Raw genomic sequence first — 243,574 nt, 5'->3', positions numbered from 1 at the left:
CTCTAAAGAAAGGGATGATTCTTCTTCAGTTTCATACTCCTGTAACCCTTCTGCCCCTCTGAGTTGGCAGCAACAAGGGCCGGGTTCAGTATCCAGAGGTTCCGTTTCAATAACGCAATGCCAAACCAGCTCGAGCCCCACCCAGTGACCTGGGAAAATCTTACACACACCCCTAGGCGCCTCAAAGAGGCAATGCTTCCCCTCTCGCAAGCACAGAGTCTCGGTGTAGCAGAAAAGATTTAATACATGAGATAAACAACAAACACTAAATTGGGAAAACTCTACTAGAGTTCATAGACCAAACCGTGAGCAAAGACCCACCCCAGGAAATTGGGCTGTGTCCTCTTTCCTGGGCTCTTGAGTCCAGCAACCCCCAAATCACCCACAGTCCCAAAAGTCTCTGTCCTGGGTCAGTGCAGCCCAAAGTTCGAGAGTCTATCTGCAGGTCTCCCCCCCCAGCCTGGTAGAAAGGGGCACCTTACGTGGTCCGGGGCGAACTGCCCTGCCTCTCTGTGGGTTCTGCTCCCGCCTTCTCCACGAACTGCTGCGCTTTACCAGCCGCTCCACTCTGCTCCTCCAGCCGTTCTCAGAAACTGCTCCGCTCCGCCCGCTGCTCTGCTCCACCAGCTGTCCTGTGAGCTGCTCCAGTTGTCCCTGCAAACTGCTCAGCTCTGCGGGCTGCTCACAGCTACTCCGCTCTGCCAGTCGCTCCGCTGCCACCAGCTGTCCCGTGATCCGCTCCAGCCATCCCCACAAACTGCTCCACTCCGCCAGCGGCTCTGTTCCACAGCATAGCTTTGGGCTCCCCACTAGTTAGCACTGTACTCAGTGCTCTCAGCTCAGTGATTTTAGCTCTTTAGTGATTTTCAGCTCTTAGTGATTCCAGCTCATAGTAGGGGAGCCCCAGTGCTAGTGCACCATTAGCCCAAAGTGATTTCAGCTCAGTAACCTGTAATTAAATTCTTAAGGGAATAAAAAAAACAGCTCTGACATTCCACAGTGGAGAGAGGAGGGGGTGCAACTGGTGCTTCTGGCTCCACAAGGAGACTGCACCACCAGGCACAAATACCTGTCCCCAGCCTCTCTCAATTCTCTGGGTTTTGGAACCCATGTCCCATGTCTAGCCAGTACCACCCAACTGAGGGTGAGCAATTTGTCACCAAGCAGTCCCACAGCTTGGCAGTCTGGGATAGGGTGGGCGTGCCTATGCAAATACACTCTCTCACATTCTTTCCACCAGATGTCAGGGTAGAGCTTATCCTGACTCTGCTTACATCCTCCCCCCAGCCAAGAATTTGTCGTCCCGACAAATCACATTCCCTACTATACCAACTTATTGGTCCCCTCCAAAGGCATTAGATAGCCCACTTTAGCTTTCACAAACCTGTGTGCTAAATGTATAGGCTCCTCACTAATCACCCCAGGTGCATCGTAAGTTAACCGTTTCACTGGTCTTATTACCCTGTCTCGCCTATTGAGAATCTCTGTTGCTATGGTAGAGGGGACATCCTCTTGAGTGATGGATGGGGAGGTTTCCTGTGAGTTCCCCTCGGGTACTGGCATAGGCCCCTGCATTTCTAGTTCTAACTGTGGAGGGTCGCAGGTGCTCTGGACATCCTCCATCTGTATGTCACCACTGTCCAATAGTCTGTGTAAGTCATTACACGGGGGTCCCACCAGTGCCTCAGGGATGTCAGGAATGGGCCTAAATACTTCTGCCATAGGGTTTAGGGCGGAAGAGGATGTGCTCTCTTCTGATTCAGCGGATCGAGACTGAAATCTTGTCTTCATCCCAGGATACACCATGGTTGTGTCTTCCTCCTCAGACTCACTCTCAGATGTGCTGAGTAGGGGTAGGTTAGCTGCAGGGAGCCGGCTGTCCACGTTGGAAGGCGGCTTTGGCACAGCACCTTTGTTCTGCCCAGTTGCGGCCAATCTCATAAGGGCTGCCTACCAATTCCCCCACAGGGAGCAAAAGGTTTCTGTGCACGGTCTTGGTCTGCCCTGTACCCTCTTCAGGTTTGATCTTATAAACCGGCAGGTCTCCTAGCTTTTCCATCACTAGGTAAGGTATTGCCTTCCACCTGTCAGCTATCTTGTGTTTGCCAGCAATACCCAAATTTCGCAGTAGGACTCTGTCCCCTGGCTGGAGCTCTTGCAGACGTACCCTAGCATCATATCGATGTTTGTTGCGGCCTGCATTCTTCTGAGCTGCAGATGTAGCTAAGTGATAAGCATCCCGCAGCTTCTCTCATAGTCAGGATAGATATTGCTGGTGAGTGTCATAGCTATCTCCATCCTCGGATACACCAAAGCACAGGTCTATGGGTAATCTTGGTTCTCGCCCAAACATTAAGAGATATGGGGTGACTCCCGTAGCGTCGTTCTTTGTGGTGTTGTAGGCGTGCACTAGAAATGCGACATGTTGGCTCCAGGTTGCCTTCTGCTCTGGCCGCAAAGTCCCTAACATATCTAACAGGGTTCGGTTGAACCTCTCTGGCTGTGGATCACCCTGTGGGTGATAAGGCGTTGTCCTTGACTTTTTAATTCCTGCTATCCTCAGCACCTCCTTCAGAAGGTGACTCTCAAAGTCTCGTCCCTGATCCGAGTGTATCCGGGCTGGGAATCCATAAACTGAGAAATATTTTTCCCACAGTACTCGAGTGACGGTAGTGGCCTTCTGATCACGTGTGGGGTATGCCTGCGCATATCGCGTATAATGGTCGGTCACTACTAGAATGTTCCCAATATTCCTCTTGTCCACTTCTAAGGACAAGAAATCAATGCAAACCAGCTCCAGAGGTTTGTTGCTGGTGATGTTCTTCAGATATGCGGCCCTTGTGGGCAGAGTTTTCCTTTGAACACATCGAGCACAGGTATCACATTTTCTGCGAACATCTTCGGCCATCCGAGGCCAATAGAACCTACTACGGATAAGCTCCAGGGTCCTCTCCATCCCTAAATGTCCAAAATCATCATGCAGGGCCCTCATGGCCAGGGCTCTGTACTCTTTTGGCAGCACTAGTTGATTCCGTTGCTTTTGTAGAGGGTCTGTGGTCACGCGGTGTAGCACTCCCTGAATCAGTTTCAGTTTGGTCCATTCTCTCAATAGTAGTTTACCCTCTGGGGTAGGTGGGACAACCTCAGCTGGGCCTCGCCCCTCTCTTTTGGCAAGTAGTGTATCACAAATGTCAATATCTTGCAGCTAGGCTTCCTGCCAGTCAGTCGCATTGAGCATGGGCAAGGGAGATTGGTCCAAAGCAATATAGTTCACTGAAGCAGAAGGCACGCATTCAGGGGGCAGGCCCAAAGCTTCAGCAACACATCCATGAAGGCTCTCAGGGGCCTCTGGCTCTCGGCGACTCACACTGCAGATACCCACGGATGGCGTGAGAGCTATCACAGCAACGTCAGGTGCCTGCGGACGTCTGGACAAGGCATCTGCATCTACATTGCTCCTCCCTGATCGGTATTGAATGCTGAACTCATAGCTAGCCAAGGCAGCCACCCATCTCTGGCCTGTAGCATCCAATTTAGCACTTGTTAACACATAGGTCAGTGGGTTGTTGTCTGTCCACACCTGGAACTGAGCACCGTACAAGTAGTCTCGAAATTTCTCAGTGATGGCCCATTTCAAGGCCAAGAACTCCAGCTTGTGGATGGGGTAGCGAGTTTCACTGTCAGACAGTCCTCGGCTGGCAAAGGCTACCGGTTTGCGTTTGCCTTCCACTTCCTGATACAGTACTGCTCCCAGACCCTCCAAACTGGCATCAGTATGCAGGATAAACGGTTTGCTTGGGTCAGCAAAGACTAGGATGGGAGCATGAGTTAAGCGAGTAATGATTTCCCGAAAAGCTTTCTCACATCTTTCATCCCACCGCTGCCCAAATGGTTCGAAGGGGCCATAGTGTCTCTGCAAAGGAGTCTTTGGAGGCCTTCGCTTATTCTGGGTCTTAGATTTGTTCTTGTTGGACTGATATCCCCTGGTAAGATCATTCAGAGGTTTTACAATCGTAGCATAGTTCTTCACAAATCTGCGGTAGTAGCCACTAAATCCAAGAAACGTCTTGAGTTCTCTGTAGTTAATGGGACGTGGCCAGGTAGTGAGTGCTTCTATTTTATCGAGGGTCAGTACTCACACCCTCTTGGGACACGATGTGACCTACATACTTCACTGAGGTTTGGCAGAACTGGCATTTATCAATTGAAAGCTTCAAACTGTATGCCTCCAACCTATCGAGCACTTTAAGAAGTCTTTCTTCATGTTCCTCCAGGGTTCTTCCAAACACAATCAGGTCATCCAAGTAAACTAACACCTGCAGTAAATTCATGTCTCCCACGACTTTTTCCATAAGTCGTTGAAATGTGGCAGGAGCCCCAGAAATCCCTTGTGGCATGCGTTCGAACTGGTAGAACCCTAACGGGCAGATGAAGGCTGTCTTCTCCTTATCCTCTTCTCCCAGAGGGATCTGGTAGTATCCACTCCGAAGATCCAACACAGAGAACCACTGACTACCCAGCAAACAGTCCAAGGCATCTTGTACTCGAGGCATGGTGTATTGATCAACTGTAGTGCGCCTGTTTAGGGTGCGGTAGTCAATACACATCCGGATTTTTCCACTCTTCTTACGAACGACCACAATGGGTGAGGCATAGGGGCTTCGTGACTCTGTGATGATACCATTCGCGATCAGCTCTTGAAGATGATGGCGCACGTCTTCCATCTCAGAGAGGGCAATCCTCCTAGACCTCTCCCTGAAGGGTCGGGGATCTTGTAGCCTGATATGGTGTTCCACTCCCTTTGCACATCCCACGTCCCACTCATGTAGTGAGAACACCTTGGATCTCTCGCAAAGCTTCTTCCTCAGGCGATCCTTCCACTCCTCAGACAGCGGTGAGTCCCCGAAGTCAAACTTCGCAGGATCTATCATTGGAACTTCAGCTTCACACTGGGGTCTCACAACGCTTTCAGGCTCAAAGATGTCTGCAATCTTCTGCCCTGGTTTTACAAACACATCACGGCGTGTTTCATTAGCAACCAGTATCGTCACCTCCTCCTGGGCTTCAGCAGGTAGGGTTATGACTCCACTGAGAACCAGCACTCCATCTGGGAGCCCTCCCTGGGTTGGCTGCTCTACCACAGCTAATGTTCCCTTACTGCCTTTTAGGCAGGTACTCCTGACAATCACCTCCTTTTCTGACATGGCAGGCACCACTAAAGGGACCGGGCCCGCATACCTCAGTGCTCCTACTGGCAAATCAGGCATCACTTTTCTTGTGTCCTCAATTTTTCTGTAAGCCGCGGCACAGTGTGTGTGTATCACCAAGGTGTTCAGATATTGGTCTCCTGCTTCCTGTCTGCAGTAATCGGCCAGTATCCTAAAGAGGCTGGAGTTGGTCCCTATTAGCACAGACACATCAGAGGCTCCTTTGGGGTCAGGGCATATTAAAGCAGCAGTGTCCACCTCCTGTCTTACCCCAGCAATCTCTTCTGGGAATTCCAGGTGTACTGTGACATAGCCCTGATAAGGGTATTCATCCATGCTGAGGCCACATAGGCCAAGCCCTGTCAGGGGCCGTATAGGCAGATGCCCAAGCATCTGCTGGTAGAAAGACTGGAATATGATAGTCACCTGGGATCCAGTGTCAAGCACTGCTCTACATTCTGTCCCTTCAACCTTTACAGTGACTTCCGCTCGGGGTCCTATCAATCCTGGGGGGATTCGGGCCGCATGGTTCCTTCCAGGGGAGCCTCCGCATCCTGCAGGCCTAGGCGGCTCCCTTCCCAGGCCCTGGGGCCGTTTCCCGGCTTTCCCCAGGTGGTCCTCAGCTTTTGATATACCAGCATGGGATTCTCTGCATTCTGACACCTTGCAGCAATGTGCCCACTCTGGCCACACCGGTAGCAGAAGAAGGATTGTCCTTTCCCTTGCTGTCGAGGGGGTGCAGATGTTCTAAACGTAGTCCTCTGGACCATGGTAGCAGAGGGTTCCTTGCACCTTGAAGTCTTTGCTGAATCGAGGGTACTCTCTAGTTCAGTCACTTTCTGTGTTAAGGCCTGCACTCGCTGAGTAAGTTCCTCTTGAGGATTCACCATTAGTGCCTTGGGTGTCCGTGTGGATGTTGTGCCAGATGCTTGGTGTTGCTGCACCTCCCAAATCTCGCCAGCTGCCTGCCTCTCTTCTTCTTCTCGGACCTCTTTTATCAGGCGAGAGTAACTTGGTGGATTATCTTGCCATTCCCTTAATCGAAGGTGGAGAAGGATTGGGTTCTGATATTGAATTCCTCTCACAATCTGAGCCAATCTAGTCCGGTCCATTTGCTCAACGGCTACTGCTCCCCTCATGATGGCTCTGTGTAATAATTTCTCCAATCTTTGGACATAGGCAGAAACCTTCTCTCCCTTTTGTTGCCTGGCATTGAGGAATTTGCAATAAACATCCTCTGAACCCTCAGTTCTCCCAAAGGCATGGTCCAGGGCCTCTAGGCAGTCCCTCACCTTGACCCCAGGGTTACCGAGTTTCAGGGTGCGAATCACATCTAGAGCTGGCCCCCTGAGACACTCTACTAGTCGCCTTCTCTTTTCAGCCTCAGGCACCGCCCACTCCTGCAGCATCTCTGTGGTGTGCTCCAGCCAGGGTTCAAATGCTTCCTCCCCAGGTATTGGGGTGGGACCCCCAGAAAACAACCTCAGTTTACGATAGGGGCTTGACTCGGGGTGGGGTGGCATGACCTTCCTTAATGCTTGCCCCAAAGCCTTCACCCACTCATCAGGTGAAGGAGCAGTCTCCTGTTGTGGGGCTCTCGGCTTAAGGCCCAACAGACCTGGCATATCAGCCAAAGTTTTTCCCTCTTTCCCCAAAAAGTCTGACATTTTCTTTAAAAACTCTACATCAGCAGTAGGGGCTGGTGAGGGCTGGCTCCCAGTGGTTATTACCTTCCACTCACCATCATCCACTGCTATCGTGCCTGGAACCTGTAGAGGGTCCACAGCCGAGGGCAGCTCACACAATACAGCAAAAGCGCCCTCTTCCCTCACAAAAATGCGCCCACGCATTTTGCACTTACACAAGTACTCAGTGGATGACCTTAAGATAGGTTCTATTGAGCCCTCATCGACTGCCTCCAGCACCCCCGTTACCAGAAGACAGTTCCTGGGGTCAATATTCATCCCCTTGCACCAATCCTCTAACAAGTGTAGAGCCATTATACAAACTAATCTTTTCCCAATACAACAGATCAAAAACAACAAGGTAATTAGGGGTTTTCCCAATTCAATGGATCACTCAAAATGTGCTTGCGAGGGGTACTGACCTAGGATATCCCGGACGAGCCCCCAAAATGTAACCCTTCTGCCCCTCTGAGTTGGCAGCAACAAGGGCCGGGTTCAGTATCCAGAGGTTCCGTTTCAATAACGCAATGCCAAACCAGCTCGAGCCCCCACCCAGTGACCTGGGAAAATCTTACACACACCCCTAGGCGCCTCAAAGAGGCAATGCTTCCCCTCTCGCAAGCACAGAGTCTCGGTGTAGCAGAAAAGATTTAATACATGAGATAAACAACAAACACTAAATTGGGAAAAACACCTCTACTAGAGTTCATAGACCAAACCGTGAGCAAAGACCCACCCCAGGAAATTGGGCTGTGTCCTCTTTCCTGGGCTCTTGAGTCCAGCAACCCCCAAATCACCCACAGTCCCAAAAGTCTCTGTCCTGGGTCAGTGCAGCCCAAAGTTCGAGAGTCTATCTGCAGGTCTCCCCCCCCAGCCTGGTAGAAAGGGGCACCTTACGTGGTCCGGGGCGAACTGCCCTGCCTCTCTGTGGGTTCTGCTCCCGCCTTCTCCACGAACTGCTGCGCTTTACCAGCCGCTCCACTCTGCTCCTCCAGCCGTTCTCAGAAACTGCTCCGCTCCGCCCGCTGCTCTGCTCCACCAGCTGTCCTGTGAGCTGCTCCAGTTGTCCCTGCAAACTGCTCAGCTCTGCGGGCTGCTCACAGCTACTCCGCTCTGCCAGTCGCTCCGCTGCCACCAGCTGTCCCGTGATCCGCTCCAGCCATCCCCACAAACTGCTCCACTCCGCCAGTGGCTCTGTTCGACAGCATAGCTTTGGGCTCCCCACTAGTTAGCACTGTACTCAGTGCTCTCAGCTCAGTGATTTTAGCTCTTTAGTGATTTTCAGCTCTTAGTGATTCCAGCTCATAGTAGGGGAGCCCCAGTGCTAGTGCACCATTAGCCCAAAGTGATTTCAGCTCAGTAACCTGTAATTAAATTCTTAAGGGAATAAAAAAAACAGCTCTGACATTCCACAGTGGAGAGAGGAGGGGGTGCAACTGGTGCTTCTGGCTCCACAAGGAGACTGCACTACCAGGCACAGATACCTGTCCCCAGCCTCTCTCAATTCTCTGGGTTTTGGAACCCATGTCCCATGTCTAGCCAGTACCACCCAACTGAGGGTGAGCAATTTGTCACCAAGCAGTCCCACAGCTTGGCAGTCTGGGATAGGATGGGCGTGCCTATGCAAATACACTCTCTCACATTCTTTCCACCAGATGTCAGGGTAGAGCTTACCCTGACTCTGCTTACACTCCGTGTGGTGCCCAGTCACTCAGGATCTCCAAGCTGGCAGTGTGAATTACAGGGACACAGCTCAGTTGTATTTGTTCACAAGAAGTGAAAACAAACCAAAACCATTATGGAAGTAGCCACAACTACTCGTTCCAAACACACCCACGTACCCTCTCCCCCAGGGCTGGTGCAAGGAAGTTTCACGCCCCAGGCGAAACTTCCACCTTGCGCCAGCCCCCTACCCAGCTAACCTCCCCCAACCCCGCGTGGTAGCTAACTACACCTACCCACCTGGGTAGCACCCCCGCGGCAGCTAACCACGCCCACCCACCCCTCTCACCATAGGAGCCTCTCCGCGGCAGCTAACCCCACCTGGGGAGCCCCCCTCCATGGCAGCTAATCCCACTGGGGATCCCCCCACTCTGCAGCAGCTAACCCTGCCCCTCCTCCGTGGCAGTTTACCTCACCCAGGGAGCCCCCCCACACACTGCAGCAGTAACCGTGCTCAGGGAGCCCACCCCAGCACACCTCCGCTCCAACTCCTCCGCTGAGTACACCGGCGCCGCTATAATTCTCCCCTCCCCTCCCAGGCTTGCAGCGCCAACTGGAGGAGACTTAGAGCGAGGGCTCTTTGCTCGGCAGAGTGGAGGTGATCTGGGGCAGGGAGCGGTTCTCCTGTGCACCCCCCGCCCCGTTACTGCGGGCGGCCCTCCCCGTGGGCCCCCCCCCCCGCTCACCTCCACTCCACCTCCTCGCCTGAGTGGGCTTTTAGGTGCCCTCAACCACTAGGCACCCTAGGAGGCCGCCTAGTTTGCCTAAATGGTTGCACTGGCCCTGCCCTCCACACTCCCATTAAAAGAGCAGAAAAGCTGCATCACAGAACACTAGTGAAGATAACTTGACCCACATGTCGGGCGCTAGAGGGAGGATGTTGCGCTGTCAAAGTGTGAGGCTGCCGTGTCATCCCCCAGACCCTGCTGAATATTGCTCACTCACCCTCACCTGTGTGATCCTTTAAGCGCCTCATCTCCAGGCTTCTGTGGAGCCAGTTTCAGATTCCACATCCTCCCCTGACGGTTTTGCTGAGCTGGCTGAGCATGTTGTCTCATCCAGCTCCTGAGTAGCCCTCTGTCCTGAGAATGATGCTTCCAGTCGCTGGGATGGCTCAGTGGAGCTCTGCGTGTGGCCGGACAGGCCTGACATCACGGAGTATCCAGGCACGGTGACCTCCAGAGATGCAGCATAACCAAGAGCAGGTGCCATTTCATCCTGGGCAACTGGTACCTGAAAGGGGGCAAAGGTCAAATAGGAAAACGCCAGGAGTTCAAGTTCACAAGTAAACTGTGTCTCCATTGGTCCATCTCCTTCTCACCTTAAAAAAGAGCTCAAGCCATTCTTATTCATTCTCCCACCTAAAGGAAAATGAGCTTCTGGGGGCTGGATGGAGAGGAGGAGCTACACAGTTATTCAGTCACTAAACTGCCCCCTGAGAAGGGCATCAGGTGGGATTCCTGAGGTTCAGGATGGATGGGCTTTGCGCATGGCCTTAAGCACGGTGAAAACCCATGTTTTGATACTCAAGTCTTCAAGTTTTGGCTCTTCAGAGAAGCCAATTCCTCAGTGTGGTGCTAGGAGACGGTATGTTTGTATAGGTGCCATTATTTGGCGAGACCTATCTGAAGTGCATGGATCTCATAGTACAACATGGTTCTCCTCCTCCTCCTCTGTCCTCCAGCCAGGGATGTCTGGCAAAATCCCATCCCCCGTCTCTAAATTCTCCATGACTTGTCAGCTGGACACTGCATCATCTTCACTAACTTCCTATCCTACTGCTGTGACCTGTTGAACCCCCAGAGGCAGCTGCATTTCAGGGATGGTAATGTGCTTCGAGATTCTTTGTGGGGTGATGCTACATGACTGCACATCATTATTCAGCACAAATAGATTCCTTCGTATATGAGGTCCCGAGCAGGGCCAAGCATCATGACACCCATACCCGTATTAACCACCATCAGCCCACAAGTTTGAGGGAGAACTCCGACATCACCAGTTACCTTAGAAACTCCTGAGATGATCACTGTGCTGCGTTTTGTAGCGGTCTTCTTTGCAGGTTTGTTATTCATTTCAGTCAACTGTCTGATCGCTGGCTCAGCCACAGGATCCAAGCCATGGACACGTGACTGTCCTCTAAATACAAAAGAGGAAACTGACAGGCCCCCGTCCCCAAGGTGCTACCTGCAGCTGACTCCTCTGTCTCACCAATCAGGGTTCCCTCTAGCACCGTGACCTTGTGACACTCCAAGTTTGCACTCACAGCAACATCTACAGAGGCCCACACCCAGCTCTGTTCATGGATGTTCTGGCCAGCCACCGCATGAACCAAGAATAGAGACGCTCCAGCCAAAATACCCCCAGCTCCCCCACTGCTGAACTGTCCTGCCCTGGTCAAAAGTCTAACCAGTGTGAATGAATTACAATTACCTGGTTTGCTCCTCTCTTAATGTGGAGAAGAATATGCACAGAGCCTTTAACTGAGATTTTTCCCAAACACTTCACTCAAACCACACTGTTTTAGGTAAAACATATAAAACAGATTACTTAACTACAGATAGATTCTAAGTGATTATAAGTAATAGCAAACATCAAAGATGGTTACCTAAGAAATAAACAAAATTGCAGTCTAAGTTATATAGACTTGATAGTATTTGAATCAAGCTGTGTCTCACACTGTTAGATAGTACACACGGTCCATCAAGCTTCCATACACAGGCTAGAAATCCCTTTAGCCTGGAACCTGCACTTTCCCCAGTTCAGTCTTTGTTCCTCAGGTGTTCTCTTGTGTGGGGAGAGGGGCCCCGCAGTGATGTCACTTCCCCCTTATATAGTTTCTTCCATAGGGTGGGAACCCCTTTGTTCCCAGCTCAGTTTGTGGAAAAATACACGTACCAAAATGGAGTTCAGCATCATCTGATTTGGTCACCAATCCTTTTCTGCTCCCAATGACTCATGGCAGCCATTGTCCATAGACTGACTGAAGTGTTCAGAGATGAGGATAAGCTCTTCCATGGTTCATTATCTTTGTCGATGGGCCATTAGCACTGTCTAGCTTCATTGTTGTACCTGAAATCCCAGTGGTGGGTGTTTTCAGCCTCACAACATCTTTCAGTAAGACACACACAGCAAAACTTCATACACAGTGACTGCACATACAATCAAACATGATATTAATGTTGAACAGATCCAGACTTTTAGAATACCACCTCCAAAGGCATATTTTGTACAAAACACATCATAATTATATGACAGTGGTGAATATGGGGCTGCCAGGGTGTTGCTGAAACACCCCACAGACATGACTGTAGCATTCCTGAGCAGAGATAAGTCCCCTCCAGACTGAGATGCATTATGCGGAGAAACAGGCCCAAGAAGAAGAATATCCACAGCCTTTCCTGCATCACTCTGACGAAGGAAGTTTTGGAAGAGTCAACAGCTGAACTGCAAGATTTCAAAATTCAGAGTCCGAGCCACTCCTGGGCATCAAAGTTCCCTTAGCACTTTTTATAAATTATTAGGAGTTTGGTTGCCTGTTTCCTGGCACAAATGAGTAACTCTGGTAATTCCACTTGGCCTCCCTAAATCCACCATGCAGTTTCAAATGGAGATGAGATTCTGCTTCACTTCCTGTCCTAAACAGTCATGAAGATTTGTTGTTAGGCAGCTGGCGTGTTCTAACCCAGAGGTGAGAAGCAACCAGTGTATACAGCCTGTGAAGCACTTTGGAATGAGAAGCCTTACAGACATGCATGCTGATGACAAGGTGCTGGCGGTGTGGAAGGAAGTTTGGGAGTAGAGGGCTGGGTTTTGAACTAACCCACTCGCCCCCTCAGGACATTTGCGTCAATGATCTGAAGAATGTGAGGTGTGGAATGTGGAACCATATGGAACAGCAGTGGGTCCAGCGGGGCCGTGAGTATGAGCCACATTTGCCCACTGCTGATGAGCCTCACCAGCAATCCCCCCTTCTCACTACTAAGGAGGAGGGAGCTGCTTTGCTCCAGATGAAGTTCTGTTTCCTGGGCACTTACAGCTGCTGCTGGGGGAGGTGCTCTCTCTCCAAAAGCCTTGTCCTCCTCTTCTCTGTCACTTCCAACTTGCATGGAGACCTTGAGGGGGAATCTAGACTCAAAAAAGAGAAAGAGAGGCACAAAGTTAATATGAACAAGAGCTGGGCCTCAGCTGAGGTTGCCAGGAGCCATTGTTCTGTTTACTAGCACAGTCTGATGTCAGGACAGTCCCCTTGAGCTCTGGAGAGGGCTAGAGCTGCATTAGGACACCTGCCGTGCAGCTGCTGGAGAGTCAGCTGGAGATATTGGGTGAGGAATGGAGTACCCCAAGGCAGGGGCCATTCAGGAGACACAGCGTGGGGGGAATGATACCTGGGATGCTCTCCAGCGGCTGCTACCACACAGAACTTGGAGAGATGAGCTGGGAAACCTCCACAAAGCCAGCCCCTGGCACACAGCTCTGTAGTACTGGGACTCCGTACACATGAGTGCAATCCAGCATGGCCCTGGGCCCGCCCCACCTTCTCCCACTGCTGTGCTCTGGCAGGCTAGGTCATGAACACACTGGACTTCCCCCTTTGCATGTCCCAACAGGATGGCAGGGGCTTTGGCCAACACAGCTTCCTCATCTAGCGCCCTGAAAGGATAAGGATGGAGTCTGGTGTTAACCCTTGTGCACTGTCACTGAGAGTCTGCAGGCCCACATTGTGGAGACACAGAACACAAACAATTCTCGCCCAGGGAGCTTGCGGCCTCAGCAGTGGACGCTGCTGGATCTGTGACCAAGTGGCAGGGAGCACACCGATTGGCAGCTGGTGTGGGAGTGGGGTGAGCCGGGCCCATTGCCATGCAGAGCTCCGTTAGCTATGCATTCACCCATGGATCTGCACTCCCGTGAGGCACATTTGCTGCTGCTTGCAAATACAGGTGTGATAATGAAGGTGGGTGTGTGTAGCTCCCTTCGATGGACACCCAGCCAGCCAGCTGTAAAATCCCTCTTGGTGGCTGTTCTCTATCTGCTTTACCTGTAAAGGATTAAAAAATCCCCCAGGAAACATAGGAGCTGACTCAGTGGATGCTCCGGAGCTCTGGTGCTCCGTTAAAAACATACATTTCCAGTTTGAATTTGTCTGGTTTCAATTTCCAGCCCCTTGTGGACTTGTGCCCAGTGGATTTGGCCAGTCCCCAGTATGACGGGTTGCACCCCTTTGAGGTGCCACCTGATGTACCAGGATACCACTGAGCCCGCCTGTTCTGCCAGCCTGGGCCTCCTTTACCTTGTTTTGCTGGGCTCGGCCAGGGCCAGCGGGGGGGGGGGAGTGGTGCAATTTGCCCCAGGGCCCGGGCCGTGCAGGGACCCCCACGAGAATGTTGGAGGCTCCCCCTCGCCTCCACCTTCTCCCATCCCCCAACACCTCAGCGCGCGGCGTCCAGGAGAGGCCCTGGACAGAGATAAAGTGGCATGGCTTGGGCGGGGCCTGAGCGCCTCCCACTCAGTAAGGGGGCGGGGCTGAGCGCCTCCCACTCAGTAAGGGGGCGGGGCTGAGCGCCTCCCACTCAGTAAGGGGGCGGGGCTGAGCGCCGCCGCATGGTAAGGGGGCGGGGCTGCGAGCTCAGGTCCCGATGGAGCCAGGCCACTGCAACGCGGTCCAGGTGGCAGGGCAGCTCCTGGATGCGGCGCGCTCTGAGGCTCCGGGAGAGGGGGGGAGGTGGGAGTAAGCAGCATGGTAAGACCTTCTGAGCCGGACACTCTCCTGACCCCGCAGCCCTGAGCCCAGCTCCTCTGAGTTGGGCACCCCCGACCCCATCCCCCCACAGCCCTGACCCCCAGCTCTGAGCCCAGCCCCTCTGAGCCGGGCACCCTCCTGACCTCCCCGCACAACCCTGAGCCCAGCCTCTGAGCCGGACGGCCCCATGACCCCCAGCTCTGAGCTGAGCACCCCCCTGACCCCATCCACCCACAGCCCTGACCCCCAGCTCCGAGCCCAGCCGCTCTGAGCTAGACACTCCCCTGACCACATCTCCCCACAGCTCTGACCCTCAGCTCTGACCCTAGTCCTCTGAGCCAGGCACCCCCATGACCCATCCCCCACACAGCCCTGACTCCCAGCCCCTCTGACCTGTACACCCTCCTGACACACCCTCCCCCCCAGCCCTGACCCCCTGGTCTGAGCCCAGCCCCTCTCAGAGGGGCAACCCCGACCCCAGCCCCTCTGAGCTGGACACCCCCCTGGCCCCGCCACACACACAGCCCCGAGCCCAGCACTGAGCCCAGTCCCTCTGAGTTGGGAACTCGCCTGACCCCATCCCCCCACAGCCCTGACTCGCAGCTCCGAGCCCAGCCCCTCTGAGCCAGACACTCCCCTGACCCCATCCCCTTACAGCCCTGACCCCCAACTCTGAACCCATTCCCTCTGAGCTGGGCACCCCCTGACCCCATCCCTCTGCAGCCCTGACCCCAGCTCTGAGCACAGCCCCTCTGACTCAGACACTCCCGACCCCTAACCCTAACTCCTCACAGCCCTGAGCCCAGGCCCTGTGAGCTGGGCACTCCCCACCCAGCCCTGGGCAACAGCAATGCCACCCCCAGGCAGCCACAGCCCCTTGGTACCAACCATCACCATCACCCAGCGACAGCCCATTATGTCACTGCAAATGTATATATACCATTAAAGCATTTAATGTTTTAAAATCATGTATTTCATGTGCACCTCTACCCCAATATAATGCTTCCCAATATAACACAAATTCAGATATAATGCGGTAAAGCAGTGCTCCAGAGGGGTGGGGCTACACATTCCAGTGGATCAAAGCAAGTTCAGTATAACGCGGCTTCACCAATAACACGGTAAGACTTTTTGGCTCCACAGGACAGCATTATATCGAGGTAGAGGTGTATTTTCAAATTATTAAAAATTAATTTTTGAATGTATTTCACTGGTTATTTTTTATATTTTCAAATACATGATACTAAAGTATTGCAACTTTTTTTTATGGAAGGGGCCCCTGAAATTGCTTTGCCCCAGGCCCCCTGAATCCTCTGGGCGGCCCTGGGCTCGGCTCACAAGCCTCTTCTAGCCATACATTCAGGCAGGGCCACGCTCAGTTGCAGAAAGATACAGACACCGAGATCAGCTTTGGGAAGACTCAGCTGAGGGGGCTTGTCCCAGTACTCTGGTGCCCACCTCCTTTGGCGTACAGAACCAAAGGTTTTATGAAATTTGCCCCTTCCCTTGATGTGGAGAGGGGTATGCACAAGTCTTTGCCCCTCCCCCCAGTTACTAATTGGACAAACTGGGTTATGGTATAAACAAGAAATAAGATTATTAACTATAAGAGGTAGATTTTAAGTGGTTATAAGAGATAGCAAACAGAACAAAGCAGATTACCTTAGTAAATGAACACAACATTTAAACTAAGCTTTCCACACTAGATAGATAGGGTGAGAATCTGCTAGTGTAGATCCTGAGTGATAAACAGGCTGGCAGATTAAGATTCTTTGCCGTGCAGCTTGGATTTCCCAGGTTTTCTTACACAGGTTAGGAATCTCTCTCCAGCCTGGGCCCATCACTTCTCATAGTTCAGTCTTTGTCCCTTAGGTGTTTCCAGGTGTCTTATTGCAGGGACTGGGAGGTCCCCCCTGATGTCATTGTTTCCCTTTTATCTCCTTTTCCCACCTGCTGGAAAACTCTTCTGCTGCGACCTGGGTCCAACAGTTCCCACTGTGTAGCATTATCTCGAAGAGGTTTCTATGCTGCTTGTGTGCATTTCCTCAATAAGCCATTTTTTGGCATTTTTACTGTTGTACCTGAAAGGCTGTTTTGAACCTCACAGCGTGTTTCAGGAACACATACATAACTGAACTTCATAACTTCACATACAGCGATAGCACATACAATCCAATGAGATATTAATGTCTAGCAGATAAAGACTTTTACAATACCTTACAATATGTACTTTTACAAAACATATCCTAATTACATGACAGTGGCAAATATTGGGGTGTCAGGGTGTCCCACCCAGACGTTCCTCCCACTCTGTCAAACCCCCACTAACACTGTCTGGCTGCTTAGCCCCCATGTTGCAGTTCCTCTTTGGACACCTACTCCATGAGATCTGCTCCCTCTCTGGTCTGGTTTCACACAGAGCTGCCCTGCCCTCCCCAGATAGTCACTCCTGTTGCCGGATGAATGGCCTTCTGCCATTTGGCATATCAAAGCCTGAGCAGCACCGAGGGGAAGCTTTCTGACATCTCTCCCACTGGCAGCTCCTTTACACACTAACCTTCCTATTTGTGTCTAATCTCTGCGAGGTGTAAGACGAGGCCAAGAAACTGAAGTTCTTGGATTGCATCAGCACCCTCAGCAGAGCCGTCAGTTCCAGGAGCCCAGAGAGAAATCTGGCTGCTTTTATGAACAAAGCCCTGCTAGTGGGGAAGATAAAAGTGAGTAAAACACACACTGGGGCTGTGTTACTTGGCGGGTTTAGCGATTGGCTTGGAGATCTTTGCAGATTTGTCTAACTTCAGCTGCCAATCATTGGATTGTATTAGACGTTTGTCTGTCAGACTGAAGAGCCCATTATCAAGTATTTGTTCCCCATGTAGGTACTTACAGATAGTCATTAAGTCACCCTGTAACCTTCTCTTCGTTAAGATGAACTGATTGAGCTCCTTGAGTCTCTCACTGTAAGGCACATTTCCCAGTCCTTCAATCACTCGTGGCTCTTCTCTGACCCCTCTCCAATTTATCAACATTCTCCTTGAATTGTGGGCACCACACCTGGACACAGGATCCCAGCAGTGTTGCATCAGTGCCAAATATAGAGGGAAAATAATCTCTAACAACTGGAGATTGCCCTATTTGTACATCCCAGGATGGCATTAGCCCTCTTGGCCCGTGTTGCACTGGGCGCTCATGGGCAGCTGATTACCATGACTGCCAAGTCTTTTCCAGAGTCACCGCTTCCCAGGTTAGAGCCCCTCATGCTGCGAGTGTGGCCTGCATTCTTTTTTCCTAAAGATGTAACTGTATTGAAATGAAGATTGTTCCCTTGCACCCAGCTTCCCAAGTCACCAGGTTGCTCTGTGTATGCCAGTCTATCTGCCCAGAGCCCCAACACTCCGCAGTCAGTGCCCACTAGGGAACTAGCAACAAATCTGCTCCGTACAGGGCCAGTGCAAGGATGTTTCGCGCCCTAGGCGAAACTTCCACCTTGCGCCCTCCCCTACCCCCGCACCCTCGCCCTGAGGCGCCCCCCCGAGGAAGCTTCCCCCCCTGCCCTGAGGCACCTTCCTTACAGCAGCTCCCCAGCCCTCACCCTCCGCCCTGAGGCACCCCACTGCCCCAGCTCTCCCCTGCTCCACGCACGAGCACCCCGAGCACGCCCTCGCTGCTTCAGTTCTCCCGCCTCCCAGGCTTGCGGCGCCTAAGCTGATTGGCGCCGCAAGCCTGGGAAGCAGGATAAGTGAAGCAGCCATGGCATGCTCAGGGAAGAGGCAGGGCAGGGGTGAGCTGGGGCGGGGAGTTCCCCTGTGTGCTGCCTGTCCCCCACCCCCACTTGCTGCAGGCGGCCCTCCCCATGCTCCCTTGCCCCAGCTCCCTCTGCCTAAATGCCAGCGGTGACCGAAGTGGCCAAAGATCCAGCTGCCGCAGTCGCTGCTGAAGAAAATGGGGCCCCCAAATCCTAGCGCCCTAGGTGACTGCCTAGGTTGCCTAAATGGTTGCACCGGCCCTGGGAACAAAGCCTTCTCCACCTTTGCCTCCCACCTGACTGTTTCCTTCTTATATGGGACTCTAATCTTTACATATTTACGACCCTCATCTGGCAGCTCAGTGGACTGGGAGAAAATGGTGGCCATGTGTCATAAACAGATAGTTAAGGGTTAATGTCTCTTTCACCTGTAAAGGGTTAACAAACAGTGAACCTGAAACACCTGACCAGAGGACCCATTGGGAGACAAGATACTTTCAAATCCTCAGTGGAGGGAAGTCTTTGTTTGTGTGTTCTGTTTTTTGTCCGTGTTCTCTCTGGGTTCTGAGAGGGACCAGACATGTAAGCAGATTCCTCCAATCTTTCTGAAAAAATCTCTTCTGTTCTAATTTTAGTAAGTACCAGGAAAAAGGCGAGTTTAGTCTTTTGATTGTTTTCTGTATTTGCAAATGTGTATTTTGCTGGAAGTAATTTAAATTGTATTTTTGTTGGGGGGAGGCTTCTCTCTAGTGTCTATAAGCTGAGAGACCCTGTAATATACCATCTTGAATGTACAGAAATGATCTTTACTCTCTTTTATTAAAAGTTTTCTTTTTAAGAGACCTGATTAATTTTCCCCTTGTTAAGGCTCAAAGGAAATTGAGTCGGTACTCACCAGGGAATTGGTGGGAGAGAGGAGGGGTGGAGGTGGAATTCCTCTGTGTTTTAAAATTCAAGGAGTTTGAATCACAGTGATCTTCCAGGGTAACCCAGGGAGGGGAAGCCTGGGAGAGGCAATGGTGGGGGAAAGGGTGTACTTTCCTTCTGTCAAGATCCAGGGGATCTGGGTCTTGGGGTCTCCAGGGAAGGTTTTGGGGGGGGACCAGAGTATACCAGGCACTGTAAGTCCTGGTTGGTGGCAGCCTATTAGATCTAAGCTGGTAATTAAGCTTAGAGGAATTCATGCTGGTACCCCCTCTTTTGGACTCTAAGGTTCAGATTGGGGATTTATACCATGACATGGTGGTAGCGGTGAGATCAGAATCCAAAAGCCAGTGAGTTAAAAGCAAAAGCCAGTAAGATTACTACTTTTCTTTTTTCTTTGCTAGCTGCTTATAAGCAGAGAAGGGGTTTTTTGAAACTATAGCCAGAACAATTTTTTTTCTTTTCTCCTTTCTGGTTGTGCAGAAAGACTGCGTGAAGGCAAAGACATTAGTTTAACGAGGGTCTTTTGTTAAACAATGGGACTTCATCTGTGAGTCAACAGGAACTCCAGCAAAACATACTTGCAAATAAAAGGTTTTTTTTTATTCTAACCTTGTTGGGAAAGACGAGTTAGAAGGTGTTAGAGAGATTCTGTTGCTAAGCAACCCCAAGGAGGCAACAGAGAAGCAGCAGTTCAGGCAATAAACACCAGAGGGCACCCCAACACAAGAAAGTAGGAACCATGACTACCAGGGAGCACAGAAACAGGAACAAATCAAAGATGGAGACCACAAATGAAACATGAAAAGAAAAACAAACAAAAATTAGAAATAAGAGAAAAAGAGGTGGAGGTAAAAGAAAAAGAAGAAAAAACCAAACAGGCAGCCCACAAAAGAGAAGAAGCAGCAAAAGATGTGGCCCACCAACGAAAAATGAAAAAAGCAACAAAAAGAGATGGAAAAGCAACAAAAAGAGAGGGAAAAAGAGAGAAAGCATGAACTGGAATTAGTGCAGGCCAGGCAGCATGCTCCAGCCAACCGTACCAACCCTTCGCCAGTTATTGTTCCACATCCCAAGAAATTTCCCACCTACAAGGCAGGTGATGACACTGAGGCCTTCTTAGAAAATTTTGAAAGAGCCTGCCTTGGGTACTACATCTCGACAGACCAGTATATGATAGAGCTGAGGCCACAGCTCAGTGAACCCTTAGCAGAGGCGGCAGCTGCAATGCCTAAGGAAAACATGAACGATTATAAACTTTTTCAAACCGAGGCCAGACTCAAAATGGGAATAACACCTGAGCATGCCCGTCGGCGGTTCAGAGCCCTAAGATGGAAACCAAATGTGTCATTTCCCCGACACACCTACCACACTGAAAAAAATTATGAGGCCTGGATATCAGGAACAAAGGTTAACTATATGGACGAGCTGCACCTCCTAATACAAATGGAGCAGTTCTTAAAGGGTGTCCCTGAGGAAATAGAAAGGTACATCCTAGATGGGAAACCCAAAACTGTAACTGAGGTGGGAGAGATTGGAGCCAAATGGGTGGAAGTGACAGAAAAGAAAAAAGGTACTGTCAAGGGGAGCAAATACCACAGAGGGCACACCGACAATAAACCCTATAACCGAGGGCAACCCAAGACCCCACCTACAACCCAAGGAAAGCCCCAGACTACCTATTATCCCACCTCACCAGTCTCCAGTAACCCACCTTGGCCCAGTGACCAGTCAGCTGGGCGATGCTTTAAGTGTAATGAACTAGGTCATATAAAGGCCAACTGCCCCAAGAACCCCAACCGAGAACCGTTCATTACACCACCATCACACCAACGATCCCCAGGCTCAGATGCCTCTCAAGTACCCTCGGAGCAAAGGGAAAATTTAAGAGTAGGCGGAAAAAAGGTTACTGCGTGGAGAGACATGGGGGCACAAGTGTCAGCTATCCACCAATCCTTGGTGGACCCCAAATTCATCAACCCAAAGGCCCAAGTGACAATTTACCCCTTCATGTCCAAGCTGTAGACTTGCCTACAGCTGAACTGCCTGTCCAGTACAAAGGCTGGTCAGGAATGTGGACTTTTGCAGTCTAGGACAATTATTCCGTCCCCATGCTATTGGGGGAAGACTTGGCCAACCAGGTGAAGTGGGCCAAGAAAGTGGAAATGGTTACACGTAGCCAAACCAGGCAAGCTTCCAGACCCATTCCTGTTCCTGAACCATCCACAAGGGCCCCGTCTGTGTTACCAGAGACCCAAACAGAGGTAGTGGACCCGGATCCCCTGCCAATGACTGAAACAGCCACAGTGCCTCCAGTACAAGACCCGGAACTGGAAAAGCAACCGGCACCAGAACTGGTGCCAGCACTGACACTAGCGCTTATAAACCCATCTTCAACCCCAATGCCAGAGGGCGCCGGCGAGCCTGAACTGGCAAAAGCAGCAGACAACCATACCCAAGAGGCTCAGCCGGAACCTGAAATACCACCTGGTGCACCAGCGGAGAGCGGTTCACCAGCAACAAAAACAACCCCATCACCTACATCGCTTCCAGAGGGACCGAGCCCAAGTCCACCATCTAAGAAAGAAATGGTGTCTCCAGCCTCAAGGGAACAGTTCCAGACTGAGCAGGAAGCAGATAACAGCCTTCAAAAAACTTGGGCGGCAGCACGGAGCACCTCACCCCCTCTCAGCTCTTCTAACCAATCCTGGTTTGTTATAGAACAAGGACTATTATACAAGGAAACTTTCTGGTGGACACCAGGAAGAATGGCATCTGCAAAAACAGTTGGTGGTTCCAACTAAGTACTGGGAAAAGCTCTTAAGCTTAACCCATGATCATCCCAGTGGCCATGCTGGGGTGAACAGAACCAAAGACAGGTTGGGGAAGTCCTTCCACTGGGAGGGGATGGGCAAGGACGTTGCCAAGTATGTCCGGTCTTGTGAAGTGTGCCAAAGAGTGGGAAAGTCCCAAGACCAGGTCAAGGCCCCTTTCCAGCCACTCCCCATAATAGAGGTCCCATTTCAGCGAATAGCGATGGATATTCTGGGTCCTTTCCCAAAAAAGACCCCCAGAGGAAAGCAGTATATACTGACTTTCGTGGACTTTGCTACCCGGCGGCCGGAAGCAGTGGGTCTAAGCAACACCAGGACTAACACTGTGTTCCGGGCTCTAACAGACATTTTTGCCAGGGTAGGTTGGCCCTGCGACATCCTTACAGATTCAGGATCTAATTTCCTGGCAGGGACCATGAAAGAACTGTGGGAAACTCATCGGGTGAATCACCTGGTTGCCACCCCTTACCACCATCAAACCAATGGGCTGGTGGAAAGGTTTAATGGAACTTTGGGGGCCATAAGTAAATTCATAAATGAACACTCCAATAATTGGGACCTAGTGTTACAGCAGTTGCTTTTTGCCTACAGGGCTGTACCACATCCCAGTTTAGAGTTTTCACTGTTTGAACTTGTGTATGGCCATGAGGTTAAGGGGCCATTACAGTTGGTGAAGCAGCAATGGGAGGGGTTTACGCCTTCTCCAGGAACTAACATTCTGGACTTTGTAAGCAACCTACAAAGCACCCTCTGACACTCTTTAGCCCTTGCTAAAGGAAACCTAAAGGATGCTCAAAGAGAGCAAAAGGCCTGGTATGATAGACATACCAGAGAGCTTTCCTTCAAGGTAGGAGACAAGGATATGGTCTTGAAGGTGCAACAGGCCCATAAAATGTAAGCATCATGGGAAGGGCCATTCATGGTCCAAGAGCGCCTGGGAGCTATTAACTACCTCATAGCATTTCCCAATTCTTCCCTAAAGCCTAGAGTTTACCATGTTAATTCTCTCAAGCCCTTTTATTCCAGAGACTTACAGGTTTGTCAGTTTACACCCTAGGAAGGAGATGACGCTGAGTGGCCTAAAGGTGTCTACTACAAAGGAAAAAAATAATGGTGGCGTGGAAGAGGTGAACCTCTCCACAACCCTGGAACATATGCAGCAGCAACAAATCAAGGAGCTGTGCACTAGCTTCGCCCCATTGTTCTCAGCCATCCCAGGATGGACTGAACGGGCATACCACTCCATTGACACAGGTAATGCTCACCCAATTAGAACCCCACCCTACCAAGTGTCTCCTCATGCCCAAGCTGCTGTAGAATGGGAGATCCAAAACATGCTACAGATGGGTATAATCTGCTCATCTACCAGTGCATGGGTATCTCCAGTGGTTCTGGTACCCAAACCAGATGGAGAAATACGCTTTTGCGTGGACTATTGTAAGCTAAATGCAGTAACTCGTCCAAACAACTATCCAATGCCATGCACCGATGAGCTATTGGAAAAGTTGGGACGTGCCCAGTTCATATCTACAATAGACTTAACCAAGGGGTACTGGCAAGTACCACTAGATGAACCTGCCAAGGAATGGTCAGCATTCATCACCCATGCAGGGGTGTATGAATTTAATGTGCTTCCTTTCGGGCTTCAAAATGCACCTGCCACCTTCCAAAGGCTGGTAGATGGTCTACCAGCAGGACTGGAAAAATATGCAGTTGCCTACCTTAATGATGTGGCCTTTTTTTCTAATTCATGGCCCGAACACCTAGAACACCTGGAAAAAGTCTTTAAGTGCATCAGGCAGGCAGAACTAACTGTTAAGGCCAAAAAGTGTCAAATAGGCCAAAACAAAAGTAACTTACCTGGAACACCAGGTGGGTTGAGAAACCATAAACCCTCTACAGGCCAAGGTGGATGCTATCCAAAAGTGGCCTGTCTCAAAGTCAAAGAAACAGGTCCAATCCTTCTTAGGCTTGGCCAGGTATTAAGATTATTTGTACCACACTACAGCCAAATCGCTGCCCCGCTGACCGACCTGACCAAAGAGACCCAGCCAAATGCAGTTAAGTGGACTGATGAGTGTCAGAAGGCCTTTACCCAACTTAAGGCGACGCTCATGTCTGACCCTGTGCTAAGGGCCCCGGATTTTGACATGTCATTCCTAGTAACCACAGATGCATCTGAGCGTGGTGTAGGAGCAGTTCTTATGCAGGAAGAACTGGATCACAGCTTCCATCCTGTCGTGTTTCTCAGCAAGAAACTGTCTGACAGGAAAAGCCACTGGTCAGTCAGTAAAAAGAAATGCTACGCCATTGTGTACGCCCTGGAAAAGCTACGCCCATACGTTTGGGAACGGTGGTTCCAGCTACAAACCGACCATGCTGCGTTAAAGTGGCTTCATACTGCCAAGGGAAACAACAAAAAACTGCTTTGATAAAGTTTAGCTCTCCAAAATTTTGATTTTAAAATTCAACACATTTCAGAAGCTTTGAACAAAGTAGCTAATGCACTCTCCTGTAAAAGTTTCCCAAAATCCACTGGTTAAAACTTGTTCTTAAAATATAAAAAGTCTTGTAGTTTACATATTAGTAGTATATGTAAAGGTGCATGTGTTGTATTAATCTGTTTATTCTAAAGTTCTAGAAAAAATCATGGCCAGTGAGGTTCCCCACTGTCTGCGATTTGGGGGGGCATGTCATAAACAGATAGTTAAGAGTTAATGTCTCTTTCACCTGTAAAGGGTTAACAAACATTGAACCTGGAACACCTGACCAATCGGGAGACAAGATACTTTCAAATCTCGGTGGAGGGAAGTCTTTGTTTGTGTGGTTTTTTTTTGTCTGTGTTCTCTCTGGGTTCTGAGAGGGACCAGACATGTAAGCAGATTCCTCCAGTCTTTCTTGTCATGGTATAAATCCCCAATCTGAACCTTAGAGTCCAAAAGAGGGGGTACCAGCATGAACTCCTCTAAGCTTAATTACCAGCTTAGATCTAATAGGCTGCCACCAACCAGGACTTACAGTGCCTGGTATACTCTGGTCCCCCCAAAACCTTCCCTGGAGACCCCAAGACCAGATCCCCTGGATCTTGACAGAAGGAAAGTAAACCCTTTCCCCCACCATTGCCTCTCCCAGGCTTCCCCTCCCTGGGTTACCCTGGAAGATCACTGTGATTCAAACTCCTTGAATTTTAAAACACAGAGGAATTCCACCTCCACCCCTCTTCTCTCCCACCAATTCCCTGGTGAGTACCGACTCAATTTCCTTTGAGCCTTAACAAGGGGAAAATTAATCAGGTCTTTTAAAATGAAAACTTTTAATAAAAGAAAGAAAGAAAGAGTAAAGATCATTTCTGTAAATTCAAGATGGTATATTACAGGGTCTTTCAGCTTATAGACACTAGAGAGAAGCCTCCCCCCTGCAAAAATACAATTTAAAATACTTCCAGCAAAATACACATTTGCAAATACAGAAAACAATCAAAAGACTAAACTCACCTTTTTCCTGGTACTTACTAAAATTAGAACAGAAGAGTTTTTTTAGAAAGATTGGAGGAATCTGCTTACATGTCTGGTCCCTCTCAGAACCGCCATGTCCGATACCCTTGTGATCCCCATGCTGAACCCCCTGATCTACAGCCTGAGGAACAAGGGGGTGAAGGACACCCTGAGGAGGACAATACACCAGAAAATTATTCCTCGCTGTATGTAAATATAGGGACTGGTTTTTACTGATCAGTACTGAAGTGCAGATATGGGCTAGTTCTCGCTCACTAAGTCATTGTGCAGAAATTTCTGTCATCATGTGATTTACAGGATGAAACAATCTGGAAATGGAACTTGAGCCCGATAATGAAGGAAGGCGCCATTTCCCTTGAAAAACAGTGTCCAGTAACTGTGTTGCAGCTTCTCCTTTATGCACTGAAATGTGATTTCTGCAATATAGACACCTCCCCCTGCTCATTCCACTACCTTTTGAACTACATCGGTTAACTTAGCAGCTGATATAAAGAGATGCTCAGACTGTTATTATTTCTATTTGTCACCACTATTATCACAGCCCCCACCTAAAATCACTGTACAATTAAATAAAGGGAGGTGAACATGGAGAGGTGTTTTTATAGCTAGATAGTCAGACAGATGGCTCTGTTCGGGGATAGACAGACAGACACTAGACAGACAGATGTTTTTCTATGGGGATAGACGGAGACATGGTTATGTCTGGGGTTAGACAGACAAACACGTCATTAGACAGACACAGGAGAAAGGATGGTCCAGAGGTTATCGTACTCGCCTAAGACTTCAGGGCTCTGAGTTTCAATTCCGCCTCCACTGCAGACTTTCTTTGTGATCTTGAGCAAATCACTTTGGGCCCGATTTTTTAAAGGGATTTCAGTTCCTAATTCCCATTGAAATCAATGGGATTTATGTGGTCGAAATACCTTTAAAAAAATCTGGGTTTAGTCTCTCTTTGCCTCTGTTTGTCACTTGTAATATGGAGGTAAGAGAAGGAGTGTTGTAAGCAAGACACTAGAACTGATTCTTCTGCCCTACTCCGCGCTGACTAGGCCTCAACTGGAGTCTTGTGTCCAGTTCTGGGCATCACTTTTCAGGAAAGATGTGGATCAATTGCAGAGTCCAGATAAGAGCGACAAAAACATGAGTACCGTGTCTCCATGTGGCTCACAGAAGCAGCAGCACATCTTCTACCTTGCTTCTATTCATAAGGAAATCCAGGAGGCTCCACATGCTGCCCGTGCCCCAAGCACCGCCCCTGCAACTCCCATTGGCTGGGAACCAAAGCAAATGGGAGCTTCAGGGCAGTGCCTGCAGATGGGGCAGTTTGCCCATCCCTGGGCTAAGGGCACACAGTGTTCGCAGTTACATTGCCCACTTCTGTACCTGTGTGTGCTGGTTTTGGGGTTAATACGGAGAATCGGATAATAGAAGGTCAGATAAACAGGGTTCTACTGTAGCATGATCATGCTATTCTTTCTGAGCTGCTTAGCTTCTAGTGAGGTTTTGCGTCACTATTCCAATCATAGATTTAGGGAAACCTAATTTAGGCTCCTCTCTGTGAAAAGGAAAGGAAAAGTGAAGTGCTTCAGTAAAATCAATGTTACCAAAATGAAATGGTTCCATGTTTGTATTTCAAAAGGACATTTGGCTTCAAAAGTTTATTTTGTTTTGGACCAGATTGTCCCTTTTATTTTTTGTGGCACACAAGCAGGCAAGTTAGAGAAAACATAAAATACTCTTGCTGGAAGTTTGCAAAGTCTCGCTAATTTGTTTCTTAGGAGCCAGACCAATAACACATAAGAACCCAAAACTCAGAGGGAGAGAACGCAGTCTACTGCCTGTAACAGAGAGGCACAACTCACTGGGTACCTGCTGACTGGCTGCTGCTACACCCTGATTGTGGGCTGCCCTACTGAGCTCCCTAGCATGCAAGCACACCCAGGAACCCTGCCCAAAATTTAAAGTCACAGTATTCAATTTTAACACAACCACAAATACACCAGAGCATCAACATGTTCTGTTTTACAAGGCCTCTCCTTTTTTTGGAACCCTTGTCTCTAAACATGCCATGCGGGATTTGAATCATATTTCAGCGACTAATTATCAGGTAGGTGGAATCATCATTAATGTGTATTCTGGGTAGTTATGTTGTTGGCTTCTGTAGGAAATGTGTGAAAACAGGAGCACTGGGAAAGCCTGTTTCCCCCCCTCTCCCCCGACAACACACATACACACCATACATTTGCTGCCCACTGGTATTGCCTGAGCAGTAGCATTGTAACATCAGAGATAACCCACCACTCAGCACTCCCTCCCTCCGGTTAATTTTCATACTTGGGGAGAATGACTAGCACCCTGGCTGCCATGGCAACAGCTACCTTTGACAACTAGTTGCCCCATTATTACCAGATCATCATCACAGAAAGGAAGTTTGTAATGAAACAGGGCCCGATCTGGATAACCAGGACAGCCCCTGCTGTGCTCAGGGGTGTTTGTGCTGTGGTAGGGTGCTGTGTTCCTTCGCAAAGGGCAGGTGTTTGCTACTGTCCTCAGCAAGGCCTAGGTGAAAACAACATGAACAATTCCAGCTCTTTTTCTTGAATATTGTTTCTCTGGTTCTTGCACATTCAGGGTTATAGCTGAGAACTGTCACTGACCCTGAAGTTGCATCAAATGAGTTTTGTTTTAATGCAGTTTAATGTAATGACTTTCAATACTCTGATCAGCACAGCACTGAGTGGTGAAACAGGGATTTTCACCAAGAGAACAATAGCAATAAAATATAGACTGAACCAACACATGAGTAAGAGCTTCATTGTTTAAACAGCATGTAGAGGTGCAGACTCACCCCCACAGCATCTCCTGCTGGTGACTTCTGGGAATTAGCTCATTCCAGCTCCAGAGCGCTCTCTGCAGGCCAGTGATCCACCTGTCCTCTTGCCCCCGTGCCTCTCCCTGGACCCAGTGCCCATTTAGCAGAGGTGCTGCCCCCTTGCAGTAGCCCCTTTCTCTCAGAGCCTCCACCTTCTGTCCCCACCTCACCTCAGTATCAGGCTACCACCAGTCAGCCATCTAACCCCCACACCCTGGGGCAGACTGCAGTATCAGCCACTCATCACTGGCAAGGAAGGTTTGGACCTGCTGCCTTAGCCAACCCTGTGCTGCCCTCTACAACCCCCAGTACCCGTTTGTCTTCTGCTAGGCCACAGCCAAGGGCTTTCCAGGCTAGAGCTCCCCAGCTTTTCAGCCTGTCCCCAGCCCTTCTCCACTCAGGTATCCTGTCTCTAGTTCCTTGCAGCCAGACCCTTCTCCCTCTACAAACAGAAAAAAACTGATCATTCTGCCTTCCCTGGCCTTCTTATAAGGCCCTGTTGCTCAGCTTGGGGTGTGGCCCAAGCTGCAGCCACTTTCCCCAATCAGCCAGGGTTTTACCTTGCCCAGCCCCAGACCTCTGCAGGGCTTTTCCAACCCCTTCCAGGCTGGAGCGGGTGGTCACCCCGTTACACAGCACAGAGATAAAAGATTTTCTTCCTATTAAAAAAAAAACAAAGGAAATTAATAAACAAAAACTCTTCATTTAACATTACTCACGTTTGCTTTCATCAATCAAATCATGAGGAAATACAAAGTCAAGGATTTTAAACAGGATGAAAAGGTTACAAAGTGAAGCATTCTCAGGTTAGCAAATGTCCAAAGAAGTGTTGCCCTGGCACCCTCAGTTCAGTCCTCTTGTGCATTTGCAGGATGATGCAGACTTTAATGATATGATCCCATAGTATTTTTTTCCAACGGGACCCCTGCCTTATTCAGCGTACAGGGTTTTCTGCTCTGGGGCTGTGTATTGAAGGAGTCTGTTGCCTGTAGGATCCCTGCCTCGTTTCATGCAAAGCTAACGTTGCACAGGCAATGCTCATTCTGGTATTTCCTAACTTGAGAGTGCTTCACTTTGCAGCCTTTTAGTCCTCTGTGCATTTCCTAATGGTTATAGCTTGCTTTACTGGTGAGAACAGTCTTCATGACAAAGGGCTTGGTTATTTGTGTGTGTGTGTGATGTCTCCATTATTTATCTGGTTAGTGTCACTAGTGTGCGCTTTACAAGACAGAGAAAGTAAGAACACTCCCTGATACAAAGTCACTGTGATCTAAGGAAGACTGACACTGTCAAGGTTTCTTTCTCCACTTTGAACTTTATAGAGTACAAGTGTGGGGACCTGCATGAACACTTCTAAGCTTAATTACTAGCTTAGGTCTGGTAACGCTGCCACCAGCCAGAAATTCAGTGTCTGGCGCACTCCCTGTCCCCCCCACCCCCCGCAGACTTTCCCCTCCCTGGGTTGCCTTGAGAGGCTTCACCAATTCCCTGGTGAACACAGATTTAAACTCCTTGGATCTTAAAACAAGGAGGAATTAACCATCCCCCCTCCTTTCTCCCCACCAATCCCTGGTGAGTTCAGACCCAGTCCCCTTGGATCTTAAAACAAGGAAAATCAATCAGATTCTTAAAAAGAAAGCTTTTAATTAAAGAAAGAAAAGGTAAAAATTATCTCTGTAAAATCAAGATGGAAAATGCTTTACAGGGTACTCAGATTCATATAGACCAGAGGGACCCCCTCAGCCTTAGATTTAAAGTTACAACAAACAGAGGTAAAAATCCTTCCAGCAAAAAGAAACATTCACAAGTTGAGAAAACAAACATAAGACTAATCTGCCTTGCCTGGCTATTTCTTACAATTTTGATACATGAAAGACTGATTCAGAAAGATTTGGAGAGCCTGGATGTACGTCTGGTCCCTCTTAGTCCCAAGAGCGAACAATACCCAAAACAAAGAACACAAACAAAGACGTCCCTCCACCAAGATTTGAAAGGATCTTGTCCCCCTATTGGTCCTCTGGTCAGGTGTCAGCCAGGTTTACTGAGCTTCTTAACCCTTTACAGGTAAAAGAGACATTAACCCTTGACTTTCTGTTTATGATAGGCCCCCCAAATCTTAGACAGTGTGGAACCACACTGGCAGTGATTTCTTCCTAGAACTTTAGAATAAACAGATAAATAAAACACATGTACCTTTACATATACTACTAATTATGTAAAACTACAAGATTTTCCACATTTCAAGGATAATTTTTTAACCAGTTGATTCTGGGAAACTTTCACGGGAGAGTGCATCAGCTACTTTGTTAGAAGCTCCTGAAATGTGTTGAATTTCAAAATCAAAATCTTGGAGAGCTAAACTTCATCGAAGAAGTTGTTTTGTTGTTTCTCTTGGCAGTATGAAGCCACTTTAGCGCAGCATGGTGGCTTTGTAGCTGGAAGCGCCATCCCCAAACGTGTGGGCGTAGCTTTTCCAGGGCATACACAATGGTGTAGCATTCTTTTTCACTGATTGACCAGTGGCTTTCCCTCTCAGACAGTTTCTTGCTGAGAAACACGACAGGATAGAAGTTTTGATCCCGTCCTTTCTGCATTAAAACTGCTCCTACACCACGCTCAGACGCATCTGTGGTTACTAGGAATGGTTTGTCAAAGTCTGGGGCCCTTAGCACCAGGTCAGACATGAGTGTTGCCTTAAGCTGGGTAAAGGCCTTTTGACACTCATCAGTCCACTTAACTGCATTTGGCTGGGTCTTTCTGGTCAGGTCTGTTAGTGGGGCAGCGATTTGGCTGTAGTGTGGTACAAATCGCCTGTAATATCCAGCCAAGCCTAAGAAGGATTGGACCTGTTTCTTTGACTTTGGGACAGGCTCCTTTTGGATAGCATCCACCTTGGCCTGTAGGGGAGTTATCGTTCCTTGACCCACCTGGTGCCCCAGGTAAGTCACTCTGTTTTGGCCTATTTGACACTTTTTAGCCGTAACAGTTAGAACTGCCTGCCTGATGCGCTCGAAGACTTTTTCCAGGTGTTCTGCCCAGGAATCAGAAAAAATGGCCACATCATCGAGGTAGGGAACTGCAGATTCTCCCAGTCCTGCTAGGAGACCATCTAGAAGTCTTTGGAAGGTGGCGGGTGCATTTCGCAGCCCGAAAGGAAGCACATTAAATTCATACACCCCTGCATGGGTGACGAATGCTGACCTTTCTCTGGCGGGTTCATCTAGCAGTACTTGCCAGTACCCCTTGGTTAAGTCTATTGTAGAGATGAACTAGGCCCGTCCCAATTTCTCCAATAGCTCATCGGTGCGTGGCATTGGATAGTTGTCGGGATGAGTTACAGCATTTAGCTTACGGTAGTCCACGCAAAAGCGTATTTCCCCATCTGGTTTGGGAACTAGAACCACTGGAGATGAGCATGCACTGTTAGAGGGACGGATTATACCCATCTGTAGCATGCTTTGGATCTCCCATTCTATGGCAGCTTGGGCATGAGGAGATGCCCGGTAGGGTGGGGTTCTAATTGGGTGAGCATTACCTGTGTCAATGGAGTGATATGCCCGTTCAGTCTGTCCTGGGGTGGCTGAGAACAATGGGGCGAAGCTAGTGCACAGCTCCTTGATCTGTTGCCGCTGCAGACGTTCCAGGGCTGTGGAGAGGTTCACCTCTTCCATGCCACCGTCACTTTTTCCTTCGTAGTAGACACCGTCAGGCCACTCAGCATCATCTCCTTCCTGGGCTGTAAACTGACAAACCTGTAAGTCTCTGGAATAAAATGGCTTGAGAGAATTAACATGGTAAACTCTGGGCTTTAGGGAAGAATTGGGAAATGCTATGAGGTAGTTAATAGATTCCAGGCGCTTTTGGACTGTGAATGACTCTTCCCATGATGCTTCCATTTTATGGGCCTGTTGCGCCTTCAAGACCATAACCTGGTCTCCTACCTTGAAGGAACGCTCTCTGGTATGTCTATCATACCAGGCCTTTTGCTCTCTTTGAGCATCCTTTAGGTTTCCTTTAGCAAGGGCTAAAAAGTGTCAGAGGGTGCTTTGTAGGTTGCTTACAAAGTCCAGAATGTTAGTTTCTGGAGAAGGCGTAAACCCCTCCCATTGCTGCTTCACCAACTGTAATGGTCCCTTAACCTCGTGGCCATACACAAGTTCGAATGGTGAAAACCCTAAACTGGGATGTGGTACAGCCCTGTAGGCAAAAAGCAACTGCTGCAACACTAGATCCCAATCATTGGAGTGTTCATTTATGAATTTACGTATCATGGCCCCCAAAGTTCCATTAAACCTCTCCACCAGGCCATTGGTTTGATGGTGGTAAGGGATGGCAACCAAGTGATTCACCCCATGAGCTTCCCACAGATTTTTCATGGTCCCTGCCAGGAAATTAGTTCCCGAATCTGTAAGGATGTCGGAGGGCCAACCTACCCTGGCAAAAATGTCTGCTAAGGACTGCCACACAGTTTTAGCCCTGGTGTTGCTTAGAGCTACTGCTTCTGACCATCGGGTAGCAAAATCCATGAAGTCAGTATGTACTGCTTTCCCCTGGGGGTCGTTTTTGGGAAAGGACAATATCCACAGCTACTAGCTGAAGTGGGACCTAAATTATGGGAAGTGGCTGGAGAGGGGCTTTGACCTGGTCTTGGGGCTTCCCCACTCGTTGGCACATCTCACAAGACCAGACATAAATAGCAACGTCTTTGTCCATTCCCTCCCAGTGGAAAGACTTCCCCAACCAGTCCTTGGTTCTATTCACCCCAGAATGGCCACTGGGATGATCATGGAACTACCAACTGTTTTTGAGGGCGCCAGTCTTCCTGGTGTCTGCCAGAAAGAGTCTCCTTGTATAAAAGTCCTTGTTCTACAACAAACCGGGATTGGTTAGAGGAGCTGAGAGGCGGTGGGGTGCTCCGTGCCGCCGCCCAAGCTTTCTGAAAGCTGTCATCTGCTTCCTGCTCAGTCTGGAACTGTTCCCTTGATGCTGGAGACGTCAGTTCCTCCTTAGACTGTGGACTTGGGCTTCGTCCCTCTGGAAGTGATGCAGGTGATGGGGTTGTTTTCGCTGATTGTGAACCGCTTTCCGCTGGTGCACTATGTGATATTTCAGGCTCTGGCTGAGCCTCTTGGGTAGGGTTGTCTGCTGCTTCTGCCAGTCCAGGCCCGCTGGTGCCCTCTGGCGTTGGAGTTGTAGATGGGTTTGCAAACGCTGGCGTCAGTGCTGGCAACGGTTCTGGTGCTGGTTGCTTTTCCAGTTCCAGTTCTGGGACTGGATGCACTATGGCTGTTGCAGTCATTGGCAGGGGATCCCATTCCACCACCTCTGTCTGGGTCTCTGGTAACACAGACGGAGCCCTTGTGGATGGCTCAGGAACAGGGATGGGTGTGGAAGCTTGCCTGGCTTGGCTGCGTATGACCATCCCCACCCTCTTGGCCAGCTTCACCTGGTTGGCCAAGTCTTCCCCCAGTAGCATGGGGATGGGATCATTGTCATAGACTGCAAAAGTCCACATTCCTGACCAGCCCTTGTACTGGACAGGCAATTCAGCAGTAGGCAAGTTTAAAGATTTTGACATGAATGGGTAAATTGTCACTTGGGCCTCTGGGTTGATGAATTTGGGGTTCACTAAGGATTGGTGGATAGCTGACACTTGTGCCCCGGTGACTCTCCACGCGATAACCTTTTTTCCGCCCTTTCTCAAGGTTTCCCTTCGCTCCGAGGGTATTTGAGAGGCATCTGGGCCTGGGGATCTTTGGTGTGATGGTGGTGTAATGAACTGTACTCAGTTGGGGTTCTTGGGGCAGTTGGCCTTTATATGTCCCAGTTCATTACATTTAAAATATCGCCCAGCTGACTGGTCACTGGGCCAAGGTGGGTTGCTGGAGACTGGTGAGGTGGGACAATAGGGTGTCTGGGGCTTTCCTTGGGTTGTGGGTGGGGTCTTGGGTTGCCCTCGGTGATAGGGCTTATTTTCAGTTTGCCCCTTCTGATATTCGCTCCCCTTGCTAGTCGTTTTTTTCTTTTCTGCCACTTCCACCCATCTGGCTCCAATCTCCCCTGTCTCGGTTACAGTTTTGGGTTTCCCATCTAGGATGTACCTTTCTATTTCCTCAGGAACACCCTCTAAGAACTGCTCCATTTGCATTAGGAAGGACAGCTCTTCCAGAGATTTAGCATTTGCTCCTGATATCCAGGACTCCCAATTCTTCCCAATGTGGTAGGCCTGTCGGGTAAATGACACATCTGGTTTCCACCTTAGGGCTTTGAACCTCCGACGGGCATGCTCAGGTGTTAGCCCCATTCTGATTCTGGCCTTGGTTTGAAAAAGTTTATAATTGTTCGTGTTTTCCCTAGGCATTTCAGCCGCCACCTCTTCTAAGGGTCCACTGAGCTGTGGCCTCAGTTCTGTCATGTACTGGTCTGTCGAGATGTTGTACCCAAGGCAGGCCCTTTCAAAATTTTCTAAGAAGGCCTCAGTATCATCACCTGCTTTGTAGGTGGGGAATTTCCTGGGATGGGGAACAGTACCTGCAGAAGGGTTGTTAGGGTTGGCTGTTCCATCCTGCTTAGCCTTTTCTAATTCCAGGGCCTGCTGGTGGGCCTCCCTCTGGAGCTCCAAAGCCCTCCGGTGGTCAGCCTCTTTGGCTTTTTCTTCTCTTTCTCTCTCTCTTTCTTTCATCTCCATCTCTTTTTCTTTCATCTCTATCTCTTTTTGTTTCATCTCCATAGTTCTCCTGTGGTCAGCCTCTTTGGCTTTCTCTTCTGTGTCCAGCCTAGTCATTTCTAGCTTGTTAACTGTTTCACTGGTACTCATTTTCCAGCTTTCTTGTGCTGGCCACACCCCGCTCTGCAGCTCACTGAAACCTGGGATGCACTCCACTCAGGGCTGCTTGGTTAACAGAAATTTTCTAACTAGCTATACCCGAGAGGTAGAAAGAAAGAAAACAATTCAACTTGTAAATTCCTTTTTGCTGTCTGCTTCCTCACAGCTTGAAACCTCCAAAGACCCTTGTTAAAAAACTCAACACCTCTGCCCTCAGCCTGCTTTCCAAGCAGCTAGAAAGGAGAGAAAAAAAATCCTACTGGCTTTTGGTTCCTAAAAATCCCACACCGCTGCTCACCATGTCAAGGTTTCTTTCCCCACTCTGAACTTTAGAGTACAAATGTGGGGACCTGCCTGAGCACTTCTAAGCTTAATTACTAGCTTAGATCTGGTAACGCTGCCACCAGCCAGAAATTCAGTGTCTGGCGCACTCCCTGTCCCCCCCTCCCCCCGCAGACTTTCCCATCCCTGAGTTGCCTTGAGAGGCTTCACCAATTCCCTGGTGAAAACAGATTTAAACTCCTTGGATCTTAAAACAAGGAGGAATTAACCATCCCCCCTCCTTTCTCCCCACCAATCCCTGGTGAGTTCAGACCCAATCCCATTGGATCTTAAAACAAGGAAAATCAATCAGATTCTTAAAAAGAAAGCTTTTAATTAAAAAAAGAAAAGGTAAAAATTATCTCTGTAAAATTAGGATGGAAAATGCTTTACAGGGTACTCAGATTCATATAGACCAGAGGGACACCCCCTAGCCTTAGATTCAAAGTTACAGCAATCAGAGGTAAAAATCCTTCCAGCAAAAAGAAACATTCACAAGTTGAGAAAACAAACATAAGACTAATCTGCCTTGCCTGGCTATTTCTTACAATTTTGACACATGAAAGACTGATTCAGAAAGATTTGGACAGTCTGGATGTACGTCTGGTCCCTCTTAGTCCCAAGAACGAACAACACCCAAAACAAAGAGCACAAACAAAGACTTCCCTCCACCAAGATTTGAAAGTATCTTGTCCCCCTGTTGGTCCTCTGGTCAGGTGTCAGCCAGGTTTACTGAGCTTCTTAACCCTTTACAGGTAAAAGAGACATTAACCCTTGACTATCTGTTTATGATAGACACATACAAAAAAAGCAGGAGATGTAAGAAGTAGGACGTTCTTTCTTTCTTTTGATGAATAGTCATTTATTTATTATGAATTATTATTATGATTAAAGAAAGGGTGGTGGGTTGGGGAACTTGTGTGGTGAGGATGTTCTGTGCAGAAGTTTCCATTGTTTGGCACATGCAGCTGATCTGAAGTGCCACGCAGTGCTAGGTTTTGGGTAGCAAGCCCTCTCACAATGGCAAAGAGCCTTTTCAAAACTCTGATGCAATCTTCTCTTGATGCTCATCATCTATGGTGGACTTTAAACTTAGGCTCCTCTCAAGCTCTTTCCATGTATAGAATACTCTCTGGTGATTTGCTGCCTTCTCATGGCATGCCACATTTCTAGCCAGATTTTTCCAGTCCTTTGTTCCTGTATAACGCAATGTGGCTGGAACATTAGACTGGAAGAGTTTGCAACAAAAACAGCATGCAGCATTCTGGGTTTTTGAGTATCTAAGCCATGGCCTCTCCACTTTGTCACCATTGGGGATTTCACACCAGGAATGTGTTAGATGGAAACTTCTATTTTCATTGTCTTTGGGGAACATGAAGTTTTTTACTTGCTGTGGCCCATGCAATACAAGGAAGTCCCTCAGGCTACTGCTCAAGTGGGTCCACACTCCTGGATCATCTAGACTTAAGGAACTAAACTCAGCACCGGCTGTTTCTTGCACCTCCACCAAACTCTTCTCTGAGCTACACTTTTCTTTAGGAATGTGCATGGTTCCATCCATTTGAGATGGAGATATGGATGCCACAGTAGCTGCCAGGTCACCTGCACTCTGACTAACTGGAAGATCAGGCATCTCCTCACTGCTCACATCCTCACTGGGGCCGGAAGGCTCACCATGAACATTTGTGTCTCTGTATCTCAGGAGAGCTCCTTCCTGCTTAGACAGAAAAGCTTCCTTTGCTTTCTTTCCTTTTCTGAATGCTGCCCCAGGGTGGCGTTTTCTTCTTTCACTCATTGTCATAACCTATTCCCAGATTTGGACCTTAGCGTCCAAAATATGGGGGTTAGCATGAAAACCTCCAAGCTTAGTTGCCAGCTTGGACCTGGTAAAGCTGCCACCACCCAAAAAATTAGAGTGTTTGGGGGCACTCTGGTCCCCCCAAAAACCTTCCCTGGGGACCCCAAGACCCAGATTCCTTGAGTCTCACAACAAAGGGGAATAAACCATTTCCCTTCCCCCCTCCAGGTGTTCCCTCCCTGGGTTCCTGGAAAGATACACAGAAGCATGCTCCGTGAATCTAAACAGAGGAATTCCACCCTCCCTATTTCCAGTCCTGGAAACAGAAGTACTTCCCTCTTCACCCAGAGGGAATGCAAAGTCAGACTAGTAAATCTAACACACACAGATTTCCCCCTGACTTCTTCCTCCCACCAATTCCCTGGTGAGCACAGACTCAATTCCCTGGAGTTCCCCACTAAAGAAAAACTCCAACAGGTCTTAAAAGAAAGCTTTATGTAAAAAGAAAGAAAAATACATAAAAATGGTCTATCTGTATTAAGGTGACAAATACAGGGTCAATTGCTTAAAAGAAATATGAATAAACAGCCTTATTCAAAAAGAATACAATTCAAAACATTCCAGCAACTACACACATGTAAATACAAAATAAAACCCCTATAAATCACTATTTTATCTTTTGTACTTACAACTGGGAAACAGAAGATTAGAAAGCAAGAGACAGAAATCCTCTCATAGCCGAGAGAGAGACAGGCACAAGACCAGAACAAAGGACTCACACACAAACTTCCCTCCACCCAGATTTGAAAAAGTCTTGTTTCCTGATTGGTCCTCTGGTCAGGTGTTTCAGGTTACTCCTTTCCAGGTGAAAGAGACATTAACCCTTAGCTATCTGTTTATGACACTCATGACTGCTGTTCTGTGCCAGCTAGAGTGGCTCTCAACACTACGTTGAAGGGGACAAATAAGTAGGCTGGTAGCAGGTCCTGAGTGAGGGAAGATATCAGCGTCTTAAGGGCCTACCAGGCTCCTACTACTTCAGTTGACTGTCTGTTCTCCTCAAGCAGGTTCAGGAAAGCAGCAGGAAATAGGAAGCTCTCTGAGAAGCTGGTGTTAATCAGTCCAGGCTCCTGGGGGTTCTCGAGAGGTACATAAGAGGCTCCTCCTCCTCTCTCTCCCTGGAGCTCCTACTGCTTTCTGTTATTCCCTCTCCCCTTCTCTCCTGTCTGCCTGTTATGTCTCTTGTGCCCCCCTTCCTGCAGCACAGCACTCCACCATCTCTGTGCATCTAGAGCAGATAGAAAACATATGCACCAGCACCAGACACAGTTTTCTACACTCTGGGTCCTAGTCGCATCCTCCCACAGTCTGGCACCGGAGGCAGCCGCCTCAGTTCGCCTCAAGGTAAGGCCAGCCCTGTCCTGTGGGCACGGAGAACCTAACTCCTATTGAGGTCAGCCAGGGAGGCTGGATGTGCACGTTGCAGGAAATTGACACTCAGGGCAGCGTAATCCACTGAAAAAACGCATCTTGCTAATTGCAACCCAGGCTCTCCCTGTGTGGCTCTTTGTCCTGCCTCTGTTGGCTAGAGCTTGAGCGGAGCTTTCTGAGACAGCTGCTGTGGCTGTGGCCAGCCATCGAAGCGCGTTTCCCATCGTCTCTCTTCTGGCTGTGGATGTTTGACTGCAGCAGCCCCGCAGAGGTCCCAACCTCACTCTCTATTGTCCATTCTCCCCTTGCTTGCATGGTGCTTCATGGACCATTAAGTAGCCTCATGAAAATATCCCATTTGTGGACACAGGGACCAGCAACTGATTCCCCAACCTAAAGTCCCCTTTGCAATCCAGGGAAACAGCCTGGGTTGTCTGGAGTGCAGGGTTTGGCCCATGGTGACTGCAGACACTGCCCCTGCTGCACAGCAACTCCTGGGACCCCTTTAGCCCATCAGCACTTGGCTCTCCCGCATTCTGCTGAGCAGTTGAGATCTGGGGGAACAGAAACTCTTTGTTAGAGATGGAATATCTCCTCCCAGGAACACTCTGTCAATGGCTGCCAGAGGCCATCCCTGTGAAACCCCAAATGTGCAGCCCCTTGGATTTCCACAGGGGAGATCTCAGCTCATTCACTTGTCACCCATGGCTGCAGTCTCTGACAGGGGAAATGTAGAGGGGGGGTGTTGCCAGTGGTCCCTTCTACAGCGCCCATAACGGGAAAAGGTTTGGCCTTGTGATGCGAGGCCTAAGTCTGAGAATCAGGGCTCCTGGGTTCTATGGCTCTGGAATGGGATTTGGTCTAGTGGGTGGAGCTGGATTTGTTTACAGTGAGTGAGAGGGGCTTGTGCTGAAGGACCCTGGGTCAATCCCCACCAATTCTTGTGATGTCTACATGTGGCCATGATTTTACTTACCTCTCTATGTAGGTTATTTAGACCATTCCTGGATATGTGTTACATCTGCTGCTGGCCATCCCTGAGATGTAGGTCCTTCATCCACAGAAGGACATGGCATATCAAGGTCAATCCAGCAGCTCTCATCCGGTCTTCACCTCCACAATGGACAGCGAGCTCTAACCTGACCAGAGAAAGACAGGGTGGTGTTCTTCAGGGGAATCTGCTGGTGCTCCTGCGTCCCCTGCCCCACCTGACACCCCGACATGCTAACAGTTTTCCAAAGATACCATTAATCTCAGATAAACAAAGCAGCTGAGATGAGGTCAGTGTGGGTGGATTTACTGAGCAGACTGGTTCTAATGGAAGAACAGATTTCTCCCCTGCTCTAGGGAGATTCCCATAGAAAAAGTCTCGGATGGTGGGGGTGAGAGCAATGCAAACCCCCAACCCCGTGAATGGCAGGAAATCAGGACTCGGGGAGTTAAGGGGTGTCTCTGTCCTGCTGGAGGGTGCAGATCTGGAGAGCAGGAAGAGCACTAGTGGCATTGTAGGAAAGACAGTGACTTCTACCTGTGAAGGTGGCTGAAGCTTCTGGCAGACACTAGAGTCCAGGATCCTTACACCTCCTTTGGGGATCCTTTTCCTAGGAATAAAATAAGGACACCACACAGAGAATGACATTTAAATCTCAGGTCTGGGATCCAGGGAAAAGGGATTATCTCAGCCAGGCTATGTACCAGGAACCTGATTTTTGTCCCAAGAGCCACAATTACCCAGATGAGGTTTTCTTCCCCATTTGCTTTCAGGTTATTTACTCATAGTATTCATTTGTTTGCTTTGCTGGGTCTCCACTCTCTGCAGCTGTTCATTGGTTTTAGTAACAGTCTTTCAGTTTTTGCTTCTGTTTCCTCTTCTTACCGTGTTGGATCTGCTTAGAACTTTTTTTTAAAAAATCAATTCAAACCAAAATCCTGATCCTACATTGAAGAGTAAGGTTTCTGAGAATTTGGCTGCAAAACTTTAGTGTCTGCATATTTAATTCGCTCTTATTTATTCAGGTGCAGGTCTGATGCAATCTGCACCCCCAAGAATGCCCATATGACGCACGGGGGGGCCTTCGAATACCTGTTAAAAGAGAAGAAGAGAGTAGATTAAAAGGTGGGGAAATCAACCAATGATTCAGCACTTCTCTGCATCATTGAAGCACCAGGCATGGGAGCAAAACAGGTTGCAAATCCCCATGGTTCTTTCCCACTAGACAGACGTCCAAAAAGAAAAAGGCCTTCAGCCAATTATTTCCTTACACTCTGAAGGGGTGAAATTCAGCCCTGTGCAGACAGCAAGGGCAAGGTCTGTGCATCACAGCGGGGTTAAGTGGCACTTCCCTGCACAGGTGCTGGGAGACTTCAGTGGCACAGTTTTCCTCCTGGATTGGAACAGCCGGCTGGAATCCTGTGAGGTACAGAGCAGAGAGAGGTTAGGGCCACAACGTTCATCTCAGAGGCTGAGCTTCTGCAGACTTTTGGGATGTTCCCATCTGAGGAGGAGGATTTTGGCCAGCCTAAGGTCAGAGCTTTCAGTCACTTCAACCAGTGATTCTCTGGCACAGTTGATCTAAAGCAGCTGAACTTTTCAGGCCTTGCCCCCATCTCCGACCCCCCTCGCACCTCGCATTGCCCTCTAACAGCCCTGTCCCTTCTCTTGATCCCTGCCAAGCCCAAATACAGAACCTAGCCCACGCTCCTCCTCTCAGACCCTCTCCTCACACGATTCTCCCCTGCCTTTGACTGACTGATCCCAGTGCCCTTTACCCAGCTCCTGGAGAAATCATGGCTCCTCAGGACAACCGGGGAGTGGGTAGTTCCAACCTCTGTGTGGGGCGTGTGGTTTTCCGTCTAAGCATCACTGAGAGCCAGCACATCTCAATTTCGCAGGATGAGTGAAGTCTAGGAAGCGCTGCACGTCTTGAGGACTTCCAACTCCGCCCCATTGATGAATGGCTTCCACCTTATTTGGATCAATCGTAACATCTTCTGGGGAGAGGATGTACCCCAAAAACTCTGTGGAGAGTTGGCTGGAGGTTCTGCTTTTCCAATTCTGTGTTGAGACCATGCTGCCGAAACCTCTCCAGGTTCAGATGTGCTGCGCGTGCTGCTCTGGGTTCTCCAGAAAGAGACGTATGTCACCCGACTAGATGACACTGTCCCCGAATAAATCACTGAGGAAGTGTTGCAAGGTCAGGGGACCGTTAGTTAGCTCAAAAAGCATATCAGACTGTTAAAATGTCCATAGTGTGTTTTGAAATCTGTCTTCCATTTGTCCCTTGCCCAAACGAGTGTTAGATTGGAAATCCTTGCAGATGAAGTTTGATGAAAACCTTTGCAGATTTCCTGTGAGCCAACAATTGTGGGATTCACAGCAGAGGGTAATGGTTTCAAATGATCACTTTGTTCAGGAGCTAATTGTCTAAAGAGAGGTGTAGCAGAGTCCCACATTTCTTTTTCCCAAAAAGGGCCTGCTCTTAGGACTGGTTTTCATGACTGTACGCAGGGAGATCCACTAATTCTGGTCCCAACAATGCGTAAATACAGGGAAAAGCAACTTTCAGCCAAGGTGGTAGGTCAATAGGGCAGTCACAGTCCGGTCCAGAGGTAATGAGTCCACATTTCTTTCTAAGCTATCCATGTAATGCTGGTATTTATCAGGAATGCCACCATCAATCAAAACCTAACTCCTCCCCTTGACCCCTACAAGCCCCACCCATTGACCTCTGAGTCCCTCCTGCCTGTCACCAGAAGTCCCACCCCATGGAGGGTTTTAATTTCGGGGTCAAGGCGGCCACATGACTGGAAGCAAGGTGTGTCATGTGACCCCTCTAATAACTCCTCCCACAACTCTCTACCAGTCAGGATGGGTTTCATCCCAAAAGGACCACCCTCAGAGGAGATTTGACCAATCAGGGTGAGTTCTGAGGTGGGGTGACCCGTCCAGAAATGGGTCATGTGACCCCCTCTAAGAACTCCTCCCTCCGCCATCTACCAATTAGGATGGGTTTTGACCCAATAGAACTGCCCCAAGAGGAGATTTTGACCAATCAGGGAGAATTCTGGGGCAGGGTGACCCGTCCGGAAGTGGGCTGTATGACTGTCACGGAGTGTGGGGAGTCCGGTCCTGCACCCCTCTTCCTGGGACCCACAGTGACTCTTGGCCAGCCAGTAAAACAGAAGGTTTATTGGACAACAGGAACACAGGTTACAGCAGAGCTTGCAGGCACAGTCAGGACCCCTCCATCGAGTCCTTCTGGGCTTTCAGGGTGCTTGGATCCTAGCTAGGATACCCTGAATTCCGCCCACACAGCCCCAAGCCCAAACTCAAACTGCTTCCCTCCAGCCACTCCCTTCCTTTGTCCCCTTCCCGGGTAAAGGTGTTGACCTTTCCCCTCCCTTACCTAGCTCAGGTTACAGGCTCCGGTATCGTCCATCCCCTAAAGTCCTCCCCTGCTATCCCATTCCCCACACAGACAGCCCCTACTTCATCACAATGACCCCACTAAGAACTCCTCCCAAGGCCATCTGCCAATCCGAGTGCAGCACCATTACCCCATAAGTCCCAGTACCAGACAGATGAGGCCATCTCTTACCAAGGACACATGTTTTAGAACTCGTGGAAAGGCTGCTGATAGGAAACTTGGACTCCTTCATCACCCGTATAAGAACTTCAGACTTTGTTTTAGGTCTGAGGGTCTTTGACCCTACGCGGAGAAAGCGCTACATTAGCAACAGTCCCGAGGAGGAGGAGGGAGAGAACGAGGGGAGCCCTTCGGCCCAGTCATTGATGGATACACCGGAACCTGAACCGAAAACCCAACTGCTTGTGAGACACTCCAAGGAGCATGGTGGCCTCTCTTTGTCCACCCCTTTAGAAGTGGAATGTGATTGAGGCTCGGGGGAGTCACCGGTGGACAAGGTGAATGGAAAAGATGTCACACAGTTAAATGAATGATTAAGAAGCAATTGCTTCTTAATGGGTAAGGAACCGGGAGTTGTGTAAATCTAAAAACAAGCAGTGGAGTGCTTACACTGTTTCTGTTCTGAAAATCTCTCAACAGCTGGACGATGCCTTTCTAGATGGCCCGGAAGCCCTGGACAGCATTGCATCAAGCAGGAAAGATGAACTGGGCCCACCTTGGTTTTGCTCAATGCCGATACACATTGTTAAAGAGGACTCTGAGGATGATGGCCATGAGATGTTTCGGAGGAGGCTTGGCATAGAACTAACTGAGCCAGTGCCACGTCGTGAGTGTAAAAAAGTCCTGCGGACTATTGTACGTGTTGCTGTTTATGCTGCCCTTAAACGTTGCCTTAGGGAAAAGCTTTGTGAAGATTGCAAGGGCCGTGTCATAGATGCGCCAAGCCAATGGTCCCATGGCTGGGTGAGTTGGACTTCAGTGGTGTGACAAAGTTCCTCCTCTACCATGGTGGGTCCTGTGCTTATTGGCAGATTTGCTCACCTCAGTGATCTTCCCCACAGTCTGGGTCAACTCCTCCTGTGTCTGATCAGGAGTTGGGAGGTTTGTGGGAGCTGTATGTCTTTTAAATAAAAAATAAATTGTTTGTGAGAATCTAGCGCTTGTGGGTTTTGTGTGTGAAAGTGACTCATTTACAGCAAAAAGCTGAACTGTATGTTGTGGGAGGGGAGAAAAATCCTAAAAAATTTGCTTAAAATAAAGCAAACAGGTTGTTCAGACATGTGTTTGAATACAATAGAGTTGACTTATCCTGTTGCACTGAGTGGGTTGAACCATGCTCCCCCCCACCATTGAATAACCAGGGTGACTGTGATTACTTACCTTTGTTGTCCTAGGGTTAAATTTGATGGAGGCGGGTGAAGGTGGATGGTGAGTTCTGATTAATATGAAATGAAATAAAACCTCAGGAATTCATGGATGCAATTGGACAGTTTCAATATAACCCCTGGAGTTGGTGGAACACTATTGGACAGATTAAATATGGCCCTGGAGTTGGTCGAATGCTATGTGTCATTCTTTCTAGAAAACACCCCCACCCCAAACTTTAAGCATGAAAGAAACATGTTTAAAAAAAAAACCCAAGCCCCAAGACATTTATTGATATCTGCAAAGGGCCCTCCACTTGGAAATGAGTACTGTTCAATACTCTAAGAAGGCTCCACAGAAAAAATTATTTTAACTTACAGAAAAAAAGAAAAAAAAATAAAGCCCTGTTGTGCAGACAACTTGATTCCCTCACCCCAGATCACAAAAGGCTATGCTATGGGAGAGGTGCCTAAAGTCCTTAAGGATCTATTAGTTCAGAGCTTTAGTGGTTAAATTACCCTACTAGCTACTATGCTGAAGTCTGTTTGAAACAATGGGCTAAGATGGCATAAAAACCTCAGGTCTGTTGGAGACTGTCCTTTTCAACAGAAACTTTCTTGAAAGGCTGCTGGACGGCAGACAGAGGTAAGGCTTGCTGGCTTGAACTCTGAAACTATATATTGTATAATGCCACTCTTTGCCCAAGCTGTCTTAGGAAAATAACGGTGCCTATCTTCATTGCAGCGTGATCTGCTTAGCATGGACCCAGTAACTTTAAGCTGTAGTTCACCACCAGGCCAAGGTAAAAACCATTTTAACTATAATTGTGCTTAATACTGTTTTAAAAAACTTTAGGTATTACACAGTTTGTATAGGGATTTGGTGGTAATAGTGATTAACATTTTTCCTTGTTCTTTAACCTGAAGGCCCAAACACACATGGGGGAACGGAACAAGCATATGCCTACAACACTTGATCCCATAGTGAAAGGGAACTTTTTTGCAACTGGCATTTAAAAGCATTGGGGTGGTGGGGGTATTGAAAGGTATATGGAGGCAAACTTAGTTTGGTGTGTTTCTAAAGCTGCTGATTTGTGTGTGAGAGGGGTCTGTGCAAGGCATAGGTGTAGGGTTTTTTTAAAGTATTTGGTTTGTTTCAGACTAAAAGGTTTTTCACTTACTGTGCATAATGTGATGTTTTTTTAAAAATGGTGTCATAGATAGTTAAGGGTTAATAGAACAGAAGTGCTTCATGTCTCTTTTGCCTGTAAAGGGTTAAGTTCAGTGAGCTTGGCTGTCACCTGACCAGAGGACCAATCAGGGGTCAGGATACTTTCAAATCTTGAAGGAGGGAAGTCTGTGTATGTGCTGTTAGATTTTGGTTGTTGTTCTCTCTGGGTTCTGAGAGTGACCAGACATGCAACCAGGTTTCTCTCCAATCTCTCTGATACAGTCTCTTATATGTCCAGAATAGTAAGTACTAGGTAGATAAAGCGAGTTAGGCTTATGTTTGTTTTCTTTATTTGCAAATGTGTATTTGGCTGGGAGGAGTTCAAATGTGTATTTGGCTGGAAGGAGTTCAAGTTTGTATTTTGCTGAAAGGATTTTAATTTGTACTTGTATACTTAGGCTGGGAGGGTATTCCCAGTGTCTATAGCTGAAAGACCCTGTAACATATTCCATCTTAAATCTACAAAGATAAATTTTACTGTTTTTCCTTCTTTCATTAAAAGCTTTTCTTGTTTAAGAACCAGATTGTTTTTTTTATTCTGGTGAGACCCCAGGGGACTGGGTCTGGATCCACCAGGGAATTGGTGTGGAGAAAGGAGGGAAGGGGAAGAGAAAGGTTATTTTCTCTCTGTGTTAGGATTACTTTCTCTCTCAGGGAGAGTCTGGGAGGGGGAAAGAGAAGGAGGGGGGAAGGTGAATTTTCCTCTCTGTTTAAAGATTCAAGGAGTTTGAATCACAGTGATCTTCCAGGGTAACCAGGGAGGGGAAGCCTGGGAGAGGGAACAGTGGGGGAAAGGGTTTTCTTTCCTTGTGTTAAGATCCAGAGGGTCTGGGTCTTGGGGTTCCCTGGACAAGGTTTTGGGGAGACCAGAGTGTAACAGGCACTGGAATTCCTGGTTGGTGGCAGCGCTACAGGTCCTAAGCTGGTAATCAAGCTTAGAGGAATTCATGCTGGTACCCTATCTCTTGGACGCTAAGGTTCAGAGTGGGGAATTATACCATGACAAATGGGTTTGAGGCAATTGTGGGGAATCATACTAACTAACCCAAAGGCCCAAGCACACATGGCTTAGGGACAGAACAAGCATGGGCCTTTTAAATGTAGGGGGGGTATTGAAAAGTATATGGGTGCAAACTTGTTTTGATGTGTTTCTAAAGCTGCTGATTTGTGTGTGAGAGGGGTCTGGACAAGGCATAGGTGTAGGGTTTTAAAAGTACTTGGTTTGTTTCAAACCAACAGGGTTTTGTTCCTGTGCAAAATGTGGTTTAAAATGGATTTTAAAAGCAGTTCGTTTTTTTATTCTGCAAAATGAGATGTATTTAAAAAAAATGTTTTTGAGATTGTTGTTGTTTGTTTGTTTGTTTTTTGTTTTCTTTTTAAGTGGCAGAAATAAACTCAAAACCTGTGTTTGTCGTACAGCCTGAACTGGATGATTTGTTTTAAAGCGCTGACTTTTTAAACAGAAAAACACCGTAATGAATATTTAGTTTTTAAGTTTACAAGACGGTTTCATGTGGTTTATAATAATGCTGTTTGCTCCACAGTATAGTGAAAACATCAGAGATCCTTAGAGCAGAGGGAAAACAAGCTCAGAAGAAAAGGGAAAGAGACAGCTGAAAGGGAAAATTCACCAGCATTAGTGACTGATGGATGGATGAAGCCCAGTAAATATATTTTGCTTATTGGTTGAGTTGTTCTATGAGGTTTTATATTTTAAGTGAATATATAGGTGTGGGTGAGTGTCATAAACAGATAGCTAAGGGTTAATGTCTCTTTCACCTGAAGCACCTGACCAGAGGACCAATCAGGAAACCGGATTTTTTCAACTCTGGGTGGAGGGAAGTTTGTGTCTGAGTCTTTTGTCTGTCTGCCTGCTGTCTCTGAGCTTTGGAGAAGTAGTTTTACTTTCTAATCTTCTGTTTCTAAGTGTAAGGACAAAGAGATCAGATAGTAAGTTATATGGTTTCTTTTCTTTGGTATTTGCATGAATATAAGTGCTGGAGTGCTTTGATTTGTATTCTTTTTGAATAAGGCTGTTTATTCAATATTCTTTTAAGCAATTAACCCTGTATTTCGTCATCTTAATACAGAGAGACCATTTGTATGTATTTTTCTTTCTTTTTATATAAAGCTTTTTTTTAAGACCTGTTGGAGTTTTTCTTTACTTCAGGGAAATTGAGTCTGTACTCACCAGGGAATTGGTGGGAGGAAGAAATCAGGGGGGAGATCTGTGTGTGTTGGATTTACTAGCCTGATTTTGCATTCCCTCTGGGTGAAGAGGAAAGTGCTTTTTGTTTCCAGGACTGGGAACGGAGAGGGGGAGTCACTCTGTTTGGATTCACAGAGCTTGTGTCTGTGTATCTCTCCAGGAGCACCTGGAGGGGGGAAGGGAAAAAGGATTATTTCCCTTTGTTGTGAGACTCAAGGGATTTGGGTCTTGGGGTCCCCAGGGAAGGTTTTTCAGGGGGACCAGAGTGCCCCAAAACACTCTAATTTTTTGGGTGGTGGCAGCAAGTACCAGGTCCAAGCTGGTAACTAAGCTTGGAGGTTTTCATGCTAACCCCCATATTTTGGACGCTAAGGTCCAAATCTGGGACTAAGGTTATGATATGAGTAGCAGCGGTTGGGATATAGACAGAATCCAGAAGCCAGTAGGAATATTATATTTTTCTTTTCTCTGCTAAGGGCTTTTTAGCAGAGAGAAACAGTTTGGTTTTAAAAGGGAACCAGAGAGAATTTTTTTTCTGCTCTCTCTGGCAGTTTGTGGCTTGCATGTTAAGCAAGAAACCATTAAAGTGCTATTAAGAGTCTTTTGTCACACAATAGCACTCCCATTGAGAGTCATTACCAGCACTATATATATGCAAATAAAGTGGTTTTTCAGGTTTACTTAACATTGAAGATTAGCTAAAGGCACTGTTGCTAGGCAGACTTCAGGAGGCAACAGAGAACCTGCAGTTCAGAAGATAAACACCGGAGGGCACCCCAACACAAGAAAACAGGAACCATGTCTACCAAGACAAAAATGGAGGCCGAAGAACAAATCAAAGAAGCTGAACACAGGCGACAACTGGAAAAAAGACAAAAAGAGGTGGAGCTGAAAGAAAAGGAAGAAAGCATCAAACTGGCAGCCTACCAAAGAGAACAGGCAGCCAAAGAGGCAGCACACAAAAGAAAACTAGAAGAAGAAGAGGTGGCCCACCGAAGGAAACAAGCAGAAGACGAGGCAGCCCACAGAAGACAGATAGAACTCCAGAGGGAAGCCCACCAACAGGCCATGGAATTAGAAAAGGCTAAGCAACAGATTCCAGCCAATCCTAACAACCCATCGCCAATTATTGCTCCACAGCACAGGAAATTTCCCACCTACAAGGCAGGTGATGACACCGAGGCCTTCTTGGAAAATTTTGAAAGAGCCTGTCTTGGGTACAACATCCCCGAAGACCAGTACATGGTAGAATTGAGGTCACAGCTCAGTGGACCTTTAGCAGAGGTGGCAGCTGAAATGCCTAAGCAGCAAATGAATGACTATAAACTTTTTCAAACCAAGACCAGATACAGAATGGGGATAACCCCAGATCATGCCCGTCGGCGCTTCAGAACCCAAAAGTGGAAACCAGAGGTGTCATTTCCCAAACACGCCTACTACATTGCAAAAAACTATGAGGCCTGGATAACAGGAAACAACGTTCAAACCTTGGAAGAACTGCACTTCCTCATACAAATGGAGCAGTTCTTGGATGGTGTTCCTGAAGACATCACACGGTACATACAAGATGGAAAACCCAAAAATCTCGCTGAGGCGGGGGAGATTGGAGCCAAATGGATGGAACTGGCAGAAAGCAAGAAAGCTACTGTCAAGGGGAACGATTACCCCAGGGGACACACAGACCATAAACCCTACAACCGAGGACAGCCAAAGACCCCACATACCACCCAAGTAAAGCCACAGACACCCTACCCTTCCACCTCACCAGTCTCCAGTAACTCACCTCGGCCCAGTGACCCATCAGATGGAAGATGCTTTAAGTGTAATGAACTGGGACATATCAAGGCCAACTGTCCAAAGAACACCATGCGAGTGCAATTCATTACACCACCATCACCCCAAAGATCCCCAGGCCCGGATGCCTCTCAAATACCCTTGGAGCGAAGGGAAAATTTGAGAGTGGGCGGAAAGAAGGTTACTGCGTGGAGAGACACGGGGGCACAAGTGTCAGCTATCCACCAATCCTTCGTTGACCCCAAATTCATCAACCCAAGGCCAAAGTTACAATTTACCCCTTCATGTCACAAGCTGTAGACTTGCCTACAGCTCAACTGCCTGTCCAGTACAAAGGCTGGTCAGGAATGTGGACTTTTGCAGTCTATGACAATTATCCTATCCCCATGCTACTGGGGGAAGACTTGGCCAACCAGGTGAGGCGGGCCAAGAGAGTGGGAATGGTTACACGTAGCCAAACCAGGCAAGCTTCCAGACCCATTCCTGTTCCTGAGCCGTCCACAGAGGCCCCGTCTGTGTTACCAGAGACCCAGACAGAGGTAGTGGACCCGGATTCCATGCCTACCACTGAAACAGCCACAGCATCTCCAGTCCCAGGCCCGGAACTGGAACAGCAACCAGCACCAGCAAGTGCAACCACATCTTCAAACTCAACGCCAGAGGGCGCCAGCGAGCCAGAACTGGCAGAAACAACAGACAGCCATACCTAAAAGGCTCAGCCAGAGCCTGAAATACCCTCAGGTGCACCAGCGGAGAGCGGTACACCAGCAACGGAAACAACCCCATCACCTACATCGCTTCCAGAGGGACCAAGCCCAAGTCCAGAGTCTGAGGAAGAACTGGTGACCCCAGCCTCAAGGGAACAGTTCCAGACTGAGCAGGAAGCAGATGACAGCCTTCAGAAAGCGTGGGCGGCGGCACGGAGCACCCCACTGCCTCTCAGCTCTTCTAATCGATCCCGGTTTGTTATAGACCAAGGACTTTTATACAAGGAAATTCTTTCTGGTGGACACCGGGAAGAATGGCAGCCGCAAAAACAGTTGGTGGTTCCAACTAAGTACCGGGGGAAGCTCTTAAGCTTAGCCCATGATCATCCCAGTGGCCATGCTGGGGTGAACAGAACCAAGGACCGGTTGGGGAAGTCCTTCCACTGGGAGGGGATGGGCAAGGACGTTGCCAAGTATGTCCGGTCTTGTGAGGTATGCCAAAGAGTGGGAAAGCCTCAAGACCAGGTCAAGGCCCCTCTCCAGCCACTCCCCATAATTGAGGTCCCATTTCAGCGAGTAGCTGTGGATATTCTGGGTCCTTTCCCAAAAAAGACACCCAAAGGAAAGCAGTACGTACTGACTTTAGTGGACTTTGCTACCCGATGGCCAAAAGCAGTAGGTCTAGGCAACACCAGGGCTAACACTGTGTGCCTGGCCCTAACAGACATCTTTGCCAGGGTAGGTTGGCCCTCAGACATCCTTACAAATTCAGGGTCTAATTTCCTGGCAGGGACCATGGAAAAACTGTGGGAAACTCATGGGGTAAATCACTTGGTTGCCACCCCGTACCACCATCAAACCAATGGCCTGGTGAAAAGGTTCAATGGAACTTTGGGGGCCATGATACAAAAATTCATCAACGAATTCTCCAATAATTGGGACCTAGTGTTGCAGCAGTTGCTGTTTGCCTACAGGACTGTACCACATCCCAGTTTAGGGTTTTCACCGTTTGAACTTGTGTATGGTCACGAGGTTAAGGGGCCATTACAGTTGGTGAAGCAGCAATGGGAGGGGTTTATGCCTTCTCCAGGAACTAACATTCTGGACTTTGTAAGCAACCTACAAAGCACCCTCCGACACTCTTTAGCCCTTGCTAGAGAAAACCTAAAGGATGCTCAAGAAGAGCAAAAGGCCTGGTATGACAGACATGCCAGAGAACGTTCCTTCAAGGTAGAAGACCAGGTTATGGTCTTGAAGGCGCAACAGGCCCATAAGATGGAAGCATCATGGGAAGGGCCATTCACGGTCCAAGAGCGCCTGGGAACTGTAAACTACCTCATAGCATTTCCCAATTCCTCACTAAAGCCTAAAGTGTACCATGTTAATTCTCTCAAGCCTTTCTATTCCAGAGACTTACAGGTTTGTCAGTTTACAGTCCAGGGAGATGATGCTGAGTGGCCTGACGGTGTCTACTACGACGTAAAAAAAGACGGTGGCGTGGAAGAGGTGACCCTCTCAACCACCCTGGAACGTCTGCAGTGGCGACAAATCAAAGAGCTGTGCACTAGCTTCGCCCCATTGTTCTCAGCCACCCCAGGACGGACTGAACGGGCATACCACTCCACTAATACAGGTAATGCTCACCCAATCAGAACCCCACCCTACCGGGTGTCTCCTCATGCCCAAGCTGCTATAGAACGGGAGATCCAGAACATGCTACAGATGGGTATAATCCGCCCATCTACCAGTGCATGGGCATCTCCAGTGGTTCTGGTACCCAAACCAGATGGGGAAATACGCTTTTGCGTGGACTACCGTAAGCTAAATGCGGTAACTCGTCCGGACAACTATCCAATGCCACGCACCGATGAGCTATTGGAGAAGTTGGGACGTGCCCAGTTCATCTCTACAATAGACTTAACCAAGGGGTACTGGCAAGTACCGCTAGATGAACCTGCCAAGGAGAGGTCAGCATTCGTCACCCATGCGGGGGTGTATGAATTCAATGTCCTTCCTTTCGGCCTTCAAAATGCACCCGCCACCTTCCAGAGGCTGGTAGATGGTCTACTAGCTGGACTGGGAAAATTTGCAGTTGCCTACCTCGATGATGTGGCCATTTTTTCAGACTCCTGGCCTGAACACCTACTACACCTGGAAAAGGTCTTTGAGTGCATCAGGCAGGCAGGACTAACTGTTAAGGCCAAAAAGTGTCAAATAGGCCAAAACAGAGTGACTTACCTGGGGCACCAGGTGGGTCGAGGAACCATAAACCCCCTACAGACCAAGGTGGATGCTATCCAAAAGTGGCCTGTCCCACGGTCCAAAAAGCAGGTCCAATCCTTCTTAGGCTTGGCCGGATACTACAGGCGATTTGTACCACACTACAGCCAAATCGCTGCCCCACTAACCAACCTGACCAAAAAAACCCAGCCAAATGCAGTTAAGTGGACTGATGAGTGTCAAAAGGCCTTTACCCAGCTTAAGGCGATGCTCATGTCTGACCCTGTGCTCAGGGCCCCGGACTTTGACAAGCCATTCCTAGTAACCACAGATGCATCTGAGCGTGGTATAGGAGCAGTGCTCATGCAGGAAGCAACAGATCACAACTTCCATCCTGTCGTATTTCTCAGCAAGAAACTGTCTGAGAGGGAAAGTCACTGGTCAGTCAGTGAAAGGGAATGCTATGCCATTGTGTACGCCCTGGAAAAGCTACGCCCATATGTTTGGGGACGGCGGTTCCAACTACAAACTGACCATGCTGCACTAAAGTGGCTTCATACTGCCAAGGGGAACAACAAAAAACTTCTTCGTTGGAGTTTAGCTCTCCAAAATTTTGATGGTAAAGTTCAGTTTTATAAAATGGTTCTCCCCACCCCCCCATAGGCATGGGCAACTTTTCTAATAATGCTTAGTCAGCCCTACAAGGACACCTCCTCCAGAACCACCAAAGAACCAGGAATCTGCTTTGAGACATTCAACAATGCAAAACAGCACAAGAGTGCAGACGAAGCATCCGGGCAGTCCAAACCTCATATCCATCAAACCCAAGGGCAAAACAAGAGTCTGGTAAAAAACAACCACACAACTACAACTCCAGTTCCTCAGCGGCCACTGCCACACCAAACCCTGAGAAAACTGTGAGCGAAAATGCCCACATTCAGAAACCCGGAGCATGTGCTCGAGGGGCCCTGAACGTGTGCAGAACCACACACATTCACAAACCCAGAACATGCGCTCTAGGGCTTGTGAATAAAACACCAAGGACTGACAAACCATTCTTCCAAAACCATAAGCTCGTCACCACTTCCCTATATTCTCGTATATGGAAAGACTATGATGCTTCATTCAGAAAACTGGTGGACGCTGTGTCCCCAGGAGGGTGGGGGTGGGGCTAAAAGAGCAGCATTCTAAAAAGAGTTGGGAAAAATCAGACGCTTCGCTCAGAACACTGGTGACCTCTGTATCCTCAGGGGGCCTAACGACCGACCGCAACTCGCTTACTGGATGCTGAAACGAGTCTGTTCTTCAAAGAACTGACTTAGCCGAATACTAAAACGCTAAACCTTACAGCGCCGAGCTTCAAAGGAACCTAATGTACGTGAAGCCGAGTGACGTGGATAAAGTGAAAATCAGTCTGTTTCTACCAGAACTGGTACAGAATGTAACTGCCAACCCCCCAGAAACACCAAAGACCTCAGATCTTGGTAGTGGAACCTCAAGGTGCTGTGCTCTCCTTTGGCAACCAGCCCTGTAGCCATCCCTGGGGACTCGCCCTTTCCCCTAGGGACTCAGGAACATGTCCTGGCCAGCGAGGGGTGGGGGAAAGTCCCGCTGCTTGGAGGGTGACAGGCTCTTTGATACCCTTGCTGGGGACGCGGGGATGTGACAAGCTGTTTGTGTGTGTGTAGGGCTCACTGCCCAGCAGCTGGACCAGAGGACCCAGGACAAGCTGGATGCCACCTGCAAGGGTGAGTGATCCCGCTTTGAGCACTGAGCTCTAGGGGGATGAACGGCCCAGGGCCACGGGCTGGGTTCAATCTCCAACACCAGTAATGTGGTCTTGGGTGAGTCACAAGGGGATGCAAAATGTAGATTCCCAAACCCCTGATCAGCTGCCCCCTAACCCTGTCATGTCTGCTGGTTGGCAGAGCTGCGGCCTGGCAGATCCCCAAACTGGGCCTGAGCTGGCTGGCCTTCACAGACGATTGCCCCCCACAAACATGGCCAAGGTGGGGTGCTGCCTCCCCGCTTGCACTCACTGGCCCAGTGTTTGGAGCAATCACCTCCACGTGGGGTGCCTGGGGTCAAGCCACTGCTTCAAATGAGGCCAAGGTGACGTCCAGTCACCTACCTCCCTGCTGCGTGTCTGGACCCCTGGGCAGCACAGGGCAGAGCAGCATCTCCTCCACATTTGTTCGGGAAAAGGGCAGGAGGGTGACACAGCTCAGGCTCCTCACTCCTAGAGCAGGTTCACAGCTGGGCCTCCCAACCGGAGCTAGAGAATGGCTGAGCTCCCTCCTCGGCATTTCCTGGAGGGTAGCAGGGCACCTGAAGTTAGGCGGCGTCTAACAATGCCCAAGCCCCCTTTGTGAATCTCCCCCACTCTGGGCCTAAGTGCCCATCTGTGCATTGGGGGGAAGGGAGAGGGTAAATACAGGCAGGGATGAGGCTCTCAGATACTGCAGGGATGGGGCAGTCCTAGAAATAGTGAGTGAATGGGGTTCACTGCCCGTGTCTGGAGGCTCCCTCAGCTGTGGAGGGCAGTGGGGATGTTTAGTGAGGGTTGCTGGTTGTTCCTGCTAATCCCCTGCCTCCTGCCACCCAGCCTGCTGTCTCCTTGTCATGGACCGAGAGGTACAGAGCTGGCCTGGTGCACCAGGGCTCTCCAGAGCGCTGTGGCTCTGACCTCCATTTCCTTCATTTTTAAGTCCTCAAAGACTTGTAGCAGGACAGCAAGTCCTTGGTCCGATGCCTGGCTTCTCAGACCATCCTCATCCTGGAGGCCTTCAAGAACCATCCCCCAGCCTATGGATATTCAGGATGACAATGATGTGCACTAGGGAGAGACCAGTCACTGGAGCTGCCCAGCTGCCCTAGCTCTGGTAAAAGCCAGCCTCCCTTCTCTGGGGGCTTGGGGCACCAGACCCCACCTGGAGCAGGGTGGAACACTACATGCCAGACCATGGCTTCTTCCCCATTGACTGCCTGCCCTGCCCAGTCACCAGGTACAGCACCAAAAATGTGCACGACTGAAAATGGGAATGGAGGGTGGAACACAAACACTACACGGGACGTGGTAACCTGTCAAAAAGTACATGTTGATGAAAGCTATCGAGAGGTTAACTAGTCATGTGCAATCCCCACCCGTACATAGCAATCCCCCCTGTACATAGCAATCCTCTGTTTCAATTTGGTGCTTTCTGCTGTATTTTTATGCTTTTATTTATTTGATATACTGAATAACTGTATTTACAGTAATACATAGAGGTAGAAAAGATCTACACATCTTGTTCTCTATGCAGAACACAGACCACTCCTCTGGATCCCACAATCCATACAGGAAGAAAGCTGTAGCAACCATTGACATCTCCAAAATCATCTCAGGGCAGGAAAAGGCACTCGCTTGTTTCTACACTTGTACAGGCTAGACACAGGGTGAGGGCTAGACTAAGTGATCACTGTTAGTCCTGCTCCATCTCTGCCATCTGGGTTTCCATCTACAGCTACACTCAAAACGCAGGACAGGGGTAAGGTTAGCCTATCACCAAAAGAACCTTAATGTAAAGCAGTGCTCCTGCCAGTGCCCATGGCAGATCCCCCATTCGAAGGGTGTGATTATTTCCGCCCTGACACGGATTAGGCCTTGTGTCCTGGTGTTAGGGGGTGCTGCTCTCTGTACCCTACATATCCCCCATCTCCCAGCCCCCACCCTGGTGTTAGGGAGCACTGTGCCCCGTATCCTACATATTCCCCCAGCTTCCAGCCCCCCTACCAGGCATTAGGGGGCTCTGTGCTCTGTACCCTACACCCACCATCTCTCAGCCCCCTGCCAGGCATTAGGGGGTGCTGTGCTCTGTACCCTACACCCCCCATCTCTCAGTTCCCCTGCCAGATGTTAGAGGATGCTGTACTCTGTATCCTATGCATCTCCCAGCTCCCTTGCCCAGGGTTAGCGGTGCTGTGCTCTGTACCCTACATCGCCCCATTGCCAGCCCCACTGCCCAACTTAGGAGGTGCTGCGCTCTGTACCTTACACATCCTCAGCCTCCCTGATCAGCATTAGGGGCGCTATGCTCTGTATCCTATGCATCTCCCAGCCTCCTGCCCAGTGTTAGGGGTGCTGTGCTCTGTACCCAACACATCCCCCATCTCCCAGCCCCTCTGCCCGGCGTTAGGGGCTCTGTGCTCTCTACCCTACACATTCCCCATCTCCCAGCCCCCCTGCCTGGCGTTAGGGGGTGCTGTGCTCTGTACCCTACACATCCCTCATCTCCCAGCCCTCCTGCCCGGTGTTAGGGGGTGCTGTGCTCTGTATCCTACTGTCATAAACAGATAGTAGGAGTTAATAGAACAGAAGTACTTTATATCTCTTTTTTGCCTGTAAAGGGTTAACAAGATCAGTGAGCCTGGCTGTCACCTGACCAGAGGACCAATCAGGGGACAGGATACTTTCAAACCTTGAGGGAGGGAAGTTTTTGTGTGTGCTGTTAATTTTTGGTGGTTGTTCTCTCTGGGTTCTGAGAGTGACCAGATGTGCAACCAGGTTTCTCTCCAATCTCTCTGATACAGTCTCTTATATGTCCAGAATAGTGAGTACTAGGTAGATAAAGTGAGTTAGGCTTATGTTTGTTTTCTTTATTTGCAAATATGTATTTGGCTGGAAGGAGTTCAAATTTGTATTTTGCTAAAAGGATTTTAATTTGTACTTGTATACTTAGACTGGGAGGGTATTCCCAGTGTCTATAACTGAAAGACCCTGTAACATATTCCATCTTAAATTTACAAAGATAATTTTTACTGTTTTTTCCTTCTATAATTAAAAGCTTTTCTTGTTTAAGAACCTGATTGTTTTTTTATTCTGGTGAGACCCCAGGGGACTGGGTCTGGATCCACCAGGGAATTGGTGGGGAGAAAGGAGGGAAGGGGGAGAGAGAGGTTAATTTTCTCTCTGCGTTAGGATTACTTTCTCTCTCAGGGAGAGTCTGGGAGGGGGAGAGAGAAGGAGGGGGGAAGGTGAATTGTTCTCTCTGTTTTGAGATTCAAGGAGTTTGAATCACAGTGATCTTCCAGGGTAACCCAGGGAGGGGAAGCCTGGGAGAGGCAACGGTGAGGGAAAGGGTTTACTTTCCTTGTGTTAAGATCCAGAGGGTCTGGGTCTTGGGGTTCCCCGGGCAAGGTTTTGGGGGGACCAGAGTGTACCAGGCACTGGAATTCCTGGTTGGTGGCAGTGCTACAAGTACTAAGCAGGTAATTGAGCTTAGAGGAATTCATGCTGGTACCCCATCTTTTGGACGCTAAGGTTCAGAGTGAGGAATTATATCATGACACCTACACATCTCCCAGCCCTCCTGCCCGGCATTAGGGGGCACTGTGCTCTGTACCCTACACATCCCCTATCTCCCAGCCCCTCTGCCTGATGTTAGGGGGTGCTGTGCTCTGTTCCCTACACATCCCCCATCTCCCAGCCCTCCTGCCTGGCGTTAGGGGGCACTGTGCTCTGTATCCCACACATTCCCCATCTCCCAGCCCTCCTGCCCGGTGTTTGGGGGCGCTGTGCTCTGTATCCTACACATCCCCCATCTCCCAGCCCTCCTGCCTGGCGTTAGGGGGTGCTGTGCTCTGTACCCTACACATCTCCCAGCCCTCCTGCCTGGCATTAGGCAGTTTCTAGTGTCTGTGAACTTACTGGATGTTCCAGAATCTATCAGCGCATGCTGAGTGCAACATGCTGTGGGTATCGACAGGGCCTAACGCTGGAACCTGACCTGAAGGTGGGATTGGCCACTGTTCTGGTGGTTAGGATACAGGAAGGTAGTAGAGGGGTTCTGCTTGGGGGCCTGATTCTGCTTTTCTGTCTGGCCGCATCCCCGCCTGTCTCCCCAGACTCACCATAGCACAGCACTTAGGGGCACCTGCTGGCAAAGTGGCCTCGATCCCCACCATGCAGGCAGGGATCATTCAGCTGGTGATAGCCCTTATCTCGAGCCCCGAGCGCCTGTGTATCATGGCTGCCTGCAGGGGTTCAGGGCCAGCAACTGCCTGGGGAGAGGGAACAGGGCCTGGCTAGGCAGTGGCTCAAACTGGTGAGTGGTAGTTTGGATTCCCAGCGAGCTGTAGGGGTGCAACACGGGGTGGGGGGGACACCAACCTCAGCCGGTTCATATCAACCTTGTCCCTGAGGTCTCAGTAGAAATGGGGATGTTCACCTGGCAGCACGCGGGTGGGAAGGACTGCAGAGGGAGGTGGCGGACGTGCCCTTTTGATGTCCGTGCCTGAGTGCACAGGGAGAGCAGGGGCGCAGGCTCTGCTCTGTCGTACGGCTGGCAAACATCTGCGACTCGCATGCCCTCGGTGCACACGCTCCTACAGTGGAACGTCTACAGGCACAGCCCAGCCTGAAGAATGCCAGCTCCCGTGTAAGGGAAGTCACCGTTTTTTTACAAGAGCTGGAAACTGACACTGGATAAGCCAGGAACTCCTGATCAACACTTTCGTCCCTCCAGAAGACTCACCCATCCAATGCAGAGAATGGGGGGAGAAAGGCTGAGCTGAAGTTAGATTCATGCTCTGCAGGATGCTGGAGCGCCCTCATGCTCTAGCTGAAGATGGCCTGGGAGTTCCCAGCATTGTCCTACCTGCCATTTGCCTCTGGGAGCCCTTGCCCCACAGCCTGGCCTGTCTGTTCTCAGGGGCCGTGTGCTGCCAGGTGCACATGCCCAGAGCGGAGTCCCTTGTTTAATGCCAGGGGACTTCGATTGGGAAGGAAATGTACTGCCATGCCAAGCCTGGGAACGGGCTGGTGATAAGGCCCTGGGGTGCCTGACATGTCAGTTCCCAGCGGGGTCGGCAGCCAAGTGCCTCCTGGAGCCAGAGAAGAGTCAGCGAAAGAGCCCACAGCGGCAGCAGGAGCTGTGTGTGCCTCAGCTCTTCCGTGCCGGTGAGTGAGCACCTCCTGGGTGGGCAGAGGGGGCTGCAAAAATGGCCAGGGCCATGGCCCTGCATTGTGGTGGGGCCTGGCCCCACTGGGAGTTGGGTGGCAAGACCAGGGTGTCACTGCGGGGAGAAGACTCCATAGACCTTGAACTGCTCTGGGCTGCCATGAGATGGAGAGACAAGAAAACCCCGGCAGCGGGGAATGGCCCCTCCTGCTGGCAGCAGCTGCAGCCTCTAGAGCTGACTGGGGCATTAGGGACGGTGGCAGAAGCATCAGGTGGAGACTGACTGAATTGCCCACCCTGATCCGTCACGCTGCAGGGTTGGAGGATGTTTTCCACCCATCAAAGGGGATGGTCAGTGCACGGTGGGTTGTAAAAGCCTAGGATTGCAGGGGATTGGCCAGAGCATGAGGTGCAGGGGAGGCACACTTGTCCCAGCACAGGGCATTGGGGAGGAGGCGGTTGATGATGGGACCCCAGTGCCTGCCCAGGTTACACCTGATGGCTCTGGCTGGCTGTTGGTGGCAGGAGGCAGTCAGAGGAAGCAGAACAGGCAGGCCCTGGGTCCCCATATCCCACATAGACTGGGCAACTGTTCCCTCTCCTGCAGCGAGGACCAGACTGATTCACTGCCAATCCCTCTGCTCCCTCCAGCAATGGCTGGAGAGCAGGAACACCACTCATGACCTGACATCGTCCCTCCTTCCAGGTGTGGCACTCCCCAAATCCCCAGGCTGAGCCTGCATGCTGGGTGGGGAAGTGGGGTGGCCGCTGGGAACCAGGGCTCTGACTGGATCTTTGCTGGGCTGGGCAGCAAAGAAGTGGGGAAGCCAGGGATCTCTGTGCCAGACCCTGCTGTGCATCAGGGCTGCTCCCCTGCTGGGGCAGGAGTTGAGGCAAGGGTTTTCTCTAATATCTTTGTCACCCACCCTGCAGCTTGGCAATCCCAGGTATTACCACCACTCTTTCTTTAATCAGATTCACCATCACCTTCTAATGCCTCTTGCTTTATGGGGCCAGACTCAGAGGAGAAAGAGGTCCTGTACTACATAGATGCCTTTCTCACAAGCAATGAACAGGTACTAAGAGCCTTGCTCTGACCTGTCAGCTAGTGCCCTGTCCACATGCACCACCCACCCTTCTCTGGAAGATGCATGAATTCTAAGTCTAGACGGAACCATTGTGACCTCTTTTTAACACAGACCAGAGACCTGCCCCCAAATCATTCTAGCATCTTAAAAACGTCCCATCTTGAGTTACAAAAGGTCACCCACCATGCCCCTTGCTCAGTTGTTCCAACGATCTATTACTTTCTCTGTTAAAAACCTACATTTCTTCTTCGAGTGATTGCTCACATCCATTCCAGTTAGGTGTGCGCGCCGCGCGTGCACGTTCGTCGGAAACTTTTTACCCTAGCAACTCCAGTGGGCCGGCAGGTCGCCCCCTGGAGTGGCGCCGCCATGGCGCCCAATATATATCCCTGCCGGCCCACCCGCTCCTCAGTTCCTTCTTACCGCCGTGTCGGTCGTTGGAACTGTGGAGCGCGGCATAGCTGTCCTCCACGTCCCTAGCTCTCCTTGTTTTTCTATCGTTATCTCTATTGTAGTTGTTAATTAGACTGTTAGTTAGATAGTAGTAGTTAAGTGTTAAGTAGTTGTAAATAGTTTTTCGCCGGGGGCTTAGCCCTTCCCGGCACCCGGCACCGGGCTCATGCCTGGTTCGCCGGGCTTCAAGCAGTGTGCGGCCTGCAAGAAGCCTATGCCCACGAGCGACCCCCACGACGCGTGCCTGAAGTGCCTGGGGGAATCGCATAGATCCGACAAGTGCCGCATCTGCAAGGCTTTTAAGCCAAGGACTAAGAAGGAGAGGGATCAAAGGCTCCGGACTCTCCTCCTGGAGGCGGCACTTGACCCGGCGGCTTCGCAGGCCGTGATGTCGGCGCCGGCACCGGATCGCACCGGCACCGAGAAGACTCCCCGGCACCGACCTTCTCCGGCACCGGGGACAGAGCCTAGGCCGTCGAAGTCCACTACTCCGGCCAGGCACACCCGAGTGGAGCGCCCGGCCTCAGCATCGGCCGCGGCGCCGCCGGCACCGTCGACTCCGGGCCCGGCGGGTCCGTCGAGTCCGGTGCCGCCAAGCTCCCCCATGACATCTGGGGTCGAGATAGTGGTGCCATCTACACCAGAGACCTTCGCCTCGGCACGGGACCTCATAGCCATGACCGAGCCCACTCAGCTACCACCCCCGGTACCTCCGGTGCGGGTTGTGTCCAGAGGCAAGCCTATGATGTCGGCACCGTCCCGGGACTCTCGTTCTCGCTCCAGGTCCCGACGTCAAGGTCGCTCCAGATCCCGCCGCCGCTCGCAGTCCCGGCACCGCTCCCCTCAGCGGTACCGGTCGCACTCGCGGCGCCGGTCGACACCGAGACGGTCGCGGTCAGAGTCCAGCCGTCGTTACCGGCACCGCGAGTCCAGGAGCCGATCCAGACGTTCGCCGCACCGGTCGACCTCCCGGCGCCGAGCTGGTGGCAGGTCCCGGTCCCGGTCGACCTCCCGGTACCGAACCGGTGGCAGGTCCCGATCCCGGCACCGAAGCGGCGCCCGGTACCGATCCAGATCCCGGCACCGTGGCAGAACTCGGTCCCGCTCCCGGCACCGTTACGACTCCCGGCACCGGTCCCCGGCACCGAGACGATCGCCCGTGCCGGCCCGCGCGGACCACTACCATCCAGGGTCCGCTCCGCCATGGCCCTCGAGGCAGCCGTCCGTGTCTTCGCTGGCGGACAGTGGGTACGCGCTGGGCACCGACCGGCAGGCGGCGCTGTTCAGCGAGCCTCCACAGCAGGACGCAGCCCCACAGCAATGGGGTTTCTGGACACCCTGGGCGTATCATCAGGCCCAGGGCCCCCAGCAGCTCCCTGCTAGGCCGCCGACTGCAGAGCGCAGGGCACCTGAGGCCTCGTTGTCTCGCCCCCCTCCCTCCCCGGATGGGGAGGAAGGATCCAAGCAACAGGACCCCACTTTGGCTCCTGAGGCAGAGGCGAGGGCCGAGGGAGACCCCCTTTAGACACCTTCTTGCCGGGGGTCTCCTCATCTTCTTCCCCTGATGAAGCGGTGGCTGGGACCTCCTCCAACAGCCCCCCCCCGCTGGACCTCAGGGCGCACCAGGACCTCCTCCGGCGAGTAGCCCAAAACCTGAGTCTACAAGCCGAGGAGGTCTCGGAGGTAGGGGACCCTATTGTCACCATCCTCTCCGCAGACGCTCCCACCAGGGTCGCCCTGCCGTTCATACGGACCATCCAGGCCAACGCCACCACCATCTGGCAGTCCCCGGCCTCCATTCCTCCCACTGCGAAGGGCGTCGAGAGGAAGTACATGGCTCCTTCTAAGGGCTACGAGTACCTCCACGTACACCCGACTCCGTGTTCCCTGGTGGTCCAATCCGTCAATGATAAGGAGCGTCATGGTCAGGAGGCTCCAGCCCCCAAATCCAGGGAGGCTAGGCGGATGGACCTCCTCGGCCGTAAGGTGTACTCGGCGGGGGCGCTGCAACTCAGGGTCTCCAACCAACAGGCCCTGTTAAGTAGATACGCCTTTAACTCCTGGGTGGCAGCAGACAAATTCAAGGAGCTGTTGCCACAAGACGCTCGTCAGGAATTTGCGGCCATCTTAGAGGAAGGCAAGAAGGTCGCACGCACGTCCTTGCAAGCCTCTCTGGACGCTGCGGATTCGGCTGCCCGTACCCTCGCGTCGGGTGTAACAATGCGTCGCCTCTCCTGGCTGCAGGTTTCCGGCCTTCCGCCGGAGCTCCAGCACACAATACAGGACCTTCCTTTTGAAGGCCAAGGGCTGTTTTCGGATAAGACAGACCCTAGACTAAAGAATCTAAAAGACAACCGCGTCATCATGAGGTCACTGGGGATGCACACTCCAGTGACGCAGCGCAGACCCTTCCGGCCGCAGCAACAGCAGCAACAGCGCAGGCCGTATCTCCAGTTCCGCCAGCGGCAGGACCTTAACAGGCGCCGCGGCAGGAACGGAAGGCGCAGGCACTCGGGGAACCAAGGGGGCCAAAACCAAGGCTCCTCTAAGCCCCCGCCTGGTCCCAAGCCTTCATTTTGAAGGTGCGCCCGAGGGCGCAGTAACAGTTTCCCCATTGGATCCTTTCCCCCCGTTTTCCAACCGCCTTTCTTTTTTCCTCCCGGCGTGGTCCCTAATAACATCAGACCGCTGGGTCTTACGCACGGTGCAGTCGGGATACCGCCTGCAGTTTGTTTCATTTCCTCCTCCCCGCCCCCCTTCCTCGTCCCTCTTCAGGGACCCCTCTCACGAGCAATTCCTTCGGCAGGAGGTGCAGACGCTCCTCGGCAAAGGAGCTATAGAGGCGGTGCCGGAGAACGAGAAAGGCAAGGGGTTTTATTCCCGCTACTTTCTGATCCCCAAGGCCAAGGGAGGCCTCAGGCCCATCCTCGACCTGCGAGAGCTCAACAAGTACCTGGTGAAGTTGAAGTTCCGCATGGTTTCCTTGGGGACCATTATCCCATCCCTGGATCCGGGAGACTGGTACGCCGCCCTCGACATGCAGGACGCGTATTTCCACATTGCTATCTGGCCACCCCACAGACGTTTCCTTCGCTTCGTTGTGGGGTCTCTGCATTACCAATTTGCAGTCCTCCCATTTGGCTTGTCCACGGCCCCGAGAGTGTTTACGAAATGCATGGCAGTTGTTGTGGCGCAGCTTCGGCGCAGTCGTATCCACGTGTTCCCGTATCTGGACGATTGGTTGATTCGGGGCACGTCGGAACAACAAGTCTGCAGCCATGTCCGTGTGATCACCGACATGTTCGCCACTCTGGGCCTCTTGGTGAACACAGACAAGTCCACCCTGGCCCCCACACAAAGGGTGGAATTCATCGGGGCCGTCCTGGACGCCACTGTGGGCAGGGCCTTGCTGCCATTGCAGCGGTTCCAGGCCTTGTCGGCAATCGTACAACGACTACAGACAGCCCCCCTGACGTCAGTGAGGACGTGTCTAACCCTGTTAGGCCACATGGCGGCCTGTACTTTCGTGACCAATTACGCTCGGCTCCGCATGAGGCCACTCCAGCTGTGGCTCATCAGTCATTACAGGCCGACAAGACAGCCACTAGATATGTTAATCACGATCCCCCAGAGGGTCTTAGATTCTCTCGGCTGGTGGCTGGACCAGTCAGTGTTGTGTGCGGGTCTCCCCTTCCACCCATCTCAGCCTTCGGTGTCCCTAACAACAGATGCCTCAGATCTCGGCTGGGGGGCCCACGCAGGGACCCTGAGGACGCAGGGCCTGTGGTCCCAGGAGGAGGTGCGGCTACACATCAACATGCGGGAGTTGAGAGCGGTCCGTCTTGCTTGTCAAACGTTCTGTCATCAGCTCCAGGGTCGTTGTGTCGCGGTGTTCACCGACAACACGACGACCATGTATTATATCAACAAGCAGGGCGGCACCAGATCCTCCTCCCTGTGCCACGAGGCGATACGACTCTGGGACTTTTGTGTAGCCCACTCCATTCACCTCATGGCTTCCTTCCTCCCCGGAGTAAGGAACACGCTGGCGGATCGATTGAGCAGATCCTTCCTGTCACACGAGTGGTCCCTTCGCCCGGACGTCGCCCTCTCCATCTTCCGGAGGTGGGGCTATCCCCGGGTGGACCTCTTCGCGGCCAAGGGGAACAGGAAGTGCCAAGCGTTCTGCTCCTTTCAGGGCAGGGAACCCGGGTCGATAGCGGATGCCTTCCTCATCCAGTGGACGACCCACCTGTACTATGCATTTCCCCCATTCCCGTTGGTCCACAGGGTCCTTCTGAAGGTGCGCAGGGACAGGGCTCATGTGATCATGGTAGCCCCGGCGTGGCCCAGACAGCACTGGTACCCCATGCTGCTGGACCTGGCCATAGCCGACCCAGTTCCCCTGCCCCTTCATCCGGACCTGATTACCCAGGAGCACGGGACCCTCTGTCACCCGGACCTGCAGTCGCTGCACCTAGCGGCGTGGCTCCTGCGTGGCTGACTGGCTCTGAGCTGCGCTGTTCCACGCCGGTGAGGGAAGTGCTCTTGGGCAGCAGAAAGCCGTCCACAAGAGCGACATATTTGGCCAAATGGAAGCGATTCTCCTATTGGTGCGTGGAGAGAAATCTCCGCCCTATGGAAGTTTCAGTAGCCAACATCTTAGACTACATTTGGTCCCTCAAAGGGCAAGGTCTGGCCATATCGTCGTTACGAGTCCACCTAGCGGCTATCTCCACCTTTCACCCGGGTGCGGATGGTAACTCTGTTTTTTCCCACCCGACGGTGTCGAGATTCCTTAAGGGGCTGGAACGTTTATACCCTAACGTCCGTCCCCCTGCTCCAACCTGGGATCTTAACCTGGTGTTGTCCCGACTCATGGGGCCCCCCCTTTGAGCCGTTAGCTACTTGCTCCCTGCTTTACCTCTCTTGGAAGACGGCCTTTCTAGTAGCTATCACCTCAGCTAGACGGGTGTCGGAACTCCGGGCTCTTGTGGTAGACCCCCCATACACGGTCTTCCACAAGGACAAGGTGCAGCTGAGACCACACCCTGCTTTTCTCCCCAAGGTGGTCTCAGCCTTCCACGTCAACCAAGAGATATTCCTCCCGGTTTTTTTCCCGAAACCTCACTCCTCAGGCAGGGAGCAGCAGCTCCACTCGCTTGATGTCCGTAGGGCTCTCGCGTTCTACGTGGAGAGGACCAAGCCCTTCCGCAAATCCCCCCAGCTTTTCGTGGCAGTAGCGGACCGCATGAAAGGGCTTCCTATCTCCTCCCAGAGGTTATCCTCTTGGGTAACGTCCTGCATCAGGACCTGCTATGACTTGGCCCACGTCCCTACGGGCCGTGTGACTGCGCATTCTACCAGGGCGCAGGCGTCGTCGCTGGCTTTCCTCGCCCGTGTGCCCATCCAGGAAATCTGTCGGGCAGCGACCTGGTCATCGGTCCACACCTTTGCTTCCCACTACGCCCTGGTCCAGCAGTCTAGAGAGGATGCGGCCTTCGGATCTGCAGTGCTCCATGCCGCGACTTCTCGCTCCGACCCCACCGCCTAGGTATGGCTTGGGATTCACCTAACTGGAATGGATGTGAGCAATCACTCGAAGAAGAAAAGACGGTTACTCACCTTTGTAACTGTTGTTCTTCGAGATGTGTTGCTCACATCCATTCCACACCCGCCCTCCTTCCCCACTGTCGGAGTCGCCGGCAAGAAGGAACTGAGGAGCGGGTGGGCCGGCAGGGATATATATTGGGCGCCATGGCGGCGCCACTCCAGGGGGCGACCTGCCGGCCCACTGGAGTTGCTAGGGTAAAAAGTTTCCGACGAACGTGCACGCGCGGCGCGCACACCTAACTGGAATGGATGTGAGCAACACATCTCGAAGAACAACAGTTACAAAGGTGAGTAACCGTCTTTTCCAGTTTGAATTTGTCTAGCTTCAATTTCCAGCCCCTTGTGGACTTGTGCCCAATGGATTTGGCCAGTCCCCAGTGTGATGAGTTGCCCCCCTTCGAGAGCCACCTGATGTACTGGGATACCACTGAGCCCGCCTGTTCTGCCAGCCTGGGACCCCTTTACCTTGTCTTGCTGGGCTCTGCTCACACGCCTTTTCCAACCATACACTCAGGCAGGGCCACGCCCAGCTGCAGAAAGACACAGACCCTGAGGTCAGCTCTGGGAAGACTCAGCTGAAGGGGCTTGTCCCAGTATTGTGGTGCCCACCTCCTTTGGAGTACAGAACCAAAGGTTTTATGAAATTCGCCCCCTGCCTCAATGTGGAGAGGGGTATATACAACTCTTTGCTCCTCCACCCAGTTACTGATTGCACAAACTGAGTTATGGTATCAACAAGAAATAAGATTATTAACTACAAGAGGTAGATTTTAAGTGGTTCTAAGAGATAGCAAACAGAACAAAGCAGATTACCTTAGTAAATAAACACCACATGTAAACTAAGCTTTCCACACTAGATAGATAGGATCTACACTAGCAAATACACACCCTGAGTGAGAAACAGGTTGGCAGATTCTTAAGACACAAGCTGCCTTGGCTTTGCAGCTTGGATTTCCCAGGTTTTCTGGCACAAGCTAGGAATCTCTCTCCAGCCTGGGACCATCACTTCTCATAGTTCAATCTTTGTCCCTCAGGTGTTTTCAGGTGTCTTACTGCAGGGAGCATGAGCACCCCCCCATGTCACTGTTTCCCTTTTAACTCCTCTTCTCAGCTGCTGGAAAACTCTTTTGCTGCTACCTGGGTCCAACAGCTCCCATTGTGTAGCATTATCTCAGAGAGGTTTCTATCGTGTACAGTTCCTGGAATAGCCCTGCTACTTCTGTGCATTTCCTCAATAAGCCATTGTTTGGTTTTTTTACTGTTGTACCTCAAAGGCTGTTTTGAACCTCACAAAGTGTTTCAGGAACACATACATACCTGAACTTCATAACTTCACATACAATGATAGCACATACAATCCAATGAGACATTAATGTCTAGCAGATAAAGACTTTTAGAATGATACCTTACAAGACATTGTACAGAATGTATCCTAATGACATGATAGTGGCGAATGTTGAGGTGTCAGGGTGTCATACCCAGATGTTCCTCCCACTTTGTTAAGCCCCCACTAACACTGTCTGGCTGCTTACCCCCATGTTGCAGTTCCTCTTTGGACACCTACCCCATGAGATCTGCTCCTTCTCTTGCCCATTTTCACACGGAGCTGCCCTGTCCCCCTCCAGATAGCATTCGGCATATCAAAGCCTGAGCAGCACAGGGGAGAAGTTTTCTGACATCTCTCCCACTGGCAGCTCCTTTCCACGCTAACCTTCCTGTTTGTGTCTATTCTTTGCAGGGTGTAGGAGAAGGCCAAGAGACTTAAGTTCTTGGATTGCGTCAGCATCTTCAGCGGAGCCATCCTCACTAGGAGCTCAGAGAGAAACCTGGCTGCTTTTATCAGCAAAGCCCTGCTAGTGGAAAAGATAAAGGTAAGTAAAATATACACTGAGGCTGTGTAACTTGGCGGGTTTAGTGATTGGCTTGGAGATCTCTGCAGATTTATCTAACTTCAGCTGCCAGTCATTGGATCATGTTAGACATTTGTCTGTCAGACTGAAGAGCCCATTATCAAGTATTTCCTTCCTGTGTAGGTACTTACAGACTGTCATCAAGTCACCCTGTAACTTTGTCTTTGTTAAGCTGAACTGAATGAGCTCCTTGAGTCTCTCACTATCAGGCATGTTTCCCAGTCCTTCAGTCACTCTTGGGGCTGTTCTCTGACCCCTCTACAATTTATCAACATTCTCCTTAAATTGTGGGCACCGGACCTGGACACAGGATCCCAGCAGCGGTCGCACAAGTGCCAAATACAGAGGGAAAATAACCTCTCTAACAACTGGAGATTGCCTTGTTTGTACATCCCAGGATGGCATTAGCCCTTTTCACCCCAGTATCTCCCTTCCCTGAACATAGGACAGCATGGGCTGGTGGGTGGTCCAGTGGTCTGGGGCTCAGCACACTTGGATTCTACTCCCAGTTCTGCAGTGAGACCTTGGACAAGTCATGTCCCCCTCTGTGCCTCAGTTTCCCTCCCATGCCTTGTCTCATCTAGTTAGCTCATGAGTTCTCTGGAGCAGGGACTGGCTCTCACTGTGTGTGCGCAGCACTGGGCACAAGGGGGCCTGATCTCAGGTGGAGTCTCTGGGTGCTAATGCTGATGGAGCCTTTGCAGTGCACTGGCACGTGACACTGGGGCATTGACCACAGACCCTGAACTGTGCTCCCCGACTGGAGCCCTGCACACCATCAAGCCCACCATAGGAGCTGAGGTACCCAGTGCTCCCTGCCCAGCCCCAGCCAGTGCTGTGTGCAGCCAAACATGCCAGCCTCTTGGAGTGGCCAGTTCTCCAGGGCATTCTCGCCTCTGCTCCTCTCCCATCTTCTGATTCCCCTGGGCCCATGGCACCAGGTGATGGCGCTGATGCATGTGGGCTGGCACCAGCTGGTTGGTGGTGGAGGATCCTTCGGTGCCTGGCAACCTCTCCACATGGCCTTATGAAGATGTGGGGGAGGGAGCGAGGGGATTAGGACTGGTCCCCTCTGGGACCCCGGAGGCAATGGTGCTGGGGGAGAGGGGCAGTTGGGTGCTGCTGGAGCAGAGCGACCAGAGTCGCTGCCAGCTGCGTCACACCGGCAGCTCAGCGACCCACTGTGACTGAGAGGCTGGGCAGGCTGAGCCCTGGCATGTGGCACTGCCTGTGCCATGGGAGGCTCTCTCTCAGTGCCGCTGGCACTCTGCTCTGAGCTTCCCAGAAGCCTGCCCATCAGCCATCCAGAAGCAAGGCTGTTCCTAGCAATTCTCGAGCCCTACGCAGCACCCCTGGGGCGGGAGGCAGGCCTCCATGGGTATAGGTGGGGCTGCCCCAGGCCTCCGCAGCGGGGGAGAGGGACTGGCTTGGGGGGCAGGAAGAAACCACCCCCCAGCTTTCACCAGCGGTGGGCGTGCCCCAAATTTCCCATTGCCCTACGCAGCTGTGTACGTTGAGTATAGGTAAGGACGGCCCTGTCTGGAGGGTGGCAGATGCTGCGGGCTGGAGCTGGGCTCTCGCTGTTGGCTCCATAGGTTCCCCAGAAAAGGGAAGGGGAGGCGGGGCAGGCACTGGAACGGCTCACCCCACTGGGCACTGGCTTCCTGACAGCGGAGCAGGCGATGGTATTGGCCACGATCCCATCTCTGCTGGGGCAGAGGGGGGTGATTTGCGTCAGCAGTGGGCATAGCTGTGTGATGTTATGAGTCTGATCTAATATCTCAGTGAAGGATGACAGGACCAGAAAGAGTTAATTAACTCACAGACTGACCTGACCAATGGCCGAACTTTAGAGACTTCTTAGGAAAATATGTAAATGAATAGAGCTTTGAAATGCAAGTCTGCATTATTAGAGGTAGAAGGGTTGGTGTTTGCTCAGGTCTTGTGATGTAACCAAACAAGTCTTGTCTATTGCGATAGCTTTGATTCAAAGATCAAAAAAGGAATATTAATGTTTAGGAAGATACTTGAGTGAAATAGTGTTATTGTCTATGTGTCTTATTGGCTGAGCCTTAACCAGTGGGCGGGGCATTCACTCAGGCCAGGGCTTTATAAAGCTGCGCACAAGCAACCAGGGAGCTTAGCGAACAGGAGCTGCTAACAGGGAGTTTTGCAAGGGAGTTCTCCAGGTGAAGGAGCACATACAGCATCTGTGGGGTAAGTGACTGTCTGCAGTGTGTGTGTTTGTGTTTGGGGGTTACTTGCTGTGTGCTGAGCTTGTGTTTGTCAGTCTGTTTGGTTGTTGTGGTGGTTTGTTTGTTTGAAGGACCGTGTGCTGTAGCTGGCAGTTGGAGGCGGAGCTACCAAGGAAGGTTTGAAAGCTAGAAGCCTCTGGTAATTGGCTGAGCCTTAACCAGTGGGCGGGGCATTCACTCAGGCCGGGGCTTTATAAAGCTGCGCACAAGCAACCAGGGGGCTTAGCGAACAGGAGCTGCTAACAGGGAGTTTCGCAAGGGAGTTTGGAAGGGGAGTAGGAAGGGAGTGGGTGTCCCTTGTTGGTCTCATCTGTGACTCATTGGTCCCCTGAACCTATAAACCAAGCCACATCCAAAACCTTTCTGTTTGAAGCAGAGCAGAGCGGACAGGGAGCTGCAGATGGGAATTTGAGAGAGTTTGACAGAGGGAGGCTTACGATGGTTAGGAGGACCCGCAACACCTGTGGCAGCACTGCTTCTGTCTCCTCCACCTGCGCCTGTAGCCAGACAGAGCACCAAAGCATGGATGCTTTTACCCAGATTCTGGTGTGGGTTTGCAAAGACCGTAACTTGCAATTTCCACTTACTGATATCCAGGCTGGGGGTGGCATCCAATGTGAAAGGTGCCTACTGGTGGAATCTCTCAGGCAGCAGGTGGGAGAGCTACAGGAGGAGGTGGCTAGGCTGAGGAACATCCGTATCCATGAGCAATTCCTGGACAGTTTCCATGTGGAGACAGCTGACGTAGCTGTCCCAGTTCACAGGACTATTGACACACCAGTGGAGGAGGAGATGGCTCAGGGTGGACACTGGCAGCTGGTTACTTCTGGCAGCAGGCAGTGCTCCACCCCTGCTGTGAACCCTCCTGCTGTGGTAATAGATAATTGTTATGCTCTTCTTGATACAGGAGAGAAGGAATCACCCCCAACAGTTAAGGAGGGGAAGCCTCGTACCCCTAAGGCTGGGAGGTCTGCTGCCACCACTGATAATATGAAACGTAGGGTAGTGGTGGTTGGAGACTCTCTGCTGAGGGGGACGGAGACACCCATCTGTCGCCCTGACCGTTCATCCCGGGAGGTATGCTGCCTGCCACAGGCCCGTATCCGAGATGTTACAGAGGCATTGTCGAGGATTATCCAGCCTTCTGACTACTACCCCATGCTACTCATCCATGTGGGCACAAATTATACTGTGAGATGTGACACTGAGCAGATCAAGAGTGACTACAGGGCTCTGGGAGTACGGGTTAAGGAGTTTGGAGCGCAGGTGGTATTCTCTTCGATTCTTCCTGTTGAAGGTAGGGGCCCGGGCAGAGACAGATGCATCGTGGAGGTGAATGCCTGGCTGCGAAGATGGTGTCGCCAGGAGGGCTTTGGCTTCCTCGACCACGGGATGCTATTCGAGGAAGGACTGCTAGGCACAGATGGCGTTCACCTTTCGAGGAGGGGAAAGGCCTTATTTGCGCACAGACTGGCTAATCTAGTAAGGAGGGCTTTAAACTAGGTTCGACGGGGACAGGTGAGCAAACCCCACAGGTAAGTGGGGAACAAGACCTGGGAGATGGGTCTAAACAGGAGGGAGCATGGGCTATAATGGCAGAGAGAAAGGAGGGTCAGGGCAAAGCTGGGAGGCAAGATCAAACCAGTATCTTAGATGCCTATATACAAATGCAAGAAGTATGGGTAATAAGCAAGAAGAACTGGAAGTGCTAATAAATAAATACAACTATGACATTGTTGGAATTACTGAAACTTGGTGGGATAATACACATGACTGGAATGTTGGTGTGGATGGGTATAGTTTGCTTAGGAAGGATAGATGGGGGAAAAAGGGAGGAGGTGTTGCCTTACATATTAAAAATGTACACACTTGGACTGAGGTGGAGATGGACATAGGAGATGGAAGTGTTGAGAGTCTCTGGGTTAGGCTAAAAGGGGTAAAAAACACGGGTGATGTCGTGCTGGGAGTCTACTACAGGCCACCTAATCAGGTGGAAGAGGTGGATGAGGCTTTTTTCAAACAACTAACAAAATCATCCAAAGCCCAAGATTTGGTGGTGATGGGGGACTTCAACTATCCAGATATATGTTGGGAAAATAACACCGCGGGGCACAGACTGTCCAATAAGTTCCTAGACTGCATTGCAGACAACTTTTTATTTCAGAAAGTTGAAAAAGCTACTAGGGGGGAAGCTGTTCTAGACTTGATTTTAACAAATAGGGAGGAACTCGTTGAGAATTTGAAAGTAGAAGGAAGCTTTGGTGAAAGTGATCATGAAATCACAGAGTTTGCAATTCTAAGGAAGGGTAGAAGGGAGTACAGCAAAATAGAGACAATGGATTTCAGGAAGGCGGATTTTGGTAAGCTCAGAGAGCTGATAGGTAAGGTCCCATGAGAATCAAGACTGAGGGAAAAAACAACTGAGGAGAGTTGGCAGTCTTTCAAAGGACGCTATTAAGGGCCCAAAAGCAAGCTATTCCGATGGTTAGGAAAGATAGAAAATGTGGCAAAAGACCACCTTGGCTTAACCACGAGATCTTGCGTGACCTACAAAATAAAAAGGCGTCATATAAAAAATGGAAACTAGGTCAGATTACAAAGGATGAATATAGGCAAATAACACAGGAATGCAGAGGCAAGATTAGAAAGGCAAAGGCACAAAATGAGCTCAAACTAGCTATGGGAATAAAGGGAAACAAGAAGACTTTTTATCAATACATTAGAAGCAAGAGGAAGACCAAGGACAGGATAGGCCCACTGCTCAGTGAGGAGGGGGAAACAGTAACGGGAGACTTAGAAATGGCAGAGGTGCTTAATGACTTCTTTGTTTCGGTCTTCACTGAAAAGTCTGAAGGAATGTCCAGTATAGTGAATGCTTACGGGAAGAGGGTAGGTTTAGAAGATAAAATAAAAAAAGAGCAAGTAAAAAATCACTTAGAAAAGTTAGATGCCTGCAAGTCACCAGGGCCTGATGGAATGTATCCTAGAATACTCAAGGAGTTAATAGAGGAGGTATCTGAGCCTCTAGCTATTATCTTTGGGAAATCATGGGAGACGGGGGAGATTCCAGAAGACTGGAAAAGGGCAAATATAGTGCCCATCTATAAAAAGGGAAATAAAAACAACCCAGGAAACTACAGGCCAGTTAGTTTAACTTCTGTGCCAGGGAAGATAATGGAGCAAGTAATTAAAGAAATGATCTACAAACACTTGGACGGTGGTAAGGTGATAGGGAATAGTCAGCATGGATTTGTAAAGAACAAATCGTGTCAAACTAATCTGATAGCATTCTTTGATAGGATAATGAGCCTTGTGGATAAGGGAGAAGCGGTGGATGTGATATATCTAGACTTTAGTAAGGCATTTGATACGGTCTCGCATGATATTCTTATAGATAAACTAGGAAAGTACAATTTAGATGGGGCTGCTATAAGGTGGGTGAATAACTGGCTGGATAACCGTACTCAGAGAGTAGTTATTAATGGCTCCCAATCCTGCTGGAAAGGTATAACAAGTGGGGTTCTGCAGGGGTCTGTTTTGGGACCGGCTCTGTTCAATATCTTCATCAACGATTTAGATGTTGGCATAGAAAGTACACTTATTAAGTTTGCGGACAATACCAAATTGGGAGGGATTGCAACTGCTTTGGAGGACAGGGTCAAAATTCAAAATGATCTGAACAAATTGGAGAAATGGTCTGAGGTAAACAGGATGAAGTTCAATAAAGATAAATGCAAAGTGCTCCACTTAGGAAGGAACAATCGGTTTCACACATATAGAATGGGAAGAGACTGTCTAGGAAGGAGTATGGCAGAAAGATCTAGGGGTCATAGTGGATCACAAGCTTATTATGAGTCAGCAGTGTGATACTGTTGCAAAAAAAGCAAACGTGATTCTGGGATGCATTAACAGGTGTGTTGTAAACAAGACACGAGAAGTCATTCTTCCGCTTTACTCTGCGCTGGTTAGGCCTCAGCTGGAGTATTGTGTCCAGTTCTGGGCACCACATCTCAAGAAAGATGTGGAGAAATTGGAGAGGGTCCAGAGAAGAACAACAAGATTGATTAAAGGTCTTGAGAACATGACCTATGAAGGAAGGCTGAAGAAATTGGGTTTGTTTAGTTTGGAAAAGAGAAGACTGAGAGGGGACATGATAGCAGTTTTCAGGTATCTAAAAGGGTGTCATCAGGAGGAGAGAGAACTTGTTCACCTTAGCCTCCAATGATAGAACAAGAAGCAATGGGCTTAAACTGCAGCAAGGGAGATTTAGGTTGGACATTAGGAAACTGTTAGGGTAGTTAAACACTGGAATAGATTGCCTAGGGAAGTTGTGGAATCTCCATCTCTGGAGATATTTAAGAGTAGGTTAGATAAATGTCTATTAGGGATGGTCTAGACAGTATTTGGTCCTGCCATGAGGGCAGGGCACTGGACTCGATGACCTCTTGAGGTCCCTTTCAGTCCTAGAGTCTGAGTCTGAGTCTCTTTGAAGGTCGTAGTAACCTGTTTAATGGATAAATTACCCTGTTCTAAGGAGAGTTAAGCCTATTGAGAAGGAGAGTTAAGACTATTGTTTTCTCAGGCCAAAAGGCTGATGGAAATGTATAATAACCCTGGGACACGATCCTGCTTCGTCTCAGATCTGCTTTGGGTTTCAAGAGAGGGAAACCTTAAGCCATAAGGCTCGAGATCCCCAGTCACTGACTGGAGTCACTCTGAATGTGGACATTGGACTATAACCTATGGGCTATTTCTAGAAGGACTTTTGGCAACTACAAGCTCATCTCTACTATGTATCTGAACCTCAAGAGTTGAATTCAAGTCTGTATGTATATTGATCTTTTAACCAACACTTTCTCTTTTATTTTTTAATAAATTTTAGCTTAGTTAATAACAGTTGGCTATAAGCGTGTATTTTTGGGTAAGATCTAAGTTATAATTGTGTATGTGGCTGATCCTTTGAGATTGGAAGAACCTTTCTTTTATATGAGGAGATAAGATTTTCAGTAACCATCATCATATCTGACGTGTGTGTCTGGACGGAGGCCTGAGGCTGGGCACTTTAAGAGAACTGTGTTGTTCGGACTTCTAACTAACTAGTGAGGTACTACAGAAGCTGTTTTGTGCTGGCTTACTAAACTAAGTATTGGAATATCAACCAGCGTTTGGGGTTTGTCTGACCTCAGCTGCTCCCATGGGCAGCACCGTCACAAGCTGTTCCTCACCGGCTGCTGCCTGCCATGAGGGGCGTGGTTCTGTCCTGCGGGGGGAAGCTCAAGTAGTCACCTGGCACCTCATTGCATGTGCTGGGGCCATGCTCTGGCAGTGGGGGTGAAGGAGTTAATGCCATCTGGGCTGTCCCCACCTTCCTGCTCCCCGCCTCCCCCTCCACACATAGCTGTGTACCCTGTCCAGCAGGCTGAGAGCAATGGGCAGGGGCAGGGCTTGGATTCTCTGCCTGGATTCTGCCCTGCTGCAGGCTGATGCAGCATCTCTCTGCTGGCCCAGACTGTGCAGCCGTAGTGCAGACAGCTGTGGTGGGAGGGTCTCTTGCCCTCAGTGGAGCAGGATTGGCAGGCTCTTTTGCACTATGGCCGCTGGGTTCAGAAGCGCTTTGGTGCCAGCAGGCTCTAGTCTCCCGTCTGTGCCATTTGCAGGATGCCGTTTCTCAGCCAAGTGCAGTGATCTCTGCCCCAGCTAGTGAGTGCTGGTGGGGTCACAGCAGATAGCTGCAGGCTACATTAAGTCCCTGCTTGATGGTATGAGAGAAGGCAGCGCCAGCTCCCTCCACCGCCCCCTGGCCTGTTTCATCCGCCACCCCCCAGCTGGAGCCCCCGCAGGTGTTTCCATGTCCTGGGAGCCTGAGGGCAATATTAGTGCATCAGTCCCGCCTCAGCCCCCCCAATCTGCATGTGTCTCTTCTCTTAGCAAAGTGAAGCCATCACTGTGGGGCCTGATACAACCCAGGCTGCTCACCAGCTGCTTCTCCAGCATCTTCTCCCTGCCTCCAGCAGGGACCATGCCGGGTGCTCTGTACACCAAGAAAGCCCCAAACCAGCTGTGCTGAGCTGCCCCAAACCCATTGCCTTAGCTACACCGCTGCCCTTCTGCGAGCAGCCTGGGGCCAGGAAGTGTTCATTATGCACAGTCTCCCCGGCCTCCAGGTAACTAGGCTAGTGGCTTCCAGCTCCTGTAACCATGGCCAGTTCGCCCTAGCCCCTCTTCTTCTGCAGGTGTCTTGAGACACCCTCAGCAGCGCTGCACGATTCCTGAGGTGGTGCTGGCTCAGGGCCCTGATCCAGTGGTGAAGCTGTGACTGCCTGGTGAGGGAGTCCTCGGGTCATTCACCGTGCAGCCCTCACTGGCAGGAGTGGGGGAATCTGTGGATAGGGCATCCCCCATTGCCCAGCTCTGTGCCCACACTGAGCCCCAGTCCTGGGACCACACCTGGCACTGGGTGTAGTCCCTCCGCGTGATCCCCTCTGCACAGGAAGGAGGGGCGAAAGCAGGACGTCCGAGCCACACACCTGGAACTTGGCCTGAGGAACGGAAAGGCCTTTAATAACCTTGTGCTCCCTGGTTCTGGCTCCTAGGTGATGCTCTACAAGGGGAGAGCCAACAACTTCTTGTGCCAGAGCATGGCCTTCCTGGAGAACCCGCAGGCTCCAATTAGAGAAGAGGCCATCAGGTTCCTAAGTAACCACAGACCAGAGGAGTCCCTTTAGCAGCAGGGCTGGATCCAGTCTCAGACTCTCCTTAATCCCTGCCGGCAGCGAGAAGTAACCCCTGGGCGCCTGATTGTGTAATGAAGGCTCGGGGATGTCAGAAACTCGCAGGAGCAAAGCTCACCCCAAACTGCCCTGATCGGCTGATGGGCCCCTCTAACCCCAGTGCTCCCCATGCAGTCCAGATCTCCGTGCTTCCTCCCCCCACCCCCGCACCAGCACCATGGCCTCTTGGTAGTGGAACCTCAAGGCACTATGCACTCCTTTGGCAACCAGCCCTGTAGTCATCCCTGGGGACTCACCCTTTCCCCTGGGGACTCAGGAACATGGCCTGGCCAGCGAGGGGAGGGGGAAAGCCCCACTGCTTGGAAGGTGATAGGTGCTTTGACAGCCTCGCTGAGGATGCGGTGATGTGACAAGCTGTTTGTGTGTATGTAGGGCTCATTGCCTGGCAGCTGGACCAGAGGAAATAGGACAAGCTGGATGCCATATGCAACAGTGAGTGGTACCCACCTTGAGCACTGAGCGCTAGGGGGATGAACGGCCCAGGGCCATGGGCAGGGTTCAATCTCTGATGCCAGCAATGTGATCTCGGGTGAGAGCCACAAAGGGATGTTAAATGTAGATCCCCAAACTCCTGATCAGCTTCCCCCTCACCCTGTCGTATCTGCTGATCGGGTGAGGAATGGAGCCCCCCAGGGCAGGGGCCATTCAGGAGACCCAGCGTTGGGGGAATCAGGCCTGGGATTCTGTGCTGCAGCTGCTACCATACAGGCCTTGGAGAGATGAGCTGTGGAACCCCCACAAAGCTTGCCTCTGGCACACAGCTTTGTAGCACTGGGAGCCTGTACCATACAGGGCATGGAGGCTGCTCTGTATGCCAAGATAAACCCCAAAGTGGCCGTGCGGAGCTGCTCCAAACTGAGTGGGAATCCTGCCCTCTGAGTTACCTGGCACTGGCATAAGAGTGTAATGATCACAGCTCTTCGGCAGGACTTCAGCTCAGGACCTGCAGCACCAAAGCACAGGCCTCACTGTCCAAGATAAAGGAGTAACTCTCTCCTAGGGTAGCAGTAGTAGGCATTTATCCTTCAGATGCACCTGCAATTACTGCGGAACAGACATTCCCTTCACAAGCACATTCATCCCAGTGTGTGGCTGGGGGCACAAGCCTGAGATCGGCTGCTTCAGACACACACAGGCCAAGGGAACCAAAGCTTGGCTGGAAAAATCCCCTCCCTCTCCAAATGTGGAGTCCTCTCTGACTCTTCCAGTGGGTTAGACTGTGTGCAGTGGCCTCCCTGGGGACAGCAAAGGCAGATTGGGTCCTGTTGCCAGGAGGAATTTGCAGTAGGTCCCCTGCGAGTACAAGTGAGTGGGTGAGCTGGAATACCAGGGACTGCCATGGCCTGGGGGGTGTCACGCGCCAGGGGATTGGTTCATCACCTGGCTGGGTAACGCCATTTCCTCTAGCTTCTCCTCTGCTCTGCATGCAGACTCTGAAAGTCATGGATGAGGTGCTGAAGACCTTGATGTGTGAGGATGAGAAGCCCAACCTTGTGAAACTGCAGAATATCTTGGAGGTCTGGAGGCATGGGAACAGGAAGGAGTCTAGTCCTGTAGCTGGAGTGGGGCTCGGAGACAAGGCTCCACTGAATCCCCAGAATGTGACCCCCACCCCCGCCTTCTGTTCCTCAGAGTAAGTTCTCTAGAAAGGTTCTTGGACTGGAGGGCCAAGTGCCCAGCTATATCTGAGAGACATCTGCATGGGGTAGGGGTGGAGGAGCACAGGATCTGCCATGTTCTCCACTGAGCCCTCAACTGACCCTGGTGCTCATGCCCTGTCCTTGGCTGTGCACAGGGCCTTGCCTCCAGAGCCCATCAACACCACAGCTGAGCTACCTGTGGGCATGGTGGGTCTGAGAGAGCAAAGCTTTTGAAGTCCTTCCTTGGCCAAGAGACCCCCATCCAGCAATCATACTGGGATCCCTGGGCTGTGGGCCTGAAGCACCACCCATGGGCCCCACAAACCTGGCCAGAGCCCAGAGCTAGATTCCCCCAACGTTCTAGTTCCGGGGCCACAGGAAGTAGATTCTTTGGGTGGTTTGTTGTCCAAAAGGAGGGAAATGTCCTTGGTAGAGACTCTGTCTCCTCAATCCCAGAGCCTGGGAAGAAGGAATCATAGAAGTGCAGGGCTGGAAGGGCTCTCAAGAGGTCATCTACTCCACCCCCTGCATTGAGGCAGGGCCAAGCATTCCTAAACCATCCCTGATGAGTGTTTGTCCAGCCTGTTTTGAAAAAACTCCATGACAAGGAGTCCACCACTTCCCTACGTCACCTGTTCCAGTCCTTAGCCATGCTTAGCCTTTTTCCTAATATCTAACCTAAATCTCCCTTGCTGCAGATTAAGCCCATTACTTCTTGTCCTACCTTCTGGGGATATGGAGAACAATTGGTCATCATCCTCTGTATAACAGTCCTTAACATATTTGAAGACCATTATTCAGTGCCCCCTCCATCTTCTCAAGACGAAACATGCCCAATTCGTTCAACCTTTCTTCACAGGTCAGGTTTTCTAAACCACTGACCATTTTTGCCTCTCTCCTCTGGACAGACTCCAGTTTGTCCACATCTTTCTTAAAGCGTGGTGCCTGCAACTAGACACAGTGCTCCAAGCTAGTACACCTCAGAATGACATTTCCCTTTTTTCTCAACAGTATCACACTGTTGATTCAAATTCAGTGTGACATCCATGATAACCCCCAGATCCTTTTCTGCAGTACTGCCACCTAGCCGGTTATCCCCCACTTTGTTTTCATGCATTTGATTCTTTCTTTCTAAGTGTGTTATGGCACATATTTTTTTACTGAATTTCATCTTGTTGACTTCAGATCACCTCTCCAATTTAGCAAGCTCATTTTGAATTCTCATCTGTCCTCCAAAGTGCTTGCAACCCCTCTCAGCTTGGTGGCATCCACAAACTTTACAAGCATCCTCTCCTCTACGTTAACCAAGTTCTTAATGAAAATATTGATTAGTACTGGACCCAGGCACACCCCTGGGGGACCCCACTTGAGACACTCTCCCAGTTTACCTTGTAGTCAGTGATAACTCCTCTTTGAGTACAGTCTTTCCATCAGTTGTGCGCCCACCTTATAGTAATCTCTTCTGGATCATACTGGCTTAGTTTGCTTATGAGAATGTCTTGTGAAACTGTGTCAAAAGCCTTACTAAATGTCATATACATCATCATATACTGCCTCCCTCCATCCACTAGGCAAGTAACCCTATCAAAGAAGGAAATTAGATTTGTTTGGCATGGTTTGTTCTAGACAAATCCATGGTGACTGTTCCTTATCACCCTATTATCTCCTCTAGGTTCTTACAAACTATTTAATAATTTGTTCAGTATCTTTCTGGGTACCAAAGTTAGGCTGACAGGTCTATAATTCCTTGGGGCCTCCTTGTTCCCCTTTCTGAAGACAGGTTCTGTGTCTGCCTTTCTCCAGTCCTATGGGACCTCAGCCCTCCTAAAGGTTTTCCTAGCTCTATCTAGGGTGAATATCATGAGGCTCTGCCAACTTGAATACACCTAACTGACCTAAATTGTCTTTTACCTGTTCTCTCCCTAGTCTGGCCTGTATTCTTTCCCGCTTGTTGTTAATATTGTGTTAAGCATCTAGTCACCATTAATCTTTTTAGTGAAAACTGAAGTAAAAAAGTCATTAAACACTTTGGCTTTGTCTGTGTCATCCATTATTTGCTCTCCTTCCCTGCTGAGTTGTGGCCCCACACTTTCCTTTCTCTTTCTTTTGCTCCTAATGCATTTGTAGAGCAGCTTATGATAGCCTTTTATGTCCCTTGCCAGTTAGAACTAATTTTTGCCTTAAGCTTTCTGATTTTCTCCCTATGTGCTTGTGCTATTTTTTGGTACTTTTCCTTAGCAATTTGTCCCAATTTGTTTCTCTCGGGTCCTGCTCCCCTGGACCACATCCTAGGAGGTGCATGGGCAGCTGAGGGCAGTGGAAAGGATCGCCTGGCTGATCAAACTCATGGCTGGTCATCACAGATTCAAGGTGAGCAGCCTGTGACCTTGGCTGCCTCCTAACTGCACTGAGCAGCCTCATGGTGCAGCACTTCCTGGCAGGGAAAACCCGGGCCAAGAATAGTGACTCAGCAAGATCCTCGCTGGGAGTCCAATCTAATGAGCACTGATGTCAGTGGGTCTGTCCTCTGACTCCAGTGGGCTTTGGGGCAAGCTCCATAATTCTATCTCCAAGGATGCTCCCCGCTGTTCCCCTAGGAACGCCAGTTCTCCAATTTACCATGATGCCTCTGAATTTTAGCTCTATCCTCCAAAAAGTTGGCAACTCCTCCTAGCTTTTTGTCATCTGCAAACTTGACCAGTCTGCTCTCTCAAAGCAGGACCAAAGCAGGACCAACCCAACTAAATCATCACAGCCAGAGCTTTGTCAAGCCAGGCCTTAAAAACCTCTAAGGATGGAGATTCCACCACCTCCCTAGGTAACCCATTCCAGCACTTCACCACCCTCCTAGTGAATAGTGTTTCCTAATATATAACCTAAACCTCCCCCACTGAAACTTGAGACCATTGCTCCTAGTTCTCTCATCTGCCACCACTGAGAACAGCTGAGTTCCATCCTCTTTGGAACCCCTTCCTGCAGGTAGTTGAAGGCTGCTATCAAATCCCCCCTCACTCTTCCCTTCTGCGGACTAAATAAGCCCAGTTCCCTCAGTCTCTCCTCATAAGGCATGTGCCCCAGCCCCCTAATCATTTTGTTGCCCTCTGCTGGACTCTCTCCTATTTGTCCACATCCTTTCTGTAGTGGGGGACCCAAAACTGGACACGGTATTCCAGATGTGACCTCACCAGTGCTGAATCGAGAGGAGTAATCACTTCCCTCAATCTACTGGCAATGCTCCTACTAATGCAGCCCAATATGCCTCCCTACATGACACATCCGAAGATGCACTGGGGCTCATCCAAACCTGATCCCAGCTCCTTATCAGGCATGGTGGGAGCTTCCCCAGAGATTAATGCAATAAAATGCATCATTGTATCTGCGCACCAGCCCAGCCCCTCCTGAGCACTACAGAGTGTATCTGTGCTGCACAGTACTGTGCCCCCGTGCACTGCCAGGCTGGCCTCTGACATGCACAACAGCTCCTGATTGCTGGTCTGGGTACTGTGCTGCCCAGGTGCAGTAACCCAGCTCTGTCCCGGCAGAGCGAGGTTTGCCTGCACTCCTGGCCGGGCCCGTCCTGGATGCTCAGCCACTGACTGGAACCACGCTGGACAGCAAAAAGGGTTTCACTGGCAGGTTTGTTTTAGGTGTTTGGGAAGTACTTTCACTCGTCCAAGTGCATGGACTTCCTCCTCACTGTTAGCAATGGCATAAGAGACACCAGCGTCCACGACTTGGTGGCAGCCAGGCACATGCTGCATGTGATCCTGGAGGTCCCTGGCCCAAGCGTGGAGAGGGTAAGAGCTGCAATGAGAACACCCTGCTGGGGGAGCCCATCCGTGGGAGAGTCTATCTCTGGGTGCTAGGCATTGCCGGGGGGCCTGTGCAATGTGGGGTGGGGTGTGTGTGTGTGTCAGTCTACGTTATCACCATGGTCGCTTGCGGCCTTTTTGTCTATGAATTAATAGACTGGGAACTGGTCCTGTGTTCTAGGACTGGGGCTGGCAAAGAGGATCTGGGAGGGCAGATGGCTCTCACATGCGGCAGGTTCCTGGCACCCCAGATCAATAGCAGTGCGAGGAAGCCAAGGCCCTCATCTCTCTATTTCCCTTCTAGGTGTCGGAGGCTGTGACTAGCATGTACCACAACCAGGACTCCAACAGCGAGCTGCTGGCCCGGGAGCTTCTCAGGGCCCTTCTCCTGCTGGGCTTCCAGTACAGCGAGGAGGTGGTCAGAATCCTGCTGGACTGCTCACTGTCATGTGACAGGTATGGGGCTGGGGCTGCCGCCACTTGCACTCTGGGTCCCCCGGACTGGTCCCACTGCCAGGGACAGGGGAGTGCAGAACCTTCCAGAGATCTCCTGCTCCCTGCAGAGCGGCTGCTTCTCCTGGAGGGTTTTGCAGGCTAGCTGGCCTGGAGACAGGCCAGCTTGCAAAACCCTATATGGCATCCCTTGGCCTCCCCTGGGGCTGACATTCAGACTTGGCTCCCATGCAGCCTGCACCAGCCAATGGGGGCCCTTGCTGGAGCAGGAGGGCAAGAAAGGGCTGGCTGGTGGTGGGAAATCCAGCAGGTGTGCCCGTGCAGGAGGCTGGCAGGACTCTGACCAGGTGCCATTGGCTCTTTCCCTTTGCAGCGTTGCTGCAGAGATGTGGAGGATGCTGACATCCCACCCCAAGACCACAGGAAAAGTCCTACGGGAGCTAGTCAACAGGCTGCAGGAGCAGCCGCTGCGCCAGTATCACGTCTCTCAGAAAGAGGCTGGCGTCGCCCCCTTGGCCGTAAGTACCAGCCCCTGCAGCAAGGGAAGGACGCTGTGTGTCCCCATCACGGCCTGAGGGAGTCTCTCAGTCTCCCACGGGGTATAGTCATCGGGCCAAAGAGAGAGAGTGTGACCCTAGCCAGTGCTAAAGTCAAGCCGGAACATGCCTAAACGCTCTCCTGGTGCTATTCAGCAGCACTCCTAGAACCACAGGGTGAGAAGGGATTGCAAGGTCAGCTCATCCAGCCCCAGAGAGATGGCTCCAGCCTTCCTCTGAAAACCTCCAGCGAAGGAGTTTCCACAAGCTCCCTAGGGGTCTGTCCCATTGTCCTACTCTTCTTACAGTTAGGAAGTTTTTCATGAGGCTTAATCTACATCTGCTGTGCTGTAGTTTGACCCCATCGCCTCTTGTCCTGCCCAATGTGGCAAGAGAGAACAACTTTTCTCCATTTTTTTTTATGGCAGCCTTCCAAGTATCTGAAGACCATTATCAAGTCCCCCCTTAATCTCCTCTTTTCCTAACAAAACATAACCAGTTCCTTCAGCCTTTGCTTGTATGGCTGTGTTCCATTCCTCTGATCATCTTTGTCACTCGCCTCTAGATCCTTTCTAGTTTCTCCACATCCTTTCTAGACATTGGTGATCAAAACTGGACACCGTACTCCAGCTGAGACCTAACTAGCACTGAGTAGAGCAGTAGTATCACTTCCTATGACTTGCATGCTATATCTCTCTTAATGCAACCTAAAATTGCATTGCTTTTTTTGCACCAGCATCGCATTGCTGACTTATGCTGAGGTTGTGATCCACCACAGTTCCCAGATCCATGGGAGGCAAGTTTGTAGAAATTTTGGTGGTGCCCAGAACCCGCCCCCCCAACTCCGCCCCCTCAAACTCCACCTCCACCTGCCTAAGTCTCTGGGCGGAGTTTCAGGGGAGGGGTCTGGGGTGCAGGTCCTGGGCTGGGGATTAGGGTGCAGGAGGGGTGCAGGCTTTGGGAAGGAGTTTGGGTGCTGGGTGCAGGTTCCGGGCTGGGGTAGGGGGTGGGTGTGCAGGAAGGGGTGAGCGGTGCAGGCTCTGGGAGGGAGTTTGGGTGCTGGGTGCAGACTCTGGGCTGGGGCAGGGGGTGGGTGTGCAAGAGGGGGTGAGGAGTGCAGGCTTTTGGACGGAGTTTGGGTGCCGACTCGGCTGGGGGTGGGGGTGTAGGAAGGGGGAGGTGGTGCAGGCTGGGGCAGAGGATCAGGCAGCAGGGGAATGAGGGTTGGGGCGGAGGATGAGGGGTTCATGATGCGGGGGGGCTCAGAGCTGGGGCAGAGGCACAGGGTGCAGGGGAATGAGGGTTGGGGCTGAGGATGAGGGGTTCGTGCTGCGGGGGGAGCTCAGGACTGGGGCAGAGGATTAGGGTGCAGGGGGATGAGAGCTCTGGCTCGGGATGAGGGGTTCATGATGCGAAGAGATGAGGGCTCTGTCTGGGGATGAGGATTAGGGTGCAGGGGGATGAGGGCTCTGTCTGGGGATGAGGATTAGGATGCAGAGGGATGAGGGCTCTGGCTGGGGATGAGGATCTGGGTGCAGAGGGATGAGGGCTCTGGCTGGGAATGAGGCGTTTGGGGCGTTGGAGAGGCTCAGGGCTAGAGCAGAAGAGCAGGGTAAGTGCAGCCTGCCCTGCCATTAGCAGATGGCAGGCGCTAGGACCCTGGGGCAGCAGACAGCAGTTCTGCCGGGAGCCATTCTCTGGCATCATGAGCAGAGCAGACAGGGACGTGGCGGAGGGGGGATGCAGGGGGAGGGGTGGAAGGTGGAGACCGGGACCCGCTCCAGGCAGGGACGCAGCGGGGCGGTGTGAGGAGACCCACGGGGGCTGGGGCCGGATCCGCTCCAGGCAGGGATGCGGCGGGGCGGTGGTGGGAGACCCGCGGGGGCCGGGACCCAATCCAGGCAGGGCCCGGGGAGAGACTCAGCTCCAAATATTGCTGGAGCAGGGCACCCAGCCCTGAATATTCCTGGAGCCCGGGCACCTCGAGCCCATATAACCTGCCGCCTATGCCCAGATCCTTCTCAGCAGTGCTGCTGCCAAGCCAGTTATCCTCCATTCTGTATCTGTGCATTTGCTTTTTCTTCCCTAAATGTAGCACCTCACATTTGTCTTTGGTGAATTTCATTTTGTCTATAGCCCAGTCCTCCAATTTACCAGGATCCCTCTGAATTTTAGCTCTTTCCTCCAAAGTATTGGTGACTCCTCCCAGTTTTGTGTCATCTGCCAACTTGACCAGCCTGCTCTCTCTATCACATCCAGGTCATTAATAAAGATGTGAAACAACACCAGACAACAATGTTGTAGTCGAGCCAGAATGCACATAGTAGGCAAGCTAAATCTCATGTTTCGCATCTCCGGCACAACTGTCTGTTACAGCCAGCAGCCCTCTGATGCAGTGAAAAGAGCATTAGGAAATATTTCTAATCCTAACTACTTCTTTGAGAAGGCTAAAGATGCTGATGAAGACAGAAGCAGCCATGCATCGACTGCACACACACATACAAAAACAGAGCTCTTTCTGGAATGGCGTTCACAGAGGTGGCTATTGCAGTGAGAACTAACCGTGAAGATTACCCTTCAACAGCCAAAGACCAGCTGGCACAAAGTCTGGTTAGTGGATGCCAAAGAAGAGGGATTATCCTTGGTTGTCCTACCATGATGGTTAGCTTGGATGCCTTATCTGTAGCAAAGTTTCATCAAGGTCTCACCATAGCTGTAGGATGATGGTAGTTTTCTGTTTCTCCTTATGGGCCTAGTTGAAAGTCCAAATTAACATCTCTGACAATGAAGATAAAGGAACACAAAGATTCAACTGCATCTGAGGTAGCTTTACAGCTTCCAAAAGAAGCAGAAACCACAACTTTTGAAGTTGAAGTGGTTAACATGACAAAATCAGAACTTGACACAACTGTGCGGGAAAGTGAATGGCATATTACATTGCTAAACATGGCAGACCCTACTCTGATCGTCCCGATTTAACTGAATTCCAGATACTAGATGGTGTAGATATTGGTATCAGTCTGTGTTCACAATTCAGTGCTACAGACATGCTAGACCCTATCTCATCTGCAATGCACTAAAAGCATTGCAAATGACAAATGTGCGCTCAGATGCCAGAGTGTGATGGAAAGATAGCCATGTCTATTGATGAATCAACTACTCTGAGCAATGAATCAACAGTTAGAATCTATTTAAAATGTGACACTCTGAAGGATGATGATCCTCACTTCATGTTTCTTGATCTGATTGCACGTCCACATCAGATGGCTTCAGGCACTGTAGATTGTGTGCTGAAATGCCTCCATAAATCAAATTCTGATTACAATTACTCTTGTGGTATTTGCGAGTGATGGTGCTAGTGTTATGTTTTGGAAGAACTCTGGCATAGTGACCTGTGAAGAAGTCCCCAATTATTCTAGCGTTTGAATCACAGGTTGGATTTGGCAGCTGCTGACACATTACATGAAGTAAGAGCTGTAAATCACTTGGAAATCTTTGACAAACTGTATACGCTTTACAGCCGGTCACCTGAAACTAAGAAAGAACAATGTGGATGAGCAGCTGAGAAAGATTGGGGGTGTCATGTTCCTATTGCACTGTATTTGCTGCCTGGCCTAATCCCAGTCATTGGACTTCACCTTCAGGCTGCATCTCATGACACACAAAGAGACAACAAAGAAAGGTCTACGTTTGTTGGGCTGCTGAAGAGAAGTCAGTCCTCTGAATTCTTGATGGATCTTGGCATAATGTATGACATGTTGTTTGAGCTGTAAAGTCTCTCTGAATTGCTTCAGCATTGAGATACTTTGTTGGCATCTGCAGATAAACTGACATATGGTACCATCCACATGCTGGAAACCGTGAGAGAAAACCCTGGCACAAAGTCATTCCAAGTCAACTGTGCAGCTAAAAAACTGAAGCTCACGACCAGCACTCTGGCTGAAAACTTGAAGCCTGTGAAAAGTAATGATCTATAATTTCTGACAATATGAACGCCTCATTATTCTGCAGCACCTCATCAAAGTACAGAAACCATGGTGATGGTGTTGCTACTAAGGAAAAGAGACAATATGCTGATTGGCTGAAGCAGTTCTTGATTGCTGACAAAGAGAGCTGGACAATAGATAGGTTTCAGGGTAGTAGCCGTGTTAGTCTGTATCAGCAAAAACAATGAGAGGTCCTTGTTGCACCTTAAAGACAAACAAATGTATATGGGCATAAGCTTTTGAGGGCTAAAACCCACTTTATCAGATGCATGGAGTGAAAAATACAGTAAGCTATGTATCTATAGCACATGAAAAGATGGGAGTTGCCTTACCAAGTGGGGGGTCAGTACCAACAAGCCAATTCAATTAAGGTGGAAGTGGCCTATTCTGAACAGTTGACAAGAGGGGGTGAATACCAAGGGAAGGAAAAATTACTTCTATAGCACTATTGAGGCCAGTGCAGTCTAGGTGGCCCATTTCCAACAGTTGACAAGAAGGTGTGAGTATCAGCAGAGGAAAAATTACTTTTTGTAGTGACCCTTTATTCTTAGATAAAGTGAAAAGCAGGTAGGGCAGCTGTGTAACTAATTTGGTCTACCAGTGACAGGAATTGTCAATGCCTAGCGTGACTTTCTTGACTATACTGGTCAGAAGTGCTAGCTGGGCTGAAACCTCTGCTCAGCTCCAAGGGTGTGATTTCATGCAGCATGGCTGAGTGTGAGCATGGATTTAGCCACATGACTATGATTGTGAATGGCAAATGTAGCCAGGAGCTTATTCTGCATGTCATTGCTCATGTTTAGCAAGCTACATGGCCCTTCATCTTCCATGTGGCATCCTCTCAGCTGTGCCAGAACTTGGCTCAGACATCCTTGTTCTCCCTCTGATTCACAGACACATAAAATACAAGATGTAGAAAGACGCTTTGTGGAAATACTTGTAGAAATTAGACAAATGCATTACAGCAGGTCTTTGCTGCTACAGCCCCTGTTATGCCTTGATGTATTTTGTGTTACTTGTGTCGCCTACGGGCTAGTTTCAATTTAAAATAAACTTTTATTATTTCAGCCTGATACAGTAATGTCTCTAGCACAGCAGCATGATTTATTTTGTATTTTCATTAGCCTATAGGCTAAAGTAAAAAGAAAACGTGCTACATATTCATTGGGTTTTTACCACTGTACTGTACACTACTATCTATATTTTACATATTGTGCTGTGTACACATCAATGGCATTTCAGCACAATGATTTCAACAGTTAAAATAAATTAAATAGCTACTATAGGTGTGTGTGTGTGTGTGTGTGTGTGTGTGTGTGTGTGTGTGTGTGTGTGTGTGTGTGTGTGTGTGTGTGTGTGTGTGTGTGTGTGTACACAATTTAAAAAAAAAATCCAATACCTTGTTATTTTGGACAGCCAGCCTGTCTCTAGACATGCCTGGTTTAACCAAGGATTACTGTACCAGAAATTCAGTAGATAAATAAAATGTGAATTTGTATAATTCATGTTTAAGAAAATCAATATTTTAGTGGCATTCCAGTACCTTCAGAATTTGGACTCATCACTCTCTCTAGCCCATTGGTTAGGGCACCCAACTGGGAGACCCGGGGTCTAAACTCTGCTCCAATGACTATTTAAGTGTTCCCAAGTAGAGAGAGAGACCGAATTCCCTTTAGGGTTGGGGCTTAGGCCACATCGCTCTCCTCAGCATTTCCTATTGGCTGGTTTAGGCAGCTCCTTACTCTTAGCTTCATAGATTTCAAGGCCAGAAGGGACCTCTGCGATCATCTAGTCAGATCCCCTGCATGACACAGGCCAGAGAACTGCCCCCAGATCATTCCTAGAGCAGGTCTTTGAAGAAAAACATCCCATCGTGATTCAAAAATGGTCAGTGATGGATAACACTGGTCTACAATTTTTGAGAAGTCGTCTGCTTCAGAGATAAAATGTGATATTTATTATGTATTTTGATGTGCTGAATTCAAATATGACAATTAAAACAACTGATTGGCTACTGTTTCTAAGATATTTAAGTTTTTACATTTTATGTCTATGTATATTGTGTAGATAGTAGAGTTTTAATCATAAATTGTAAACCTAGGTCTTTTCATGTGTTTATGGTTGCTTTACATGATAATATTTCACCCGTCCTGTTTATGTAACACTTTAAAAATCAGCAAAAGGATTATATAAATAAAATTTATTATGAAACAAAAGGCAAAAAACTAATATGTACATAGTTTAGTCCTATTCAGTGTCTACTCGGCGCTTCTTGGCTTGTCTCTTGTATTCATTAAATGGAGCATCTCTTGTCACTGTCCAGAAATAGTCTGCAAGCATTGATGGGCTCCATTTGCCCTGATAGCCTGCCAGGAGATTCCACTGCTGTAGTCTGGAGCCCAACAGCTCTGCCTTACTCTTGGGTAGTTCCAAATCCCTGACAAGGTCATTCAGTTCACCTTGTGTTATGAGGTGTGGTTCAGAGGAGGAGGATGGGAGAAAATGTGGGTCCTGTGACATTGATGGTTCAGGACCAGAAGTTTCATCCTCTTCCTCTTCCTCGTCTGACTCAAGTGAGAATGATTCTGGTGCATCAGGAACTGGCAGTCCTTCTCCGTGGGGTACTGGGCGTATAGCTGATGGAATGTTTGGATAATGCACAGTCCACTTTTTCTTCTTTGACACACCTTTCCCAACTGGAGGCACCATGCAGAAGTAACAATTGCTGGTATGATCTGTTGGCTCTCTCCAAATCATTGGCACTGCAAAAGGCATAGATTTCCTTTTCCTGTTCAACCACTGGCGAAGATTTGTTGCACAAGTGTTGCAGCATATGTGTGGGGCCCACCTCTTGTCCTGATCTCCAATTTTGCAGCCAAAATAAAGGTGATAGGCTTTCTTAACCATAGTGGTTATACTGCGCTTTTGTGATGCAAAAGTCACTTCACCACAAACATAGCAGACGTTATCTGCACTGTTCACACAAGAATGAGGCATCTCTGCTCACTTTGGCTAAACAGAAATGTGTCCCTTTGCAAAATCAAACACTGACAAATAAGAGAGCACGACACTGTATGATTTCTAGAGCTGATATAGGGCAATTTGTTCAGCAGAGTGATGTAAGCTTCATTATGATTGCATCATCCATGACTTCTAGGAATAACATGATGCAATTCATATAATATATGACGCAATACCAGCTTCAGATTGCATCATTCATTGTTTTGCCTAAAAAGCAAGTACTGTCCAAACCCAGTCATAGATTATTCATAGATCCAGTCAAAGATGTATTTTAGTCATTTCTGGTTTAAATTGAGATCCCGTCCCTTTATAACTCACTTATCCTCTGCCATTCCCAAGTCAAGGGTCGTATATACTGACCCAATAGCATATCTTGAAAACTAGAGCCAATCAACAATTTTACGCATCATTTTCGTTCTCAGTGACCCAGAATTAGTAAAGTTGGACTACATTTATTTCAGAAGCATTTTGGCTGTAGAGCAGTGTAATCTATCACCACCCTGGGTAAATTGTTCCAATGATGAATTACTCTTATTGTGATGTATATGCCTTATTTCCAGTCTGAATGTCTACCTTCAACTTCCAGCCACTGGATCATGTTAGACCTTTCTCTGCTAGACTGAAAAGCCAATTGCTAAATATTTGTTCCCCAGGGAGATACCTATAGACGGTAATCAAGTCACCCCTGAACCTTCTCTTTGTGAAGCTGAATAGATTGAGCTTCTTGAGTCTCTCACTGTATAGTGTGACCAGATGTCCTGATTTTATAGGGACAGTCCTGATTTTAGGGTCTTTTTCTTATATAGGTTTCTATTACTCCCAACCCCCATCTTGATTTTTCACACTTGCTGTCTGGTCACCCTATCACTATAAGACATGGTTTCTAATCCTTTAATCATTCTCATGACTCTTCTCTGAACCCTCTGCAATTTATCAACGTTCTTCTTGCGTTGTGGGCACTGGAATTGGAACCAGGATCCCAGAAGTTGGTCACACTAGTGCCAAATACTCCCACTCGAGATTCTTCTTTTTATTTATCCCAGGATCACATGAGCTCTTTTGGCCACAGCGTCACACTGGGAGCTCCTGTTCAGCTGAATAACCACCAGGACTCCCAAGTCCTTTTCAGAGTCTCTGCTTCCCTGGATAGAGTCCCCCGTCCTGTTCCTAGATGTATTCATTTACAATGAGCCATATAAAAACACATACTGTTTGATTGCCCCCCAGTTTACCAAGTCATTTAGATCGCTCTGTATCAGTGACTTATCCTCTTCATTATTTACCACTCACCCAATTCTTGTGTCATCTGCAAACTTTATCAGTGATGATTTGATGATTGATGAAAATGTTAAATCATATAGGGCCAAGAGCCGATCCCTGCGGGGACCACACTGGAAACACACCAGTCCAATTACATTTCGAGACCGATCAGCCAGTTTATAAGCCAATTCATGTGTGCACGGCCGGCACTACATTTTTTGCTGCTCCAAGCAAAAAAAATTTTGGCTGCCCCCCATCCCAACCCTGGGCTCCCCACCCCATACCCCGCTGCTGCACCAGCCCTGGACTCCCCGCCCTTGCCGTCCCAGTGCTGGGCTTCCTCCGTTCCCCCCCACCAGTGCCCTCTTCCCACCCCGCTGCCACCCCAGTCCTGGGCTCCCCCCGACCAGTGCCCCCCCCACACCTCCTGCCACCCCAGCCCTGGCCTCTCGACCCCCCCACCTGCACCCTCCTTCCACCGCAGCCTTGGGTCACTGGTAATTCACTCCTAGGGCAGGTAATTCAGCAGGAATTTTGGATGTTGTCATAACTCTCCTACTCAGATCTGAACCTTAGAGTTCAGAACATGAGAAGCTAGCATGAGACCTCCAAAGCTTTAATTACCAGCTTAGATCTGATATCGCTGCCACCAGCCAGAAGATTCCAGTGTCTGGCTCACTCTGGTCTCCCCAAAACCTTCCCTGGGGGACCCCAAGACTCAGATTCCTTGAGTCTCACAAAAAAGGGGAATAAACCATTTCCCTTCCCCCTCCTCCCCTCTAGGTGTTCTCTCCCTGGGTTCCTGGAGAGATAAACAGATTCAAGTTCCGTGAACCTAAACAAAGGGATTCCACCCTCTTTACCTCCTCCCAGATTTCCCCGCCCTGGGGACCCTAGGATACTCCCTGCTTCAAGTCCTTGAAACACAAGTACCGAGAGATCTAATCTCTCTCCCCCCTCACCCAGAGGGTATGCAAAGTCAGGCTTAGTAAATCTAATACAAAGAGATTTTCCCCCTCTCTTCGTTTCTTAGCCTTAACCAGTGAAAAACACTCAAACAGGTCTTAAAAAGAAAGCTTTATATAAAAAGAATGAAAAAGGACATAAAAAGGTCTCTGTATCAAGGTGACAATATACAGGGTCAATTGCTTAAAAGAAAAAAATGAATAAACAGCCTTATCCAAAAAGAATACACTCCAGCAACTACACACATGTAAATACAAAAAAAAAACAATATAAACCTATTGTCTTACTATCCTTGTACTTACAACTTGGAAACAGAAGATTAGAAAGCCTGGAGATTCCTGTGGTCACTCTCAGAGCCGAGAAAGAGAACAGATGAAGAACAAAGGACTCACACCCAAAACTTCCCTCCACCCAGATTTGAAAAAGTCTTGTTTCCTGATTGGTCCTCTGGTCAGGTGTTGTTTGTTACCCCTTTCCAGGTGAAAGAGACGTTAACCCTTAGCTATCTGTTTATGACACCCCCCCAAATTGCAGACAGTGGGGAATCTCACTGGCGGCGATTTCTTCCTAGAACTCTAAAATAAACAGAGTAATACAACACATGCACCTTTACATATACCACTAAGTATATAACTAACAGCCTTTTACATTTTAAGAATACTTTTTAACTACTGGATTCTGGGAAACTTTCATGGGAGAGTGCATCAGCTACTTTGTTAGAAGCTCCTGAAATGTGCTGAATTTCAAAATCAAAATCTTGGAGAGCTAAACTCCAACGAAGAAGTTTCTTGTTGTTCCCCTTGCAGTATGAAGCCACTTTAGCGCAGCATGGTCAGTTTGTAGCTGGAACCGCCGTCCCCAAACATATGGGCATAGCTTTTCCAGGGCGTACACAATGGCATAGCATTTCTTTTCACTGACTGAGCAGTGACTTTCCCTCTCAGACAGTTTCTTGCTGAGAAACACGACAGGATGGAAGTTGTGATCCATTGCTTCCTGCATGAGAACTGCTCCTATACCATGCTCAGATGCATCCGTGGTTACTAGGAATGGCTTGTCAAAGTCCGGGGCCCTGAGCACAGGGTCAGACATGAGCATCACCTTAAGTTGGGTAAAGGCCTTTTGACACTCATCAGTCCACTTAACTGCATTTGGCTGGGTCTTTTTGGTCAGGTCGGTCAGTGGGGCAGCGATTTGGCTGTAGTGTGGTACAAATCGCCTGTAGTACCCGGCCAAGCCTACGAAGGATTGGACCTGTTTCTTTGACTTTGGGACAGGCCACTTTTGGATAGCATCCACCTTGGCCTGTAGGGGGTTTAATGGTTCCTCGACCCACCTGGTGTCCCAGGTAAGTTACTCTGTTCTGGCCTATTTGACACTTTTTGGCCTTAACAGTTAGTCCGGCCTGCCTGATACGCTCAAAGACCTTTTCCAGGTGTTCTAGATGTTCGGCCCAGGAGTCAGAAAAAATGGCCACATCATCGAGGAAGGCAACTGCATATTCGCCCAGTCCTGCTAGTAGACCATCTACTAGCCTCTGGAAGGTGGCGGGTGCATTTCGCAGCCCGAAAGGAAGGACATTAAATTCATACACCCCCACATGGGTGATGAATGCTGACCTTTCCTTGGCAGGTTCATCTAGTGGTACTTGCCAGTACCCCTTGGTTAAGTCTATTGTAGAGATGAACTGGGCATGTCCCAACTTCTCCAATAGCTCATCGGTGCGTGGCATTGGATAGTCATCCGGACGAGTTACCGCATTTAGCTTACGGTAGTCCACGCAAAAGTGTATTTCCCCATCTGGTTTGGGTACCAGAACCACTGGAGATGCCCATGCACTGGTAGATGAGCGTATTATACCCATCTGTAGCATGTTCTGGATCTCCCGTTCTATAGCAGCTTGGGCGTGAGGAGACACCCAGTAGGGTGGGGTTCTAATTGGGTGAGCATTACCTGTGTCAATGGAGTGGTATGCCCTTTCAGTCCGTCCTGGGGTGGCTGAGAACAATGGGGCGAAGCTAGTGCACAGCTCCTTGATTTGTTGCCGCTGCAGACCTTCCAGGGTGGTTGAGAGGTTCACCTCTTCCACGCCACCGTCTTTTTTCCCTTCGTAGTAGACACCTTCAGGCTACTCAGCATCATCTCCCTGGACTGTAAACTGACAAACCTGTAAGTCTCTGGAATAGAAAGGCTTGAGAGAATTAACATGGTACACTCTGGGTTTTAGAGAGGAATTGGGAAATGCTATGAGGTAGTTAACAGCTCCCAGGCGCTCTTGGACCGTGAATGGCCCTTCCCATGATGCTTCCATCTTATGGGCCTGTTGCGCCTTCAAGACCATAACCTGGTCTTGAAGAAACGTTCTCTGGTATGTTTGTCATACTAGGCCTTTTGCTCTTCCTGAGCATCCTTTAGGTTCTCTTTAGCAAGGGCTAAAGAGTGTCGGAGGGTGTTTTGTAGGCTGCTTACAAAGTCCAGAATGTTAGTTCCTGGAGAAGGTGTAAACCCCTCCCATTGCTGCTTCACTAACTGTAATGGCCCCTTAACCTCGTGACCATACACAAGTTCAAATGGTGAAAACCCTAAACTGGGATGTGGTACAGCCCTGTAGGCAAAAAGCAACTGCTGCAACACTAGTCCCAATTATTGGAGTGTTCGTTGACAAATTTACGTATCATGGCCCCCAAAGTTCCATTAAACCTTTCGACCGGGCCATTGGTTTGATGGTGGTATGGGGTGGCAACCAAGTGGTTCACCCCATGAGTTTCCCATAGTTCTTTCATGGTCCCTGCCAGGAAATTAGATCCTGAATCTGTAAGGATGTCGGAGGGCCAACCTACCCTGGCAAAAATGTCTGTTAGGGCCTGGCACACAGCTTTAGCCCTTGTGTTGCCTAAAGCTACTGCTTCCAGCCATCGGGTAGCAAAGTCCACGAAAGTCAGTATGTACTGCTTTCCTCTGGGTGTCTTTTTTGGGAAAGGACCCAGAATATCCATGGCTACTTGCTGAAATGGGACCTCAATTATGGGGAGTGGCTGGAGAGGGGCCTTGACCTGGTCTTGGGGCTTTCCCACCCTTTGGCATACCTCACAAGACCGGACATACTTGGCAACGTCCTTGCCCATCCCCTCCCAGTGGAAGGACTTCCTCAACAGGTCTTTGGTTTTGGTCACCCCAGCATGGCCACTGGAATGATCATGGGCTAAGCTTAAGAGCTTTTCCCGGTACTTAGTTGGAACCACCAACTGTTTTTGCGGATGCCAGTCTTCCTGGTGTCCACCAGAAAGAGTCTCCTTGTATAAAAGTCCTTGTTCTACAACAAACCGGGATCGATTAGAAGATCTGAGAGGCGGTGGGGTGCTCCGTGTCACCGCTCAAGCTTTCTGAAGGCTGTCATCTGCTTCCTGCTCAGTCTGGAACTGTTCCCTTGAGGCTGGGGACACCAGTTCTTCCTTAGACTGGGGACTTGGGCTTGGTCCCTCTGGAAGCGATGTAGGTGATGAGGTTGTTTCCGTTGCTGGTGAGCCGCTTTCCGCTGGTGCACCAGGGGTTATTTCAGGCTCTGGCTGAGCCTCTTGGGTAGGGTTGTCTGCTGCTTCTGTCAGTTCAGGCTCGCTGGCGCCCTCTGGCGTTGGGGTTGAAGATGGATTTGCAAGCACTGTCGTCAGTGCTGGCAACGGTTCTGGTGCTGGCTGCTTTTCCAGTTCCTGGTCTGGGACTGGAAGCACTGTGGCTGTTTCCGTTGTTGGCATGGGATCCGGGTCCACTACCTCTGTCTAGGTCTCTGGTAACACAGATGGGGCCCCGCTGGACGGCTTAGGAACAGGAATGGGTCTGGAAGCTTGCCTGGTTTGGCTACGTGTAACCATTCCCACTCTCTTGGCCCGCTTCACGTGGTTGGCCAAGTCTTCCCCCAGTAGCATGGGGATGGAATAATTGTCCTAGACTGCAAAAGTCCACATTCCTGACCAGCCTTTGTACTGGACAGGCAGTTCAGCTGTAGGCAAGTCTACAGCTTGTGACATGAAGGGGTAAATTGTCACTTGGGCCTTTGGGTTGATGAATTTGGGGTCTACGAAGGATTGGTGGATAGCTGACACTTGTGCCCCCGTGTCTCTCCACGCAGTAAGCTTCTTTCCGCTCACTCTCAAAGTTTCCCTTTGCTCCAAGGGTATTTGAGAGGCATCTGGGCCTGGGGATCTTTGGTGTGATGGTGGTGTAATGACTTGCACTCGGTTGGGGTTCTTTGGGCAGTTGGCCTTTATATGTCCCAGTTCATTACACTTGAAGCATCTTCCAGCTGACTGGTCACTGGGTCGAGGTGGGTTACTGGACACTGGTGAGGTGGAAGAATAGGCTGTCTGTGGCTTTCCTTGGGTTGTAGGAGGGGTCTTGGGTTGCCCTCGGTTGTAGGGTTTATTGTCGGTGTGCCCCCTGGGGTATTCATTCCCCTTGACAGTAGCTTTCTTGCTTTCTGCCACTTCCATCCATTTGGCTCCAATGTCCCCCGCCTCGGTGAGATTTTTGGGTTTTCCATCTAGTATGTACCATGTTATGTCCTCAGGAACACCATCCAAGAACTGCTCCATTTGTATGAGGAGGTGCAGTTTGTCCAAGGATTTAACATTGTTTCCTGATATCCAGGCCTCATAATTTTTCCCAACGTAGTAGGCGTGTCTGGGAAATGACACATCTGGTTTCCACTTTAGGGTTCTGAAACGCTGACGGGCATGATCCGGGGTTATCCCCATTCTGAATCTGGCCTTGGTTTGAAACAGTTTATAATTGTTCATTCTGTCCTTTAGCATTTCAGCCGCCACCTCTGCTAAGGGTCCACTGAGCAGTGGCCTCAATTCTACCATGTACTGGTCTTCAGAGATGCTGTACCCAAGGCAGGCTCTTTCAAAATTTTCTAAGAAGGCCTCAGTGTCATCACTTGCCTTGTAGGTGGGAAATTTCTTGTGCTGCGGAACCATTGTTGGCGAAGGGTTGTTAGGATTGGCTGGGTTCTGTTGCTTAGCCTTTTCTAATTCCAGGGCCTGCCGGTGGGTTTCCCTCAGGAGTTCCAACTCTCTCCTGTGGGTAGCCTCTTTTTCTCTTTCTCTTAGCTCCATCTCTTTTTGTTTTATTTCTAGTTCTTGTATTTTTCTTCCATATCTCGCTTGTGCTCAGCATCCCTGATTTGTGCCTCTGCCTCCATTTTTGCCTTAGAAGTCATGGTTCCTGTTTTCTTGTGTTGGGGTGCCCTCTGGTGTTTATTGTTGGAACTGCTGGCTCTCTGCTGCCTCCTGGGGTCTGCCTAGCAACAGTGCCTTTTTTTTCTTCCTCTAGCTAATCTTTTAAATGTAAAGTAAACCAGAAAAACCACTTTATTTGCATGTGTATTGTGCTGGGTACTTGACTCTCAATGGGAGTGCTATAGTTTAACAAAAGACCCTTAATAGTTCCTTGCTTAATATGCAAGCCAAACTGCAATCAGAGAACAGAAAAAAAATTCTCTCTGGCTCTGTTTAAAACCACCCTTTCTCTCTGCATAAAAGCCCTAGCAGAGAAAAAGAAAATAATATTCCTACTGGCTTCTGGATTCTTGTCTTTCCACACCACTGCCACTCATGTCATAACTCTCCTACTCAGATCTGAACCTTAGAGTTCAGAACATGAGAAGCTAGCATGAGACCTCCGAAGCTTAATTACCAGCTTAGATCTGATATCGCTGCCACCAGCCAGAAGATTCCAGTGTCTGGCTCACTCTGGTCTCCCCAAAACCTTCCTTGGGGGACCCCAAGACTCAGATTCCTTGAGTCTCACAAAAAAGGGGAATAAACCATTTCCCTTCCCCCTCCTCCCTTCTAGGTGTTCCCTCCCTGGGTTCCTGGAGAGATATACAAATTCAAGCTCCGTGAACCTAAACAAAGGGATTCCACCCTCTTTACCTCCTCCCATATTTCCCCGCCCTGGGGACTCTAGGATACTCCCTGCTTCAAGTCCTTGAAACACAAGTACCGAGAGATCTAATCTCTCTCCCCCCTCACCCAGAGGGTATGCAAAGTCAGGCTTAGTAAATCTAACACAAAGAGATTTTCCCCCTCCCTTCGTTTCTTAGCCTTAACCAGTGAAAAACATTCAAACAGGTCTTAAAAAGAAAGCTTTATATAAAAAGAATGAAAAAGGACATAAAAGGGTCTCTGTATCAAGGGACAATATACAGGGTCAATTGCTTAAAAGAAAAAATGAATAAACAGCCTTATCCAAAAAGAATACACTCCAGCAACTACACACATGTAAATACAAAAAAAAAACCCAATATAAACCTATTGTCTTACTATCCTTGTATTTACAACTTGGAAACAGAAGATTAGAAAGCCTGGAGATTCCTGTGGTCACTCTCAAAGCCAAGAAAGAGAACAGACGAAGAACAAAGGACTCACACCCAAAACTTCTGTCCACCCAGATTTGAAAAAGTCTTGTTTCCTGATTGGTCCTCTGGTCAGGTGTTGTTTGTTACCCCTTTCCAGGTGAAAGAGACATTAACCCTTAGCTATCTGTTTATGACAGATGTGCACAAAACACAGACAGGATTGGTTCCCATATGGTTACAGAGCTGCAGTAAAGTGGAACAATTTTCAGCTTGTGTGATTGGAGGATATCTGGATGCATATTATAAGACTCTCCTCCATAAATGAGGAAAAGTTGAGGTACCTTTATTATTCTTTTGTTCCACTCTTTCTTTCTATGGGGAATTTGCCAATGCAATATCACTGTCTTCCTTTTAAACAAACAAACAAAAAGGCAATGGATGTTGAAAATAGCAATTCCAGTCTTAATAACCACTGGGAAGCATTTCTTGCATAATTTTATCCTCCTTTTTCTACAGCAAGTTACAGTGGATCAGTATATTTGATTTAAGAGAAATGAAGTAACAGCTACCCAAACTGAGCTTGAGCACTCCTGAATTTTGAGGTGTTCAAATTGGGAAGGCAGGTGCTGGGCGGGGCTGTGGGCTCCATGTATGCAGCAGCGTGACTGGAGCTGCGCGGAGCCAGACACGCTGGTCTGAGTGGCACAGTAAGGGGGCTGGGGGGTTGGAGAAGGGGTAGGGAGTTCTGGGGGGGCAGTCAGGTGACAGGCAGCAGTTGGATAGGAATGGGAGTCCCAGGGGTTTGTCAGGGAACAGGTAGGGGGTGGGATCCTGGGGGGAAGTTGGGGTCTCAGGAGGGGGCAGCTGGGGACAAGGAGAAGGGAGGCTTAGATATGGGGTGGGGTCCTGGGGGGCAGTTAGGGGCAGGGGTCCCAAGAGGGGGCAATCAAGGGACAAGGACTGGCGGCACTTAGATAGGGGGTGGGGTTCTGGGGGGCAGTTAGGGGCAGGGGTCCTGGGAGGGGGCAATCGGGACAAGGAGCAGCGGCGCTTAGATAGGGGGTCGGGTCCTCGGGGGCAGTTGGAGCAGAGGTCCCAAGAGGGGGCAATCAGGGGACAAGGACCAGCGGCACTTAGATAGGGGGTCGGGTCCTGGGGGGCAGTTAGGGGCAGGGGTCCCGGGAGGGGGTGATCAGGGGACAGGGAGCGGGGGGAAGTTGGGTGGGTTGGGGTTTCTGTGGGGGGCAATCGGAGGGAGTGGATGATGGCAAGGTGGGGCTATCCTCCACCTGGAGTGTCCTGTTTTTTGAATGTTAACATATGGTCTCCCTACCATTCACAGCACTCACAGCATGCTGCTGCATGAGGTCCCCCTCCTTCCTTTCGAGTTGGTAGTGGCCAAGGGAATGCTGGGAAATGTAGTTCTTTCCCTGCTCCAGGGCTGGCTCTATAGGCAGGGAGCTGACCAAGGAACTACAGCTCCCAGAGCCCCCTGTTTGTTTTCAGCTCCTGTGCCCCCCCTGCAAATGGGCTGCCCCAAGCAGATGCTTGCTTTGCTGGTGTCTAGAGCCACCCCTGCATGTGTGCCACGTTAGTTTTGTATCCTTCTATGTTTTCTATCAAAGTGGAGTGCGGTGCCAATTCAAGCGCTTTACAGAAGTCTACATTACGTCAACGCCATTTCCTTTATCTACCAAACCCATGTTGATTTGCATTAGTTAAATTATTCTCTTTAATTCTTTCTTAATTGAATCTTATACCAGCTGCTCCATTATCTTGCCTGAGATCGATGTCAGGCTGACAGGCCTGAAATTACCCACTCCATCCTGTTTACCCTCTTTAACAATTGGCCCAACTGACTCTCCCTCTGGAGCGTATCTGGAGCCTGGGCACTTCACTCAGGACTGCGAGTCCACTGGGCAGCAGGCACATGAAGCTAGGCATGGCAACGCCGAGCCAAAGTCCCTTCTGTGGTTTTAGCCAAGGTCACACAGGCTAGGAATTGAACCCAGCATCCCAGGCCTTAGTCCCTAGCCAACCCCACCTCTCTAGGTGCCCTGCGGGAGCGTAGGAAGGATGAAAGCCCTGCAGTGATGTCTATCTCCTGTTCTTACTTCAGGCCACAAGAGCCCGGTTCGAGATCCTCCAGGAGCAGGCCTGCAGGCAGAAGATGAAGGAGCTCTTTCCTCAGCACTACATCGCTCTGCTGTTCCACATCACCTATACAGTGGAGCCGTCCATGCAGAACATTGATTTGCACCAGAGGGTGCATAACCAGGAGGACACGCCCACACTCCTCAGCTCCGTCAGGTACCGCCAGCCCGACACCCGGCCTGGGTTCTGCGCCGTCACCCGCAGGCATGCAGCAGGGCCTGGCTTGGGCTCGCTCAGTAACAAGAGGCTTGCTTTGTACGCAGGTGCACGGTGAGGGCCATGAAATCCTTGCTTCGATGTGCTGGCTACGGGGATCAGGTCACCTTCATCCTGAAGCAGGGTGGCTGGGACATGCTGATGAACTCCGACACACACCACAAAGGCATCTGTCTGCTTGCCTGGTGAGTGCTGGCTGCCCAGAACTGACCACAGCAGCAGCTTTTCTCCCTGGGCCTAGGACATGGCCACATTGCCTTCCCTGCTGGGTGAGACGTGGCTCTCAATCGCCTGCATGGAATAGGCCGCAGCTTCTGTGCTGTTGATCGAGGGGTCAGTTGGCTACTTCTCCACCTTGTGTTGCCTGGCATAAACCACTTCTTGCGTGGCTCTGGCAGGCGTGGCTGGACAAAGACAGCCTCCATCATGTCTTTCTGCAGCGTTGGTATAGCCCTGTCAGGCCCAGCACATTAGAGAGACAAGATGAGGGACGGAATGTCTTTGGCTGGCCAGCGTCTGTGGGTGAGAGAGAGAAGCTAACACAGAAAGCTCCAGCGCTTGTCTTGGGTCAATCTAAGATATTCCCTCACCCACCTTCAGTCTCTCATCACCCAATATCTGGGCACATGAGGAAGGCCACCGACCCCACCGACGCCCTTCTTTGTCTGCAGACCTCTTGCAGCCCCAGCGCTGCGTGCTCCGAGCTGGCCTCGTGGAAGGGATCCCTGTCGAGTGATTAAGGGTTTGGGTCTCTAGCACGTAGGCCGCTGGGCATTTTAAGCCAGCAGGAACTAGTCCGTGCCAGCTGCGCATGGCTAGTCGCCTGGGATCCCTTGTCCTGTGGCACTGGTCTGGTTAGATTTGTAAATGGAGGACCAGTCCTTGCCCACCTCGATGATGTGATGTTTGTGTTTCCTATGCCAGGGCCATGGTTTCAATCCGTTTCCAGGAGTGTAACTGGATTTTCCACAAGCTCATGACCATCCTCAACTGCAGGGACGATAGGCGGCACATCCTGGCCATGGCATTCTTCATTCAGGTGAGCCTCACCAGTGGGTGAGGGTCGTGAGAACAGCGGTGACTGGGACATGGGGCTGACCTATGACCAGGGGTGGCAGGTGTGTAGAAATTTTGGTGATGCTCAGCAGAGCCTGCCCCTTCAAACTCTGCCCCTCACCTGCCTAAAGCTCTGAGAGGGAGTTTGGATGGAGGAGGAGGCCTGAGGTGCAGGCTCTGGGATGGAATTTGGGTGCTGGGTGCAGGCTCTGGGAGGGAGTTTGGGGACAGGAGGGGATGTGGAGGGAGGGGGTGCAGGATCCGAGAGGGAGTTTGGGGGCCGGAGTGGGGTGTGGGAAAGGGGTGGAGGTGCAGGCTCTAGGAGGAGTTGGTAGGGTGTGATGCCAGGGCCATGGTTTGGGACTGTATTCAGGAGCGATCCTGGATCTTGCACCAGCTGATGGCCATCCTCGACACCAGAGACGAAAAGCGGCACACCCCTGCCATGGCCTTCTTCATTCAGGTGAGCCTCACAGGTGAGTGAGGGTTGTGAGAACAACCCTGGCCCAGTGGTGACTGAGGCACGGGGCTGACGTATGGCCAAGAGAGGGTTGGCCCTCAAGGCCCTGGGGGTGGGTGGGTGAGCAGGGGCAGGGAAATCCCCTAGAGCCCTAGCGGTGGAGTCACTCTCTCTGGACATTGTGGTGTTACCTGCCCCAGCTGGTGTCACGGGGCTGAAGCAAGGCCCAGAGCCAGATGTCTCTGGATCCCCCAGGCTCAGCTCCACAGCCCTCAAGTCCCTTCTGACTTCCAAGTGCTGTGCACAAACCGGGCAACCACCTGCCCATCCACGACCATTTCACCGGAATCCCCCCACCCCCCGCTCTGTGTGCAGCTGAGCCTTAGTGAAGAAGCAGGGCAGGCATTGATCTCAGCTGGAGCCTCAAGGGGCAGTTGCGCTAGCAGCATTTCAGTGGGGCCCACCCGGTGACCAATCACAGTGCCCAGTATACAGTGTAGCCCATGCTGGGTCCATGGCCAGTGAAGCTAAGGGCCACATGGTGGAGATGAGTTGCAAGGGGCCAGCCCCGTTCTCTAACTTGTTTTGCTGTTTGGGTGTTAGCTCCTCCAGTATCCTGACCTCAGCAATGAGCTGGAAGATGCCATCCTGGACCAGATGAGCAGGCAGCTGAGAGACCCCAACACTGTGGTGCGCTGGTTGGCGCTCAAAGGCCTCCTCAACCTGGCTCTTCACCCAGAGAAGGTGAGAGAGGAGGAGGGCTGGGGGATAAACCCAGAACTGCAGGGACATGCTGCAGGGCTGGGTCATTGAACCCTTCCCAGGGGACATGGCCTTGGCCTGGGAATCAGGAGCCCTGGCTTCAATTCCTGGTTCTGCCACTGACCTGCTGGGTGATCTTGGGCAAGTCCCTACCTGGTCTTTGTCTGTTGTTCTGCAGGACAGGGCCTGACTCCTACGGGGTGCGTCTCTGGGTATGTGCAGCACCTAGCACAGCCAGGCCTGATTGTGTCTGGGGTCTCTGTGATCCAAAGAACCCTAGCACTAGAGTAGCAGCAGAGCTGTGAACTCTAGACCCCCAGCGAATGCTGGTCACACCAGTGATCAGGGATGCCCGGACAGAGCCATTTCGCTTCAATTAGGAACCATTTTTTCCTACAAATCCCCTTTTAAAGCCTCGTAGGTTTTAACTGTTGATGTCACGGCTCTGTCCCACAGCACTCGCTCTTCTGAAGAGCTCTAGAAGAGCCTTTTGCTGTTCAGACCTCATAACAAGTTTGATACCCACAGTAAAGTGAAGGCAGAGAAAACGCTTGGGACTTAAATACACAGATCTGGCAGCCTGGTCAAAGAGGAGACAAACTGAAGGCAACTCTCACTAATGATAATTTACTTCCCCTCAGAATAGTGGGTCAGTCTGGTTTATTAAACTAGATCAGACATGGAGAGAGCTTGACTGTAATTCTCTTTGTTATACACCATTCCCATTGTTCCATGCACTTCAGTCTGGTTTTCACTTGCTTGTGGTTCATTTTCCCTTCTGGAACTGGTTAGCCTGTATTTGACATTTTTTTTCCCTGATGCAGTTTGAGATTTTGAAAGGTTCAAAAACCAAATACAGAAATGATTGAACGTGGCTTTTAGTAACAGACCAACCCTAGAACCAGTGTGCAAAATCGGCTCCCTCCCCTAGGCTGGGCTGTAAGGACTGGGACTCAGGAGAACCCAGGTTCGGTTCCTGGCTCTGCCAGACTCCCTGGGTGATTGTGGGCGAGTCACGTAGCCTCTCTGTGCCTGAGTTCCATGTCTGTACAATGGGGATAGAAATCCTTCCTTCGTGTGTCTAGCCTGTAAGCTCTAGACCAGGCACCGTAAATTACTGTGCCTGGAAAGCCCCCAGCACAAGCTCTGATTGCAGATAGGCCCTCGAGGTGCTATTCAAACAATAATACACTTGATTTGCTTGGGGTCAATGTGTTGTGTAGAGAACTTTCCACAGATGATACCTGCTAATAAAAACCATCCCCTGAGATCTAGGGTACGAGGACGCAGCTGCTTATGTTGCAGGTATCCGGCCCCGCTGCCCGTGATCTTAGCTGGCTTTGCAAAGGCTCTGAGGCTCTAACACAGGGGTCGGCAACCTTTCAGCAGTGGTGTGCCAAGTCTTCATTTATACACTCTAATTTAAGGCTTCGCGTGCCAGTAATACATTTTAACATTTTTTTAGAAGATCTGTCTATAAGTCTATAATATATAACCAAACTACTGTTATATGTAAAGTAAACAAGGTTTTCAAAATGTTTCAGAAGCTTTATTTAAAATTAAATTAAAATGCAGATCTTATCAGCTTAGTGTGATCCTTGCCCTTGCTTTTCCAATGTCTGGCACATATTTGGGTACTTTGAAGTGCACACAGGCTTCTGAGTGATCACTTGTTAACCGGCTCAGAGAGGGACAGAGGACAGATTTCGTGTGTGAAAATACCTGTTCACACATGTATGTGAATCCAAATGCTGAAAGCATTGCAAACGCAATTTTCTTCAAACAATTAAATTTCACTGGCAGAGATGTCCAGTAGGTCAGAATAGAAGCCCCATGATCTCTCTCGGTGGCTTCAAGTGCGCTCTGCAGATCCACAAACTTTGATGTCCACAATTCTGAGCTTTTTAACTGAATGAGTTGCATTTCGAAATCTTCAACACCCATCCACTGAAATACAGACAAATCCAACTCACTTACGTTAAACTTTTAAGATTTAATTAGAAAAGAAAGCATTTGGCCAAATCACTGGAAAACTTGAAATCTGTCAGAGAATTCTGATTCCAGTTCTTGCATGTACTTTCCAATCTCATCGACATTGACAGCGCAACATGTCAATAGCTCTTTTATGAGTTGGAAATAGCGGAAAGTAGAAGTTTGAATATCCCTGGAAAAAACTGCTAGTTTCACAACAAATACTTTCCAGGCTTCATAAAGATCCAGAACTGTTTGCTCTGCACCCTGGAGACAGAGATTGAGTTCGTTTAGGTGAGCGGTGATATCAGTTAGAAACATGAGCTTACACAGCCATTTGTCATCATCCAGTTTGGGGCAGTTTTGTTCTTTTTCCAACAAAAAGGCCTTGATTGCATCAAAACATTTTACAAAGTGCACCAAAACCTTGCCCCGACTTAGTCACCGAATGTTGCTGTGGAGTGGAATGTCGTTATAAGCACTGTCCATCTCTTCTAGTAGTGCTTGAAATTGTCTGTGAGTCAAAGCAGATCGAGCAACAAGGAAATTCACAATTCGCACCACTGTATTCATCACATTATTAAGCTCTGAATTAGAAATTTTAGCACACAGGTTTTCTTGATGGATGATACAGTGAAATTTGACTGTTGGATGGCCAGTTTGATCTTCAGGCAACTTTACAAATCCCTTCTGTTTTCCAACCTTGGCAGGAGCACCATCTGTTGTCACACAAAATATTTTTCTGATGTCAACTCGTTCTTCAAAAAGGTTTACAAAACTTTCCAGTATATCTTCCCCATTTGTTGTGCCATGCAGGGGTTTTAGGCAACAAAGTTCCTCTTGGATTTCATCGGAAGCACAATATCTTGCAACAACTGCAAAACGTGGAATGTCGTTTATATCCACGCTCCCATCAACTGCAACACTAAACACTGCTATGTCTTTCAATGCAGTCGTCTGCTTTTCCTTAATGTTTTCTGCCATTTCACTTATGCGCCTCTCAACTGTTCTGGCAGAGATGGACAGTTCTTTTATTCTAGATATGATTGTATCTTTATTTGGCAAATCATTGAACAAAATCTCCAAACTGCTGAGAAAAAACTTCTTTTATATATTCCCCATCTGTAAACGGCTTTCCGTTTTTTGCAATGTACTGTGCAATCTTGTAACTTCCTTCTGTAGCTTGATTTTTACTTACACTTAAGCTTTTAAAAACACTACTTTGCTTCTCATAGGCTGCTACTGCTTTTTTGATTGATTCTGTCTTGTCTGTTTTGTCAAAAACAGTTTTCTCGTGCTTCGTTTCAAAATGTCGTCAAACACTTGACGTGCGACAAACAACACTTCAATAACAGAAAGCACAAATAGCACAGTCCTTCTTTTCAATAAATCCAAATGCATCTGTCCAGGCAGGCTGAAATGATCAGACATCTAGCTTCACTTTCTTAGGAGCTGCCATTTTGTCAAATGTTCCCTTCAACTCTCAGTGGGGAAAAGAAATGGCGATAGAAGGCAGGCACAAGATCAAACGCAGTGTGGTCTGAGATAAGCAATTTTAAGATGGGGGGGCTGAGCTGCATCCCCTCTTCCCTTGTGTGCAACCCTCACTGTCCCAGGCTGGGGACAGTGGGCCACAGCGGGGAAGCTGCAGAGCAGTGATCCAAGGCCAGGAGAAGAGCCCAGGGTGGCCTGCAGGGACTCCAGGCCAGAAAACAGGCTGAGCAAGGGTGGAGAACAGTAACTGGAACCCCAGATTGGCAGCTGAAGTGAGTGAGCTGGCCCCAGTAGGGCTGAGCAGGGTCGCAGGCCTGGACCCTGTCTGGAAAGGCGCCTGCGCAAGGTAAGGGGGCTGCCGCAGGGGGGAACCCTGGCTGGCAAAGGGCCAGCAGCGGGAACCCCAGAGCTGCTAAAGACTTAGCAGCTCAGTCTGTCACCACTCTGGGGTTTCAGCCGTGGGCTCCTGCCAGCTGAGGTCTCAGCCCCCTGCCAGCCTGGGGTTCTTTCTCCCCGGCTGGCAGTGGGTTCTGAGTGAGGCTGCGGCAGGGGGGACCCCGGCTGGCAAAAGGCCAGCAGCGGGAATCCCAGAGTGGCTCACTCAGCCTGCCATGACTCTGGGGTTTCAGCCATGAGCTCCTGCTAGCTGAGGTCTCAGCCCCCGGCCAGCCTGGGGTTCCTTCCCCCAGGCCAGCAGTGGGTGCTGAGTGGGACTGGCAGAGGGTCCCCAGCTGGCAGGAGCCGGCGGCAGAGAGCGCCAGAGCAGCAGTGGGTTGAGCAGCTCAGCCCGCCCCACATGCCATTAAAAATTCGCTCGAGTGCCACATATGGCACGCGTGCCACAGGTTGCCGACCCCTGCTTTAGAGCAAGCCCTAGGTGAAGAGGGTAAGAGAAGAATTTCTGTGAGGGGTGAATTGTTGCTTAGAGAAGCTCCTAGGGAAAGGAATCCTCATGGTAATCTGTGCAAGCAGCTTGCTACAGCTAAAGGATGTGAAAGTGATTTAATCAAGGAAGTTTCAGTTCCTAACAGCTAGAAATTTTCTGTTAAATGGATCCACTGACTTCTTCGAGTGCTTGCTCATATCCATTCCAGTTAGGTGTGGGCGTGCCGCGTGCACGTTCGTCGGAAGACTTTTACCCTAGCAACACTCGGTGGGCCGGCAGGGCGCCCCCTGGAGTGGCGCCGCTATGGCGCCGGATATATACCCCTGCTGGCCCATCCGTCCCTCAGTTCCTTCTTACCGCCCGTGTCGGTCGTTGGAACAGTGGAGCGTGGCTTAGCTGATCTCCACCTACCTAGTTATTCGCTCATTTATATAGTTATTGTGTATATAGTTAGATTTTCTATAGTTCTAGTTAACTTTGTTTTAGTACTTATTGTAGTAGTTTTTGTATATAGTTAAAGAGGATCGGGGCTTAGCCCCTTCTCCTCACCCGGTACTGGGGCCCATGCCCGGTTCACCGGGCTTCAAACCCTGCGTGGCCTGTCATAGGCCGATGCCCACAGGAGACTCGCACAACTCCTGTTTAAAGTGCTTGGGCGAACCCCACCTCGCGGACAAGTGCCAAATTTTCAAGGCTTTCAAGCCCCAGACAAAAAAGGAATGGGACATTCACCTGAAGCAACTTTTGATGGAGGCAGCTCTAACTCCTCCATCTTCAGCACCGTCTGCGGCACCGGGGACAAGTGCCTCCTCCGTACCGGAACGCACGGCTACAGTAAAGGCTCCTCGGCACCAGCCTTCACCGGCCCAAGCTTCTGCCCGGCACCGCTCCCTCTCCCCAAGGAGCAAGAGGCATAAGACTCCTGCTGCCCCTGTATCTATGCTGCAGTCAGAGCGTACTACCAAGTCGGACCGCCTGGCACCGCCAATGGCTGCGGCACCACAGACCTCTGCACCGTTGATTCCGGTCTCACAAGAGCCATCGAGTCCGGTGCCTATCAGCTCCCCGGCACACGCTGTGGTTGAGCTTGTTGTGCCCTCTATGCTGGAGACTTTCTCCACAGCACGAGAACTGATTGCCTTGACGGAGCCAGAGCTGCCTCAACCCCCGGCACCGCCGGTGCTGGTTGTTCAATCATTGGGCAAGCCTGCCATGATGAAGCCACCTTCACCTGGTACCATTGAACGTTGCCGGTCACGATCCAGGTCCCGCAGGCACTCTCTGTCCCGCCATCAATCCCGATCCCAATGCCGCTCACAGTCCCGGTACCGCTCTCCATCTCTGTACCAGTCATACTCGCGGCACCGCTCGAGATCCCAGTTACCGTCTTGGTACTCTGGGCACCGGTCCAGATCCCAGCACTGCCATACCTCTCGCAGCTGATCTCGGCACGAAGATTCAAGGCATCGGTCGACGTCCCGGCACCGTGCTGGTCGCAGGTCCCGGTCCCACTCTCGGCACCGATACGACTCCCAGTACCGTTCTCCAGTACTGCGTAGAGAAGGATCGACTGGACACAGAGACCTGATCCAATCGGCCTCAGCTCCCCCGTGGCCTCCTCGTCACCCATCCGCCTCATCCCATGCGGACAGTGCTTCCTATGGGGATTCGGAGACGCATACCCATGGCCCGGACCACTTACCTCATCAGTGGTCCTTTTGGACACCTTGGGCTTATCATCAAGCCCAAGGCGAACTGGCTGGCCCATCACGCTCCAGTCACTCAGAGCACCGCGTGCCAGAGGCCACTGTAAGCAGACCTCCCCCGGCTGGTACAGAGGAAACCAGTACCCACGCACTGGAACCGCACGATCTTACGGCTCCGGAGGTCCCCCAGGATCAGGAGTCAGTGCAGGACCCACTCGTCCCTGGGCTGTCATCCTCCTCTTCTCCGGATGAGGCAGTAGCGGGGACATCATCATCGGGCCCACTTCCGATTGACCTCAGGTCACACCAGGACCTTCTGCGGCGTGTTGCCCAGAATATTAACTTATTGGTAGAGGAAGTTCCAGAGGTGGAGGACCCGATGATAAGCATTTTGTCTGCGGAGACACCAACCAGAGTGGCTCTTCCCTTCATCCGTTCGATCCAGGCTAGAGCAGACACCATCTGGCAGTCCCTAGCATCCATTCCACCCACAGTCAGAGGGGTCAAACGGAAGTACATGGTGCCCTCCAAGGGGTATGAGTACCTCTATGTGCACCCCCCTCCCTATGCATTGGTTGTACAGTCCGTCAATGAACGGGAGCGCCACGGCCAACAAGCTCCTGCGCCTAAATCTAGGGAAGCCAGGTTAAAGGATTTGTTGGGATGGAAAATCTGTTCCGCGGGAGACCTCCAACTCAGGGTTGTGAACCAACAAGCCCTCCTGAGTAGGTACAACTACAACACCTGGGAGGCGGTAGGGAAGTTTACAGAGTTGGTCCCGCAGGACTCCAGCCAGGAATTTACAGCACTCCTGGAGGAGGGGAAGAGAGTTGCGCGGACCTCTCTACAGGCCTCGCTAGATGCCGCCGACTCGGCAGCTAGAATGGTCGCCTCTGGAATAGCCCTGCAACGTATATTATGGTTGCAAGTGTCCGGCTTGCCACCTGAACTTCAACATACCATACAAGACATGCCATTTGATGGACAGGGCTTGTTCTCACAAAAGATGGACCCCAGACTGCAGAGTCTAAAGGACAACCGCGTAATTAGGCGTTCGCTGGGAATGCATATGCCTCAGACTCAAAGACGGTCATTCTGCTCCCAACCTCAGTGCCCTTACCCCCCAGCTAGGCCAAGGCAAGACTGCCAGAAGACGAGGTCGTACCAACCACAGACGTCAGTCTGGACCTCAAGGGGGTAACAATTCCGGTCCCACCAAACCAACAGCGGGACCCAAATCAAACTTTTGAGGGTGCGCCCGAGAGCAGTGTACCAATTGCCTCCCAGGATCCCTTTCAGTTCTACAACCGCCTTTCCCCGTTCCTCCCTGCGTGGTCCCAATTAACTTCAGATTGTTGGGTCCTACGCACGGTGGAACTTGGATACCATCTTCAGTTTGTTTCACCCCCTCCCTCCCACCCACCTCCTCCTTGTCCCTCTTCAGGGACCCCTCTCACGAGCAACTCCTCCTCCAGGAGGTCCGGAGGCTCCTTTCAATCGAAGCTATAGAGGAGGTACCGGAGGAATTAAGGGGCAAGGGGTTTTATTCCCAATATTTCCTAATCCCCAAGGTAAAAGGGGGCCTCCGGCCTATCCTAGACCTGCGAGGACTGAACAAATTCATCAAAAAGTTCAAGTTCCACATGGTATCCCTGGGAAGCATCATTCCTTCCCTGGATCCCGGAGATTGGTATGCCGCTCTCGACATGAAGGATGCATATTTCCACATTGCAATTTACCCCCCGCACAGACGGTATCTGCGCTTTGTGGTAAATCATCAACACTATCAGTTTACGGTCCTTCCCTTTGGCCTCTCCTTGGCCCTTCCCTTTGGCCTCTCCTCGGCCCCTCGGGTCTTCACAAAGTGTATGGCAGTCGTCACAGCTTCCCTCCGTCGTCATTGAATACATGTCTTCCCATACCTCGACGACTGGCTTATTCGAGGGGCCTCCGAGGCGCAAGTCATCAGCCATGTGACCATCATCAAGGACCTGTTCACGTGTCTAGGCCTGATAATCAATTTGGAAAAGTCCACTCTGATGCTTATGCAGAGGATAGAGTTTATTGGGGCCATGCTGGACTCCAACCTTGCGACGGCCAGTTTACCACCACATCGTTTTCAGGCTGTAGTCTCCCTTGTACAAAGACTTCAGAGCTTCCCAACAACCTCTGCTCGCACTTGCCTTGGCCTCCTCGGTCACATGGCTGCATGCACATTCATCACAAAGCACGCCAGACTGCGAATGCGTCCTCTACAAATCTGGCTCTCCTCAGCCTATCATCCGGGCAGAGACGCATAGACATTATACTCACAGTTCCGCCGACAGTTCTGGGCTCCCTCGACTGGTGGCGAACGTCATCCCTGGTGTGTGCAGGTCTGCTGTTCCATCCACCCCAGCCCTCCACGTCCCTAACAACGGATGCGTCATCCCTGGGCTGGGGTGCTCACCTAGGGGACCTTCGCACTCAAGGCCTTTGGTCGTCCCGGAAGTTGACGTTACACATCAATGTCCGAGAGCTGAGAGCGGTCCGGCTGGGGTGCTGAGCGTTCCAACGCCATCTGCAGGGCTGTTGTGTTGCAGTTTTCACGGACAACACAACGGCCATGTATTACATAAACAAGCAGGGAGGGACATGGTCCTCCCCCCTGTGTCGGGAGGCGATCCAACTGTGGGACTTCTGCATAGCCCAGTCCATAGATCTAGTAGCCTCCTTTCTCCCAGGAGTCCGGAACACTCTCGCAGATCAACTGAGCAGATTCTTCCTGTCACACGAGTGGTCCATCCGTCCAGACATTCTCCATTTGGTTTTCTGGAGGTGGGGCTTTCCCCACGTAGACCTTTTTGCCTCCAAAGTGAACAGGAAATGCCAGTTGTTCTGCTCCCTACAAGGTCGCTCCCCAGGCTCCCTCTCAGACATGTTCCTAATTCCATGGAAAGGTCACCTCTTTTATGCCTTCCCACCATTCCCTCTCGTCCACCGAGTTTTACTCAAGCTCCGCAGGGACAAAGCCCGCCTAATTCTGATCGCTCCGGCTTGGCCGAGACAGCACCGGTACACACTGCTGCTCGACCTTTCTCTGACAGATCCGATTCCCCTGCCACTCTGTCCGGATCTCATCACGCAGGACTTTGACAGGCTTCACCACCCAGACCTGCAGTCCCTTCATCTGACAGCATGGCTGCTGTCTGGTTGAGCCAATCAGAGTTGCGTTGTTCCACCTCCGTGCAGCAGGTGCTGCTGGGAAGCAGAAAGCCTTCCACGCGAACAACATACCTCGCTAAATGGAAGCGCTTCTCTCACTGGTGCACCCAGCATGACCTTACTCCACAAACTGTATCGGTCCCCACTGTCTTGGACTATTTATGGTCCCTCAAAGAGCACGGCCTGGCGATCTGTTCTATACGAGTGCATCTTGCAGCTATTTCCACCTTCCATCCTGGGGAAACTGGCAGTTCCATTTTTTCTCACCCCATGGTTTCCAGATTCCTCAAAGGCTTGGAGCGACTCTACCCTCAGGTCAAATGCCCAACCCCTACCTGGGATCTAAACCTCGTATTAATCAGGCTCATGGGTCCCCCCTTTGAGCCTTTAGCTACATGCTTGCTGCTGAACCTGTCCTGGAAGACAGCATTCCTCGTCGCTATCACCTCGACTAGGCGAGTCTCAGAACTTCGAGCATTGACTGTGGATCCCCCTTATAAGGTGTTCCACAAGGACAAGGTGCAGCTGCGACTGCACCCGGCATTCCTCCGTAAGATGGTCTCTGCCTTCCATGTTAATCAGGACATCTTTCTGCCAGTCTTTTTTTCCGAAGCCGCATTCATCGCTCAGTGAACAACAGCTGCATACTCTGGATGTCCGCAGGGCTCTCGCCTTTTACATCGAGAGGACCAAACCCTTCTGACGTTCACCTCAGCTATTTGTAGCGGTGGCAGAGCGCATGAAGGGCGTGTCAATCTCTTCCCAACGAATTTCATCTTGGGTGACATCCTGTATTCGGGCATGCTATGACTTGGCTCACGTTCCGACTGGTCATCTCACTGCCCACTCTACCCGGACTCAAGCCTCATCTGCTGCATTCTTGGCACATGTTCCCATCCAGGAAATATGCCACATGGCTACCTGGTCTTCCATCCACACCTTTACATTGCACTACGCATTGGTCCAGCAATCCAGAGACGATGCCGCCTTCGGCTCATCGGTCTTACATTCCGCAACGTCTCACTCCGACCCCTCCGCCTAGGTAAGGCTTGGGAATCACCTAACTGGAATGGATATGAGCAAGCACTTGAAGAAGAAAAGACGGTTACTCACCTTTGTAATTGTTGTTCTTCGAGATGTGTTGCTCATATCCATTCCAAACCCGCCCTCCTTCCCCACTGTCGGAGTAGCCAGCAAGAAGGAACTGAGGGACGGATGGGCTGGCAGGGGTATATATCAAGCGCCATAGCGGCGCCACTCCAGGGGCGCCCTGCCGGCCCACTGAGTGTTGCTAGGATAAAAGTCTTCTGACGAACGTGCACACGGCGCGTGCACAGCTAACTGGAATGGATATGAGCAACACATCTCGAAGAACAACAGTTACAAAGGTGAGTAACCGTCTTTTTCCTTTTGAAAGATCTAGTGTGGATAGTTTTGAAAAGGTCTCAGATGGAGTAACAGCTGTTAAAAAAGTTAAGCAGCCCTATAGCCAAGTGGCTGTGTTTGGCCAGCTTGTTGGGAAGACAATGGTGTTGGGAAAGAAATTTCTTCATGCTGATTCTTTAAGTGAGCAGTATGTGCTTCAGGGTCTGAGGACAGATGTGGTTACCGGTATTTCAGAGCAGAACAGTTTTATGGCTGAATGCTTGAGGATGGAGGGGGGAGCAAGCGAATGCTCACCCTCAGACTCTTTGGATTTGTGTGGTATCCACCCATTGCAGTTTGGCTGGTCCATACTCTGCTGGGTACCAGACCCTGCACAGAGAACTGCTAAGAGCAAGGATTGACGAGGCAGCAAGCATCTGGCCATGAACTCTTGCTAAGTGTCCCTGCAGTGATGTGAATGGGAGAGACCAGGATGTGCCTTTTGAGTCTTGCCAGGGCTCCTGGAGAATCTGCCTAATTGTCCCCTGACTGGTGTAGCCCCGTGTCCCATGACTGACAGGTGATCCCTCTTCTTGCAGGCTCTGCACAACCGCTATTCGCGGAGCCTGGACACCATCCTCAGGGGCCAGTTGACAGAGACCCCCACCATGGACAAGCTGCAGCACCTCTTGGAGATGAGTAGAATGGATGGTCTGGGGTGGAATTGCCCCTGAACCCTGTGGGAGGGCAGCAAAGGAGAGACTAGAAGAGCCACGTTTCCATTGTGTCCTCCCAGCTTGGACCCAGCCGGCCACGCGTTCCCAGAGCTGCCAGTGCAGCGGGAAGGAGCTGGGACTGTCAGCCAGAGCTCTGCACGGTTGCATTAAGCACTAAGAGTGAGCACCAGGCCTGGCTGGGGCCTGAGAGACTGAAACCTCGGCTAGATGCAGGACATGGACCACTGAGAAAAGTCACTGGCTGTTCTCTAGGGAGATTCTGAGATACAGGAGGAGCCTCAGGGAATCAGCTCTTCTGTCCTACGGACACTGCAGTTCCCAGAGGGATTGTCTTCAGGGTCATTTCATCAATCCTACCAAGGCCTTTGCAGCTGGGGTCCAGGGCAGGTGCCTTGATCCTGACGTGCTGTTCATGGATCAGAGGTTCAGAGCAAATAGACCAGCCCCACGACTGACCATTGTCCCAACCTGGAGAGACAATGAGCTTGTGCCCAGCAAGATGTGGGCAGTGTCATGACCCCCTTTTTCATGCTCTGCGACCAGGGCTCGGCTATTCCACCCTGAGCACAAAGTCTCAGCCCCTTGCAGAGGGGGAGAGGCTCGTTTGTAGAGAATGTACCCCTGCCCACTGACCCTCTCCTGCCTCCTTCTGCCGCAGCACGTCCATGTCTGGCTCCATTCAAAAAAGACCCAGGAGAGAGCCAGGGCTGTACAGACGAGCGCTGCCCTGCTCAAATTCGCCACCTCCCTGCATGGATTTGACGTAAGTGACCTCTGACCCCAGCATCCTGCAGAGTCACGGCTTGAGTCAAGTTCCTCATCCCCTGGCTAATTGGTCCCCCCTGGATCCGTAAGGAACTGCATTCCATAGGCTGCTGGCTGGCAGGGTCATGCCTGGCCTCAGGGCCCTTGTTATACTGGAGCAGCTAGGCAGCGAGTGCTCATCAAGGGCCCTTGCCCCAGTCCCTTTGCTCTGAGCTCCCTTGGAGGCAGAGAGGGAGAGGGCTCTTGCTTCTCTCTCCCAGTGCCTCCTACAGAGGAGTGGGAGCAGAGCTCAGGTCCAGGTGCGCTGGGTAGCTGAAGGGAGAATGTTGATGGATTCCCCTCTCCTCCTCCTTCCACCAGACCTCCTCCGACTTCTCCAAGGCAGGCGAATTTGTGCTGCAGCTGGGTCTCTATATATCTCACCCAATCGATGATATCAGCCAGCAAGCCAGGGGTAGGATATATTGGCTTCACTGTCTCCTGCTTCAGAGGAGGGGTAAAAAACCCAGCTGGGCAATGGGACCCCATGGAAACGAGCTTCTCGGAGACAAGCTCCAGCTGGCCATTGGGACGCCTCTAGAACTAAGGCTCTCCATTTAGACCCGCTGTAGCGGGGAAGAGGAACCCGAATAGAAACAAGGCCCCTCCTTTGAGACTCCCTCTGCTGGGCAATGGGACCCTACAAAAAGAAGTCTCCTTCTCTGAGACCGACCCCAGCTTAGATGATGACTTTCTCTCCCCCTCTCTCTGAATTAGGGAGATGAGTGTGCAAGTGCCAGGGAAATTGGCTGCTTTATCTCAGAGCCCAGCTCTGTTCCCCAGCCCAGGGAAATCAGCCCACCCCGTACGGGGCAGCCAGCTCATGAGGGGACAGGAACGGAGCTATTGAGACACATGGAGGGAAAGAGCCCATCATGAGGACAGGGGCAGGAGCAGGGACCACAGGAGACGGACACAAAGCTTGTAGGATGTCGCCAGTCAGGTAGCTAGGGCCAGATCCTGACTTCGGTGGTTGTGGGGGGTTCACAGTACTAGACACCCCCATTAACAGGCACCCACTCCCAGATCACGACTGTAAGGGTCATGTGATGGCTGAAACAAATCCCCCTTCTAGTACTAACCCGCCTGGTATGGACCCTGTGATTCCATTGGGCCATGGATGCCAAGAGGACCCTGGCCAGTGTGCACCTAGAAGGAAATAGGCACTGAAAGCGGAATGCCAAACCTCCTCAATGGGTGTGTCGTTCTCCCCCAGGGCTCAACACCAGAGGGGCACCAGACCTGTGGTGCCGGGATGGGCTCCATGATCCCAAGTGCCTGGGGTACAGAAACCTGGCCAGGGTGGGAGAGGAAGGACTCTCCGCCGGTGCATTGCAGCAGCTCAGGTGTGGAGTTGTCTCCCCCTGCAGTGAGTGTGTCATGGACACAGGGCAAGAGCCTGCTTCTTATTTCCAGCAGAGTATGTGAGGCTCCTGGGAATGTCAGTGAGGTGAGGCGTGGGAATGAACCAGATCTAAAAGACCCCTAATCTCGAGTGGGTGAGCTGCAGGAGCTATCGCTGCTGGGAGCAGTAGGGGTGCTGCGTTGTCTGTGTGAGCTGGGTTCCAGAGCGCGCAGACACATTCCCAGCATCTCATGGTACCTGCGTTGAATCCTGCTCCATAAAAGCTATTTGAGGCCTCAGTGCTTGCAGCCTCTTACTGAAGGGGGTTCCTGGTCCAGGGGACCCCAAAGGTTGACTGCCCCAGGACTCTTCTCCACCTTGTGAGCCACTAGAGGGATTTAGAGCCGGGTTCTGGGCCACTGCAAGGGCTCTGGTTCTTTTGGTTTTAGGTCTTTAGCGAGCAGTTCACGGAGGACCAGAAGATATCTTTCCTCCAGGCGGGGCTGCTGGCCATCCACCATCCTCTGCTCCGTGTCAGCCAGGCTGGCCTGGTGCTGATGTATTCCATCCTGGGGGAAGCCGGCCAGCTGCTAGAGGATGAGGTAAACAAAGAGGGGTCACCTGGGGAGGGACCCCCAGGGCCTTTCACCTCCAGGCCATTGAAGATCACTCCCATCCCATCCCCATGTGCTGACCAGGGAGCAAGGAGAGGATGAACCCAGGCAGGTGCCATTGGTCGGTGCCAGCTTGTCCCCTGAGCAGCTCAAAGCAGGGCAGACCCAGCTCTCCAGCAAGGCTATTTCCTAACAGGTGTCACATCAACACGGCATGCTGCCATTGCTCATGCTAGGGGCTGCCAACTCCCCTAGCCACCTCTGTGAGCCTTCCCTACCCCTCCGGGCCTAAGGCCGGTTCCTAGTGCTCTAGTATCATGTTATCCCAGCCCCCACCTGCTCTGGAAGAACTGGAGGAGTCAGTCAGCAGAGGCCCCATTCACCAGAGATACTGTCCATGGCATCATGTTAAGGGAGATCCCTTGGGGAAAGGGGTCCACTTCCTCTCACTCCCCCCCCCAGCACTACTGCCCAAAGCCTCACAGCCCCTCAGCTGGAGGGTGCGAGGGTGGCTGAGGGGACTCTGGGGAGCGGAGCTGGATTCCTGCTGGGACTGAGAGGAGTGGGGGCAGGAGTTCATTCCACAATGGTGGGAGAGAGGATGGAAGTCACTAGAGAAGAGACAAGATTTCAAATTGGGGGTTGGGTGGGGAGGAAATTTTGCTGGCTCAGACATGGGGAGGAAATTTTGCTGGCTCCCGGTGCCGTTAATGCCCTTTGTTCTCGTGGGTGTCCGAGTCTCTGATTGATCCTTGTTCCCTTGCAACAGGAGGACATTACAGTCAACATCATGGTACAACGATTTAATATCAGGGGCTTGGGCCAAGTGCCCGAAGCACCGCAAGGGCTGTGCACCGTAGGGCAGTCTTGAAGACCCCCCACCCCACTCCCACAGGCACTGCTCTGTTTCATTGTGCCTGAGGGGAAGGGCTTGGGGGGAGCGGCCATAGAGCCCGCAGCACTGAGAGAAACCAAGGCCGAGCACCTTGCTCTGAACACCCTGCCCCACCCCGACCCTTGGAGCTGGGGCCAGGCCAGATACTGGTTAGGAAGAATCAGGCTGTGGGGCTGGCCCAGAAGTGAGAGCATCCACAGAACCAGGGGTTATGCTCAATAGCCATTGCAGTCTGGGAGGGGTGTGCCTAATCTTTTGGAAAATCCCTTGAACATGTTGAAAGTGATACATTGGAACACATCTTATCTTAAAAGGCGTTGTAATGCTAATGTTGCACTCTTAATGCCTGTAAACAGTATTAGAACTTTTCACAGGAGAAAAGACATTCCAGACTTAATATGCTGTATGAAAAGGGAAACTGAGGCACACTACCATATTGCTTTCACGCATAAATGCCAAAATTCCTGTTCTATGGTCAACATTGATATCTACATTGACTTGAAGCTAATTGGGTTCCAAACATTGGCCAGCGTGTGTATGCATAAAGTAGCTATGTTCTTTAACTCTTGGCAAGATCACATGAGACATACAGGAATCCTCCTGCAAGAGCAGATCCAATCCTCTATTGTTCTACCCAAGTTTTACCCTGAGTTTGTAAAAAGATTCAGTCATGTTACTGAACATGAGTTGGATAAATCATTTCTGTTACGCACTGACATGGTTTCTAACGCAGTACAAGCTGTAATGAGCCAGAACCCAGGATGGGAAGCTTTTGGGATGCACTCAGAGATGTTTGTGTCATCTGTTCCTGCATCAATTTTGCATTGGGGGTGTGACGTTATGAGTGTAATATAATATCTCATTGAAAGGTAACAGGGCCAGAAAGAGTTAATTACCTCATAGACTGACCTGACCCATGGCTGAATTTTAGAGACTTGTTAGCAAGATATGTAAATGAATAGAGCTTTGAAATGCAAGTCTGCATTGTTAGAGGTAGAAGGGTAGGTGTTTGCTCAGGTCTTGTGATGTAACCAAACAAGTCTTGTCTATTGCGATAGCTTTGATTCAAAGATCAAAAAGGGAATATTAAGATTTAGGAAGATACTTGAGTGAAATAGTGTTATTGTCTATATATCTCTTTGAAGGTTGTGCTAAACTGTATCTGAACTGTTTAATGGATAAATTACCCTGTGCTAATTGCCAGGATGTTTGGGAGAAGAAAAGTTAAGCCTATTGTTTTCTCAAGCCAAAAGGCTGCTGGAAATGTATAAGAACCCCGGACACAATCCTACTTCATCTCAGATCTGCTTTGGGTTTCAAGAAGGGGAAACCTTAAGCCATAAGGATTGAGATCCCCAGTCACTGACTGGAGTCACCCTGAATATAGACATTGAACTATAACCTGTGGACTATTTCTAAAAGGACTTTTGGCAACTACAAACTCATCTCTACTATGTATCTGAACCTCAAGAATTGAATTCAAGTCTGTATGTATATTGATCTTTTAACCAACTCTCTCTCTCTCTTTTTAAATAAATTTTAGCTTAGTTAATAAGAATTGGCTAATAGCATTATAAGATCTAAGTTATAATTGGACCTGGGTATGTGGCTGATCCTTTGGGATCGGAAGACCCTTTTCTTTTATATGATGAGGTAAGATTTTCAGTAATCATCATCACATCTGACGTGTGTGTCTGGATGGAGGCCTGAGGCTGGGCACGTTAAGGGAAGTGCGGTGTTTGAACTTCAGAGTAACCAGTGAGGTATTATAGAAGCTGTTCTGTGCTGGCTTGGTAAATCTAAGTACTGGAATAACCACCAGCTTCTGGGGCTTGTCTGCCCCATTTTGTTTGCAGTTCACCCTAACTGAGTGACCTCAGCTGGCTCCCATGGGCAGCACCATCACAGTAGCCCAGAAACCCTCAGTGCCCTGGCTCAAGCAGGAGCTCAGAGCTGCCAGATTCCTTTCCATGGAGCTGGGAGCCTGGCTCCCTGGGTCTGTGGCCCCAAGGCAGTCCCACCACCAGCCAGGGAACCCAGGGCTTCCAGACTCTGCTAATGTAACCCATGTGCCTAATAGGGAGATATCTCTTTAAGAGACCCACTTTGGGAGGTAGGAGTGAGTTGTGTCTGGGTCACTGTTGCTAGGCAGATTAAGCACTTCACATCCAGAAGCTTTTGGAATTGGGGGTGATAACTCTGGGTCTGCTCCAATAGGTTCCCCGTTGCTGGGATGAGACTCCAGGAGGGCAAGCAATCAGGACAGATGCTTTGCAGAAGGCCACGTGCCCTGGGTGAGTTGGGAGAAGAAGCTGAGCCCAGGAGCAGGCAGCAAGTTGCTGCCCCTAACTCTGAAGCATTTTGCAGCAGGTGAGTGATATTGTGAATCCTCTAACAGGGATGCATGGGACGGAAAATCACTTTTATTTCAATTGTATGTTTTGAATGTTGTTTTGATTTTAGCCAAACTGTTCTAGTTACATTGTCTCAACTTGTCTGAGTCACCAGCTTTCCTCATTACTGCATTTAAAGAAAAGAGTCATTTCTAATTTGCTATTCTCAGTTTTGTATTTTCTTGTAACAGGGTTTTCTTTAAATCTAGACACGTAACTGAATGGCTGGTTAGTCAGCTGGCTGGCTGGCTAGCAGGAATTTCAGCAGAAGAAGATTCCAGCTGAAGCTTCCTACAAGCAATGGAGGGAAGATGTTTTAGACTCAGCGCACTGTCTAGATTTCGTGATCAAAGACTGTAACTGAGACTTGGATGAACAAAATCTGAGCATTTGGGAACTTCTCACTATTTCTGTGGGGACTGAACTGTTCAGATTTTAATTAGTTTTCTTTATTTGTTTTTATGTATAACTGTGAAGGTAATGTCTGTGGATTGTAAAGTAGCCATGTCATGCTGTAAAAATTAGATGATTTGTCTATCATAAGACTTTATAAAGTTATTTAATTAAAATCATTTCAGTTCCTTTTGGGACTTGAATGTGGGGAGGTTGACCCCGTGCAGTCCTTGCTGAAAATCCTTACAGACTGAACTCTGAGTCTCCAGATACTTTCTATGGGAGTTGGGTTTTTTGTTTAAGGCGCTGGAGACGGGAAATGAAATGAGGTTACAAATTGGCACCCGAACAGACAGGGCAGCAGGTTGAACCGGTCAGCCCACTGCTGCTCTGGAGTCCTGGCCGCCACCCCTGCTCAGCCCGCTGCTCTGGGGTTCCGGCTGCCGGCCCCTTGAGACTCACTAGAGAACCACCTTTTGCGTACCTGACTAGACTATGCAGGTTAGCCCAAGAAGTTTAGGAGGCTGGTGGGTAAAAGATACTGAATTGGACTCTCTTGTATACAAAATCAATTTTTCCGTGGTTGTTGGCATAAATCCTTATTAAATGCGCTCTTATTAAAAGGGATTAATTGTAGTGGTAGGGAAAAAAAAGTCTCTTATGCCACACTCCTTTTTGTGGTGAGATCCATTGAAAGGGAGCACTCTCATAAACAGAAGAGGAAACTTCAACAAGCACTAGAAGAAAAAAGAAGGCCACTGAGTAGGAGTAGTTTGCATTTGATGATGGCATATGAAAATACTTCCTAGTGCCCATGAAGAAGTCACTGCAATAGCCTGGAAGCAGAAATAGCTGCAGGCTGAGCAGCAGTTGGTAGGACTGCAGTTGACCCAGCAAAGTTCTGAAACGTCCATTGCAGATACATGATTTACTCCTCAAAGACCCAAAGAATGTAATAAACAAGCAATACCAAGATTTAACAGAAGAAATCTTTTATGTTTTAATTGTGGGCAAATAGGACATTTTCAAAATGAATGTCAGAATTCTCCTGACCCAAATTTAATACATCAGCAGTTGACTGGTAGACATTCAAACCAGAACAAGTTTGAGCCAGGAAGAAAAGAAACTAACATCTCTCAGAGCAAGGCTGCTAGTCAATGGCTCCAGGAGACAGGTGTTACCCAAATGGGTTAGTAGGGCCACCTGGCAGTTAGCAGGACTTGCTTACCTTGGCTATATATACCTAGATGGAGTAAAGAGTATGTGCCTAATAGATACTGGTTCTCAAGTTACTTGCATATGTGAAACTCTGTAATGAGCACTTATCTTATCAGAAGTTACAGGCAATTGGCCGTATAGTTCAGATAGAAGGGGCAGGAGGGCAAATGGTTCCATACCTGAGATACATAACCTTGAAGATATGATTCCCAAAGTTCATCTGTGGGACTAATGAACAACATGTGGTGCTGGTGCGTAAGAAGACTGGAGCTCTTGGGATAGTGGTGGATTATAGAAAACTGAACAGCATTACCAGAAAGGATGCCTATCCATTACCCAGGATAGAAGCCGCTGCAAAGGGATTAAGGTACCTAACTACAAAAGTAGATCCCCCAAGCCCCTGCCCCCTCACCCTGTAGATGCCTGCGTGCGTAGGCATGTGCCCAGATACCCGAATCCTGACCTCAGAGCCTGCGGCCTGGCAGATCCCCAAAGTAGGCCTCAGCTGCAGAGCCTTAGCTGCTTGGCCTTTACAGACAATTGGGTCCCCCCCCCCACAAACACAGCCAAGGTAGGGTGCTGCCTCTCCTCCTTGCACTCACTAGCACAGTAGTTGGAGCAGTCACCCATGACCTGGGGTGCCTGGGGTCAAGCCATGGCTCCAAATGAGGCCAAGGTGCCACCCGGTCTCCCACTTCCTGGCTGCGTACCCGGACCCCTGGGCCAGCACCTCCCTCCACATTTGTTGTGGAAAAGCAGGGGTGACATGGCTCAGTTTCCTCACTCCTGGAGCAGGTTCACAGCTGAGCTTCCCATCTGGAGCTAGATAAGGGCTGAGCTCCCTGGGCAGGCTGGGCTTAGCGCATGCTCTCTCCTTGGCATTTCTGAGGGGTGGTTCAGCAGGCTCACCTCCAGGGAGCCTGGGTGGCAGCAGGAGGGCACCTACAGTTAGATACAGCCTGACAACACCTGAGCGCCCTTTGTGGATCACCCCCTCCCTGGGCCTAAGTGCCCATCTGTGCAGGGGGGCACTGGGGGAGGGTATGTAACCCACACATCTTCTGGGTGTGGTGTTCTGGCCCAGCTAGTCGCACTGAGCCCACTTGGTGGGGTGGGGGAATGAGTCTGCTTTGCAGCTTTAGCTAAGAGCCAGTTGGCTTTTAGCTCATGCGGTAAAGGCTCATGGCCTAAGCTCCTGAGGTCCTAGGTTCCATCCTGGACAAGCCCCCACTTGTAACGGTACTAGACCCCGGTCATCAGCAAGCGAGATTGAACCTGGGATCTGTCAAGCTTTGTGTATGGCTCAGGCTGTAGAGCAGAGACCTTTACCTCTCTGTCTCTCTAAGTGGTCTCAATGTCACTAGAGAGACCAGAACACCACACCCAGAAGGGGTATGGGTTACAGGTAAATACAGGCAGGGATGAGGTGCTCAGATACTGCAGTGATGGAGGAGTCCTAGAAATAGTGAGTGAATGGGATTCATTGGGACTTCTTGCTGGTGTCTGCAGGCCCCCCCTCAGCTATGGAGGGGATGTTTAGTGATGGCTGCTGATTGTTCCCACTAGTCTGCTGCCTCCTTGTCATGGGGCCGAGAAGTACAGCGCTGGCCTGGTCTGCCAGGGCTCTCCTGAGCACTGTGGCTCTGACCTCTGCTTCCTTCCTTTCAATTGTGGTCCTCAAAGGCTTGAGCAGGACAGCAAGTCCTAGGTCCGCTGCCTGGCTTCTCAGACCATCCTAATCCTAGATGCCTTCAGGGACCAACCCCCCTCTGGCTGCAACCTACCCACCTTCGCCCACAGGATCAGAAGGATGTGTGCTAGGTAGAGTCCACCAACTGCCCCTGCTCTGCTAAAAGCCAGCCCCCTTCCTTTGGGGCTTTGTGCACCGCAGCCTGCCTCAGTGGGGTGAAATACTTGGTGTCTATGGGGGAGGCTCTTCCCACCACCCCAGACCCTGGCTTCTTCCCCATCAGCTGCCTGCCCTGCCATGTGCAATCCCTCCTCATACAGAGCAGCCCCACTTCTCCATTTCATTTTGATGCATTTATTTATGAAGACAGCACAAGGAACAGACATGTCCATTGGAAAAAACCATGTACAGCATGAGGCTTCAATAACCCCATTTACAGTAATACATCGAGGTATAAAATATATACACACCTTGTCCTCTGCACAGAACACAGACTGTGCCGCTGGATCCCACAACCCATACAGAGAAAAGCTGTAGCAAGCGTTGACATCTCCAAAAACATCTCAGGGCAAGAAAAGGCACCTGCTGTTTGCAACACTTGTACAGTACAGACACAGGGTGAGGGCTAGACTAAGTGCCCAGTGTTATTTCTGCTCCATCTCTACCATCTGGATTTCCATACACAGCTGCTCCCACTGAAAATGCAGGGCAGGGGTAAGGTTGCTATCCCATCACTAAAAGAGCCTCAGTATAAAGCAATGTTCCTTCCTGTGTCTGGGGATGAGGGAGAAATCACACAGACAACTACACCAAAGGCCAGGCATCATCCCACGGTAAAGCAGGGCTGTAGTGTAAGGTGGAGGAGCCCCTGGATGAACAAGGTGAGGCATGGGACAATGCAGCTAAGAATTGCAGGGCTGGGCACCAGAAGAATCTCCTGGTGGAACTCGTGGTATGGCAGGGAAGGGGTGGAAGGATCCTTGCTTGGGGTCAGTCCTACTACCAATGGCCCACTGCCTTTGCAGAGGCACGAGGTCACCAATGAAGGCCATTCATCCTACTCCCTTGGGTCTCATGACCCAGCACCCCCAGGAACGTTAAAACAAGCGACCGTGTTGTTAGGGCTGAAGGGGGTGGTGGCGTGGGAGATGCTGACCCTGTGATGGCACCAGTCAACCAAGAGAGAAATCTGACCCTTGTGCTCTTTGGGGGATTGTACCTGAAATGAGGGTCAGCGGGAGGCATGATGGGACTGCAGCTGGAAGAATGAGGGAGTCGAAGGGCTGAGTGTAAAGGACCAGGAAGGAAGCAGGGTCTGGGAGAGGGTCAGTGCTGGGACATTCTGTTGCTCATGAGAATCCGCCTTACAAGTAGTGCAGCACCTGGTCTGTAACCCTGACGCTGGACAGCACCGCCAAGCGAAGACCACAGCTGCAGGCACACGGCCCTGCCCAACATAAAGCCTGCAGCACAGGGCCCTCAGAAGGGGGGGGTTACTACTGTGTGCTGAGGAGCATGAGGGATGGGACTTGTCAGAATCACAGGCTTCCCACAAGGCTTGAGGGTGGGAGGGGGCAGCTAAAGGAGTTGGTTCTGAAGAGGATGCTGCCCTGTCACCAGTGATTAGAGGGAACAGGCTAGTACTCTGACTCTGGGGTGCTAACAGCTAATCCAGTGAGCTGTGGGGTGCTAGACCTTAGCCCTGGCCCTGCTGCGCCCATGGTAGCAGATGGGACAGAGTGAGTCCCAGCTCCAGGAGGGTACCACAGCCAGTGCTGCGAACGAAGCTGCATGGCCCATATGGCCGGGAGAGGACAAGGGTGGAGCAGTTGGGGCGGTGGGAGGTGCAGAGAGTCTAGCAGGACTCTAGACAGAAAGCAGAGCAAATAGTGCAGAAACAGCAAGTTCAATTGCCTCCATTGTCAGTTAGGGCATCTTCCCTGGGCCTGGGCCCCCAGGAGAGTTCTGCATGAGCAGAGGCTGCACAGACAGCAGATAAGGGAACAGGGCCCCTAGGTGCCATGCTAGGGGTACATGCAATGCCCTGCAGTGTAAACAAAAAGAAAGTCATTCCAGGGAGGCAGTTCAGACCTGTAACTTCCATCATCTCCCCACGGGTCAATTTCACCATCAGTCTGCAGGAGGCACCATTGCTGCAGCAGCCTTGAAGGCTACCTGTGCTGACCTGTCCCTCCCCCTTCTTGTGCAGTGAATAGGGGAAGGCAGTCACTGGCCTGTCAAGTCCTGGATGGTTTTAGGGCCAGAAAGGATGAGGGAGAGAGAGGTAGTGGGAGCAGGGTTGGGAGAGGTTGGTGGTCAGATGCAGATGCCATTTTTAAGGGTGTAGGTTACACATCCACAAATGAGTGTGTCTATGGGCCTGACTCTCGTGGCCCTATAGACGCTGCAGCGACAGGGCAGAATCAGAATCAGGGCTAGGGAGATGCAGCTCACTGCAGTTCCCAGGCGTGCATCCACCTTAGACTCCTTTCAGCCCGAGTTACCCTCCCCGGCTGCTAGTGCCAACACCATGAAGACTTGTGGGGGTGAATTTATCTCCTGAGCCCTCGCTGTCCTGCCCTGTTACCTGCTTCCCATAATAGATGCACCCAGTTAAACTCTCCCAGTTCACCCACTGCCCCTGCACGGAGGCATTTGTTCCCCATCTCCCCACCTTACATGGTGCCATCAATGTGATTGTACCCAAAGGGGCCTCTTGATTTCTGCTGTCCTTTTGCCTGTGCTGGTGCCTGAAAGTACAATCACGTGCAATCACTAGCAGGCAGATTTTGAAGACAAGGAACAAATGACTCTTTAGTTCTTCCAAGAGGCTAATGTGCTCAGCTACCAAGGACAGCAGGGGTACATCAGGGGGTGTGCTTTGAGTTACTGGCCCCCAGAAGGGGTACAACATATATAGTTCAGGGGAATGTGCTTCCCCTTTGATTGTACATTACAAAGCTGCCCCTTATTCCCATGATTAAGTGGCGTTGTGCTTTCAGCTAGGGCTGTTCCAGGATTTTCACCCTGGTTAAGAGGAAGGATAATTTTGTGGCTAAAAGTCCAGGGAACAGATCCTCAGCTGGTGTAAACCATCCTTGCTCCATCAATGAAGTTGTGACCATTTTCACCAGCTGAGAATCTGGCCTAAGGACATTTGGATTCAGAAAGAAACGGACATTAATCCGGTGGCTGGGAAAGAGTCCCTGTGCTAGGGGCCATTTCACCCAAACACAAGCTGTATGCAAAATGAGCTTAGGGGAAACTCCATACCCTTATTCTCACATGGGTCCTGAATATGATGCCACAGGAGGCTCCTGTTAAATTAGGCTTAAGTGCAGCCAGATCATGATAAAATCGGTCACTGCATGGTTCCAGACAAGGAGCTATTCCCAAGGGGCCACAGCCAGCGTTGGGACTAGGAGGGCGCACGCTGATTTCACTAAATCTGAGGGCCCCACTTCCCAGGTCCTCAGTTTCAGCTCAATCAGTGTCAGGCTACCTCAGTGCTTTCAAGAACAGGTAGGCCAGGGGTTGGCCTGGGCCCTTCTGGGCTCACAGCAGGATTATTGTGGGCTCGAGAGGCATTCCGGTGTCCGCCTGGCCCACATTGGCTCAAGGTGGCATTCGGAGCTCCTCTTGACAACTTGCAGACAGGGTCTCCATGTAAGAGTCAGGGTCATGGTTTTCAAGAGCAGCTAGTTATTTCAGGGGCCCATCCCATGACCCCTTAAAGAGAAAGCCCTGAGCACCTACTGTCTGGCGGTCAGGTCACTTTCAAATGTCAAGTTGGGCCTCCAACAATCAAAGGCCCTTTTTTAAAGGTTAAAGGGGGCATTTTCCAAGCAGAGCAAGGTGCGGTATGTCACACTGCAACGCTAAGGCAGGACAAGCCTCCAGAACCCAAGCGGCTCAGCAATGCAGGTGTTGGCAGACTGTGCGTTTCCAGGACAAATTCAAGTTTCAAAATCATTAAAAAAAAAAAAAAGGCTCAGACTGTGAGGTAGCTTAACCAAAAGAACCCCCCCATATGATACCCCCACAATGAAAAAGGACCACACGTGCACACACACACACACAGCTACAGTACAACACAGCCCCCTCCTGCTCTACCTGCCACACAGGGAGAGGAGCCGGCAGAGGCACCTCAAGGGAAGGGCTTTGCCCAGCACATTGGAGCTGACCGTGGACGCACACGAGGATCATCTGATGCTGGCTGGCTGAGCACAACTTGGGGGGAAATTTCCGTCTTTAAACCTGCTTGTTCCTGTTGAGTTCCTGTGGGGTTTTGCTGGCCGAGAACACCCCAACATGCAATCGTTTGGTGCAAGACAGAGAGGCCCAGCCACCATGAGCGCTCAGTCTTGCAACGTGCTGTGGGTCACTGGAGCGGAGTTGCCTGAGATGAGCCCCAAGGGAAAGAACCCCAAGAGGTGGCCACATGCAGCAACCCCCACTGAGCGCCTGATCCAAAATCCATGGAGGTCAGTGGGAGACTTTCTGCTGACTTCGGATCAGCCTCTTAAAGATCAGATGAAGTCCCATTAAAGCAGAGACACCACTGCCCCAGCTCTCTCCTGCCCCTAGAGCCATTCACACCTGCCAGGGCGGACTAGATGTCAAGTGTTATCCCATGGGAGCAGCTGCATTCAAAAGCCATTGTGATGAGCAGAGACTCAGACATCATCCTCCAGGGTACAGACCACCCACGTACGCACCAGCTACACGAGTGGCGACTCAGAGCCCCTAGCTCCCATCCTCTTCATTTCAGACAATTCACATTTGCTTGTCCCTCTTGTTGCCAAATGGAAAAAAAATCCATCTTTTCTCTCCCAGCCAATTTAATTCTGTTCCATCAGTGATATCTTGGATATAATCCATTCTCTCGGTAGCGGGAATGCATCATTTTAACCTGCGTTCCCCTCTCCCATGGCATCAGCAGAGCCCTGGGGACGCTTCTCCTTTCGTTGGTGGTAGCAGTGGGAGAATGATGAGTGGTTATCACGCGTAGCTGAGCAAACCAAGTCACTGTGTTTGGATCCCACCAGAGCCAGCACCCTGGCAGGACTTCTGAGCTCCCCATCCCGGTCAGTAGCCAAATGCTCAGAGGCATAATGGAACTGAACACATTTTCCCACTTCAGAAACACTGCCTTGGTTCCACAGAGCAGCAGTGATTGGAGGCAATTTTTACTTTTCCCAGCAGGGGGCGATCAATCACTGTTTTTGTAGGGTTTGCTACTATGAGATGGCAGCTGGATTATCAAAAGGCAAAAGAAATAAAGAGGCTGCTGCTGTTTAGAAAGTTGAAACATTTCCCATCCAGGTTATAAGTTTGAAAGGAGGTCAAATCTGGGGTAAGAACCCCTTGGTGTTGTCCTTCGAGCTGCCGTGTAGAAGGACACCAGGGGAAATCACCTGTTAACCAAGGATACTGAAAGTCTTGGATCCCAGAGAACACACAATCCATTGCTGATGGGGTTAGCTAAAGGGCCAACACTTCACCACCCCCAGCACATTGACGGGGATCAATCCGTAAAACCAGACTCCAACCGCCGCCTTATGTGATGTGCGGCATGACACAAGAAACGCACCCGGGGAAAACGGACAGCCTGCTGCGGTTCCCTCAGGTCCATTTCACAGCAAGTTCTTCACCCCCAGGGCGTTAAGCAGCAGCAAAAAGCTGGGTGACGAAGGGTCCGACTGCACTGGGCATTGGCTGCGTGGGACTGGGACGCCTTAGTCAGTCCTTAGCGGAGGGGGGAGTGAAGGTAGAGAAAGATCCCAGTGAAAGTGAGTCCATGTGCTTTGGGGAGTGCAGCGCTGTGGGATGCTCACGTGGCTCTGGCAGCTGCAGGCACTTGGCTGTGGATGCCCCAGAGGAAGGGGGGCACCCAAGCATGGCGGGAGATGGTGGCGAGAGACCTTACGGAATTTTGACTTTTATAAAACCCAAATTTGGGGTGACCTTGGTGATTTAGTGTCTTGTGCCAGACTGGCAGTGCAGGTGGGTGGCAAGCAGAGCATGGGCCGGCCATGGGCATGGGCAACCCCTCATTGCCCCCACAGCTCTGCTAATGCACCTCAAGTCTCATGTGGGTCCCTCCCACTACCCCCGCCCTCCCCTTCGTCCAGCTCCATTCTAGCCCTGCTCTGCTCCCTGCTGCAGATCCTGTCCAGAGCACCCCATGCCCTCCACCTTTGCCAAGGCACCTCTCTCTTGACCACATAACCACCCCCTGCCCGCCCTTCCACACACTACTCTAATCCCGGACCTCTTCCAAGCCAGGCCCCATAGGACTGCCCCAAGCAAACCTAAACCCCTCTTGTGAGATGGTGCGGAGAGCTTAGCCTTTTTCGCAGCATTAAAGCCTTTCCCGGCTATTAAAAATCCCCAGGTTCCAATCCATTCTCAAGGGTGGTAAAAAAATTCTTTAAAACCCCCACTATAAAAGCTTTGATCCCTTCCCGCAGCAGCTGGGAATAAGCTAGTCCCATGCACAGCAGAGATGGCACCAAGCCGGGTGTCCAAATGGGCAGTGAGGGGACCACAGGGAAGAGCGAACGGACCAGTGCGCGATTAAGGCTCAGTCAGGTCGGGGGCGGGGGCGGGCACAAAGTGAACAGATCCAGAAACTCCACTTTTCCTTGGAGATGCCCATAGGGATTTTTCCCCCAATGTCCAGCTTCCTTCTCTCCACCCCCGGGACAGAAGGAGGGGCATCCTGGCTCAGAACAAGGTGGGTCAGATGCAAAGGTCGACAATTGCCAGGCAGCATGTGGATCTGGTCAGGAGACCCAGCGATGGGGGGTGCTGAACAGGCTGTGGGACAGACTGGAATGATCCCATTGAGTCTCTCAGTTCAGGGTCCTCCCCGTGGCTGGCAAGGCCATGTCCCGGTCAGCAGAAAGCCCTCTGCATCATGAAACCCAGCATGGGGCTGGATGGGAACTACGCCCCCAAGCCATGGAAGCTGGCAGTGCACAAAGCCCCAGCTGAGATGCGGTCACCCCAGAGTCCTGGAAACGAGCACACATAGGCCAGGCCGCTCCCAGCTCTTCACGGCCAGGGAGAGGGGATGGGGCCTGGGCCCCCCAGGGAGCCTGACAGTCTCCCTGGCTCCGGCCTTTCCAGCACCTAGGTCGGGCCGTTCAGGAATCTTCTCCTGCTCCAGAGCTTCACCGTCAGGTCACTGGGGAAGGAAGATAGAGAGGAAGTGAGGCCGGGGGCTGCCCCTGCCCCAGCTGGGAGAGGCAGCACAGCGAGTACAATTGGCTAGGGGGCACGCCCTGCCCCAACTCCTCCACCCCCAAATGCATCACGCTGCAGCCCAGGAGAGCCAGGCTGCTGTGCCCCAGGTGGGCGGACACCAGTGCGAGGAGGGAGCAGATGCACCCAGCTGCCCACTAGTGGGATAATCCCCCAGAGCGCTAGTAACGGGGCACTCGGCCAGAGCACAGGCTCAGCAAGTGGTACCTCACTGGCAGTGGCCAGTGACGCAGTGGGGGGTGGGGATCCCCCCCATCAGTGGCCCAGGAGGAGCAGTAGTCAGATGGGCAAACCCCATGCAGCACCGAGCCGGCTGCGGGATCCAATCACCCCTTCACCGAGCTTTGGAGAGGCCAGGGGAGCTGCCAGCCCTGGCTCCTCTTCCCTACTGCTACAAGGGGGCAGGCAGCCCGCCCCAACGCACAGAGCAACCTGGGGGGGGCAGGGAGGGGCCAAGAGGACAGTCTCCTCTTGCAAAAGAGTTCTACATGGGGGGAAAATCCAAAAGAATCTCATACCGTTAAGGAGCAGCTGAGACCAGAGCGGAGAGAGGAGAGAGAGAGAGAGAAAAGGAGAGAGAGCTGGAGAGGGGGTGAGAGCCAGAGAGAGCAGGAGAAGGGTCAAGGCAGGCTAGTGGCACGCCCCTTTATGGCAAGGACGCGGCGAGGAAGGCAGGGAGTGAGCCCAGGCACGTAAGTCCATAGCTTTACCCGGCAGTCACTGCGGCACAGAGAGAAACAGAGTGGGGAAGAGAGGAAGAGAAAGGAAAGGAGAAAAGGGACATGGTCGGAAAAGAGGAGATCAGAGCCGATGCCAGCGACATTGCAGGGGCCGGCTTGAGCCTGGGGACCCTCTCTGGGGGCCAGGGAGGGGGCAGTGGCGCTCTCATTGGAAATGCACAAGGTGCCCTCGAGGAGGAGCTGGTGCCCGGCAGGCAGGAAGCCCGTTCTCTGCGCTGAGGGCAGCAGGGCCAGCAGCACCAGGTCTGGTTAGTCCTGGCACATCAACAGAGCATCCCAAAAGCATGGCGGGGCAGGTCAGGACCAGCGCTCGGCATAACGGGATGGGGTACAGGAGCCCTGCTGTGGGGCAGGCTAACAATGGCTGAGAGATGGAGTAGCCGAGAGGCTAGATGGGGTTGGGGGCTCTGCAGCCGACTGCTGCCCCACACCAAACTGTCTGCAGCCCAGCTCCGGTGCTGATCCCATCCCTCGCTCCCTGTGCCATTCCAGGCCCTGCCACATGTGGGGAGCAACAGTGGGTTTGGAGAGCTCCTGTGGCTCTGTTGCGCTGGGGTGAGTTGGGGGTCACAGCTCCCTCCCCCACGCTGCAGGGGCCTAGCCCCGCCCACAGCCCTCACCTGGAAGCAGTGAATATGTGCTTGGAATTGGTGCAGATGGCATTGATGGGGCTGTCATGGCCTTTGATCTCCCCAACAGGCGTGAAGTTCTCCACATTCCAGACCTTCACCATGCCCCCGCGGCAGGCGCTCAGCAGCATGGGGCGGCCGGGGACGAAGGCCAGGGCGCAAACCCAGTCCTTATGCGCGTTGGGGATTTGCTGGCAGGCAGAGACAGGGCAGAGCCAGTGAGCGCCCTCGGGCCAAAAGGAACACGATCCGCGCTGCCAGCTGGGGCCACCAAGACCCAAACTACCCCCTGAGCTCCGGGGCAGGGGCAGACCAGCAGCCAGAGCCAGATGCTGGGTTTGCAGCTGGCTACTGGGTCTGTAATGGGCTGATGCAAACCCCCCACATCTGGCCGAGAGCTGGAATTTTTAAGCTCCGCTCAACTTCTCATCAAGCAGCAGCCGAGGATTTGAATTCAAGACAACGGGACTCTGGTGAGCTACAGAAGCAGCTCAGCAGGAGAGAAGAGGGCTCTGCCCCAGGAGACAATTGGGGGAGAAAATCTTTGAGTGGACCAATTTCTGTGGAGGGGGAAAGTGACAAGTCTGCAACTCAGAGCTCTTCTTCCAGCTTGTCTCTTCCACCCACAGAAGCTGATCCAATCAGAAATTTCCCCCATCCCGTCTCTCTAATTATTTGTCTGCCATCAATCCTCAGCGCTCCAGTGGGAAGAAAAATGAGCATTAGCCCCATTTCATAGCGGAGAGACTGTGGGGGAGGGGCAATGGTCACACAGCCACAAATGGCGACTAGCTCTGGGCAGCTTCATTTTGGGGGACACCCCGACAGCCCCATTTTCAGAGGGGCAGAGCCCCCACCGCTCCCCTTGACTCCTATAGTGCCCAGCTCCTCTGAACAACCCAGACCCGGGCGGACGCACGGTAGGTTCTCCAAAACAGAGGGCCCCTCACAAAAATCTATGGAAGCCTCTGAAAGTGTTAGCCAAGTCTCATGGCAGAGCCAGACCGCCTGCCTCCCAGCACTGGCCTGCAGGCCCCCTTTGGCTGCTGCTCCATCCCAGACCCACCGGAGGCCATACCAGCACTGCTGCGTGTCACCACTGAACTGGAGAACCAGGCACTGTGGTGTGTGGGGCCCAGAGACCAGACAGTCACACTCACCAGGGTCAGAAATAGGGACAATGCTGAGCACCATCTACCCCCAGACCAACCTGTCCCCTTCCCCATAGGCCACTGAGCCCTTTGGCCGCAGCAGGTGGGGCCCAGCCCTATAGAACTGGCTATTGTGCATTGCCCACGGCTGTAAACTGCCTTCAGGACCCACCATAGCAGCCACTGTGGTTTGCAACCCCTGGGGCTCTTCCATTGCCTAGAGGCCTCATGTGCAATGTAAGGATGGGGTCCCTGTGTCTGCTCTCTGAACCTCTGCCCCCAGGACGGCGGGAGCACGCTCCAGACCGTACAGGTGACTCTCCAGCAGGTTCTACGTCCTTGCTCCAGACCCTGGCACCAGCCCTCGAAACAGCACGCTGCGGGTCTAGGCCCATCTCTCTGCTCCCCGCCCAGCAGCAGGGCCTTCCTGCTCGTCCTCCTCCATACCTGGAGGAGCTCCTGCTGCTCCAGGTCCCATTTCTTGATCCCATTGTCTCTGGAGCCGCTGAAGAGCACATCGCCCTGGATGGCCAGACACTCGATGCCGTCATAGTGCGGGGGCTCGAAGTTATGGGTGGGGCCGACATTCCCCACCACACTGTCCGTGATCTCAAACATCTGCAAGGCAACAGCCCGAAGGTCAGCCACTGTGAACCCTGGTGGCAAAGGAGACCAGCCGCTCTCGGCTCATCTGGCCAGCAACAGCTCTTTCAACAAGGCAGGGGGACGGCAAGAGCATCCGATCACACAGCTACCGCTGGGTACCACTGAGCCGGGGCCCAGTGAAATGAGACAGGAATGGATTGGCCGCGGCAGGGTTCTGCCTGCTTACGCCAAGCCGGGATCCATGGGCAGAGGCCATGTGGGGACACAATGACCCAGCACCAGGGCTGAGATACAGGTCGCTGGTTCGAACCTCGCCCGGCTCAGCTGGGACTGGAAATCTCCGCCTCCTCCAATGGTTTGGCAGCCAACATGCGGGCGCAGCTCAGCACCCGGCTGGCAGGGGGCCACGTTGCAAAGATAAAATAGCCTCCAGGGTGGCAGGTTCAGCAGAGGCTGGAGAGGGCAGGAGGAGGCTGGTTCCACCTTCCACGCATGACGCACCAGGAGGTGGTGGGGGTGTGCGGAGGGGAGGCCTGGACCAAGCACCAGGAATTCTGGTCTCCACGGCTGATGAGCAGCCCAGCACTGTGAGACATGGCAGCTCCTCCAGCATTTCTTGGATCTGGGTTCCAGGACGCTCTTAGGGGCAGTGCACAGACCCTGCTCCCCGTGACCCACAGGGACACCTGGCAGGTGTGGGGACAGGAAGGCTGGCCAGTTGCAAAGCCAACAGGTCGTTCAGACCACTAGCACTGGGGGGCTCATGGCATTTCTCAGACCCTGGTAGCATTTGCAAATGGGCTCAGCTCTGGCCCCCCTCTGCTCCTGTTGAGATCAACAGAACACCTCCCTCCCGCCCTACATGGGAGCACAGTTAGGCCGACACTGGGCGCTCTGGACAACCCCACCCAGCGCGTCCCCTCCTCACCAAGCCTTTGGTGAGCAGCTAGCCCCTGTAGCTGGCACCTACAGGAGAGCAGCTATGCATTGGGGTGGGGAGGGCTGGCACAAGCAGCAGGTCCTGGGCTCAAAGGCCCCTTGTGCTGCCCACGAGTGGGACGGAGGGAGGGTCCCAGGGTACCTTGACGTAGTGATCCTTGGAGCCGGTGATGACCAGATCATGGTTGCTCGCGGTCTGGTTCACAGTCAGACACATCACGGGCCCGCTGTGGCCAGTCAGCTTCCCGATCGGCTGCAACCTACAAGCAGGAGCCAGGAGCGTCAGGGTCTGGGGCACACTCAGTAGGAGGTGCTCCTTTCTGCAGTCCCTTCTCTGGCCCAGTCTCCAAGGCTCCCTGCAGGGATCCTTCCAGCCCCAGACTCCTCTCCACTATCCCAAGCAGAAGTGGGGACCTGGGGCTCCGGGGCGCAGAGTACGGAGCAGTCTCGGGGATACCATATCCCTCAGCACCATGGGCTGTGATCGTGGCCTTGGGCTGGGGGGGGGGGGGGAAGATGGGCTCAGGTGCAGTGTCGGGGGTGACCGGCTTGTCTGCTGAGCCCGTAAGGCAGGGGTGGGGAAAGCTACAGCCTGCAGGCTGGATCCAGCCCGTTGCTTAATTTCCATCTGGCCCGTGGCACCCTCTGTTACAGAGCGTGGGGGAGTCAGGGCCCTGCACCCCCACTGCCTGCGATTCACCAGGACTCTCAGCCAGCCAGTAAAACAGAAGGTTTATTAGACGACAAGAACACAGTCCCAAGCAGGGCTTGTAAGCACAACCAGGACGCCCCTTGCCAGGCCCCTCTGACTTCAGGTTCCCTGCCTCTTCCCAGCCAGCCCAAAACTGAAACCAAAAACCCCTCCAGCAGGCTCTCTCCCCTTCCTTCTCTCCCCCTCTCCCTTTGCCCAGTTTCCTGGGCAAAGATGTTGACTCGCCTCACCCTCCCTTCCTGGCTCACATACTGTCCCTCACCTAAAGTCATCCCCTGCTCACCCACCCCCCATGCAGAGTCCCAGTAAAACCAAACAACATTCCCAGGTCAATCCACTCCACTCCGTACTGCGTCACCTCCTCTCCCACCATCTGTTGCAGGGGAAGCCCCAAGCCTCCCCGCCCCTGCCCCAGCAGGTGAGTGGCCCGTGATTGATTTTTTCTGTGGGTCAATGGCCAGTGCCAGAAAAAAGGTTCCCCAGCCCTGCCCTAAGGGCTGCAGCTGGGAGAGGAGCACCAGGTCCTGCTTTCAGCCACCCTTGGGCGTGATCAGCAGCTGCTGGGGCAGATGTAGTGCAAAGCCCCAGAGCAAACAGGCTAAGCTGCTCCATGCTGAGGTTTGAGTGCAGCTTCCCCCGGTGCCAGTCCAAATCCGCCCCTGCCTCAATAACAGAGCTTCCAGCCCCTGCCCAGCCCAGCTGCTCCCTCTGCCTATGCAGCACCCATCTCCCTCCCCTGGGGGCCCAAGCTAGCCCCGCCCGGACCTGTTGAGCTCCCAGATGCGGACGGAGTTCCCGGCGGCAGTGTAGAGCATGGTGCCGGCAGGGTTGAGCGCGATCTGGTTGATCTGGTGCTCGCCTTGCACGCTGGCGATGGTGCGGGTCGTGGTCCCAGCACAGGCGTCCCCGGAGATCACCTGACCCGAAGAGCTAAGCCAAAGAGACAGAAACAGGTGAGCCTCACGGCAGAGACCCTCAGAGGGTGGGGGAGGATTTACATTGTGTGGAATGGAAGATCTAGCCCATTGTGGACTGATTAGAAGGCTAGAGAGCATCTGTCCTCAGCCATCTAGAGGGTGAAGCAACACCACTTCCTGGCCACATGCAGTGCCAGTGGTGCCAGGATGAGACCCCCTCTCAGCCCCACGTCCCCTCAAGCCAAGAGCAAAGGCACAGCAAGGGTGACCCAGGCAGCAACTTTCGGAGACGTCCCCAAGGGAGGTGCCTTGCTGAGCAACCAGCCAGACCCATACCAGCAGGCGTGCCGCTCCATGCCCAGGGCAGAGTGACACAAACCCAACCCCTGGCCTGGAGTTGATGATGACAGGCAGCCCAGGCATCTTCCCACCAGTCAGATTTTAGGCCTGGGGAGGGACTTCAGGCAAAGAGGCCTCTCAGTCTGTGGCTGGGCACCAGAGAGAGGGGCTGATTCGCTGAGGTCTGGAAACGGTGCTGGCAGCTGCAGATGGGTCACTACCCATCCCTGATCAAATCAATCATGGGTAGTAGGGTGCAGGGTGCCCCCTGAAACAGACAAGAGGAGCAACTGCCCTGAGAGCAGAGCACCAAGCCACGGAGCCTCCGTGAGCCAGGCCAGCCTAGAGTGACCAGCATTGCAGCATTCCTAGACTCATTCCAGCCCGGCCGCCTGGCCTCTGCAATGCTGCCCTGAGTGCAGGACGCTGGCAGGGCAGTGCGTCGAGCTTGGCCAGGCCCACAGGGCATCCTCAGAGCACCAGGTACCTACGTGAGGGTGCGGACGCACTTGGCCGAGTCCCGGATGTCCCACACCTTGATGTAGGATGTGGAGACAGTGAAGACCAACCCTGAGTGGTAGCAGTACTTGATGGACACCACATTGTTGGGGTGGCCCTTCAGCGAGGCGATTTCCTGGCCCGTCACCAGGTTCCACATTTTGCAGCTCCGGTCTGTGGGAGGGGGCAAGAGCACATGAGACCGTGGAGCCCTTCCTGTCCTCAGCAGAGGAACCCCCCAGTTCCTCCCCCACACACACTGCCTCCCCCTGCTCCAAGGAGTCCTGGGGTGAGAGGGGAGCTCAGTCCTTGTGGCCCATCCAGCCCCTGGCATCCTGGAACTGCTGATAGAGGGAGGGTCTATTAGTGTCAGGTGTGAGGTGAACATCCAGCCACTAGGGACCCAACAGCTCGCTTCACGGATGTCACCACACAGCTGTTCAGCCTAATGACTCATGCAGCATGACTCTGCTGGGGGGAATCCAGAACTGCACCCGTTGTGGTGTTTGGGGCTCTCAGGCAGGCCAGTGCCATCCAAGCAGGAGGCTCATGGCCTGTCCCCACAGTTCGGGGCGGCTCAGCCACTCCCTGGGGTAACAGGCTCACTCCCCAGCGATCACACCCAGAGCTCAGTGGCCAGCCCGCCCCCGAGGCGCGCACCTTTGGATCCGGAGAAGAGCAGCTCATCGGTGGCGTCCACGCAGAGAACGGGCTTGGAGTGTCCCTCCGCCACGGAGATGCACTGCAGTGGGGCTGTCCGGGCGCTCCTGGCACCGCCCACAGGGTTAATGAGGCCCCTTCCGTGAGAGAGAGGAAGGTGTCAGCAGGGGGGCACTGGCTGGGTGACCCAGAACGAAGCCAGATCCTGCCCCGCGAGGCTGCCAGGGCCTGCTAGTGGGGCTCCAGAGCAAAGCAAACCAAACCATAGACAGAGGCTGCGGGGCAGCCTGCTCCCCAGAAAGCCCCTCCTGGGGGATGCTAAGGTCTCAGGGACTCATGCAGACCCTGCCTTGGCTGGGGGCAGGGCTTGGAAAGGAAACTAGCTTCACACACTGGCCATCTCGCTGCCGGCACAGAGTACCGTGCCCCCCAGTGAGAGCTGTGGGTGGCCCCTGTGCCCCATCCAGGCAAGATCCCGAACCAAACGGAGTCCAGGCTGCTGCATGGCACGTGCTGCCTCATCCCCTGTGGAATCAGAGACTGGCAAGGGCAGGCTGCCTCCAGACCCAAACCCCAGAAGCTCCAGGCTTGAATAAACTGGGGCCCTGCTCCAGTCGTGCTGTGTGGGGCATAAGGGCACCACCCTGTGGCCAGCAGGGGGAAGCGCCCTCTCTCCATCTGACCCACTCTGATTTCCCAGCCCTGACCCACTCGTTTGGCAGATGGGGAAGGGATTTTTAAAAGGTCACTTGGCGGATCAGTGGAAGAGCTGGGAACAGATCCCAGGAGTTCTCAACCCCCCCAGAACAGGGAGAGAACCCAGGAGTCCAGGCTCCCCGGCCAGGAGACAATCATGTCTCAAACCAGTTCTAGGCTTTGCCCCAGCAACAGCCAACGGGGCTGTGAGTGGAGGTTCCAGAGCACCAAGCACATGAGAATCGACATCCCTGAGGAATGAGCCCATCATGGAGAGGGTCAATATCCCCAATGCGGCTTCCCAGCCAGGATCTTTAAGCACCTCCCCTCCTGTGAGTTCAATCCTTAAGGGGGCCATTTGGGGATTGGTCCTGCTTTGAGCAGGGGGTTGGACTAGATGATCTCTTGAGGTCCCTTCCAACCCTAATAATCTATGATTCTATGACACTGAGGCACGGGGAGGGGAAAGGGCTAGCCTAGGGTCACATGGCACATTTGTGGCATGGTTGGAATGGATTTTTCGAGGGGTGCTGAGCACCCACTACTCCAGCTGATGGTGCTCAGGGTGTCAGAGTCAGGCCCATGGTGTCTCAAATAGGCACCCAAAGGCCAGTGGGGAGATGCTCCTCTGCCAGCCTGGCCCTTCTGATGTGCAGGGCATGGGAGAGGGAGAGTTGTCCTGGCACAGACACTGCCTTGGGCTAGCATAATTGGTTCTATGTGGCTCTTGTTGCAAACCCAGGCCAGGCCTTAGCACACCCCATTAGGGGAACTCTGGGCTGTGGCACGTCCGGCAAGCAGCCCCTTGGGAGGTTGCAGTGAGTTAGAACAACCCCAAGGCTAATATATGTGGGAGGCTGCACAAGCCTCAGCAGCAGCCACAGGATCCTCGGTGCCATGAGGCTGCAGCCCAGGTGTTTACTCTTTGAAGATGGGGAAACCGAGACACAAGACTGGGATAACAATCCTGACCAGCCTCGCCATGGGTGCTGGGAGGCTGAAGCCATGTTTGTCAAGTGCTTTGAAATGTCTGAATGGAAGATGCAAGAGAAGAGGACAAAGCATCATAGCCTGGACCCTCCAAGCATCCACCGGCTCCAACAGCTGGCCTGCCCTGCCTCTTGCAGCTAGGCCAGACACAGCGCAAGATATCATCACTACCCGCCCTGCCCTGCCCTCGAGGCAGAATAGAGCATGCAGCTGCCCCATCCAGTGAAAGCACCGTACACTATCTGCTTAAACACCCAGCACTGCATTTCAAGACGATGGCTCACACCTTAAGGCACTGGAGACCAGAGGCAGAAAGGGACTTCCACAGCTGTATACGGCATGCCAGAGCCATGCGGGGAAGCAGAGAGAAGGAAAGAGGGACACACAGCGAGCAAGAGCAGCACCAGGACAGAGTCCCAATAGATTTAGCAAAGAAGCAAGGCGCAGAGTTTGGCCAGCATGGATTCAGCATGCAGGGCAGGGGGAGGGAAATGCAAGAAGCAGGAGAGTTCTAATCAATAGAAAGTTGTATGTACCTCAGCACCTCCGAGACAGAGGAATCGCTGTCGTCAGACCTAGGGACAGAAAATTAGCAGGATTATGGGAGAAAAAATCCTGGATAAGAGAGGCAGCAGCGGAGTCAGGGAGTGGAGCGTTGTTATTGCATCCAAGCTAGCGGGGTAGAGAGGGAGAAGCGGACACAGAAAACCAGAGAGGAAAGGGGCAGAGGAGCAGGAGGGGACACGTGGCTCGGACACAGGATCTTTCAGGCTGGACTGGAGTCATTCAGCCAGAAGGGACTGTTACAATCACCCAGTCTGACCAGTACAGTGCAGGCCCAGGGCCTCGCCTGGGGATTCCTGCATCCAATCTTCCCATGGTCCCCCCTCCCAGTCCCATCACTGCCACCAGCCATCCAACCTAGCCCCACAGGTTCAGCACTTCTGGTTTTGGGGTATGGCTGGGGTGTTCTGACACAGTCTGGCTCTGCGCTATCGTGAGGTCTGCTAGCAGGCGGGATGGGGACAGGGGCTGTTCCTGAGCTGCAGGCAGCAGCCCCCAGTTAGAACGTCACCTCCAAACTGGGATTCTGCAGGGAGGCAGATGGGAGGTGGTTAGCTACCAGCTCTCTTAGGGCCAGGCCCTCGGGGGCTGTAAATCAAAGCCGCAGCTAGGCCAATTTGTACCCACGCAAGGGCTGGCCCGTGTGTCAAAGGCAGTCCTAAGGTGGACTCGTTCCTCACAGAAACCACAGGCTGCCCCTGGAGAGCACCCCCACTCCACCTCCAAAGGGTCACAGCCCCTGGCACCAGGAGCAATTAGAGCACCTACAGGCCCCTAGCACCAGGAAAGCTCACCCCACCCCGAGCAGCCATGTCACCTCCTGAGGGGGACCGGGACCTGCGAGCACCCGGCTCTCCCCACAGAGCACAGCAGGAGAGAAACCAGGGCCCAGAAGGTACAGGTGCGATGGCACAGCCAGTGCCCCACAGAACCAGGGGTGGGGCCAGCTGGGAAATGGCCTCCCCACTGCCTGGGGTCCCCTGCCAAGCCCAGCGCCGATGAGCCCCACACTTCGCTGGGGACAGGACGGTGGCTCAGTGTCCTCAGCTAACAGCCCCCTGGGCCCACCTCACCCATTTTATAACTGCAGCCAAATCCACCCAGCAGCGTCCCCGGGGGTGAAATTCCCCTCTGCAGGCAGCCAGCATGACAGCCGCCATCTTGGCCAACATACTGGGGCCTGAACCAGGGCCCTCCAGAGCTATCAGCAGGAGCTGAAGAGCCCAGGGCCACTAGTGGGGCCTGTGACAGATCCAGCCCCCCAGGGGATCCCCACGGGCCCAGCGGGGGACCAGGCAACGCCACATATGCGCGCACAGTACTAAAGGCCAGGGCACCGCTTCAGGCCTATTCTGAGGGCTCTAGCAGTGCAACGTAACGACGAGCCTCCAGCTGGATCATCTACAGGGAGGGCACCTGCCACCCCAGGCTCTCAACAGCAGCTGCTTCTGCCTGAGCTAAAGGCCCAGGCTTGGCAGCTCAGGGGCAGCCCCAAGCCAAGGTCCAGCCAGTAGAGGGGGGCCAAAGAGCCCCCCGCCCATATCAATGGGGTTATAGACAGGCCTGGCATAGGACCCTGCCCAGGTAGATGCTGCCCCATGTGAAGTTCTACTGCACCGGTATCGCAGCTCTCTGCCTTTGCCCTGGTTGCGTCACAAGCCCGGCAGGAGCCTGGGACTGCCGGGCCCAAGGCAGAGCGGGGATGGTACCCTGGGGCAGCCATGGGACTCACCATCTGCCATTCACTGCTCTTGGAGCTGGGCTCCTTGGAGATTCACCCCCCACCCGTTCCTTGCCCCACGAGGCTCTTACTTGTCCAGCGCGGAGCCCTGGCTCTGGTTGCTGGTGAGGCGGGAGAAGACGTTGCGGTCATTGCGCGGCCTGGTGGGAGGGGATGAGGGAGGCGTGAAGCCAACATCTGAAGTCCTGAGCCGGGGTGTTGAGAAAGAGACCCAGGATCACAAGCTTGGTCTGCGGACCTACCCCCTGCCCCAGACCTCCACTCAGCACAGGGAGGCCTGCAGAGCTAGCCTACGGTGAAGTGATTATTCCCCTCTATTCGGCACTGAGGTCACATCTGGAGAACTGCATCCAGTTTTGGGCCCCCCACTACAGAAAGGATGTAGATAAATTGAAGAGAGTCCAGTGGAGGGCAACAAAAATGAATGGAGAGCTTATGGGGCATATGACTTATGAGGAGAGGCTGAGGGAACTGGGGTTGTTTAGTCTGCAGTAGAGAAGAGTGAGGAGGGATTTGATAGCTGCTTTCAACTACCTGCAGGGGGGTTCCAAAGAGGCTGGAGCTTGGCACATGACAGTATAAGAAGCAATGGTCTCAAGTTGCAGTGGGGAAGGTCTAGGTTGGATATGAGGAAAAACCATTTCACTAAGAGGGTGGTGAAGCACTGAAAGGCGTTCCCTAGGGAGGTGGTGGAATCCCCTTCCTTACGTGTTTTTAAGGCCCAGCTTGATGAAGCCCTGGCTGGGATGATTTAGTTGGGAATTGGTCCTGCTTTGAGCAGGGGGTTGGACTAGATGACCTCCCGAGATCCCTTCCAACAGCTGGATCCAGCACCCAGCGCCGTGCCTGGGCACAGCTGAGTGCACAGGCCAGTCCCCGATGGGGAGCTAGGCCCACATGCTCTCCAGCCTCTCCCCACTCACCTGGCAGGCTGCCCCCGGTCATAGGATTTCCTCCGGGTCAGAGGCGAGGTGTCCGAGCCACGAGACTGCCTAGGGCTGGAACAGAGCAAGACCAGATCAGCAATCGCCCCTTCTTGGGGCCAGGGCCCTTCAGCACCGAACAGGCCTATCCGAGAGCAAACGAGCCGAGAGCTCTGGGGCAGCGCGCAGATCCACCTCCCGAGCCAGGGGCCTGGCAGGCTGGATCAGGCCCCGGCAGGACCCAAGGCCAGGCCAGTGGCCCCAGCTAAGGGTTTGCGCTGTGAGCGCAGATCCTGTTGGCTTCATCATCGAGACTCTGCCGGACAAGGCAGCTCCGTGCCTTAGATAGGAGGGCTCTTGGGCGTCCAGTCTCCTTCCCAATGCCCCATCCCCCCGACAGGCAGTTTGTGGACACTGGCAATCCAGTGTCCACAAACTGCCTGCATGCTGCATGCTGGGACAGGCTGGGTCGACCAAAAGGAGCCCAGACTCAAGACTCCAAGGGCAGAATATATGATGGCCCAGCCCACCTTGCCCCCTCAAGGGCCTGTAAGCATGTGGGGCCCACGCTCGCCAGGGCTTACAAGGTGCTGCCGCGGGTGGGCAGGCTGATGGTGCGGGAGACCTTATCCTTGTAGTAGGAATCCCGGATGGAAAAGCCAATCCCGTCTTCCTTGATCTCCATGAGGGATACCAAGGACTTGGTGATGTTCTTGGTGGAGATGTCCAGTGTGGGTCCCAGGCACTCAGCCGACACAGCCTTCATCTGGCCTGACAGCTTGGGTTCCCCCTATGGTGGGACACAGGGAGGGGAGGGCTGAAAGGAGAGGAGTTCACTGCCCGAAGGTAGCACGCGGAATGAGTCCGAGACGCTGGCACCCCTTGGCCATTCAGTTCCAAGAAGCCTCTGGGGCCAAGCACTCAGCAGTGGCAGATCTAGGGAAACCTTTCAATTGGACCCCGGTTGCCAGCATTAACCTTTCATGAGCTTATTAATGAGGGCAACAGGGAGTACCCCCCGAGCCAGGCTGGAACGTGTATGGCCCAGAGTGCCGGAGCAGCCCTCCCAGGAGGATTTGGCACATGGAGGGACTGGTCCAGTCAATTAGCCGCTGGGAAGGGCGCACAGCACCAGGGTATCACATGGGTTTTATTTGCTCCCAGAAGAGGGCTAGATAGCACCAGGGCACCTTGCTTGGATTCAGGGAAGACCAGTACTGCCCAATGATGTGGCATTTGAGGGTTTAAAGTAGGCTCTACAACTCAAGGAGCCATTTATGGGGTCGAAGTAACACACCAGGCATGGATGTCACCAGGAGACCAGACCCTGGACTATTTCAGTTCCAGACCCAGCTCCTCAAGGCATTCCACTCATGGAGAAGACCCTCGCTAGGGGCCACCACCCAGCTGTGAGCACAATGGGAGAGGGGGTAAAATGGACTGAGGACCCCACACCCACATCCAGCCACAGCCATCTGGACTACGTTAAACGGCCTTGCCTGCAGTCAGGAACTGACCTTGAACTTGAAGTCATCCTGGCTGGCTGAGCCCTTCATGGTGAAAGACTGGGAGAAGCTGTAGGGAACAAAGGGTTAAACAGCCGACCCCCTTAAGGCTTCACTCCCACCCCATAATGCCCTATCACCAGCCTGGCTATGGTTCCTCCTCCCATTCCCCGAGGTACAGCCCCATCCCTCAGTCTCTTTCAGGGGCCTCTCCCCTCCCAGCTCCATCTTGCCCCTGGCCCTCAAGAGGAACGATTGCTGGGACAGTTCTGTACAGCCCCTGCATGCCTGGGTTTGAGCACGGCCAGTCATCGCGTGTGGGTAGCGTGTGCACTGTCGAGTCACACGTAGAAGCTCTGAGGGGCTGGAGCATGCTCAGTGCAGACAGAACCTGGAGAATTTAGCTGCCAAGCTCTAACGGGTCTATCTTGCCAATGAGTGCCACAGAGATGCGCCCCCCTCCCTCCATAGATCTTGCCGCTCGCGGATGCACAAGGCTGGGACACTGCATGCTCCCTGGTGTGCTCACCTCCCCTCCGAGGCCAAGCTGAACTCCGAGATCTCCTCGTCCGTGCTGGCATAACCGTTCTCTGCACAAGGAACAGCCAACAAGAGTGTGTCAAAGCGACAGAGGGTGGGAGAGCACCATACTGGGCCAGTCCGATCACAGTCAGCCAGCAGGCGGTCGCTGATCAGCGTGTGGCCCTTTAGGTCCTTGGGACTCCCCAGATCACTGCTATCGTATCATTAACTCTATGCCACCAAAGCACTATTAGTGCATCCTCACGGCTGGACAGGCTGTAACCACGTGGGCTAAAACATCTGGAAGAAGCGGGCCCATCACTCTTGCTCACAGGATCAGAGCAATGCCAAGAGCCCTGGGGTGGGCTCCATCTGTCCCAATGGGCAGACATGCCATCTGTAGGGGCAGAGAAATACCCCGAGCCTTCCCAGCTGCTGCCAGCCCCAGGCCCCACATCAGTGCTGCCTGCTCCCTTGCCAGCCAGTGCTCAGTACCCATGGAGGTCCCCAGGAGGGAAGAGCCCAGCACTCACCTTGCTGCACATTGTGGATGAGCGCCTGCAGCTCGGGGTGGGACTCCGCTTTCTCCCGCAGGGCATCCAGGATCACGTGGTTCTGGGAGGAGCCAGTCACATCCGTTTGTCTCAGGCGCCCTTCCAGCAGGCGGATCTGGGCTTCTTTCTGAGCCACTTGCAGTCCCTGTTTGGTGGGAGCAGGATGGGACAGTGGGTGGGATGGGGAATCAGCTCCTGGCTTCAATCCCTGTCCCTGGGCACAGCTGCAGGTTCCACACCAGCCTCACTCAGCTGCTGCTTGTAATCCATTCCCCTCCCTGGGTCCAGCAGCACACAGGCCAGGCTCTCACAGTCTCCCTCACCCACGCACAAAGGATGCCCCAGGCCCAGCCAAATAGCCATGGCTCCAAACCTGACCTGCAACGATTGCGATCCCATCCCAACAGGGGGCCTCCTGGGATCCCATGCTCTGCGACCCACCCCCAGAGCTGCACCCCCACTGGAAGGCCCCTTGCCTGACCTTATCGATGGATGCCTTGAGGAAGTTGTCCAGCAGGAGGCGCGCCTCGGCCAAGGAGCAGGAGCTGATCACCACAGAGGTGTCGGTGGAGTCCAGCTCCTCCTACAGCGCAGGAGAGACCCCGAGGGAGGGGAATTAGAACGGCGCTGGGGGCGGTGAAGGGCAGAAAGCAGAGGGCCAGCAGAGACACCAGCGCCATGTAACTGGGGGGGTTCCCTTGACTGGCTGATGCCGGCAGGGACACAGGCGCTCTGCGAGCAGGCGGCGGGGAAAACAACTTGCACGCCAATACTGTGCATGAGCACTTGCACTGGATGCGTGTCTGGAACCAGGCCCCTGATTGGGCCATCTAAGGGGACTGAACCACACACCTGTGGATCTAAAAAAGAGGAGCTTCTACTGCCTGGACAGCAGGAGCTGCTCGCTAGCCAGGTGATCAGAGCAGACCAAGGGCAGGTTTACACTGGGAACTTACACCAGCATAGCTGTCTCTCTCCAGGGTGTGAAAATCCTGCCTCCCTCAGTGTAGCTCTGCCGACCGAACTAAACAGCCCCCTCCTTGGGAGGTGGATTACCTACTGCGACGGGGGGCGTCTACACCTAAGCCTTCCAGCTTAGCAGATTAAGTGTAGACATATACTAATAAACCTGTTTACGTCCTCCAGACGCTAGGAGGGGAGCAGAGAGCTACACTGTGCTAACCTGGGTCAGACCCCTCATGTCATTAATGGTGTGTCCACACAGCAAAGTAAAACCCACAGCAGCGAGCCTCAGGCCGAAGGATTCGGGCTTGCGCTTCGGGGCTAAAAGTAGCAATGTAGACATTCCCGCTCATGGGCTCCAAGACCCTCCACCGGCCAGGTTACAGAGCCCAGGCTCCAGCCCTTGTGCGAATGTTTACACTCTTCTTTTTAGCCCCGTAGCCCTGTGAGCCCCAGGCAATGGATCCAGGCTCTGAGATTTGTGCTGTGAGGTTTTCCTTGCAGCACAGACACCCTACAGGTGCCAGGGAGAAAGGCCACATTGTTAGGGCTATTGTTTCTCTGTGGAAATATTTGATTAAAAATGGCTTTTTGATGAAACAAAAAAAAAAGTTTCCTTTTTGGTCAAAATCCCACCCCCCTTTACAAAAATTTGACATCAGAAAAGAGACTCAATGTTTGACAACAGCTTTCAGCTTCAGTCTAGGCTACAGGAACGCCACTGTGGAACTGGGCTTTGTTGAGGCAGTTTCTCACAGGAGGCTGTGTTGCCGTATAAGCAGGGAATGGAGAAAGCCCATGTTCTAAGCATGTTTGGAGCTTGGCAGCGACCCAGGCTGGGGCCTGGTGCTGACATGGATTTTTCTATGCACACAGACAGGATTGAGCGCGGCTAGACCACGCCTTGCCCGCAGCGCTGGGTACACCATGGGTACGTTTGTCCCATGGTATGGACAGGCCTTCCACTGACTCCAGCATGTGCAGGACTCCCATCAGGGCTGTTGGGCCTAGCAACTGGCGGTGGACATCATACTCTCCGCAGCCGTCCCTTCCACAAATAAACCTTCCAGCACTGATGGAGACCCTGACGGACCAACATGTGAGGGCCTTCCTAAATCCTGGCCCCGGCCGTGCAGACCGTGCAGCTGAAGAGGGCTGATTCATGGCCTCCGCTGATCCAAGCCAAGCCACAGCCATGTCCGTTAGCCTGGCTTGGGTCTACGGGCCTATGGTAGCCTATCACACCTGCTCCTCAAGTGCTCAGGCACCTGCTGAACTGGGCCTTGTACAGCTGTCATCAGCAAACACAAGCATAGAAAGCAGCCAGACTGCAACAGCTGCTCTGTGAAGTTTCTGTAGGGAGGGGTGAGCTCTGGGGGCTAAGAGCAGGGAGCCAGCTCAGCCCTGACTCCCTGTGTGACTGACAACAGAACGTTTCAGCCCAGAGGTTGGGGCTTAGAAAGCAATGAGGACCCTCCAAACCTGCCTCCTGCACCCCTTATGCTTAAACTGCCTAGAGGGATAGTCCAGCCAGGCCCCCACCCCAACTATCAACCAGCCCCCAGAGCACCCTGTTTCCCTTACAGCACACAATGCCCTGGGGTGATCTCCCCCCATTCCTCCCCCATGAGACCAACTCCCCATACACAGACCCCCTTGAAACCTGCTCCGGCAGGCCCCCTCCCCCAGCACCTTGGTCTCCTCCAGCTGCATGATGGTGGCCTGGCAGTCAGCGATGCTGTCGTTGATGTAGTCGATGTTGGCTGTCAGCACCTCGATCTCCTCGTTCAGCTCTTGCAGGCCCTTCTGCTCCTCCGGGCTCTCCGCCTGCAGCTTTCCCCTCTTCCCCAGCAGCGCCTCCTGCAGCAGCGCCAGCTCCTCGCGTTTCTGGGGGGCAATTGGGAAGGAAACACCTCAGCCGGCGCTGTCCAGGTGCCAGCAGCCTCCCAGCACTCCTGGCCCTCGGTCATGCTCAGGCTACCCAACACCCATGCCCACCAGGCCACTGCCCCCGACACTTCACCTTGATCAGCCGCTCCATGTCCGCCTCCAGGTTGACGATGGTCATCCTCTGCATGACGACGTCGAAGATGCGCCGCTCCAGTGACTGCCACTTGAGCCGGGCCGCCTTGCTGAAGGTCTGGCTCATCCCCTTCTTTGGGAACTTCTTCCTGCAGTGAGATGGGACGTGGTCAGGGGTCTGCCGCCGGGCGGGCGCTCGGCCACCACGCCCACTAGTGCTCAGGACAGAGGGGCATTTACACATTGGGGCTGCCTTCAGCCAATGTGGAGAGTCCCACATGTCAAAGCACCTGGCAAAGTCGCCCATGATGATAGAGTGATCCTTTCCCATGTTCCCACAGAACTCTGCTCCCAGCTAACACCCAGGAGCCCAGGGCCTGAGGGCCAAGCAGGGAACAAGGCCGTGGGGGACACATTTTAAGTGTTGGTCTGACCTGACGGGCCGAGCCCCATTTATGGAGGGCGAAGGGTCTCCCAGGAAGTGGTCAATTTTCCGGTTCCACTGGCGCACGATGCTGGAGACCGAGCGGGAGCCGGACTCCGGTTCCGAGGAAGTGGTGCTGGCAGACACCTCCGCACCCGAGTCCAGCATGGCTGGCTTCTGACTCAGCCTCCCAGAGACCCGATCCGACATGGGCTTGGCCAGGCGGCGCAGAGCAGAAACCTGGGTAAGAACAGTGCCTGTGGGCTGGGCCTCCTAGGGAACATCCCAGTGGCAGAGCGACTCCAACCTTTCTCAGGTGGCAAAGGAAGTCTGGGAGCAGCTGAGCACCTTTCAAGAGCACTGAGCCTATCTGGGCTGGGTGTAGGTCCAGTACCCTTGGATAGCAGTTTCCCACAATGCATCAGGAGGGGTTTGGGGCCTCGAGACGAGATCGAAGCACCGTCCCATGAGCTGTATGGGTGCTGGGGCAGGAGGCAGCCTGGATGAGTGACCGACTTGGCTGCCAGGACCCAGAGGAGGCTGGATCAGAGAAGGGCCAGGATCCAACCCCAGGAATGGGGGAGGGGGACACAGCCTGTTGTGCATGGTCCCACATGGCATGCGGAGAATTCCTCCTTCCTGACCTCAGAAGATCAGCTGCTCCCAGAGGCAGGCGTTTCCTCCCCCGCAATCACTGTCATCTCCTGACTGGTTACTTCTGGCTATAAAACGTCCAGGCTCTGTGGGAAAACCACCCCAACCAGTGCCAGCACCTTGGGAACAACCCAGCACTGGTGGAGCACGACCCACTGGGATGGCGGAGGGGACTATTCCATCTGGAGAAGCCCCAGGGCCCTGCCCTGCCCACAGCCCAATCCAGGAGCCAGGCCTCAGCGCCCACCCAGTCATGGCCCGGTGAGCGGCTCTCCAGACCCATGCAGGCACAAGGGGCTGACACGCACCTCCTGGGTTTTCCTTCGCAGCACGATTTCCTGCTGCCGCTTCTGAGACTCCAGCGCCCGGATCTGAAACTGCACGGGAGAGAAGCCGAGCCTCAGTTGAGTCCTGAACGGGCGTGAGCCGCTAAAGAGAAACCCAGGGTCTGGGGTAGAACCCATGACAGGAATGGGGGAAGGGGAGAGGACCCAGGGCTTCTCCATCCCCTTGCCTGAGACCAGCATGTGGGATGTTCTCAGTGCGGCCAGATTCTGATCTCACCAGCAGTGATGTAAAACCTGGAGCAACTGGGGCTAATCAGGATTTATTCTGCTGTAAGCGATGGCAGCACTGTGGCATTTGTACCTGCCCTGAGGAACAACTAGAAATGCAAGAGGAAGGAATCACCTGTGACCTGGGGAAGGAGGAACCTGCCACTCCACCAGCTGCTGATCTCAGAGAATGGACAGACAGATGGACACGTGGTTGGGGGAGGGGACGTGCTGTGCTTTCAGCAGGGGGAGGAGTCCCCAGACAGATGGTGAGGCGGCTGGTTTCTGCCCAGGGCGCCCAGCACACAGCTCTCCAACCAGGAAGGGTTTTATACTGTTCTATGCTGCTGGGCCCTGTTCCTGGCTACACAGAACCTGCAGGCCTTGGCCGGCCAGTGGCCCAAGGGCTTCGAGAGGAGCGAGCCTGGAGGCCAGGCCAGGCACTGATCCCAGCGGCCAGGCACCCAGAAGAGCTCTAGCACACTGTTGAGCAGGGCTGAATTTGGAATGTTCTTGATGCAGGCAACAGCTGGATTCACATCTCCGTGGCAGCGGTGTAAATCTGGAACAACTCCGCTAATGTCAATGCAGTAACTCCAGATTTACAACGAGCATAATAGAGAGTGGAATCTGGTCCTCTGTTGGTGCAGCGCTTGCTCCAGATTTCCCATCGTCATGCTCAGCCATCCCCGTGGCTCAGCTCGGCTTTGCAGGGCTCCCCTGCTATCCCTAATGGCCCCACTTCCTGTCTCAACCCTGCCCTGCCCTGTCCCCGCCCCACCCTGCGTCAGGGGCTCTGGGAGCAGGCTGGATCACATAGGTAACTGCTCACCTGTGCACAGGGGAGGGGACCTGACATATCATGCGTCAGCGAGGGCCCTTCAGCACCCTCCCTATCTGGTCCCAAGGAGCCTGACTTGGGGCATTTCCCAGGAAAGGCCCAGACCCCTTGGAGACCCCGCACTCCATGCTGCACCCATGCCAACTGGTGTGGGAGCTCAGAGCCGAGTGAGGGGCACAGGCCCCAGCCAGAGCTGCCCTGTCTGCAGAGCCCTGGCGAGGCACTGGGTTCTCACCTCCTGTCTGCGCTGCTCCTTCTTCAGCTGGGCGATCTCCCGGTTCCGCTTGGTCTCCAACAGCCGCCTCCGCTGTTGCTCCTCCCGCATCTGCTTCATCAGTGCCACCTGCGGGCCCCCCAACAGCCCATACCCAGCATAAGGAGCATGCACAAGGGGCCGTGCCCATCCACTGCCCCTGCCCCAGTGTGAAGAGCTGGCACAAGCGGGCCATGCCTCTCCAGCCCCCTCCTCCTCTGCCCAGCCAGGTACCTTCGCCTTCTTCATCTCTGCCACCTCAGCCTGCAGCTTCTTGAGCTCCCGCTCATAGCGCGACTGGTTCTTGAGCAGGCGAGCATGTTCCTTCTGGGCCGCCTGCAGCTTCTGCAGGTCCCGATTCATCTCCTTCAGCCGCTTCTCATAGTCCGCCTTGATCTTGTTGGCCTTCTCCTCCGTGTAGCATTCCATAGTGCCTGGAGGAGGTGGCGCAGAGACGCTCAGAATGCCCGGCTAGGCCGAGCCCCTCACATTCCATTCCACCCAGCTGCCCCCTGGACCCACCAGGCCCCCAGGGAAAGCACCCTCAGTGGGGGCATTCTAGATTAAATTCCTGGACTCCAGGGACAAGCCTGCCTGGTCCAGCAGCTCAGGAGACATTCAATGGCTGAGTAGCCTGGACCAGTCATGGCCTGCAAGCCAGAAACATGGGCCTATTTTAGACCAATAACCCTGGCAGCAGACCAGTGCCAGGGACCGTGCCGCTCCAGGGACTGGGTGTACATTGTTCTCCTCCAGGCAGCCACTGCTGTTCACACCAGAGGGGGATGCTGTTGAGATGAGTTTGGTGGGACTCAGCTGGGAGCAGGTGTCTCAGTCATTAAAGTCTCAGTTATAGCATCAGCTGCCCTCCTCGGGGAAGATGCCCAGGACTGAAAAGCCCTGGAGATGGAGCTCTCCGCATGGGCAGGCTAAGTTGCTGCTCCTGCATTGGGGAGCCACAGTTTCCGCACTGGGAAGAAGTCAGGAGCAGCTGGGAGCTTGGTCACAGATGCCAGGTGGCTTTGCCTCTTTGCCTGGGCCTGTCTTGCAAGGGGGCAGAGCTCATTAACGCGTGTCAGAGCTTGGAACTCCTCCGAGGGAAGGAACTTTACACAGCCCTACACCCACAGGCTCTCCACAGCCAGTGGGCTGCACAGCTGGGAGGTCATGGGGTCACCAGGCCCAGCCCTGATCAAGAGGCAGGACAACTGGCACACAGCTGAGCTGCCAGGGACCATGGAGAGGGATCAATCCCAGGAGCTAGGAAGCCGGGGACTGCAAGAGGGGCATGGAATGCAGGGGGCAGTGGCCAGTTTCGGCCTCATTGGGCACTGGAAGAACCTCAGGTTTCCCCTGCCAGAGCTGGCTCAGAGGGCCCGTGCGGTGAGATAAGCCAGGGGATGGAGGGGGCACTGCCCGTACTGAGGTTCTGCAGCACCCGGTCCCTCTCCAGCTGGGTGTCACGGATCTTGTTCTGCAGCAGGATTAGCTTCTCCTCATACTGGTGCTTGAGCGTCTGCAGGCGCCGCTGGCTATTCTCCAGCTCGTCAATCAGCTTCTGCTTGATCTCGATCTCGCAGGTCAGGTCGGCCAGGTCAGCCTGGAAATTCACCACTAGAGGTAGGGGGAGAGTCAGTTAGCCAGGCAGCCCCAGGGAGGTCAGGAGGAGAGAGCCAGGCAGCCCTGGGCAGGCCTGGAGAGAGGAGGGGCAGTGCCTGGCTCACAGGGCCCCTATGGACTCTAGTATTGCAGAGGAAAGGAGGCAGACGAGGCAGGACTCAGAGGGGATGGCATCTCGCTCCTGCCGTCTTAGCCCAGCCAGGGACCCCGGAAGCAAATGCCGGGGGCTGAGCAGGAAGGGGCAGAGCTTTGGAGCCAGGCCTGTGCCACTGAGCACCAGCTGAGCCAGCCCACCTCAGCACCTGACTGGCACCTCCAGCCAAGACCTGCCCAGCTCACCCTACAGGCCCACTGTAGCCCCCTGCCGCTTTCCCAAAAGGGGCACAGTCTTGAGTCACTGCACATGTCCCCAGCCCGAGCCGGATGCTGTGCCCTCCGAGTTACCCTTCTCCTCCGCATCGGAGTCTGAGTCCACCAGGCTCTCCTCGCTGCCCGAATCCTCGTCCTCATCCTCACAGCCACTCTCCTCCCGCTCCTCCTCCTCCTGGGAAACAAGCGCAGGGTTAGGGTAGAGATCAGGAGCCTTCAGCCCCTCTCCTATCGTCCCAGGGGCTCAGGCCTCTCCCCATCCGCCACCCCCATACATGGGTGAATTAAAGCGATTGCCTCGGAAACCAGCGCCAGGCAGAGGCAGGAGAGAGGACGTTTGACTCGGGGCCAGGGGCAGGGCTGATCCCTGTGTGCAAAGGGAGGGGGCCATGTCTGGGGAACTCCCCCTCCCGAAATGGCAGCTGAAAATGAAGGGCCTGATGAGAATCTCTGGGACGGCTGGGGCAGAGGGGACACGGTTCATGGGACAAAGCCCAGCTGAGCAGAAAGGCCTGCGGCTAGTTGCCCTGCTGTTGCCAGTGTGTCAGATGGCACAGGGCACTGCTAGGGGGCAGAAGGGACTGTCTTGCCCGCCATCCTCAGCCCATGCCCTGCCCCCATTCTCCACACCTAGGCGGGGCCAAACAGCAGCAGACTGGCTGCCCTATGGGGGGTGGTCATGGACCCTGCCTCTGCCCCCTGGAGCTCCTGCGTCCCCCACGGACAGGCTGGGCTTTGTCCCACCTCCCAGGGGCATGGCGAGACACAGCTGCCCTAAGCACTGGCAAGGCACAGAGAAGGCTGTTGGCATTCTGGCTAGTGATCGGGCTCCCACCCCCGCACTCCACAGGGGAAGCCTCCCTCACCTCCTCGTTCTCGTCCGTCTCCTCCCCATTCTCCTGCTGCAGCTTTGGCCTCTTCTTAAAGGCCTCCTTCTCTGGGCTGCCAGGAAGAGAAGGAATGAGCCCCGGTGACAGGGGAGCCCTGGCACACAGTTCCCAACACCCTTCCATCTCAGAGCCCTTCAGGAACCCAGCTTCACTGCCCTCCAGAGAGATGGGCCAGGCAGTGTTACCAGATGAGGAGACTGAGGCACAAGGAGGGGAAGGGACTCACCCAAGGTCATGTGGCACGTCAGAGGCAGAGCGGAGAAAAGAACCCAGGAGTCCTGATTCTCTGCTGTATGGCTTTGGCTTCTCCTAGGGATGGGGGAGGAGGGAGCAGGATGTCTGGACCAGAAGGGCTGATGGGGGTGGAGGGTGCCAGGGCTGGAAGCCAAGGGAGAAGTGGGCACCCCAATAACTATGGTCCTGCCATAATAATGAAGAGCCAGGAGTGGGAGCACCCCAAACAGCCCCCCTCTGCCCCCCAGCAAGGGAGTTGGCCATCACCTCTTCCTCCGCTGCCTGGTCTCCTTCTTCAGCCGCTCTAGGTCCTGCTTGGCCCGCCGAAGGACTTCAGAAGCCTCTGCCTCCATGGAGACCACGGGGCTGCTGAGTGCCCCCAGGCTCGGGCCTGGAGACAAGCCCAGGGAGTACGGGGGCCTGGAGGAGACCCGTGACAGACTCCGGCGGAGTGACTCATTCATGGCTTCGCTCTCCAAGAGCTTTGTCCTGGGGACCGGAGGGGCTTTTGGTTACCGAGTTCAGCCACCCTGGGCAGATGTCCAAACACCCCAGGGGAAAAGACACCCCTTCCCTCCTCAACCTCCAAGGAGGGGTGACCAGGAGTGTGTGTGTCTGGAACCCCAACTGCCCTCGCTCAGCTTGGTCAAAGGGGCTCAAGGCTCTGCTGCAGAAGGACATTGCAGGGGAGGAAAGCTGGCATGGCCACCATTAACCATCTCAGCAGGAGGGGGGTAAATCAGCATTGCTCCACGGACCACAGTGGGATAAGGCTCATTTTACGCCAGCTGACAATCTGGCCCAGAACGAGTGAGAGGATTCTTGTCTCCAGGGCTGTCAGTTTCTCCAGCATGAAACCCACACTTACAAGCAGCATTTCAATATACCCCTGGGAGGTATTTAAGTCTGGATCAGCCAAGGCTCCAGAGAAGGCTTGGGAGCACGAGGGCCGGACACGACACCCTACAGGATGGAGACATTTCCCTCTCGAATGTGGGGTTTTTATTTACATTTCAGCAGCACTGAGAGAGATGGGATCAGGGCCCCGTTGTGCCGGGTGCTGCATGCACCTGTGAGACGGGCGCTGCCCCAAAGCGCTGACAATCTAAATGGTCATGTCAGGCCAAAGAGAGGGGAAGTGACTTGCCCAAGGTCACCCAAGGTCATGGCAGAGATGTGATACCGGCCTACTATTTGAACCCAGTGCCCATGGCACCAGTCACCCATCCAGAGAGCAGCAGAACCAGAGGGAATCTGGGCCTCCAGAACCCCAGGTCAGCATCCGCCCCACTAGCCTGTGCTGCCGCTTTGCAGGTCCTCTCAAGCTGCACGCAACACGCGGCTCCCCAGATGGGCGGAAGGAGAGAACACAGCTCACACTCACCTGAGCTCCTCGATCTCCCGGATGTAGTTCTGGATCAGGGCGCCGATGGCCTCGTTGCCATCACCTGGAGGGACAGAATTAGGATCATGGACTAGATCAGAAACACCTAGCAGCTGGGTTGCCACTCAGCTGCCCCTGGACCTGAGCTCTGGCTGTAATTTACGTGGCACTGATCCGTACTCCCCACCTCACATACATGTCCTCCGGAGGTGCCCATCCTTACCTGCCTTGGCCAGTATCAAATTGGCCTCCTGGCTCATCAGGTGGGTGACCCGGCTGTTGATGGCATCAATAGCCTCCTGCATGGCCTTCACCCTCATGCGCAAGGTGGCGTTCTCCTTCTGGAGCATGGCGTTCTCCTGGAACAAGTCACTGTAGCCCTCGGCACCATCCTCCCCGATCACGCGCTTGCCCTGTGGGGAGAGAAGGGGAGATGCAGAGAAGGCAAAGCCGCAGCGTTCGTCAGCGCTGGCTGAACCCAGCCAGCCACATGCTCAATGGCACCTGTGACAAACTGGGACTGTTCTTACTGTGGTCTGTGAATGCTGAGTAAGGACGATCTGTATTGGGGGATGGGAGACTGGCTGTAGAGAGAATACATAAGCATGTAGTGTGAGAACCCAGGAAGGGGGAGAGGCCAGGTGACACCTCTGCCCGGGAAGCTGGACAAAAGGCTGGAGGGTGAGAGAAGTTTCAGGAGGTGGCTGGGGAATGGAGGGAAGCTTGGACAGGGCTCTGACCCCCCAAGGGGGCTGTGGTGCTCCTGGGATCCCAAGATGGACCTAACTGGGGAGGATCCTGTTATCTGTGCCTGTAAAACCTGTGTTCCTGTCGTCTAAATAAACCTTCTGCTTTACTGGCTGGCTGACAGTCACGTCTGACTGCGAAGTGGGGGTGCAGGACCCTGTGGCTTCCCCAGGAGCCCGCCAGGGCGGGCTCGCTGTGGGAAGCGCATGGAGGGGCAGAGGATGCTAAATGCTTCAAGGAGAGACCCAGGAGGTGAAGACGTGTGAGCTTCTTGCCCTGAAAACAGTCTGCTCCGAGGGAGAGGAGGCTCCCCAGAGTCCTGACTGGCTTTGTGGGAAGCAGTTCCAGAGCATCGCCCGGGGACTCTGACAACACCACACTGAGGAAGATGGGTAGGGTGATCCTATGTCCCATTCTGGCTAGGACAAGTCCCTTTTTTAAGCCATGTCTCAGGCGTCCTGACTTTTTTGGCAAAAGTGGGTATTTGTCTCCAAGGGCAAATGGGACAAACACTCACTTTTGTCAAGAAAGTGGGGTGCAGAGGAGCGTGGGGGGAGCAGCCCCACGCAGTGGGGGGAGGCCGGGATCCAGTGAGGGGCAAGCAGGGCTCAGGTGAGCAGCGACACTAGCCCCAGACTTTGGGAAATACAGTTGCCCTATCCAGAATGTGCTCTGCTGCTCACCTCAGCCCTGCCTACTCTCTGCACAGGTGAGCGGCTCAGGCCAGCCCCACGTGGGGGGGGAGGGACTCAGGCGAGTGGCTCGAGCCAGCCCCGTGAGGGGGGGAGGGAAGGAGGAAGAGGGGCTCAGGCCAGTCCCACAGGGTGTTCAGTTTTCCCATTGGGAAATATGATCACCTTAAAGATGGGTCACAGCAAGAGGAGCAGGGAAAAGGCGGAGACTCAAAAAATGGCAGGCATGCCCTTGAGAAGGCCGTGCTCAGGGGATGGCAGAAACGGAGCAGCTGACATGCTGTAAGTGCCTTTTACCCTGGTAAGGTACTGATCTGAGCCCCATGACAGTAGGAGCTGAGCACCTCTCAGTTTAATGCATTTACCCTCATGCACCTCCAGGGGCAGGGCAGTGCTCTGACCCCCATTGGGCAGATGGAGATTGAGGCCCAGCGGCTAAGGGAGTTGCCCAAAGTCACATGGGGAGTCGGTGGCAGAGCAAGGACTTGAATGCAGGGCTCTCAAGTCCCAGGCCAGGGCCATGACCATGGGGCCATCCTTCCTCTCAGGCTGGGGAGATGCATGACTCAGCTCAATAGCAACCTCTGGCTGCCTAAGGGCTGATGCTCATGGGAAACCAGTCCAGACAAGCTCAGCATGAAGCAGAATGTCTGATGTGGCGCACAGGACAGGGATATAAAGCAGGAGGTGCCTTCCCAACTCCGGAAGATACCCTGAAGCCTTTTCCCTGTTCATACATGATATACAGCCCTTTAACAGCCTACCTCGCCATTGTCCCTTGCCTCCTACCAGCAAACTACAGTGCCACTGAAACACAGCCATCTCTGGGGTGGAGCCCAGTGCCACAGTATACACTGCACCTAGGAGGGCAGGATGCTGGCCAAGGCTGTACACACAGCATGGGGCCAGATCTGTGCAGGGGAGGCAGGAATACTTTCCCCACGCCATTCGAGGCTGTGCTGCTGCAGCTGGGATTTGAACCCATGACGGCGAGGAGTCCAGGTCATACTCAGGCTTTGTATATGCAAGTAGATCTCCCTCTTGCAGCCAGCCCCAGCAACCACAACAGTCTACCACAAACCCAGATAGCAGAATTACTCCGTTAGCCCAAGTGGCAGGGGCTGGTGTGGAAGGTCCTGGGTTCGATCTGCGCCAGTGACCCGAGTTGGCCATACACCCGCAAGGCTTTGCCCGCTCAGCTGCCCCTTACCGCCTTGTACTCCATGAGCTCCATCTGGAGGCGGGCGATCTCGGCCCGCAGGGCGCTGATCTGCTGGCTGGTTTTGTCCTGGTTCACCACCACCTTGTTCTTGATGTTGCGAGCCCGGTTGGCATACTTGAGCGTGTTCAAGGTCTCCATGAAGTCCCGGTCAGAGGGGCTGATGCAGGCGATCATGATGGTTTGGCTAGGGAGGACGGAGAGCCAGCGGGATCAGTCGGAGCTGCCATCAAACAACGCAGCACCTGGGCCACATCAGATCAGCCAATTCCAACACTGGCACATGGGTGCCCATTGGCAGCTCCAGCCACACACCCCTTTGACCTTTATTTACTTTATAACCAGGGTGTGATCAGCATCCGGGCCCTGCCTTAGGCCCCTTCCACCCTGGGCCGGCACAGGCTGGGAGCATGGCTCAGGCAGCAGCTTGCGTCATGCTGGCAAAGAGAACCCTGGGTGGCCTCCTCTGCTCATTACAAAGTGGTGTTCAGGGAGTCATGACCCCGGGCAGCCCACGGCAGGGCATTCAGGGCATCGCTGAGACAGGAAGGGGGGAGGGATTAGAGCAATCCCGTGCTGGGAACTCGGCTGCCAAGTCCCGGATCACGAAGGGCTCAGACGCATTTTGCAAGAGCTAATTCCGCGAAAGCTGCCTAATTGCGTCTGGGGCCCAGGACCAAGACAATTATATTGGAAAAAAGTCACCATGGAGATGCCACCAGACCCTCGGCAACACGCCACCCCAGGAAACCCACACAGCACTTCAGATCCATCCCCGAGTCCGACCAGCCCTCCTGTTACTCAGAAATCCCCCACCTCCCGCATGTGACACTCCCAGGATGCAGACGGCAGCCCCAGCAAGGGCACAGCTCTTCCATTCTGGGTCACGCACACTCAGCTGAAGCTGACACCCGCTAGGTGACCCCATGTCCTGGCTCTGGGTGCCTGTTACCTGTTCCCCCCAAGGGAGTCCTGTAGGAGCCGGGTCAGTTTGGAGTCTCGGTAGGGTACGTGCACCGCTTTCTTGCTCTGGTCTCCAAGGGCGCTTATGACGTTTCCCAACGCCAGCTGCCAACAAAATGGAAGGAACTGAGTTCTCCCCCGTGCCGGGGAGGGCCCTTCCCCGCTGAATACAAAGCTCAGGGTGATTGGAGCCACCTCTCTCCAGGGAGCGGCGGGCTCTGGACCAGATGCGCTAACAGCCAACCAGTGCAGCTATATCAGCCAGACAATGTGCTGCCCCTCTCCTGCCTCCACGTTATTCCCGAGCCCCTAGATCCAGGAATCTACCCATACTGGGGACAGCGCTGGGTAACGCAGCTAGTGGCCTGGTCCCTCACCATCAAGTCCACTGCGCAACCCCTAGTGATGACCCATGGCAGCTCAGTCTGGGAGCTAGTGAGCCAGGCAAGGTCTGTGTGTCCGGCAGCCCCTTTATATCCACTGCAGCCTGTCCCCATCTCCTGTGCCCGCTAAGAGCCTACCAGGCCGCAGTTGATGGAGATGCCCTCCTTGGCTCTCTCGCCCGTAGCTCCTGTCCGCTTCAGCCTCTCCGAGCCGGCCAGGTCGACGAAGTGGAACTTGGCGGTGAGGGTCTCATACTCGCTGGTGGCCTGGGATCCCTCTGGAAGGCCAGTCACCTGGCAAGCAGACACATCGCAGCGTCAGCACCTTCCTCAGGGGAACGGGGCATTATCCATCTGCTATGATAGCTCCCAACCCGCCCCCTTTGAGCATCCCACTGCGGCTGTGCTGACAGCCAGCACGTGGCAGGGAGTCGTAGGAACAAGCCTGACAGTGGCTCATGCTTGCTGTGCTGTGGGGCGAAGGGCACTCCCTTGCCCCTCTCAGGCAGTCTCACCAGGTCGGGCTGGGCACAGACTCTCATTTGGCACAGGTGGATGGTGAAGATGGCGTGGGAGCGGGAGCTCTGGACATTCATCTGAGTGCTGGCGGTTGTGCGGGACAGAGCTCCCTGCTTCAGGCACTGGATCAGCTGCAACAACAAGGAAAGGATTCAAAGAAATTTCCACCCCAGCCTGGCGGGAGGGCCGGGGGGGGGATGCCAAAGTGGGGAGGGCACCCTAGGTCAATGTGTCATAGTCACCCTGGGATGGGGGCAGCTGAGCCCCTGCATGGCATGCAGGCTCTCCTGCCGAAACATCCCAGCCCGGGTGCCAGGGCCCCGCGCTGGGGAGCGTCTCCCATGGCCACAGGGAACAAGGGAGCAGGTGCTACAGGGAGACCCTGGAACAGTCCCGCTCACGAGTTACCAGGAAAGCCCAACCCCAGGCAAGAGACCAGGGTGGAGGCTAACTCGGGGTCTGTGTGCTCAGAGCAGGGACTGGGAACCCACCCATGCACAGCTGTGGCGTGTAACGTGACACTCTACAGATTGAGGCCGTGGTGTGCTAGGTGCTGTACAAATGCAGTGAGAGAACCCCAGCCCCACGCAGCTGGCAGAGAAGGGACTTGCAAAGGTTACATCGCAGCAAGTGGCCCGGTGGGTAACAACCCAGCTCTCCCAGGGCCCAGCCCAGAGTCCTAAGCACTGGTCCATGCTGCCCCCCATGCTCTCTGCTGCACACAAAGTGCCTGGAGGCAGGAGAGGAGGGTTTTGACCTCCAGGTCCTGAGGGTTGTTTCTGCTATTCCCAGCCGGCTGGGAGACATTCCTGCTCACAGACACAATGCACAGGGCAGGGGCTTCTCCAGGCCCAATCCCCTCCATGTGCTTTTGCCAGAAGATACCCGCTTGACGCAGCGGTAGAGATGCGTCCCGGTGTCATACGCTCACAGTCCCGCCTTTGGGCCTGACTCATTTCCCCCGGGACCAGAGCCTCCTGCAGCGATGCCTGGTTAACTAACAGCTTGTACTACCCGCTGGGCGAGAGATTCCCTTGCCCCGGAGCTACAGGATGGAGGCTGTATTCCCACCCCCCTTCGCCCCAGGACGCTGCTCCCATGGGAGACAGGTACCAAGGGAGCATGGGAGGGCTGGGCATGGAGCCCAGACACCAGCCTTTGGGTAACGGAATGAGCACGTGGGCACTGAGGATGCCAGCGGGACCGCTCTCACTAGGCCCTGCACCACATGGCACAGAGGGCAGGAGCGGGGGCCTGGAGAGAAGGAAGGATCCAAGCACACAGATTAAAGGGGTGGGGAGTGGATTTAAAACGCTTCCTCTCTGGGGCAACGAGAGAGTTAACTCTGTCCAAGCTGGGCTCCCCTCTTGCTGCAAAGGGGGCGGAGAAGGGGAGGCTAGTAGAGCAGTTGCGGGGGGGTGGGGGAAGGGAAAATCCATTCACAGTCCATCCCCCTCTGCCCTACTCAGACCAGCTTTGGGACAATCATGCCACGAAACCACTGCAGGAAAATCCAAAGAGCTTGGCATCCTGGTGCAGTGCCCTCATGCCACCCAAGAGCACGTCAGCTGGCCATATGTCAATGCCACACCCTGAGTGTGTCTGTCCCAGGGCAGCAGCAGCCAGAGCCTCCCAGGGCTGGCTAGGAGAGCCTGCAGGAGAGCTGCTGCCCTGGGGCTGTGGCACGCTAGCACCCGACCCCCCTTGTCATCACTGGGGGGCTCTGCCCCTCACAGCACCCGGCCCCTCCATGCTGCCCCTGCCTGCTCTCTGGCAATTCCGAGTAGCCGACCGCCCGCAGCAGCCAGGCCCTGGGCGTCGCCCACCTCATCCTGGGAGCTGATGAGACGGGAGGTGACGCCCGTGGTGTAGATGCTTCCGCTGGTGTCCTCGTGGATTTTGATGTTGGACTTGCGGTGGCGGGAGTCAGGGTCCCGAGCGCTGTCGAACAGGTCCAGGATCTCCTCGTTGTAGAGCTGCCAGGGAGGGAGAAAGGGTAGCGAGTAACTGGGCGGCCCGGAGCTTGCTGCAAAGCCTGGTATGGGGCTTCACAAATAACCTCCCGCCACTGCGGGGTGCACAGGGGTTGTGCTTAGACAGCCTCTTTGCTCCCTCCAGGTAACCCCTACCTCCCCCATATGCCTCCTGGGTCGTCCCCCCCCCCCACCTCCAGGTACCCCAATCTCCCCCATATGCCCTCTCGTTCCCCCTCCACCTCTCCTTCAGGTAACCCCGACCTCCCCCCAGCGGAGAGGGGAGGGATAGCTCAATGATTTGAGCATTGGCCAGCTAAAACCCAGGCTTGTGAGCTCAATCCTTGAGGGGGCCATTTAGGGATCTGGGGCAAAAATCTGTCTGGGGATTGGTCCTGCTTTGAGCAGGGGGTTGGACTAGATGACCTCCTGAGCTCCCTTCCAACCCTGATATTCTATGATTCTATGCCTCCTGGGTCATCCCTCCCCACCTCTCCTCCAGGTACCCCTGACCTCCCCCCAGTGCCTCTTGGGTCCTTCCTCCTTGAGGCCTCCCCTGCCCAGCACACACAGAGCAGCACAATGCCAGCATGCTGCCCTGATGATCCCTAGCTAAGGGCACAGATTGGAGCAGTGAGTTCCCCAAGGCCATGCACCAAGCCAGTGGCAGAACCAGGAATAGAAAGAACTCAGGCATCCTAGCTCCAGACCGTGCCCACTAGGCCTTGCTCTCTGCTTAAAAGCTCGCAGAGAGCAGACAGGAGGCCAAGGAGCCAGCTCACTGCACCCGGTGCTCCCCCTGTCACTGCCCATACATCCGGGGACCCTGCTGTGCCCCTAGTTATCTGGGACTAGAGTCCGGGCAGGGTAATTGTCCAGAGCCTAGCAAGTCAGGCCTGGCCCATGGGGGTGGGAGGGTGTCACTGACGGATTGACCTGCCCTGGTGGAGAAAGGGCTTAATTAGGGCTCTGAGCCGGGAGCTCCTCAAAGGCAGGGAAGCCAGAGCCAATTGTGCACCTCGCCCTGGATTAGCTTCGCAAGCAAGCTGTGTATCGCCAGCCCAGCTCCTGCTCCCCTGCCGCGAGTGGGCACAGCGTGGAAGGGGTGAGCACTGATCAGGAGGAGGAGAAAAGGATTTAGTGCCAGTGGCTAAGGGGGAGGAAGGGGCAAGAATGGCAGGGCAGGTGCATTGAGACCATCCCAGTCACTACAGGGCAGGAGAACAGGTGGGCTCAGGTCCACAGAGGGGCTACGCAGGGGCTCTTCCTTGGCAGAGCAGCATAGAACGGACAGGCTTCACCCCATCTACGATATTTACCAGGTCCCCCTTTACCCTAGTATGCAAGCATCTCACAATCTATCATTTTTACCCTCACGCCTCATTGTACAGATGGGGAACGGAGGCCAGAGAGACCAAGGGACATGCCCAGAGTTATCCTAGGCGTGCAGAGCAGAGCAGGGAGGAAAAACCCAGGTCTCCGAAATCCTGCCATAGGGCTAATCCAGACAGTGACCCTACACGAGGGATAGGTGATGTGACCTGGGCGTCCCCCTTCCCCAGCCACCACCTGCAGATGGGACCCTGCCCTGGGGTGGTGGGTGTGCCTGGCCTCCCATTCCTTTGCCCAGCTGGCCGGCAGTTCTTTGGGTGGCACAGGCTGGGACCTGCCCATTTGCGTAAGAGATGGGAATCCAGCATATCATTACAGGGTGGATGGTGCGCTGAAGTCCCAGAAGGAAGCTGGGTTGGGGCCTCACTGCTTGTGTTGCTAGACGGGCTGCAGATCCTTTGTAAAGCACCTTGAGCTCTCCTGAGGCAAAGTGCTAGATACCAGCTGGGTCTACATGATGTGATGGTAAAGCCTAAGCTCTGCTACACTAGGGCCTTCACAGTCACTGTGATTCTGCAGATCGCCTGGACTGAGCAAGGCTGGGCACAGCCCGCTGGGGAATACAAACGGATGACTCTGAAATAGACCAGAGGGGTTTGTCTGGAGGAAACTCCTGCCTCATGCTGGGACTGGAGGCTCCAGAAGCCCAGACATCTAAGCCTCTGAAGTTATTTAACAGGCAAAAAATATCCTGACCGGAAAACAGACAGGACACAATAAACTCAGCAGGCAACCCCCAGCTCCAGCACTGCCAGCGTCATTAACCCTTGCAGTGCTGGAGTCTCTGCTGTCACCCCAGCAGCCTCTGGGCTTTGTCAAAACTTCTCTATAGCCAAGAAGCTAGCATCTGCCAGCCTGGCCTTCAGACTGGACGGCTTCTGGTGCTGAACCTACAGAGCTGCAGCAAGGCCAAGGAGAAGGGTTTTCAGATGTAGCTCCTCTTAGCCTCGGCGGGATGGTTCGGTCCATGTAAAGGGTCCACCGGCCACCCCATGGCAGCCATGGCGTTAGCCAAGCTCACACAAACTCTCCACCTGCCAGTGCAGTGGGGCCAGAGCCTCAGACGTAGCTTCACTGAAGTCACTGGAGTTACCCCAGCCCATAAACTCTAACAGGGTGTTCCCAAAGGGGGAGTCGCTGGGAGGAAAGGGATCGAGCAAAGGGAAACGTAGGCTGAATAGCAGGAGGTTTTCCCAACAGCGAGATCTCCTTTGGCGACTTATGCAGTGGGAGTCCCAGCACCCTGTGGCATTCACAAGCAGGACTGGCTGGCTCTGGGAAAGATGCTATAGGAGTGGGAGACGGGATCTCACAGGCTTCACTGCAGCACTTGTGTCTGATCCTATAGCTCATGCCCGGGGCTGGGCAGTCACACAACACTGCTGGCGGAGGGCACTCCCCACTGTACTGAATGACAAGCAGGGTTCACCACTCAGAATAGCCTCGCCCTGACAAAGAGATTTCAAAGGAGGTGCCAATGAGCAGGAAGTTCTCCTGCATCCTGCTTCCATGCCAGCTCACTGGCGCTCAGGGCAGAGCCAGAGCTCTGCCAAGGCTAGAGATCCTTGGGAACATGGTCACACTTCTGGCTTCTTCAGATCTGGGGCAGAAGAGATGAGGAGGGTGTCATGGAAGCCGGGAAGGTTTCCTATTGGGATAACTCACCCAGCCAGGTACAGGAGTCTGAAGTCATACGGGTCTCAACTCTTTGCACAGATGGAGAAAATGGAGCTCAGAGACTTTCCAGTGGGAACTCTGTGCTCTAGTGATTTGGGCCTGATCACCTGGAGATGTGCAATCCACTTCTGGTTCAGACCCAGGCTTGCCTGATCTTTGGCTGGTCACTATCTGTACCTCCATTGTAAAATGGACCATTGGTATTTATCTAATTCATGAAGGTGTTGAAGCCCAAGAAAAAACGCCTCTGAAGGGATAGATATTCAAGGATCGCTGAGAGCACTGTGTCAGAAGTGGGATTAGAACTCAGGACCTCCCTGCTCCCTGTCTTTCAGTCCTTTCTAGGCTATATAGCCTTACAGCAGATGCTTTCTCCTCTGTACTTTTCCAACAGGGGAGGCATTTCTATGTTGGAGTGGAAATAGTTTTCAGATCACTTGAGATTTTGCACATTCTACAAAGGAGCTCTAGTTTCAGGATTCCATGCAATTACACAAAAGTGATTTGGCAAAACAATGTCACAGTGGTTTTCCGTGATTTCAGAAAAATCTCCCTCACCCAGCTCTAGTCACTAAACAGAAGGGTGGTATAGTCTGGACCTATTATACCACAGCACACATTTCTCTATCAACATGATCTGAAAGCAAAATGCAAAGCCAATCCTTTAAAGATCTCCTGGCTTTTCCACATGCGTTTGGGGCATCACCAGAACAGAAACTGTGTCAGAACAGTGGGGCTAGATATACAGCCTCCCTGCATTCACTCAGAGAAGTCATTCTAAACCCATTCCTGTCCTGAACTGCTAACTGATGCTGCATTTGGTTTTTTCCACATTCCACCCCTGAAATAGCTGCATGTGGGTAAGAGCTGAAGCGATCACAAAGTACACACAGTCCACAAGGCATGATGGGATCATACTAGATGAAAGGCGCAATAGGAAAGGTTTGGATAATGATAGGAACGTGCTAAAAATCAGGCTCTGGAGACTGAGAAACAGGGCAAAGAGGTGGGAAGGGCCAGTATGTTACTTTCAGGGTGATGAGAAAGCCTGAAGCCTGATGGGGTGGAAGGCACCACAGAATTTCTGCTTAGCCCCTGAATTGGGGAAGGCTGGAAAAACCTGCATTCTTTGTCCAGCAACTGGACTTTGGCCCAAATCTGGTTGCTAGCAAGTGGGTGCAGAGTACGCAGACGGCAGCGGAGCCAGCCCCGCAGACACAGAGGGGGCACAGATAACCAGCACCACTGCCTCCCAGAGAAGCCAGAACATAAGCAGTCAGCACCGTTTTATGTAGGGCCCACAGCACGTGCCCCTCTGCAGTAGTGCATGAGCAGCTGTGGCTTGCAGTCGCCAGGACAGACACCCCCACCCATGCCCTGTTCTGGGGTGTGGGAACGGCAGCTCCTCACACTCCTGGGCTCCAGCTCGCTCCCCGCTCACTCACACCCACCTCCAGGAACTGGGCGCTGACTTTGAACTCCGGCACGGCTGTGCCACGCTCCTGCGCCTCCCGTTTGCGTTGCTCGATGCCGCTGAAGAGGTGGGAGATGGCCCGTGGGATGATCCCGTGCTCCTCCTCTGAGATGTGTGTGTCAAAGCCAGTGCCCATGGTGTACGTCTTCCCAGCTCCGGTCTAAAAGGGGCACAGGACGAGCACTTAGACAACCCCAGGGTGCATCGGCCTAAGAGCAGCCCCCTGCATCTCCAGCCCTGGGCTGTCAAACCCAACCTGCAGCCGCCCCTCCCGGACTATTCCCCCAACAGTTCTGTTGATGCCCCAAAATCCCAACCCACAGTCTCCCCAATATTCCAGCCCTGGGCCTCTGCTCCTGCACCTCACCAACAAGCCTCAACTCCGACCTGCAGGCCCAGCCAAGCACCTTCCTGCATGGCTTTGCTGGCGCAGCACTCTGTGCCCAGCCGGATAGCCCACAACTGCTAACAACCGAGCCTGGCTTCAGTGCAACTGCCCAGGTTTACTGCCGAGACACAGGACGGGGACAGCCAGTACCTGGCCATACGCCAGCACGGTGGCATTGTAGCCTTCAAAGCAGCCCTCGATGAGTTTGCTGACGCAGGTGGTGTAGATCCGCTCCTGCCATGTGTCCAGGTCGAACACAAAGTCATAGGTGAATGCCTTGTCCTTTCCCAGCAGCACCTGGGGCTCCCCAGGCGTCACTGAAGTGCAGATGTGGCATCCCTCAATCTTCTCCTTTGACAGCTGGGGACGGATCCTGCCAGCGGGAGAAGACAGACAACTGAGGACACAGTGATCTTCCCTCTCCCAGAGCACCCTGCATCAAGGGAGATCACCTTGCCCACCAGTGAAATGCAGCCACTTCTGGGCTGCAACCTGGCAGCAGCTGCTTAACCACACAAAGTAACAGTCTGGAACAGGAACATCACACCCAGATGAACCTGCAGGATGCAGGCTTTAGAAAGACAGCTGGAATTTGGTCAGGGTGGCCCCCGACTCTTGTGATTGATGCAGTGAGATAATTAGAGACCACACAAAGGGTAGGGACCATGGTGTTACTGTCACCTCAGTGTTGCTGGTTCAAAACCCCCCAGTCAGTAGCTACTGACAGCAATTCCCATGTGATGGTTGCTTGGCCCGTAGCAAGTGATATTGGTGGGGTCCCAATATACACACCGTAAATTGTGGGGAAAGTTTATGGAAAATACCCTTCTGCTATTGCACAAATAGTTCCTTATTATTATTTGTCGTGCAGTAGCTCATAGGAGCCCAAGTTATGGATCATGACCCCCCCGGCGCCAGGTGCTGTACAAAACACAGAACAAGAAGAGGGTCCCTGCCCCAAAGAGCTGATGATCAATTGTGAGACAAGATACCACAGGCGGCTGCTGACAGACAAGCACAAGGAAACATGGCCCTGCCAAAGGCTAACAGAAGTCTCAGAAGCACCTTTCCTATTTATTAACAGCTCCCTGGCCTAGTCAGATGCTTTTCTCCAGCCTCCGCCTCATATTTTACTAGAAAGAGCTAGACCCATGTTCTCTGCACTGGCCTTGGATTCTGGAGGCTTCTCTTTCTGGGGAGCCCATTTTGAGACAATTGGGGCCCAATTCCCAGAGGTACTGACTGTCCCGCAGCTCCCACTAACTTCAGCTGTGCTCAAACCTTCGGGGCGGGAACATGGCCCACTGTGTCTCAGGCTGGGCCCCCAGAAGCAGAGGCACCCCAAATCCATGGCTGCTATTCAAAGTTTGTGTTGACGAGCTCCCATTTTAATTTGCATAAGTGGGTCAGGTTAGAAGATGCTGGATGGTCCCTAAAGACTGTTCCCAGGGGCAGCTTGGGCCCTCGGGTGGATTCTCTCTCCTTCCAGACCTCTCTCCCCCTCGTTGACTGCTTGCAACCCCTCCCCCCATTAGATACGTAGGGGTTCCAGCTGCTACTTTATGGCAGTCGGTGCATCAGTCTCTTAACTGGAATAGGAGTTTGGATGACCTAGGCACCTACAAACTACTAGGACAGGTAAAGCGAGGTTTAGACATGCAGATCCTCTATCTGCAAGGCATAGGTAGGTAGTCCCGTACATCTGCGCACAGCCCCAAACTGCACACCCGCTTCAGGGATCTAGAAGAACGCATGCACTCATTTAAAATGTTGTTTATAAAAACTCTTAGATTTCAAGGCCAGGAGGGACCATTCTGACCATGCAGTCTCATTTCCGGCATAACACAGGCTTGCCCCAGTAACTTCGGAATCAATCCCGTGACATGCTGGTGAGCTAAAGCAGATGCATTAGAGATGCACGTTCTTGATTTCAAAGCTTCAAGGGATGGGGCATCCACCACAGCCCTGGGTAAGTGGTTCTGGTGTCTACTAACCCTCACTGGTCAAACAAACACACAAACCTGGGCTCTATTTCCAGTCTGAATTCACCTGCTGTCAGCGCCCAGCCGCTAGACTCACTGCAGAGAGACAACTGCAGCGCACACATTCAATCCACATCATTGAAAGCTCCCTTGATGCAGTTTCCCATCGTACAAATTCGAGGCTTAAACATTTTTTGCCCCAAATAAGTCATTAAAAATAAAACCTGTGGTAATCTGAATATTGCTGATCAAAACAGACAAGGGAAAGGGACAATACAGACCCCACGGGAGCGAGACTGGGGAAGCCAGAGATGAAAACCAACCTAGTCTGAGCCAGGAAGGTAAAAGCTCCGCTAAGGGTCTTTTCAGTAGATTACCTTCTAAATCACGGCGCTGAAGGCCAGAAGAGACCATGAGCCAGTCTGACCTCTGTAGCTCACAGGTCATCAGCGTCAGCCCAGCATCCACACAACCCAAATCAGATCCATTAGGAGTAATTTCACACACACACACACACCCCCACCCACCCACCCAAAATCCTGCCACTACATGGGAATCAACGAATAGAAATGTACTGCTAACAAAATGAGCTGCAGCTTTGCTTGGTAAGACAGCTGCTTTCACCGAGATTTTAAAAAGTCTCCTATTTTCAGGGGATCAGCCTGGCAGCTCTGAAGCTGGCTTGCCTGGAAAGAATCAGGGAGAAAAAACAACATGACACCAAATACTCTGATAAAAACTCTTTTTGGAGACTTAATGACAAAACAACTTCCCGCATTGGCCATTTTTATAAATACTTATATTAATTCCTTTAAAGCCATGGAAGCCGGTAGAACAGACCACATGCTTAATACCACCGCCACCTCCCTCTCACTAAGTGGGGCTTATCAAATAGCATACAATATTACCCTCAGCTACTGTTTAGTGTACTTTAGCCATGGGCGAAGCAAATCCTGTATGGCCACTCTGTGCCTCAGTTTTCCCATCTGTAAAGCAGAGATAATTACATCAGATACTTTGTAAAGCTCTTTGAAATCTCTGGATGAAAGACACTGGGTAAGAGCTAGGTGTTATAGACTGAGACTTTAAGGCCAGAAGGGGCCATCTTGATCATCTCATCTGGCCTCCGGCACATCCCAGGCTGTAAAACCTCACACACCCACTCCTGTAGCAGACCCCTAATCATTGGCTGAGTTACTGAAGTCCTGAAATCATGGTTTAAAGACTTGAAGTTAGAGAACCCATTATTTACACTAGTTAAAACCTGCCCGTGCCCCATGCTGCAGAGGAAGGCGAACCCCTCCACCCCCCAGGGTCTCTGCCAATCTGACCTGGGGAAAATTCCCTCTGGACCCCAAATCTGGCGACCAGCTAGACCCTGAGCATGTGGGCAAGACCCACCAGCCAGACACCTGGGAAAGAATCCTCTGTGGACAGTTTCTGTGTCACTGAAGGATGGAAAGGGATGTCAGATTACGGCAGCACAAAAATCTCACTACGTGGGGGCTTTTCTCAAGGTTTACCAGGCTGGCACTTTGTTTAAAGCCTACAAACAGAATCAAACAGCACAAGGCTCAGCTGGGCCAGAATTTCCAGGCAGAGCTCAGCAACCACAGCAAGGTTCAGATTTTCAGAAGGGCTCAGCACTGAGGCTGCTCAGGTTTCTTCTCCCCAAAGATGTTTCCTTCCCTGTCCCCTTGGACAAAAAAAAAAAAATGGCTTTTTGACAAAAACGATGGGAGTGGAAGGGCTGTGTGCGTGCGTGCGTGTGTGTAAAACACAGCGCTTTGTTTTTGACCAGAAAAACATTTTTTGGTCAACATTTTCATTGTTTCTTGTGGAGGGAGGCAGAAGGAGGAAAATATTTTAAAATATTTCTTGCAAGAAGAATGGGTATTTTTCAACCAGCACCCGACAGGCACAGCTTGTGTGAAAGCCTGGTTGTGAGTATCACAATGGGAGCAGCAGGAATAACTAGCCCCAGCTGGGGCTGCCGGGCTCTTCTGAATGTTCTGGCCAACTGCAACTTTGCATGGCCAGCTGCACCCTCCCCGAGATCTCTCCCCTCAGAGTCACAAGAAGCTACTGTTAAATGCTTTGGCTTTTACCCTAATGCCCAATAGCACCCTGCTCTCCTCCTCCCCGGCCCTGCTTCCTTATGCCACCCCATACAGCTGGGAGAGCTGGCACCCTGCCTGCTGTTTGCTGTTTTGCTTCTGTGCTAAGGGAGGCAGACAGGGCCCACAGCATTGCAGGGCCCATGCTTAGACCAATGAGCAGAGCCAGAGGGTCTGAGCTAGGCAAGGTATTTCTGGCTGAGTCTTCCAACCTGATCCCACCAGATACCCAACCACTCAGAGTCCTGCCTCAGGCCAATGCCTGGTGTCAGCTAAGAGTGAAGTTCTAGGAGTGCCTAGAGGTACAAGTCATGATAGAGGCCCTATAGTGATAGTAGAGTTGTCACCTTTCTAATGGCTGGTAACTGGAGCTCTGAGATCCCGCTCCCTGCTCCACCTCTTCCCTGAGGCCCCACCCCCTGATCCGCCTCTTCCACAGATTTAAAAAAAAAAAACAAAAACAAAAAAAAAAAAACAAAAAACCCACCAGGGCTTGTCAAATGGCACCGAGACACAGAAGCCAAAAACTGGATGGGTGACAACCTTACAGTGGCGGGTGCTGTACAATTTCACCAGGCAAATGCACTTAGCACAGCATCCCATGCCAGAGATCTTTTAAACCAAGGGGACCTGAAGAGTGGTGTACAATGAAGAGGCAGGGGATGTGTTCAGTATGAGAGGGAAGGATGGGGAAGGGGCATGAGAGCTAGGAGCACTGGGATAAAATTGACCAAAGGAAATCTAGAGTGAACATCGGGAAATGTAGAACAAAAGTCATGAAGAATATAACAAAGAGAATACTCCTTCATTACCCAGCACACAGTTAGCAATGAGTTCCACAGGCTATCACATAGCCCAGATGACAAAAGCTTAGTTGGACTCAAAAGAGGGCTGGATATTTACAAAGATAGTGAGAATTTGAGAAGATTCCTTAAAAAAAAAAAAAAAAGTTAAATCCTCATGCTTCAGGGCATGAGCCAACTTCTAAGCAATGAGGGTCAGGAAGAAACTTTCTGTGGGAAGGCTATTCCTTAACTTTCCACTTGGTGGATTTCTTGTAACTTCCTCTGAAGCAGCCCCCTATTGGAAATGGGAAAGTGGACTATGCCAGTTCCTAAACCTGGTTGCTGGCCGGGGAGCAGGCAGATGGATGGGACCAGACCTACCAATATTAGAGATGGAAGAAACCTCCAGGAGGATAGCAGAGCACACAGATTTGTTCACCTTGCACAGCCCCTGTAATGCTCGCTCCATGCCTTGTCTCAACTGCATTCTCAAGAGCTCCCAATAACAAATTGGAGATGGAAATAGCCACAGGATTACCCTGTATAACTAACAAACTTGCCTGATCATGTGTCTAACGGTTACAGTATTACAGCACTAATGAGGCCAGGCAGTTCTACTCAGTTACTATCATGTCTCAGTTGAGTAGGATAAGGCACGGCAGGTTCACAGATTAAAATAAAGCCCGGGACAAGACTAGACCCTTACAAATCAACACTCAGGTTTCTAATCTCAGATCTGCCACTGACCCATCATGTGACCTTGCCTCAACCTATGCCTCAGTTTCCCCACCCACTCAATGGGGCTAATCACACTGACCAACCTCATGCAGAGCCAGGAAATTGGATTGAGCAGTGTTTGCAAAGCACACTGAGACCCCAGGCCAGGAAAGTGTTCGTAATGAAAGCAGGGAAGTTGCACCAGGGCTGAATTTGGCCCATTGAGGTAAGAGTGGCATGAGGCCTTTTTGTGGCTCCCTCTTGGTTATTAAGCTGTGCTGAGGAGGGGTGGGATGCTACGGACATTGGAGAGGTCCTGTCAGAATCCATGCAGCCCAAACAGCAAAGCGAGGCATGGACTTCGCTCCCAACCTGATCCCAAACCCATGGGAGCCAGGGCAAAGACTTCCAGTAACTTCAGGGGCTGCTCCAAAGTGCTCCGCACTTGTTCACCCAGATGCCTAAGCCCATTTGGCAGTTAGGCAGTTACCCACTGGTCATAAAACAGACCAGGGCTTCACAGGCAGGGAAATCATTCATCAGGCCAGAGGTGAGGCAGTCTCCTGCAGGCACTGCCCAGAAAGGATTGGACCCAAGTCCCATCTGCAATGATGCTGAGAACAGTTCTACTGCCAGTCGCGGCTTCCACACTGGAGCACAGGACGGGGCTTGTTCCAGCCACATAAGCCGCTTCCAGTCTCCATTTCAGGGGGACCCCGGCTATCAGCCACTTTTCAGGTAGAGGAGGCTTGAAAGTTCCCAGCCCCATTAGGAGTGGGGTGTGTGCACCAGCCCTGGCTCAGCACCCGCTCCCTCCTGCTGATTGCCCCACAGCAGACATGACACCAACAGCATCCAGGGGGCACTAGCAATGCATTCTGGGAGTACAGCACCCCTTGGGGCTGGGTGCAGTCAGACTGGCTGACCAACCCATAGACAGACCTGTTCACCAGCACCCAGGGTTCAGGGAGCGGGAGAGGGAAAGGAGATGGCCACAAAGGACTGCACAGCATTCACTGCTAGCAAACAGCCCTGCACGACGCTCCCGCTGGAGTCTTCCTGACCCTCCGGACGGAGGAGGTGGGGGTGTGACGGATGCCACAGCCGGGTGCAAGAGGGTTTGGGGGAAGAAAAGAGGACAAGAGTCCCCTCACCCCACTAAGGCACATCCAGTTGGCTGAACTGTTTGGAGGCGTGGGTGGTGGGAAGGCAGCAAATAGATCTGGTCCGAGCAAGGGCAGACTGACATGGCCGGACGGAGCTGCAGAGCCTTCCTGCAGGGCTGGTCTATTTGCAAACCTGGGCCTGGTCAGCTGAGAGAGCCAGGAACACACAAGGCACAAAGCTGCAGGCTGACAGACACACTGGTAGAGACAGAGACACGGGTAGGAGGAAGAGATCTTGCCCTTTCCAACTGGGAGCTCTCGCTGGGCCGATGACTGACAGTGCTGGGCCCCCAGAGCCAGGCTGCTGCCTCGGAAAGTAGCACTGTGTGCCAGGGAGCCCCTATCCTGCATCCGGGCTGCACCAGAGCCAGACTAGACTAGGAAAGAGATAGAGCAGTTTATAAAGCAAGAGAGGTGGCACATGGGGCTCCCCGACTGGGAACCTCTCTAGCTTTTCTTTCTTTGCTGGCAGGATGTGAAAGCAGCCATCACCATGGCAAGATTGTCATGGCAACCAAGCATCTGCCAGGAGGGGAGGAGGGAGCGGGACACTGAACCCGAAAGGGTGAAAAGCGTTGATTGACTGACACACACACACACACACACACACAAATCCCCGGTCAATTTCTTCAGTGGCCCTGAGTCACACAATGGCCGGCTTGTTCAGCTCTGTCACCATAAGCCAACATTGACAGAGGGGGAACCAATTGGGCTGGCATCCAAAGCCTTGAATGGGCATTGGCCTAAGAGTGAGTCCACAGTCCCCATGCCAGCACCAAGCAACTCAAGGAGCTTTCCCCCATAGGGTGACCAGATGAGAGACGTGAAATATCGGGACGGGGGGTGGGGGGTGAGGCGGGCTGCCGGTGGAGAAAAAACTAACAAAAAAAAACCAACCAAGAGCCGCCAGAGCATAGGAAAAATTGGTGAGTGTTGCCACAGTATCATTGCAGACGAAGTCTGCGCAACTCAGACCCTAGGACTTGGGTCCCCTGAAGCTCAGGGCACAAACCCAGATGATCTGCCGAAGTTCTAGAGAGGGTGCTGTCCAGTCACCTCTCCTCAGTTTCCCCTTCCATTGCTAAATTGTCTCTAGGGGAATATTTTACATCTATCGATCTCCGTTCTGCCCATAGCACTTTGCCAATCAATACTTCAACAGAAGTGTCCCACCAGGCAGGGGACATGGGGGGTGTCAAGGCTGATTCCCCATCTGGCACATCAAGTGCAGAAGGTGGGGGCCCATAAGGATTCTAAAAATGAATACTGGCTTCTCCAGGTTTGTATTAAACTCCCAAGGTTACAGCTTCTCTCTGATCTTGGATAGGTAGATGCTGCCACCACCCAAGTGCAACCCCCCCGCCCCTTTTGGAACACAGGAAGGCACACTTAGAAATTCCTTCCTGTAGGGTACCCTCAAGCCCTGTCACCACCCTCCAGGGAAGAGCTGAGAAAGAAAACAAAGGAAATCAGCTGTTTCCACCAGCTAATTAAACAACATGTGCACAAACCTCTTAGGACACAAAAATCCAATCCTGTTCTTAAAAAACAGGTAAAATTTATTAAAAACAAACAAGAAAACAAATACGTTTGGAACTTTTTTTTTAAAATATAGCAAAAAGCCTATTACAAGGATTAAGCATTAAGAATAGCTCTCCTCAGGTCCAGCTTAAAGGCTACAAGCAAAACAAAAGCACCTTGGGTTAGCATAGCACAGGGGAGTCCACAAGCCATAAAGAAATAAAAAGTGATAAACCTGATTGTGTCTTCCTAGACATTTCCTGATCTACTTACATATCTGAGATTTCAAATAAGTAGTTTCTAGGTATGATCCAGTGATTTCCATACCTGGCCCACAGCTTATTACAGCTTAGCTCCAGCCGCATCTCTGCTCTGTCCCCTCTCTCCGGAGAACAGAGACAGACAAAGGGAAAGTTCTTTCCCCAATTTTAAAAAGTTCTAGCCCTCTCATTGGCTGTTTTGGTCAGGTGCCCACTCCCTTCCTTTTACCTCTGCAGGGAGACTTTCATCCTCTACAGGTAAAGCAAGTAGAGAACAACCTACTAAGAGGGATTTTATAGCTAACTGGCTGGGTGTTCATAAAGGGAGCTCTTCCCCCCCCCATTTATCACAGGGGGAAAAAATTATTTATCACCCACGCAAAGCAGACAGTTTTTAAGATCTCACCCCAAAACCCTCCGAGACACCCACCAAGCTGTGCCCACTAGTAGCATTAGAGTTTGCCATGCTGCTCTGGTCACACATCCACACGGGGGCCTTGGTAACCTGTAGCTCATGCTAGGGCCTGCTAATGCTGTTTGCACAGTTGCCCAGAGCAGCTGCTGTATGGATATGGCTGTAGAGGTCCAAAAGGTCACCCCGCACCGGACATCAGGGCAGGCAGAGTGACAGAATCATGCAATAAAAACAACACAAGCTCTCGGGGCTGCAATGCACCGGCCCAGGGAACTCTCACCTCAGCAGCTCAAGAGACACACACGAGTTTTCACACAAAACACCTGATTGATGAACAATCAATGGCCTGGAGGCAAGAAAACCTCTCTGTTCAATGCAAGTCAGTATCCAGGCCAAAGATTACCTCGAAAGACAGAAGATTCTGACATAAGATGGGGCTGGGGGGGGAGATCCGCTACATGGTGGAGCAGGAAGCCCTACATTTAGAGAGGATAGAAATGTCTCTTTGGTGCAGTCAGCCAGCAGTTGGCTCAGACAGAGGGTTTTCTTGTTTAGTCCAGCTAGCTCCACTTTTCAAAGGGATTAGACTAGCCGAGTGAACAGGCTGCTCAGAGTCCTTGGGGGTTTCTACCCTGCGCCACTCAAATTTGGCTTTTTGTTGGCCCTGCTGGTATTGGGATGGGATGTTACTGCTACGTTAGCACCATCTGCCCCGGCAGAGACTTCAGAGGTCAGGTCTGGAGCAGCAACAGGACAAAACACAAAAACAACGAGGAGTCCTTGTGGCACCTTAGAGACTAACAAATGTATTTGGGCGAAAGCTTTTGTGGACTATACCCTACTTCATCAGATGCAGGGAGGGCAAACACACTTGTAGCTTGGCAGTGGGTGGGGTGAGGATCGCAAGCATGAATGCTACCATCTTGGCCAATGCATCAGGGATGCCCACAGCTAGAAGTATGAGCTACAGACAGCAAACAGTTCCAGACTTGTGTCCTCTATGGACCTGCCACACCCACAGGCCACTGGGTTGCACAGGGAAGCTGAAAGAGGTCAAAGCAACTTGGAGGAATCCAGTCCTGGTTCTAGCCACATGCCCCAGCCTCTGTTTTTCTAGCTTGGAAGGGCAGAGCAGACGCTGCCTGAGCAGAGCGCTGCCTAAAGTGTAACCTACATCTGCTCTGCTGCAGCTCCTGCTCCTGGTACCTCATCGACAGCAGAGGCTGTGCTTGTCTATTTCTGCAGCAGCCGCGCGTGGATGACTCACACTGAACCCGTCGCTCGCTCCAATCCCCCTGAGCTTTCGATGTGGTGTGACTGCCTGCTTAGCCAGTCCTCTCCATTCTCATTGGGCATCTGAACCACGCTGTGGGGGGCTCTCTTCCAGCCTGCATCTCCAGTGCCGCTGCTCAGCCCCATGCATCCTCCCCAGTTTAGGGGTCGCTCTCGACTCTAGAAGGCACCCGGATACTGTGTGAGGGCAGCATAAGTGCCTAGGTCAAGCTTATTGGCCACCAGTGTGATTAATATTCTCCAGGTCACTAATTAAAAATACTGACTAGGACTGGACCAGTATCACCTCCCGAATGCTTTGGTCCATATGCTGTTACTATAGTAAGTGCACCGTACTGCAGCAACAACACGATAGCCATGACCCTTTTCACCACCGCTTTGCCATTCTCGTGTTTCACACGTTGGTTGGTCCCTCGCCCATTGCAGAAAGGATGCAAGAAATTCCAAGGAGAATGGAATCGCCTCTCAAGCAGCAAGAGAACAAGGCCTCTTGTTCTGGCACCGATAAGATCGATCCAGAGCTACCCCGACCCCCAGCACAAGGTCTGCTGCCAAGTCCAGATCCACACTGTTGAGCAGGTGCAAGTGCCCAGACAGACTGGCTTCTTTGGGATACACCCAGGAGAGCTGCTGCTACCCAGAGACCACACTGAAAGGCCTTGATCCCCATCTCTCTCATGTAACCATGTGCCCTGGATCACTCGGACTGGTGGGAGGACTTCACCTTGGCGTAAATGGTGGCACAAGGTGCGGAGAATCAGACTGATGTGCATATTGTAGCTCTGACCACGGCAACCTCTTGCCAGCAGAGGACTAAGCCTCTGGCTACAGCAAGAGGGGGCTGCTAGTCTCCCGGGGGGGAAGAGGATCAGTGGACGTATTCAGATGGGTTCTCTCCAAGGTACTTATGCAGCCCCCATTACTGGGGTGCACTGACCATCAAGCCCACTGCCAGGGCATTGCTATTACCCCATTGTACTGAGGGGAACTGAGGCCCAGAACAGCTATGCAAGGCTGAGGGACTTGCCCAATGGCATACGGAGTGTCTATGGCAGAGGGGGGACTGGAACCCAGGTCTCCAGAGTCCCAAGCAAGCAGCTTAGCAGAGCCGCCGCTCCAGATCTGGGGCTTTCCCTGTGGGGCAGGGGAGAGATGCTGGGACTGCTTTGTCCTCTGGAGGGAAGGGGCCAAGTTCCCACACGGGGGAAGGAGAAGGAGTCACTGGCTTAGGTGTGGGTTAGGCTGGGCCCTGTACATTGGGGGGGCGGGGGGAAGAGTTTGCTGTCTGCACATGGGACTCTCTGGTTGGTTTGGATCAAATTCAAGCCTAAGTGAAGCATTTAATTACAGCAGCCAGAAGGCAGCTCAGGCAACTGGAGAAAATCAAATGAGGCTCCCGCAGGACTGTCGGGCCTGAACAGCCAGTGCGCTCCCCTATGGCTCAGATTAAAAGACACCATTAGTCACCTCCCAGCAGGGCATTAGCTCGGTCCTCAGCACGCCTGCCTGAAGCAGGGATTGGATGTTTGAGCTTTGTGCAGAGGTCCTAGGGAGACCCCAGCAGCAGGCAGAGCCTACAACCAGACAGAATGGCCTAGCACCTAGGACACTAAACTGGGACTCAGCAGATCTGGGTTCAATTCCTGGCTCTGCTGCAGAGTTCTTGTGTGACTTTGGGCACGCCTCGTAATCAATTTTGTGCCTCAGGCCAGGTCCAGACTAGAGCTTTAAATCGATTTTAAGAGCTCTAAATCGATTTAAAGCTGTAACCGTCCACACTACAGAGTGCATAAAATCGATTTTAAGGGTCCCTAAAATCGATTTTGGAACTCCATCAAAACGAGAGGAGTAACCCCAAAATCGATTTTTTTAAAATCGATTTTATGATAGTGTGGACGGCCATCGAAGTTAATGGCCTCCGGGACGTATCCCACAGTGCTCTAGTGGCCGCTCTACACAGGTAAAGGTACTCTTCTGCTGGCCAGGTAAACAGGAAAAGCCCCGGGAAGTTTGAAATTCCATTTCCTGCTTGCACAGCGTGGAGCTCTCAGCAGCAGAGAGAAGAATGCAGTCTCCTGAAAATAGGAAAAGAGCTCCAGCATGGAGCACACAGGAGTTACTCGATCTGATAGCTGTATGGGGAGAAGAGTCAGTGCTTTCAGAACTGCGCTCGAGCAGACGAAATGAGAAAACCTTTGAAAAAATTTCTAATGCCATGCGGGAGAGGGGACATACCAGGGACTCGTTACAGTGCTGAGTGAAAGTGAAAGAGCTCAGACAGGCGTATCAGAAGACCAAAGCAGCAAAGGGCAGGTCAGGCTCTGCCCCCAAAACATGCCGGTTCTACGACGAGCTTAACGCAATATTGGGGAACAGCGCAACGACGAACCCCCCCCTTGTCTGTTGATTCAGAGGTGGGTGTCGTGATTCCTGCAACTACGGAAGATTTATTTGATGGCGATGATCAGTATGATGAGGACCAAGAGGAGGAGGCTCCAGCAGAGAGCACAGAGCATTTTATCCCCCCAAACAGCCAGGATCTTTTCCTCACCCTTACTGAGGTTCCCTGCCAGCCATCTCAAGGCAGTACTCCAGAAAATGAAGCTGAGGGACCGTCCTCTGGTGAGAGTAATTTTTTTTACTAAAAGCTTCGGTTTAATGTAAGCCTTTTTTACTGGGTGCTTCAAATCACTACCTGTACTTAGAGTCACTGACCAAGTAGATTAAAAACCTTTCCTAAAACAGTGACCCATGAGGTGGTTTTTAGAAAAGTCTCCATTGTAACAGGGCGGATTCATCCTGCTTGTTGGGGGAACGCGAGAGCAAACCGGGGAAGGAGAGTAGCTTCGCCGCGGTTTGCTCTCCCGTTCCCCGAACCACCCAGCAAACCGCAGGCAAGGAGACCTGCTTGTTCGGGGACCGCGAGAGCAAAGCAGGGAAGGAGACCAGCTTCGCCGCGGTTTGCTCTCGCGTTCCCCGAACCACCGAGCAAACCGCAGGCAAGGAGACCTGCTTGTTCAGGGACCGCGAGAGCAAAGCAGGGAAGGAGACCAGCTTCGCCGCGGTTTGCTCTCGCGTTCCCCGAACCACCGAGCAAACCGCAGGCAAGGAGACCTGCTTGTTCAGGGACCGCGAGAGCAAAGCAGGGAAGGAGACCAGCTTCGCCGCGGTTTGCTCTCGCGTTCCCCGAACCACCGAGCAAACCGCAGGCAAGGAGACCTGCTTGTTCAGGGACCGCGAGAGCAAAGCAGGGAAGGAGACCAGCTTCGCCGCGGTTTGCTCTCGCGTTCCCCGAACCACCGAGCAAACCGCAGGCAAGGAGACCTGCTTGTTCAGGGACCGCGAGAGCAAAGCAGGGAAGGAGACCAGCTTCGCCGCGGTTTGCTCTCGCGTTCCCCGAACCACCGAGCAAACCGCAGGCAAGGAGACCTGCTTGTTCAGGGAACGCGAGAGCAAACCGGGGAAGGAGAGTAGCTTCGCCGCGGTTTGCTCTCCCGTTCCCCGAACCACCGAGCAAACCGCAGGCAAGGAGACCTGCTTGTTCAGGGAACGCGAGAGCAAAGCAGGGAAGGAGAGTAGCTTGATTACCAGTACAATCTACTACAGGGATTACTAGCCATTATTAACTTACCATTTTCTCCGGGCACGGTCTGTGTGCTCCCCTGACCTGCGTCTGAGCAGAACTCTCTGTCCTCAGCCACAAGCAATAAGTATTAAAGGAATCCTAAGGTGACCTTGTGGTAAAGTAAAATGTTCAAGGTTCGGTAACAGGCACAGGTCAGTGAGGAGAAAGACTGTATGCATGGTTGTGTGAAATGTGTCTCTTATGATTCTTTTATCACTCTTTCCAAACCCCACCCCCCCACACACAGCTGCACATTTCTCCAGCCTCCCTCTCGCTTCTCATCTACGTGGGGGGGGTATCATAAGAAGACTGAGGAAAAGGAGGACGCGTGAGGACATGTTCAGCGAAATTATGGCAGTAACCCGTACAGATAGAGCTCTGCAGGGAGACTGGAAGCAACTGGTCGCAAAGTACAGGGAGGCTGCCAGTCAACGCGAAGACAGGAGGGACGCCAAAAATGATGTCAGGTGGCAGGAAGATCAGCGCTGGCGAGCAGCAACTCTGGATCTTCTTCGTGATCAGACTGACATCCTCCGCGATATGCTGCAAGAGCTCCGTGGTTTCAGAATGCCCCTACAGCCCGTGTATAACCTCCCTCAGTACTCACCCTGTCCCACACCTTCCAGAACCAGGCGTGTAAGAACGCGTGGGGGAAGGCTCTCTGCACCAGCCCCCTCCACTGCTGCGGACACTCCAACCAGAAGGCTTTCATTAGATTGAAAAGCCCTTTGTGTCCTGTTTTTTCCCTCCTCTAATGATCCAAACTTCTCCCATGGCACCTTTGCCTATTCTTACTCTCAGGTCATGCTATTAAGGCAGTGTGACTGTAGTTTGGTAATGAACTAAAGCAAGCAGCTTTGGAAAGCTGCACGGAAGCTAGTTATCAGCATCAGGATTTGACAATTGGGGATATGGGTAATAAAGGGAAAACAAAGAAAGCAGCCATACCGTAACCTGGTCCATGAGAATTCTTTTTCTGTCTTCTCTGATGCACTTTCTTCTTTCAAACCTCCCTCCCCCTTCCTCCAAACCTCCCTCGCTCCGTCCCCCATAGAACGCTGAGTTATGAAATTTCATGCACAGTATTGTAACAACAAGCATGATGCTTGATTGATGAAAGGGTCTGATTTTAAATAAAGAACACAATTCTGGTAACAAATAGTAGTAACTTTATTTTCAATAAAAAAGCAGTTAAGGAAGGTTGCAGGTACTGTGCCTAGCAGCAGACGGAAGCAGCTAATGGTGGAGGTAGGTAATAATTGGGAAATACAGAATTATATGTTTTCCAATGGACAGCTCTCGCAAGTAACCTAAGCAAGCAATTGAGGAATGCTGCAGGCAAAGTATCTTGCAGCAGCAACACTGCATAGACGGGGAGGGCAGCAATCAATTGAAAGGAAAATCAGCATTCAAACTGTACCCTGGCCCATGAGGAAGCTACTTTTCAGTGCTTCTCTGATGCGCACAGCATCCTGGTGAGATCTTCTAATTGCCCTGGTGTCCGGCTGCGCATAATCAGCGGCCAGGTGGTTTACCTCAGTCTCCCACCCCGCTATAAAGGCCTCCCCCTTGCTCTCACAGAGATTGTGGAGCACACAGCAAGCAGCAATGACAAAGGGGATATTGGTTTGGCTAAGATCTGAGCGAGTAAGAAGCGTTCGCCATCTCGCCTTAAGCCTGCCAAATGCACATTCTACCACCATTCTGCACTTGCTCAGCCTGTAATTAAACAACTCCTGAGCACTGTCAAGGCTGCCTGTGTATGGCTTCATTAGCCAGGGCATCAAGGGGTAGGCTGGGTCCCCAAGGATAACTATAGGCATTTGGACATCTCCAACTGTTATTCTCTGATCAGGGAAGTAGGTCCCTTGCTGCAGCCGTTTAAACAGTGTAGTGCTCCTGAAGACACGTGCGTCGTGAACCCTTCCTGGCCATCCCACGTGGATGTTGGTGAAACGTCCCTTGTGATCCACCAGGGCTTGCAGAACCATCGAAAAGTACCCCTTGTGGTTAATGTACTGGGCACCCTGGTGTTCCGGTGCCAAAATAGGTATGTGGGTTCCATCTATGGCCCCCCCACAGTTAGGGAATCCCATTGCAGCAAAGCCATCCACAATGGCCTGCACGTTTCCCAGAGTCACAACCTTTCGAAGCAGCAGCTTAATGATTGCTTTGGATACTTCCAGCACAGCAGCCCCCACAGTAGATTTGCCCACTCCAAATTGATTCCCGACTGACCGGTAGCTGTCTGGCGTTGCAAGCTTCCATATGGCTATTGCCACTCGCTTTTCCACTGTGAGGGCTGGTCTCATCCTGGTATTATGCCGCTTCAGGACAGGAGAAAGCGAGTCACAAAGTTCAAAGAAAGTGCTCTTACGCATGCGAAAGTTTCGCAGCCACTGCGAATCGTCCCACACCTGCAGGACTATGCGGTCCCACCAGTCAGTGCTTGTTTCCCGTGCCCAAAAGCGGCGCGGAACGGGTAGAACCTCACCCATAACCGTCAGGAGCTCCAACGTGCAGGGGCCCGGGGAGTCAGAAAACTCGTTCTCCAGTTCGTCATCGCTGTCGTCCCCGCATTCAAGCATTCTCTCTTGCATTTCTGCATCATGGGTCAGCAGTGATAGAACGAGAATGCGTGAATTATTTACAGCATTCGCGATCAAGGACAAGAGCAGACCTGGATCCATGCTTGCTGCAAAATGGCGTTTCCCTCACTGCAGCCAGTAAAAACAGCGCAAACTGACTGTGTGCCGTTTACAGGAAGGGGGGGGGGGGGCTGTACCCAGAACCACCCAGGACGGGGACTTTGATCCCATCATGCACTGGGCTAGTAACCCATAATTCCAAAGGGCAGGGACCCGTGCAGGAACTGTGGGATAGGTACCCAGAGTGCAACGCTCAGGGAAAAGATGGACGCCAGGGAACATGGACGCTCAACATCGATGTAAGTAGCCCTAGTGTGGACGCGCAAAATCGATTTTATAAAGCCTGCTTTATAAAATCGATTTTAATAAAATCGATTTTACCCTGTAGTGTGGACGTGGGCTCAGTTTCCCAATCCGTGCTCTGGGGGAAACAGCACTGCCCCGCCAGGGGTGGGGGGGGGAGGAGATAGAGAAAGTAAATACATGAATGGCAGTGGGGGCCAGATAAGGGAGAGGCTCACCATGTTTCATTTAACTAAAGGGTTAAGGGGTGTCTTGATCCCAGTCTACAACGACCTATCCAGGGAACCCGCGGCTGATAACGGGCTCGTCCGCCTAGCAGAAGATGGTCTAACAAGATCCAGCTGCTGGAATTTGATGCTAGACAAAAGCAAACAGGAAGGTCGTTAACCCTTGGAACCGCCTCCCAAGGGCTGGGCTGGATTCTCCAGCCTTGGCAAGTGTTAAATCCGGATAGGGTGGTTTTCTCAAAGCCCTGCTCTAGTTCCACCAGGAATGAATGCAGGGGAGCCCTGTGGCCTGGGTTACACAGGTCAGACTGGGGGATCCCTCACCCCAGAGCAGGTCCTCTTCTGTTCCTGTGCAGGGGGCTGCACTGGCGCACTAAGGGGAAGCCCCCACACACACGTTACCAGGATTGTCTCCAACATGGCACTCCCTACAAGTTCAGTTTGGCCACGGGACCCTGTAAGGACCCAGCTCAATGCAGCCTTTGCTCAGCAGGAGAAATCCTTCCAGGGGGCACTCTCTGCCCTCCCTCCACAAGGCCCAGGTTCAATTCCTTCCCTCATCCCTGGGAAGCAGCCTAGGAAACACCCTAACTTCCCCCAGAGGCTGGGAACTGCTCATCTCCCTCCCTCCAACCCCTCCAGCCATTCAGAAGCCGCAGGGCCTGCCCCCTCTGCCTCTCTTAAGCCCTGTTTCCCAGAATGCATAGCTCATGAAGAACTGGCTCCCTGGCCCCTATAATCCCTGTCTCTGGGCTTCCCCAGGCTTAGGAAAGCCTTCCAAATCAGACATCAGGCAGCCCACACGTGTAGCTCATAGCTCTGGCATGGCACACCTGTGCTGAGCCAAGTCTTCTGCCCTCTGTGTTTCACTGAGGCAGGCTCTGGGCAGGCAGGAGACTGGTTTTCAAAGAGGAACGAACACACAGGCTTTAAACCAGAGAAGACCCTGCAGAAGGGAAACCCGCCCCCCAGGGGCCCAGCCAAAACCCCAGCAGAGAGAAACAAGGGGCAAACATTAGCAGCCAGTGCTCCATCTTATTTTAAGCTAGCCTCATGCAGGGCTGAGGGACTGGCAGGCCAGCTATAGGATTCTGCCGTCGGGATCCTCAGTGGAGTCTCGAATAGCTGCACCCAAGGCCATCCATATTTCTACTGGATTCTAGAGCCACACACTGAAGGAGCTGAACAAAAAGAAAACAATTACACACACACACACACACACCAACCTGTCCCTGCAAACAGAATCGCACTGACGTGCCCTTTGCAGCTCCTCTTTGATCACTCGGCTTGTCTGTTTCAGCCCTCTCCTGCAGCCGAGAGGCAGCTTGTCTTTTACTGTGTGTTGTACAGCCCCTAGCACAATGGGACCCTAGTCCCTAGGCACCGCTGAACATAAATTCTGGCTTCTACTGGGTATTTCCACCCTCCCAGAGATGGGTGGAGTTCTGATCGGGAGCCGCCCTCCACGCCCTTTGGGGAGATTCTGGGCCCCCATCCCTGCTAACCACTGAAATATTCGTGCGAAAGCAGAGGCTGGTCCATGCTGTTATACCCGTGATACGGCAGAGGAACTCCACTGCCACCCGCAGAACTGGCAGCAGCTCCTATTTCCTTCCATCCCCATACCTGTGCCACAGGCCCTAGGCTTTCTCCTCCCTGACCCCTGCCTTCAAATGGGCTGCGTGCACGTGGCTGGCTGACTTATCCCGTGCACAAGCCAGAGGGGCTTGGAGTATCTCAAGTCCTTGCCAAAATTGGAGCAGCTTATTCCATGGAGTGTCAGTTCCTTGGGGGGCCTGCGCAATGGGGACCCAGTCCATGACCGGGGCAGTAGGTAGGCACTATTAGTACTACTACTGACTGATGGGGGACAGGTGCCAGGCAGATCCAGAGGGAAAAGCACCTCCTACTGGATCGCCAGCACCCTCTCCTGCAGCGCCTCAGCATTCCGCTCAGGGTCCCATCGTGGGGGCAGGGGAGGGCGAGGCAGTGCAGCACCCGGGGGTGGGGAGGGAAGCGGGGGGGAAGGGACTGCTGGATTTTTTGGTTTCCACAGCAGGAAGCTTTGAAGGCTTCCCAGGTTCTCAGGGTGCCTGGCTCTTCGAGAGCTAGTTCCCATCTCCAGGCGGGGACACCAGAGCAGAGCAGGAAGGCAGGGCTGGGCAGAGACGAATACACACGGGATGCTTTATTGAGGCTACTGGACACAAACCGACCTTGCGGTCTCCCAGAATCCTGGCCTGGAACCCGAACCCATGAACAGGGTCAACCCCACTGCACCCATGGGTCGAACCAAGACCCTGCCCAGCACTGCAAACGGGGAGGGGAAGGGGTCCTTTGTGCAGTGGGTCAGAATCTCAAGGCACAGTGTAACCCACACGCCTCCGGGGTGTGGTGCTTTGTCCCACGTAGTGGCACCGAGACCACTTAGAGATTAATGATTCTGCTCCAGCCTTAGCGAAGGGCCATGTAGCTTTTACTTCATGCTGCAGAGGCTCATGCATTAAGCTCCAGAGGTCCCAGGTTCCACCCCACTCGCTGACAACAGGGGTCTGTTTGTGTTACAACAGCTCCTGACTGTCCCGGAAGAAATCAATGCAGGACGGAGCAAGGGAGCCATCGGGGGATATTACCATGAAATCTAGATGTGCAGAGACTCCAGCAACGATGGTCCAGAGGGGCCCATTTGTCATAACAAACGAGCTCTGCTCAGCCGCAGGCATAGGGGGAGCTGGGGCAATCGGAACCCGAGCGTCTCATCGAGTAGAAGTTGGGGTTCCCTCTGCTCCCCTATTTTCTGGGCTGACTTCCCCCATCCACTCTCCCCTCACCCCCAAGGGAATGGGAAGAGCTCTCACTCTGTTGAGAACAGGATAAGAGAAACTCTGCTCACGCCCCCACCCCCTGCATCGCCATGCAACACAAGTGCAAATGGCATTCTCCTCTTGTGCCGGTGCAAGCCAAGTCGCACTACTGGAATGTGTTACTATTTATATCACAATAGCACCTCTGAGCCCCAGTCACAGACCACAACACCACTGTGCTAGGCGCTGGACAAACACAACACAGACATGGTCCCTGCCCCAAAGAGCTTCCCATCTAAGCAGTATTTCACTCCGCACGTGGCAGTGATACAGGAGAATATGCAAGGAGCGACCCTAACGAGCTTGTAAGTTACACAATCCCATTCCAGCCAAGCAAGGCAGGAGACAGGCGATCGGGGCAGGGAACATTTACCCTGCTGCCGGGAGCGACTCTCTCAGCCCAGGTGGGCGGACAAGACTCGCACCATCACACTAGAAGTAGCAGTGTGGCCATTTCGGCACAAACTCTCCAGCCTAGGGGGTCAGGGAGGCTTCGGAGCCCGAGTCGCAACGGCAGCACTGCTGTTTTTAGTGTGCTGGGGCACGGCTGTCTGCCTAGGCCGGAGCCTGGTTCCCAGTCGCAGCAGAGATGTACCCTCAGTCCAAGTGCCTGCCGCTCCCAGCAGAGAGTGAGCGCTGATCTGCATTGAGAGCATTAACGTTCCCCCACCCAGTGCAGACATCAACAACCTACATACGCTTTGAGCAAGCCCCCCCTCAGGAGCTGCAGGTCAGTAGTTCTGTGAACTGAAAACCAGACAGCCCCCAGCACTGGAGGTTCATACACACAGCTCAGGGCCAGGGTATTTCAGTAGCAAGAAGCAGAGTGCACTGCTAGAGGCTGGTATTTGGCTGGCCGCAGCCTGGTCCAATTTGCACTGCTGAGCCCCTGATGTTACCGCAAACTAGGCCTTCCCGGATTCTGAGCCTGTTCCACACATCTTACTACAGCTGATGTGTAGGAACCCCCAGCCGTGGGGCAAGTATCCACCGGCTTTTTAACCCCCCCCCCTCCCCACAACATCTGATTCATGCAGAAATCTGCAGGACAATGAACCGTATTATCCCCATTGTCTTTGCTACACGCCCTGCTGCCATTCTCAGCTGCCTCACCAGGCCATGCCAACCTGCCCATCCCATTCGGAGCGCTGTGGTGAGGGACGGCAGCCGGGCATCATCCCAATCCCTCTCCACTTCTTTGAGCCCACGCTAAGAACTCCAGCTGCTGTGGTTCTAGCCCCGGCTCCCATCCCGGGGCCCTGGCTCACCTGACCCTTACTGGACGGTGTTTCCTTGCTGGTCAATAGAAGGCGCTGGACCGGCCAGAGGAGAAACAAGGTCGGGCCAAAAGTCCTGTAGCCAGCTGCCTTCTCAGCCACACAAGAGGCCGAGGCTACGTGCTCCAGGGTCTCACTCCTTCAGTGCCTACAGCACCTTGAACCCATGCTTTACTTAATGGGGCAGCAGGTTTGCAAGAGCCCTTTGGCTGCCCCCAGAGGCAGGAAGGAAGCATTGCAGGGGGCACTGCAGGGCACGAGGCTCTGAAGCCAGCCTGCCCAGCTGCCAGGGAAGGGAACTTCAATGGAGTAGGGCAGAAATAGCCGCTCATTTGACTGTAAATATATTGCAGAAAAGGATTTAACCACTCCCGCAAGGGCCATAGGAGCAGGGGCAGGAATACAGCCAGCTAAGACCCCTCATCCCCTCCGTGTCACCTAGCATCATGTCCCTGTGCACTGTCAAACAGCTGCTACATGCCACCCCAGAGGTGGCTGCACTTCACCGTTTGGGCGAGGCGACTGCCATGCGTACGACACGCTGTCTTGGCTTTCACAAATGCCTGCTTCACTTCCGGGTGAGTCCCGTCGAGCGCCGCCGCCGTCCTGTTTCACCGAAAGCACCCCCTGGTCACGGGCTTTGGGCTGGAAAGGCTTATTTCAGTCAGCAACTTCGACAGCAAACTCGTTGGGGCAAGGCCCTGCTTTTTGTTATACAAGCATGCAGTGCCCAGCATAAAGGGGCCACGTCTGTCCATCTAAGGCCCCCCACCAGCAGAGTCTGAGCACCTCCCAGTCTTCATTGTATTTATCCTCATCCAACCCCACCCCTCATGAGACAGGGCAGTGCTGCCATCTCCATTGGACGGATGGAGCCCCAGAGACACTAAGGGATTTGCTTGCTCAAGGTCAGGCAGGACATCAGGGTATCAAACCCAGGTCTCTGGCGAGCACCCTAACCACTGAGCCATCCTTCCACCCCGGAGCTGTGGTGGCTTCTCCAGCCCTGGCAATTTTTAAATCCAGAGGGGAGGGTTTTTTCTGAGCGATCTGTTCTCGGCTTTATGGTGGGGGCAGGTCTCCACCCTGTGCTATGCAAGGGTCAGACTGGATGGTCACTGCTCCCTTCCGGCCATGGACTCTGTGAAAACCCGTAATACACACAAGCGCCACCTGGCAAAAGGTTCAGCTCAATTCAGACTAAGGAACAGCTCTGGAGATGGACTGGCACCTTCCCATTTGAATGACAGGTCTATGGAGGTAGCACCTAATAGCCTGGACTCACTGTGGCAGGTGCTGCACAGACACGGAATAGTTCACTGACTGAGCCTTGGAGGGCTCACACCCTATGCACAGACTTACACAGCCGTAATCACCACCAGGGTGATGCCTGCACAAACCAAGAAGGAATGGGAGAGTTAGAGCTTTGGAAGGGGCCATTTAAAAATGGTCACTCACGGTTCTGTTGGACAGGACACAGGTGCCTAAGGGATACGAACCTTCATGTTTCAGGGCATGCACCAGCCATTGACAGACAGGGGTCAGGAAGAAGCTTCCCCTGTTGGCAGGTTATTCCATAATTGTCCACTAGGGGACATTTCTTGTTCTTTGCTCTGAAGTACCTAAATACCTTTGAGGGCCAGAGCACTAGGGTGGCTAAGATAGACACAAGCCCTGAGCAAGGGGGTGTTTGATCATGCTCCCAGGGACGAGAGTTAAGAGCACACCCAGGCTCCCCTCCAACCAGCCGTTCCCGCTGCCACCACCAGCATCGCACAGCTGGCTAGGGGAGGGGGCTGGCCCTGGCGCTCTGTGATCAGACACACACAGGGACAGATTCATTCTGTGCCTGTCAGACCCAGATGTGGGCCTCAGACCTGAGGCTGCTCCAGCCGAGAAAGAAGGGGCCCAGTGGGAGCCATAACAGGAGGCTTTGTCCCTTGGTGGTAAAGGTCAGGACATTGAGGGATAAGGCTCCCTCAGAAATTGCTCTCCAAGGGAGGAGGGAGGGGCCCACGACAAGTTAACAGCTCCCTCACTCCCTTCCTCCGTCCTGCCACTTGCTGCAGCAAAGCCCTGGCTGCAAGAGAGGCCGGGGGGGAGGGGGGGGTTCTTCACTCATCGCGCAGCTAGGGGCTCGGGTTTGCAGTCGCTGTCCCATGTCTACACATGACCTATGCTGTTTGGAGCGGCTTTGAGAGTGACGCCACCCCAGTCTTGTGACTGGGGCCTTTCCCCAAGAGGAAGATCAGTCAATTTCATGGGCTCTTCCCTGCATTCATGGGGAGAGAGGTCAGGGGATGCTGCCAGCAAGCCCTGGCGAGGGGGACACAGAGCACCATGCTGCCCTACCATGGCCCTGGGAAAGCAGCACTGAAAGCCAGTGAAAACCCCCTGTGGCCCATGCAGACCTACCCGATGGCCCCTGGGTTTCCTTCAGGGATACTCTCCTGGACTAGGCCAGATTCATGGCAGGGACCCGCTGGACGGCCAGGCAGGCAGCAGTGCCACACTGAAGAGAACCAGCTGGCCGGCAGGCACCAGTACAGAGTTAGCCAGAGAGCGCAGGTCAGAGCAAGTTGAGCAGGGAGGGAACCACAGGGCCTGATCCCAGCCAAGGTGCCTGTGACATCTGTGGGCGCTTTGCCCCTTGAGGACCCCAGCAGAGCTGAGGGAAGAACTGAACGTTTGGTTTGGCAGCAGCTTCCCCCGTTGCCCCTCTCCAAAAAAAAAATCCATTTGTGTTGAACAGACTCTGAAGCCTTTTGGACTTTCCAGTGAGTTGAAAATATCCATTTGGGGTCTATTCCAGAGCAGGGATTTGAATCTGGGTCTTCCACACTCCAGCTGAGTGCCCCAAACACCTGGCTGAACGTTAGTAAGGGCAGGGTGGTGGGGAGGGGAAGGGAGAAGGGGCACAGAGGTGGCACCTTCTCCTTTGGCCATCTTGTGAAGGGCCAAAATTATTCATGTCAAATACACGCATTGTCTTGGGTTGACCGAAACCGCATTGGTCGGCAAACTGTCCATGTGAAAAATTTTACCATGCTCTGGCCCACAGCAGTGGAAAAGTCAGATCCAGAAGAGGCTCCTGCCAACACGTTCTTGTGTCATAGGGCGAAGGGCAGCCTGGAAGCGTGGCGTGACAGACTCAGTGCTGTATCAGAGGGGGCAAAGCTGGGTATTGCCATTGCACAAAGACCAGCCAGCCCAACCCAAATGACCTTCCCTTGGGTTGAGAGGGAACAAAATGAGAAAAAGGGAGAAACGATGGCCAAGGGTCAGGGCACTGGCCTGCAACTCCCGAGATGTAGGGTCAGCTTCCTGCTTCACCTCCAACTCCCTGTGTGACTTTGGGCAAGTCACTCAGGGTCTGTCTACACAGGGAACTTAATCCAGCTTAAATTCACACCCTGCCTTAAACCAGAAAAAGGCACTCTTAGTCCAGAACCAGAGTGTTCACATGGGGAGCCAATTTCCCTAAGTGCAGAAACCCTTTAGTCTCTCTGTGCCTCAGTTTCCCCCACTGTAAAATGGGAACAATGAAACTTGACCTCCTGCATCAAGTGCTTCGAGATCTATAGACGACAAGCACCAGAGAAGAGCTAGGTGGTGTTATCTGTCAATGGGGATAACAGCACTGCTCTACCTCACACGGCTGTCTGAGAATAAAGACAGTAAAAGCCCTGCTGGGCTCAGATACTACACAACTGAGGGGCAGAGGTGTGCAAGAGACAGATCACAGCCTGCACTCGCAATGACTGTCCATAAAGATAAGCAGCTGAGTTCTTGCAGGTTTAAAGGGACAGCCCGCAGAAAACAAAAGCATCATGGTGACAAAGGGGATGGCATCCCCTGGATCAGCACCCCAATTCGTGCACAGCCTGACCAACAAGCGGCTGGGTCTGAGCCCGAGCCCCACCTTCTCAGGCAGCAGAGAGAAACAGCAGGGCTTGATTTTTTTCTCCCAACATATTAACTCTGGTTAAAGCAGGATGCTGGGAATAAACCTGCTGTGTGCAGAAGGGAAGCCCGACAGACAGCGGCCGATCTGTTCAATGGGCCAAGTGCCCACATATCCAAACTGTTTGAGTCGTGGAAAATGAGCCGTCCCGGGAAAGCGACCACCAGCACCTGCAGAGTGCGAGCCACGTGCCTGCTAAGAGAATCACCAGGGTACGGCAGGGTCACATGCTTAACCTCCAACCGAAACTGTGGCTAGGGGGAAACCTGCTAGCATTTAACATAGGCGGAAACAGCCCAGCTGCACACAGTTCTGCCCCCACTGCACACCTCCCAATAGGGAGACCTCTGCGGCCGAGCCCTGCTTGACCTCCCATTGCAGTCAGGCAGGTCCCAAGCCTCTCGGCTGTTTAATCTAACAGGGTTGTATTTTGACAGCCTCTGGTAGGGGATATCCCCTCTGGGACCAAAAAGGCCTGCCTGACAAATGGGGGAAGGGCTGGGCAAAACAAGGAGCTTGCCTGTTTTTCAATTAGCACCAGGGTCCACTGGGAAAAGTGCGCCCCCCCCCCCATGTGTCAGATTCTTATTTTGAGCAGGGTGAGGTTTTTGTTTTGTGTGTTTTTTTTTTTTTAAAAGAGCTTTGCCTTCTGTCATTCTCTCCCACGACCTCCACCACAATTATGCTGCGTGACCATAATTAACATTGCTAAACCGCCAGGACGACACTGTCAGAACTGCCACAGCCCAACAGTCCTGTAGCCTTAAAATCTCCCCTGATCCCCATTTTCCACCTTGCAGGGTGCATCCCATGGACTAGCACTGATCTCCATGGGGGGCTCCTTTTCCAGGCGATATCCAAGCCCAGGAAAAGGAGGAGGACAACACACACACACACACACACACACACACACACACACACACACACACCTCTGTCATATGCAGAACTCTTTCACCCTTAGTATAAAATTAAGGTTATTCAGATGGAAATTACCTGGTTCTTCTTGTGCAAGGCTGAAAGGCACCAAATAGGAATAATTAAATGTGTTTTGTCTCCTCTACTGGTTGGTCTGCATAGAGGATAAGAGTCGTCTACTGCTGTCAGTTAGTTTGGATGTGTCAGGGTAACAGTCTGTGCTTTGGAGCTGGAGGTGTTGAGTACAGAGATGGGGCGGGGCATATTCATAGTGTGGAGACGCAGCATCGCAAACAGCACCTGCCCCACTTTATGCTGTAAATGCACTGTGAAAGAGCGAGTCTAGAGAACTTGGAGGCATTTCCACATGGGCTAGATACAGGGGGTAACATTTTCAAAAGCACCAAAGGGACTTAGATGCTTAAATCCCACTGACTTTCAATGAGCCCCTAAATCACCTTTGAATGTACGAATTGCAAGGCCAGCGAATGACGCCTGTCACTCTTGGGAAGAGGCTCCCACACCATGGAATAGTCTATCTTGTTTAAATCAAAGGGGGCACTGTCAGGTATTTTGGCCCCAAAATGTAGGTTTAGCAAAACCCAATACCAACGAGATATTTTTTCTAACTGATGTGAAAAATGTAGCTCAATGTGGCTGATAGAAGCCAGCTTTGTGAAACTCCAGCTCAGCCACACATCTAAGGCAAGTGACTTTTTACTGAGCAAGTCAGGTGCTCTTTACCCTTCCAGTATCATTGCACTGCACTGGAATGAGTCACCCGACTCCCTCCTAGCCGGCAGCGGAAAGGGTGGGTGACTCGACGCTGCGCCCGCCCTGGTGAGTTCCTATGACCGTTTTAAGCGGCCAATTTAAACCACTTCTCTGGAGCAATGGACACCAAACACACCCCAGCACTCTGCTAGGGCATGGGAACCCGGAAGTGAAACTGACTAGCTCCGAAAGAGAAACTGACTGGTCTAGTTATCCCTGTCTAGTCTGGGTCAGATGGCACCAGGCAACAATTCCCTTGCAGCTTTGCTACCAGGATAGGTCTCCCCTTGCTATAGCCACACACCTAAAAGGGGAGGCTGCAGCTGCACATGGCCAGACCCCCGAACACTCGTTCTTCAGGCCCCCATGGGATCTGCAGTTTCCTCGAGGTTTCTGCTCTACGAGGTCATACCACTCCACACTCCAGCCCTCAGCCACGCAAAGATTTGCTACCTCCTAAGGTGGAGATTGCAGTGGTTCCAGCCCCCAGGGAACTGGAGCTCCGGTCTCTTGACAGTGGTTTGGAGTTAGGGGAATAGATACTGGGTGAACTTTTCTGCTCATGAAAATGCAAAGCCAAACAGCACTGGCTGGAGTGGAACAAAGCCTTGGCTAACGTTCCTCCTCCTCTCAGCGCTGGCCCACAGCCCCTCTTGTTCTAGCTCTGGGCTCCACCGACATGTCATTTCTGACCTGCTGCCTCCTGTCCGGCAACTCTCCTGAACAGAAGCCAGCTGGCAGGGCACACAGTGGCCAGAGAAATCACAACTTGTTTCCCCTGTGCCTGTCACTAGCCTAAATCCTCTCTAAAGAGAAGCTGAGCCAGCTGATCCTTCACACTAATCAGCTCCCTGCAAACCTGCAGCTGCCACACCCAACCCCCTGGGCCAACAGTCCTGAGCAGGAGACCAAACAGCTGCAGAGAGAGGGCCCTGATATCTCCCGCAGAGCCCCCACCCTTCTCCCCTGCAGCCATTCACCCCATCATGCCTGTTTATCTCCCTCTACCCTATCTCATGTGTGTGCCCGGTCCCCATTCTCATAACCCCCAGCCCCCTGCCAAGACACTGGCTGCTTTTGCCTTCCTGGGGGCTCGGGCAGCCCAGGGGAGGTTGTGGCTGCGGGGGATGCACCAGCCAACCCAGATTCAAAGAGGTCTGAGCCAGCAGTGGGGGAGGGGGTGTTAGGGATGAGTGGGATTGCAGCCGCTTGCAAGATGAAATAGCTAGAAGCCCCTAGCCCTGCAGGGCAGTTGAGAGCATCAGGGTTCACTTCCCCACCTGGAGCCAATGCTAGGCCAGGACAAGGGGGGCAGTGATCTCCCACCCCATCTCCCATCTCTGCAGGTGGGAGCCCAGGCCCTGGGGCCCCTGCCATTGGCTGGAACGGTTACATTTTCCAAGGAGCTTTTACTGAATTTCCCTCATTTTCCTTCCAGCCTGTCCAGCTCTGTCTCCTCATCTCTTTCCCCAGCCCATGTCACCTCCTCCTCCTGCACCCTCATCCCCAGTGGTTTTGTAGTGTGAAGAGCATCACAGCACGTCCCCTCCTCTCTGCCCCAGGAGGAAGATGCGGGTGGGGATGGGAGTGGGAGGGGCTCCCATTCTGCCATGTGCAGGTCTCTCACCACACCGGCTTGAGAATCTGGGACCACAGCTCAAGCCAGTTGCTGAGGGGCTACAGTTCAGCCTGCCTAGGGGGAAATCATGCCCCTGGCGAAGAGTAGCCGGTCAGGGGTGCTGCAGACAAAGCTCGGGGTTGCTCTATTCTCTCCTCCCCGCTACCATCCTGTGAACAACAGGGTGTGCCCCTCAACCCAGGGAGCTTGGCTGCAACTCCCCCAGGCCTGGGAGGGCAGAACCCGTGGGGCTCACAGTGGGTCTGGAGGGGGCAGACCAGATGGGGACTGGGGAGGACAGGCAGATGGGATGTCACTTTCATTTCTAGATCCAATAAACAGACGCACACACACACCACACACACACTTTTTCAGCCTACATTAGCGCTGGCCCTGCCAGGCTGCAGGCACCCTGTTCTCAGCCTCACTCACCCCATCCTGAGAGGGCACTGCCCCAAGTCGCAGCAGGACTGCCTGACTTCCTAAGGCCGCGGTGACAACGGACAATGTCAGCCTGTTAGGACTTTGTATCTAACCTGGCCAAGGGCGGGAGGCCACATAGATCCCACCGACAGGGAACCAGACCAGAGAGGCCCATCAGATCAGGAACGGCCCCTTCCCACCGGTTCAGAGAGCTGACCCAGCACCCAATGTTCTGGTCTGGCTCAGATCCCAAATCACAAGACACTGATTCTTCAGATGCAGCAAATGGGCTGCTCACAAGACCAAAGGAGTCTTGGGTCCAGCTTGGAGCAGGATGCTGAAGACTATTTTAGGTAGCACTAAAAAAGCTATTGGATTATCTAAAGGTATTTATATCCCCCCACATCATTGTATGCCTCACGAAACGTGTTTACCCTCACTCCCATGGTACAGCAAGGGGGCCTTACCCTCACCCCAATGCTCTTATCCCCATGGTACAGCTAGGGAACAAAGCCATAGCGAGGTCACGTGAATTGCCCGAGGTCAGACACACAGTCTGTGGCAGAGCAGGGAATGGAACGCAAGTTCTTTTAAGTGCCAGGCAAGCACCTTAACCTCTGGGCCACCCATCCCTATTTAGATACAGGGCCCATTGAACAGGGGCTTTTACTCCTGCCTTTAGAAGGCCCTCCGGGCCAGCCACGTGGCCTTCAAGACATGCTCCCACCCCAGGAAGGGCCATGAGAGCCCCACTCCAAGGAGCACTCTGTCAAGGGTTAATACTGGGAACATGCTGGATCCAGGCTGGCTGTGGGAGGCAGGACAGCGTGTAATATGAACCCCTGGCTCCAGGCACCGAAGGACTCAAAACCCGAGGGTTAGCGAAACTCCCGGAGTTAGCCTGAAGTCAGTTACACCCATGAGGGCACAAAAAGCCATTTGTTGCTCTCTTCCCTTAAGGGCTGGGGAGCTTCTCCATCTATCTCCAGCCATGTAGACAGGCAGGCGACAGCACCAAGTTCCTAACCATCTCTCTTCCCCCCGGCCCGCAAAGCATTCCCCAGGGTTTAGAATACGGCCGGCAATGGAGGGTGTGCAACCAAGGCCAATTCCCGAGCACCAGCCGAGCTGCCTGTTCCATTCCCTGCACTTGGGAGATAAACCGAGCTGCCGTGACCTTCTCCAAGCACAGATGTGACATCTCACCTGCCCCAGCTCCCAGAGACCCACCTGACACAACCTCCTCAGATTCAGATTCCCATCTAAGGTAGCTGCCACCTCCCCAAGCACCTAATTCCACTTGTAATTTGAGTAAATTATCAGCTAATAACTGCAGGAAAACGTCCTCCCCACAGGATTCTGCACTTTCCCCACACAGCAGAGCCAAACAGGGTCTAAGCAGCATGACACTACGCCCACTATGGACCCCAAATGGAAGAGGCAGGGGGGCGGCAGATTAACTGTGGCTGCACTGAATTCCCTTCTGTGTAGGGAGCAGGGCTGCAGAGATAGCCCTCAGCCAGCCTAGCAGTGAGGGTTACAATGCAGCTCTGGGGCCTAGAGCCCTGGGCCCAGTTCTGGTCAGCCCATATCCAAGGGGGCAGAGCAGAGGGAGATGGGGTTCAGAGACAGGCCACAAGAGCCGCTCGTCTGAGGGACTGGGGCTGGTGAGCGTAGAGAGGGGACGTGGGGGCAGCATCCACAGTGAATGGGACACAGAAGGCTGGTCAGACCCCACTATTCAGCCCCTCTCCTAGTGAAAGGACAAGGGGACAGTTAATAGGATGAAAAAGCAGCATGTTTCAAAGAGATGGAAATGCGTGCACACACGGCCTATGGACCGACACGGCCTGTGGAACTCACTGCCACAAGATTTCACTGAGCCCCAAAGCTTAGCGGGATTCATAACAGTCCGGCATTCCTACAGATGGCGAGACCCGTCAACGTTCTAGTCACGATTAAAGAGGCGGCAGATGTTGCCCCATGTCATGGCCCAGGGGCCAGCTAGGGGTTTTGGGATGCTCCCCAACTGGAGGATTTGCAACATGGACAGCCTGCCTGCAGGTTTCAGCTCTTGCTTGTGGCCACTGCAGAGCTGCCTCAGTAGTAATAAGCTCGATAGTATTCATCACCATGCAATTTTGACAGGTTTCCACGCCCCTTTTAGGGCTTTTGTCCCGCCTTCCCACCCCCCGTTTTGGTTGGCGCTGTCGGCCATTTTGAAAAAAATGTGTGTGTGTGTTTGACTAGGGGAAGTGTATTTAATATCAGGGTGGATTAAGAGAAAAGTTAAATAATATTGAAGACTAGGTTTATAAAGGGAATTTACTACGGCAAAACCTGTTTGTTAAGCACCGAATAAAAAAGCATTGAATGTATTCAATACCAATGTAGGTTAAGAAAAAAACATTATAAACTAAGTTTAAAAGGATAATTAAGTGAAGCAAAACCTGTTTTGTAAGGACATAAGCAAAAACTATAAGGAAATACTTAAAAAGTAGGTTTAAAAAAATTAACCAAGGCAAAGCCTGTTTGGGGTGCCCTGGGTAAAAAAGGGATTGAAACTTTTGACTGCCAACATAGGTTATAAAAAAGCTTTTTAATATTATTAAGTAATATTAAAAACAATACAGCTAGGTTTAAAAGGGGAATTGACTGAAGCAAAACCTGTTAAGTAAGCACATGGCCAAAAACTGTAAAGGGGTCCTAAGAAAAAGGCTTTTAAAAACATTAAAAACTAGGTTTAAAAGAAAATGTACTAAGGCAGTGTAATAAAAGTGAATAAAACGTATTAAAACTAGTCAATACCAATGTAGGTTAAGAAAAAACGAGGTTTAAAAGGAAAATTGACAAAGAGAAAGCCTGTTCTGTAAGCACAGGGTAAAAACTCTATAAAAAAGTGGCTAAGAAAAATACAATAAAGCTCAGGGTAAAATTAAAAAATGTTTACCTTTGCAGTCTTTTTGTAAAACGAGGCAGCTTTTCTGGTTTAACCCTAGTAAATAAAACACATTAAAACTAGTGAATGCCAATGCAGGTTAAGAAAAAACGAGTTTTAAAAGGAAAATTGACCAAGGGAAAGCCTGTTTGGTAAGCCCGGGGTAAAAAGCATTCAATATCAGTGTAGATTAATTAAAAAGAGCAAAGATAGAGAGCACGCGGCGGAATCAGAATGAGACAGAGAGAGAGAAGCAGGCAGAGTCTGTTTAGTAAGCACAGGGTAAAAAAGCATTCAGAATCAGGGCGGGTTACAAGACAAGAAAAGCGAGGAGAGAGTCCGCTTTGGAAAGAGCAACGATAGAGAGCACAGGGTAGGATTAAAGAGAAAGAGAGAGAATTGTTACCTTTGCCCGTCTTTCTGTAGAATGAGGGAGATTTCCTGCTTCTGACACTCTCCAGCTTGTTATCACCGCTTTTGGATCGGCCCAATCAGAGGTGGTTTTACAACAGCGTCATAGAATTCATTTTCCTGAACCAACCAATCCTAGTGTTTCAAGAGTTTAAGCAAGAGCCTTTTAAAAACCGGTTATTGTCTACCAATCAGCATGTGTTTTTGTGTATAAAAACACGTGGTTTTGCGAGCGGGTTTTTCAACACAGAGAAACTAACTAAACACAAAGGCATGTCCCTGTACAAAACACCTACAGAAGCCAAGAAGCCGGAATTGCCCCTGGGTGCGCCAGACCGTGTTCAGAAAAGAAGGCTCCTTTACAGTTGTTTTGCCAACGAGAAAGGCTTGTTGTCGAGCCCTGTGTTTTATTCTGAAAGAGAACTGAAAAAAGAGGAGCCACAGCCGTTTGTAAAAAATCAAGTGCGAAAAAATTTGTTGTCAGATTTGGAAAAAACAGAATTAAAGGCAGAAGTAAATCTTTTTTTTTGTAACAAATTACAAAATGTTTTATAAAAATAAAGGGTTAAATCTTTTTCTTTTTATAGGGGAGAATGGAAGAAGAGCCTATATATGAGGACATGGCAACCGAGGAACAGCCGCAGGATAGCGATGTTGAAAACCAACCTATGGACCCCGAGTTGTGGAAAGATGGCGATATTGTTACGGTATAAGCTTTATTAGTTGTAAAAAAAAATAAAAAATTATTGTATTTACACTTTTAAAAAATGACTTTTGATTTTTAACAGATAACCAAGCCTGGGCCGTACAAGATTACTGCTTTGGTGTGTAACAAACTGCCAACAGTTGCAGAGACAGAAACACCCGAGGAGGTAAAGACAGCTTAATTTATTTGAAATATATATATATATATATATATATATATATATGTGCATGACACTAATTAAGCGTTAATATACGGTTGGTTTAATAATAGGCTGCTGAAACTATGATTGACGAAGGTGATTCAGAAACAAAGGACACAAACGGGGTGTCAATAGTAAAACCCAAAGAACACTACAAGGTAAAAATTACTTAAATAATTTAAAAAATATATAAATATAAACATATGTAAGAGTGGTAAAATAAAACTATATGTTTTGTGTTTAATAACAGGAAGATGATATGGGGTTCAACGGTGCGACAGTCGAGGATGATGATAATTCAGAATCAGACGAGGGTACGACCGAGGTAGCACAAATAAACTCTAGGCTTTTTTATTTTAAAATTTTTGCATCAAAAAACTTAAAATATGTTTTTACAATGTTTTTAACAGACATCTTCAGAGGATGAAAAGAGGCGGTCTCTAAGTAGAACAGCCGTAATATGTACCTGTTGTTTTGTGTGAAGCAAGATGTTAAAAAAAAGTCTGTAAAAAGTGAAGAGAGTGACCAGAAAAGCGGTGAAGAAAAAGAGGATCCAGTTATGGTTGATATTGTTAGAGCTGTTGTAGTAAAAGCCTTTACCACTGTTTGAAAAAACAACTTTTGGAAAACTGTGCAGCCTGCGCTGTAAATAAGTCCAACCCTTTTAGTCACCCTTGTATTTTTTGGGATCGCTCAGAAGTATTTTACCAGCTTAGACGTATTTCTTCTAAACTGAACGCGGCCCAGCTGGTAAATGTAATTATAGCTGAAGGCTACAAACTAAAAAAGCTTAACATAACCACTGAAACTATAACCAAAGTTGTTAAAATGATTAGGGAGGTTGGAAAATCATCTGACCCGGTGGCCTTGCTGGTAGATTCTGTCAAAAGAGGTGGCCCCCTATATTGGCCGAGCGGTGTGTAGCAGAGTTCGCCAAATGGATTATAAAACTTTTTACATGCAAGGTTGTGACCCCAGAGGCTTAAAAAATATATATTAATTAAAAATGCATTGTTAAAGAAACTGTATCACAGTTTTTATATTATTTTGCTTAAACCGTTAAAAATGTATGTAATTGTATCGTATTACTTTACTGCCGCTTTAAAAGTTAAATGTGTATAAACGTTGTTGTGTTAAATAAAAACAAAAGCAGAAACAAACTTTTGTGTATACAGTGTTTTAAAGCAAGACGGGGTAAGCATGGCAAAGCTGCTAAAAAAAATTTATTACTCACCCGAAAAAGTTGGTAGTTTTGGGGGCATAACACCCTTATTTCAGGCCGCTAAAAGACACCGTAAAAGCTTAAGCAAAAAGCAGGTTTCCGCTTGGCTTGCGGATCAAGATGCTTACGCTTTACATAAACCTGCAAGGCTTAAATTTAAAAGAAATAAAACAGTGGTGTCTAATGTGGATACACAATGGCAGGCAGATTTGGTTGATATGGCCGCCTATTCTAAAGACAATGACAACCGTAAATATATTTTAACAGTGATAGATATTTTGTCTAAATACGCCTGGGCGGTAACCCTAAAAAATAAAACAGGAAAAGAGGTGGCAGAGGCGTTTAAAGCTATTTTTTCAAAGGGGCGCGTGCCTCAAAAATTACAAACAGACCGAGGAAAAGAGTTTTTAAACAAAGCTTTAAAAAATTTGTTTAAGCAATATGGAGTACACCATTTTGTTACCAATAACGAAGTTAAAGCGGGAATTGTGGAGAGGTTTAACAGAACTTTAAAATCAAAAATGTGGAGGTATTTTACCGCCCGTAACACCTTTCGCTACATTGATGTGCTGCAGGCCTTCATAGACGGTTACAACAGAAGTTATCACAGAACTATTAGAGGGCGCCCAATTGACGTGACAGAAGCTAATGCGCTAAGCGTGTGGAAAACCGTCTACGGGGGTAGTTTTAAAATAAAGAGGCAACGTGTGGTTTTTAAAAAAGGGGATCACGTAAGAGTATCTAAAACGAAGGGCACTTTTGAAAAGGGCTATCAGCAAACCTTTACCGATGAAATATTTATCGTGTCAGGGGTTTTATTAAGAGGACAAAGACCGGTGTATGCATTACAAGATTATGAAGGGGAGGAAGTTGTGGGGTCTTTTTATCCTGAAGAATTACAAAAAGTAAACCCTAACCAGGACCGAGTTTACAAGGTAGAAAAAATTTTAAAAAAAAAAAGGTCGGGGAAGAAACAAATATTTCTTTGTAAAATGGAAAGGTTGGCCTAAAAAATTTAATAGTTGGGTTAAAGCGTCTCAAGTGCAGGACCTTTAATAAAAAAATGACTGAACAAAGTTTTTATATGACATTACCAAGCAACGCCTCAGCGGGGGCTTTTCCTCAAAATACTAGTTCCAATTTTACAATACAACTAGCCAAGCCTTTAAATTTAATAGGGCGGTGGGATGTCGCTTTATCGGAAATTCATTATTGTCACTCTTGGAACACGCTTCTTTTCGATACAGCATTTACGTTAGCATCGGAAAAAAAAATTCGAACCTACTACATGGATGCCGGCTATTATTCGAGCATTCACCATTTAATAGAAGTCATCAACAAGAATATAGACAAAGATGCCGAAAAAACCAAATGCCTACGTTATTTACAACCCTGTGACTAGAAGGGTTCAGCTAAAACCAAACGATGGAAAGTACTTTTTTTCCACAGGTGGTAAATTGGCAACAATACTGGGAATGCTTTCAAATCATCCGTGTAGGATTGCACCGTACCCCGCAGACATTACGGGGGGTTTTAACTCTTTATACGTGTACACCGACATAGTGGAACATCAGTTAGTGGGGGACTACTATGTGCCGCTGTTGCGCTGCGTTCCCATCCGTGGTAGCAACAACGAATTTGTTACAATAACGTATGACAAACCGCATTACGTCCCCGTAAGTAAGCAGCACATCGGAACCATTACTATTGAAATAAAGACGGATCAAAATAAACACGTTTCATTTAGTTTTGGAAAGGTAATTGTTAAACTACATTTGCGTCCCAAAAAAGCTGAAGAATGGTAACTATGAAAAACTACGGGGACCCCTTTTTGTATAGAAACTACTACAAGGCCCAGGCTGGCTATGGCTTACCAGGATATCAAGGATTACCCGTTATGTACGGGGCAGGTTTAGGAGGAATATTTCGCAGCCTTTTTAGAAAAGCCGTGCCACTTTTAAAAAGAGGTTTTGACATTATTAAACCCCACATGAAAACAGCCGCGAAAATATAACCAGAGACGTCGTAAACCACGTATCTAGCGCAGTTATAAACAAAATAGGAGCACAGGAAGGTTCCGGTTTAGTGGTAATGAGAAGAAAAAGAGCAGCGTTGCGCCAGCCCTTTAAAGGCCCACCTAGACCCTTTAAAAAAAAAAAGCTGTGAGAAGAGGTCTTAGCCATATACCAAAAAAGGCGTCCTAAGAAGAGGAAGCGTCGCGCTACCAGCGATAAAAGGGATATATTTTAAAATGGCTTTTATTCATTGTGGCTCTGACGAATGCACCAAATCGGAGCTGGATTTATTTCAAATAGCCCCCACACAAACAGTATTGAAAATAGCTTTTATGTAGAGGTGCCTCCTTTGGCCGCTTTAACGGTAAATGCCCCTCTTGAATTTTTTATTTCGGGACATGGGATCATTACTTAGACCTTAACAACACGCTGCTGTACGTGTGCTGCAAGGTGACAAAAGAAGACGGATCAGACATTGATGATGGTGCCCGGGTGGCCCTAACAAACTACCCCATCGCCACTCTTTTTAACCAGCTGGATGTTACTTTAGGCGATCGTCTTATTAGCCAGAGCAACAATTGTTACCCTTACAGAGCCTTAATAGAGCTAATTTTAAACTACAGCCATGACACCCTCGCTACTCAGTTTTCGACAGGCGGATTTTATAAAGACACGGCAGGGGGCCACGAAAGCACCCTTTTGGTCGGCCAGGCCAATGAGGGGTTTATACGCAGGGCCGAACTAACGGCCGGCAGCAGGAAACTGGATTTGTTGGGACCTTTACACAGCGATTTGTTTTTCAAGAAAAACTACTGCTAAACGGCGTGGATTTAAAAATCAAACTAACACGTAGCAAAGATGTTTTTTGCCTTATGAGCGGCACTGCCAACGAGAATTATAAAGTACACATTATTTCGGCGTCCCTGTTTGTAAAACGTGTAAAAGTAACCCCGGGGGTTCGTTTGGGGCACGCTGAAGCTTTAATGACCGCCAACGCTAAGTACCCCGTAGACCGGGTAAGCATAAAGGTGTTTAGCATACCGGCCGGCAGTCGTGTCAGTAACCAGGAAAACCTTTTTTTGGGGCAGCTACCCAAGCAGCTAGTAATCGGTTTTATAGATAACGACGCCTTCAGCGGCAGCTACGTTAAAAACCCTTTTAACTTTAAACATTATAACATTAATTTTGTGGCCTTGTATGTGGATGGCGAACAGGTGCCAGCAAAACCCCTACAACCCGATTTTGAAAATGGAAACTGCGTGAGAGAGTACATGCAGCTCGTGCAGGCTACTGGAAAATATGTAAAAGATCGATCGCTCTTAATTAACCGCGATGAATTTGCCCAGGGCTATACGCTGTACGCCTTTGATTTGACCCCGGATCAGGAGTGCGCCGACCATTATTCTTTAATTAAAACTGGAAACCTGAGAGCGGAAATTCGGTTTGCAACGGCTTTGCCCTCTACGGTTAACATGATAGTGTATGGGGTTTTTGATAACGTGCTCGAAGTAAATCATAGAAGAAACGTTCTGTTTGACTATATGTAATCATGAACACCGTGCAGCTACGAGATATTTTATCAAAGGACCCTTCTTTTTTAGATGTTTTTTCTAGCGATTTGCTTCCGAAAAGTTTTGTGTCCGGAAGACCTTTGGGGCTTATTGTTAACACCCACCCCCCATAAGTTACCCGGGGAACATTGGTTGGCCCTTTATTTTTCAAAAAAGGGGGCCCGGCGAGTTTTTGACTCCTACGGGTTTTCCCCAGACAGTAACTTTTTCCCTGTCTATTATGACTTTTTAAAACCGTAACTGTGATAAAGCTGTGTTACATCAGAGACAACTACAGGACCCCCTAGCTGTAACCTGCGGTTATCATTGTATTTTTTTTTTAAAACAACGTAATAAGGGTTTATCTTTTGATTGTATTTTAAAATTGTACTCCGATGATTTAGCAGAAAATGACCGCTTGGTGGTGCGATTTGTAAAAGGAAAAAGACCCGGCATGCCCAGACCTGTTTTAAGCATGTTTCAACATGTTCAAACGTGTTTATCTTGTCGTGTGTTTAAAGAGCTGCATCAATAAAACACAATTTTTAATTTTGTTTACGTTTTTTATTTTACATTGTTAACCAGTCAATTTTTCGTTTTTTAACAGGGACGCTTTTAAAAGAGGCGGTGTTACTTGTGGCCTTGACCGGCTTTAGCCCTATTTTTAGACGCTCTAAAAATTGTTTATTGGTAACATGCCCTACGACGGTCGTAGGCACGTTTAGCTCTGCCAAGGCTTTCATAAAAACATGCCACCCTTTAGGAGCCCTCTTGTTAGCGAAAGAATAAGAGCCGGTTACCCCCCTGACTAAATCAAGCATGTGAGACCCCTCAATCGCCTTCCCCCGGTACACAAAACGGCCATTATCAGCCCAAGAAGACACATCTTTACGTTGTTTAAGCTTATTTAACAATATTTCAGCTTTTTTTTTTATAGCGAGGATTTACCCCCTCCAACACCTCCTGAATAACAAAGTCCGATACATCCCCCTGAACGTTAGGAGGTTGAAACTCCTCTTGCTCTTGCTCTTGCTCTTGCTCTTGCTCAGGGGAAAAAAAAAGGTTTATTTTAGTCTTTTCCATTTCACCACGCTTGGCCAATACCAGGTATTTTTGCAGGACCGCCTCGTAGAGTTTAGCCTTTTCGTAGTCGGATAAACCGGTTCTTTGAAGAATGTCTTTCATTTCTGAATCCAACTGGCGACTGGTTGTGGTTCTGATATTTTTTTCACCGCTAGAAGCCCGCTTTATTTGTTCTAACTGGTGGCTAGGAACAAGGTACATTTTTTCGGCGTATTCCATTATCTGTTAATTAAAAGGCTTGACAGCAGGGGGAGTGCAAAGCTTAACAAAGGGCCAATAAAGCCACCAGTTTGTTTTACAATAACCTTTTTTCTTTTCAGGGATAGCTTTTTATCGCTTAGCTTTTTAATAATTTTTCGTTTTTTTTTAAGGATGCTTATTTGTCGAGGTTTTAAAGGAATGTTTCCTTTTAAAGTGTTAAGCGCTATTTCTGAGATGGCCGCTACTAGGTCGTCAGACGCCGTACAGAGAATAGCCTTTCTTTGTTGCGGCTTGGCTTTGATAAGAAATTTTAAAAGAGCCAGGTTTTTTTTGCACACGGTAAGACATGTTTGTTCGGGAGGTGATTTTTTTTAAAATGGAGGATTAATAAAAAATAACTATTTTTTATGGGTTTTTTTAAAGGTGTATGCACAGGGCCAGTCTGGGGGGAAAAGACCTGTTCTTAACCTGAGGTTTTCGGGCGTTGAAGCATTTAAATCCACCAGCAGATACCCGTAGGGGTCTTTGGTAGCGTCCTCAAAAGCCTCCAAAAAAAATTGTGTTTTACCAGGGTACATTTGCCGGGCCAAAGTGGTGACTTGTAGTTTATCGCGGGGGTTTTTAAAAAGAACCATATATTTAGTATTTAAATTAATTGTACGGCTTTTTTTTCCCTGACAAAACATATTTTGCACAATGTACATAATACTTAAGTTTTTGTGGTGTACGTATTTTGTAAAGGCTTTTTCAATTTCACCACTGTCAGAAGCAGACTCCATTAGATCATCTATAATAACCATATTCACTTTATTACTAGGAAATAAATGTTCATCATTAAAAGTATTAGGTAAACCTTCCAAAAATGTAATACATGAAAATTTTTGCAGCAACTCTGTATACAGCGGTTGCCAACAGCTATAACACCACACAATATTTTCAGGCATACATGATAACAGTTTATGACCATTTTCTAACAACTGTTTTATAAAATATGATTTTCCAGAATTTGAGGGCCCACAAAGCAAACAGGAAAAGGGATGAACAAACTGAACGTGGTTTTTCATAATAATTAATACCCGTACGGCAAAGTTTTAAAAGCCTCCTCGAGGGCTCTTTTGTCGTAAATGACTTTTTGGGTTTTTTTTAGAGTTCTTGTTTCTATTAACCAGTGTTTTTTTTACCCTTACGATTCCTGGCTGCTGTATTACGATTTCTTTTGGGTCCTCTCCCGCGGGGTAATCCCAGACAAGTTTTTTTTAAGCTTTCAAAATTAATTTTTTCACTGTTTCCTGAGTTAAGTGTGATTCCTTTAATTTCATACAGGTTTTACCGCTGGACAGTTTGTACCCGTATGTTTTAGGTCCCGCGGACACAAACTCCACAATGTGTTCATCTGGGGGTATTTCGCTAGTTAAATCTCCTAAATAATCCCCTAGGGGGGGATTCCACTCCCCTTCTTTACTTACAAAAATTACAGAATCCGTATCATGATAAAGACACCGCTGCTGTAAACGATCTAACAAGCGGTAGAGCTCTAACCGAGCATAAGCGGTGGTAAAGCACGCTATAAACACGTTAGTGTTGCTGGAATGGGTTGCAGTGTTCTTTTGCGTACTTCCAAGACACTACGGCTGTATCATCATCGATAAACTCGCACGATGACACATCGTAATAAGGTACAAAAACGTACTTAAAGAGCTCGTCCGGGTCCGTTACTATACTAGTGTTAGTCAAATTTGTTCGCTGACCAAATTTTCCCCACAAGGAATTTAAAAACAGCTTTGAAATTTGTCTTTTGGCGGGGTTTACCTTAATTTTGTTTAGACGCAGACACACACCTTCTTTTTCACGGTACTCTTTAACGTACTGTTCTTTTTTAAGCTTGTCCGTACACCAGTGAGGAAACCCCGAGGCCTCTTGTTTTTGTCTTAGGTGTGTTTTAATATAGTCTGAAAACAGGGCATCTGAAGAGCGGTTAAAATGCCAGACTTCATAAATTTCAGCGATTTTGTACCCTTTGTTTAAAGCCTCCACCAACTCTATTGTGCACCAAGTCCCTGTTAAAGCCCTCTCCTCCTGACTGTGCCCGCAGGGATCCTTTTGTTTTGTTTCTGCACAAAGGGCGCACAGGGGAAACATTAGTTTACCATCAACCCTGTATGGTAACACGGGAAAATACAAACCTCTTGGAGGGTACACTTTAACCTTGGCTATGCCAAAGTACTGGCCGATATCCCCAAAACCCTCATACACAATAACGGGATGTCCCACCGGGTACTGTTTAGTTTTGTTAACAAATGGGTAGAGGCTGGTAAAATCGTAGTAATGAACCTGCTCCCCGGGCAGCGGTTTGTAATAAAGGCAAATGGCGTTTGTTCTACCACCGTAAAGGGCGTCTCTAGGAACCAGAGGCTGTGGCAGCTTTTTTTCTCGTAAAAAATTTTCCACCCGGTTATCGTTTGCTAGCATGGCCTGCCACTCGTGTTCCCACACGGTCCTTACCTCAAACCCCTGGCTTTTTAAAAATTCAGCCTTAATAATGGTTCGGTTGTACAGCTGTCCGTAGGTTGCCTTAAGCAACGGGTTGTAATCATTTTCGCAATAGCAAATGGGGCACCCGTGAAAAAAACACCCGTTAAATTCAAAGGCCGTGGGTTTACCAGCTATAATGGCGTAACCGTCCAAAAAATAGGACCCAGTTTTAAACTCGCCACCCTGCAAAGCGTGTTGAATGTAAATATTTTCAGTGTGGGCTACGTACATCAACCACTGAATGGCCGGCGTGGAATATCTCTTCTGCTGTTTGTGGTAATTGTCTAACGGCAAAAGCGCTATGGTTTGCGGCTTTAAAAATTAAACCGGTACATGGCCATGCAAATCGAGGCCAATGTGAGGTGCTGAAAGGGATCTATACACTTAGTAACCACTTCCTCATTATCCTTTCCGGGGTTTTTAACAATTTGCTTTTCGGTCATTTTTATAACTTCGTTTCTGAACCGGTCGCAAGCCTCTCGCAAAATTTCAACATCTTTTTGACAATAATAGCGTAGTTCTTTTTGAAGATCAAAGCTGTTTTGGCGATTGTGCTGGTACCAGTTTAAAAATTCTTTTTTTTCTTCAGGCATCATGTAGTCTACTCCAAAGTACTCTATTTCGGGCATAGGTCCCAATAGTTTTTGATTTTTAACGGTGTTAAAAAAGTGTGGAAAGTACCCCTTCGCTTCCTCAAACCCCATAGCTTTGGGTAACTTGCTAAGTTTCATGGGGAGAAAATTTAAAGAATCTATAAATTTAATGGCTAAGTTTACCACCGTCACGCAAATAAGTTTTCCCCCTTGCGTTACGGTGCTAACAGCCATTTTTTCTTTAATTAACTGCCTTAGAATAAAATAACTATCGTAACCTTTAGCGTTATGAGCAATAAAAGTGTATCCCTTAAAGCGCTTGTCTATAAAGGTTAAAACAAACTCGCTAATGCATTCTTCCCCCTTAAATTCCCAGCTAGTTTTTTTATTTAAATGCAAAGCATAAATATAATTTGGCACGTGTACCCCCGTTTCCTGCATACATTCAAAATCATAAAACACATAATCCTTTCCCTCTTCTGGAGACCAAATATTACGCATATAACACTCGTGACCCTCTATGTTGTCTGTTTTTTTGATGGCACTGGGGACACTTTTTGCTTCTACACTGGTGATTTTTAACCGTGTAGAAGCCGCATTTATCGCAAAAAATTCTGTTTTTACAATCAACTTTACCGCTGGTCGCCAAAGCGCTGTGCCTTTCTAAACAGTCGTCAGACCTGCAAAACAGCTTACAGCTGGGGCATCTTTTTTTTTCACCGGCCACTTCGAGGCACTCGGCGCTATTACACGTACGGCAGTGGTTTTTACAGGCGTGCTGGTGTTTGTGGCTATAGGGAGCGTAACAGTAGTTGCACAAATACGGGGCGCCTATAAAGGCTTTAATATTTAAAATACCGTAAAAATGTTTGTTATGTAACAAAACAAAAACAGTTTGGAAACGCTGTACACCCCCAGTTGTAAAAAAAACACCAATTTCCATTTCATAATACAAAACGGTAATAGCTACCCCCAAGCGCTCTTCGAAAGAGCTCACGTCTGTCAAGCTAATCATTTTTTGGTCCGAAAACCCCAACTCCTGATGAAGGTGTTTGGCCCCCTCTAACAACTGGGCATCTGTAAGTTTTTTATCTGATAAAAGACCCAGCACGCTACCGGCAAAACATAAGTTGTTACCCTGATTATTTAAATCAATTAAATGTTTTCTTTTTTTTTTCAATAATTTTACTGTACGTAATAGTTTTTAGGGGTCTTACAGACCCAACTCCACCAAGCCTGTTTCTAATAATTGTAACAACCAGGCGTAAAGTTCCGGACCCCACAATCTCTGCATTACTTTGCAACACATTAACGATGTTATTTAAAAAATCTATGGCGTTTAAATTTTCCCAAGGCCTCCGTAAAGAAAAGAGCGGGTGATTTAGCCCCGGGGCATCTAAGCGTAGCTGTACAAAAATCTTCAGGACCCACCTGATTATTAATATCATCTAGCAAATTTTGAATAGCAATGTCGATGGCCGCCATGGCTTCTGTGAACCCCGTTACTCTGTCCAAATTAGCAAAACGAAATTCCTGAAAATATTCATATGCGTTAAACTCTCTTCGGGGTCTTATCCAGTGTCTTACACGCTCCAAATACACCTGTGGTGGTGTATCAGGAGCGGGGAAATCTGGACCTTCAGAAGAAGAAGAAGGGGTGGGAGGGTCTATTTCCCTTTCTTGGTTGGGGGGTTTGTTTTTTTTAAAATAGCTTTGGCTTTTTTTTATTCTTTTTGCCAAAAGCCTTCTTAACATTTTAGATTTTTTCCATTTTTTTTTCCAACCCCTTTTTACATTTTTAGGTTTCATGTGTAGTCACCCTCTTCCTTCCCCCTTTAACGCGCTTTCGACCTTTTCAATTAGTGCCCGGGTGTCTGCTATTTTTTGGTCTAAAACAACCCTTTCTTCTGGAAAATTTTGTTTTTGAAATACCTCAAGAATTAGCTTTGAAAACTTTTTATCTATTAAACGCTTTAAAGATGAACAAACACTAAACAGCTCGTTACAAGCAGCAACTGATGCGGCCAGCCCCACAGGAAGATTGTTATTTGTAGCAGGGGTTTTGCGGGTTCCGAAAGCTTGGGGGTTAACTTCTTCACCCTGCTCGAACCCACCCCTAGACACGGTTCCTTCTACAGAGTTGTTTATTTTTAAAGCTGATTGGGTCGGGGAGGCATAGGTCTGTTGAAAACGAGGGGCTTTACCGCCTCCGCCTCGCTTACCATGGTTTTTGAAAGTTGTAGAGGTAGCTTTGGGCGGTTCAAAAGCGGGGGGTCCTGAGCCCCTTTCCCCCCGCCCTGAAAACGGATGCTGTTTTAGAGGTAGACTTTTTGGCCTTTTTTAATGCCGGCTGGTTTTGTTCAATAAGGGATTTAGACGTACAGGGCTGTTCAAAATCGGTGTGCTTAATACCCTTGCTTCCGACTGCAGCTGCCTCAGAGGGAAATTTTTTGCCCCTCTTTAAAGGTTGCGGGTTTTGGGCAATGAGGGATTTGGACGTGCAGGGCTGTTCAAAATCGGTGTGCTTAATACCCTTGCTTCCAACTGCAGCTGCCTCAGAGGGAAATTTCTTGGCCCCCTTTAAGCGCTCTTCCCTTCAACATTTCTTCTTGAGGAATAACGCTTGATAAGTCTGCCGATACACATAAAAATGTTTTTTAGCACGGGGTTTTTTTTTTTTTACTAACAACAAACATGTCCCCCAAATATATATATTTTAAAAACGTTTTTGCAATAAGGGGGCTAAAACCGCGTTTAAGTATAATGTACAAAATAAAGCGCTCTTTTAGTTTACCCCCCCCCCCCCCTCCCCCCTTGGGCTGTACAACGGCAGCTTTTGTACAGTAAAACCTTTAAAAGTTTTTTTTCCTAACAATAACAAACAAACCCCTAAAATGCACACTATTTCCAACGTCAATTTTTAAAAAACCACATATTTAAAAACAGTTCACACCTTCCTCTGTAATTTCAGGAAAAACCTATTGGGTGGTTTTGACTTCCATCTTGTTCTAAATTAAAAAAATAAAATTTTTTAAAACCTTTTTTTTCTTAAAAATAAATTATACTTGTGTAGCATATTAATTGGCTTACCAAAATTTAAAGCTTCTAGCGCGGCATCTGGAATGTCAAGAAAAAAGTTCTCGTCCTATTCAAAAGAAAAAATGTTGGCTTTTAACTAAGCATAACGCTGTTATAATATCTTGGCGGCCCATACAAATTATAGTAAGGTTTCTTACCATGTTGTTGCTTCCCATAACGGTAGAAGTCTTGTATTAGCAATATTTCTTTAACAGCCTTGTTTAGTTTTTTGTTCCCCTATTTATAGGTTTAAACCTGCTTTTTTAAAAAAAAAAAGTTTTGCCCCCCACACCCAAAATTCTTTTAAAAAAAACAGGGTGTGTAAAGGGCACTTTTCTAGGAAAAAAGGCGGGTGCAGTTTTGGGGGGCGCCAAATACTTTAGCTTTAATGGCTAACAATGTTGTTTTTTATAGTAAATGTGTTTAAACAGTTAATAAAAAGCCTTTGTAAATGGTAATATACCTATTTACAGCTTTGTAACCAAAAGTTTTTAAAAACTGCAACCTGTATTTTTTTAAATTTGTTATATGGCCTTGGTTTTTAAAACAAAACTGCTAATTTAAAAATAAACCACCTTAAACTTTTACAAAACTTATTTTACATTGTTAGTAAGTTAAAAATTAGGTATTACTTTAAAAACACATTTTAAAACGGAATATAGCTTTTGTTACAGGGTTAAAAAAAAAGCCGAAGGCTCTGGCTGTTTAGATAAGGGCGGGAGAAGGGTGGGGGGGGGGGGGGGGGGGAGGGAGGAGGGGGAAGGGGGGGGGGGGGGGTGGTTGTCTTAGTCGGTTTTTTAAAAAAGGCGGGAAGGTTTTTGGCTACACACTTTAGCTTTTAAACTTTAATGGTTAAAAGCTTAGTTTTAATAGTAAGTAAGTTAGTATGCTTTTTAATACCTGATCTGGCTATTTTTTGCTTTAAAAGAAGACCTTCTTATGTTTTGTTCTTTTTATTTTTAATTTACTGACTTACAGAGGCTGTTTTTGCTGACAGCCGCTCTGCTGCAAAAGCCTGCTGTTTTTACTTTAAAATGTGCTAACTTAAAATAAACCACGTTAAACTTTTACAAAACTTATTTTACATTGTTAATAAGTTAAAAAATTAGGTATTACTTTAAAAACACATTTTAAAACGGTAATTAGCTTTTGTTACAGGGTTAAAAAAAAAGCCGAAGGCTCTGGCTGTTTAGATAAGGGCGGGAGGAGGGGGGGGGGGGGGGGGGAGGGGGGAGGGGGAAGGGGGGGGGGGGGTGGTTGTCTTAGTCGGTTTTTTTAAAAAGGCGGGAAGGTTTTTGGCTACACACTTTAGCTTTTAAACTTTAATGGTTTAAAAGCTTAGTTTTAATAGTAAGTAAGTTAGTATGCTTTTTAATACCTGATCTGGCTATTTTTTGCTTTAAAAGAAACCTTCTTATGTTTTGTTCTTTTTATTTTTAATTTACTGACTTACAGAGGCTGCTTTTGCTGACAGCCGCTCCTGCTGCCAAAAGCCTGCTGTTTTTACTTTAAAATGTGCTAATTTAAAAATAAACCACGTTAAACTTTTACAAAACTTATTTTACATTGTTAATAAGTTAAAAAAATTAGGTATTACTTTAAAAACACATTTTAAAACGGTATATAGCTTTTGTTACAGGGTTAAAAAAAAGCCGAAGGCTCTGGCTGTTTAGATAAGGGCGGGAGGAGGGGGGAGGGGGGAGGGGGAAGGGGGGGGGGGGGTGGTTGTCTTAGTCGGTTTTTTAAAAAAGGCGGGAAGGTTTTTGGCTACACACTTTAGCTTTTAAACTTTAATGGTTAAAAAGCTTAGTTTTAATAGTAAGTAAGTTAGTATGATTTTAATACCTGATCTGGCTAGTTTTTGCTTTAAAAGAAGACCTTCTTATGTTTTGTTCTTTTTATTTTTAATTTACTGACTTACAGAGGCTGCTTTTGCTGACAGCCGCTCTGCTGCAAAAGCCTGCTGTTTTTACTTTAAAATGGTTCGCATTAGCCTAAAATTAAAAAAAAACAAACCTTTTTTTGTTACAACACGTTAGTTTTATAGCCCTAAACTGTTTTTGCACACTTACCTGTTATTAAAACACCTGTGCCTAAACAAAGGCTATGGGTCTGCAGGTTTCCTTTTCACTTTTATTTGTTAAATAGTAAAAAAAGCAATCTTTTCTCTAATCCACTAACTCACAAAAACTGCTTAGCTAACGGGCGCTTTGCTTCTTTGTCTTTTTAATTTACTGGTTTACAAAATAAGGGATATATAAACCGCCTGTTACTAAAAAACCTAGGGTGCTTCTGTATAATTTTTTATTACAACACATACAAAAAATTGTTTTTTTCGAGTCCTTATCCTTTTGCAAAACTTAATGTAATTGTAACTTCTGTTTGTTAAAAAGCACGAAAAAGAAGCAGCCTTCTTATCTCTAATTCACTAACTCACAGAGGCTGCTTTGCTAACAGGCGCATTGCTTCTTTGTCTTCCTAATTTAATGGTTTACAAAATAAAAAATATATATACCGCCTGTTACTAAAAAACCTAGGGTGCTTCTGCATACTTTTTATTACAACACATACAAAGGGGGTGTTTTTTTTTATTCCTTTGCAAAACTTAAGGTAATTTTAACATGTGTTTAAAAATGGTGTATTAGTAAAAGCTTATGGTTTTAACTTTTATAAAAACTCTTTGTAAAAGGGCTACATGGCGGGAAAATGCTAGGGGTCTGTTTCTTTAGATAAGAAAAAACAGTTAAAAGGGCGGGGGGAGAGAGAAGGGGAGGGGCAAAGGAGGGGGCTGGCTCTTGCTTAAACTCTTGAAACACTAGGATTGGTTGGTTCAGGAAAATGAATTCTATGACGCTGTTGTAAAACCACCTCTGATTGGGCCGATCCAAAAGCGGTGATAACAAGCTGGAGAGTGTCAGAAGCAGGAAATCTCCCTCATTCTACAGAAAGACGGGCAAAGGTAACAATTCTCTCTCTTTCTCTTTAATCCTACCCTGTGCTCTCTATCGTTGCTCTTTCCAAAGCGGACTCTCTCCTCGCTTTTCTTGTCTTGTAACCCGCCCTGATTCTGAATGCTTTTTTACCCTGTGCTTACTAAACAGACTCTGCCTGCTTCTCTCTCTCTGTCTCATTCTGATTCCGCCGCGTGCTCTCTATCTTTGCTCTTTTTAATTAATCTACACTGATATTGAATGCTTTTTTACCCCGGGCTTACCAAACAGGCTTTCCCTTGGTCAATTTTCCTTTTAAAACTCGTTTTTTCTTAACCTGCATTGGCATTCACTAGTTTTAATGTGTTTTATTTACTAGGGTTAAACCAGAAAAGCTGCCTCGTTTTACAAAAAGACTGCAAAGGTAAACATTTTTTAATTTTACCCTGAGCTTTATTGTATTTTTCTTAGCCACTTTTTTATAGAGTTTTTACCCTGTGCTTACAGAACAGGCTTTCTCTTGTCAATTTTCCTTTTAAACCTCGTTTTTTCTTAACCTACATTGGTATTGACTAGTTTTAATACGTTTTATTCACTTTTATTACACTGCCTTAGTACATTTTCTTTTAAACCTAGTTTTTAATGTTTTTAAAAGCCTTTTTCTTAGGACCCCTTTACAGTTTTTTGGCCATGTGCTTACTTAACAGGTTTTGCTTCAGTCAATTCCCCTTTTAAACCTAGCTGTATTGTTTTTAATATTACTTAATAATATTAAAAGCTTTTTATAACCTATGTTGGCAGTCAAAAGTTTCAATCCCTTTTTTACCCAGGGCACCCCAACAGGCTTTGCCTTGGTTAATTTTTTTAAACCTACTTTTTAAGTATTTCCTTATAGTTTTTGCTTATGTCCTTACAAAACAGGTTTTGCTTCACTTAATTATCCTTTTAAACTTAGTTTATAATGTTTTTTTCTTAACCTACATTGGTATTGAATACATTCAATGCTTTTTTATTCGGTGCTTAACAAACAGGTTTTGCCGTAGTAAATTCCCTTTATAAACCTAGTCTTCAATATTATTTAACTTTTCTCTTAATCCACCCTGATATTAAATACACTTCCCCTAGTCAAACACACACCACACATTTTTCAAAATGGCCGACAGCGCCAACCAAAACGGGGGGTGGGAAGGCGGGACAAAAGCCCTAAAAGGGGCGTGGAAACCTGTCAAAATTGCATGGTGATGAATACTATCGAGCTTATTACTACTTGCCTCCCTTTGTCACTAGGGCGTCCCACCATGGTCATCTCCCCAGGCTCCAGTCAGCGCCCGCCCTGCACTCCCACAGCCCTCCTCACATACAGGTGCTTTCCACTGGTAACACACCAAGGCTGGCTCTGAAGCAGGGATCCCAGCCTGCCGCTCCTTGGCCAGGGTTATGAGAATCCGCGCAGAAAGAGGCTTTGCCCACACATGCCAGTGCTAGGATCCTCTAAGGGTTATCACTCACTCAGAAGCTAGTTTCCACCACTGCTCCCAGTTTTAAAATCCTGGGATCATCACTGGTGTCCGTGTTCATACTGGTCTGGCATCTTCCTTTAAATAAAATTATTATTATTTATTCAACTGTTTCAATCTTTTTTTCCTATAACAAACCAAACAAATGCTAGATGCCAACATCTACAACGAGCACAAAGACCAAGATCCTGGCCTGGCATCTCCCACACAATCCCAAGTCATCATCTTCTCTGCCTTGGGGGCACCTGGTGGCAAGGTCCTTCTAACACAGCAGTTGGCCAATTCTCATTCTGCCACTTGCACCAGAATGGCAGTAAGTGGAGCTGGAACTGGATTCAACTCCTCCTCTGCTGCCTTGAAAAGCCAAGAACCTCTTTGGTTTGCCAGTCAGCCTCATAGGAGATCTCAGACAGCCAAGCCCAGACCCTAATCCTCTCCCCCTGCACCTCACAGCCGATCTCTGCTGGTAACGTTAGCACCACCTGTTTGACAGCAGAGATGCTAATGCTGCATCCTGAGCAGGCCTGGCAGTGCTTCTGCTCCCTTCCCCCAGCAACTCTGCTCCAAGGGGACATATGTTCTCAGCACAGCCCTGGCTCTTGCTCAGCATCACCTAGGGCCAGCGGGATGGGCTGCAATCCGCATGAACTCTGTTGGAGGAAAGGGCCCAGGTAGAGATGATCGAACTGTGGAGGTAAATGCATGGTTACACAGGTGGTGTTGGAGAGAGGACTTTGGATTCTTCAACCCTGGGATTTTGTTCCAGGAAGAAGAAGAGGAGATGGGATCCACTAATGAAGAGAGCGAAGAGCATCTTCGCAGGCAGGCTTGCTAACCTAATGAGGAGGGTTTTATACTAGGTTCACTGGAGTATGGAGACCTAAGCTCTGAGGAAAGTGGGGAAGTGGAATACTGGGAGGAAACACAAGGAGGAGGGTACAACAGGGGAGGCTTCCTGATTCATACTGAGGAACAGGGCAATTGGCTACTTAGGTGCCTGCACAAGAACGCAAGAAGCCTGGGAAAGAAGCAGGATGAACTGGAAGTCCAGGCACAGTCAAGGAACTATATGATGGGATTGTAATAATAGAGACTTGGTGGGGTAACTCATGTGACTGGAGCACTGTCAGGGATGGGTATAAACTGTTCAGGAAGGACAGGCAGGGCAGAAAAGGCAGAGGTGTAGCACTGTATGTAAGAGAGCAGTATGATTGCTCAGAGCTCCAGTATGAAACTGGAGAAAAGCCTGTTGAGAGTCTTTGGGTTAAGTTTAGAGGCGAGAGCAACAAGGGTCATGTCATGGTGAGCGTCTGCTATAGACCACCAGACCAGGAGGATGAAGCTTTCTTCGGACAACTAACAGAAGTTTCCAGATCACAGTCCCTGGTTCTCATGGGGGACTTCAATCATCCTGACATCTACTGGGCAAACAATACAGCAGGGCACAGACAATCCAGGAAGTTTTTGGAGAGTGTTGGGGACAACTTCCTGGTGCAAGTGCCAGAGGAACCAACTAAGGGCCATGCTCCTTTTGACCAGCTGCTCACAAACAAGGAAGAATTAGTAGGGGAAGCAAAAGTGGATGGGAACCTGGGAGGCAGTGACCATGAGATGGTCGAGTTCAGGATCATAGCACAAGGCAGAAAGGAGAGCAGCAGAATATGGACCCTGGACTTCAGAAAAGCAGATTTTGACTCCCTCAGGGAACTGATGGGTAGGATCCCCTCGTACGCTTATATGAGGGGGAAAGGAGTGCAGGAGAGCTGGCTATATTTTAAAGAAACTTTATTGAGGGCGTAGGAACAAACCATCCCTATGCACAGAAAGAATAGCAAATATGGCAGGCGACCAGCTTGGCTTAACAGAGAAATCTTTGGTGAGCTTAAACACAAAGGAAGCTTACAAAATGTGGAAACTTGGACAGATGACTAGGGAGGAGTATAAAAATATTGCTTGAGCATGCAGGGGTGTAATCAGGAAGGTCAAAGCACAACTGGAGTTGCAGCTAGCAAGGGATGTGAAGAGTAACAAGAAGGGTTTCTTCAGCTATGTTAGCAACAAGAAGGTGGTCAGGGAAAATCTGGGACCCTTACTGAATGGGGGAAGCAACCTAGTGACAGAGGATGTGGAAAGAGCTAAAGTACTCAATGATTTTTTTGCCTCAGTCTTCACAGACAAGGTCATCTCCCAGACTGCTGCACTGGGCAGCACAGCATGGGGAGTAGGTGAGCAGCCCTCAGTGGTGAAAGAACAGGTTAAGGATTATTTAGAAAAGTTGGACATGCACAAGTCCATGGGGCCAGATGCGCTGCATCCGAGGGTGCTGAGGGAGTTGGCTGATGCAGTTGCAGAGCCATTGGCCATTATCTTTGAAAACTCATGGTGATTGTGGGAGGTCCCGGATGACTGGGAAAAGGCTACTGTAGTGCCCATCTATAAAAAAGGAAAGGAGGAGGATCTGGGGAACTACAGGCCAGTCAGCCTCACCTCAGTCCCTGGAAAAATCATGGAGCAGGTCCTCAAGGAATCAATTCTGAAGCACTTAAAGGAGAGGAAAGTGATCAGGAACAGTCAGCATGGATTCACCTAGGGCAAGTCATGCCTAACCAACCTGATTGCCTTCTATGAGGAGATAACTGGCTGTGTGGACATGGGGAAAGTGGTGGATGTGATATATCTTGACTTTAGCAAAGCTTTTGATACTGTTTCCCACAGTATTCTTGCCAGCAAGTTAAAGAAGTATGGATTGGATTAATGGATTATAAGGTGGATAGAAAACTGGCTAGATCATCGGGCCCAACAGGTAGTGATCAACAGCTCGATGTCTAGTTGGCAGCTGGTATCAAGTGGAGTGCCCCAGAAATCGGTCCTGAGGCCAGTTTTGTTCAATATCTTCATTAATGATCTGGATGATGGGATGGCTTGCACCCTCAGCAAGTTTGAGGATGACACTAATCTAGGGGGAGAGGTAGATACACTGCAGGGTAGGGATAGGGTCCAGAGTGACCTAGACAGATTGGGCCAACAGAAATCTCATGAGGTTCAACGAAGACAAGTGCATGGTCCTGCACTTAGGAGGGAAGACTCCCATGCACTGCTACAGGCTAGGGACCAACTGGCTAAGCAGCAGTTCTGCAGAAAAAGATCTGGGAATACAGTGGACGAGAAGCTGGATACGAGTCAGCAGTGTGCCCTTGTTGTCAAGAAGGCTAACAGCATATTGGGCTGCATTCATAGGAGCACTGCCAGCAGATTGAGGGAAGTGATTATTGCCCTCTAGATGTGACCTCACCAGTGCTGAATAGAATATTGGATCCAGTTTTCAGCTCCCCACTACAGAAAGGATGTGGACAAATTGGAGAGAGTCCAGTGGAAGACAAGAAAAATGATCAGGGTGCTGGGGCACATGACTTATGAGGAGAGACTGAGAGAACTGGGCTTATTTAGTCTGCAGAAGAGAAGAGTGAGGGGGGATTTGATAGCAGCCTTCAACTACCTGAAGGGAGGTTCTAAAGAGAATAGAGCTTGGCTGTTCTCCGTGGTAGCAGATGACAGAACAAGGAACAATGGTCTCAAGTTGCAGTGTGGGAGGTCTAGGTTGGATATCAGGAAAAACTATTTCACTAGGAGGGTGATTTCCTGGGGCTCTGAATGGACGTGCAAGACTGAGCTAGTGAGTGGCAAAGTGCAGTGAGAGGCCCTGGAGGAGCTGGCCGAGAGACTGCAGCCTGGTGCACTCTACAGTGGTCTCAAATTGCAGTGGAGGAGGTCTAGGTTGGATATTAGGAAACACTATTTCACTAGGAGGGTGGTGAAGCACTGGAATGGGTTCCCTAGGGAGGTGGTGGAATCTCCATCCTTAGAGGTTTTTAAGGCCCGGCTTGACAGAGCCCTGGCTGGGATGATTTAGTTGGGGTCTGTTCTGCTTTGAGCAGGGGGTGGGACTAGATGACCACCTGAGGTCTCTTCCAACCTTAATCTTCTATGATTCTATGCACCCACGCAAGACCCAGGCTGTTCCCTCTGGCTATACATCTCTCTCCACCCCACCTGCAAAGCTAGTGGCAAATTCAAACCAGAGCCAGTCCTTGTGGCTGTAGGGGGTGTGCACCCTTCCCACCTGACAGGGCAGGGGAGTGCAGCCCCAGCAGCTGTGGGGATAACAGGCACTTGGCCTGGCCACGAGCGATTCAGCAGCCCAGTTAGGGGAAGGCTGCGTGTTTCAGCAGTGTGTTTAGAAGAGTGCCTGAGGTCTGGAGGTTGCAGGGTTTAAATAAACTTGAAATCTGACTCGACTTCCTTCCCCAATTTCACAAGCTCCATTTCCTGGCCCTTCTCGGGCACGCTCAGCTGCTGCAGGAAATGCTGGGCTAGGGACTTTGGGGGTAGTTTTTTGGTTTTTTTTTTTTTAATATTTGAAAGTTCTTTGACATGCAGCAAAGGTGCTTTTGTGAAGGACTCCCGTACCCCAAAGCAGCTCTGGGAGGGTCAAATCCCCTGCCTGGCCTCCCCAGACACCCCCCCCCCACACAAACACACACCAAACCCAGGGCACACAAAGAAACAACAGCACTCAGTGGACTCCATCACACCAGCCCCATGTGGATCTGCTTCCTGGACCTGGGGGCATCCTCTATTGACACAAACAAGCCTGGAGGGCCGGCCTGACCATGGGAGAGGGAGCCTGGGTCTGCTCCCATGAGCCTGGGTCTGCTCCCATGAGCCTGGGTCTGCTCCCATGAGCCCAGTGGGGCCTGGAGTCTGTCCACCAGCGGCCGCACCGCTAGCCCTGTTCCGAGGGCAGGCTCCTGGTGGTTTGCTGATGATGACCAGTGAGTCCTTGGGACTTGTGATATCATAAGCCTAGTCGTTCTGCGGTCACACACAGAGTCATCCAGGGAAGAGAGACAACCTGACTCTCAGCGGTAAAAGAAACAGGAAAACAGTCAACAAAAGCAAAAACTAGCAGCTTATAGGCCTTCCTCCTACTGCACGTCATTAGATGAACCAAAAAAGGAGCCTAAACCCCATGGTTTGCTCACCCTTCTGCCCTCAAGTTTGCAGGACAGGCCTGGCTCCATCTCTGCAGCAGAACAGCAGGCAGTCCAGCCCTTGGGCAGTTTAAACAGAAAGGAGGGGTTTTCGCTTGCGTTATCATGAGAGGAGATTAAAAAGGTATCTGGATAAGCAGCGAGCTGGGGAGCCAACAGGGCCAGCTCAGCTACATGAACAGAAGCTGGCCACATCACTGCCTGTCATACGGAGGTAATAAAAGAACACCCCAGCACACCTTGCTGGCATGTCTGCACCTGGAACCAGCAGCCATTCAAGAAAGCACCACTATCTTAGCTGGATTTTGCTTTGATGCGTAAAGTGCATCCATGTAACAAACTCGTCTCTCTCCCTGTTGCTTTTGCAGGCTGGGCTCTTTGATCTGGATCAGGTGTTGTTTGTTTGGTTTTTTTGAAGGGTTTTTGCTGCACAGTAGAAGCCAGGGGTACGCCAAAGATCCCTGTGAATTCTGGGTCAGGGTGGATCCATGGACTGAAGTGCAGGGTCTGAATGCTCAGCTGCAAGTCCTGAAGGTAATGGGTTCGAGTCTCGCTTGATCTCACCCTGAAAGGCCACCTGCAGTTCACCCAGCTGCATACCGGGTACCTGATCCATTGGGGCAGGGGGGGGCAGCTGGACGGGATGCTGGCCACATGGTTCTCTTGCCAGAGCTATGAAACTGACCTGCCTTGATTGCAGCCTGATGAGCCATTGGCTGGGCGAATTTTGACTTTGTGCATCCATGGGCTAAGAGGGAGGGTAGAACCTCTGGCCATTGCACCCCCTTCCTTCCCATGCCAAAGGCAGTTTTTCAAACCCCTCTGCTTTCCAGGGAGCCAGAACCTCCCAGATTGGATCACGCTGCAGAGATGCGACTCCCCACTTCTGCACACACAGGCCCTCGTTCATGCACAGAGGGGGGCGTGCCAGAGTCCAGCTGCTCCCTGCTGGCTGGAGAAGGGAGGTTTAGTATCATTCCGAGGGCTGTGATCCCAGTCTGATTGAAAATGGGGATAAAGCTCTCAACACTCCACCCCCCAGGGCACAGAGTCATTAGTGTCTGTCTGGGTCTTAGTAGATAATGCGCTACAGATTTCCAAGTGCCTAGCACAGTTTGCAGGGGAGTTGGACAGCCTTCCCCCCAACACATTGAAACCTCAGTCCTAGCTCTGTGTTGGTATCAGCCAGAAAGTGGCTAGGACCTTCCATGGCCCAGGCCGGTGTTCGGGAACCTGTCTGCACTGTTCCGGTACAGTGCTGCAATCCTGCCTTGCTGTCCCATTAGCCACCACTGGCCTCATCATTACAGTTTATTTCTAAATCCCCTCCTTTATCCTGCCAATTCACCTTCAGCTTCCAATGCATGCACCCCGCTCACCCCCCCAAAACCAGCTTTCATTGGCCAGATCAGCTGCAAATAGCCTCGCCCCTGAACCAATATCTGGAACTAGGAGAGGCTCATCTCTAAAGACAATGGAGCACAGGGCAGACTGGGTAAGGATTAGACTGAGAACCAGCAGAGCTCACACATACACACACACACCCCCGGCCCTTCTGCACACCCTTGGGCCACTGAGGGGTTTCAAAAGCCACCCACCAGCAATGCCCCCATGTGAGCCTGAGAATTAAAATAACCCCTCTAGTAGACACAGGCTAATGGGGATTAGCTGGGAGCAGGACACAGCCGATTATAAAGGCCCACAATACTCCTCCTCCAGGGCGACAGCCATCCTTTCACCTCTGAAAAGGGGAGCTCCCAACAGCCCAGATTGGGAGCTTTTGTTAGAGGATGTGTCCTGAAAGAAATGCAAGATGAATGACGGGTTGGTCTCTGACCAGTGGGAGACCTCTGGGCTCAGGCACACATGGGAGTGTAAGGGTACCAGTGCAACTGCCCAGGGGAGACCATTTAAACCCGTGCAACACAGTAACAGTGCAGGTTACCTGATTTAAGATCCCAGAGCAAACAAGGTCTCCCCCAGCAATACCCGGCCCTCCCCCTGATGTCAGGGGCTTGGGCCGCTCCACTTAAGGGGTTCTCATTGACTCCACTCCAGATTTACACCAGCTCAAGCTAGCTCAGAATCAGGGCCACTAGGTTCATCCTCTCCTGAGCTAGCAGGAGGGAAGAGTTGCCTCCCAGGTAAAAACACAGGAGATCTGGGTGAGCTGGGGTGCAGGGCAGTTCCCGTTGATGGCCATTTCTCAGACACACTGCATTTAAAATGCTGCATTTAAAATAGTCTCTTGCATCATCAGTCTAGCATTAGCTGCCAGCCATCTCCCAGAGGGGTCTGCAGCACTCCCTGAGGGCAGAGAACCCACCACTCACCCCCATCACAAGAGACAATGGAAAACAGAGAGGTTACCACTATAACCAAGGCAGGGACAAGGATTTGGAGACACTATTGGACCCTGTCTACACAGCCTGGCCCAATCAGATTCAAAACTGATTCAGCTGGACTATATTTCAGAGAATTTCTATGGAGACCAACTCCCCAGAAACACTAGGTTTAAATAACAGGGCTTCCAATCCTGCCTCAATTAGACCCCCAGGACCCTCGGTGGTTTTAGTGCAAGCGTGACAGCACTGGGGTTTTAAGAGAATCCAGGCCAGGGTCACTTGAACAGGGTGATCCATCAGCCTGGCTCTCGGGTTTGGTGACCACTCAGCATGGGGCAGGTGGTCACCTCTGTGCAGATGGAGCAGAAGGGGAAGTGCTGCCCAGGGCCAGCAGTCAGAGCTCATTGTCCACACCGGGACAGCAGCTCAGACTGCAAAGGACTTGCATCCCCTCCCACCTGCCCCAGTGCTGGTCTCCCCGTGGAGCATCAGCTCTGGCGTGCTTTCCACATGGTACCTCAATAAAATGCACTTATACAGTGGGGTCTCCCCTCCCTCACTCACCCCTCCTGTCTTGGCAACGAGTAGCAATGAAAATGACAAACAGCTTCAGGATCCTAGTGGCTGCACTCAGAATACACCCGGCCTGGCAGCTTCAACAAAGAAACCCCGAATTTGACAAGGGCTCTGCAATCCTCCTTGAGACCCAGTGCCGATACCTTACTAGAAATCTTGCCGCAGTTTCTCCCCTAATGCCCTGTTCACCTTAACACCACCTAGAGCCACCCAGCACAGTTCACAATAATCCCATTAACTGCAAACAATGTAGGTGCCTTTTACGGATCTCTTATTAAAAAAAAATCAAATGCAAAATCTCTTCCCTATTGTTCCCGGGCCAGGAGGAAGCACAAAGGATGCTGAAATGATGCACTGTCTCCAACCTTCCCACTGAAGCAGGAGAGTCGCACCTTCGGGGCAGATAAAGGGACTGCTGCAGCCACATTTGTCACTGATTGCATTTAACACGCACAAAATGGCCATGAAACAAGCAATTTGAGGAGTGAAAGCTGCAAAGCGGAAACCCACAGGGGAGAACAAGGTAAAGCAGTATTGACATTCAACAATGACATTTGGGATGTTCTCCCCCACCTCCAGAAGGTCACTCAGACCCAGGGAAGAGGAGAGTCACCAAATTATTACAAAAAGGAGCAGCTCCTGCCAAACAAAACAAAACAAAAAACAACCCCCCCCCCCGCCAAACTGTCAGACCAGGAAACGGAGTTTTGGTGGATGGAGATAAAGGGGGTCATCCAGCCCTCAGGGAAACAGGCAGCTCTTTCGTTGTACAACCCAGGGCTTTGTTTGGCTACAAAAATATAACAAGGACACGCAAGTCGGAGAGGAAACCCAGCAAACAGCTAGGCTAGTGTGTGAAATACAGGATTTCCTCACTGGTTATCTTTTAGAATGGTCAGCGCCTCCGGATTGAGAGAGGCAGAGAGCAGCCCAGTGTTTTCTCAGAAGACAGAACAATATTGATCTGTGCATCAGAAACACACATCCTAGACAACACACACAATCCTCTAGGCAAAAACCAGAACAATGTCGAGCTGTGGAGGCGCACAGCCCCCATACCGATCACTGCCTAGCCAGACACCAGATAAAGCTTACACAACCCACCCCCAGTGCAAGGCACACAACAGACCAGTATTGATCTGCACCCCAGCCCCCATGCAGCCCTCACAAGAATTTTGCACCTTTGTTTAAGCCCATGAAACAGCAGCAGCAGGAGAAAGGGGCGAGCCCGCAGAAGGGGCTGGAGCACTACCAGGTACCTTTGTCCGTCCCCTGCCCACCCATCACCCCACTTCTCGGCGCCAGCCCCGCACCGCGGCTGCTTACCTCACCGCTACCTGGACGCAGCAGTCCCCGGGGGCCGCCATGCCCGCGGCCTCTCACCACCCCAGCCGCGGCGTGTCTTGCAAGCGGAGCAGGGGGTCCCGGGGTCGGAGCCGCTCCGGTTCAGCTAGGGACGGGCGCAGCCAGGGGTTGTGTGCGGCGGCTGCAGGGGGCGAGATCATGCTGAGCTCGGGCCGCGCGGGGCTGAGCAGGGCGCTGCTCCATCCGCCCCAGCGGAGAGATGCTGAGCCGGGCGCAAGCTCCGCCGTGAAACTGACAAGCGGCGGCGCCTGAAACTGAGCCGAGCGCCGGGGCCAACCCAGCTGCGGAGCGTGGAGCCGGGCCAATCCGCTCTGGGGAGGGCGGGGCCGGGCCGGCTTTAAAGGACTGGGCGTGTGACACACCCACCCTGCCGCTACCCCTGTTCAGTATAGGGTGACAAGACAGCAAGTGTGAAAAATTGGGGTGGGGGGGGGTAATAGGTGCCTATATTAAAAAAAACCCAAATAGCGGGACTGTCCCGATAAAATCAGGGCAGCTGGTCACACTATGTTCAGTACCAGAGCAGCAATTGGCCCAATAAAAGCTATTCCCTCAGCCCCCTCTCCCTGGTGAGTGTGAGAAAGACCCCGCCCCCATTCCCCTCCCCTAGGGGGTGAGGGAGCCAGGCAGGCTGTCCATGAAGGGGTGTGCAAGAGAGAGACACGCTGCTGGGCTCTAAAGCGTGTTTCTCAAGGACCGGTCCATGGACCAGCACTGGACCCTGAGATCTCCCTGACACAGCTGAGGAAGGCAGCAAGCCGGGCCCTGGTGTCAAAGAGGTTGAAAAATGAGACCCAGAGACACCCTGGAAGTGTAAATCAGGGCCCATGGCTGTGAACTAGCTCCCAGGACTGTGCATTAGCCAGCGTGTTGTGGCCTCAGTCAAGCTGGGAACTGCGGACACGAGGTGTCAGCTCACAACACAAACACAACCCAGCTCCCTCATTTGTTATATAACTTCCCCAGGGCAGGCGGTGTGTTGAGGATCCTGGTGTGTCAGATGCACCACTGCCTCCTGCTGGCTCAGCAGTATCTCCTGGTGGGGTGAGGGCACTGCCCCTTGAGCCTGTTGTAAGCTCCCCAGCTGGGCCTGGAAACTGGGTTCTGACCCAGCCTTTCCTTTAACTCCAGGGGCTGGTAGGTCCCAGGTCCTAGGCTATGGGGGCTGGAGACCTGCTTGTTACACTTGCATCAGCCCTGAACTTAGCGCGTGGTTGTAGGGATCCACCTGGCTGCACAGTGACCCAAGACTCCCCCCCACTCCATCACACACATTTACTGCATACACGTCACACCCCCTGCATGGTATGTCATGGCTGCAGAGCGACTGATGCTTCCAGAGCAAAGGTCCTGAGCCCACCACTGTAAGGCAGTGGGTGGGTGGACTGCCATGATCGGAGATGGGAACTGAATAAGCTTGTTTGCTGCCATGGCTGCACAAGTTACATGTGCTAGCAGCTGCCCTGGGAGGTGCTCATGGGGCAGAAAGAAGCAGGGCCTAAAGAGGGATCAGACTCACAGACAAACCCACCTCCAGGAGGTCAGGATATTCCCTGCCCTGTTTGCCAATTAGCAGACCTACAGTGGCATCCAGGCCTGTGGACCCTACTCTCCACCGGCACCTGTGTTAACTGTACTGTATTCAGCATGCCCATGGGGTAGACAGTGCTGGTCACACCTGCCCAGCTGTGCTGAGAGGGGAAACTGCTGTCTGGGAGCTGAGGCCCAGCCTGGCTGAGCTGCCTGGTCTTGTATCCGGTGGGCCCCCTCTATAACAAGGCATGATCCTCCTCTCTCTTACCCTGATTTCAGCCCCAATGGCACCCCTTCTGGTTCACACCTGGATGAGAGGGGTCAGGCCCTGCAACTCCCAGTGGCAGAGACCACCACTAGGTTTCACTGTAATTGCTTACCCAGCCAGTCTCCATTCCCCCCACGGAAGCCATAAGACCAGACTGGTCTCTGGTGTAAATACCTTGCCTTGTGGCAGTACATTATGGGCTGAAATCATTCCCGCAGCATGGTCTATTTTGATTTATTTACTGTTAAGGAGGGAGCGGTATGATCTAACAGTTAAGGGAGGGGACTAGGCATCTGGACTCCTGCCTTCTGCTTCCTGCTCTGTTGCTGTCTTGTGGCATTTTCCTTCCCAGTGCCTCTGCTTCCCACATCAATAAAATGGGGACAAACTGTATTGTTCCTTCTTGGTGGGCCTAGGCTGAAAAGGGCTAGACACAAGTGTGAACATTACGTTCTGAGGATTAATTAATAGCAATCATTATTTTGCTCTAATTTCTATGGCAACCAGAGGTGTAGCAGAAAGCTGATAAATAATTTGGAAAGGCAAGCCTATGCCTGGTTTCTAACCCTGCAGATAGTGCCCAACTGATGAGTATGTGTTAGACATGGTGAGTCCCCCTCCGTGCCAATCCCAGCCCAGACCTAGAGAAGAGCTCTGGGCAGCTTGAAAGCTTGTCTCTTTCACCAGCAGAAGTTGGTCCATCACCACACCCACCTTGTCTTGCTCATATCCTGGGACCAGAACAGCAACAGCACCACAGCAAACAAACCTAGGCTTGGTCTGTTGTAGCTACTGCCTCAGAAGACTGGTTCTTTAGCTCAGGCTATAGCCACTTGTGGCTTTTTGCTCTGGAGGTTTCCCCATTCAATCTCTGGTGTGTCAGCCCCTAGAAGGGGGTTCCACTCCTTCACGAAGCTGACCACTGGAAGCCAACTTCATTAGCTCTGCCCCACACAGGCAGTTTTTGATTTCTGCAGGCATCACTCATCAACAGCAAACATCCCCTATAAGCCAGCTGTGTGGGGGCTGGGGCCAGTGCCATCAGGCCAGCTCAGAAAGGGCCCAGTGTAACCTGCACCAGATCAGTGATATCATAGAATATCAGGGTTGGAAGGGACCTCAGGAGGTCATCTAGTCCAACCCCCTGCTCAAAGCAGGACCAATTCCCAGACAGATTTTTGTCCCAGATCCCTAAATGGCCCCTTCAAGGACTGAACTCACAACTCTGGGTTTAGCAGGCCAATGCTCAAAACACGAGCTATCCCTCCCCCAGCTCCATAGCTATGCCCGCTTAGCTCCCCTCACAAAACCCTCTTACTGAAATCCGCCCCGTTATCACACACTCATTTGCTTGGGCAGGCTGATCTGCTGCACATCTCTCCAAACCTGCACAGGAAGCAATAGTGGCTAGTCGGGGTTTCCCAGCTGCTTATGAGGCCAGTGCATGTAATGACTGCAGCGTGCATGCCAAGTAATTGGGACATCTCCCAGGAGACTGACTGCATCTAGCGAACGGCTGCTCAGGTGAAATAGATTGTCTGGGGGATAAAACCCATTAATCAGAATGCCTTTGGCTAGCTCCAGGAGGTTAACCAGGTGTGAAATCCAAAGCTCTGCCCTTTTAATACTGAAGCTGCCACAGAAAAATTAAAAGAAGTGACAGTGGAAGGCAGTGAAGACCATGTTCTTATTTATTATCTGCATTGTAGTGACACCCAGGAGCACCAGAGATGGACCAGGCCCCATCCCGCAGATGCCAAGAGTTTCCAATCTAAGTACAGGAGTTTAAATCGCTTCAGACTCTCCTAGCCAATAGTCTAATAGATGAACATTGGCTCTTACCGACATGGTATCCAGTGAAGAATAGTCTCCTGTGAAAATAGCCTTTAACGGTTGCCACACCACTGATGGTAGTTCACATTTATAGGGTGCTTTTTGTCCTGAACGTTACACATTTACACGTGCAAGACTAATTCCCTGCACTCCTAAAATGCAGCCCCCTCTGGGTGGAACCCAGCAGCTGTTTAACAATGGACAGTCACACCAACACAGAAGTTAAAAGCCAGTGAAGAAGACCCTAGCTAGTTGAACTAGCAGGGGACTCTAGGTAGGCAGAATGCAATTATCCACAATGGACTCTTACCCAGAGACCATTCCAGCTGGGCACAGGCAGGTCTGGATGAAAGCCATACGGGGAAACGTCTCCCACAGCAACCACCCCAGCAGAAGGAGACCCACCTCCTCCCACAGCAGAGTGGGGGCCTGGGCTTTTCTGAGGCTGGGTCTCGGGCCAGCTGCCTTCCTCCTTGGTGCGAGCTGTTGCTGCTCTTCCTCTACTGCAGGCTGGCTGCAGACTCAGGCAGATGTCACGGTTACCCTCAGCAGCACGGCTAGCAGGAAGGCTAGAAACGAAACACAATGAAAGCTGAGATACTGGTATCACCACATGGACGGGGCTGGGGAGAGGGAGCACCTTGTCCTGGGCCTCTCTCACTTAACCTGGCTAGGGGACAAGCACTTGTCTGTCCATCTATTGCTGTTTGTGGGGCACCCTTTGCTGTAGCCTCTCAGCCCCAGCTGGGCACAGAAAGCCACCTGCTGCCGTACTCCCAGGGGGCGGCTCTGCAGACTCCATCCCAGGGCAAGCAAAGGAATCCAGGCCATGATCTCCTCCCCTAGCTCCACGGGCAGCCCAAGGAAGATGTGTGCTGTCAGACAGGAGACAATCCCAGAGGGGATTTTGTTGGTGACGGGGGATCCAGAGCCCACAGCTTGTTTCTCACAGGATGTAAAGCCTCCTGCTTCATGGTTTAAGCCATTCTAACTCGTAGGGAGAGGGCTGTGTAGGCTCTGTAGACTATGGGCCTGGTCCAGTCTGGCAGCATCTACGTTCCTAACAGTGGCTCATGCACTGTCCCAGTGGCAGGCACGTCTACAGGCTCCGTCACCATCCGGGCGATCCCATTCACACGGCGGCACGATGCGCCCGGGCCAGCTGGTGAAATGTGACCACAAGAGACCGCCAGGCTCGGAACAAAAAATAAACCAATAAATCAGATGTTACGGAGAATCTGGAGGCGAACACAGGAGAAAGAGCGACAGCTGGAGAGATCAAAGCGCCCTGCCGGACTCCAGCGCAGAGCTGCTGCCCTGCTCCTGACCCGTTCTCTCGTTCCAGTGCAAGAGAGAGAGAAGCCGAGTGAATGAGGATAAGGGATGTCTGCAAGGGAGTAGCCCCTGTGGCGTGTGCGTGGTGCTCACACACACCCCAGAGGTGGCTGCATTTTGCAGGTGCCAGCTGTACACAGACTAGTTGGAAAGCGTTGTGTGAACCTACTTTTATAGAGCATCCAAAGAGCTGCCATGCGTAGAGCCAGTACCTCTGAGGACAGCCAAGAGGACAGCAGCGGAGGGGGATTTTTGGTCAGGACAGTGGGGCAACCCCCGGGTTAGAGACGCCCCCGGGGCTGCATGCGATCACTGCTGAGTCAGTCTTGTTCCTAAGGCGCAGCAAGGAACTCGGCAACAGACGGGTGTGGAGGAAAGAACTGAAGCAGCCCCGATATGGCACCCGGTACCCCCAGTCATGAGCCAGCCAGAAAGAGTCTCTCCTCTGAAGGACCCGATACTGGGCTGCTTGCATGCCCCCAACATCCATTGGCTTCAAGGCGAGCTGCCTTTGAACATCGGCCTTCCTCACACTCTGTCTTTAGTGGCCAGAGACACTGCTCTCGCCTAGCAGAGCCCAGAGCAGTTGCTGGCCATTCTCCTAGCTTGGGAGGAGCCCCAGGGCTTATCACAAGCTGCAGTACTCTGAACAAGCACCCTCCATACAATTCTGCAACCCCCTCTCCAGTAATGGGCCTTTCTGGCCTCTCGGCTGGCGCTTGGCAAGGGAAGCCATTTGCAGGGCACAAGAACCAGGGGATTGTGTCAGCCCCGCTACAGTGCTGCTCCTTCTCCAGCCTCATCCTCTATTAACTCTTTACATAGACAGACATAGCCTGCACAGAGGCTTAGATCGTATGGCGGGAAGGCCCATTGTGATCGCTAGCCTGAGCTCCTCCATAGCACGGGCCAGGGGACCGAGTTGAATTAATTCCTGCCTCAGTAGAGCAGATCTTTCAGGAAACCAGCCAGTTTCGACTGAAAAATTGCCACTGCTGGCCGGGTAACCCGGGTGCAGACGAGCCAGCCCCAGTTGTGCCGAGGACTTGAAAACTGGCCCCAGAGCCCCTTTCTATTCTTAAATACCTCAGCTGAGCCCAATCCTGCCCAGAGTTGGATGCCTCCAGGGGCAGCCCCTCTGCATTGCTGTGCTAAGCTAGGGAGGGGGCCTGCAGTAGCAGCCAGATCTCCTGGGTCCTCAGCACACGCGTTGCCTTGTGAGGTAAAGGCGAGGAGCAGACCAAGGGCCAGACAGCAGTGGGGATTCTGGGTGCTCAGCCCCTCTGAGAATCAAGTGCCTGGTGTTTCAAGTCACCGAACCCCAGGTCTGTGCGGTGACATACGCTCCCAGACAGCCGTTTGTAATGAGAGGTGCTGGGAGAAGCCCAGACATCAGGCAAAGCAAGCGTGCCTCATTGTTCAATATTACAGCAGCTGGAGGACCCAACCAAGAGTGAGGCCCCCCGTGCCAAGTACTGCACAGCCACACAGTGTGAGACAGTCCCTGCCCCCAAAGATCTCACAGGCTAAACTGACAAGACAGGCAAAAGGTGGGAGGGGAAACTGAGGCACAAGAGGGGAAGTGACGTGCTCAGGGTCACCCAATAGGCCAATGGCAGAGTCCCCTGTGACTCTCCTGTGTCCTCATCCAATGTGGTGACCATCAGGCATCCCTGCCTCCCATCACCCCACATATTTGCTCTGGTTAAGCAGCTCCTCCTCCCTCTCTTTAGCGTTAGCTTTGCACAGGGGCTGCTCTAGGAACCAGCAAAGCAAGCAGGTGCTTGGGGCAACCCATTTGCAGGGGCGGCAGTGATCCAGCATGGGAGCTGAGAACCACAGGGGGCCCTGGGAGCTGTAGTTCCTTGGTTAGCTCCCTGCCTATAGAGCCAGCCCTGGAGCAGGGAAAGAACTACATTTCCTAGCATTTCCTTGGCCATTACCAACTGGAAAGGAAGGCAGGGGAACCTCATGCTGCAGGTTGCTGTGGGTGGAGAGCTGCGCTGTGAAGGGTAGGGATACCATATTTTAACATTCAAAAAACAGGACACTCCACAGGGAAGAAGTGTAGCCCCAGCCTGCCACCATCCACTCCCTCTGACTGCCCCCCACAGAAACCCCAACCCATCCAACCCCCCCTGCTCCCTGTCCCCTGATCACCCCCTCCTAGGATCCCTGCCCCTAACTACCCCCCAGGAGCCCACCCTCTATCTAAGCGCAGCTGATTGCCGCCTCCTGGGACCCCTGCCCCTAACTGCTCCTTGGGACCCCATCCCCTATCTAAGCCTCCCTTCTCTTTGTCCCCAACTGCCCCCTCCTGAGACCCCCCCAACTTCCCCCCTAGGACCCCACCCCCTACCTGTCCCCTGACAAACTCCTGGGACTCCCATGTCTATCCAACCCCTGTATGTCCCCTCACTGCCCCCCTGAACCCCTGCCCCTGACTGACCCCACCGAACCTCCGTCCCGTCCAACCCCCCCATCTCCCTGTCCCTTGACTGCCCCCCCGGAACCTCCTGTCCCTTCTCCAACCCCCCAGCTCCCTTACCGTGCCACTCAGACCAGCGTGTCTGGCTCCACGCAGCGCCAGACACACTGATGCATACATGCTGCCGTGCTCCCCCGTGGAGCCACAGCCCCCCCGCCCCAGCACCTGCCTCCAGATCTGAACACCTCAAAATTCAGGAGTGCTCAAGCTCAGTTTGGGCAGCTGGTACTTCATTTCTCCCAAATCAAATACACTGATCCACTGTAACTTGCTGTAGAAAAAGTAGGATAAAATTGAGCAAGAAATGCTTCCCAGTGGTTATTAAGACTGGAATTGTATTTTCAACAGCCATTGCCTTTTTGTTTGTTTGTTTGTTTGTTTGTTTGTTTGTTTGTTTAAAAGGAAGACACTGATATTGCATTGGCAAATTCCCCATAGAAAAAAAGAGTGGAACAAAAGAATAATAAAGGCACCTCAACTTTTCCTCATTTATGGAGGACAGTTTGATAATATGCATCCAGATATTCTCCAATCACACAAGCTGAAAATTGTTCCACTTTACTGCAGTTCTGCAACCATATGGGAACCAATCCTGTCTGTGTTCTGTGTACATCTAAAATTCCTGTGAATTATCTTCCCTGAGAGCGAGTTACTAGTGACCCAAGGCTGCGGCAGAAGGAGAATGCAGGTGTGTGTGGGGGGAGAGACCAGGGCTGGGGCGGCAGGAGGTGTGTGTGGGTGGCAATGGTCGGGGGAGACCCCAGAGCTGGGGCAGCAGGGAGTGTGGGGGCGGGGAGAGCCCAGGGCTGGGGCAGCTGTGGGGTGCGGGGGGGAGCCCAGGGCTGGGACAGGGGGCAGCCAAATTTTTTTTGCTTGAGGCAGCAAAAAACCTAGAGCCGGCCCTGGCTTTGCATATGGCCATATTGTATGTGTCTCTTTCTGAGGTACTTCTTGCCATGCCAGGGTTAATTACAGCCCAGCCTCACCCCATCAAATTCCTGAAACAACACTTGGTACCTCTATGGCCTTGGGACCCAGCAGGGGGGTCAGACAGCAGAGCCTGTCTGCAGGTTCAATCTGGTTCAGATCACAAGCCTTCTCCAAGGCTGTGAGGTAGGCAACAATATCTTCCCCCTCCTTGAACTAAGGCAGCAGTTTGGTGTCTAGATTCCCCAGAACACTGGCATCTCGGGGCCCTTCTCCACTTACCCTCCTGGCAGGCCCTCTTGGCCCACCGCTCCTCCAACTCCAACTCATGCTTCTGCTGTTCTGCACAGTCCACCAGCCTCCGCTCCTCCAGCTCCAGCTCCTTCGCTTTCAGCTCCAGCTCCAGTCTCCGCAGCTCCTTCAGAGAGACTCCCTGTGCTGACTGGGGAGTCAGGGTCTGACACGCTCCCAGTCACTACACAGACTGCCCCCACAGCTACTCCCCGTCTCAATGGGCACCCCGGGAGCCCCCTGGGGTCTGGAGCCTGTTTCTCAGACTGGTCATTCTCCTTAGTGAGCCTCCCGATGCTCAGCCCTCTCTCCCTGCACAGATGTGCCAGGTCGCTCTTACGGAGCCGGTTATAGGCCATTTCCAGGCTGGTTCCGTTCAATACCCTCGTTCTATCTCTGGCAGCCACTCACTGCAAAGTGCCTGCACTTGCAGCCAACCGTCTACAGTAGGGGTCCACAACGTGGTGCCCAGGGGCGCCATGGCGCCCACGGGGGCATCTAAATGTGCCCGCATCCTGGCCAACGGTGGAGCATCTCCCAAAATGCCCCCAAATTTCTGCGGCATTTTGGCAGCAACGCCTCTCGATGATGCCGCTTGCTGCCGACAAGTGATGTCATTGAGAGACGTCGCCATCGAAATGCCACAAAATTCAGCGGCATTTCGGTGAGTGCTCCACTGCTGCCAGTCCTTCATCTAGCGCCCACCAGACAAAAGGTTGGGGACCACTGGTCTACAGGGTGGATCTGCCAACCATCCTCTCCTACCATGTTGTCATGGACTCACAGATCGTGCCCACTCTTGGCCCTGTGTGGTCCGTGGAGGGTGCCCCTTTCAGTGAGACAGACCTTCTCAAGGGTCCACTCTCTCTCACGTTTAGGCCCCTCCACCTCCTGGAGCCGCACCTCTCTTAGCCTTAGCACACCTGTCTTTCTCCGTGGGTCCCCTCAGGGAGTCCCCTTGCTCTGGACCCCTAAGGCCTCCACCCCCGAAGGGGTTGATGCAACCCTGTTCTCTAGACCGGAGTGACTCTCAGCCAGCGTAAATCAGGAGGGTTTATCGAGCGTTGAACACAGCACAGGAAACTCTCAGGGCCTCAGGCCTGGTCTCCCTCCTGCTCCCCATCCTCAGCCCAGAGCCCCCCTGCTTCCCAGCTGGGCCTCCGATATCCCCGGCCCCAAGCCCTGCCTCTGGCCATTGTCTTCTCTCCAGGTAAACAGGGTCATAAACAGGGTGGCTGGGGCCTCCTCTCCTCTCAGCCCTCCTCTGGCCCCCTCTGGCTGGAACCGGCTGGTCAGGTCACCGGCATCCTCTCTTCGCAGGCCATTGTCCTCCCACTGGCTAGAACCAGCTGTGACTCCTGAGCTGGGTCTCCAGGTCACCAGTCGCTGGGGTCTCCATCCTCCAGGCCATCGGCCAGGGTCCCAAGTTCCCTGTCCGGTCCTCTGTAACAACAAACTCCCTCTCCCCTCACCTCGTTAAACCAGTAACACCCGGGGACACTGAGTTCCACTCCCTCCACATGCAACCCACTGGAAAAAAAAAAAAACAAGAAACCCCCCCCTCCCACTTCGTCACACCATCCTCCAAGGGGCCCAATGAGGAATAATTTCTCCCACCTCTGAAATGCAGCCAGCTCTGGGGTGCAACATGGCAGGCAGGTGAAACAGCATGCTGCCCCATAAGAGGGGAAATGTTGCCTGACAACACAGAGCCAACCCCTTCACACCTAAGAGAGGTACATTATTATTGTCTGTGTTACCGGAGTGCCTCCATTGTGCAGGGGGCTGTACAAACACACACCAAAGAGCTGGTTTGTGGGCCCAAGCACCAACAGGCGGGTACAGAGAGAGCCAGGAAGCAATGAGACAATCCTGATCAGTGCCATGGCAGCTGGTGTGCTGCACCTAGGGACCAAATAGCAAGTGTGAAAAATTGGGATGAGGAGTTAATAGGGGCCTCTGTAAGACAAAGCCCCAAATATCAGAACTGTCACTGTAAAATCGAGACATCTGGTCACCCTGGCTGAGCTCATTGTCAATTGTGTTATCAGCATCACAGCAAAGGAGGGATCTGCAGGAGAAGGAGCGGGTTGGGGGGGGGTTTCGGGGAGCTGTTGTGTTAATTTCAAAGGATGAATGGCCCCAGACAGTCAGAGGTGTGAACATGAGCCTGTCACCACCCCAGGTTTGGGGTCCAGAGACCTCGGCTTGCTTAGTCCCATGGCAAACGCGCTTGAAAGTTCACGCCAAAGGCTGGGAATTATTGATCAAGGGACACAAGAGAAACAGGGACAAACCCAAACCCAAAAGCCTTCTGCGATTGACATGGAGTGATTCTGCAGGAGAAACGACCAATGTATCACAGGGCATTGGCTAGAGTCGCTTATTCTGTCCCTCTTAGTGGACAGGAAAGGGTTAGTTCTGTAGCCAGATTGCTGTGAATGGGGGACACTTTCCTGGCTTTTGACCAAGAGACCGATGCAGGAGAAGAGACAGGGTAGTAAAGGTGGGGCAGTACGGCTTTCCACCACCTTCTCAGGGTACAAGCCACTGGCTGATACCTGGGCTGGCAGGTCGACCTCCCCCCGGCTCACTTCCCCCGGCTGGGGTGTCATCCGGTTGGTCTGGTCCCTTTCCTTTGCTGGCAGGGCAGAGCCGGGGGGGGAGGGGGGCTGTCTCCTCCTGTTGTGCTGGCGTTGGGCCATGCTGATAGCCTCAGATCAGGTGAAAAGCAGAGCGAGAGAGGACAGGAGGAAGACGGTAGGGGGTAGAAAGGAACACACGGGGAAAGGGAAAGCCAAGCAGGCTCTCACCAGTATTAGGTGTGGTCCTTGCTGTCCAGTGGCGATGGCGGCTGCGGATTCCCAATGATTGAGGCTCGCCAACCAAGGGCAGAGCATCTGCGGTGTCTCTGGTATCACAAGAGAGCTCCTGCCGTGCTGGCTGGGGCCATGCTACAAAGCACAGGGGCCCAGGTAGCAGAGCTTTTAATGCACCTGCAGTGCAGACATGGTTTGGCCTCATTTGCAGGATCCCTTGCCTGGAAAACATTAGCTGGGAGTCAGTTTCTCCATCACATCTCTGGGAGGGGAATCCAACCTGCACTTGTGTAGCGTGTTTCGCATGGCCCCAGCCGTCGTCTCATGCTGGGTTTGGGGTGGGTTAGATTTCTGGGCCTATTTCCAACCCAGGCCCCTCACATGACCCAGTCTCCTGAGAGCCCTTCAGAGCTCTCCCTCTTTGCCTCCCTGACAGGGCTGGAGTCATTTAGCCAGCAGCTCCTACCGTCGCTGTGGCATCCAGGCCAGGACGCATGGAGACACCAGAGAGAACCACTGGGTCTAGCTGTGTCCAGCAGCCTCAGTGGAGGGTCTCCTGTGCATCCAGCCTGGTCTCTCCCCTGCCCTGAGGGACACAGCAGTGCTGGGCAGTTGGCACCTATCAGTGAGTGTCAGCTTAGACTTGAGCTGGGCCTGAACCAAGAGCTGATCCCAGGGGCATGTAGAGAGTGGGAAGTTTTTTCCTCCTTACTAACCAGCACAGTGGGGAACACACTACACCAGGCTGGAGGCCAGCGACCCCCTGAGCCACCCGTCGCCCACCTCCCCCACTGAACCACAGCCAGTCCCTAGGCGCAGAGCCAGCGCTTTGATGTCCCTGGGAGGAGGCTGATCCCCTTGGTCACATGAGCCTAGTGAGGCGCTGGGAGGCCCTGACAAAGCCCTATTGTGGGCCAGGAAGTGGGAATGGCCTGTCGGGCAGGGGGAGGAGGAGGTCTGGCTGCACAGAGAGAGCCATTTCTGGGAGTCAGCTGGAATGAGATCAGCAGGTCGCGGGTGTCCGGCAAAGCTCGTGCTACGGGACAAGTCAAGGGGAGACTCGGCGACTGGAAGCTGAAGCTAAAGACATTCAGGCTAAACATAATAGGCCCCTTTTCACTGGTAAAAGGCCCTTAGCCAGCGGAACAACACACCAGGGCGGAGTGTGTTCACCATCACTTGGAATCTTGGGGATCAGCTGGGATGGGCTCAGAAGCAGGCACCAACTCTGCCAGGAGTTATGGGCTGGATGCAGGAATTACTGGGGGACAGTCTCCATCCAGGGCTGGTCACCGTGGTCCCTTCTGGCCTGAAGTTCTCGGAACTGGTTTCCTGCCCCGTGGGACCTGCCCCTCCCCAATCTCTGGGTTAACTCCTGAGCAAAAGGGAGGGGTAACACTTGGAGTTGGATATCCGGCCCCCTTTAATGAGGATACATCTGAATTACATCCCAGATGCCCCATCCACAAACATGGGCTAGTTCACCTCACTCCCCACAGGTAGGTCAGGTGGGGAAACCAAGGCAAAAAGCGATTGAGGCCATTAGTGTTTGTATTTCACCCAGGGGTACATCTACACTGAAGCCAACTTTCCCTCCATGACAGTAAGTCTCAGAGCCTGGGACAATGGGCTCAGGCTTGTGGGGTCATGCTCTGGGGTTAAGAACAGCAATGTGGATGTTCCCACTCGGGCTGGAGCCCTCCCCACTTGCTGGGTCTCAGAGCCCTGGCTCCTGCCCAAGTGGAAACAGCTGCCGCGCTATTAGCCCCATAGCCTGAGCCTGAGCCAGTTGACTCTGGTTCTGAGATTCGTGGCATGTGGTGTTTTCATTGTGATGCAGATGTATCCCTGGAGACCCCAGCCAAGAGCGGGGCCCTGCTGGCCTGGACGCTGGTCGCACAGGTCCTGCCTGGATGAGCTAACAGCTCACCTTGACAGTTTGGGAGGGGACCCCCTGCAGTTTGGGAGGGGACGTTCCAGGGGTGCTGAGCCCCTGCAATGCCCATTGATTGCAGCTTGAGCAGAGGGCATTCGGCACTTCCTGACTATCAGGCCTCAAATGTCTCCAACTGGGGCTCCCCAGAACAAAGGCTCTGGCAGTCAGCCGAGTGGCTGGCCTGAGGTCATGCAATGAGGCAGAAGTGGAGCCCAGGCGTCCTGGCTGAGTCCACTAGACTCCAACTCCTGCTTCTGCGGCACAGGGGAGACCCTGGCACCACCTGTGTATCAAACTCAGAGAATCATAGAATATCAGGGTTGGAAGAGACCTTAGGAGGTCATCTAGTCCAACCCCCTGCTCAAAGCAGGACCAACTCCAACTAAATCATCCCAGCCAGGGCTTTGTCAAGCCAGGCCTTAAAAACCTCTAAGGAAGGAGAATCCACCACCTCCCCAGGTAACCCATTCTAGTGCTTCACCACCCTCCTAGTGAAATAGTGTTTCCTAATATCCAACCTAGACCTCCCCCACTGCAACTTGAGACCACTGTAGAGTACACCAGGCTGCAGCCTCTCGGCCGGCTCCTCCAGGGCCTCTCACTGCACTTTGCCCCTCACTAGCTCAGTCTCGCACGTCCATTCGGAGCCCCAGGAAATCGTGAGACCTCCTGGTCAACCTCCTGTGGGCACTGGGCAGGACAACTGGCCGTCACAGCAGGAGGAGAACACTGGGCAGAGGCTGATCCCTCGCTGTGTCACACCTCCACGCAGCATCCATGGACCCTCTGCAGGCGGTGGGTGCTGTCTGGGGTTCTCTGTTCGGGCACCCCACCCACAGTCCTGAGCTTCAATATTTCAGCAACACTTCCAGAGCTGGGTTTGCCTTTGTTGTTTCCCGAATGCAGCTGTGGCCTGAGCATATTGGTGCTTCCCCTTGGCAGAGGGGGGTCAGCCCGCCCGTCCCAGAACCTGCAACAGGTGTACCCCGAGTCCTTATCCCTTGTTCTGCTGGGATGTCCCGGCCTCAGGGAACGCACAAGAGCAGACAGCAAGACCTTCGCCCCGGAGGGCGTGTTTAAAGCAAGCTAAGCTAGGACACCCCAAAGGAATCCCCTATTCCTCAGCCCTGTGGCCACAGATCCCAGCCTCCCCCAGCCCAGCCCCAGCTTAAGGGGAGCGGAATCAGGGCTGAGGCTAACCGCTTATTTTCTTGGCACCAGGCAATGCTCCAGCCCCAAATGAGCTGCAGCGTTTGGGCTTTTTACGGCAGGGAGAGGGCCCCAGATCAGCCAGCCGGGAGTGTCATAGTCCTGGCTGGCTCTTGCTGCACAGAGCTCCCGTGTTTGCTGGCAACCCAGCGTGCCTCCCCCTGCCCCCCTCGTTAAACATACAGCACAAGCAGATTAAGGGGCCCCCATTGTTTGATGAAGCCTATTTTGCTCAGGTCCCCAGGAATCCCATTCGCTCTGTTCCACTTTCATGTTACTCTTTCCTCCCGGCTGCAATGGCCCCAGCCTCCCTAGGTCCCCTTGCCTGGGCACGAGTCAGCTCACGGACTCACGGACTTTAAGACCAGAAGGGACCATCATCATTCAGCTAGTCTGACCTCCTGCACATCACAGCCACAGAAACTCACCCACCCACTCCTGTAACAGACCCCTAGGCTCTGGCTGAGTTACCGACATCCTCAAATCAGGGTTTAACGACTCCAAGTTACAGAGAATCCACCACTGACACTAATTTAAACCTGCAAGTGATGCATGCCCCATGCTGCAGAAGGAGGCGAAACCCCTCCAGGGTCTCTGCCAATCTGACCTGGGGGGAAATTCCCCAAATATAGTGACCAGTTAGACCCTGAACATGTGGGCAAGACTCAGCAGCCAGACACCTGGGAAAGAATCTGCAGTGTTGTCCTAGCTGTGTTGGTCCCAGGTTGGTCCACAGACAAGGTGTGGGAGGGAATATCTTTAATTGGACCAACTTCTGTTGGTGAGAGAGAAGCTTTTGAGCTACACCAAGACCTGTAGAAGAGCTCTATGTAGCTCAAATGTTCCTCTCTCTCACCCACTGGAGTTGGGACAACTAAAGATATTCCTTCCCCTCTCTCTAAGAAAGAGGCTCACAGTGTCAGCTGGTGTGATGAAGTGGGACTGTTCTTAATATTTCCTCTGAATACTGTGTGGGTGCCTCAGTTTCCCCTATGCATTTCTTAAGTCTATAGGGAGTGAGATTGTTGCAGAGCAAAGGGCCAGTGTGCATAAATGGCCGACACTCTATCTCCTGCCAGGGCCACCCAGAGGATTCAGGGGACCTGAGGCAAAGCAATTTTAGG

At 51.5% G+C, this 243,574-nt stretch overlaps 1 protein-coding gene, 2 long non-coding RNA genes and 1 pseudogene across 9 annotated transcripts; 2 read left to right on the top strand and 2 right to left on the bottom strand.

The window, feature by feature from the left end:
- The first annotated feature begins 25,445 nt into the window (after window positions 1-25,445).
- LOC127051467 (uncharacterized) lies at window positions 25,446-125,270 on the top strand (annotated as a pseudogene).
- A 4,191-nt stretch (window positions 125,271-129,461) lies between these two features.
- Window positions 129,462-227,983, bottom strand: KIF21B (kinesin family member 21B). Of its 4 annotated transcripts, XR_007774746.1 has the most exons (36): window positions 227,773-227,983; window positions 168,756-168,978; window positions 168,195-168,377; window positions 163,528-163,677; window positions 161,698-161,832; window positions 161,321-161,476; window positions 160,789-160,904; window positions 159,828-160,023; window positions 157,402-157,591; window positions 157,179-157,242; window positions 156,062-156,283; window positions 155,537-155,612; window positions 154,746-154,845; window positions 154,104-154,295; window positions 152,916-153,115; window positions 152,664-152,771; window positions 151,342-151,410; window positions 150,390-150,619; window positions 149,957-150,104; window positions 149,626-149,820; window positions 147,452-147,553; window positions 146,950-147,115; window positions 146,424-146,484; window positions 145,907-145,964; window positions 144,974-145,179; window positions 144,390-144,464; window positions 143,538-143,651; window positions 141,698-141,736; window positions 139,476-139,612; window positions 138,809-138,989; window positions 137,827-137,991; window positions 136,492-136,609; window positions 135,252-135,422; window positions 133,645-133,844; window positions 132,803-133,004; window positions 129,462-132,207 (listed from the first exon to the last, which is right to left on the bottom strand). XR_007774746.1 is itself a non-coding variant. In XM_050956071.1 (35 exons), exons 1-35 carry the CDS (start codon window positions 227,811-227,813, stop codon window positions 132,153-132,155), a joined length of 4,842 nt encoding a protein of 1,613 aa, XP_050812028.1. In that variant the 5' UTR covers window positions 227,814-227,983; the 3' UTR covers window positions 129,462-132,152. The 4 variants fall into 4 exon arrangements, 2 of the variants coding, with proteins under 2 accessions (XP_050812028.1, XP_050812030.1); XR_007774747.1 differs by lacking the exon at window positions 141,698-141,736; XM_050956071.1 differs by lacking the exon at window positions 132,803-133,004.
- LOC127052659 (uncharacterized) lies at window positions 193,231-214,258 on the bottom strand. 4 transcript variants are annotated; one of them, XR_007774832.1, is made up of 4 exons: window positions 214,186-214,258; window positions 214,040-214,094; window positions 200,844-200,983; window positions 200,055-200,494 (listed from the first exon to the last, which is right to left on the bottom strand). It is a non-coding gene; the product is annotated as an uncharacterized LOC127052659 (long non-coding RNA). The 4 variants fall into 4 exon arrangements; XR_007774835.1 differs by lacking the exons at window positions 214,040-214,094; window positions 214,186-214,258 and adding an exon at window positions 193,231-193,241 and having other exon boundaries at window positions 200,229-200,494; window positions 200,844-201,080; XR_007774834.1 differs by lacking the exon at window positions 214,040-214,094 and having other exon boundaries at window positions 214,186-214,202.
- LOC127052656 (uncharacterized) lies at window positions 215,831-217,724 on the top strand. Its single transcript, XR_007774792.1, has 3 exons — window positions 215,831-215,845; window positions 216,862-216,986; window positions 217,337-217,724. It is a non-coding gene; the product is annotated as an uncharacterized LOC127052656 (long non-coding RNA).
- Window positions 227,984-243,574: the final 15,591 nt, after the last annotated feature.

The sequence above is a fragment of the Gopherus flavomarginatus genome, chromosome 5 (genome assembly GCF_025201925.1).
Source record: "Gopherus flavomarginatus isolate rGopFla2 chromosome 5, rGopFla2.mat.asm, whole genome shotgun sequence".
Classification (NCBI taxonomy): domain Eukaryota; kingdom Metazoa; phylum Chordata; order Testudines; family Testudinidae; genus Gopherus; species Gopherus flavomarginatus.
The sequence above is the reverse complement of the archived record's forward strand: the minus strand, read 5'-3'. Positions and strand labels throughout refer to the sequence as shown.

What these genes read in the sequence shown, in the direction of transcription:
- KIF21B (XM_050956071.1), bottom strand. Translation starts at nt 227,813, where the DNA reads ATGGCGGCCCCCGGGGACTGCTGCGTCCAGGTAGCGGTGAG. An exon ending in TCAGCGCCCAGTTCCTGGAG is followed by an intron (nt 163,678 to 168,194) that starts GTGGGTGTGAGT and finishes CCTCCCTGGCAG; the next exon opens with CTCTACAACGAGGAGATCCT. An exon ending in AGGATGACTTCAAGTTCAAG is followed by an intron (nt 145,180 to 145,906) that starts GTCAGTTCCTGA and finishes GTCCCACCATAG; the next exon opens with GGGGAACCCAAGCTGTCAGG.